Source organism: Anthonomus grandis, chromosome 3, assembly GCF_022605725.1.
Source record: "Anthonomus grandis grandis chromosome 3, icAntGran1.3, whole genome shotgun sequence".
NCBI classification, from domain to species: domain Eukaryota; kingdom Metazoa; phylum Arthropoda; class Insecta; order Coleoptera; family Curculionidae; genus Anthonomus; species Anthonomus grandis.
The window spans coordinates 33,146,939-33,435,296 of NC_065548.1; the positions used below are offsets into that span (position 1 = coordinate 33,146,939).

General features: G+C 32.7%; 2 protein-coding genes and 3 long non-coding RNA genes across 6 annotated transcripts; 4 read left to right on the plus strand and 1 right to left on the minus strand.

Moving 5' to 3' along the window:
* Window positions 1-8,308: 8,308 nt before the first annotated feature.
* Window positions 8,309-124,374, plus strand: LOC126734559 (N-terminal kinase-like protein). Of its 2 annotated transcripts, XR_007660080.1 has the most exons (14): window positions 8,309-8,521; window positions 8,586-8,849; window positions 72,506-72,729; window positions 72,788-72,878; window positions 72,930-73,244; window positions 85,420-85,641; window positions 85,697-85,925; window positions 93,091-93,282; window positions 93,347-93,511; window positions 93,560-93,711; window positions 97,529-97,675; window positions 98,434-98,593; window positions 109,463-116,308; window positions 116,979-124,374. XR_007660080.1 is itself a non-coding variant. In XM_050438245.1 (13 exons), exons 1-13 carry the CDS (start codon window positions 8,408-8,410, stop codon window positions 109,594-109,596), a joined length of 2,409 nt encoding a protein of 802 aa, XP_050294202.1. In that variant the 5' UTR covers window positions 8,309-8,407; the 3' UTR covers window positions 109,597-124,374. The 2 variants fall into 2 exon arrangements, 1 of the variants encoding a protein (XP_050294202.1); XM_050438245.1 differs by having other exon boundaries at window positions 109,463-124,374.
* Window positions 124,375-146,125: 21,751 nt separating this feature from the next.
* On the plus strand, window positions 146,126-154,629 carry LOC126734561 (uncharacterized). The gene is made up of 3 exons (XR_007660082.1): window positions 146,126-146,251; window positions 146,765-147,711; window positions 153,567-154,629. It is a non-coding gene; the product is annotated as an uncharacterized LOC126734561 (long non-coding RNA).
* A 20,208-nt stretch (window positions 154,630-174,837) lies between these two features.
* On the minus strand, window positions 174,838-176,249 carry LOC126734562 (uncharacterized). Its single transcript, XR_007660083.1, has 3 exons — window positions 176,163-176,249; window positions 175,448-175,738; window positions 174,838-175,280 (listed from the first exon to the last, which is right to left on the minus strand). It is a non-coding gene; the product is annotated as an uncharacterized LOC126734562 (long non-coding RNA).
* Window positions 176,250-203,748: 27,499 nt separating this feature from the next.
* Window positions 203,749-206,662, plus strand: LOC126734560 (uncharacterized). The gene is made up of 2 exons (XR_007660081.1): window positions 203,749-204,005; window positions 204,059-206,662. It is a non-coding gene; the product is annotated as an uncharacterized LOC126734560 (long non-coding RNA).
* Window positions 206,663-259,693: 53,031 nt separating this feature from the next.
* LOC126734649 (uncharacterized) lies at window positions 259,694-260,375 on the plus strand. The gene is made up of 2 exons (XM_050438348.1): window positions 259,694-259,763; window positions 259,981-260,375. The coding sequence occupies exons 1-2, from the start codon at window positions 259,694-259,696 to the stop codon at window positions 260,373-260,375; spliced, it is 465 nt and encodes a 154-aa protein (XP_050294305.1).
* The last annotated feature ends 27,983 nt before the right edge of the window (window positions 260,376-288,358 follow it).

Consider the following 288,358-nt stretch of genomic DNA (forward strand, 5'->3'; position numbering starts at 1 on the left):
GTCTGGGTAATTCCCAATATACAAACTAGTGCATAAAGGATATTTGCATAAATATCTTAATCTAGATGAAGATAAGGAAAAGGAAATACTAGACATTTTCCCAGTGGAGGTCCGAGAATTAAAACTGAACAGTAACATAGATATGTCCAAAATTGTATTGAATCTATAATAATTATACTCAATATAATAAAACATCCAACATTATTAGAAAACACTTGATATGTCATAATTGAAATTTACCTGTCTCCTGCTCTATGTAGTTGCACGTTTGTAAAATAATTTATCAACCCATGACTCAAAAAAACTAGAAAACGCTATAAAATCATTAAAAAACTTTAAATTGGAAGAAAATCATAAGGCTTGTTTTCCACCATGAACTTAATAAATATACCTGGACTGCTAATGCTTATGGGCATGATACCCAAACATGACCACTGCCTGGTGGCCGCAATTTTTATAGTGGTTGTGTCCTTTTGATGTTGGTCACTCTGAAGATTTTTAGTGTTGCCAACAAAAAATATATTAAATAAAGGTAATGAAGTTGTTGACGATGTTGATGTTTGACGTGTGAGTATAGCGGATTACCTAGTTTTTGGCGATTTGTAAACGACACCTGGATATATCGTCTGCACACACTTATTTAATACGTGGATAATGTATAACCATCCTTATTTAAACGTATTTAGTTTACTGTTTCTCAAAACCGAATCATTGTGAATTGTCTGTCTGTGATTATGATAGAATAATATATAGAGTTGTTTATTTTTACTATTTAAACCCTTGATAATTACAAAATTTTGATTTTTATAGATGGTTGTACCTATTAATGTGGAAACAGTAAAAGTCGTAATAGTAAAAATAGAAAGAAAATAAAAGTGTTTTTAACTGAATTTGTTAAGTAAATACAAGCAAAAGTTTTAATGAAGATCTTTTTTATGGTATTAGGATTTATATTATTTAAGTTTTAAGATTTAAAAAATATGACATTATCAGAATAATAAAACAGATATTTTAAAGTGCATGCATCTATCCCAAGTTAATTAAAACTTCGTCTCATTTTAGATGAGGATTACTTTCTTTCATAAATTTTAACGAAATTTTAAAAGTACAAGAAAAATCACAGATCTAACGCAACTATCTTAAATTCTTACCTAAATGTAACTTTCTATTTTGTATTTGTAAACATAACCTCTCAAAAACTTTAATTGTTTTATTTCCCTACTATGGGCACAACTGAAATTTGTTAGACTAATACTAACATCGAAAGGAATAATCACCCAAAATGGTGGCCCCCTAATAGTGGTCATTTACTTTTCATTGAATTGGCAGTCCAGGTATATTTATTAAGTTCGTGTTTTCCAAAGAGAACCTCAAAAAGACAATCGTCAAAAAAATCAGAATCAATCGGCCATCTGGGTAGCAGACTATACCGCCCATCCACATTCAACCTTCATACCGGTGGCATACATTGAAATTAAAAACAAACTCAAATTGTCTCAAATGATATTACAAATGATGTTCTATCAGTCAATGTCAACAACGTCATTTCTGATAGCTCCTGTCAATTTTTCCAAGCAAGGAAGCAGGATGGCCGACATGCGATTCCGATTATCACCATACAAGCTTCATACATGTGGTCGATAGGTATATAGTTAATACATTTTGTTTTTTTATTTCGTACGTTGAGTTCTATTATCCGCGTTAAGTATAATTATATGGCCAATTATATGGAAAATAATTATTACAGCTTATTCAGCATTTATAAGTGTATATATATATATATATATATATATATATATATATAGAGGATGTGAAAGAGGAGCAGTTAGTCATCTTAGCGCAGTCATAAGTGTAAGCTTTGCAACATTGTAACCTAAATTGTATTCTTGTGTTTAATAAATTATTTGTTAAAAACACGAGTTGCGATATATTGAATAAAAATGGCGCAGTCAGGAGCGCGGTAGGATCCTTTCGGAGGATCTCTGTGAACATCGTCGTCGAGTACAGATACGAGTAGTCGCGAGTTACGTAACGCGAATTACGTTAAATAGTGTAGTGAGTGATCCCCTAGCCATAAGCGTGGATACAGTGCTTAGTGTCTGGAAAGTGCGGATTACCAGTAGTTCACTCTTCTGTTTTAACTGTTTGGAAAGGATCATGAGTTGCTGAGCAAACTGACAGGAGCTAAGTGATTCCTGGCCACCAATCCTCAAAAAGTGGTACGCCATTGCGAGTAGCCAGTAGGAAGAATTGGTATAGCTAGCTTCCAAGACAGTGCCTTCACTACAGTATAGATGTTGTTGCAGAGACATCATTCCACATTCATGATACAGGTCAGAAACTAGAAACTTTTATATAGATAGATAATGAAACCTAGCAAGGGTTTTACTTTTCCGTTTTCCTCTTCAATTGTGGATACAGGCTTTTGATTTCCCCGGGAAATTGCTGAGTTACTAGAGTTAGAGCTAGTATTAGGGATTCCCAGTCCGGATAGCTGAACTACAATTGACATACATCCACTGCCTCGGTTTTGAAGGCTAGTCGTTCATTTCTTGGAGGAATATACAGGCCAGGGTTCTAGTTGACTTTAAGTATGATGATGTTTTGCACTGATTCCTCCGGACTAGCGTCGGGGCTCTTGCCGGTCTTATGTTTTTGTTTTGCTTGCTATTTAGACACTTATCTTTTTATTATGGGTCGCATCGATGTGCATCGGAGTTGTTGTTGGTCCGGGTTGACAGAATTGAATAAGCGGGATTTAGGTTTGCTTATATTTATAAGGAAGGAGGTGGGCTGCTATTGGTCACGAGTTCAAAAGCAGACTACCAGTAGACCCAGCACGATCTTGATGTGGCCGTTTAGAAGACTAGCGTCTGCGGAACCACCGTTCCTTGTGCTGCCGGCGCTCGCTCTCGCGGCAGAGCATAGCCAATGTTGCCGCTTTCATCAAAGGTATCATATTTTATGATTAAAACCCATTCTGGGTGAGCCGTATGCATGCATGTGCTCGATCGCAGTCTCGCAGACTCGCAGGCTCGCACTTCTCGTTAGGATTTTTCGGAGGCAGGAGGCAGGAAGTATTGATTTAAAGTGATTTTGGCGCGCAGGGTGTTTTTGAATGCGATAAAGAAAAATGATTAGTCGAGGTACAGTTTTTTTGCTTGAGTAGGTTTGATAAATAAAGGTAATTTTTGATTTTTATTTATTTATATTAAGTAGGTTATACAACGGTGATAATATGGACTCCAAACCCAATAAATTATGTACAGTTTATAATCGCTTGTTTACAAGCGATAACTCATTCACGAGTGTATGTCAAGAAATTTCATCCGGAGTTCACAGGAAGAGATATCTCCTCATTTAAGAATTAGAACTGACAATTTTAAATGTTTGCATTTTCAAGAAGTGTTTACGATCAGAAATCGTTGGAAACAACATTTAAAAACGCATAGAAGTAAATATAACGACGTAAATATTATTAGGGTTACAGTTTAATAATATTAATATATTGAAATAGCAAATTGCGCATTAACATAGAAGGTGTATAAAGCTGTTGCCTAATTAATACCTATATAGAATGTTAAATTTCAAAATTTTAATATATTAAGGCAGGATTATTACTGGGTATATGACTGAAATGTGATTTTTGTGTGATGAGGGTATTTTTTTTTATAACTGTTTTATAACTTTTATAAAAAATAAGATAAAAATTATTTTTGAAATATAACAAATTTAGGGTTGTTTATTAATTATTTAGAGTTTCTAGAAATTATTTTTTCTTCACAAAAAATCTGCGGCATACCATTTTTTTAATTAAAATTATGCAAAGATGTGTCCGCACGCACGCCACTGGTATGAGTAAAATAATAATTTTACTTATACCAATAACATATACACTCTTATATAGATAACTAATATTCTGTGACTATAACTCTTAATCCTGGTATTCTTAATGTTTATGTATTTTTTAGGTTTTATTATAGTAAAGCTAGAAGAAAATATCCGCTATGTTCTTATACAACAAACATAAAAAGCGAATTTTGCGCTCACTTTAAAACTATTCATGATATTGATGTAGAAACCGAGAAGTGCTCTTTTTCGTCAGAAAGAGAGTTTAAAATTTGGCTGGCTCAAATTGAAAAAGAGTCAAAAGCAAAATATGTTTTAAAAAAGCGCTTTAACACTAAACAGGCTATTGTTATTAATTATGGTTGCCACAGATCTGTTTTTTTAAATCTGAGGGTACTGGAAAACGACATCTTAAAACGCAAGGAAGCAGGAAAAGCAATGGTTTCTGTCCTGCTGGTCTACGTGTTGAAGTAAAAAAAACGATGGGAGTTATAAGGTATCTTTTGTAAAAACCCACATAGGACATGAGAATGATTTGTGTCATTTAGTTTAAACCCGAGAAGAGCGGCAAATATTGGCTAAACAAATATCAGCTAAAATAGCATTTGATGTAATACTTGATGGCATTCGGGATTCTTTAACTGAAACCTCTCTAGAAAGATTACACCTACTCACAAAAAAAGACCTCTTCAATATCGGGGCTAGTTATAATTTCAAATTCATTCAACATCACAGAGACATACTAACGATGCAGTAAGTGTAGATGCATGGGTTGAAGAGATGAAGGCGTCATCTTTCATATTTTACAAACCCCAAGATACAATTTTAGAAAATTATCCACAGCTTAAATCAGAAGATTTTCTTCTAATAATAATGACGGAAGGAAAAAAGACAATTTTGGAAAAATATTCGAAGGATTGCATATGCATTGATGGAACGCACGGACTGAATAAATATAAATTTGAAATACATACTATCGTAGTTTTAGACGAATTAAGACAAGGTTTTCCATGCGCATTTTGCATTTCCAGTAGAAGTGATGTGGAGATTATAAATGTTTTTTTTTACATTTCTGAAAGAGGAAGTTGGGACAATGGGCTTGGAAAATTAAAAAAAATATATATTTTTTCCCAAAAATAAATACAACATAAGTTTATAAGAACAAGGACGTTTATTTCAAGTTGTTAGGGTAAGTATTTGCAAAGTTATAAGGCTGCTAGTCTGGGGTTTTTTATACCTCCCGAGATTCCGTCCCAATTACGCGCTACGTCATAGACGCCGACGCGACGCGACGGTGTATTATAGAGCGCTCGCTAGCCAGCCAGTCACAGCCTAGTGCCCAGGCGTTATTTTGACAAAGCAGCGTGCGCGGTCGACATGCTAGCGTCGGTCGTTGCGTCCACTTGGCCGCCTGTGACGTATTATCCCGGCCGCGCTGGTACAAGGAAAAAATTAAACATGGCGTATTTATTCGAACTTTGAAAATGAATTGTGAAGTAACTATAAATGCTAGAGAACTGAAATAAATTGCTAAATTTAAGTTGGAGCCTGTTCTTTTTTGCTAAAAAATAATCGAATTGTCATGGTTATATGTAATGTCAGATGCATAATACCGGTAAGTAAGAATATAACTGTATTTCAAAATTTTTTAGAAAACTGTTTTTTTAGTCTATTTTGTATCTAGCATGTGGACAAGGCCTGGAGAAAAAAATTGCCATTAATAAAGAATAAGGATACACAAGTAATTTAATTTTTATTTAAATGATGGTATGAAGATATATTAGAAAGAAGAGAAATTATTAATGTAATTATTGAAATTAATGAAATGTCAATGGAGCGTTAGTGAACATAAGGAATAGAAAAATAAAACGCTACAATGAACTAGCAGAAATATTAAAAGCACTGAATGAAAATATAATTGTAGCAAAGCTAAATAAAAAACGAGAAAATGACCCCGAAATACCTGAAACTACTACACACTTTGTAAGTACACTGTGAAAACTAGCCTTAAAACTAGAACCTAAATATAAGAAAACTAAGTTTAGAAATCAGCGACATCCCAAGATTATTAAAAGATGATCGTGATTTTCAGGAACGAAACCATGAAGCTAACCATTCTTCTACTTCTACAATGCCCAGTATAAGATTGAAGAATTAACGAATTCTTTGCTACCAGTGTATCAAGGAATTAGTTATATCGTCACAAATTACCATCATGTATACCCCTCAAAATAGAGTCAGAAGAAAATTATCTAATTTTATAGGTAAAATTCAAAAGTTATTATTTGGCACTTTAAACGATAGCGATCAAGAACGTTATAATACGTATACAAGATAACCAAAATACCTTGCATCACGACCTTTTCCTAACCCAGACAATCGTTAAAAAGTTGACGAGAGACATAGACAGTAGACACCCAATAAAGCAATATTAAAAATAACCAAGAAGTATCATTGACCCAGTCTATAACCATAACTCCTTATTTTATTTTGCTACTTGACGATTTAGAGAACAACCTTCGAGTGATACCTGAAATCTATACGAACGTGCAAACCGCAATTAATTTCGCTGAGATAAATATAATGCATCACAGAATTTTTAAATATCAAGAGTTTAAAACGATTATCTTGAACATTGAGCCTAAAAACCGGATATCTTTTGACAATATAATCAAATATTATAAAAATGGAACATGCAGACGTAACAATTAAAGATAATTTAATATTCTACGTAGCCATTCCACTAATATTAGAAAAACCTTACATGCTTTATCATATATACCCAATTCCTGTATCACCATTAATAATCCCTATTTGTTAAAATCTTATAATAATTTCTATAATTTAAGAAAAATCTGCTTTGAAGTAGAAGGCACGTTTTTATGTCCTAATAAATTGCTCAATCAAAACGAACCATTGCAATGCATTGTTCAAACTATTAATGTAACCAATCATTCTCCAATGATATCTATAAAATATAAAGAGACGTCTGCTACACAGTTAAATAATAATTCAATCATAGTAATTCCGAGTTCTGAGAAACGCATCTAGTTTGAATGTCCCAGTCAATACAGTATCGGAACTATAAGTAAACCAACCCTACTTAGGTTCGGTTGTACAATGAGCGTTCAACGACAGTTCATAAAAATCTCCAATTCTTTTACCAGCGGAATTAATCCGTTGTGCAGTGTTGGTTCAAACGATAATCTACGGTTCATCTTGAACGTCCAAATTTGAGCGTTCAAATGGAGTTCAAGCAAATTTTTGAGGTTAGGTTAATGTTTAGTAATAGTTTTGTTCTGACTTTAGAATATCATTTTGATATTTTTTAATTATGTAAATACAGCCGCCGTTCAATAATTATTGTGCTTGGTAAGGTGCTAATTTATTAGTTACTAGGTACCCTAGATTAGTTAGTAAATTAAATTGTATACACCAGATCACCACAGGTATATCTACAGGAATAGACCAGATCGTTTTAACATTTGGAATTAAAAAGAATTTGAGTTAAAAAAGCAAGCTTTAAGACAAATTTCATCAGTTACGAACAAGTATGATGATTAGTATTCGTTCAATAACACTATTTATAGACTTTAAAAATACTTTTAGAAACTATGACCATTGACTGCTATTAAAAAGGTAAGTTTTCTGCAAGTTGTTGAGGATTTTGGAAGCATACACAAATCAACAACTTGTTATGGCTGCAGTGTTTTTCATAATATTTCTTTGTCTATGGGAGATGGGAATCCTCCAAATATCAATAAAGAACTTGCAGTTGCACTAGAGTTGACCAATAACGTTAATAACAATATTCAACATGCCTCAGGGGAAATCAACAATAGTGTTTCTTATACATTAATAAATACCATTTGTCACTATTGCAGGCTTTAAATTCAACCTAGTATAAACAAACTTGTACTTGTTTAAACTAGGTTGATTGATGTACTGAAACAAAACACCAAACACTGAACTACCTTCAACGAAAAACTGCAGTTCAGTAGAGCTTAAGCCACTGCTTGTACAACCGGGCCCTATACCCTCACAAAGATCAGAGACAATCAATCTTAGAAGATTAAAAAGACTTAAAGATTTAAAACTTTCTTCGATTAATATGGATGAGCGATTAGTTCAAAATATTGAACCTCTAGACTAAAAGAAATAAATCTTGAAAACATTAAAGAAGATTTGGACAACGCTCAAAAATTGGTAGTCCATCCTTTACAGCACTTCGATAGTATGAATTCCGGATTACCGATTACTCTGTTAAAATTATCATTGTTATTATCCTTGCATTAGTCATAAGTATGTATTTCTATAAAAAATACGAAACAGATAATGTAAAAGTGGACATTATTTTTTAACAACAGGAGTTGCGATTTATTAAATAAAATTGTATCTTCAACCACTCCCTTTTTCCCCGTGGGTAATAATGACTTTGACATTGACGCTTATCGTGACGCGTAATTATAGGTTAAGTACCTCATGATGTCATGATTTTGTAAATAAATATAAAAGCCCAACTAAATTCCAATTTTTTGATAACTACCACCTGCGAAATATGTGGTCGTTTTTCTCCAGAGATCCATCAAAAGATTTTAATTTCGAAATCGGTGAAGTTGTACCGGGTTTCGAGGGTAAAAGCGTTTGGTCCTTGCACAAAGGAAAGAAAAAGGTTGGCGTCATTGCTGCATTGCAGTATTTTGTCTAAAGTTCTAAATTATTTCTCTTTTAATTAGGGCTCAAATGAAGAGGTTTCTGTGTTTGTATATGACCAGAAGAGCGGATCAGATTCTCACTTAGATATTGCCAAAGCAGCCATCAAACGGTTAAAGACTCTCCGGCACCCAAGTGTGCTAACTTACTTGGACAGTTTAGAGACTGAAAAGGTTTTGTATTTGGTTACCGAACATGTTGAACCTTTGGCAGTACATTTGGAGAAACTGCCTTTGGAGGATCCTCAAAAGGATTTGTATGTAGCATGGGGAATATTTCAGATTACAGTAAGTTTTTGGTTTTATAAGCAAATTAGTATTTTTTTTTAAACACTTTATGCTTGTTAATTTTTATATTATGTAATATAATATATTATGATAGCAAAATAATTTTCCCCATGAATTTCAAATTTGCAATTAATATAACTTGGATAAATAAAAGTATTTTCTACCTATTTCTTTTTTAAGTTGAAATTAGGATAATTATTATTCCTTAAGATTTTCAAAATTTCTTTTTTTTCCAAAAAATTTTGGTAATATCTTTGAAGTGATATTTCTCAATCTTTATGTTATGTGTATATATTTATCTATGCCATACTTTCTGAATTATTAATATTACAAGAATTGTTTAAATCTCTTATTATTAAAAAACAAATCTTGCTTATATTACTTAATTTCTATATCAATTTACCTATATCATGAAGTTAAGAATAATGAAATGCAACCTAAAATATTATAAATCTGGCTTATGGCACTAGGCTCACATCATTTGCCATACATTAATGAAATCTTAAATATAATAAGACCTCCAATAGAAAACCACATTGATCCTTAAGGCGAACATCTGGCCAAAAAGGCATTGGTCCTCATAATGTTTGATAATTTTATTGTGCTCGAAATTGTGCAAATTTGTATTTAATATTTAGACCAGTCTTAGCAGTAAATATAGTACAACTGCATATTGAAAAACTCAAAGATGAACAAATGAGAAATCGGATGGTTCATATTTTATGTTTCCTTTCTTATGTTCTGTGATAATTATTTGAAATTTGGCACATCAATTATTTGCTAGAATCTCTACAATAACATTTTCTTGAATCATCCACAATTTTCTTTTTCAAAACTTTTTTTGATGTACCCTGCATAAAAGTTGAACTCACTGTTTTTTTGTTTAGCTTATCTGATCTCTTGCACTATTCTCATATCTGCTAGAATTTTCAATTTATAAAAAAAAAACTGTGGCAATAAAAAATAGCAAAGTTTTTTTACTTATGAAACAAAACTAAGATTAAAAAAAATACTTGCAATTGTTTCTAAGTAATTTAAACAATAGTTAATACTTTAGTAGTATTATTGATTTAACATTAAAAAAAAAAACTAGAGGAGCCTGCCCATATTCGCAATTATTCTTTATTTGGACCACAAAGGCACCTTTGAAAGTTGTTGAGGGACTTGGGTATGTATACTTAACTAGGGAGGATGTAAGGCATTTATTTAAGAAACTAATAATACTTACTTTGCCATCTAGATATATTTTTGAATGCCTCATATACAAAAAAAAACTTAAACAGATGCAATCAAGTATTGCAATTACATTACAAGACAAGCTGAGAACCTACACTTTGTTAGGCTCAAGAAGTCAAAAATATCCACTTTGTACTATGCATCCACATTCTTTAATAAACTGCCTGCTTAAATAAAAACATTACTACAAAAACAATGTATTTGAACAGTTAAAGATATGTTGTCTGAAGGAGTGTTCTATAGTTTTGATAAATTTTTGCATGTTAACCTTTAGAGAAAAAATAAAAAACTCCAAGTCTCAGTCTCAAAACATCTTTTTATATGTCACTAAGGTTACATATTTTGCTAATAAAGCTAATATAGCTAGCTATAAGGTCTGATGATTTTCTGACTTTTAACTTAAAAATCAATTTAAAGCCTTATTTGTTGTCTTAAATCTCCAACCTCTTGTCAGCATTGTGTTATATTATTCCCTGTAATTTATTTAAATATTTTTTGTAATTAATTTTAAGCTAGCATACTAGCTAATGATTTAATTTTAACATTTATTTATTTATTGCTATTCTTTACAAACACAGCATTAGTAATTACATGTAAATGTGGATCAGTAAATAACTACAAAAAAAGAAGAAGAACAATAACAATAAAATAATAATGACAATAGAAACTAAATTAATATAAATATAAATATTGTAAAAATAGACAAGATAATGTAAGAATCATAACTAAATATTTTACAATTATCACAGTAAATATGAACAAGTACATCACAAACAGGTTAAAAGTTACAATTACCTACTAGCTCTTAAGATTTGTTAAATTTAAGAACAATGACAACTTTTTCCATGGATCTGGGCTTAAAAATATCCAGTCCATGGGACGAAGTAAGATCATTAGTTATTCTCAACCGATTTTGTCTAAAGGTGATGCATTTACAGGGCTAACATCAAAAAGTGAGGAATTTTGAATTCTTAAATTGATTTTTGGTACTCTGAAATTTGAGATTTATAAAAAAAAACAACTTGCATACCTGCCACATATAATATCACAAAGAGAGACAAAACCATAACTGTCCAACATGGTTCTATAGAAGGTTCTATCTAATGGATATGCATTATTTTGTCTAACATATATATTTTAAAAACCACTTTTGAACCTTTATAATTGTATTGATATTTACTTCAGCCATAGGTAGAGATATTATTGAGGCATATTCTAAATGTGGCCGTACTAAAGCATTATATAGTTATATGATGGTTGAAATATTATACCCTTTGTTATTTCTGATCACAAACCCCAGAGCTTTATATGTTTTGTTGGTGCAATGTACAAAATGCTGTTTAAATCTCATGTTCGATTGAAAAATTACCCCTAAGTCCTTTGATTCGCTTTTAGCATTTAATTTTTTGTTGCAGATGTAGTAGTCATGAATAGAATATTTTAATTTTTTGGTGTACATTCTATTTTTTTTGAACCATGTTGCCACCAAGTTCAAGTTGGCATGGAGTTGCATACAATTATTTACATTAGTAATAGTCTTACTAGGTAACCATGTTGGTGGGCACTAAGTTGATTTTTTGTGAAATTGAAGATATCTTTATGTATTATTATTTCAAATATTTTAGCTAATGCATTAGGAATACTGATAGCTCTATAATTCTCAATATGCTGCCTTTTTCCATTTTTATTTATGGCCATTGTAACGGGCCAAGTAATGAATAGCGCTCTCTGTTGATGCTATTCACAAGTTTTGTAAACACATCTTTAGTAATATTACAGATTTTAATGTTAATGATAATGTAGTTTTATGTTTTAATTTAAGTTTTACTTGTTTGTCATGTCTGGTTTAAGAAAGCTTTTATCTCTGGGAAGAAGCACGAACATTATTTTATGTGTATGGTACAATTCTGTTAGTCATGGTCAGTATTATCGTTGATTGAGAATATGGGAAGATGCGCAACCTTACGGGCAAAATCGTGCCACTAAAAGCGGCTGGCGGATAGATGGCACAACAAGAAGTGCGCCCCGGTCTCGTTTAAAAATCTCGTGTATCATTTCATTGTCCGGAGAGCGGACGAACAGGCTTAGGTGTTTTCGCACACACCTAGATTATTAAATTTGAATTTTCATTATTATTTTTTAATACTTTTAATTGAGCAGATTTATTTTGCTTGTTTTTAAATAAAACTTGTTAATAGGTCGTCACTTAAAATGAATATTTGCGTTTATCGTGGATGCAGTAACGTGAAGAAAAGGACAAACAATATTGTAAGTTTTTTTAAGTTCCCTTTAAAAAAGCCAGAAATACTCGCTGAGTGGATAAATAATTGTGGAAACCAGGAAATATATGTTATGGATGAGGTTTTACTAAAAAATAGACTTAGTTGTGAAAAACATTTTAATAAAGACTACATTTATATAAGTGGCAGACGAACGATGCTGCATAAGGCGGCTGTTTCCAAATTTTGGAAAGGTAAGTAATCTTTAATAAAAACATACTTTAACATTCAGTTATTTTCAGTGTGACACTAACTTTCTTATTTTATATGGGACATTTGCTACTTTTTTGTATTATAATCATATATTTTTTTTCAATTTTAAATAGGGTGCTATGAATGAAATGAAAGTCTTAATTTTCAATTAAGTAATCACGCAAAAATAGTTTTTACTGTATTTTATTACTTAGATCTGTTATGGAGTTATTTATTTTATTGGGTATTACGTCACTTATAGCAAAAATCAATTTAGAAAATACTATCTCACACGCTCAAAAATTGAAAAGATGAAGAAAATAGACTTATTCACGTATTTAAAAGAAATATGAACGTAAATCTTTAATGATATCTTTCGTTATACTTAATTTAATTTAGGTTCAATCAAAAATTCATTCAAGTTTTAAATACAATAATTTACTTAAGGTATAATAGATTTTTTTATATACCTAGAAGCTGAGGTTTAATCTATTAATCTCTGAGCTCGTTTTTTTTTTTCAATATCCTACCTAACTTTGTTATGAATATTAAAAACGATAAAAACAACGAAAAGACCTACTTTTTAAATAAAAATACCTAATTTGAACCAACGTTTCGGTAGTTATATCTACTACCGTTATCAAGGTAAATAAAGTTAAATTAAATTATATTAAAGGTATGAACCAAATATACCTATCTTTTAAATTTCTCGTTAATACTCCCTTTAAATACTTTTAATAATTACTTTAAATACTTTTTTATATAATTTCACCGTTGATTAATAGTTTTGAAAAACTGTTTTGAAAGATAGCAAAAAGTTCAAAGGTTATTTACTTCTTTTAAAATTAAAGGGGTGTGATCTTAATGTAATTTAATGGTAGAAAATATATGAATATCAGATATTTTAAATTATTAATTAATTTTAACATTATAAATGCACTTTCCTTTAGTTTACGTAATTTTGAAATTGGTTTCTTTGCTAAAATTGGGAAAGCATTCCAGTTTATTCTATGGTTATTGTCGAATGCATCTTGTGTAATTTTGGATTTTTGAAAATCATTGTTTTTTAATCGAATAATTCAAATAAAACCGTTTTAAAGTTTGGCAAGGTGTTTTAATGTAATGCTTTTGGATATTTCGCAAAAATTTATTAATTTTATAGTCTCTAAGTAATAACTAGGCAGAATTTACCAAGAAAATTTTGATAAATTATTACTTTTATTTCAACAAGCAAAATTTAATCATTGTGATGTGTTTATTTTTGCCGTGAGTTGTGTATTAAGTGTTTTCAATTAACATCTTCTGAATATTTTAATATTGAAGGTTATAGCACATACTATAATTGAGAGGATTTATTAGTAATGATTCGCTGATAATGATTTTTGATGACAAATTGCAAAATAATATAGAAATTTTTACAGAGGATATAGATAGTACAACAAAAAGTAAAGAGATGTTTTTTATTTTAAATTAAACAAGGATTTCATAAAAAAAAAGAAATAAAAAAAAACAGTGGCGCATCATTTTTTTAATTAAAATTAATTAAAATTGTATGAAGATCGACCCGCACACACGCCACTGGTGTATAAAATTAATAATTTTTGCACAAAAAGATGCGCTTTGATTAACTATCTAAACGTGCCAAATTTCATTAAAATATCTAAAGTGGTTTAAGAAAAATAAAAAAAATTGATTTTTTTAATTAGAATTTTGACACCCTGTAATTTTTTAACGAATCATTTTTCGAATATTATTTATAATAGCAAACTTATTATTTTTTCGTTCTCCGTCGGCCATTTAATTTTTCGCCATCGAAACCGGACCACCCTATATAAGAATGTATACATTTTACAAAAACAAAATAGAAATAGAAACAAGAATGATATGAAAAAAGTATATAAAATCATAAATAAGATAACCGGTGGAGCCAAGGGCAAAAAAGCAATACATCAGTTATTAAGGATGAACAAGACCAACTTTCTAACGATCCTCTGGTGATGTCAAACATTTGCAACAAATACTTTGTGGATGTCTGTACAGAACTAGAGCAAGAAATAAAAGTGCCCGTTGAAACTTATTTGTGCTCAAGAAAGCAATACACTAAGGTAAATAACAATAAGTTTCCCAGAAATAATTAAAATCGGCGTTTCTTAAAGGAATATAATGGGACCTATTGTTTTCATTACCTATATAAATTCATTACTTGAACTAATTTTAACTTTTTGCAAACCAAAGCCCTAGCTTGTCTATGTTGTCAGTCATGGAACTTATATTATATATCATCATTAAAATCAGATAGTAGTCGAGGGATGCAGGGAATAATCAGCAGGATTTTATTGATAATTCACCCTGTTATTGTTTTACAATACATAGTTATGTTCTTGAACATTATGGAGTGAAAGGTATTGTGTTGGAAGTCGTTGAAAGTTATTTATTCTCAAAAAAGCAATACACTAAAGTAAACAACTTAGGTTCCCCAGAAATAAACTCCTGGACAAAATTATCGAACCACTTGATTTTTACAGATTTTTTTTTAATAAAGATAAAAAAAAAATGAATAATACGCATTGTTAACTTAAATATTAACAAAAAAATTATCTTTTATTTAACAAAACGAAATTTAAGTAACTTAATTCAATACAAAGAAAAAACATCGATTTTCACTAACTTGTTCAGCACGTTAACTTGTTCACATAAACATAGTTTTTCTCTAGTTCTGCTTTTTATATAAGAAAAGATTAAAGATAAGAAAAAAAATTAGATAAGAAACTGTTTTAACTGATATTTATTTTTATTTAAATTTTCTTGACAAAATATTCAGTGGTGCGATAATTTTGTCCAGGAATGTATCTCAGCCTGTCCAAAGGGGTCACCCTGTATACATTTTCCATTATAATGGTTGGTTTTTCTTATGGGCGCCGTATTCGAATTTTACGGCGCTTACAATTTTAAAACAGCTCTTTATTTTAAAACTTTAAACAGCGATAGAGACATAGGTATATAATATTATAGGGGTGACCATAAATCCTCATTCGAAATACAAGATACCTCATTAAAAAGGTAATTAAAAGGGCTATTCAAAACTGCAAATGGTCAATATAGCGCCGAAAAAGAAAAACAAAGTTGATGATGGCTCTGTAAAGACAGAACGTCGTATTTTAAATTTAATGGTGTCATCGTATAGGCGAGAAAAAGTGCTCACATAAGTTTATTCATTTAATAAATACTTTTGTTATATATTTTTTAATAATGCCAGAAAAAAATTAAAATGATTTTCCCAAATTTCAGTTTTTTGCAAAATTTAGGAAGTATTTGGATTTTATTATAAAAGGAAACTATATTGCTCAACTTTCCTCTAATTATACCACCTCTTTTGACGTCCTGTATAACCGTGATACGGGGTCTTTAAACAAAATGTTTTTTTTTTGTTGTTACTAGGTATCTTTTTATAGTTTTAAGTATAGTTGTAACAAATGGTAATTGAGAATTTGCCTGTGTCGCTTAAAACTTAAGATGTGGCCTATTTTCTATTTCTATTAACATCCTCACTCAAAACCTCTTACTTTACAGATCTACGCTGCACAATTTTTCAGATATTGAATCTCAAGACAAATAGGGGTTACTTTTTACAAAAAAATTTTGATCAAGTTATATTACCATAGGTATTAAGTCTTATGAATTATTTCAATTATTCTCTATAATATTTACGTGAAACCTGCTTATATCTCAAAATTTGTTCCATATATTTATTTGAATATTAGTTTTTAGTTAATTAAGTGCAAGAGGCTTTTTATTTAAAAACTTGATCCTCTTGAACACAAAATGGAGAAAACGTAATGTTTGTTGTTGGAATTATAATATATTATATTTATTAAGTATATTTATTATAACTTGTATTAAACTTTGTTATATATATATTTTTTATATATATATATATATAAAGCTATCTTTACAAAATTACCAACAAAGTTTAATACAAGTTATAATAAATATACTTAATAATATTGATATATATATATATATATATATATATATATATATATATATATATATATATATATATATACACACATATATATAACACTTATTATCAGGGTATTTCCTTGAATCTCTCTGAGAGTTTGCCCCAGTGTAATGTCGATCCAGTCTCTTATCTTACTAGCATTCAAGTTCCTGAGATGAGATTGAAGCTGTCCTGCGTGACTTAAAGAGTAAGAATTCTGGTGGGTGGGATGGAGTTTTGGTGAGAGTACTTGCTGCATTGCCACAAACCTCACCTTCTGCACTTTCTGAAGTAATCAATATTTCTTTATTATCTGGATCTTTTCCTTATTTTCTTAAAGAGGCTTTGGTGATTCCATTGTACAAGGAAGGTGACCATAACAGTCTATCAAATTTTAGGCCAATAGCTCTGCTTCCTAGTCTTAGCAGACTGATTGAGAGACTGGTTAATACTCGTATAATGGCTTTTCTTAAAGGGCATGGACTTCTTAGCGTCTATCAGTTTGGTTTTCGGGAGAGACTCGGCACGGGCGATGCTATTTTCAACCATTTGGAGAGCCTCTACTTGGGGTTGAATTCTGGTGGATGTGCAGAGGTTTTCTGTGACTTATCCAAGGGTTTTGATTGTATGAGTTAAGGAATTCTGCTGCGGAAACTCGAGATCTATGGTTTCAGGGAAGTTGCTCTTAACAGGTTTTGGTCCTATCTTTCGGGTAGAACTCAGAGAGTGCTCTTTGATGACACTAAGTCTGGTAGGCTACTCATTGATGCTGGTGTTCCCCAGGACGCTGTCCTCGGCCCTATTTTGTTCTTGTTATACGTCAATCTGCCTTTGGTCCTGGTTTTAAAAAAAGTTTAAAAAAAAGTGCCGACGATACCACTATATTTTGGCATGATACCGATCCTGAAAGAATGAGAGTTGCCACTGACAGGGATCTGACTCTTGTTGAGCTGTGGTGTGATGCTAACAAGTTAGCTTTTAACATCTCTAAAACTAAAATTCTATTCTTTAGGTGTGATCTAGAAGCAGTTACTTCACATAATAATTCAATCAGTCCATTTGCCCTAAGCAAATTTTTGGGTGTGACGATCGATAAGCTTTTTAAATTTGAAGACCACATCTCTTATTTACAAAAGAAATTGTCATCTAACTGTTATGCTATTAGAGTAATTGCTAATGCCCTTAACTTTGTTATAGCAAAAAATGTTTACCATGCTCTCATTGAATCCCATCTTAGGTGTGGAATTGTTTTCTGGGGAGTTTGTTCCGAGTATCTGTTTAATTCTTTGTTTGTTATGCAGAAGAAGGTAATTCGCTATATGTGCCGTGTCTCTTTCTGCACTTTTTGTCGGATCTTTTTCTGAGGCATTCCTTCCTTACCTTGCCCTCCTTATTTATAATGGAAACAGCTTGTATTGTTCATAAGAAATACAAACATGAACTTAATTCTCCATCTGAGTACAATCTTTGTAACACATTTTCTCTGCCTTTTCCTATTAGAAGAACTGAGAGGGTAAGGGCCTCGTTTGTATACGGTGGCAGGAAGCTTTTTAATCATTTACCTCTTAATTTGAGGAATACTGAATGTCACCTTAAATTTAGGAAAAAACTAAAGACAATTTTGCAAAGTGAAGCTTTTTACTCATTGGTTGAATTTTACGCCGGGCACTTTTAGTCATATTGTTTTGTCTTATATGTTATTTTTATTATTGTTTATTATTATTTTATATTGTTATTATATTATTATATTGCTATTATTGTTTTATTACCGAGATACCAGGTCCCCCTGGTACCAAATATCCCTCCTCCAAGCCTTCCTGAAATTTTTTTGGCTTAAAAATTCTTTAATTTGTTAGAGTGGTGACACGTGTTTCGCTCCTAAGAGCATCATCAGACCTAAAAAATAATGTAAACAAAACCAAATAAAATTACAAAAAGACCTTAAAGTAAAACAAAAAAGTATACCTCAAGAAGGTTAAAAAGACTCCCGACTGGATCAAATATACACACACACTGAAAGGTAAAATATAAGTTTAAAAAAAATGACGTCACAAATATATAAAAAACAATAACATAGAACATGAATACAAGAAAATAATAAAAAAGTAAAAAGGAACGATCGAGATTTGAACGTACAACCTTGCAGCAAGACTGTTACCGTTTGCTGCGTTGACCGCTAGGCCACACCGTTCATGCGATAGCTTGAAAAGAAAGGAGGGGACTACAAGATGTTATTATAAATGAGTCCCGGCTTAAAATTAAACACGTCGTTAACGCAAGTTAAAACTGGACTCTTCTTCGCTCTTGTAATCTCTAGCTTCTCTAGAAGATCCAGCTTTTTGCCCTTCTGGCAGTCATGCAACCACTGCCACATTATTGGGGTTTGGCAAACGCTGACTTGGTCTCGACAGTATCGGTGGCTTTTCCTTCCGGACTGTCCCACATAAATCGTAGGGCAATCGGCAAAATGTTTGCACTCCTGATTTCGAAAGCGGATCTGGCTTATCCAATGGTTTAACCAGATTTCGGTTTACGGAATTAGAAGTCTTGCGATTGAGATGTTAAAAGGTTTGTAATTTTATTTGGTTTCGTTTACGTTATTTTTTAGGTCTGATGATGCGCTTGAGGAGGAGCGAAACACGTGTCACCACTCTAAAAAATTAAAGAATTTTTTGAGACCGAGACTTTGTGTTGTTCTCCTTTGATTTATTTATATCAGGGTCTCTTTGAGAATATGGACGACTTCTTTCAATTATGGTTACCTTTATAGATGCATATATGTTTGGTTGTTTTAATGGATGTATTTCACATTGAACTTCTGGAAATTCTGCAGCTAATAAATGTTTAGGTCTCTGGTTTAGTTGTGGGATTCAGACGTGATACATGTTACGATACCTGCCTAGGGACACCCTGTATAGTAGACTCTTTAGACCCTCCAATAACAAACTGTCTCTTTTTACTTCTTTTTGTCCTTACTTCATTCCGGCCCCTATCATTAGAATGTTTTATGGTTTCCAGGTAGTGCAATTCATCCATAATATTTTTTTGTTGGCCCTGTAAAACTACCAACCTAACAGAAGTAGCATCTACTTGAGTATTATTTATCTTTTATGCAGTTACAGCAGAACTTTTGGGATTGTCGTTACCTGGCTTCGACTTTTCAACATTTTTCGAATCATTTTTCTTGTTTACATCTATCTTCTCGCGCAGTTAATCTTTCAACAATCTTGGATATGGCAGGGAGGAGAGTTATTGGTCTAATATTAGAAGGACTGCCGCAGTCTCCACCCTTATGAACCTGAACAATAATTGTTGAATTTGATTTTAAGCTTGTTTATACAGTATTGGCAAAAAGTAAAGGCAACCTTATATTTAACTTAAACAATTATTATTCTATTTAACTTAAAATATAGATGGGCACTGTACCTTCTCAGAAACGCATCCAATGCTAATAAAATCTGGAAATATATATATATATTTCCATATATATATATATATATATATATATATATATATATATATATATATATAACTAATATATAAATATAATATAAACATTTTTTTACCTTTTTACCTGGAACTTCCTGATTCCGCATTGAAGATACAAGCCTCTGGATAATGTGAGGATCCATATTTTTCCATGCCAACTCTAAAGCTTTATACAGTTCTTCCACATTTAAATAGGTTTTTGCTTCTATCTGGTCCAATATTTATCCATATTATCGATAAAACTGCATGGATATAAAATATTGTGTTCAGAAAAATGCAAGCATGATTATAATGAGGAAGAGAACGAGAGAAAAACATATAAAGAACAGAAGAAGAGTTAATCAACGATAATAACGGAAAGATTAATAACAAAAAGAGTAGAGTAATTGAAAGATTAAAGCGTAATAGTCAGGTATTTTAAAATGAAGTTTCCGATGCTGAAATGAAGTTTTCTTTGCATATTAAAAACTTAAATAAACAAAATAACCTTTTAAGTGCTAATTTGCAAGAGTTAAAAGCCAAGGAACAACAACTATTAACAGAAATTAGTTTATGTAGAACCAGTAGGCAAGAACTTGAGTCTAAAATTAATGAATTGACTCTTCTGATTAAAAATCTAGTAAACACAATAAATGTACTTGAAAAGGAAAGGGTGGAAGATGTCAATTGTAAAGGCATATGCAAAGCACAAGCAGGTACTGGAAGATCTTACTAGACTTACTAAGGGCTTAACAGCCAACGACTTTGTGATAATAGGATGTGGTCTAATGACTTGTTAAGTGCGAATTATCCAAAAATGAAGCATGTTAATAGTAAATTTAAGGAACGTCTTCATCGCTTTATGGAATTTATGTTATTTTTAAATATCTTGTTACTATGTTACTTTCATCCATGAGTGCAATTTTTTCTTTACAGTATAATATTTTTTGTTTTTAAATTGTTCCGGCAACATATTTAATAATTTGAGAGCTATATATGTTAGACATTTTCGAGTTACACTAAAATAGGGGTTGGGTATTATTAGTTGTTGATATGTATTTGCTCTAGTATTAACATTATGACTATTAAAATATTAAAAAGGTTACTACAAATTGAGAATCTAAGTACATTTTTAATATAAAGTTGGGTTAGGTTGGGTTGGTAATATTTACTGTTAAATATTCCAGATTGTTCAAATAAAAGGTTGGAGGGAAACAGCCTGGATTTAAATAAAATAACTTTTAAAAGATATTTCTGTACAATATTAATATTCTTTAAAGTTTCATTTTATGCAGCACCCCAATATATTTTACCATAGCTTAGGCATGATTCACCTAGTGCTTTGTACACTGTTATTATAATTTTTTTACTGAATATATTACGTAAAAAAATATATAATAAATAAATATAATATATAAAAATATATATACTCATAAAATTTATATATTAGTTTTTTTAGTTTGTTTTGAAGATAATCACTATGATGCTGCCATTTTAAAGGTAAGGTCTTGGTAAGATCCAAAAAGACAGCCAGAGGCTTCCAACGGTTATTAAAACAGTCTAATAAAAGTGCAGACTTCATTCAAAGCATCATCTGAACCTACACCCTCGGTCGGATTCTGATAATACCCTATTAGCTTTTAAAAAACTGCATAAACGTTTTTTTATACATTTCTCTATACTTTGCAGATAGGACTAGTAAGTGCACTGTGGCTATAATTACCCTTTTCTGTTCTATCTCGATCTTTATGCAAGGGAACAATTACCGCTTTTTTAAATATAGTAGGAAAAACGCCACTGGTAAATATCAAATTCACAATATGTACCAAGGGTACAATCAAAATTTCTATATTTGATTTCACAAATTGGTTGGAAACACCAAAGTCATCTGGAGAAGATTTTGCTTTCAAAGTTATTATGGTAAAGGTATCATCGAGTCCACCTGACTACCCCAAGCACATCGCTGTATCGGGACTCATTCATCTGGAGAACATCTTCTTTGTGGAACGGGCTTCCACCTCACATATTTCCCGACGCATACAACCTGCAGCGATTCAAGATAAATGCCCACAAATATCTTCGCGCAAGCACCACTCCAAGAGTGACATAGGACTTTCCTCTTGTGCTTGTGTTTACCATAAAAAAAAAAAAGTTGCAACAGCATTAGCAATTTCATTTTTGGTGACAGGGGACAAAAACATGGATAGAAATTCCCTTTGTTGCTCCCGGATCACACCACAAACATTATTAGGCTTATGAATCTTATTGGCTAGCTTAGAACCAACAGAACTAAAATACATATTAAGTTCATTAACAACCTCTTTCTGGTCAGTGATTTCTTGATTATTAGTATTTTTATTACACGGAATATTGGATTTTATTTTATATTGGTAGCTAATTTGATTATGTCCCAGGTTTTCCTCGAATCACCCCCAGCACTTTCTAATTGTTGCTTATAGTAGTTAGCCTTGGTACTTCTAATAAATTTAGTTAGCATATTTCTATAACTTTTGTAACTAATACGAACATTTTCATTTAAAGGATTGCGAATGCATAATTTATGAGGCTCATTTCTTTTTCTAATTGAAATTAGCAGGCATGGAGTGATCCAGGGTTTAAGGCGAATTTTTTTTATTTGAAATTGATTTTACATTTGCTGCTGCAAGTATGTGTTTTTTTAAGATATTCATAAAAATTTCAGAGGCGGTATCCGGGACTCGACGTAATAGAATTTCATCCCATTTCTCATCCCATTTTCATAGTTTTGTTGGATGCGTTGTTTAACTTATTTTGTAAGTTAATATTAAATAATGAAGAATGATCTAAACCGAGCTAAACTTGTTTTGCTTCTCATGAAGATATAGTCTATACATGTCTTACTATAATTCAACCCTAGTAGGGTAGTAGGCCTATCAACTTTAGAGATATAACCAACGCTATTAAGACATCTTACATATTAATTAACAATAGAAGACTAAATATTTAATAAATTTATGTTAATGTCTCCCACAAAAAGCTCAATATCACAAGAAGCATAATTAGCCTGACCTAGCAGACCCACCAAAGAAAGAATATAATCTTCTTTAAGTAAAGGGGATCTATAATGGGAGATAACCCCTATGCTTGTTTTATTTTTAGTAAGTGTAACTCTTAAGAACTTTTGATTGTTAATTTCAATTATATTACTAATTTTTCCTAATGAACTTACATTAAACTTCCATCATATTTATTAATTTTGCTCTCATTATAAAATAAATCATAGTCATCATACGAAAATTTAAAGGATCATGAAGGACATTGGTCTTAGATAAAACAATAACATCGAAATTGCTTTCCAGTGATTCAAGAAAAAGAACAAGGTTATCGAAATTTTTATTTAGGCTCCTAATATTAACATGCAATGCAGTCTCACTTTAATCACATACTTTAATACTACCATTATTGCTATTATAATCATCTAATAGTGAGTTAAGGTTCATAATATTAAGAAGTAAGATTATTTTCTATATACCTGATATATTTAATATCTCTAACCAACCTGAGCATCTCGACTTATCTTTTCAACATCCTTCAATTTTTCCAAAATTCCTTACAACCGGATCGTTATCCCTCTTCAATATTTTTCGCAAATATTTTTCCCTCCTTGACCCATATAAATTGGTAGCCATATTCAGTAGCAGGTCTAGCTGATAAAAATAGTTCTCTTGTTTCCTTGGGTAAATCATCATTTAGGTAAATAAGGTGCGATCCTGTCATATTACATTTGTTGCTAACTATTTTTCCAATTTGCTTTCTTTTCTGCATAACTTGGCCGTTTTCCTCAGCTGATATAAATGTAGCTAATATTGGCGTATTTTCTTTATTCGGAGCCAGGAATTAAAATTTTACATCCTTCAATTTTAGTTCCGGATTAATATATTTTTGTATATTTTCCGCCTTCGTTTCTATTTCCCTTGGGCTTCTTTTTATTTCATCCAGAGTACTTTTTATTCCCATTACTATATTGTTAGCTCTATTTTCAATGTCCTTGCTTATGGATTGTCCTTTAAGTCTATATAGCTCTCTTCTTATGTCCTCGTTATCCTTTTTTAATGCTAGAATTTCCTTGCTAAACATTATATTTTTTCTTTTTGCGCTTCATATTGTTCAGCATAAAACGTTAAGTCACTTCTGAGGTCACGTATTTCCTTCCTTAAATCATTTATTTAATCGAGAAGACCATCCTCGCCGTCATCCTTGGATTCACGAGTATCAGTAAGGTCCTGGTAAGGTCCATTGATCTTCTTACTTCTTGCTGTGTTGAGACTTTACATTTATTACAATAAAAATGATTATTCAGTTTATGTATGATTTCTAATTCTAGACTTGTAAGTCCTGTACACCCAACTTGCAACCAATTCTTGCATTTTGTGCATTGCACTGATGACTGAGTCCTGGTTACATTGTTATTACATGCACCACATTTATAGACCTTAGGATTTCCACCCATTCTCCCAGTTCACAGATTTAGTTTGCAGCGCCGCGCCAAGATTGCAAAGGAACACTTTGGACACGCTGATTTTAGCAGACTACAGTATTTTACCGTACTTTCAAGCCGGGAGTCCGGGCAAGGTCCACAACGTCTCGCGCCGTACACACTGAATAAATTCAATATAGGAATGCGATTTATTTAGGCTATTTTCTCTGTTGTTTTCGCGTTAAATCTCGTCCCTCAACTAAAACTTTTACGAAAAAACTGATTTGAAAATCTGGTTAAGCAGGTTGAGATTTATAATTGTTGTAAAATTCACTAAAAATACGTAATAATCAATCTCTTAATGTAACTACTCATATATTGCAAAATAGTAATGATGATTCTGCCGTTAATAAGACTGTTCGAAACTCAATAAAAAATATTTAAATTGTCAGAACTAAAAGTCTACTATCAAAATTGCAGAGGTATTAAAACAAAGTTAGAAGTTCTGAAATTGCAGTTATTAAGTTATTAATTAGAAAGGACAGATATCAAATACTTACCGGTAAATAACAAGCCAAAGCAAAAATTCTGTATGTTGTGGCTGTGTACTTTGTGCCTGGGTGTAGTTTAGATTTTTATTACAAATTTTATAATTGTATTGAAACAAATCTTTCAGACTGTGCATATTCAATTTTAGGTGATTTTAATTTTCGTGACCTCATGTTAAATGTTCGTAGTGTCCCAATGTGTGATTTTAACTTTTTTTTTAGAGTTTACAAATTTTTTACAGAATAATGACGTACGCAATGTTTTCAATGTTATGTTAGACCTACTCATAATAAGCCCCCATTTACAGAGTTCCTTGGTTAGACTTAATGATCACCCATTGTTGCCTCTGGATAAATTCCATCCCGCATGATCAGTCGAGGGAAATATTAATAAACAGTTGGAGGAATGTGATCAAATTAAGAACAAACAATTTAATTTTAAAAAAGCAAATTTTGAAAGGATGTACATGGTATTCCAAAATACAAATTGGAATAGCATTTGTAATTGTCCAAATATTGATGATTCTGTAAACAATTTCTATAAAATTCTCAATAACATCTTTTCAGAATGTGTACCCATGTCAACACAAGTTAGAAAAGTATTTCCTGTGTGGTATAATGGTGAAATAATTAAAATGATTAAAGATAAGAAATGTTATTTAAGGAAGTTTAAAAAAGTTAAATATTAACGTTTATATAAACGTTTTTTTATACATTTCTCTATACTTTGCAGATAGGACTAGTAAGTGCACTGTGGCTATAATTACCCTTTTCTGTTCTATCTCGATCTTTATGCAAGGGAACAATTACCGCTTTTTTAAATATAGTAGGAAAAACGCCACTGGTAAATATCAAATTCACAATATGTACCAAGGGTACAATCAAAATTTCTATATTTGATTTCACAAATTGGTTGGAAACACCAAAGTCATCTGGAGAAGATTTTGCTTTCAAAGTTATTATGGTAAAGGTATCATCGAGTCCACCTGACTACCCCAAGCACATCGCTGTATCGGGACTCATTCATCTGGAGAACATCTTCTTTGTGGAACGGGCTTCCACCTCACATATTTCCCGACGCATACAACCTGCAGCGATTCAAGATAAATGCCCACAAATATCTTCGCGCAAGCACCACTCCAAGAGTGACATAGGACTTTCCTCTTGTGCTTGTGTTTACCATAAAAAAAAAAAAGTTGCAACAGCATTAGCAATTTCATTTTTGGTGACAGGGGACAAAAACATGGATAGAAATTCCCTTTGTTGCTCCCGGATCACACCACAAACATTATTAGGCTTATGAATCTTATTGGCTAGCTTAGAACCAACAGAACTAAAATACATATTAAGTTCATTAACAACCTCTTTCTGGTCAGTGATTTCTTGATTATTAGTATTTTTATTACACGGAATATTGGATTTTATTTTATATTGGTAGCTAATTTGATTATGTCCCAGGTTTTCCTCGAATCACCCCCAGCACTTTCTAATTGTTGCTTATAGTAGTTAGCCTTGGTACTTCTAATAAATTTAGTTAGCATATTTCTATAACTTTTGTAACTAATACGAACATTTTCATTTAAAGGATTGCGAATGCATAATTTATGAGGCTCATTTCTTTTTCTAATTGAAATTAGCAGGCATGGAGTGATCCAGGGTTTAAGGCGAATTTTTTTTATTTGAAATTGATTTTACATTTGCTGCTGCAAGTATGTGTTTTTTTAAGATATTCATAAAAATTTCAGAGGCGGTATCCGGGACTCGACGTAATAGAATTTCATCCCATTTCTCATCCCATTTTCATAGTTTTGTTGGATGCGTTGTTTAACTTATTTTGTAAGTTAATATTAAATAATGAAGAATGATCTAAACCGAGCTAAACTTGTTTTGCTTCTCATGAAGATATAGTCTATACATGTCTTACTATAATTCAACCCTAGTAGGGTAGTAGGCCTATCAACTTTAGAGATATAACCAACGCTATTAAGACATCTTACATATTAATTAACAATAGAAGACTAAATATTTAATAAATTTATGTTAATGTCTCCCACAAAAAGCTCAATATCACAAGAAGCATAATTAGCCTGACCTAGCAGACCCACCAAAGAAAGAATATAATCTTCTTTAAGTAAAGGGGATCTATAATGGGAGATAACCCCTATGCTTGTTTTATTTTTAGTAAGTGTAACTCTTAAGAACTTTTGATTGTTAATTTCAATTATATTACTAATTTTTCCTAATGAACTTACATTAAACTTCCATCATATTTATTAATTTTGCTCTCATTATAAAATAAATCATAGTCATCATACGAAAATTTAAAGGATCATGAAGGACATTGGTCTTAGATAAAACAATAACATCGAAATTGCTTTCCAGTGATTCAAGAAAAAGAACAAGGTTATCGAAATTTTTATTTAGGCTCCTAATATTAACATGCAATGCAGTCTCACTTTAATCACATACTTTAATACTACCATTATTGCTATTATAATCATCTAATAGTGAGTTAAGGTTCATAATATTAAGAAGTAAGATTATTTTCTATATACCTGATATATTTAATATCTCTAACCAACCTGAGCATCTCGACTTATCTTTTCAACATCCTTCAATTTTTCCAAAATTCCTTACAACCGGATCGTTATCCCTCTTCAATATTTTTCGCAAATATTTTTCCCTCCTTGACCCATATAAATTGGTAGCCATATTCAGTAGCAGGTCTAGCTGATAAAAATAGTTCTCTTGTTTCCTTGGGTAAATCATCATTTAGGTAAATAAGGTGCGATCCTGTCATATTACATTTGTTGCTAACTATTTTTCCAATTTGCTTTCTTTTCTGCATAACTTGGCCGTTTTCCTCAGCTGATATAAATGTAGCTAATATTGGCGTATTTTCTTTATTCGGAGCCAGGAATTAAAATTTTACATCCTTCAATTTTAGTTCCGGATTAATATATTTTTGTATATTTTCCGCCTTCGTTTCTATTTCCCTTGGGCTTCTTTTTATTTCATCCAGAGTACTTTTTATTCCCATTACTATATTGTTAGCTCTATTTTCAATGTCCTTGCTTATGGATTGTCCTTTAAGTCTATATAGCTCTCTTCTTATGTCCTCGTTATCCTTTTTTAATGCTAGAATTTCCTTGCTAAACATTATATTTTTTCTTTTTGCGCTTCATATTGTTCAGCATAAAACGTTAAGTCACTTCTGAGGTCACGTATTTCCTTCCTTAAATCATTTATTTAATCGAGAAGACCATCCTCGCCGTCATCCTTGGATTCACGAGTATCAGTAAGGTCCTGGTAAGGTCCATTGATCTTCTTACTTCTTGCTGTGTTGAGACTTTACATTTATTACAATAAAAATGATTATTCAGTTTATGTATGATTTCTAATTCTAGACTTGTAAGTCCTGTACACCCAACTTGCAACCAATTCTTGCATTTTGTGCATTGCACTGATGACTGAGTCCTGGTTACATTGTTATTACATGCACCACATTTATAGACCTTAGGATTTCCACCCATTCTCCCAGTTCACAGATTTAGTTTGCAGCGCCGCGCCAAGATTGCAAAGGAACACTTTGGACACGCTGATTTTAGCAGACTACAGTATTTTACCGTACTTTCAAGCCGGGAGTCCGGGCAAGGTCCACAACGTCTCGCGCCGTACACACTGAATAAATTCAATATAGGAATGCGATTTATTTAGGCTATTTTCTCTGTTGTTTTCGCGTTAAATCTCGTCCCTCAACTAAAACTTTTACGAAAAAACTGATTTGAAAATCTGGTTAAGCAGGTTGAGATTTATAATTGTTGTAAAATTCACTAAAAATACGTAATAATCAATCTCTTAATGTAACTACTCATATATTGCAAAATAGTAATGATGATTCTGCCGTTAATAAGACTGTTCGAAACTCAATAAAAAATATTTAAATTGTCAGAACTAAAAGTCTACTATCAAAATTGCAGAGGTATTAAAACAAAGTTAGAAGTTCTGAAATTGCAGTTATTAAGTTATTAATTAGAAAGGACAGATATCAAATACTTACCGGTAAATAACAAGCCAAAGCAAAAATTCTGTATGTTGTGGCTGTGTACTTTGTGCCTGGGTGTAGTTTAGATTTTTATTACAAATTTTATAATTGTATTGAAACAAATCTTTCAGACTGTGCATATTCAATTTTAGGTGATTTTAATTTTCGTGACCTCATGTTAAATGTTCGTAGTGTCCCAATGTGTGATTTTAACTTTTTTTTTAGAGTTTACAAATTTTTTACAGAATAATGACGTACGCAATGTTTTCAATGTTATGTTAGACCTACTCATAATAAGCCCCCATTTACAGAGTTCCTTGGTTAGACTTAATGATCACCCATTGTTGCCTCTGGATAAATTCCATCCCGCATGATCAGTCGAGGGAAATATTAATAAACAGTTGGAGGAATGTGATCAAATTAAGAACAAACAATTTAATTTTAAAAAAGCAAATTTTGAAAGGATGTACATGGTATTCCAAAATACAAATTGGAATAGCATTTGTAATTGTCCAAATATTGATGATTCTGTAAACAATTTCTATAAAATTCTCAATAACATCTTTTCAGAATGTGTACCCATGTCAACACAAGTTAGAAAAGTATTTCCTGTGTGGTATAATGGTGAAATAATTAAAATGATTAAAGATAAGAAATGTTATTTAAGGAAGTTTAAAAAAGTTAAATATTGGTGGGATAAGTATAAAAAGATTAGGCAAACAATGAAATTAAGTATAAAAAAGCATATGCAGAATATAAAACTAACGCTGAAAGAAGCATGTATACAGATCCCAAATTTTTCTGGTCTTTTATTCGGACTTTAAAAAATGATGTCGATATACCTGCCCAAATGACTTATAACAACCTCTCTGTAAATGGCGCTAAAAATATTGCAAACTTGTTCGTCAAGTATTTTTGTTCTGATTTTTCAACTGACATACCTCTTCTGCCAGGATGAGATACGCTCCAAAGACTTTTTTTGTTATAGAGCTTTCACAGAAACAGAGATTAGGAATGCCATTAAGAAATTGAAAGGAAACAGATCTGTTGGACCTAGAGATGTAAAATTGTCGAGCACGAACGAGCATGAACGAGAATAAACAAGCATAAACGAAAAAAAACTGAGAATTTATGTTTGGGATGTGCTAAAGTATTCAAAAACTTATTTTTTATGATTTTTTCTCAAAATGCTCAAAATTCTCAAAATGCCTAGAAAAATGCTCAATATTCTCCTAATGCTTTGTAAAATACCGACACTGAATTATTGTTCTAACTTTATAAAAACCTTAACATCATAATATTCATAAATCCGGATAGAATAAGAATATTCATCATAAATAACCAATTATTATATCTAAAGGGGGTTTTTAAAGAATATACAAGAATTTATGTTACCGATCAGGTTTGATATTATATTCTTAAAAACTGAGCATAGTTTGTGTGCTATGCTATGTGAATACAAATACAAAGTAGGTAAAGTAACATGAGAAGCGTTTTATGATGTAAGAAGTAAAAAGTAACTCGAAAAAAAGCTTTATATACAAAAATAAACTGCAATCTGCAATAAACCAAAAATACAGTTTTAACCTAACCACAGTATAAAGAACAAGACAGTAGGTTCACTCTCTTGCGGCCGTTTGAAGTAGGGACTTCTAAACAGTGCCGACTTTTTTTACGCGGTCGTAAATCATTATTTAGTTTCGGCGGCAATCCTTTACGATACGGGGGGTGTTTGAAACATTTTTAATAAGGAATATTTGAACGTACATCGCGGCGGGCAGCGTGTAATATATGGAATTTTTTGAAATTAAAGGCACTTTGTATTATTGTTAAAATGAAATTGAAAGAATATTATTAAGTATCTCTTTTGAACAAATAACTGTAAGAAAAACACTTGGTAGATAGCTTTAAAATTAAGTTTATTAGAATGTACACAATTAAATCTTAGCTTTATGTTCCTTTCATGCTCTTTTCTCAACTGACCAAGAAACTACCTACCTAATATTACATACACTTAATTAATAATAACTTCGTTAATATAGCCATTTTTTAAATATTTAATTAAATTTACATAATAATGTGATAACAACACTCAGCATATGGAACTCGGTAACAGTGAAATATAAAAAGGCAGTTAAATAAAAAAACTTATTAAATGCCTAATTATTTGCTTTTAAAATAGGGGATGAAAGAACAAACCACTAAAATTAAAATAAAACGAAAATAGGTGTTTTACAACCTAGAATTCATATAAATATGCAAAATAAATATAGTTTTACATTGGGGATTATAGTACACATCAATATTTTGAAACTTAAACCCTTAAAAACCACCCTTAATGACGAAAAAAATGCAGTTTTAGTATGGTTAGACGGTATAAGTGGCTAAAATTTATATCATTCAAATGATTGCAATGCAACTAATAATAAATCGGATAGCTTTCACTATTAAAAACCACCACTAATAACAGAATATTACCAAAAATTTTGCATTTTTTTAGATTAAAATCACGATTAAAAAAAATATGTACTCTAAATCGCTGATACTTTTTGAACATATTATTGGTACCTATATATAGTCCATTGTAGAAATCTACGCTTTAATTTTTGAAATAAATACATAATTTTTTATGATAAATTTTTTTAAAACTGCAATTATTTTTATTTTATTCCTAACTTTTTTAATTTTTATGCTAATGACTTACAATCAAGTTTCTTTTTAAAGTTTTTGATAGTACATACTTGAAAAAACGTGCTAGATATTTGTCTAAGAAACGTGATTTTTTAAAATTATTTCAAGTTATTATTTTACGTCATTATATTTTGTTATCTAAAAAAAGGGGTTATGTTCACACAGTTGTATCTCGGCGCCTATAGAGCTATATTGGCTTTATAGAGCCTATAAAGCCAATCTTTTATTTTTAAACCAACTTTTGTTTATTAGATTTTTTTTGTAAGATCTCAATTTTCCGAGATATTTAAGAAATACTGAAGAAAAGCGTGTATTTTTTTCTGTGAACTAATCCATTTTTATTTAAAAAAAAATGTATATTCCCTTTTCCTCCTGCAGCCATCTACGCAACACATCGCCGGCATTTTTAAAGTACAAAATTTCCGCACCACGCTATTATAGTTCTAATATTGAAGACGCCCCTGTATAACGCAGTCGCCACCGGGCAGCAAAAAAGAGTAGCATCAGAAAGCGAGTGAGACAGGCAACATTTTGGGCGGCGCTTAGAGTGATCCTTCTATTCTAGTTTATGTTCGGTGACCTAACTCAGGTACTCTAATTGTGGATCAATATCAAGATCAAGAGTAGTCAAGCCCATCCAAACTTTCTGGCCCGATGCTACTATTGGAATCGAAATCGTGAACACTGTAGGCCCCGCTCTCTTCGTCAGACTTATCAGTCTCTGAACTCTCGTTTTGTTAAACGCAACATAAACTGAACAAAAAATGCATAAATAACATGCAAAAATTACAGTCGGCATTGCTACAAAAGAGACCGGCCGTAATATTCGGGGAACCGCCGCTGTCGGCGCCGCTTTGTCTTTTTGATTGATGCTGTTGCCGACGCCGACAGTAGTTTTTGTAAATAAAGCGCGCCGAATACGGAATCGTGCTAAAAATTCTCTGGCGAACGTTCGCGCACGAGTTACGGGTACCAACCCGCCACCTTATGCCGACCCTGCATACTTTATTTAGAAATAGCTTAGTTTGTATTGTCATCATTTTTAGAACCCATAAATATAATGTAATAGACAAGAGCGATAATAATTAATATAGTAATCGATGTAGTCATTATCTATCAATCAAGTTAGTTGTAAGTTAGTTAGTCCCTGTTCTCAATAAATTTGTTTTTTAAAAAAAGCAAATGCTGGTTGTTGTCCTTTAACTGGCGCAGTCGGTAGTTCGGTCTTTCCAATATTGGACAAAAATCGCCATATTTGGGCCCGTTTCTACGGTTTGAAGACCGCTACAATCCCTGGAAGCTGAAAGAAGACCTGCAGAAAACTTCAAAGAACAAGAATCGTCGGAAGTACCTGCAGCGATCCAACTGAAGCAACCACCCGTTCAGCACCGGATTGAGAACAGCTATAGTTTAGGTCCTGGGAATACAAAAATCGATTCCTTTAGGAAATTAGGCTAAGAGACAAATGGAAATTTTGGCAAGAACCTTACTGTAAGTGAACATTTTTCCTTACCATTATTTTTAAATCCTTTTGGTGATATATTTTTGCATTTATTTTCGAGTATTTTGGTATATTTTAATATTTACCAAGGTGTATTTTATTTTATTTGAGTGCAATTTTAATTGCAGTTTTTACCATTTATTTTTATTTCTTTATAAAAAGACGCTTTACCTTTTTATAACCTTTATTTTTACAATTTTTACAGTTAATAATTGTAAATTTTACTAGATTTTTTAATTTCTTTTATGTCTGAGCATGAAATAAGAGAACTCAACGAGTTCATAAATTTTTTGCAAACCGTTTCTCACGAAGAACTAACCCTTTACCTTCAATTACTATCGAAAAAAAGAAAATGAGTCGAATAGATATTGGTATGTTAAGATATCAAGCTGACAATATCCCTACTTTTGATGGCAATCCAAGACAACTCAATAGATTTATCACTGCTTGTGAGCATGTACTTCAAAACTTTCAAGATGCCGCTAATTTAAATAATCCGATAAATTTAGCTTTAATTGATACAATTTTAATGAAACTGAGAGGTCGTGCAGCCGATCTCATATGCTCTAACTCAGATTTAAACTCATGGTTACTAATTAAAGACGCACTTTTAATAGCTTTTTCAGATCAGCGTAGTATTGAATGTTTGATACAAAATTTAATTTTATTAAAAATACGTAGAAATGAAAATCCTGTTCAATTTGGTATGAGAGTGCAAGATGCTTGTTCACTCTTATTTTCAAAACTCAATACTTCCGTTGCAGATGAAAATGAACGTAGAATTAAGTTAGCACACTACGAAGATTTTGCCCGTAAAACATTTTTAAATGGATTACCTTACCAAATCCAACTTGTTGTTAGGCTAAGAAAGCCTGACACTTTGGAAAAAGCAATTTCTTTAGTCGTAGAAGAAGAAAACTTTCTTTATTTTTCTCAAGGCAAGAATTTTCAACAGAACTATTCAAGACCGCTTCCTTTACCACCCTTACCACCTCGAAATTTCCCACATTCTTCCAGGTATCAACCCCAACAACGACCATATACGAATATTCCAACCTCTAATTTTCCATATAGCTCCTCAACCGACCCCATTACCTCAAAATATTTTCAGATCTAATGTACCACAAGGTATTGGATTAATTCCCCAAAATTTGAATCGTTCAAATTTTCCTCAAGGCCCTGTTCATCTAGGCAATAACTTCCAAAATAGATCTCGTACTGACTATTTCACAGCCCCACCTTTTTAGAAGTAGGAACAGCTCTACCTTTAGACAACCCTTTCTACCCCCAAGTAGACCAAATAATTTTAATCCCCGAGCAACTACTGCCCCGCGCTTTTTCTACTGAGTCTGGACATTTTGAGTTTTGTCGAATGCCATTCGGTCTTAAAAACGCACCCTCCACCTTTCAGAGAGTGATGGATAACATCCTTCGTGGCCTCCAAAACGAAATCTGCGTAGTTTATCTCGATGACATAATAATATTTAGCATATCCCTTGAAGAACATCTTTCTCGTCTAAAGCAAGTTTTTTCACGACTTCGTGAATCGAATTTTAAAGTTCAACTGGACAAATGCGAGTTTCTCAGAAAAGAAGTCCAATATCTTGGACATGTCGTTACATCCAATGGAGTCAAACCAAATCCAGATAAAATATCTGCTATCCAGAAATTTCCAATTCCCAAAAGTCCAAAAGAAATTAAAGCCTTTTTGGGTCTTCTAGGCTATTACAGACGTTTTATCAAAGACTTTGCAAAAATAACTAAGCCCATGACAGCTTGCTTAAAAAAAGATTCAAAAGTAGTTCATTCTCCTGAATTTATCCGATCTTTCAACGCCCCTATCCTTCAGTACCCCGATTTCGAAAAAGCATTCATCCTTACCACCGATGCAAGTAATTTTGCAATAGGAGCCGTTCTTTCACAAGGCAACGTCCCAAATGACAAACCTGTAGCTTATGCCAGCCGCACACTTAATGATAGTGAATCCAGATATTCTACTATTGAGAAAGAACTTTTAGCAATAGTTTGGGCATGTAAATACTTCCGCCCTTATCTCTATGGAAAAAAATTTTAAATTTATAGCGATCATCGTCCTCTTGTTTGGCTTTTTAGTTTAAAAGAACCAAATAGTAAACTTATCAGATGGCGCCTCAAGCTTGAAGAGTTTGATTACGAAATAATCTATAAAAAAGGTACTCAAAACACCAATGCCGATGCCCTTTCCAGAATTCAAATAAACGCTTTAGAAAACGAAAGCATCATTAACAATCCAGGCGAAGTCAACAACGACATTTTAGATTTTTTGCGTAATATGGCTGAAAATCCTCTCGAAAATCATGACACAATTTATTCCCGCCCTTATCTACCTGGATCGCAATACCTTAACCCGCAACCATCGACAAGCACCAACTATAACTCCAACCCGACCATAAACCTTAATGAAAACGAACAACGAAAGTCCCCAAAAATGAAAATATTGCAAGATATTTTAATAAGACCAGCTAACAATAACACGAATTTAGAAGTTATAGACAATACCCCAACTTTGGCAACACCGCATTCACGCAGTGACCCTGATAATCTTAGTGAAGGAATTAAAATACTAGATGACATAATAAATAACAAACCACACCAAATGATCATCTCTAGACATTCCATAAACAAACTTGATGTTATACACGATAAGTTCGAACATCTAAAACTTCTTTTAGTAAAAATCCCTAAATCAAACGACCAACTAATATTTGATTTACTAAAAACCTACACCACCGGAAATAAAACATTTTATTTATATTTTTATGACGACTCACTTTATTTAGATTTTAACAGAGTGTATTTAAAAAATTTCTATAGCTCTGGACTGAAATTAATTAAGTGTACAAAAATAGTCACTAACATACGAGAATACGACCATAAAATATTATTAATAAAACACCAACATGAAGGCAAATGTAATCATAAAGGAATTAACGAAACTCTAGAACAACTTAAAAGAAATTACTATTGGCCCTCCATGAAAACAGATGTTACAAACTATATTAATGATTGCGAAACATGTCAACTCACTAAATATTCCAGAACAAAACCTTATGTTCCCCTGGTTCTAACCGAAACAGTAGGCAAACCTTTTGAGTTAATTCACATTGACGTATTTAAATTCGACAATCAAGACTTCCTAACATTAATTGACCCTTTTACAAAATTAGGACAAGCAATTCCAATTTTTGGAAAAACTGCTATCGAAATTTCTAATGCCCTAATAAAATATTTTTCATTTTATGGCATCCCTCAAAAAATTATAATGGACAATGGTTCCGAATTTAAGAATGAAACTGTACAAGAATTACTAAAAGCGCACAAAATCAAAATACATTTTACTACACCACTCCATCATGAATCTAATTCACCTGTTGAAAGATTCCACTCGACTCTAATTGAACACCTGCGAATTCTTAGACACAAACATAAATCAGATAATGTATCTTCTTTAATGAATTACGCAATAATTGCTTATAATAATTCTATACACTCAACAACAAAGTTTACTCCCTTTGAACTAACCCTTGGACATACTAATTGTAGAGATCCCTGCGATATTATAGAACCCACATTCTATAATGATTACGTTAACAATCACAAGGAAAAAGTCAAACACATTTACCAAAAAGTGACAGAAAACATCAAACAAAAAGAAAAATCGTAGAAAAGCATAACACTGCCGGACCAGAACAAACACAATTTAAAATAGGTCAAACTGTTTATATAGTTAACAACACTAGAAACAAAAAAGACAATAAGTTTAAAGGCCCCTACGAAATACTACAACTACTACAACATAATAAAGTTAAAGTAAAAAATAAACAATCTAAAAAGGTAACAACAATTCACGTTAAAGAATTAAGAAAACCCCCTGTTGTTACAGAATCTTCACCCTCGTTGGAAGAGAAATCAATTCATAAATTCTTTGACAAGAACTCCTTTTTAAACTCCTATAATCTAGTCAATTCGTTAAGTGCTAAAGTAAACTTACAAATTGAACAACTAAATCCCTTATTTAACAACCGAAACAAACGTGGACTTATTAACGGTTTAGGTTCCATTATAAAAGCCATAACTGGTAATCTCGCACAAGAAGATGCTGAAAAATATGACAAAGCTATTTTGGAAATCTCTAATAACCAAAATTCGCAAAAAACGTTTATAAAAGAGCAAATAACCGTATCTAAAAAATCTGTCGAACATTTCGAAAGCATAAGCAAAAATTTGTCACATAATCAACGTATTTTAGAAAATTGTGTAAAAAAACTAGAATTGGTGGTTAAACAAATGAATTTGAATAATACAAATACATACTCTTTTTTCTTAAGTGAAATACTTGTCTCTCAAGTGATAAATGCATATCAAAATATATACGATATCTTGGATAACATCGAAGTAGCGATTACATTCTCGAAATTAAATTTATTTCACAGCTCTATAATCGACTCAAAAGAACTGCTAAATGAAATAAAATTAATTGGCCCTAACTTAAGTAAAACTAAGTTACCAGTTGCGGCAACTTTAGAGAACATTTTACTATTCGAAAAAATTGTCGAAATTAAGGGTTATACAAAGGAAAACAAAATATTCTTTATAATAGAGGTACCTATAGTTGAACTTGAAAATTATATACTATATCACCTCTACCCTTTGCCCGTACCCTTAAATTCCATTTACCAAATAATTATCTCTCAAAGTCAATACCTTATCCTAAATGAACACTCATATGTACTGTTCAATGCCAAATTTCAAGAGGTAGCTACAGAAATCTACCTCTGCAAAGAAAACAGTCCTCTGAGCGTATCCGAGGATCCGCCATGTGAAGTACAAATGATGTTGTATTCAAAACATCCCTCAAATTGTCGAGCCATTCAAACCGAGGTCGAGTCTTTGAAAATCCAGAAGCTGGAACAAGAAAATAATAATAATTGTTTCACCCCAGAAAACCGTAGCTGTCCAACAATGTGGCCATAATAAAGAAAATGTCCCAATCCAAGGCACCCTTGTCCTTGAGTTAAACCCTAGCTGCACCATACAAATTCAGGACTTCCAGATTAGAAGTTTCCACGATACAAACACCCATTTTCACAGCATTGAATTACCCAAGCTGACCTTAGACTTAAATGTTCGCCCTAATGCTATTGATTTACAGCCCTTTGAACTCAATAGCATAAACTTCGATGAACTTAAGAACATTCAAACCATGATGGACATCCAAGCCAAGAAAATGGAAGAAACCAGCCAAGGACCTGTCCATATAACAAATGTTAGCGTATGGACCATCATCCTGTATATCCTGATGACCACTGTAGCCGCCTTCCTGTTGCTAAGAAAGACAAAAAAATTAATCCAGACCAAAAGAAAACATCCCAACCAAACCACCACCACAACCAGTGACGACGAAGAAAGCCTACAGAATCCGAGCCATACTGTCATATAATTCACCCCTGGGCTCATTTCTTAAGAGGGAGGAGTTACGGGTACTGTTAAGGTTTACGTTAATTAAAACACCTGAATTGTTTTTTGATAGACAGAAAAAAAACGTCACGTTGTTGTCAACGACTAACTAACGCCGTCAAATAAGCCCTCCACTTTCTTTGCATATGAAGTACATTTTTCTAAAATAAAGAAGTGGTTCACGATGGACTTGTTTGTTTAATTCAACTATAAAATAAAATACAGTCCACAAACAACCCTTGCTGTTCCCAGCAGCAGAGACACTACACAATTTGGTGATCCAGCAGCGGAGCAGCAACAAAACAGGTACCAACCCGCCACCTTATGCCGACCCTGCATACTTTATTTAGAAATAGCTTAGTTTGTATTGTCATCATTTTTAGAACCCATAAATATAATGTAATAGACAAGAGCGATAATAATTAATATAGTAATCGATGTAGTCATTATCTATCAATCAAGTTAGTTGTAAGTTAGTTAGTCCCTGTTCTCAATAAATTTGTTTTTTAAAAAAAGCAAATGCTGGTTGTTGTCCTTTAACTCACGAGAGAACGATCTATCTTGCGTGCACGAACGATCTATCGGGCGCGAACTTGCGCGAATATTCGCCATAGCACGAAGGGAACGTTCTTTCATTTACATCACTAGTTGTTGGACCTGATAGTGTTCCTAGATATATTATTAAGGGTTGTGTTGATTTCTTAGTAAAGCCTTTTTTGCATATTTTTAACCTCAAGCTTCAACCTATCCTAAAGCCTGGCGTATAAGTAAAATCGTTCCAATTTAAAAAAGGTGCCAGGAATGAAGGAATAAATTATCGACCAGTTACTCTAATAAACTCTGTATCTAATGTGTTTGAAATTGTATTGTTTGATAGACTATATGATGAAGAAAAAAATTAGTATATCGGAAAATCAACATGGTTTTTTACCAAAAAAGTCGACATTGACTAACCTAATAACATTTTGCCAGTATGTACATAATGTCTTTAATAAGAAAAAGCAAGTTGATATAATTTATACTGATATGGAGAAGGCTTTTGACAAATAAAATGAATGAATACAACATAAAATGAATAAAACATATTCACATAGTAAAATCTCTCTATAAAAGTAATGTTACAAATATTTTAATAAAATTAAAGGCAGCAATATGTTGAAGTCAGGGGTGCAAAGTCTAATATTTATACCTCTTAGTTACTTATTTATACCTCTGGGGTTCCCCAACGATCTTTTAATTGCTATAAATGCCATATTTTATGCTATAGGTAATTCAAGGGCTTTATGTTTTGCTGATGACTTTAAAATGTATATGGAAATTAGTACACTAAAGGATTATCATGTTTTGCAAAGAAATTTACAAAGTGTGAAGAAATGAAGAAATTTAGACTGGTGTAACTTAAATGATTTTAGTTTTAATGAAAAAAAGTAATGTTCTATGTCTCTAACTCTTAATAAAAATGTGTTTAAATATGAGTATAGTATTAATGGTACACCAGTACAAGACCGTAAGCATGAGAAAGACTTGGGTATTATTGTGGACTGTAATTTGACTTTTACAGACATTGCTGAGTTTGTAAATAAAGCACTTGGAACAATGGGATTTATCGTCGGGTCTTCCAAGGGTTTTAGTGTTGAGTGTTGTATAAAATTGTTTGACATTTGATGTTGCCAGTATTGGAGTATGGTAGCATTATATAGTCACCACAATATAAGGTGTGGACTAAAACTATAGAACGTATACAACGTAAATTTCTGAAATACATGTTTTTCAAAAAGTATGGATATTATCTAAGTCAGGGTTATAACCATTTATTGTTATTGCAGGAATTTCATAGGCTCTTCCTGGAAAATAGACACCAAAAAAACTGCCTTGATATATGTATAAAATATTTACAAATAAAATGAACTCTCCAGAAATACTTTCAATGCTTCCATTTTTTGTCAATGCTGGGAATACTAGACAAAGAAAGACTTTCAATTTAGATTTTCCAAGGACAAATATTTTTAAAAGCTCACCAATAGGTATATAAAATGTGCAATTCTTTTAATATTCATGCTAGTGACTTGGACATAGATTTGATTAATCTTAGAACATTTTACTAGAATTATAAATGTTAGGTTGTATGTTTCTCTGATGCAGGATTCAAATATTTTATTACGTTAGTTCCTGTGTTAGTAGGTATTTAGATTATTAATTTTAGATTTTAATTTTCTCAGAGCTATGTAGGATTTTGTATTGTTTACTAAGTGCTTCTGATTATTTTAAATTTATTAGTTATATGTAATTTCGGTATCTGTAATTGGCTATTTGGCTGTTAATGCTGTAATAATGAAAAAAAATCATTTATTTTCTATAGGATTTAAGTCCGGGGACTCCGATGGCCACTTCAAAACCTCTATTTTTCTTGCCCAAACGAAGCCCTTAAGTATTTGGAGCAATGTTTGGATCGTTATCTTGCTGAAAATAATGCTTAAAAGGCATTATTTCTTCAGAATATGGTACCATGTGTTCCTTTAAAATGTCTCTATAAACAAATCGATCGATAAGACCAACTATTCGATTTAAAGGACCTATACCAAATCTTGAAAAGCAGCCCCAAACCATAGAGGAGCCGCCCCCATGCTTTCTATGCTTTCCAATTGGTATATTTTAGATTAAGCCCTTGATTTAGCGGTCTTCTAACAAATAAAATTCCTTCGCTGTTTTTACGATTAATAAACGTCGATTCATCACTCCAAATGACACTTTTCCAATCAAAATCTGTCCAATTAACATGAAGTCTTGCAAATTCGAGGCGGGCACGTCCATTTTTTTCCGAGAGCAAAGGTTTTTTTAGCTGGTCGTCTAGCATGTAATCCACCCTCCAATAGTCTCTTTCTGAGAGTCCTTGAGACAGTCAGATGACACATTAAGTTGTAGATCTTTAGAAATGTTGGCCTCGATGATGATTTGTAAGGAAGACAAAAATGGATTTCTTTTTGAATATTTCAAAATTTGCTTGTCTTCGTACGGGGTACTTTTTTTTGGTCTTCCTGTCTTCAATCTTAAAGACACATGACCTTCCTTCTGAAATTGCTGCACAATTCGGAATACAAATTGAAAAATGTCCGCATTTTATCTGCATTGTATGCATTCCTGGGAAGGTACAAGTTGTGGACCATATAACCCCTGACTATACGTTATTTTTGCTTATTATGTATAATTTAATCCCTTACTGTTTTCTAGAATATAAATAAGAGTAAAAGCCCTATTGTAAGAAGATATATTTAGATTTTAGCTTTAGTTAACATTAGATTTGTCTGTAACGTTCTTGAATAAAAATTTTTAAAAAGCTTTTCTCGAGGTTCCGTATCATAACTGGCGCAGTCGTCTGGAGTTTAGTTGAACGATATCCGACAAAAATCGCGGAATCGGTCCGTTTCTGTTTATTCGACTAGTGAACCGAATTTTCGAATACGAATCTACGAGAGGCAGCACCCAGGAGGAAGTCGAACTTCGACCAAATCTATTGGAAAACCCAGGAACGTTCAGGCAAGGTCCAACTTCCTACACACCAACACGACAACACCCTAGAGAACACAAGCATCGGTTCCTAAAGGCAACGTAGTTTTAAGGTCACGCTGGATCTCTACTGTAAGTGAGTTATGGACTCAATAGTGTTAATCCTTATAAATATTTTGCTTATGTGTTTCCTGTATTATATTTCGCTTTGCATGCTAACTTTAGTTTATAAATTAAGTTACACGACGTAGGATAAGTTAATCTTTGTTCTTTACTTCACGTATTAATGTATTCTTGTTGTAGAAATTAAAATTGGGTTTTTTTAAAAGACTCTTAAATCAACCCGTAACATAATTGGCGCAGTCGGTAGGATCGGTTCAGTTCTATTCGATAACGAACATATCGTGAACGTGAGTTTTAACTCTTTAGAATCGATTCGAACGTAATTTCGCACAAGAACGACGTGATAGCGAAGACACTGGTTCACCACCGAGGTATAAGAAGGCTGACAAGTTACCACTATCGAAACTGGTAAGTGCCTAATTTTTCCTCAAACCTTTCCCTTAGATTGAATTGTCCAAGTGGAAAGTTTAGGTTAAGATTTGATTTATTGATTATTTGATTTAATTGATTTATTGATTATTACACTATATATTAAGCACGGAACTATACAATTGAGTATATTACGATAAATATTGTATTGAATTTGAAAAACTAACGTCTTAATTCAACATATTGAATTTATTTAGATATTAAGCATTTAATTTTGAAACGTTTCTCTAGAGATAAATCCCTTGATTTTACTCTTTTCTTCATAGCGAAAGAAGAAAGTTTGAAAGTATTTCTTTTAAGAATTTATTTTAATTTTTGAAAATTAACCAATTGCAATTGAATAATTCTACCTATTCAATTTTATTTTATTTTTATTTAGGAATATTCTATTCACAAGAATATTACGTAATGAATAGCATTTGCACTTATATTGCTAATTGATTTATTTACTAATCCATAATTTTATGTCAGAAACTAGCGTTGACAAATTAGCAGAACAATTTTTCAGAACCCTTAATTTAAGATCGAGAACTATTGAAATACGTAACAATATGCCTAACGTAGTAGAAAATATGCCTAACGCTAACGGACAAGTAGCAGCCGTTAACTACACACTTTTAAAGATGTATGTGGACACAATTTTCCCTTATAATGGTGATCCAACTACACTGAATACATTTATTTCAGCTGCGGAATTTTTATTTGAAACTTATGGTAATCAGGATGACCCTATTTTAAAGAATTATTTAATTAGAACCATAAGAATGAAATTAGTAGATCGCGCCCAAATACTAGTAGGTAGCCGTATGGAACTAACAACTTGGGAACATATTAAAAATGCCTTAGTAGATTGTTTTGGCGACAAACGTAACTTGGAATGTTTAGAACAAGATTTATTCGTAGCAACCCCACACAAATTTGAAAAACCTCTTGAATTTGCAAAACGACTTCAAGTTTTGCGTAGCACTCTAGCCCAAAAAATAAATGGTTATTCAGATAACGAAATGGGCCCTGAAACAAAAGTAATTTATCTAAGACAATATGATTCGGTTTGTTTACGTACCTTTATCAGAGGATTAAACAACCCTCTTCAAAGTATAATAAGATTAAAAAACCCTGATTGTATTGAAATGGCAATGACGATGATTAATGAAGAAGAGAATTTCCATTACACGCAAAATCTATTTAAACCCATGACACCCTTAAACAATAATAATAACACTAATAAACAATTAACCATACAACAGAAAACAAATAATTATCCACCAAGAAATTTTAACACAAATACACCATATTATAATCAAAATCAAAATAACAACAATTATAGAATACCCCAAAATTATTTTAACACACAACCCCAACAACATCATTCTTTTAACAGAAATATGCCGCTTACAAATAATAATTATGCTGCTAATTATAACAATAATAATTATAATCACACACATAGGTCAAGTTTTCCCACTGGCCCAGTACACATACAACCTAGGCAACTACCTCAACGTCCCTTTCCTACAAATCAACAAGTTTTTGGCACACCTAGAAATGTTTTCAAACCAACAGGTCAAGTACCCCCAAATAAACCAGAGCCTATGTCAACTAGGACAAACTATACAATACCACAAAGGTCAAACCATTTTAGACCTGCACAATCTTTTAACCACCAAGAAATTTCACAAAATGATTTTCAAATAAATCATAACGAAGAAAATACCTTTAACAGCGAATATGACAACCCCAATTTAAGACAAATACCTCCTGATAATTCTATTAATCAATATAATGATTATGATTATAATGTTAATCAATACCCTATAAATGACGTCTCAGAAAATCAGTGTATCGATCAAAATGATTATTCTGATAATCAATACCCCATTAATCAGTGTATCGATCAAAATGATTATTCTGATAATCAATACCCCATTAATGATTATGCCGATAATCAAGAAATTTTTCGCTTAGACAGCCCACCGACGAATTTAAAATAACAATAGATTTAAATAACCAAGAATTTTATAACAGATTACCATATGTAATAATTCAACAACCCCCTATGAAATTATTAATCGACACAGGATGTTATCCATCCATGATAAGACCATCTATTGCCGAAAAATATTTCCCTGAAACGATTTTTCACAACACAAACACAAGATGAACTTCCTATACACACTAAATCTTATCGATATCCATTTATACACAAGGAAGAAGTTCAAAGACAGATTAACAAAATGCTTAATGACGGAATAATTAGACCAAGCTCAAGCCCGTGGAGCAGTCCTATATGGATAGTCAGCAAAAAACCAGACGCAAGTGGCAAGCAAAAATGGCGTATAGTAAATGACTACAGAGGCGTAAATGCGAAAACTATCGATGATAGATACCCTCTACCAAATATTAACGACATACTAGATAAACTAGGACGCTGCATGTATTTTTCAACTATTGACCTCTCATCTGGATTCCATCAAATCGAAATGGCGCCCAATTCAATAGAAAAAACAGCATTCACCATCGAGAATGGACACTATGAATATGTTAGGATGCCATTCGGACTTAAAAACGCACCAGCTACGTTCCAACGTATAATGGATGACGTATTAAGAGACTTACAAGGCAAGCTATGTCTCGTATACATGGATGATATTATCGTATTTTCAGCCAGCTTAGAAGAACACGTTAAACATCTGAAACTAGTATTTCAAAAATTAAGAAACGCGAAATTAAAAATTCAGATAGATAAGTCAGAATTTTTGCGCAAGGAAGTCGAATTTTTAGGACATGTTATCACTAAAGAAGGAGTCAAACCTAACCCAAGAAAAATCGAGGCGATTCTAAAATTTCCTATACCAAAAACCCCTAAACAAATTAAATCATTCTTAGGACTTTTAGGGTACTATAGACGATTTATAGATGGATTTGCTAAGATCACTAAACCATTTACCAAATGCCTTAAAAAAGGAGCTACAATTAAACATACCCCCGAATTTATTAAAGCCTTTGAAATATGTAAAAACCTCTTATGCAATGACCCCATACTACGATACCCCGACTTTGAAAAGCCGTTTATTTTGACAACCGATGCTTCGAACATAGCAATTGGCGCAGTATTAAGTCAAGGAAAGATAGGCCAAGACTTACCAATAGCATACGCATCACGGACCTTAAACCAAGCGGAATGCAATTATTCAACAATAGAGAAAGAACTATTGGCCATCGTTTGGGCAACGAAACATTTTAGACCGTACCTATTTGGAAGAAAATTTATGATAATAACAGACCATAAACCGTTACAATATCTTTTCAGTTTAAAAGAACCAAATTCGCGATTAGTCAGATGGCGTTTGAAATTAGAAGAATTTGATTATGACGTTAAATACAAGAAAGGAACTCAGAATACTAACGCTGACGCCCTATCTAGAGTAGAAATCCACATGATGGAAAACGACTCAATTATTGGAAGCCCTGGAAGTATTGTCGATGATATAAATCAATTTATTACTGACGAAAACATTTCCTTAGACGACTTAGATAACCTACAAGAAATATTTAACCCCGTAAATTTAAATGACGAACAAACAGAACCTCAAAATAAAAATAAAATAAATATTATATCTAATATTCAAATAAGACCACCATTTCAACAAATAAATAATTCTAACGGAGAAACTGTCCATTCAGCAATTGAAAACCCTATATTAAATATACCCATTACCGAAAATTGTCTTAACACCTACAAGAATCAAATAATTATTACTCACAACGCTAACAAAAAATATCATGCCTTTAAAACTAGTCATTTTGAAAACAAAACGCGGTACCATCTAACTTTATCCAATAATTTTGAAAATGAAATTATATTCTTCTTTAAAGAATACATAAACCCAAAAACTGTACATTGTATTTATGTAAAACATTCAGAAAGAAACGACTTAGGTAACAAAATAAGTACTATTCTATCTAAAACTTTTAAACAACATGCATACAAATTAGTTTTAACTAATCTCTTTTTAAACGACATAACAAGTGTAGATATGCAAAAAGATTTAATTAAAAACCACCATGAAAAGACATGCCACAGAGGCATAAATGAATGTTTATTATCTTTAAAAAGGTTATATTACTGGCCGAATATGAAATCTGATTTGACACAATACATTAACAACTGTGATACCTGTCAACAAGCTAAATATGATCGCCACCCACCAAAAATTAAATTTTCTTTGACACCAACCCCTAGAGAACCCCTAGAATCAATCCATATGGATACGTTCCAAATTAATAATATGAAGTTTTTAACAATTATAGATGTATTTTCGCGATACGCACAAGCATATCCATTAGAACCTAGCTGTAATACTGCAACAATTTTAGACAATTTATCCATTTTCATAAGTCACCACGGTCTACCTCACCAAATTACCTGCGACAACGGAACCGAATTCAAAACATCCCTTATGTTAGATTTCTGTAAGCTTCATAATATTAGAATACATTTCACAACCCCTGTTAACTCAAATTCGAATAGCCCCATTGAAAGAGTGCATTCGACCTTATTAGATCATATAAGAGTATTAAAACTAGAAAATCCCCAATCGACAATTAAACAATTAATGACCTATGCAATTTTAGGATATAACCTAGCAGTACATAGCGTCACTAAACAAAGACCTTTCGACATCATAAAAGGCCGACTAAATGCCTTAGATCCATTTGATTTAACGGACGAAATAATTTTAAATAAATACATAAGTGACCGTAGAGATCGATTGAAACTAATACACGATAAAATCTATAACCAGTCCCTAAATACCAAGTTAAAACTAAATGAAAAGCAAAATCAAACTAGAGAAGACCCTGCAAATTTTCCCTCAGGATCTAAAATTTATGTTACCGATAAAACCGCCCTTAGAAGTAAAGACAAACCCCGGAAAAAGATCGAATATGTAGAACAAGACATTGACAATAAAATAATTACGGAAAGGAAGAAGAAAGTAATTCATAAAGCAATGATACAAAAACCTAAAAAAGATTTTCTTCTTCCTAGGAACAATGAGCCTCCAGACGAGCCTCCTCGCGATTTTATGTCTGCAAATGACATCAGTGATAGCGAGTAATCCCGTTATTACCCCTATCAAAACTCCCCTTTTCCCATTTTATTTAGGAAATGCGCGAGTAGTAGAAAGTAAACATACTTTCATTCACTACATAGAAATAAAACCATTGCTTTTAGAATTAGAAAATATAGAAAACGCTTATAAAACTTTAACCGCTTCTTGCAATGATACTAATGTAATTAACACTTTAATTATGCATCATATGAATACTGGTTAATATGCTTTCGCATGCAAAATATTTTATAGATGAGATTAAAGTTAAGCTTAATAATATTCAACCACATAATTTAAGACATAAAAGAGGATTAATAAATTTTGTAGGAAAAGCATCTAAATGGCTTTTTGGTACACTTGACTCTGATGACGGAGAAAAATACGAAAAAGCAATAGATTCTTTACGCAACTCCCAGAACTCTTTTAGACAAGAGTTAAACTTACAAATGTCATTAACTAAGGATTTAATAAATAACTATAATACCACAATATTCGTATTAAATAAAAATCAAAATTCATTAAAAGCGCACGTTCGACTTTTTGAAAAACATCTAAATAAAACAATTGGCGACATTTCAGTATTTATGAAACTTCAAAATACAATAAATCAACTTATAGTAATTTCTCAAAGTTTTATCACATTCCTGGATAATCTGGAAGATGCTATTATGTTTGCTAAGCTAAATACATTACACAGCACTATAATATCAGCTTCTCAACTGGAACAAATATTTTTGAATCTTACTACCCTTTATGGTGAAGATAAAGTTTTAATGTTAAGGGATCTAAAATACTACTATCAGTTAGCGGGATTACAAGTTAGTTTTTCAAATGACAAAATAATATTTGCCATTCACTTTCCAATATTCATAAAAGAAAAATTTGAACTTTTTCACTTGTTCAGTATTCCTGTTAACCGAACCATATTTATACCCAAACTCCCTTTCCTTTTATCCGGCACTTACTTGCATCAGTATCAAGAAGATGTCTGCCCTATGATAGAAAAAGTCTATGTTTGCCAGAACGCCTTAAGCCCTCCAGAACAGGATTGTGCTACATCCCTCATCAGACGAGCTGAGAACTTCCAGTGTAAACTACTAACTGTTAACGTAACTACCCCTATTGTGCGTCAAGTAAATGAACGATTTGTAATAGTTATTCCTGCCGACGTTAAAGTTAAAATTCAAAAGTTGTGCCAAATTAATCAATTCTTCTTCGTCGAGAGCCCCAGTATAATTGAGATACCTTTTAAATGTGGTATCGAAGTATTAGGTTCCACCTTTTGGAATCAAGAAGAAATCCTGGAAAGCACCCCTTTCCAATTGCCTGCAATATATTTTAACAATTCAATAGAATTTCAGTTACCGCAGGACACTATTCAACTCGACTCGATCGATTTTAACCAAATTCGATCCCTTCAAGATCAAGCCAAGATCCTGAAAAATATTCCTAAAGAAGAAGACGATATTCAGTCCGTAGCCTGGAGCTTAGCTACAACCATTGGGACGATACTTATCATAGTTACCATAGCTTTTACAGTAAATGAGCTATTTTTCAAGAAGAAACCAACCGAAGACTTAGAACTTCAGAAAATAGAAGACACCCCTGAAGAAGAATCTACCCCGGGAACTTCCCTATTGTTTTCCTCTTAGGTGGGAGGAGTTATGGACTCAATAGTGTTAATCCTTATAAATATTTTGCTTATGTGTTTCCTGTATTATATTTCGCTTTGCATGCTAACTTTAGTTTATAAATTAAGTTACACGACGTAGGATAAGTTAATCTTTGTTCTTTACTTCACGTATTAATGTATTCTTGTTGTAGAAATTAAAATTGGGTTTTTTTAAAAGACTCTTAAATCAACCCGTAACATAATTAGTGCACATTTTCTTTTCCTGTGTATATACAGTGCTTTCATTTCAAAACGATCCACCCTTAATAACTTGATGAAATCGGTAAATGTATAAGCAAATAGTTCGCGAAAATGTCTAGAAATAATGAATATTTTATTTACGCCAAACTTTGGTATTTTAAATGAATACTTTTAGTGTGGTACCTACATCATTTTAAAATTCTAACATTTTTTATAATAGATCATCAAAAAAAAAAATACAAGCAATTTGGAAGTTAAAATGTGTTGTAACAAACAGTACATTTAGTTCAAGCAAATTATTTATTTTTTTAAGTAAAGAATGTGTACCGTTATTTGCGAGAAAAAAGAGCGTCTTTAAATTTTTTGCAAAAATCTTTGCAGTCTTATAACTTTGTATGTGTATTTATTTCACTTATATTTTTTGCGAAACCTACCTAATAGGTACAAAAAAACACTGCAATACCTTACATTTTTAAGGCGTTTAAAAAGCAGGCGATTTATTATTGTTAAAACTGTCAGTTTGACGCGTGCAATTTTTCAGTTTTAGTTAAAAGAGTGAGTTAATGGTGTATACGCTAGCCGAAAGAATAGAAATAATTTTCCTTTATGGAGCTCAAGATCGGTGTGCTCGCAGAACCGCGAGAGCATTTAATGAAAGGTATCAAGATAAAAACGTGAGCCATAAATACGTATTAGAATTGATACGAAAATTTGAAGAGACGGGATCGATTTGCAATAAGAAAAAATATGAAAGTAGAGTTGTCGATGAAGCATGCCAAGTTGAAGTACTAGGACAATTTGCTATGGATCCAACTTTGTCTATACCAAAGGCCGCAAAACTAACAAATATTTCCACTGGTTCCGTACATAAAGTTTAAAAAAAAAAGTTCTTTCCTTATAAAATTCATATTCTTCATGAACTCGGAGAAGATGATTTTGATAGGAGAATTTAATTTTGTGAAGTGATGTGCCAGCGAATTGACGACGATCCCCATTTATTGAAGAACATTTGCTTCAGTGACGAATCGACCTTTTTTTTAAATGGCCTCGTGAACAGACATAACTGTAGATACTGGGATAATGAAAATCCGCATGTTTTTCGGGAAGGCCATACCCAATATCCCCAAAAAATTAATGTTTGGGCAGGAATTTATCGGAATGAAATAATCGGGCCATTTTTTTTGGAAGAAAATTTGACTGGCGAAATTTATTTAAACCTTTTAGAAAATGCAATATACCCTTCCATCATCCAATCTATGGAAAATCAAGTAGTTCAACATGGTGCTATATTATTGAATGAAAATAATATACATTTTCAGCAGGATGGAGCTCCCGCGCACTACACTTTGCTAGTTCGAGAGTGGCTTGATGAATATTTTCGAGAAAAGTGGATTGGCAGACGTGGTGTAATCGAATGGCCTGCGCGAATCTGAATGTCTCCGGACCTAACCCCACTAGACTTTTTTCTTTGGGGCTACTTAAAAAGCAAAGTTTATAAAACCCCACCTGAGAGTATTGAGAATTTAAAAAATAGATTATTTCAAGAATGCAGAGAAATTAGCGGGCAGACCCTTGCCAATGTTCGTAAGGAGTTTGAAAATAGACTTTTATATTGTGTTGCTAATAACGGCGCGCATTTTGAACATTTAATAAAATACATTTGTTAAACTAATTAAATTTGTTTTTCTACCCGACCGATTTACACTTTAATTGCTTCTTGGTCAATCAATTTTATTTTTTTTACAACCATTGATAGCATAATGAATGCCCTTTAAAATAATGTATCACACCATGGGGTAGCCACTTTACATACCAAAGTTTGGCGTAAATAAATAAAATATTCATTATTTGTAGACATTTTCGCTAACTATTTGCTTACACATTTACCGATTTCATTTTTTTTTGGTTCCGTTGAATAGAGAATTTTACGCTCCTTACTATGATGTATCACACGATGGGGCTTCCCATTTGACATATAAAAGTGAGGTTAGCTGGAGGTGAGGAGGTGATTGACAGAACTTCAGTAAATGCATAATTAAACGTCCCCCTGTATATCTAATTTGACGTGTTTTTTTTTTTTTTTTTTTTAGAAGTTATTAAGTGTGGATTGTTTTGAAATGAAAGCACTGTATATATTTTTATCATAACCTATTTCAACGTTTAAATTTCCTGCTTTTGCGTAATTGCAAATCTAAAACAACGATTTTTTTTACGATTGGCATTTACAAAGATTCATAAAATCGTCAAAATTTCCTCAAAAACTTTCAAAACGAACAAAATCGCGAAGATAGCGATAATATAATTTTAATCGATAAAATGTCAAGGAAATTAAGGGGCAGACCAGCATATTTAATTAGCTCCAGATCAGAATTAAATACATGGGTTTTAATAAAACAAACTTTAAATTTAACATTTGCAGATCAAAGAAGTTAACCCTTAAACTTTGGAATAAGAATACAAGATGCCAGAAGCCTTTTATGCGCTAAATTAGGTTCTTTGATAATTGATGGAAACGAAAAAAACATTAAAATAGCTCATTATGATGATTTTGTGCTAAAAACATCTTTAGCAATACTTAAATACCACATGCAATTTATAGTAAGACTTAAAAATCCAACCAATTTAGAGCAAGCGTTGTCGTTTGCTGCAGAAGAAGAAAATTTTATAACTTAGCAGAAATCAACATATGAACACCGTTTCTCATCTACCACCTACTAAAACAAACCAACCACAAAATATAAGACAGACAAATAACACTCAGCAAAAAAAAAATCGTCTTTCAACCGGTCACTGGCACTCAAGAAGCCATCTCCATACTATCGGTATTGCGAACAACCCGGAATGCCGATGGTGCTGTGAGGAGGATGAAACCGTTGACCATGTAGTCGGGAAGTGCCCAGCACTCAGGCGCGCCAGGTTCAAATACTTGGGTAACACTCAGTGTACCGAGCGACTTTAAGTCCTTCAGACCAGAGAGCCTTATCGGTTTCTCTAAGGCCGTTGGGCTCTGGTAACCCCCGGTGGGGTATGACGGGTCCATCAGGAGACCTATATGCACAACTGCCTTGGCAGCCCACTGTTTCGTCAATTCAATTCAACATTCAGCAAAATCACCCACCTAATCGACCACCCCCAGGTGGTTCCGCCATGCACCCCCACCCAATAATGGTTTTGCATCAAATCCTCAACACAGCGGCACAAACCACATTTCCACCCCAAAACCTCCCAATCCAACCCAACCCAACCACAAAATTTTTCACCCCAACTTTTTGGACAAATACCATTTGTTCCAAACCCAAGCTTAAGATTTCCAATGAACCTTAATAATAATAATAGACCTAACCCTAATTAAACTTCTATTCGAAGTCTTTGTGTTCTGGTTTTGTTTTTGTTGTTGTTGTTTTGTAAACTGTTACCACCAATAATTAGATACTTTATGGGTAAAATATCCTAAATAAATTGTTTTTTAGAGTTATTCCATTTCTTACAATTTAATGCGTCTGGCTCTGACCCATCGACTTCTGGTCATCCCAGCCAAGAAGATGCTCCATTTAGGTGGAACCATCAAAATACTTTAATGTTTTTGGAAGTATATAAAAAATATAAATCTATGGTTGGCTCTTTAGGTATTAAAGTCTTTAAAAAAACTGGGCGAACTGTATTTATTGTTATACCTGCTTAGTTATTTATAGTTGCTAAGGAAAATAAAGAATTTATTTTGCCGTCAGTTACATTTGTGACAGTCTTGGAATAGTGAAAATTTATTTGTTGAATTGAATATTTTACTTTCAAAATGGTTTACAAACTAGCCGAAAGAGTGGAAATTATTCTAATTTATGGTGCCCAAAATCAATGTGCTCGGCAAACTGCCGTCACGTTTAACGCCAGACATCCGGAGAAGATAACTTCGCATAGGTATGTTTTGGACCTTGACAAACCTTTTGACGTATTTCGGCGTTTTTTTTTAAACAGTGGTTTTTGATAAATCCGTGGTGGGAAGTTTTCAAATGAACACCCTGTATATTATGCAAAACTGCACAAGCTCGTATTAAATGAACAATATCTTCTATATTCTTAATTTTGGCATGATACAATTGTCTGAATTTCTGCTTCATAAAACCAAAACTATGCTCAATTAGATATCTATTTAAAAAAAAAAATTAAATTATAATTTCTTTGTCGTCTGTAGGGTGTCCATTGTCCTAAAAAGGGGTTAAAAGATGTTTTAAACATGGATATCCACTATCACCAATGATGTTATCACCACACTTTTCTTCAAGGGTGTTAAACAATGGGGAGGTTCTTAAGACCCTGCTATCATAAGGATATCCGACAAATATGCCCCTGATTTTTCTTTGGTGGTCACACACCACTTGTGCCAAAAAAATTATTTATAATTAGTTATACAAATGACTTAATATTTAGCATATTGCGTGGCACATCGCATTAGCATATTGTAAAAAGTTGTATTATCTAAAGGGTATAATAAATATGCTATTATAAAGAAGGCTAAGCTAATAATAAACAAATCAATAAGTAACAGTCAAATATAAATACCAATTATTTACTAAAATTTATTACAAACTTTAAAAATTATTTCACAAACATTACTGTAATTAGTTAAAAAGTTACCTGTATAGAAAAAAATGTTTCCTGTTTAAGTATGAGTCGGGATCTTCAGCTGGCTTATCTATTTTCATGTGCGTACCATCAATGATACCAATTACTCTAGGCAAATCATGATTTGAAGTGTTGTTCGATTTCCACTTTCTCTTCGTTTCCAGGCCACTTAATAATTTGAGGAAACAAGTAACTTAGAAAGAACTTAAATGATCAGACATGGTAATTTTATCATAGACAACTAATCTAAAACCAAATCGATTTAATTAAAACAGGAGTTGCCATTTAAGCATTAAACTACCCATAAAACTAATAAAAAACAGGAGGACAAGCAATTATTATTTGTAACAGTAACTATTATAGGTTGTAAATTTAAAAGTAAAATAAAATAAGCTTACCGGAAAATAAACACAAAAATAGTACAGTAACAGTCGACATTATAATTATAAATTATAACTATTAAATTATAATCATAGTAATAGTTGTAATAATGTACAGGGTATTTTAAAGTTTAAGGGTATTATTCCTAGGGGTATTCTTTTTTTAAGATAAAATTAATTTATTTTCAAAATTGTGAACGTTAGGTCACGTGACCATTATAACTTCTTTGCTATTCGTCCGATATGCTTGAAATTTGATATTTGGGGTTGACTTAGGTTGCAACTAATTAACGCTAGAAAAATAAAAACACCTTTTGCAGAAATTCCAATAATCTATAAAAAAACAAGAAGCTTTCATTTTAAATGACTCTGATGACTTTCAACAAACTTTTAATTATTCGATTACTATTTCTCTTAGATCGCAACAAATAGTTAAAGTAAGGGTAATACTTAAAACTGGAACCGGATTTTTAGAATACCATAAATTTAAAAATAATTTGGAAATACCGAATAGTTTAGTAAACATCTCTGATTATGTTGCCACTACTTCAATTACCAACCCACAAGAAATTCCACTTAACTTTCTAATACACACTTAACTTTCCAGAACCCTTAGAAGTAGAGTCAACTCATCCTTCTGAAATAAATTTTGTAGAAAAAATGGGCGCTAACGAATATCTTTCGTTTGACTAAAATAATTTTCTTAAAGGGAACCTCAAGAATATCCGTCTAGATCATTGTAATCTAGAAGAAAAACTTGTTTAGAAATCTAAGTTTTGAATATAAAGATATCTTCTATTGTGAAAAAATTCCTCTAACTTTTACAAACCGAATTAAATACCAAATAAAATTATACAATCATATACCTATTTTTACCTAGCTGAGGATATTTCGAAACTGCTATCGAAATATCCTCAGCTCTTATCCACTATTTTTCTTTTTATGGCCTTCCCGAGAGAATGATTATGAATAATGGACTCGAATTTAAAAACACTGCTGTTCAAGATCTCTTAAGATCACATAAAATAAATGTACATTTCACAACTTCTTTTCACCACGAATTCAACTCCCCCATTGAACGACTTCATTCGACACTTAATCGAACACCTTCGAATTGTACGGGATCGTTTTAAGATGTCAAAATTTTAATGAAATATGCTTTAATAGCTTATAATTGCTCAATCCATTCCTCAATACAATTTACACCGTTTGACCTTACATTTGGCCACACAAGCTCAAGAGACCCTTGTGAACTTATAAAAACGAGTTCTTATACTGATTATGTACATAATCACAAGGAAAAAATAAAACATCTCTATGACTACGTCAAATTTAAATTATAAAATCAAAAACAAAAACTTATAGACAAAAGAAACATGTTAGGTCCGAATCAATTTAAAATAGGACAAATTGTTTATAAAAATAATGCTAACAGAAATAAAAAAGACAAACAATTTTACTCGAAAATAAAGTTAAAATAAAAAATCAAAAGAATAATAGAGAAGAAGTAATTCATATAAAAAAATTCAAAACTTCTGTTGTTGCAGGTCCTTCAACCTAAAATGCACAAGATCCGATGTAACATTTCATGACGTAACAAAAAATCCCGGACTCCTACCACTAAAACTAGGAAACTCACAACACGTAATTGATTACTGGGCATTTATTCAAGTTTACGACATTAATCCAATAGCTGACCAATACCTAATTTTACAAAAAACTATACATGAAATTGGGAGAAGCATAGAAAATTGTTCTTTTTATAAAAAGGAATATTTTAACTCATATTATTTAGTTTATATTTATTTATTTTTCATATTATTACCTTAAGTAAGAAAATAAGAAATGAAATCTTCAAGTAAATCCACTTTCTTTTAAGACTCGCGAAAAAAAGAGGTTTAATTAACGGTTTAAGAAGTATACTTAAAAGTATAACTGGCAAAATAGATAGTGAGGATGCTGAATGATACGATAAAGCTATAGCTTGTCTTACAAAATGAAAATAATTTAAAAAATCTAATGCAGCGGCAAATGACAATAATAGAAAGCTCAATAATTTATATTAAAAACTCTCAAAGTTTAGAGATTGGCAAACTGCTTTTAAGTCTTTAACATAAAAAGTTATGTAAAGGGAAATAAAGTAATTTTTATTGTCGAAATGCCAATCGTGGAAAAAAATTGTTATCTACTGTACCATCTTTACCCTCTACCCACCCCATCTCAACAGTTCCATAATATAATATCTCATCAAAGCAAATACCTAATCCTCAATGAGCACAAATATGCAAAATTCAACCACTCGAAATATAAAAATATTGCAACTAGCAAGTACAGGGTGGCCAAATAAGAATGCGAGGTACTGTATCTGGGAAACTATTCATCGTAGAAGCTTGCGATAAAAAAATTTATTACTAAAATGGCCAAGAGAATGACCTGGAAAATATTTTCAAGTTTCTAAAATGGCCGCTAGGGGGCGCAACTGCAATCTTGAATCTAGAAAACTGATGTTTCTGTAAATTTTGCTGAATTAACCTAACAAAAAAATAGCTGATTATTAAAGTAGAGACTAATCCGAACCTTTTTTATTTGAATAGTTTTGTTGTATCTCTAAAAATAAAGTGGTGGGGGGTGTTCAAAAGTTGGCTTAAAACACACCCTGTATACTAAAAACGCCTTAGCCGATTTTATCAAACTTGGGCTAGTTGAAAAGAGCTATTATTAAGCTACGAATATTATTATATTTCATGTTTTTTTAGTTTTACATCTCGCCGCTAGAGGGCTTTTTTTCGGCTTTCTGACACAAATGACTAATTTTCTCAAAAAACTTAAATGCGTTGATATGATTTTTTTTTCATAGAAAAATAGCTAAATGATGTCTTAATAAATAATCTTGCGAAAACCGCAACTCGATATCTTGTTCCTAACCTAAAATATAGGCCAAAGAGTCTTTTATACCCTTAAATTTTAATTTTTTTATACTAATTATTTTGGAATTTTTTAAAATTCACTACTTTTGAAAACAAAATTTACCATTTTTGAAAATATTACCTAATATCACTAAAAGGTAAGTATTAATAATGCTTATATCAAAAATCAGACCTATTTTATGTTATATATTCACTATGAAATAAAATATAACAAATACGAAAAAAATAATTATTAGAAAGCAGGCCATGGAATGCAACAAAACAAATGTCTACTCAAATTATAAACATTCCTCAAATTGTCAATAGTAAGTTGTCAAAAGTTTTACGTTACTTGAGCATTTTTTGTTTTTGCAAAATGCGTTTTACGAACGATGAAGCTGTTGATATGCTTGCGGTTTATTTTGAATGTCTTCAAAATGCTGCAGTAGCAAAAAGAGTTTATGGTGCTCGATATCCAAATCGAAGTCCTTGCGATATTAGATTTTTTCCCCGATTAGTGGCGAACTTACGAGCCAATGGTAGTTTTCGGCCTAGGTTTCAACGGCGAAGAATTAGAAGAAATGTGGACAATATTAAGAACGTACTGGGATATATTAAAGGAAATCCTCATGTTAGCACAAGAGCATTATCCCTTGAATTAAGCATATCAAGAACAACGATTCAAAATATTTTGAAGGACAATAGGTAAATTCTAATAGCCATCGCCATATATGGATTTATTTAAGTTCAGCTTTTTTTTAATATATTTATAGAATGCACCCATATCATGATAATTTACATCAGGCATTGGAAGAAGCAGACTTTGACCGTAGGTTGGACTATTGCCATAGGATATTAGGCATGATACGCGAGGACAGAGATTTTTTATTTAAAATTCTTTGGACCGATGAAGCCACATTTAATAGTGACGGTAGAGTCAACCTGCATAACATGCATTATTGGTCTGCAGAAAATCCGCATTGGTTGCGTGAAGTTCAGCACCAAGGGCGCTGGAGTTTAAATGTGTGGTGTGGTATACTTGGAGGCAACATTATTGGACCATATTTTTTTGAGCAATCTCTAAATGGCAATGTTTTTTTCGACTTTTTGGTAAATCAATTACCGTTGTTGCTGGAAGATATCCCACTGGAAGTCCGGCAAAATTTGTTTTTGCAGTTGGATGGTTGTCCAGCACATTTTGCTAGGAATGTGCGAGAGCATATTAATAACATTTTTCAACAGCGGTGGATTGGAAGAGGAAGCCTGTTTCCATGGCCTCCGCGATCCCCAGACTTAACCTGTCTTGATTTCTATTTATGGGGGCGGTTAAAGGACATTGTATTTCAGACTCAGCCTACGACTAGAGAAGATATGAAAAACCGCATTCGTAATGCAATACATACCATACCGAGAGCCGAAATTCAAGCTGCAGTTCTATCTACCCATGAGAGGCTTCAGCAATGCATAGAGCGTGATGGTCAGCATTTCGAGCATTTACGGGGGCATTAAAACCCTTTCTTTTTAAAATCGGTCCTTTATAGGGCCACAACTTACATTATAAAAGAAATTCAAAATAAATTATTTTGTAGTTTTTATAAATATTAAGGGATTTCCATATAAAATTTTCTTTGGCCTAAAGTTTAGGTTAGGATGAAGATATTAAGATGCGGTTTTCGCAAGCATATTTAGGCATCATTAAGCTATTTTTTTGTATAAAAAAATTTATACCATTGCATTTAAGTTTTTTGAGAAAATTAGTCATTTGTGTAAGAAAGCCGAAAAAAGCTCTCTAGCGGCGAGATGTAAAACTAAAAAAACATGAAATATAATAATATTCGTAGCTTAATAATAGCTCTTTTCAACTAGCCCAAGTTTGATAAAATCGGCTAAGGCGTTTTTAGTATACCGGGTGTGTTTTAAGCCAACTTTTGAACACCCCCCACCACTTTATTTTTAGAGATACAGCAAAACTATTTAAATAAAAAAGGTTCGGATTAGTCTCTACTTTAATAATCAGCTATTTTTTTGTTAGGTTAATTCAGCAAAATTTACAGAAACATCAGTTTTCTAGATTCAAGATTGCAGTTGCGCCCCCTAGCGGCCATTTTAGAAACTAGAAAATATTTTCCAGGTCATTCTCGGCCATTTTGATAATAAATTTTTTTATCGCAAGCTTCTACGATGAATAGTTTCCCAGATACAGTACCTCGCATTCTTATTTGGCCACCCTGTACATTTACGAAGACCTTAGTACAACGCCAATAGACAAAGATGTGCCCTGCGAAGTTCATATGTTGAAGTTTAGCAAAACAATATCCCGATGCCACCAGACCAAAATACGAGTTGAATCTATAAAAGCTGAAAAACTTGAACAAGAAAAATGGATGCTAGCCATACCTCAACCCCTCGCAGCAACCCAGATTTGTGGTCCCAACAAAGAAAACATTACAGTGTCGATTTCCAGGATGGTAACTACATCCTGCAAACTCCACGTAGGAAACGTCATTAGGAATCACCGAAATTCAGAAACGCACTACAAAAACATTGAACTTTCCCATATCAAATTGTCTTCACCTGACAGAGAAGCAATCCCAATTCACTTCACCAACTTGGAGTTGACCTCACTAGACCTAAACGAAGTCAAGCATATCCAGAAAGCCATAGACATGCAACATCAAAGGCTCGACCGAGCTCTAAACCAACCAGTCTATTACCAAAAGAGGAGCATTTGGACTGTGCTACTCTATATCCTTCTAGTAGCTATGCTTATCTACCCCTTGGTACAGAAGCTGATGTTCAGACTACACAAGAAGGAAGCAACCCAAGAAGACCATATGACAAAGCAAATCGTCATATGACCTCACCACTCCTGTGTCATCCGTAAGTTCGTTTCTTAGGAGGGTGGAGTTATGGACCATATAACCGCTGACTATACGTTATTTTTGCTTATTATGTATAGTTTAATCCCTTACTCTTTTCTAGATTATAAATAAAAGTAAAAGCTCTATTTTAAAAAGATATATTTTGATTTTAGCTTTAGTTAAGTTAACATTAGATTTGTTTGTAACGTTCTTGAATAAAATTTTTTTAAACTTTTCTCCACGTTCCCTTTCATAACTTACAGTGGTCATTTATATTTTACTACGAGTATAGTCAACCTTAAATATAAGATAATAGTAAGAGAGCAAATGATTTTTTCGAAAGTTTTTTTACTTTTGGGCAATACTGTATTAGTAGGATAAAGAAAAATGTATCCCCCACATTTATGTTTCTCATATAATCCTGAGCTGTATATCTGCTAAAAACATCTTTGGTGGGTTCAGAAACAATGTTAAAGTAGTAAGAGTTTAGTGTGTCTGAATTTGAATTGGAATCCAATGCTATTCCGCTTTCTTTGTCACGAGGTCTGATGGCGTGACAGATTCTGAATTTGAGCGGGAGGAATATCTATTTTGTTAAAATAAAATGGGCAGTAGATTTCGGTATTCTAATAGTGCTGTCAATTTTTCAGACAGACATTTCCGAATGTTCAGTTACCGCGAAACTACACTATTTTCTTTTTCTTCATTGTAGGGAGTATTTCTTGACTACGGTTTCTTGAATGCACCATCCTGCTTAAGATTCGAAGTTAATGGTTCGAAAATTTTTGTAGTGGGTGATTTTCTCTCTGGATAGTTATTTAAATACATTGCACGACCAGCCCGGCGTTGGTGTAGAATAGGATATAACATTTCAACAAATGAAACTTTTCCTCAGATTAAAGTACGCTCCGTTTAGTAACAAAAAAAACTATAACACAAGATGCAAGAACAAGGTTCAAAAACAATAATATCTGAACCTAAAATTATTTTAACATTTCCACTAAACTTCAGGAAAGCATTAGATCCTGTAAAACCAATGTTTTGAATGATATTTAATATTAGCTGTTTAAAACCCTGGTTACTTGGATAACCGACCAAATTAAAGAAAGATGTGGCTCTAAACCTCCAAGATGTTGGTCATGTCAATAAATATAAAGAATGTATAAATAAGCTGTCAAAACTAATAAATATCACTAAGATCCAAAATTATAAATTTTCTCTCATCGAGGGTAGAAAAAACCCCGGGAAAATGTGACAACCTGTAAAAGAAATTACCAACTGTAATTCATTAAAAAAAGTATTAAGTCTATAATATACGATAAAAGCTATGAAACTTAGGAACTGACTACAAATTTTTTCAGCTTAGATAAGTTGTTTCCTATACGTTGTTGAAAAATGTGTTATGAAGCACTTGTTGAATTAGTTTTAACATTAACATTAAGTTATTCTTTCTATAAAAATAAATGACATCTAACAGTAACTAACTGTTTAGAGAGGCGAACTTCTTAAATATAAGATAATTGAATATTAAGAACGGAAAACTATTTGGAATTTAATAAAAACCTGTTTTTGTCAATTTAGATACTGCAGAATCATATTCTGTCCATTGTTGTATTCGTAATAAAATATGCTATTTAATACAGCGTATACTTGTTTTACGCAAGTTATACACCCTTCACGCTATATATGTTGATAACCATGCACTTTATTTTAGCTTTGTAATCACTTTTGCTTTGCCTTATACTTTAATTATTGTTTTCATTCAGGCAGTCAGAGTTAGCAAGAGTTAAGATAAACTTCGCTTAAGCTTTTGTATTTTTTATATTTTTATATACTTAAACATGTGGCTGTATGCCTAATAAATTGTTTTTTAAAAACAGAAAATCGAATACCTGGTTTTTAATTGGCGCAGTTGGTAGGATTGCCAAGGATCAGTATAATCGCTATATTGATTTTTCGTTTCGTCGATTTATTGGTAATCGAATCGGTCGAGAGTGCTTCGAATGGACATCGACGTACTCGTTTTAGACCAAAGTTAAGTGCGTGCGGTTTGACTAAGGACATCGCGACCTGTGTTTGAACTATTTCGCAAAAATTGGAGATTGGTACTACATAGACCAGTTTCGCGAGGAGTTGGACCTTGGAATTGGAGAACATAGCCACCCTAGAGTCTTTCCCTTCATAGTATGGCAGTAGCAGTCATCGCATTCATGTAAGTCAATTTTTGTTTAGTGCAACTTTTGTTTCTGCTAATGTCTATTAATGAATTAAGCAACGCACTTGAGAATTTATCGATTGAACCTTTAACTAACTCTGATTCCGCTTCTTCAAATCACGAAGTGTTAAATATTAATTTATGTATTAGTAAAGAGGAAAATACTCTAAATATTGATATAGATTTATTGAAAGAAAACTTTTCAAATATAATGAAATTCAAAAATTAATTTTTAAAGATTTAGAATACAAAGATTCAAATACATCTTGTTTAGAAAAAATGGCACAATTTAAGCCTGAATATTTAAATTGCGTGCCTAATTTCGATGGAAATCCATCAGAATTAAATAGATACCTAGCAATTTGCAAATCTATTATAGATACTTTTTAAGAAATTAATAATACGCTTATTTTCAAAATATTTATATTTTAAATAGTTTAATAGGTAAGCTTTCAGGAAATGCTAGACTTGTAGTTAATGTACAAAATGTCTCCACTTGGGATGATCTTAAAAATACCCTATATAGAAACTTCGCTGATCGTAGAGATGAAACTTGTTTAAATAGAGACTTAGTTATGCTTAGGCAAAATGGAAACGAATCTCCGCAAGGTTTCTGTGATAGAGTGTTAGAGATTTTAAATTTGTTATGCCGCTACGTTGATTCCCATGAAATAGCTGAAGCAGCCCCTATAAAGCGCAAAATGTATAAAAAATTAGTAATGTATTAACAACATTTATATCAGGTTTACGAGAACCTCTAGGCAACAAAATACGTTGCATGCGGCCTGTCGATTTGGCTGAAGCGATTCAATTTGTTTTACAAGAAAGTAACACGAAATACTTTCAAAATAACCATAATAATTTTTCACAAGTACAACATAAACAAAAATTTCAAAAACCCACAGAAATTTAACCCTCAACATCACATAAACCCTAACAGACATCACTATCAAAATAATAATTCTAATAATACACCTTTTCCTACTGGCCCTGTAGATATAAGGCCAAACCCATTTTACAAACAACCACGTTTACCCTCAAACTCTGAAGTTTTTGGTAAGCAACAAAATGTATTTAAACCCAATCCAAATAGGCATTTACCTAGGCCTACACCTATGTCAATTTGTACTAATAATATAAATCGCCCTTCTACCTCGAACAATTTTAGAAACAGTAGCTACCAAAACTATCAACAAAATAGGCCCAAACCTATATCAGAAGAAGTGTATAACACATAACTTGACCCCACAAGCAATTCACATCCCCATTCATACAATGATGAAGAATATTATGAAACTCAGTACGAAACTGAACCCCAAAATGAACACTACCAAACTTATGACGAATCAAATGACTATGACCCAAATTTTCAGGATGCCGATTCCGACAATCCCGAAACTTAGCCCCACCAGTTTTGTCATTTAATACTAACAGCGTAAGTGAATTACCATATATCACTTTCCCTGAACATAATATAAAAATATTTATTGATTCTGGATCGACCAAATCTTTTATATATCCACAACTTGCTTTTCATTTTTACCCTGATTGTATCATAGACGACCCATTCATTGTGAGCACTGTTTTCCAAAAATCAGCTCATAAATTTAGTGCCCTTTTACCGGCATCAACAATTTTTAATTTATCAGAACAAGAAGGCTTGAAATTTTATTTATTTATATATATTAGGTCTAGACAATCTAAAATCTTTAGAAGCTAATCTAGATTTTAAACAAGGATATCTAGTCACCCCCTACTCAAAAATTAAACTTAAGTATCACCAAACGAAACAACAACTTAACTGTATAACAGTTAAACCTCGTTCTGAGCAAGTAATAAAAACAAAAACCACTATTAAAAATGGCGAAATTATCATTCCGCATCAAAAATTTCATACAATGTCTTACAATGTCTTACAATCGCAAAAAATGGTTTAGCAATGACCACCATCTTAAACAATACTTGCAACCCTGTAACACTCGACTTTTCTCAACCAATCGATGTAGAGAAATTTGACAGAAAATTTATTGAAATCATAGACCTAACAACTTGATTTTAGGTTAGACCTCACTAAACTTAGAATCGATCATCTGAATTCAGAAGAACGGAATTCAATAATAATACTTAGTGTAAAGAATTCTCAGATATATTTTATCAAGAGAATACGCCCTTGACTTTCACCAGTAAAATCAAGCATAACATAAGAACAACAGATGAAATCCCCGTTTACACAAAAACGTACAGGTACCCATTTATTCATAAAAATGAAGTTTAGTCTCAAATAAAAAAGATGTTAAATCAGAATATAATTAGACCCTCAAATTCTCCTTGGTCTGCACCCATTTGGGTAGTACCTAAACAAAAAAGGGCAAGTAAACTAGACGCATCAAACAAACAAAAATGGCGTGTAGTTGTCGATTTTAGGAAACTAGATGAGAAAACTATTGATAAATATCTCTTGCCCAATATATGCGATTTATTAGATAAATTAGGCAAATGTCAATACTTCACGACATTAGACTTAGCCTCAGGTTTTCACCAGATTGAGATGAGTAAATACGATATTCCTAAAACTGCTTTCAGTACCGAAAGCGATCATTTTGAGTTTACTTGTATGTCCTTTGGACTGAAAAATGCCCCGGCAACCTTTCAAAGAGTCATGGACTCCATATTACGAGGAATTCAAAATGAAAAATGTCTGGTATATCTCGATGATATCATTATTTTCTCGACTTCACTCCAAGAACACATCGAAAGCCTAAAATCGGTTTTCAAAAGACTCAGAGATTCCAATTTTAAAATCCAAATGGACAAAAGCGAATTTTTAAGACGCGAAGTCGCTTTTGTAGGATATATTGTGACCCCCGAAGGTGTTAAACCAAACCCTGATAAAATCATACCCATAAAAAATTCCCTATACCGAAAACTACGAAACAAATAAAAGGTACTTTTAGGTTATTATAGGCGATTTATTAATAATTTTGCCAAATTAACCAAATCCCTAACCAAATGTTTGAAAAAAGGCGCGGAGATCGAACATAATGAGGAATTCAAAACATGCTTCGAGACCTGCAAAAATCTTCGAATCAATGCGTTTAACCACAGATGCGAGTAACGTCGCTCTTGGTGCTGTTCTTTCTCAAGGACCCATTGGTCAAGATTTACCCATAGCGTACGCCTCACGAACCCTTAACGAAAATACTAAACTACTCCACTATTGAAAAAGAATGTCTTTGCCTCGTATGGGCAACTAAATATTTTAGACCTTATCTCTTCGGTCGTAAATTCAATATCATTACAGATCACAAACCATTACAATGGTTATTTTCGTTAAAAGATCCTTTTTCAAAGCTTTTACGCTGGCGGATCAAACTAGAGGAATTCGATTATACCATCATTTATAAAAATTGCAAACTAAATACGAATGCAGACGCCTTATCCAGAACCGAAATCCACACGAAAGAAACCCCTGGGCTAACGAACTTAAAAAACTATATTGAAGAATTTAATAAACATTTAGCTCAAGAACAGTCTGGTTCTTCCAGCCAAAACAATGAAAATAATATTGTAAACCCTAACCTGGATCAAGCATCCATTATCGCTCAACCAGACGACGAATTACCCATATTCCCAGATAACGCGACGATTCACACGAACGCTGACCAAGATCCTATAGTCGGAATCCCCATTATTGAATCAGCAGTTAATTTCATACAAAGCAAATATTCATTCATTCATTTCATAAAGCAAATATTCATACAAAGTGTTTTGCATTCACCTGCCAAACCAATAATCTGGTGCTCAAAGCTTTGTGCTTTTAGTAAGTACGAACGCAACCCCGTAAAAATCCCGATTAACTTTACCACTACGGCAACGAAACCATTTGAGATTGTACATCTAGACTCTTACACTCTAGAACAAACCAATTTTCTGACCATAATAGATAGTTTCTCTAAATATGCTCAAGCAGACCCTCTAAAAGCACTAGCCGCAAGCGAAATCGTAGATAGAACTTATTAAACTACTTCTCTCACCACAGTATCCCTAAACAAATTATCGCAGATAACGGGACCGAATTTAAAAATACGATTGTCACTGAACTACTTACATTACATAAAGTAAAAGTACATTTTTGTTCGCCACATCATCCCCAATCAAATGGCGCTATTGAACGTCTACATTCAACACTATCGGAACATATTATAAGATTACTTAATAATCAATCGTTCTCGAGTACCCCGCTTAGTCAAAAGATGATTTATGCAATATTAGCATATAATCACACCATCCATTCTGTTATTAAAATTAAGCCTATTGACGTAATCAAAGGTCACATTACAATAAACGATGTTTTTGACACGAAAATAGACCAAATACTTTTAAGTGAGTATGTAAACAATCACAAAGAGCGAAGTAAACTACTTAAAATAAACAACTTAAACTACTCCCAAATAAACAACAAAAAAATAAATCAAAAGGAAAATCTTGCCGAAAAAATTAATGTAAATAAAGATAATCCTGAGATTTTCTAAGAAAACCAACTTATTTATCCTAAAAAACACATACGGCAAAAGACCACAAACAAATTTGACCCACCTACTAAAATAATTAGTACCAATTACGAAAAGAAAACAGCTAAAACCAATAACCAAGAGAAAATACATTTGTCAAACATCAAACGTCCTTTAAAGACAAAATCAAAATACAGTTATGACTAACTCCTAACTTTTATCCTTTCAGATTTCTCCAAGTAGCATTCGCACTTGAAAATAAAATCTCTATTGAAAAATTAACTGACAACCCCGGACTAATGCCACTAATACTAGGGCAAGCTAAAATCCAAGAATTCACACACACGCTTATATACTATTATGACATTAACCCAATTATAACGGAGGCTTACTTAAGAAGTTTAATTCAACTAGTCAAAAGATAAATCACAATGAATATTTACTAGCAGAAAAATTGCATCTAGTAGAGTTGGCTGTACAAACAACGAACTTTCTACAAAGTTCAAATTATATAAAACATACGCTTAATCAAGTAATTAATTTATACGAGATTATTGACTCAATTTTGCAGGACATAGAAAATGCATTGACATTTTCGAAATTAAAAATATTGCATCCTAGTATAATCAAAACTGAAGATTTGTATTCTGAATTAAAATCAATTCAAAAGATTGTAGGTGCAAAGCGCATGCCGTTAGAAGTTACTCTAGAAAATACTTGGTTATATGAACAAATTACAACGTTGGAAAGTTTTATTTTAAATAATAAAATAATATTTTTATTGCGCATTCCAATAACATATCAGCAAGAATTTAATTATTTTTCCCTTTATTCAATACCAATAAAAAAGCAGAGCTTGTTCAAGGTTATAATACCAAGAAAATAAATATCTATTAAAAATGAGTTGCACTTCTCATACCGGGCTTCTGAATGCCACGAGATATATGGAAAGCTCTACTTCTGCGACAAAATGGACCTACAAGAGACCACAACAAGTAGTCGTCTGTGCTGTCCAGCTGTTAGAAGGCCAAGGTCAACCATCCACTTGCAATCAAGTTGAGGTTAAAATCTCAAAGCCTATCTACAACCAATTGGACTCTTCCGCTAAGTACGCAGTCATTCTTCCTGACGAAATAATACTTCATTTGGAATGCCAACCTCAAGAGGAATTCGTAAAACTTCAAGGTTCATTTCTCTTCGATCTACCTTTCAATCAATTGCCAGGTAACACATAACCAGGAAGTTGTTATCACCACTCGACAATCAACAGGAACCAATCATCAGTCGATCTTGTTTCCGGATTTAAAGTCAAAACACGTTGTCCTGCCCACGCTAAACTTAACTGCGCATATCGACGATTTCAAACTAGATGGACTCGACAAAATCAAGAGTCAAATCTTACATAACCAGCCGAAACCAATATTATACGAAATGGTCCACTACCCCAGCGTATGGACTACCCTTATATACGGAAGTTTAGTAGTTGCCATTAGCTACTACGTATACCAGAAAGTATTGAAGCCAAGATGTTTCCCTGCCGAGACCACCCCTGGAAGAAGCCAACCCGATGATGACCTACCAGTTCAACTGCCCCGCCAAACCGTGGAGTTGAATCTTTGAGGGGAGGAGTTATACACCCTTCACCGTATATATATTGATAACCATGCACTTTATTATAGCTTTTTAATCACTTTTGCTTTGCCTTATACTTTAATTATTGTTTTCATTCGGGCAGTCAGAGTTAGCAAGAGTTAAGATAAACTTTGCTTAAGCTTTTGTATTTTTTATATTTTTATATACGTAAACTTACATGTTGGCTGTATGCCTAACAAATTGTTTTTTAAAAACAGAAAATCGAATACCCGGTTTTTAATTCGCACCATATAGTAAAATGAAATAGATGGAAATGAACGGAAAATCTCTCAAAGCTTTGTAGAGCTTAAAAAGTGTTTTGTTTTTCCATACCTCTTTAAATAACATCAGAAAAAATAAAAAAGAAATCGGCAAATTTCGGATTTTAGGCATATCTCCTACTTGTGAAAACATCAGAAATAATTCACCGGGGAATTTAGCCATGGAACGACGATCAACCCGAGAATGGTATTTATGCCTGAAATGACCTGTACCCTTAAGAAAAAGATGAGTAAGTCAGCTTCTGTTGTACGCTGCAGATCTCGCTCATAAAATTTTGCATTGTGATACCGTGAATTATTTGTATTTAGATATTCAATTATTTTACTGATTTGTGTTTAAATTTTTTTATATATACATGGTTTACAGTGCAACGGTGGAATAAAGGCCCGCATCCCGAAGGGTTTTTGAACAAAACCAGTGTGTTTAGTGACGTTTAATAAAGTATAACCTTCATAACTATAGTTTTAAATCTCTTGGCATTCGCTATTCAGTTTAAATTAGTGAATTAGTGACTTCAATAGTGATTTAGTTATTCGTTTTTTATATAGTTATATATTTATCATTATTTATATAGTTATAATATATTAATTTAGTTTCAAAAGGAATGGGACAGAATAGGGAAAGTTTTTAAAAAACAATGGAAATTAATAATTTTTTTGGTAAGGGTCCTAACAAGGTTTATATTGATTTGTTAGAAACAGGTGTTGGGAAATAACTAACATCGTTGAAGTAGCAAATAAATTGAATGCCCATTTTGCTTATGTCGATGTGGGTATTCTAAAAGAGTTGGAAAATGACGTTACGTATTTAGGAAACAAATATTTCATTTCATGAGATTGACTGTAATAATACTGCTTTTGTAGAATTAACAACTGAATTCGAAGTAAATGAAATCAAACTAACACTAGAGAAAAATTCTGCGGCGGGACATGATGGCATATCGGTATACGACATTGTTTATCCGAAAGAGAGTATTACTGGGGCTCTAATAAGGTTAACAAATAATATTTTAACTACTGGAACCTTTCCAGAAGAACTAAATAATTAGAATTTCTTTAATCTTTAAGTCAGGTAACAAGTCTTCGATGAATAACTACAAACCAATTTCGGTAATAAGTGTTTTTTCCAAAAATTATTGAGAAAATAATTTTAAAAAAATTACGTCTTTTGTTAATAAATATTTATTACTATATGATTACCAACATGGGTTTGTTGAGAACAGTAATACTCTTAGTGCAACAGTTGATTTTGTAGATTACATATCGCGAGCATTGGATAAAAAAGAATTAGTTGTGGCTGTATTTGTCGACTTGCAAGAAGCATTTGATGTTGTGGGTACCGATATACTTTTAAATAAGCTTGAAAAAATAGTATTTAGGGGAGTACTTTTTAATTTACTCTTAAAAACACACTTAAACACCTTACAAACAAACTTACTAAAACATCTCGAAAATTAAAAACAATATGTAAAATTAAATGATACACGTAGATCAGTGTTAGTTAATTCTTATGGCGTCCCACAAGGTTCCGTACTTCCACCTCCACCATATTCCTTGTATGTATTAAACTTGAAGCTTGCTAATCTCACTGCCCGTTATTTCACTTTTGCCGACGATACTGTGTTAGTTTATATAGGTAGTAGTAAGGTTGTTCTAGAGAATAACAGCTCAGCCGATCTCAAAATATATTTAGACTTCTGGCATTTTAATAAATTAAAAATTAATCCTAATAAAATAAAAATACACAAGTTGATGACTTCAATATTAGTATATATGATTTTCACATTCAAAAAGTTGAAAAAATTTGGTATCTGGGCTTAATATTTAATTAATTGATGAAGCATTAACTTAGCGGGAACATATCTGCAGTGTTTTTGAAAGAGTAATGCCAATGATTGCAGTTATCTACAAATGTCGTGATTATTTGACTGCAAAAATTTTATATAAAACAATATATTTTAATATAGAACAATAAGTTAGTTATAAACTTTTAGTTTAAAAGTTAAAATGGGCAAAAGACGTTATTCAAGTAGCTCGTCTACATCAAGTAGAGATACGAGTTTATCAAGTGAAAGTGACTGTACTGCGCGCTATAGTAGGAAACAAAATAGAGTAAAAACTGTAACTACATCAAAATCTAATTCATTCTCTCGACAAAAAAAGGCAATGTAGTCAGCGGGTTGATGTTGACATAACACCTCGCCAGCGGCAGCAGGGACGTCCTGCAGACCGGGATATCAATGTCAACAATTCACGGTCTTACATATTCCTACGTATTTAATGCCGTAGGCACTAGTGATCTAAACGTTAGATATTGTGAGGTTGAGTCATCAAATCTAGATATAGAAATCTAGAAAACCTAAAGTCTTATTATCTAAGACTTGGTATAACAATCTGGATAATTGTAAGCATTCTTGGGAAGAATGGAAGCAGATCCTATTTTAGAGATTCCCAGACCATCAAGATTGTCCTTCTGCCCTGCCCTTAAGAAATTGATAGATCGAGTCAACCTTTGCATGAGACATGGACCGGATATTATTTTTCTAAATTGCAGCTGCTCCGTCAGTGCCATATACATGGTAAAAACGCAAATGATTATTGATGGTATTTATGACTCAACAATACAATCTGGAGCAAAAGTAGGCCGCTATGAGGACTCAGAATGCCGTTATACCGATCGTTTATCGCCTATCTCTTAACCCCAAATGTTACTAGAGAATTTAGACCCGATTGTGATAGGGCAGTGTATAAACGAAATAGCATTTCAAAGTCCACGAAAAACGGCAAAACCCACGGAAAAGGACGAACACCGAGACCAAATAAATGTTTTAATTGCCAGAAAGTGGAACAATTTCACACGTGGGCATAGGGAATGCTCTTAGAAGTACTTAGAAGAATGCGTCAGTCAGCTTTTGTTGTACGGTACAGATCTCGCTCATAAAATTTTGCATTGTGATACCGTGGATCATTTGTATTTATATATTAAGTTATTTTATTGATTTGTGAAATTTATTTTATATATACGTGGTTATATATAAAATAAATTTCTTTGAGGCTTGAAAATGCGCAACTTCTCTTTAATTTAACTATCTTGCTATCACTTATCTTGAATACACTGCATATAAAGGTTATTATATATTTCAAACATTATATTAACTATACATATGTATACTTTAGTTTGTTTAGGTATAACATAATTATGTAAACTTACCGATTTTAACTAATTTCTTTGTGGTATGAATATAACCGCTTTTAATAAAAACATGTACAAAGTGTTTCCTTCTCATTTTAGAGAGCCCTTTCGTTTCTTAATAACGACGGCGCTCTACGTCACAATAACGTCAACATTTGGTCAGTATTCGTGAACAATTCAGGAGAATGGAAACTAGGAGGTGTCGAATATGTGCTCAGTGCCCAAGAGAGCAATATTTCCATATACAAAGCTACGCCTGCTTTAGAAATTTATGATCCACCAGAAAAAAATGATCCAAGTAAACAACGGCTGATAACAAAATGGTAATTATTTGAATTTACATTTGAGATTATTCAAGTGATTAATTATTTATATATATAGTTCTTCGGATATGTGGGGCTTAGGTTGCCTGATTTGGGAAGTATTTCATGGGCCTCTCAATCAGCAAAGCTTGTTAAGGAATTATGAAAAGGTTTGTATTTATAATTTTTGTTTTTTGGTTACTAATCTTATCACTTTTTAGTTGCCAAGACAATTAACAAATCTATATTCCGAGCTGATTAATAGTAATCCACAAACCAGGCCAAATCCAGCAGATATTATTACAAGGTGTCGTAAGGTGGCAGGTTATTTTAAAAATGACCTCGTGGACACTCTGTTATTTTTGGAAGAGATCCAGATCAAGGATAAAAATGAAAAAAATCGATTTTTCTCAAACATCACGCCTCATTTAGACAATTTCCCGGATAACATATGCAAACACAAAATCTTGCCTCAACTAATTACCGCTTTTGAATATGGAGATGCGGGGTCTGCTGTGCTGGCTCCAATGTTTAAGGTACCCTAATATTTAAAATATTTAATATTAATGGACTTCTATAAAGTTGTTACAGGATACAATTTGTTACTTACGAAAAAAATTATTAAAAAAGGGGATTTATAGTTATCTAAATTAATTAGAAATAATAATTACTTTATTTCAATGAACTAAATCAGATATAACGAGACAAAACATTTGTTACTCGTTATATATGCGTTACAATTAAAAAAAAATTTCGTTAAAAGAGTATTATTGTGAAATATTTCCATCTGTAGATTATTTTTTAAATAACTTTTTTTACTTTTCTTCGGTTTTCAGTTTTTAGTGACAATCTGTTTCTTAATAGCCTATAATTATATTCTAAAATGATTACGTGGAAAGCCTAAACAAAAAAAACCTAACTAATTACCTTATTTAACTAATAGCCACTATACCCTACTACTTTGTAACCAAAAATTTTCAAATTATTTTGAAATACTTTCTATGCAATGTATTGTAAAATAGCGACCAAACAATATACTGGTAAAAATACTTTATCGATTTAATATCACTTATTGTATCGCAGTATGGTCTAATAAATTCTATAACTTTTCTTATAATATTATCAACGTATACATTAAAAATCAGTTGCTGATCGAAAGTAATACCCAAATTATTTATAGTGGTAACATATTAAAAAAAAATACATTTAACTTCACTTATAAGGGTGAAACATGATTTTATTTTTGGAAATATTTAGTTTTAAAACTCTCCGTTATATTAAAATTTCATGTATTATACTTTTTATTAATAATTTTACTCATATATGATTTTTATGAGAATGTATCACCACCATCTTCACACCATCCTCCTTGCGAGCCACTAAAGAAAAATCTATAAAGTATTTAATAGAATTCTACTGAACCAGGTTATCGGAGCTGTAAATTTACTAACATTCATAAGTCATATTACGATGAATAGGAAATATAATATATGTTATATCTTACAAGCACAATTTCGCTTTAAAATAAGTTTTATTTATTAACAATCTTATCGAAGGTTTCAATAGTGAAAGAATTAATCTTCTAATTATAAAAGTAATAAATATAGATCGTGTTGTATTTCAACATAATTAATATATATGTTGACGTATGGCAACGCGCACGCATGCATTTCGTGGGCTCTTCTATTAACCTGCTACATCGGTGTATTTTAGTAAGACGTTAGTAAGCGTCTGACTTTGGCGATGGAGGTGACATTATTACTCGCAATAAAATTTTGCAAAATATTACGGGATATTTTTCTGATGCAGGCTTTACATACATCAATGTACACAATCTATATAGAACCATGCATTCAAAATTTTTATTATACTGTGTGAATGTATATAATGAAAATGAAATATATAATGAAAAAAAAAAGCGTTATTATAGCTAGATAAAATAAAATTGAAACTCTGGAAGATAGACAAATTTAAATACTATTCAAAAGTAAAATTAAAGCTCTTGAAAATATACTTATTTGGATGAACAAGTTAACCTATCATAAAAACCACTTCGTGTCAAGAGTTTCTGGTTCAACAATTTTCTCTCACACTTCCTCTAAATTTGTTGGCCTACTAAATTCATGTTTTTAGATGATCTCCTTAAAATCTTCAAAAATAAAAGTCACTTAGGGACAAATCTGGAGATCTAGGCAGCTATTTAATATCGCCAGTCTCACTAATAAGACGTTCGCAAGTTTTTACTAAAAATTTCTTTACTATAAACATATTATAAGCAGGCCGGCAGAGCCGTCTTGTTAATAGACCGATCCCAGGCCTAACTCAGGGAGGATTTGAATGGCAGGAAAAACATTGTTTTGTAGCAACTCGAGGTATTTTTGGGCATCAAGTACCATCAATAAAAAGTGGCTCTATAATATGGTCGCCCAAAATACCAGCCCAAGCCTTCAATTTTTGAGGATACCGAGTATGGAATTAAAAAGCAATATCTAAAAACGGAAGAATTGTGTTTCCCATGTAATGGAATTTAAGATTCATCTAAAAATCGTAAAAAATGTTCTTGCTTTTTCCATCCATTTTTTTTGCTTCACAAAATTTCATCTCCTGAGTTTCAGAATATGAGAAACATTTGTACCCATGTATTTTCAAATACCGGTAACAGTTTTATAGTCCATATCTATTTCTTGTATAAAACTTCTACTTCTACCTATTTAATACTACTAAGTTGAACTATTTCGTGAGTATAAACAGCAATAATAAGTTAAGAAAAAAATTATTTACATTTTTTAAATGTAACAGTACAGCGTGCAGTATCACAGGCGCGATGATGCGGGAGGAAGAATAAAGGGAGGCGATACTATCTTTGTCAGAGCAGGTTGCTTCTCCGTGAATATTCTTGGTATTCAAGAATATTCACTGATTAGTGATCTCTAGGTTGTTGCCATCCCTCTTTTCCAACAAAGATAACTTATGCACCATATACGTACCAGCTGCAGCTTGGACTTCTGATGACATTAATTATCATTCATATAATATTATCGTTCAGCTGCAAACATCATTTCTAATAAAAGGAGATTTTGGCACTAAACTTGGCACTTCACTGTCTTTAACTAGAATACTGAAGAATAAGGTCCCGTAGGAATTTACACTCAGCTACACAGTTTTTGCTTTAACCATATCTGTAATAATAAGTAACGATATTAGTTCTCATATGCATTCATCTATATGCTGATGACGTGGCTATTTTTTATTAATAAAATTGTCCACAATTGATTCAAAATTAGTTTTAGGCTCTCAAAAGAGAAAACTAAGTGTGTTCATTTTTGTCCACTAGATAATAGCACTATGATTCAGTAGTTTATTTAAACCAAAAATTCTATGTTGCGTAGATATTAATAAGGTCCTAGGCCTTACCTTTGATAATAAACTTTTTTCAATCATCAAAGTTCTGGCACAAATCTTACCAATAATGGATAAAGTCTTGTTTTGACTAGGTTGGACTACGGTAGTGTCGTCTATACCTCGGCCAAGCCTTGTCACCTAAAGATTTTGGGCAGAATCCACACCATTGACATACGGTATGCTTAAGGCGCTCTTCCAACAACTTCTATTCAAGCACTATATTGCGAAACTGGTATGTCTCTTAAGTTGCAAAGATATATTATAATGACTAATCAGTGGCGTGTTTACCATGGAAGCACAGCTTCCCTAGCTTCCATAAGTATACGATATGAAAATTCAAAATAATATTTTGAATTTTCTTAACTTTATCAGAAATTTTTGTGTTAGTGTGTAACAAAGTTTCCCATTTTAATCCGAGCGCTATTATTTTATGTTGCCAAACACCGCTACATCCAAGCCGTTTATCGAGCTTCGAGCCGTAGCCGATCGAGAGTTCTAGCCGTGACACTGGTTTCGTGGCGTCAAAATTGAAGCCGAGATTTGGTGGCGCACGCCGTACAGTGGAACGACTAAGTGGAGATACCGCGGGACCTAATAATTTTTACATTTTACAAGATAATAATTTTTTTTTATTATTACGTGTTTTTAGGTATATGATAAATGTTTTAAATATTTTTTATTATTTATTTTATGGGAAAAATATACATAAACGGTGTTTCAAATTCGTCTACCCTCAAAATACGAAAATGGATAATTTACCCCAAAGTTGCACATTATTTACTTGTAAAAGAATATGCCATATAAAAAAATATATATATTATATTTTATGTGGTTTTGAAGATTATTGAAAAAAAAAAACAAATTTTCAAAAACTTATTCTTGACACTTTTGTGGGTTATCTTGGTTGCTATGGGAAAGTTTTTGCATTGCTGTATTACTTTTTCGTAAAAATGTTAATGCCGAAAACAAAATTAGGTAGGTACAAATTTTTGTTGCTGTTTTAAAAAATCGAAAATTTTAATGATTCCGAAGATAATCAAAAAAAAACAAAAAAAAATTTAAAATCCATTTTAATTTTTTCTGAGCTTAAACAGGAATGCAGTAAGAAATAGGCATTATTCTAAATAAAATTAAGATTGTAAAATGTAAGTTAAAAATAAAATTGTCAATTTACCCACCTAATTTAAATACCGAATTTTTATTCTTTTTAAAACTCAAAGCGAATATCAAAATAGTTTGGTAGTTTAAAATTTTAAATGCGTAATCTTACTATAAACTACAATAATAACTGCAGTAAAATATTATTTCGAATCAACGCAAAATATGTGCCCCAGCGCGGAATTTTTGCCATCGCGATGCGGTCGTCGCCTCGCATGATTTCGGCTTCTGTTGTGAGGTATCGATGGAAGCGCGGATAAGTGTCCAGGCTAGAACTATCGATCGGCTACGTTCGAGCCGAGTGCACTTTTTTCCCCGTATAAGCGAAATACGAACGTTGAACGACACGGAGACTTTTTAAAAACAATTTTATTTCTAAAAGTACAAACTGACAGTATAACGTGCAGCAACAGAAACAATGAGATAAAGCGACTTAAAATCTAAGGTTTATATAATGCAAAAAGTACTGATGTAGCCAACCACGCAAGTGGGTCTACCACACAAGTGGGTAGATTTACGCTGGAGAGTCAGCTCTTCTTAGGCATATAACTAGTGCATAGACTATCACGACGTACGCTGCCGCTGTCGAGCTTACAGGGCTAACGTAATGTTGCCTTATATTCTGCTTGCACTACGCGTGTCTTGAATTAATGTAGTAAATTCAGCTCGTCTCTTGTCAGGCTTATCGGACCTGCAATTTAGACTTTTTTCTTTGTTTCTTAGTTATTAGTCTATTATTAGTTTCATTTTAAAAATATTATTTGTTATTTGGACATAATTAGTGCTTTTATCTCTTAAAAAATATAGAACAAAAATCTTAAAAAATATTAACTCTTTATATTCGATTGTTTACCGACAACCGATAAGCTGTAAATATTCCATTAACCCCCGGTAAGCTGTAATTATTCCATTATTATGGCGTCTTCGAGTAGTGTCGCGCTTAACGGTGCCGGTACATCGGGTTCAGTTGAGATTTCCATGATGGGTTCGTGTGACTGTATCGTATGTAGTTTAGTTAATAGAGTATTTCAACATTACAGTTTTGAAGAAAAAAGGAAACACAATGAAGAAGTAAGAAAAAATCGTGAACTGCTAAAAAGGATGATAGATGTGGTTTGCTTCCTTGGTAAACACGAGCTATCTTTTCGTGGTCATTCTGAATCTGGGAGCGAGATTTAAAGGAACGTTCAACTTGATTTAAAACGACCTTATTTTAAGTTATCCAAAAAAAAAATTAAAAATTAGATAAACGAAGCATCGTTTGTTGCTCTTATTTTAGACGAGACTACTGATATAGCTAATACGAGTCAACTATCGAAGATCATCCGCTATGTGATAAAACAAGGCGAAATAAAAGAAAGATTTCTTGGTTTTTTTGATGCCTCAATGCAACGAACAGCTTTAGCTCTGAAAGGCATTGTGCAATTAACTATTGAAGATCTTGATTGCGGTTCAAAATTAATAGGTCAAAGCTATAATGGAGCAGCAGTTCTGGCAATTAGGGGGTTTACAAGCCAAAGTTAAAGAACTATACCCATCAGCCCTTTTTATTCATTGTATGGCACATAGACTAAATTTGGTAATGCAACAATCTCTCAATAAAATAAAACAATGCAAAATATTTTTTGAGACGTTAAGCGGCCTAGCAGCATTTTTTTCAAAATCTTCAAAACGATCAACTGCATTGGATCAAGAGATTAATAAAAGATTGCCTAGAGTAGCCACCACTCGTTGGAATTATAATAGCAGGCTCCTAGAGACTTCTTGCAAAAAATAATGGATAGCGGACAGGATTGGGATAATGAAACGGTGGATTGTTCTAGCGGATATTTGAACATGTTACTAAAAGAAACTGATTATATTCTTCTGTTACTTATATTCTCTGAAATATTTCCAATCTTTGATAATTTATTTAACGTTTTACAGAGTAAAATAAGCGATATAAATTTTTGTGTAAGAAAAATTCACGGATTCAAGTCAATAGTTTTATCTGAAAGGGAACAATTTAATGAATGAACTGTTTTACGAAATCATCGACAATATTTCGGCTCACATGGACGATAGATTTAATAACTTTAAAAGTCTAAAATTTCTAGAGCTTGTCAACTTCAAAGAAAATAAAATAATTTTAGGAAAAGCTTTTGATTCGTTAAGACAAAATTATCATAACTTTTTTCACTTTCCCGCGTTGCGTTCTGAACTGTCTGTTATATACAATACTTCAGAAGTCCTAAATAAAAATAGTGTTAGTGACTTATTAAAATCAATTAAAAAGTATGGACTACATCTTGCTTGCCCCGAAACGCTCAAGCTTTGTGAACTTACACTTACTATACATATGACAAGTACATCAGCAGAACCGTAGTTTTCCTACACTCAAGAGGATTAAGACTTTTATCAGAAATTCTACGGGACAAGAAAGACTTTCTGCTTTGGCAATGATATCAATTGAACAAGAAATACTTCAGAAACTTTTCGAAGAACTAAATTTTTACGACAGTGTTATTGACGAATTTGCAAAACAAAGCCGAAGGTTAGAGCTGCATTTTAAATAAGGTTAGGAGAATATTTATAAATTTAGACATAAATTCCTCAATAAATTTTAACATTTAAGGTAATTTTCTATTGTTGCTACCTGTATAAGGTAATAAATGCGAAACAACAATATTAATTTCCGTATTTTTATTCTATTATAAAAAAATGTATGTACTTGAACCGCACATAGGTAAATTACGTCCTCTGTTGATTTTGATTTTTAATTATGTCGAAAAATCGAGCAAAAAAATAAAACAGCTTCCCCATTTCTTAAGGGCTGGACTTTCTTAAGGGAAGGACACGCCACTGTGACTAATACTAGTATCGACCACTCTTCGTGCAGTATTCTAAATTTTTAAAATCACATGACCGTGATTTTCCCCAGATCCGCACAGAGAGTACAACGCAAACAACCATCAAATAATGACAAGAAAAGAGTTCTTAAGCATATTAAAGGAAAAAGTCACGGACAACGCAATGAACACTCAGCTTTGTCGAATGCAACCATGAGAAAAATCTTAATTTATCTGTGCAAAACTAGTAAGCTGTAAAGTGGTTCAGAGTGCGATCGGGACAAACTGGACTTACACACCAACATCCACTAAGAGGTGATATAGTATCTATTTGTACCCAGTGTGAAAGGCATCTTATAATTCTTCATATTATCTGCAAATGTCGCTTATATGCAGACATTGGACGAACTCATAGAATAGAAGGCCACCTAAAAATAGAAAAATGTAACATAAGCGTATTTGAAAAAAATGAAAATCATATTATACTAACCAGTTATAATCCAACCTATTTACTATCTATTAAGGTAGGCCAAGAAACGTTAATACTTAACCGTCAAAATAATTAATTTATTTTTTAACAGGCGATGCTCTCTATAGGTGGTTTTAGTAAGATCTCCACCTACTACAAAAAAACTTATAATAATAAAGTTCAATACTTGAAAAGGGTAGAACCCTTTTAAAACCACCATGTTTGCCGAGAAGTGAGGGTGGAAGGGCTTTGACAGACTTACACGAAAGTCAAACAGCTAAGTTTCGAAAGTTCTTGTTTAACAAAGCTCAAATATTCAAATATCTTAATTGCACCCAGTTACTAACTCAGCTGACAAAGTTTATTTTCTCCCTAAACTCGAGAATAGCGAAGCACAAATAATAACACTGTCGAATGCTGAGCAAGCTCTGTGAGAACGTAAGGTCGACATCATAATGACCGCGACCAAGAATATATCGACAAAGGAAGATTTATTTTCAGAGGCAGAAGGGCTTATGTATGTGCACCATACAAAACGAAGTAAAACACCTATGATACCTAGTACTAAGTACAAAGTAATTACAAGTAAAGTATGTTTTGGAACATCCGAACACAGCTACGGATAAATTACGTCAAAAATTCAAAAGCATCCAGCACATAACAAGCGGGTGCATATGCTTAGCTCAAAACTTTTTATTTGATAGTTGTAGCTATTCCAACAGCAACATAGGTAAATAATAGGAATAGAAAGGGAAATAGCAGAACGGGCTTTAGAAATTCAACAAATGTGGCAGCTTAACCTTATCCACTGGTACCTGCTGCAGTACGATAACTACAGAAGAACATTGAGAAAATAGGCTTTCATAAACATTTAATTTTTATTTCACCAAATAATAGACAAGAGAATGAGAATAAACTATAGAATACTTACACTTGGAACAGTCTAATTTTTAAGTAGCTATTCTACTGAACCATGTTATAGACGTGTACATAATTAATATTTATGTATTTATTATTTTATTTAAATAAATATATACAGGGTGTCGGGAAAAACGGGGCCAATCCTCCATCCACATGTAGGGTGGACTAGAATAATGCGACTTTCGTTATGCCATTTTTTAATTGGGCACTCGGTATTCAATATACAGGTCGTCAAAATGAAAAATATAAAATCGTTTTTTTGAAGTAAGTCGAGTGTTTGATAAGATAATAAATTAAAATTTGGTGTGAGAGGGTTTTTTGGAACGAAAAATTGAAATCCGTTTACGGATTCGCTATACGTTGCAGAGGGCGCTACCGGCGGTATATTGCATGTGTTAAAAATACCAAATTTTTTGTGCTCCTGTATAATAAAGTTCTACTAAAAAATTCTAATTGTCCAATCTTTTCTTGTAAAAAAAGTATTCTTAGTAAATTTCGGCCTTAGAATTCGTTTATTAGATATCTTAATTTTAAAATCTAGATACTTCTTTCTAAACAAATTGGCTTATCTCGGGATCCAGTAACTTTTTAGGTACGGCAACAACTGACACCTTCTGATCCTCTTAATAAGCTTCTGAATTACACCTAAAATAAATCTACATTTTTCAATTACATATTTGTATATATGGTGTGTTTTCTTACAACTTATAAAAACATAATGGCTCATAGACCAACAAATGTACCCTTTTCCGAAATGGCGCATATGGTTTTGAAGTAGGGTATGTTTTAAATATTATTGTAAACAGTAAATACCTGTCAATTCTGAACTAGGAAATTGTGACTCCAATGCTAGTTTAGCCGCTAGACGCTATGCCCAAACATTTCCAAACCGATTTTATCCCAAAAGAAAATATTTTTTAAATTTGATTAACCGCCTACGGGAGACTGGAAGTTTCAACGAAAGACGAAAGGGTAATTGCGGCCGACCTCGTGCGGTTTAACCAGGGCAAAAGGAAGAAGTTTTAAGAATTGTCGAACAATCAACAAACATTAGTACCAGGGTTTTGGCTGAACGGGTTAGAAATATTGGGATGACCGAGACACATAATATTTTATGGAGTCAACCACTTTACCCATTTCATCTTTAAAAACTACATGGTTTTGTACCCAACGATCCCGAGACAAGACTTGCTTTTTGGAGGTGATTATGTGAAATGAATAATAGAAATGTGGATTTTATAAGGGCGATTCTGTTTACTGACGAAGCAACGTCGTGGTCGAGATGCTACTGTTCCGTGGCCACCCCGTTCGCCCGACCTTACACCTTTGGATTTTTCAGTCTGGGGATGTATGAAAGACTTTGTGTATATGATTCGGATTTTAAAAGAGGATCATTTAAGGGAAATAATCATTGCAGCTGGAGAGCATTTCAGGTTGAAACTAAATATTTTTCAAAGCCTTAGATTTTCTTTAATAAAGAGGGCTCGTATGTGTATATAAATGAATGGAGTTCACGTAAAACAGCAAAAATTAGGGTCATTGTTCTCTGGTTTTTGTTATAATTATTAATTAAGCATTAATTTAGAAAAAATAATTTACGTTTATTTTGTTAACTTTTTAAAATGTATCTAGATTTTAAAATTAAGATATCTAATAAACGGATTCTCAGGCTGACATTGACTAAGAATACTTTTTTTACAGGAAAAGATTGGATAATTAGAATTTTTTACTACAACTTTATTATACAGGGGTACAAAAAAGTTTTGGTATTTTTAATACCTGGAATATACCGCAGGTGGCGCCCTCTACAAGGTATAGCGAATCGTTTTTAAATTCAGTATTAAATTTGGTTGGTTTCAGATTCAAGAGTTCAGTCGGAATCCTGATATTAAAAAATATAGCATTATATGATTTTTTTTTAATTAACTTTGCTGGAAGATATGGGTATAGTCAGCTTAGCGATTTATTCATTTTATTTAATAATAGGAAGGATCATATCTCCTTATACAAAAATAAAGCGCAACAGTGAGTTTTCTATTCTTTGGATTCTAATATTAAGTAAAACCCTACACAAATTACGATTAAGACTTTGATTTTATTCGCAGTATTAACAAACCAAAGTTAAGAAGTTAATTAGTTATACTGGAGAAATCGCTTATTTAGGAAAGTTCATGGAATTTGCATCTAGGAGACCTTTAACGGTTTTGGAATATCTACCACTGATAAAATTTGGACATGTGCCAAATACTTCCATATCTTGACATATCTAGTTGTTTTTCATCATTTCCCGTTTAACCTGAAGTGGCACTAACTTTCTTATTTTAAATGAGACACTTGGTATATTAATATTTATTTTGATAGATAATAATACTCTGAGAACAATTATACTTCATTTGCTACTTTTTGTTTTATACTTATAGAAAAAATCAATTTTATAAATTTTAAAATAGGGTGTCATGAATGCGTTGAAAGTTTCAATTTTTAATCAAGTAGTCACGGAAAAATAGTTTTAATTGCATTTTGTGACTTAAATTTTTTACACGCCTATTTAAAATGTCAAAACCAGTAATTTTGGCATTTAATTTATTTTTTTTAAATAGCACGTTATTGGGAACAACCACTTTTGAAATAAGGTTTTTTTTTCAAATAATTTGGTATGATTATTTTTTAAATCGGTGGATAAATAAGCCCAAAAGAAGAAAAAAATTAAGTTATATAAAAAAACGCATTTAAGTAATAAAAATAGCATAGAAAGTTTTGATTTCTTGGACTATGAGGCTGCGTTTTGACGCGGTCTTGAATTATTTTTCAGTTGAAATGATAGATGACATCTTGTCAAGTTCAATTGTTATTTGTTATTCAAGTAAATTTGCCGCAGTTTTTTGAAAGAGTTTACTAATATTTGAAATGTTTACTGACTGCATTTCTGGAAAATGGATTTAAGTAGCAAAACATAATAATATTTTTTTCCGCTATTACTTGATTAAATATTAAAAATTTCAATGCGTTTATGGCACCTTGTTTCAAAATAAAAAAAAAACTGTTTTTCCTACGAGTGTAAAATAAAAAGTAGCAAATGCGGTATCATTATTCTCAAAATATTATTTTATATAAAAATACGTAATAATATACTACATTGTCCCATTTAAAATTTAAAAAATTAATGTCACTTCCTGGTAAACCGGAAGTAACAAAAAGTAACGGAATATGTCAAAATATGCTCCTGACTATTCTATCTATATACCAAATTTCTTTTTTTTATCTTGAAAAGCAAAAAAGTTATTAAGTGTTCCCTTTTTCCTGTGTCACCCGGTATAACGGTTATCTTTTGAAATTTTCCGTTTATTAGAACTTAGAGCTTAGAACCCCGTTTGGACTTTTTTCTAGTATATGAATGGTTCATTATTCGGCTAGTATACGAGTATTATTGGTATTAAATTATAAAACAACTTTATTATCAAAATTGTGTGAGTATGAATTAAAAAACATTGTGGCAAAATCAAAAAAGAGCTGAGTCAGAGCGTTTGGCATGGCGTCACGTTACAGGTGAACCGACGTTACTGATTAACACTTACTTATTCTCCTGTGTAAATAAGTATGTACATGTACATTCCAGTATTAGTTATTATATCATAGGTAGGATAGGCATTGAATATTTCAATAGGAGAAAATAAAATGTTGACGCACTTCGCATACCCCAACCTATACTTTAAGGGGCGAATCTAAATTTTAAAATTAAAATTAGAAAAGTGAGTGTCACAACCTCAACTGCTAAGACCTATTGCAATATTCTCTTAACGTTTTTAGTCCATTTTCAACTTTAGTTAACCTTAGCTACCAGAAAATTCTCTTGATTTTTTTTTACTGTCCTTAACTAAGGCAGTAATGCTAAGATAATTTAATTAATTTACGTTTGTATCTAATTTTTTTTAGCTCGGAAGGCTCTTAGATGAATCAGAATACCAAAAAAAAATTGTGCCATGCGTAGTGAAGTTGTTCGGCAGTAACGATAGAGCAACAAGATCGCGCCTCTTGCAACAACTGGAGCATTTTATTAGTCATCTTCAAGCCAGCACAGTTAATGATCAGATTTTTCCCCAGATTGCTCATGGGTTCATGGATACCAACCCAACTATTCGTGAACAGACTGTTAAAGTACGTTAAACCAAATTAAAATTTTGATTTATTTATGATTAGAGTATTTTTACAGTCTGTGATACATTTAGCCCCTAAGTTAAGTTACAACAATCTGAATGTGGAAGTTTTGCGACATTTTGCCCGTTTGCAAGCCAAAGATGACCAGGGCGGTATTCGGACTAATACTACAGTCTGCTTGGGAAAGATTGCGCACCATTTGCACCCACAAATTAGACAAAAAGTTTTGGTTTCTGCTTTTATTCGGGCTATGCGAGATCCGTTTCCGCCTGCGAGAAATGCCGGTAAGGTTTCTGTTTATCTTAAATAAATGAATACATGCATAATTAAAGACTATGATTAGTTCAGGACAATATGACTACTTTTCTTAAGAACTAAACATATGCTTAAAGTTAAGTTTGATTAAAAAAGACCAAAAAAGTCATTTAAATTATGACCAGTGGCGACTAGTCAATTTTTCGAAGGGATTCAACTCTTTATGTTAATTTATTTATTTCAATTAATCGAATAAAAAACTGAGGTAATCAGTTTCAGAGGCGCGACAATCTTCGTTTATCTGCGATTAGCCCTGTACTCTGCGAGGGACTATTATATTTAATATTCAACTGCTTTTAGTTATTGGTAACTTTTTCTAAAATGCCTTTAATAATTTAAAATTAAGGTTAGTTTGAAACTAAAGGTTGAACAAAACAGAATAATGAATGTGTTCTTTAATGATCTCACAGAGATCTTCCAATGAATCGTTTTTCAAAAATATAATAGTTCTTTGTTTATCAAAAATAAATATATAGAATAACCTTGTAAAACTAAAAAAAAACAAACTTGTAACCCTTCTAACCTTGTCGTAACACCATGAAATCGAAGTTTTAAGTTTTTGGAAAACAGCTTTTAAATTTAAAATGTGCTTTTGCAAAGAGGTGAAAATATTATTATGTCGTTCATATATACCTTGGAGTATAATGTCCATAAGCCTTTGAAAAGTGGCAGGAGCATTCTTAAGACCAAAGGGCATTCGGACGAACTCGTAGTGTTCGTTTTCGACACTAAAAGCAGTTTTTTTCAGTTAAATTCGGATGCATGGTTATTTCATGAAAGCCAGAGGCTGTAAAGTATTGGCTACGGCCAAGTTTATCCAAAATGTTGTAAATGTTGGGAATTACGTAGCGATCGGCTATAGTTTTTTCGTTCATTTTACGATAATCTATAACGAACGAATAATGCCATTTTCTAACATTTCTGAGATTTGCTTTTGTACTTCTTTTTGTGTACAAATAGATATCTATATGATTTTGAATAGACTGGGACATTGTCTGTGGTCTTAATTTCATATTTAACAGCTTCTGTACATGATAATTTTTCATTGGGTCTCTGTAAAACTTCTGGAAATTGAAGAATTACTTTTTTTAAGGCAGCTTTTTCTTCACTATTAAGATGTTCAGTGCGGATTTAAGAGAGATTTTGGATATTATCGAGATTATCATATGTGTTGGCTTGGATGCTACTTGTTCGATATTAAATATCTCGAAATTTTGGAAGTCGAAAAATTGGGCTATTTCTTTGAGTGAGTCAGCGTAAAATTCCAATAGAATATTTTGATTGGTTTTATTTCGAAATTCTAGGGGAACAGTGCCATTTTGCACTTTTAAAAGGGAGTTTGGAATTTCAATATTTTGTACAGTGCGTAATTGGGGAATGTATAATTCGGTTTCGTCAGATATATCTGTGTTTATGTTTTTTACTATTATGGATAAGGGTGGTATTTCTATTTTTTGTATTTCAAAATTTTCTCTGTAATAGATAGGAATTTCAATATTATCATTTTTTAAAAGCTTACCCCCTAGATCGATATTAAGACCTAATTTACGTAGATCTCTGATATTATACCATTAAAATAATCGTGAAAACTATATAGGATTATTTCAAGTTAATTTTTTATGGTAAATTCGTTTAAAGTAGGAACTTTTGCTTTATTTTGGGTGTTGGTATTTCCTGTCATAAGGGTGTGTTTACAAGGAAAGGTTAAGTGCGGAAAATATTCTTCTGCTATATATGGTCTGATTAGGGATGTGTGGCTACCTGTATAGATAAGAAGTTTAGCTGGGGGGGGGGGGGGGTTTGTAATTGAATGTAGGGCCAGGAATTTAGGGCTTGGAAACTGTTTAGATTTAGGACGGATTTTCGTCTGGGGGCTCTAGGGAAAATTGTGTATCTTCTTGGTTTAAACTTCTGCAATCTTGGGTATATTCTATTTCCTCACTGTATTCAGGAGATTCGAAGCAATTTTCATATTCTGATTCTTGGGCAAAATGTTCATATTCAAGTTGATAGTGGGCTTTTTTATCCGCAATATAGGAGAAGTCAAATGGGTTTCGATTTTGGGGAAATAAATTTTGATTTTGATTTCGGGGAAATGATCTTTGATTTCGGGTTTGAATTGTGCGCATATGAACATCAGAGCCATGTTTACTTATTCCAGATGATATTCTACTGGTTGTAGACATTGGTGTTGGGGGATTTGTTTGTTTATGGGAATTTTCTCTAGAAAATTCTATAGTTTTCCAAAGACTTGTTCATTAGTGGGAAAATGTTGACCTATTGGTTGAGGTTGAATATTTACAGGTTGGCTCGGAAATTGTTGTTTAGGAATTGCACTTGCAATATTTGGATACTGAGGCTGGGGTCAAATACTATTATTTAAAATGTAATTTGGAGTTGGTAAATGATTAATTAAAGGTTGTTGGATTTATGGAGGCATAGAATACATATAAGTAAGGTTTTGAAGGTTATTGATTTGGGGATATATTTTATTTTTGTAAATATTAAAATTCTCTTGTCGTGGAGTAAACGAACGAACATTAATTTGTTGTTCAATTAGGGAATGATTTAAAACATGTGCACCTGCATCATCGATGTTTTTAGGATTGTGCAACATTAAAATAGTTCGAAGTTCACTTGGAGAGTTAGAGATTAAAACTGTTTAAAACGGCTGTTATGTTTGTTCTAATAAAGCGTCTTTAGTGCCTTGAGTAAGCTATTATTAAGTAAGATTTAACGTAATATTTGAAAGATTTTCTATAAGAGTGTTAACGTCAATTTCAGAATGTCACATTAACTACTAAAAATTAAGATGAAAAATAATAAAATGCAATTTAAAAATTTAACTAGTGTAAACGACTTATTTTGCACTTTTAGTTTTTTTTAATACACCCAACAATTGTATAAGGTAAAATATAAAAATAATGGAAATGGAAAGGAAAACTCACTTACGATTTTTGTCTTCGCAACTGTGGTCTTCTTGCCTTGGTTACTGTCTCAGCAAACAGTTAATACTGATGATTTTCTGGCCTTCGGAAATGTTTTTGCAAAACCAGGAACCTGTGAGACACCTATACGAACGACTGCGCCAGTGATGGAATTATTTATGAATACTAACTTAAAAATTAATTTTATTCAAAATAATTCTGCACAAAAAAGGGGTTGACTATCTATTTAACTATGATCTTTACTACTTGAAAATTAAAACATAAGTAAAAGTAATTATGGAAAGTAATATTAACTTATAAATGCTAATTTTGCGATACAATAATAATGCATTAATATTATATGAATAAGCAGGATTGTCCAAAATCATGTACGAAGCGGAGCTTTAAGGGTGGGGTTGAGTTTCTATAGGTTTTCGGACTAATCTGGTTCCCATTGAAGGGTTTCTAAAAGCAAACGAATACCGGAATGAAATTGTTTATCCACACGCTACAAAATTTGGTCAAAAATTTATACTTGCACGTCCGCATGTTGCAAGAACCTTTAGAAACTTCTTGGATCAGCAAACTATTCAGCTATTGCCATGGCCTGCGCAATCCCCTGACTTAAATCCTACCGAGCACGCTTGGGATATGTTGAAACGACATGTTTTAAATCAAGAAATTAAATCTATTATTAATAATAATTAAATAGAAATGAATAAAGAAAAGACAAGAGACGAGTTGGTGAACTATTAATTCTCCAGTATACTACGATTAATTTTTGGATTTTGATAAATTAATGTTCAGCAATGTTTCTAAAATGGATTCAGATGTGTTTAATTTAATATTTTTCACATTTTCTTTTATTATCTTTTAATGCCTCTGTCCCTTACACCATTTTGATGCGTGTATTTAAATATAATTTTTATGGCGCCAATTATAAAATATATTTTTTCAATCATAATTTTTCTCTAACATTTGCTGTATCTGTACCTTAAATATAACAAAGATACCAATAGTACTAACTTAATTGGAGGCAGCCTGTAAGTGAAATGTATATCGTCTTCTGAGCCCCTGAGCAAAGAAAGAAGAGGCTAGCCAACCAGAGCGAGCGAGTTTACACTCACTGGATAATACTACGTTGTGTGCATTCTAGTCTTTTACGATAAATCGATTGCGCGTTTTCGCTGATTTTCTTAGAATATCGAAAAGCTTTGCTCGCAACATCTCTGATGCGATGATGCCAAATGCTTATAAAGAAATGGTAAAAAATCACTAATATCATAAATAATTGTTACTTATTTGGCAAGGCACAAAACAGTACTTCTGTTTCCCCTAAATGAAATGTCAAACATTTTTTAAAATAAAATATATAATCTATAAAGAAGTAAGTGTTATAAGTTAAATGAAAGTAGATACCGAAGAAAGAAGGTAGAAAAAATTAAAAAGACCGCCACTCGATCGCATTGTTGATGCCGGAATCTTTATCCATGACGTCGTCAAAAAATATTTACATAATAAATATTTATTAAATATAGAGTATTCTTTATATATAAGCAATATACTAAACTCTTTATGCGTTTTTTAAACGTTTTTCATTTGAGTGAAGGTACCTACGCAACAAAAAACATTTTTATATAAATTATATATTTTATAATTATTATAGATTTCTTAAACAAGCTTTTAAATTATTTATTTTATATCACATCTCAGTGTATATACAGGCTGCCCACTTCTTCAAAGAAACGAATCTACGCAGTGTTCTTATACATCTATAGATACGTACATACTATCTGCCAAAGAACAAAAAAAAAATCTGTCCTATTTTTTATTTGTAATAGCCTATTAATTAAAGTATTAAAAAAAAAAGTATTTAAAAATATAAAGATTTATTTTAGACACACTTCACATTCCTTTTTTTGATTTAGATTTAATTCATAGATCTCCGTTTTTTTTCGTGATGCGGCACGAACGGCAACAAGATTTTTACCATTCTAACTATTTACAAAAAACCAGAAAGGGGCCCTTTTCCTTTTTTAACCAAAAACGAAATAAAAAACAGAACTCCGCAATCCCGAATTTAAACAATGCCGTTTGGCAACAGTTCGCGCATCATCCAAGAGTTGCCATTCCAAATTTTATAGGTTTTAGTAGGAAGTTTATAGAAGAGTTATAGAGAAAAGTTTATGGGTTTTAAGAGTTAATATTTTTTTAATGGTAAAGAAATAGTCCATACTTGCAGTGGAGTCGTAGATTAAGGTAAAATGAATATCCTGCAGTTTCCCTCCACTTGGTTTGGATCTTTTGTAAATCCTGGAAATAAATAATGCCATTAAATACCGGCTTACACTTGCGTTAACTAGCAAACTAAAGTCAAGAGCAACACCTTCTTTAATTTCTTAAATCCCAACAGAAACACTAATATTTGATTTGACTCATCAATATATTTAAAACACATTTATTTTTTTCAATTTACACCCTATAACACTACAGTCTGCTGGTTCGCTCTCAGTCGCTCCCCGTAGTGAAAATGAGCTAATCGGAGATCGCTCAATTTGTTGTAATTTTAACTGTTTACTAGATGTTAAATATATGTCGTGCAATGCACCATTCAATTATTATTTCTTATTCTTTATATTTTGTGAATGTGTTAAGTAACTTTCTGTATTAATTCTGTAAGTTATTCACAATTTTAGTCTGTATTTTTTAGAAATCATCTGTCAGTAAAAATTTTCGTAAATGGTTTTGAACTGTTTGTAATATATTTTAGAGTGTGATGATAAAAAGAACACTTGCCGAAATGCATCATTCCTGAAATTAGGATTAGAATTTTACTTGTGGAGAAAAGACTTTCCCTACTAACTCTTCTATGTTACATTAACTCCACTTCAGAATGGATTTTTTCAAAAGCAAACTGGTTGTATACTGGTTCTATTCTTTCAATGTTCTAAGCTGATTATATTTAGCCAGATGTTTAAATCCCCCAGATTACGATTTGGGACCTAGAATTATTTATGTGCCAAACCTAATTAAGCTTGTCCATTATACTTTGGGTCTCCGCCTTCTAAACATTAGTTAGAGGGTGAGAAAGCTCTAACGCTTTATTCGGACATCGAGGCCTGTACAATTGCTGAGGACATTACCGAATTCCTAGTTCATTAATATTTCCAATGATAAGGCTCTCTATGAGGATACTGATAAAGAAGTAATTAAGTAAGATAATTCAGATAAGTCAGCCTTTCAGTCCTTTGGTAGCAAGAACCTAATGAGACGTCATCAATATTGAAATTTTAGTTAAAATCACGGAGAATGATGATTTCTCTCTACCTTCCTATCTTCATCGAGAAAATAGGAATGACACTCGATTTTGTTTTCTTTAAATAACCTTATTAAATCTCTGTGTTTAGGTACTGTTCTTGGGAACTTTTCTGTCCATTTTGTTGTGTCTAAGTATAATTTTTGATATTTTATTGTGACTGGCCTTGGTGCTCTTCTGTGTGATTATTGAAAGCTCGCTTAAAGGCATTGAAAGAAAATTTCTCTTACCTTTTCGTCCCAATGCTGAAAGGTCCTTTTTTTGTTTATATTACTTTTACTTTCGCTATCGAATATACTTATTTTTTCCACTTTCCCCCTATTGGAAAAGTGGTGAGATTTGTGTACTCCTCATACATTGCTTGGAATTTGAGGGTTTAATGTCCGCGACCTAAGTGTTGCTTTTTTAATTATTTATTTTCTTTTTTTTATCTTTTTTTGCAAGACTGAGAATATTTCTCAATCAATCAAAATGTTGTCGCTACAAAAGACTCCGTGCACTTTACTAACAAACTAAATTTACCTAATCTAAAAACACAAACTATATCCAACAAATTCAATTTCAATTCGGGACAAATTCGTAACATTACGGCACTAAATGTGCGTAAGCTGAATTTATGATAAATATTAATGACATTTTCTTATTCTTTATTATAGAGTCCGTGTTGATTTATAAATGTTGGATATATTATATTTATAGAATTTTCGTAAAGATATAGGATTTTTCTATTTTAAAACTGGTTTTACAAATAACAATATCGATGGTGTTTGATCGAAGATCTTGGGATTTAAATTTGCTTAATTTATTACGTTAAAAGATCACATGCGTCCGGGTTATTGTGGCTTTACATCACAGAAAATAGATTATTAAATAATTTTCTGTATTTTTAAGGTGTCCTGGCGTTAGCTGCTACCCAACAGTACTACCTTCTAGCTGAAGTTTCTCAAAGAATTCTACCGGCTTTATGTCAGTTAACGTTAGATCCAGAAAAATCAGTGAGAGATTCAGCTTTTAGGACTATCAAAGGATTTTTAGGAAAATTGGAAAAAGTATCTGAAGATCCCAGTTTAAGGGAGAGTATGGGTAAGATTTGGTTTTGTAATACTATAAAATATATTATTTTTAAACGTCTTTTTTTTATTTTTAGAGGCTGACGTAAATACTGCTACGCCCAGTTTAAGTAACGCAGCGGCGACATGGGCGGGATGGGCTGTGACAGCCGTAACAGCGAAATTCTACCGAAGTCAATCAGACACCGTTAAATCGATGAATACGTTTGCTAATAAAATGCTTAATAAACCAGGATCCTTAGGTTGGTATTTATTACCAATTTTTTCCAAACATTTAATTGAATTTTTAGAACAACCTTCAAGCAGTAGCATATCGACGACCACCTCTAGTGTGACTTCGATGACCTCATTGGAACATGAGGAGGGAAGCAGAGGAAACGAGTCCGTCTCTGATTATGACTATGATCATTGGGGGGATAATGATAACTGGGGTGATATGGAGGTAAGACTGGTTGACATAATAATAATAGTAATCACACTTGTAGTATTCTTTGAAACTATTACTTATTTTACTTAAACAGTTTTTAAAGTAAAATGATTAATAAAGTTGTTGTAGAGCATTAATATATTATACGTAAAAGAGTGCTGAAAAACCTCTGTTAGGTATTGAGGCATATTATTACGATTATTAAATCTAGTTTGCACAAAGTGGATATTTTTCCTATATTATAATTTTAGATTTAAATACTCCGGAACAGACGATTCAAAATATAAGAATAACAGAGCTTAAGCCAATGGTGCTTCAAAAAAGTCATCCATGGTTTTCTAAGATGAAGAAAAAAAAACTCTAAATCTACAGGATTAGTTAATGTGTTTAAAGTATTTATGGTAACATGTTTTGCCTTAAGGGCATCATCACACCAGACGTCAACGCAATATTCACAATATAAATATTTAATGATTTAGATCTTTATTTTGCGAATGTTGAAGAAAACGGTGTAGATGGCCGAGAAGTGCGGAGTATTGCATTTCGTTCCTTAGCGACAAGCATTTCCGTTCGCTGTAAATTAAGGCTTTCCCTATGAATTTCTGTCCTACCGAAATATTTATCTTATTTATATGCATCCGGCGTATACATAGATAAATAATTATCGATATTTCAGCACCCAAGCAAGAAATTTAAAAGCCGGACTTGTATATTGCGAAAAGACATTAATCTAATTTTGAAATAACTAATATTAATCAGCTAAAAATTTGATAAGCAAAAGAAACATTAAACATTTTGTCATGTAGATGGTATAGCTACCAAAATGCTAAAATATTGTATCCTATTTATTGATAAATATATAACACATCTTATAAATTCTTATTTACAACAATACAATAATAATAAAAATAATAATAAATCGTTTTTTTTTTAATTCTGATAAGAAATACAAAATATTACAAATGTAAATAAAAAGGGAGAAGTCTAGCCTAACCCTAATAAATGAGTTTCAATAATCATACATAGAAAAAGAAATGTAGACATTGGAAGGGAAAAAATACCCTCGATTATATGCAACACGGGGGAAAATAAAACTTTTATCAAAAGGCGACTGCACACAAATAAGAAAACTACACCACGTTCCCTCTGGAGCACGCTCTACGATTAATGAGTTAAAAAAATAGAAGTTTACTGTTCTCTAAATACAACCTAAATTTTGACTTAATTAAATTATAAAGTAGAAAGAATGCAAGGAAAAAGTAGGAAAAAAGCCAAATAATTATTTGGCAAGGAATTACATATTTTATTCGCATTATAAGTAAAAGATTTTTTGTATGTTTTTGTATTATGTCAATGAATAATATATTTAAATTTATTTCTGGTATGGATGTTCAAATTGGTTTTAAATTTATTTTTAGAGATTGAGATATTTTAAATAAGTAATTTAACCATGCATAAAAACACCCAAATGACGAGTTTTACACTTATATTTAGCCTAAATATCTCTAATTTTTGGTCTAATCTTAAATTCAAAATTAGACCAATAAATGTACTGCACCTTTTGAATATGATATTGTTTAGGGTTAGACAAGTGTCATAAAAATAAAATCAGTATATTTAAAGTGGGAAAGTATAAGTTTCACATAAAATCATTTTTCTACTACCGTGCGTAAAGTGCTCACTCTACACACTTCTCAGGATGTGTAAAGTTTCACTTTTTATGTACTAGTGCGTAAAAAGTAATTTGACGTTTATTTGATATTTGATTTATACTTTTTCAGCAAATTTTTTGACGTTTTTTTAACGTAAAGTCGTTTAAGTGCGTAAAGTAATTTGATATTTTTGATGTTTTCTTCGGTAGTAGAAAACATTTTGTACGTTACATGTGAATAAAATCTCCTTTTTTTGTTCATAGGAATTGACAAGTTTCCCATTCATCAAAAAAGGATCATTTTACACACTTGTTACATAAATAACTAGTACTTAAAAAGTATTTGTTGGAATATACTTGTTTAAGAGAAAGATATACATGTGGCTTTTGTAGAAGTTTCTTAACATAGGACTACATCGCTAACAAACCGAATAAGTACTGACTGCTTGGAGCAAATTCTAGTGTATTCTATCATATCAGTGATGTTTTTGACGTTTATTTTTTGGAATATGTCGAACATTTTATGTTGAATATTTTCTTTTTCTAAGTAAGGTACTAAAAATACCCTAATGGAAGCTTGCTCTTGATCATCAAGGAAGCGCTCCGTTCCTTGATTGGCCTTCTTTAGATTCAAAACCTCCTTACTAATAATTTGGTCCTGCTGTTGAAGCCGCTGCTCAAATTTCTCTTGGACAAGAGTAAACGCTTTGTCGACTATACATAACTTGGGCTTTTCTTCACTACTAGGAAAACTCCCGCGTTACTTCTACTGAAAACTGTAGATTAGGATAGGATATTCTTTCGCGATTGCTTTTTTTATCATTACCTTTGAACAGTAAACAAAATTACACAAAATTGTTGCAGCTATGTAGAAGCGCGTGCTTAGTCAACTAGCGCCATCTTCAGGATCCTCCGCTTAGGATATTTTTCCGCGCCTTTGGCGTACAGTAGTTGGCAGGCCTCTCTCCAAAAAATCAAATCCTAAAGATCTCTAGAATCGTAGTGAGTATTTTGCCAAATCTTTCAAAAGTTTTGGAAAAATGTTCTTATAAACAACTACATCAGTATGTGTGTAAAAAATATATATCACCAAATGCCCAATGTGGTTCTAGAAAGGAATAGTCAGTTCACTAGTCACTTGTTATGTTCATATTTCAAGCATATATGATGACACACAATTTATTTAAATTTTATCTGAAAATGTCTTATTAGCAAATCTAGAAAATGCAAAATTAGGAGTTGTAAGTGATCAACATAATTTAAAACTAAATGCGTCAAAATCACTCTTACTCATATTTTGCGATATAAAAATTCCTGTTGTTGAGACTGCAAAAATCTTGGATATGATTTGGTAGGATACTGAGATGAGATTAAGAACTCACGTTGCTAAAATTACTGAGAGAGCGTATTTTTCTTTAAAGCTCTTATATTCTGATCTGACTTATCTTGAAGCAACAACTTCGAAAAAGCCTGTATGATATTATCAAATTTTAATTACTGTGATTTTGTATATGGACCTTGTTGGGATATGAACACGAAATATAGAATCCAGAAATTTCCTCTACAGGACTTTTATTTGGCTATTACAAAATATTGATATACAACACTGCTTATTACTTGCTGAAGGATAGATATATTTTCAAGACTATAATACACACGTCCTATTCGTAATTTACTTGTTTTACCATATCGGACAGTTTTTTTTAAGAGAACCTTTGTTTATAACGTCATGAAATTATGCAGTGCAATTCCTAATGAAATAAAAATTTAAATATTGAATAGCTTTCATTTATTGAAATTCAGTCAAGAAAATTAAGGGGTAATATTTTTGTAATTTTCTAATGTAAAATATAATATATTAAGTGTCTGCTGTCCTTTATTTTTGCTACTTTTTCTTCTTTAAAGTTTTTTTTTTGGTGGAATGTGAGCATTATACTGGGTAGGAAAAGAAATTAATTTTTTATTAATTGCATCTATAGATAATGTTGTAAGTAAGCTTAGTATGGTCATTTATATTACGATTTTCTTTTTTTTATATTACAAATATTAGTAGTGCTGTAGTGATTCAGAATGAGTAGCTAACGTAGCTAGATTTTTTGTTTTGTTTCTTATTATATTTAACATATTTGTGTTTTTTGGTGTCTAATAAAAGATAATTTATTATTATTTTATATTTTATAGACCGGTGGGCAAATGGCAAGTAGCAGCGGTAGTGGTGGCATCACGGGAACCCAGAGCGATCCTACTAGCCCACCCTCTGGTTCCGCCGGAGTAAAAGTCATTGACGGATGGGATAATGAGGAGTGGGGCAGTATAGATAAGGAACCGGTAATGTTGTTTTCATATTACTATTTATTTTACTATTTTATTTCATCCTTATGATAAGTCATACACATCTATGACAGACAGTCTTTGGACAGTTAATCTGGTATCAATCTGTAAGTTAAAAAAACTACGCAGATTTTTTTGTCAGTCGTTAGTGTGCTTTGAGGAAAGCTTGAGAATGAAATTGTATATCCCCCGTTACCGTTTTTTAAGAAATTTAACTATTTATAGCTAAACCGAAGCGACAGAACCAACGCCGTCATAGAGGACATCAAAGTCAATAAAACACAATTTTTTCTATTGTCGTAATGAAATTATTTTTTCCCCTACGTTCAACTGCAAGGCTTCTGCATACATTCTCCGTTAAGTATAAAATTTATCATTATATCGTCTACATTCGCATGTGCTCATTTAGATTTATTCCGTTTACTTGTATAGTTAATTAAATAATTTTGTATCATGCAGGTTATGTTTATACGACTTAAATTTAAAAAAATTACTCCATTTATGTCCATGCGGTTTGCCTGTATTCGCTTTTAAATGTCAGAGTACTCGTCATCCATGCAGTATTTCTGAGAACACTTTCTTAAAACAGTAGAAATCGATCGAAGAGACTTTATCTTGACTTACTCGTTTAAAATAAACACTGTACAATACGTAAAATGTTACGCTTCAGAATACTAAAATTTTATTAGTTAATTCGGTTAGATCAATATATAAATCTTTAGCCGTAGATACAAGTATACACTATATTTTATTAGGAAGCAGAAACTGACATGACATCACCTTCAGATGCCTGGAGCCCTACAGAGACCACTCCGATAAAGAAGATGGATAATGGAAAGGGAATGGTTAATAGAAAACCCCAGACGGCTTGGGAAGACACCGAATTTGAGCCAATCGACGAAAATTCTAGTATAGGTAAGAAAAATGCCGGCTTTTAAAGCGGTAAGTTAAAAAGAAGCGTATGAAGAAAAAAAAAGTACTGCTGTTTATCAACTAAACACTGTATCGAGTCTTCTGTGATTGTATTAGGTAGTAAAAATTAAGTTATAGGGAAGAGGCTCGTAGGGTGGAATGGGTTAGGTTTTTCACCGATACATTCAAAAAGACTACATATGTTATAAATCCATTAATACTAATGAAAGCTAGACGCATATATTTTATAATGTTGGAATAGTAAATAAAGTTCAGATAGCTTGTATTAAAATACCTACTATTAGTCAGTTTTTATTTTTCTAATATTTAATTTAAAATATTGTTCAGTTTTGTAATATTTATGGTGAATCGTCAGTATTGTTCGTGAGTCAAAAAAAAAAAATATTTTTTGTGTGATAAACAACATAAAACAGTTTGCTAAGTTATAAATAATCATATTGTGAAAGTGCAGTATCGACAAATATTTGGACAGCTGCATTCTAAATCCTATTCGCTAGACCTGCAAATATGTGATGGAAAAATGTGAATGGCAAGCGGAAGCAAGACATTTGATGGCGACCCTTCAAATAGGTGTTTTAAATGCAAGGCATTATTTGATGATGTAAATTCAATTATTCAATGCACTGTGTGGTCTATACTATCATGGAAAATGCTGTAATATGGATATGCCTGGTTTTCATGTAAAGAAATTCACCTGGAAATGTGAAATATGCGATCAAGCCGATAACACGATATTGGCACAGCCCATATTTCAGAGACCACGTTTAAGAATAAGGAGCCCCTTAGATGGCACACATTAAGAGTTGGAAATTGGGGCTACTCTGCTATTTTTAGTGTTTATCATTTATTAGATTTACCTTCGGACAAGAAACAAATAACCAACTTTCATTCTTAGATACTCTTGTCATCAAAAATAACAATAAGTCAGAATTTGATATTTATAGAAAAGAAACAAATACTTTTAGATACGTAAATAATGACTTTGACCATTGTTTTCAACATAAAATGGCTAACATGCATTTCTTGGTACATCGTTTGGTCTCATTTTGTCTAAGTAATAGCACATTTAATAAAGAAACAGCAACAATTAAAACAATTGCTAGAGTCAATGGTTATGACGATAAGATTTTATTGATAAGCTGTTTAGAAGACATAGGTTTAAAGTTAATCTTAAAAACTACCACATTTTAAAAAGATGAAAATAAGCAAACTTTTGTTTCCATACCATACGAACTTATCTTGACGAGAGGCTTTGATAGAGTTTTCAAAGACTTAGTTTTGAGAATGGTCTATCAAAGTTCGGTCAAGTTAAGAAATCTTTTGGAAAACCCAAAAGATAACATAAAGACTAATAAAAAGTCTGGGAGTCTATGAGATTAATTGCAACGATTGTGATAAGAAGCACATAGAAGAAACCAGAAGATCAATCAATGTCATATTTAAAGAACATGTAGCTCATGTGAAATATGGAAGAGTTGAAAAGTCATGTGTGGCTGAACAAACTTAAAATTACTTAAACCAGTTAATAACAATAGAAAATTAGATGCATACGAAAGTTTAGCAATATTCAAAAATCAAAAAAACATTCTTAACAGGGCTAAAGGTCCAATCCCTTATAGTCAATTATATAGTTTAGTTAGTGTTTAAGATTTGTTTGGTCATGCTTTATTGCTTTTTTCGCTCTATTAGTTACATCATTAGTATATAAGGAGATTTGAGGGTAGTTTTAGTTTAGTTTTAGTCTTCCCCCAAAGATGTTAACAACGTTAGCGAAACACGTGTCGAGAATTAAATTAAAGAATTTTGATTAGTGGTAAAACTGTCTCGTAATTTGAGCATGACACCAAAGGTTCCAACCATAGGACTATCAATTCTTCAAAAGAAGAACGAAAACAAGGTGTTGTTAGTTAAACAAGAGTGTCCTCAGAACGATGTAGCAAGTAAAGGAGGACCTTAGAAAAAAAGTTTATCCTACCGATATAGGTACTGGCTTATCTTTGGGTAAGCCTACAAAAAATGGATGAATAATATTAAAGTGTGGAAATAAAACAGGATCTATGCAATATGCAGGCTCAAATTTAGCAGAAAATGGGTGATTTTCTTATATATTTGATGTCCCAAAAGTTTTAAAACATAGGGTCAAAATAGTGGGCATAAACGAATATGAACATCTCCAACCTGATTATATCAAAAATAGAAAGCTAAAATAATTTACTTAGTAATACATTGAAGAAAATTAAAATTCTAAGGAGAATGAAGTTAATAAACCCAAAGTTTACTATGGTTTTGGAAGTGGATGCAACTACAACATAAGCTGGTAAACATAGGCTGGAATCGTTGCTTAGTGTTTAATGACTATGGATAAGACGTTGTAGGTATGGTCAAGTTGTCAATGAGTGTAGGGAAAATAAAGTTCGTCAGTGTAGTGGTGACCATGATTTTAAGGAGAGTCAATGTTGTGTTACGGGTTTAATCTCCAAGAGATATAAATTGTTTTGCTTAACTAATTCTCTTTAAATTAAAATACAGAAATATAAAACAGAAATATTAACTGATTAATTTTTTTTTGTCAGGATGAAGTAAATTTCAACCATAGTTTCATTAAATAATTTATTTAATTTATTTACTTCAGTTGTAACATATCCCTAAAGATAAAAATCCAAGGGTGTAATATCTGGAGACCTAGCTGGCCAATTTACAGCACCGCGGTTCGCGATAAGTTTATTGTTAAATGCTTGGGTTAACAAGTTTTGAATGTCCCGAGTATTATGTGTGGGACACCCGTCTTGTTGAAATCATACTTCACTTCGTATTTCTTCTTCAGATATTATAGCTCTCACGGCAGGTAATATCTGCTCTTCCAAAAGATTTAAATATCTTTCACCTATCAATATTTGGTGATAAATAAAGGACCCAATAAGGTGATAATCTAAAAACAATTATAGCATTTTACTTGAAAAATTTTGTGGAATACATTAAATCACCACATCATACATTAAATCCAAATCTTACTTGTAGCCTACGTTCCAGCCTCTTCATGAGGATTTTCAGTAGCCCAAAAAATGACGATTATGCCAGTTGAATACTCCGCAGTTGCTAAAAAACGTCTTGTCGGTCCAAATAATTTTCCTGCTGAAATTAGGTATTTCTTGACATTGTCTTACAAACCAGTTTGAAAATTCTAATCATCTTGGGTAGACTGTATCCCTTAAACCTTGAACAATAGTAGGCTTTTATGGACGATATTTTTTTAAGGACTCTTTAAATGGTAGTCCTTGGTATATTCATATCAGTTACAGCTTTTCGAGTGGATGTTTTTGGGTTCGCATTAAAATGGTCTAAAATGTTTTCATCGCGAGCTTCATTGTTCCTTTGATAATTTTCTACGTTGGAATTTCAAAACTTCCATGAGTTCTAAGGTTCATGACAAGCATAGCGAATAGTCTTGGACCCGGCAGTTGTCTCTTAGGATACAGTTCCAAATATCTGGCGATTGCTAGATTTGCATTCCTATTACATGTAATATAACATTCTAATATATCAAATTTTTCTTCATATCTATGCCATATGCGATATACCGCATGGCGATTTTTTCAAATTAAAATTTTAAACAAAACTCACTAAAAACAAACGGAAAAAACTAGATACGGAAAAACTATTTAATACTAACAAGAACATGAAATAAACAAGATAAGAACTACTAAAAAAGATAAAAAGTTAAATTAAAGAAATAATATTTTGCAGAATTGTCAGTAAATGACGCTAAATTATTGATCAAAGGTAAATGTTTGTACAACAATTCCCTCCGTAGTCATGGCCTCCGCATTCGTGGCCAACTCCGCGAAAAATAAACTTTGTAACTTTTTGGCGTAAGAATGAAATATTTTCATAAAGTGTTATACATCATTTTAAAGGAAAGAAAAAGATCTTTTTAATTTAGTTAATTTAGCAAAAAAACAAAATGGCCGCCATAAGAAAAAAAGGAGTTAAGGATGGAACCGAAATGTCGAAAACAAAAACTGAATTCAGGTCCTTGCGTTGTCCTTAAAAAGTTGCCCTAATAATGTTTTTACAGATTTTAAAAATGCGTTGAAATAAAAAAAAAATAGAGCCCTTTTTCTAAAATGCTACTTTTTGATTTTGTCCAAATATTTCAAAATCGGAAAAAGATAAAATCGTTCTGAAAGCGGCACTTAATTACTTTCCTCATTTAACCAATTTTCTATCTCTTATAGTTTCCAAGATGTCACATACTACATATACAGGGTGAGTTTTTTAAAGTGTTACAATGCGATATGTCAAAAACGCCTGCACATTTTGGTGACATTTCAAGTATACCGGGGGGCACTTTTTGTGATATTTTTGACATTTGTCCCTTCACCCCCCTAAGAGGGGGGGAGGGTCACTTCCTTATTTTAAATGGAATGACGTGTTTTTTATTCTTAAATACGAATCTACATAAAATATGAAGTCTGTTTACAAAAAATTTTTAAAATTGCTCTGCTGGTTATGGAATTATGATCAAAAATGTTTTGATTAAATTTAAAAATAATTCGAATATTTTACTATAATAACATCCGGTTGCCATGGAAATCCTACTGTTTATTTTACTAGTATGGATGGAAATGAAAATCCTAGTAACAGTAGGATTTCCATGGCAACATAACAAGCAGTGTCACATAAAAATTTTGACGTGTTATTAACAAGTAAATTGTGTTTAAAAAGAAAAAAATGGAAGCGAATTTCAGTGTAGAAGTAGATATGTTGTTAATTTTGGGGAAGTGCAGAAAAAATTATAGGGAGGCTGCAGTAGTGTGGGCCGAGAGGTTTCCGGATATTCCAAAATCTCATATGGCCTTTAAGAGACTGGAGACCAAAAGTCGTATGACTGGTAGTCTAAAAAGTAAACGACGAAATCGGATTAAAACGCAAACAGATGAAAATAAGGCAGTTGCTGTATTAGGAGCAGTAGCTATTGATCGTCAAATCAGTACCAGGCGGCTTGCTTTAGATGCTGGAATTAGTCAATCATTAATTATAACAATTCTGCACCGGTACAAGTTTCATCCTTACCACATTACACTTCATCAAGAGCTTTACGGACATGATTTTGAGAATCGCATTAATTTTTGCACTCGGATTTCAACAAAAATGCGTGAAAATAACCATTTTTTGAGAAACGTTATTTTTTCTGATGAGGCTTCTTTTAATAATTGCGGGCAGGTAAGATTTATCTTATTTAAATTAGAACATATTCAAGTTTTGGTTGTTTGTTTTTCTAAAAGGTAAACAGGCACAACATGCATTACTGGGCAGCAAATAATCCTCACTGGATGAGAACTGTACCAAATCAACATCCCTGGTCTGTGAACGTATGGTGTGGTATTTTCGAGGATAGAGTTATTGGTCCGCATTTTTTCCAAGGTCATTTAAATGGACAGGTCTACACAGATTTTTTAAGAAATCAGTTACCTCGTCTACTAAACCAAAATTTAAATCCTAACGTATGGTTTCAGCAGGACGGAGCTCCACCCCCTTATGCCATACAGGCCCGTACTTATTTAAATGAGATTTTTGAAAACAGGTGGGTTGGTCGAGGTGGTCCTGTCAACTGGCCTGCTCGTTCGCCAGATTTGACCCCCCTTGACTTTTTTTTATGGGGATTTATAAAAGACAAAGTAATGGCTAGTGCACCTACAACTCCAGAGGACATGAAGAACAGGATTCGTTTTGCTTGTTCATTAGTGACACCAGCAATGTTACAGCGGGTACGAAACTCATGTCAAGAAAGGATAAGAAAGTGTTTGGAAGTCGAAGGCGGTCACTTCGAACAGCTCCTTAGGCATAATACACGATAGACGATAAATAGTTAAAAAGTAGGAAATAATTTGTTTTTATTGTAGTAGAATATTCGAATTATTTTTAAATTTAATCAAAACATTTTTGATCATAATTCTGTAACCAGCAGAGGAATTTTAAAATTTTTTTGTAAACAGACTTCATATTTTATGTAGATTCGTATTTAAGAATAAAAAATACGCCATTCCATTTAAAATAAGGAATTGACCCTCCCCCCCTCTTAGGGGGGTGAAGGGACAAATGTCAAAAATATCACAAAAAGTGCCCCCCGGTATACTTGAAATGTCACCAAAATGTCAAAAAAAAATTTGCAGCCGTTTTTGACATATCGCACTGTAACACTTTAAAAAACTCACTCTGTATATCCTAGCACATACTAGTAACTACAAAAAAATTAGGCCAAGATTAATCGAAACTATCTGTCATATTTTATGACTAGGTAAAGAATGAATCTATTAAAAATAGGATTGTCCGTCTTTCCCAGATTTTAAGGTATGCACTTATCTGTCAAATACCTAGGTGTTGACATGCTGGGTTTAACTACTAGGTACCATCTGGTACCAATATTGGTTTTTAAGTGATTTGCAACTATGGAGCAACTTATAACTTGAGGACATGGTTTAGCAACAATGATTTTAAAAAAAACTGATTTTGCAATGTAATCGTTATGCCCCTGTAATGTCCATGTTAAATGTTAAAATTTTGGTTAATGTGCATTTATTTATATATAAAATAAAACACAATATGTTGCCCGAATACATCTTTGATAAATTAAAGGTTTTTGGTAATATCCATAATTATGAAACACGTAACCGTAATGATTTTGTTTTATTAAAAAGGTATATTTTATATGGACTTAAATCAATTTAAGAGGGTTAAGAGGGAATTTATCGAGAGTAATTTTTAATTGTTGCTTGTCTTGTAGTTTTGTACATCTTTCAAGTCTGTTCGTAGTCTTTTTTTCTTAGAACATTTTATTTTTACATAATTTAATATTTTATTAATAGGTTAGATAGGTTTTTAATGTTTTATTTACACTTGATTTCAAATATTTTACTAGTGTCTTTATAATTGTCTAGTCTTACCGCCTTTTTGTATTACTTAATCTACTTTGCTATTACCAATCCACTTATGTTTGTAGCTCCTTTTGTTAAATAAAGATTATGATTGATTAATTTAGATGCTATTTTGGCGACTACCTTTTATCTATCTATTAAAATTTCAATCAGCTCAGGCCGTGTCAAAATAGTACTTTTACGGCCAGGGTTAGATTTTACAACATATCTAGATGGCGTTAGGTGTTTTTCGTTTTGAATTTCAAGCAATTTATTGGACTCAGGTTGTTTTTCTTTCTTTCCTTGGTTATTCCCGTCATTGGTTACGTACACCATGCTTAAGGATCAATTTTTTAGATATTGGCATTTTCGATACTGGTCTGTTGTTGCTTTGATCAAATCATCATAATTTTTAATGCATTTTTCATACGTTTTTCTATTTCTTGCAAATTTTTCTAATTCTTGTTTAGAAATTTACATGTTTGTCTTATTCTAGTTTTCAATGCTCCTAATGCTCGTGGATGGTTTTATAAACTTTATTTTTGATAGCATCTCAGAGAACGAAATCCAGAGGTGGGGGACCTAGGGGGGCTATGCTACAAAAAGACTTCTGCGACCAGACCAATCCATTTGTCTTGACAATTTTCATTGAGCGATCTTGTTAAATCACAATATTATAGATCCGAGCGCTATCTTGCTAAATATACAAATTTTTTCTAAAAGTTAACGGCAAATCATGGCAGCATCCCAGAATTAATTCTGCAAAAAAATATAGGGGTATTGACCTTGATAACGGTAGTAGATTTAACTCTCGAAATGTTGGTTCAATAAATAGGCATTTCTTCATTTTGAATTTCAATTAAAGGTTAGGTAGGACATTGAAAAGAAGAAACGAGCTCAGAGCTGCAAAACCTCAGCTCCTGCGTATATAAAAAATTCTATTTTACCTCGAGTAAATTATTGGACTTAGATTGGATTAAATATAACACAAGGTATCATTAAAGATTTAAGTTCATGTTTTTATTTCTAAATACGTGAATAGGTCTATTTTCTTCTTGTCAATAATTGAGCGTATGATGCGATAGATGATATTTTCTAAATTGATATTTATTGAAATAAAATAGGTAACTAATTTAAGAATAGATACAACGCAATTTTTACTTTAGATTATAACGTTACTTTTAATATAATTGTAACTGTTATTATATTATTAAAAAACAGCAATGCAGAGTTTTGTGAGATAAATTTAAGTTATGACTAAGCATATTTATTCGGTTCATTAAAGTCACTACTTAATTGAGTTTGTATAATGTTATAATTTAGCAAAGTGCAAAAAGAGGATGTGAAATGATTAATGCCTTAGATGTGCTTCATGTTACGATTTAGCTATGTTTAATAACATTGAACAAGTTCAAAGGTTAGAAGCTGGTGACGAAATTCGAAGAATGAATTTTGCCAAGTGGGTCATTCGAAATTGAAGTAGGCATATGAATATCTGGTAAACCATATGGATTTGAAAGCAGTAAAAACTCTGAAAAAATGGTCGACGTTATGAGTATTTGCAATTTTTTTCTACATTTTGACCAGTACTTAATTTAAAAATAATTGTAAATAATTAATACAATTTTGAACATAATTATTTTTTGTTTCTTCTATTACTTACATAATTTATATTTTTTGTTTTAAATAATAAATCGATCATGTAGCATTTACACATAGTTTACAAGATTTTTTAAATGGAGTTTTAAAACAATCTGTAGTTTGTTTGAGATACATTTACCTAACATTGAAGTCAGTAGTTTTTACTGAGGAATTTTAATATGCAGAGTCTAATAGGCATTCTGGTTTGCTTTTCTTATATTATTGCTTGCTTATATTCGAAGTGAAGATAGTCATATATATATCATACAGTTGAAGTTGGATTTTCTGGCAAATCTCCTGATTTTCTCTGTAGATCCCCAAGGTGTTATCACTCTTTGCTTGTAATATGCTTGTTGTGTATTGGTTTGCTATATATTTATGTCCTTAGGCGTCCATTGTTGTTCTTTACAAAAAGGGTATATGAGTTTTTTATAAAAATCTCAGCTTTTCAATTAATATTACTCTAAAAAGTTATATCTTTGCCGAGTCGCTCAGAGCGACCGTTATCGAGATTATTGAATTTTTAATTTTGAATGCAGCCTAAATAAAAAAATTACGATTTTAGTCATTTACGATTTGCATTTTTTTCTAGGAAAGTTCAGTTATCGAGGGGCAAATTACTCGAAAATACATACAGAGCTAAGCAGTACTAATCGAAACTAACCCATATAAAAAAATAAGAAAGCGCCACATCCCACATTATTGAAATCGTGACTTTAGGTTACATGTACATATTTCAATATTTTTATCGCAGTCTTTGATAGAAATTAATTAATGTAGGGACCACATTATGGCAATATCAAATATTATTTCTGGCAAAAGTCTGATTAAGAACCATTAGAGTCCTTAGGCTAAAGTCTCTTAGGGAATATTACGATCAAGTTTATCCTAACCGCTGGATTGGTCATAAAAACCATAAAAACCCAGAAGGCAGCAAAACTATTTCGAGACAACAAATATTGTTTAATATCAGGTCTTTCATTAAACGAGTAACTAAGTGTATAGAAGTTAACGCAAACCATCTTACAACAAATGCTTGTAAGATAAAATAAAAAAATCCATTGCTGTTAATATTATCCTTTTATTCTTCTATATAACCATATTATAATAAATAATATTATTTGTTTTGTAATAATTTATTGTATGCAAGACTCGACAAAGGTAATTTACTAATTAATATTATAATATTCTTGAGTAATATTGATTGAGATTTTAAGATTTCTATGAAAAATCCATATACACTAAGGCACGAAAAAGTTGTACACGTTTTTACCTAATCGGACTATCGCCGAGACCATCCTCTAGGATTTGTACATAAATTAAAATTTAATTCGAATTTCTCGATACCAAAAACCCTCTGTTATCAAATTTTGTGCTGATGTTTGTTTTTATATGAATTATTACAAAATAATGAAAATAAAAATAAAATTTTAACATCCTGTATCTCGGTTATTATCAATTTTCAGACTTGACAAATTTGGTCAGATCGTAATATTTTCATCCAAAGAATATGCTGTTACTCTATATCCACTAGGTTATGGGACACTGTATAAATCTCTATTAATCAGCAAATAATGAACTCAATTATCCATGAATCAAATCAATGGATCGAAGCCAACAGCACTTAAAAACTTTAAGTGTATAAACTAAGAAATCGTGGGAGTAAGAGCTAAAAATAAGATAATGCACTGTAAATATTAACAGTTTCGAGTATATTTAAACTTACAAACAAAATTCTAAACATGTTATTTCAACAAAAGAAAAAATAACCACCTCAGAATTCCAGGCCCCAATAACAAACTTAAGCCCGGGGGAAGAATTACCCACATTCTCACCTCCCCTCTCAGTGGGCCTGTATATGTTGGCCACCACTGGTAATATAACAGCAAGATCTTCCTCCTGGGCGGAAGCCACAATATGGTACAACAATTGTTAGTTTACACTTTGTAACAGTTGAAAATACCGCTTAACCGAAACGTCGCGCTAAATTTAAAATAAAGGCAATGAAAGTAATTAGGTAAGAAATTATTTTACTACGGCTCATAACTTCTTGAAATGCTCTTGACTTGGTTCTCATACCGCCATTATGGTAGTACACATCGACAGTTATTTACACTTTTTACACGTATTTATGTGCTATCTAATAGAAAAACAATATTGTATTTAATAAATGGTATTGGTTTTATAACATTAAATATTCTTTTTGAAATTGGTATTTGTGTCTAAATAAAATAAAACGAATAAATTATGTAGTAATTATCTAGGTATAAACAAATAAATTTTTCATTATCTTTAGGAAATCAAAAACTGGAAGAAGCCAGAAAAAAACGTGAGGAAAAAAAGCTAATGCGACAAAAAGAGCTGGAGGCACGACGAGCTAATCGTACCGCCACGGGAGGCCCAATGAAACTAGGTGCAAAAAAAGTCTAAAATAAAATTAAGCAAAATTTTTATTGGTGATTGCCTTAATCAAATTGATATTATTCTGTCGGAACTAGGATAATATTTATCTTCAAAAAAAAATAAGACTGATATTTGATGAACGTCGAAACTAATATTGGAAAAGAATCAAATTCTTGTCTCATTTTTATTATATCGCATTTTTAAATTTATTATATTTGTGTGTGTACATTATGCGGAACTGATAGAACTAAATGTCGATACTGTGTATGTAGTCTATTACTTATGTAATTCATCGTTATAGTAAATGTTTTTAATAAAATCTGCATAATAATCGCTGTGGCTAACAGATCGTTAACGGCTGAGTATATTTGACTGTTAATCTATTATATTACATCATAGATGACGTCATAATACCTTAATAGCAATATATATCCCGACTGAATAAGTGTCGCCCGGCAAAAAAGTGAGGTTATGCAAACGTTACGTATACACCGGCAATATGTAACTAGGATTGTAATAAGGTAATCCAGGAGGTACTAATGAGGTTTAATAATTACTATACTATAGGATAATAATTACGTACAATTAAATGGTTTCAATAGACCTAATTGAGTCCAAATAAATTAAGGGTTACAAAAGCATGCCGGACAACACCAATCCGTTCTGACTTTTTTTCCCAACACATTTTATGTGATATCTCCCGGGGCAACTGGAACATATTTTAAAATTTTCTGAACATGTATCTATTTCAGCACTACATAAACATAGAAATTTAATTCTTTCCTTTTTTGAAAATATAATTTGAAGAGTCTGCTGGAAAGCCAGATGATTCTAGCAATATCTAAAACAAGTATGTGCACGTGAATAGTGTGCTCCGAGTTTAACAAGCTGTTTCTTAGGACTGAGTGGAGGAAGTCGAATAACTTGTTATTAATACTTGCTGGTAAACAGTTTCTTAACCACTCTCCCTGCGGAGGTATAAACTATTATTTTAATTAAACCTAATCATAAAATTTACTGCAAACACTATCTGCAGTATTGCGAATTTTGTTTTCCTGTGTTGGGACTATATTTCTCATAATTGTGCAAAATGGAAGATCTAAGAAATAAACAGTTATTAGCTTTACTAACCCAAAATATGCAAGCTATTAAAAAACTGGAGAAGGAGAGCAAAGCACTCGGAGATAGAGTTCAGCAATTAGAATATCAGACTCATTCCAAAAATCTACTGCTGTTTGGCATTAAGGAAATTATTCATGAAGATCTTATAATATTGATGCTATATTATCGGAATTTGCACAAACTATGCTACATATTAATATTATATCCCAAGACATTTATGAGGCTTTCCAAATTAGGCAAAGATCTGAAAATAGAGTGAGACCGATATTAACTAAGTTTGTAACGAACTCGCTTGTTTCATGTTAAGAGGGGCGTATAAGCTAAAAAACACTGAATATGCAATCTCAGAAGACCTACCTAAAGAGCTACTTGATCTAAAGAAAAAGCTCTTATTTTATAAGAAGTCTGCCCAAAACCAAGGGTACTCCGCTAAATTGAAAAAGGATTGTCGAAGAATTAATAATAAAACATGGCGCCTAGATTTGCAAAAGCTTGTTCCACTAAGCACTGATCTACCACCAATTGAAACTGCACTGCCTAGTGCCCCACCAGTTGCCAGTAAGACAATCTTGGTAGCCAACCCATTGGAACAACGTTCATCGAAGGGAACAACGTCAGTTCCTGAAACGAAAACTACGAACACCAGATACAACTTTCGCTCAAAAAACTAAAGCAACCCAACATGTTCAAGAATAGCACTCCATCATGCTATTATCAAAATGTGCGCGGCTTAAATTCCAAAATCGACTAATTCTTTTCTTCAATAAGCGATTCTGAATATGACATTGTCGCGTTAACAGAAACCTTTTATCCCGTTGAGTTTTTACCGCTCTCGGTGGGGAGGACAACAGTTCTGAATTGTTCCCGGCTGAATACGAGGTACGCCGAACAGATTGAAGTTTTCAGGTCAATTTATCACGTGGAGGCGGAGTCCTGCTGGCTGTCAAAACCCAATAGTGTGCTCAACAATAGACACTAGTCTTAATAGTTTTTCTTATATAGATTTTGTTCTGTGTAAATGTCTACTTTCTTATAAACCATTGTTTGTGATTGTATTATATATACCCCCAAAAATAACCGATGACGAGTTTAAAAGATTTTTTTAAAGGCTATTACAATTAGACATAACTGGCGACTTTTTAATAATTGGCGATTTTAATGTGCCCAATTATGTAAGTAATCAATGCCAGCGGGATAGAAAGAGCACCTCTGTTAATTCATTTTTGTCATTTTTTAAGTTAAAGCAATATAATATTGTGCTAAATCAGTCTAATAGGCTGTTAAATTTGGTATGTTGTAATGCTGAATGTAGAGTCACCCAAGATGAATTGCCAATTGTCGCTCAAGATGCCGATCACCCTGCCTTATCAATTGATATAAATTTATATTTCTTTTAGGGAACATGTTCATCAAAAATCATATAATTTTAAAAAGGCGGATTTTCCTCGTCTCTACGATGAGATACTAGGAACTGATTAGCAATTTCTCTGTGATATCGGTGAAATAAACTTAGCTGTAGAAAGCTTTAACGATCAATTGCAAAAAATATTTGCTAAACATGTTGCACTTCGCGTAATACAGAAACACCAATATCCATGCTGGTATACCACAGATATCATTAAAAATGTAAAACACAAAGCTAGGTTGCATAAAAACTTTTTTTTTTCAATTAACTTTGCTGTTTGTATTGTTTATGTTTTTTTTTCTCTCTCTTTGAGATTTAGGTATAAGGGTATTTATTTTGTTTGGGGTCTATAATTTGTGGTTGCTTATTTTTATATATGAAGTTCAAGATTGTGTGGAGAATATTTTAGTTTTAATTCATGTATGTCTTTATTATATCTTAAAAATTCTTAAAAAGTTATTGTAACCTTTGTCTCTGTAAATGGTTTATACTATTGGGCTGTATTGCTAAAAATAAATAAATAAATAAGTATGACATGGATAATATACTTTATTACATATATTCGTATACATATATCGTTACATAAACTCGTAAAGTACTTGACTAATTATAAATTTATATTGGCATTAAAATTGTGCAGTTAAATTCCATTAAATAAACATCACCTTTAGTATTTTTTTTAATATCGTCAATAATAGATGTGAATTCATTATCTATATTTAGTAACCTTAGAATAAATCGGTGTTTTTCATTAATGCCAAGTTTGGCAAATGGCATAGGTTTTTTATTATTTTTTTTCTTTTATTTAAGCCAATGGTGGTCAGAGCTTCACCTTTTACTCTACCTCTTTTTTTTTGGCATTTTAATATTATTGTAATAGCCGGGTACTAAGGGCAAGTAAAACAAAGAAGATTCCCCATCTAAAACTGTTTATTGAATGAATTGAAAAATATTTCCATACAAAAGCAATTGAACAGCGTCACAGTTACCTAATTAGACACGAGCCGCGATATAGCTTATTTTGCAAATAGCTGCTATACTAGGTCGACTAATTATTGCAACCAACTATTAATGTTTATAATAAATAAAATGTAACCTACTTTGCTTTTAAAGAATTTGCCTAATATTATAAATAATTCCTTTACATCATTCCCTTTTGGAGAAGGACCTTCACTATGGCCACTTGTCAAGGTCATTCTTTGGGAAAATATAACATTAAACATTTTTTAAATGTTGATTTACCTTTATTACTTAACCTACCGATTCTTACAGTTAAGCTTAACTTAATAAAAAAAGACTTGAAAAACCTATAAAAACCTTAACCCTGAACCTTAAAATACCTATAAGCGACTTTGCAAAGTCAGTATATATGATTAAATTTCTTGCTTAAAAATATTCCCATAAGTACATAAACAATAAATTATAAGTAAGTACATGAATATAATGTAACTACAAAAACATCAAATTAATCTTATTTATAGAAAATATTTTCTCACGCGGTTTTTGTGTAAAGTAATTAATTTTCCTTTATCGTCCTTTATAGTGCAGTTTGGGCCTTCTGTGCCGATAACTGAAAAAGGACCATTGTACCACGAGTCAAATTTATGCCGACTTTCATTTGTAACCGTAACTAAATCACCTGGACTCAAATTGGATACTTTTGCGTTTATGTCAAGTTGGGCTTTTCTGTCCAACTTTGCTCGTTTAAGAAACTCCCCTGCCATTTTATGTGCCAATTATAGCCTATAACGAAATTCTTGATCGTAAGCATCTATATTGTACAATGGATCAACTTGAGAGTTATTCAATGAGTCTTGAAAATCAGCTTTTTTTCCAAATACCAGCTCGAACGGGGTAAAATCATGATAAGAACTTGGTGTCGTGTTGTAACAAAATGCGTAGTATTGAGTCCATGTAGACCAGTCTGTTTTTGAATCGTTAATGTACATCCTTAAATATTCATTTAAAACGCGATGATTTCGTTCACAGCCTCCAATTGTTTGGCTGTGATAAGCTGTTGAGATTTTATGATCTATTTTTAGGATTTTAGTTACATTTTCAAATACTTGGTTTTTATATTCGGTTCCCATATCTGTCCTAATTTTTCGCATAGGACCATAAATAAGAATGAAATTTTTAACAATAGCTTTTGCAACAGTTGAAGCTTGTTTGTCTGATATTGGAATAATTATTACGTATTTTGTTACTTCGCATTGTATAGTTACCGCATATTCGAAACCGTCGTCAGATTTGGGAAATCTGCCGATTGTATCTATACAGACAATATCAAAAGGCTTTTGGGGGGTTGGGGTAATTACTAGTGGTTCATCGAGTTTAATTTTAATTTTGTTTACTTGGCATTTATGACACTTTTTTATAAAATTGGCGACGTCGCGTGACATATTTTTCAAAGTAAAACTAGCCTTCAGCTTTTTTAAAAGCCGTTTTTGGCCACAATGTCCGCCCAATATAGGGTTAGTATGGTAATCCTCAATTAATTTAATTTTTTCATTCTGATCTGTAACTAATTTCTTTACTTGCGAAAGAGCAATACTAGTATTTTTTTAAATGTTAAGGCCTATCTCTTTAAACTTATTAATTGCGCATAAATTAAAAATTGAATCTCCTAAGCTTAGTTTTATTTTGTTTATATTTAAATCTCCAGCTATATTATCCAACTGAGACAACATATACTCTAATGCAATGTTGCCATTTGATATTTTAAAAGTTTTTTGTGCATATAACTTGTTTTTGTACCTAATAAGCATCCTAAGATGATTAGGTCTAACTTGAAAATCCAGTAAAGGTAATTTAATAATGTCAACATTACGCACTGCTTCGTACACAGATGGTTTCAATATTGTTTGTTGCAACACTAGTTTAGTAATTGATTCGGTAGTTCTAGACATAGATCGAGTAATAGCCAATACTTGAGTAATGCCTCTATGAACATCTTGAAGTGCATGAATACTAATTCTATTAAGAGCATCGGCGCAAACGTTGCGTACCTTTTACGTATTCAATATCGAAATTATATTCTTGTAAGTCTAGTCTGATTCTCGTAAGCTTAGATGAAGGATCTTTCATGGAAAATAAATATACCAGCGGTCTATGATCTGTACGCACTAAAAATTTTGTACCGTAAATATAGCAATGAAAATGTTTAATTGCCCAATGAACTGCTGTTTATTCTTGTAAAATGGCTGGTTTATTGGACTCTCCCTTGGTAAATGATCGGGAGGTGTACGCCACTGGCAGATCGTTGCCATTAAAATTTTGTGAAAGAACAGCAGCGCATGCAATTTTTGAGGCATCTGTTGTTATTATAAATGGTTTCGTAAAGTCAGGGTATTGCAATATTTTAGGTGAAATTAAAGAATTTTTTAATTCATCAAAGATTTTTGATAATCTGGCGTCCATGTAAAATTAACATTTTTTTCTAGTTAATTTATTAAGATGAGCTGATATTTCTGTAAACCTAGGTATAAATCGGCGATAGTAGTTTGTAAAGGCAACAAACCGCTTGACCTCGTCAGCAGTTTTGGGTACTGGATACTTATTTATGATGTCATATTTACTATCGTCGGGTAATATACCTTTGTTTGTTATTTTGTGACCTAGATATGTTACTTCGTTTTTAAAGAATTTGCACTTTTTAGGATTTAATTTTAAGTTAAATTTTCTGCATGTTTCAAAAACTTTTATACAGGTTTTGAAAATGATAATTTTCAGAACAACGATAAGATCATCTATATACAAAAAAGCTCTTTCAGGGGTAATGCCGGCGAATGCCATTGACATCATCCGCTGAAAGCTGTTTGGGCTAACTGATAGTCCAAAAGGTAAACGTGTAAATCTGAAAGATCTCGCATCAACACTGTAAGACCCTGTTTATTTTCTAAAGAATTGAAATATTTTTCTTAGTCATTAAGATGAAATTTATCGGTCTGACCGAAAAGAGGTCCAGGATATTTACAAAACTAAAGCTAGCTCAGCGGTACCGTAAGTAACCGAATACGGTTTACACTTAGCGTTTCCCCTCGGGAATTATTTTTATGGGTTTCGATAAAAGAGTGAGATAAATATTTGGTTTATAAAATTCATTTGAGTTTTGGTCACTAAAGAGTGAAGTTATTTAATAAAAACAATAAAGGGTGTTGCGACGTGAAATAAGCTGTGTTGGTTTGGTGTAGTGTTTTACTACAAGAAAGGGTGAGTGTTATCACAGAGTATGCTTATTTCTATCTTATTGATTGCACCAATATTTTACCTTTTTAACGAAATATGTGATTAATGAAATATTTTAATGACCGATTGTTGTTTGTCTTGCTTGTGTTGTTGTGACGATTGTTTATTGTTTCTTGTTAAGATACTGAGCTGGTCTGGGACCATTGCACAGCTCGTTGTGTTTAACAAGGCTTTGTATCTGGAGAGGAACCTCGCGTTTTGGTGTCCATTGCACCCCTCAGTACAAAGTGTGTTATCGTCAAGTGGTCTAGATCGGAGATTGCTGTCTCAATCTCATGTTTTATGATAATGTTTTTGGTAGCATTTTGGCTACGGTTTGTGAGTAATGTAGTGCTCACGTTTTGGCATATTGAACGATTGTATATCATTCAATATCAGTACGTTGTCGTTACTGGGACATTTAACAATCGGATAAAAATAATAAATTGGTGAATAATGAATTTTGGGATATTTAAGTTAAGTGGTTAAATGTTGGTGAACATGAATTAAATGGTTATCGTAAAAGTAAAATCACTGAGCAAGTTTAAAACATATTAATTCATAGCTTTCATATTAATGAGTTTTGCTTAACTTCTTTTTTTATTTAATTAATTTTACGGGAATAAGTGTGCTCAGGTTACTTTTATTATTTCAGGTCTACACGTCACCATCTCTACTTTGGAGTCGCCCAAGCGCCCAGTTGTTTTACAAGGTGTTTATTCTATTTTTATGATTTATTTTGATTATTTTGAACTATTTTGAATTTATTTAACGTATTAAAAATTATAAAATTATTTAAATGATGCTCACAGGTTTTAATTATTATAACACTAAACTGAGTTACGTCTCGAGAGTTTTCACATAAGGGTACCTGGTGAAAACCACTAATAAGATCAATTACTGAAAACCACGGAGCTCTTCCTAGCTGATCTAATATATCATCGATACGAGGAATTGGAAACTTGTCAGCAATGAGTTTTTTATTTAGCTGGCGAAAATCAATGACTTACCTCCATACTTTTTGACCGTCAGGAGATTTTTTGGGTACCAGTAAAACTGGGTTATTATAGTTGCAGATTGATGGCTCTATAATATTTTGTTCCAATAATTTATTGACTTGTTCGATTATTTCTTTTTTTTTGAGTATGCGGAATTCTATAATTTTTAATATACACGGGTGACCTATCAGTCAGTCGGAGTTCTTGTTGATAAAAGTTGTTAACTGTTATTTTATCTGACTTAAGGGCAAAAATATATGAAAATTCGTTGCCTAACTTAATTAATTTTTCTTTGACAATCTCAGGTACATCTTTAACATTAAGCTGCGTCATGAGATTAGAATTTCTATCGTTATATTCTGTATCGATTTTATAGATATTAAATTTTGCTAGGCTTGTCGTTTTTAGCTGAATATTATTAAGAGTAACGTTTTCGCTTGTATTAATAATTTTAACAATAGGGGATTTTTTTGAGACCACAGTTCTCGCAACAAAGATATCAGATCTTAGTTCCGCATTTTCTACTGCTGAATCTTCTTTAACAAATTGTAGGCTTTTTATCTTTCGTAGTACCTCACACTTAGCTGGAATAACTATAGAGTCTTCAGAAATACTATTTTGAATTGGTATAATAATATTATTATTATTCGGCCTAATAGTCATAGTCCAATCCGAATAGTTTAAATTACATTTGAATATGGCAATAAAATCTCGACCCAATATTGCATCTGTCGGGATCGGAAATGAGGAATCTACTACGTGAAAAGAATGTTCGACTTCGTGTCCATTAACAGAAATGACCGTTCTTGCAATACCTAAAGTTGTGATAACTTCATCTGTTACTCCTTTAATTTGACTAGGGGTGTGTGAATTTATAATTTTATTTGGCTTATTGTGTCATTTTTAAATATAGAAATATCTGCACCAGTATCGATTAAAAAAGTATTTTCCTGACCAGTCATTTCTGTAAAAAATACAACAAAGTTGGAGAAGGAACGGTTCATGTTAAACACATTATTTACGAGATATCCCCCAACCTCCCGGTTTGGGGGTCCATTTCGTTTCTCTGGTCAGGGTATTGTGCTAACTGCCCTAACTGACCTGTGAAATGAGTTGTTGGCTCTATTGATATTAGTTTGTCTGTCATTATTATACCTGTTACTTGTATTATTATTAAAACCGCGATTATTTCTCCCACGTTCATTATTGTGCCTATTGAAATGTTGGCTGCGTCGAGTGTTATTGTAATAATTATTTCAAATCTTGAGGTTTGATTTCTGTCCTTAACCCGCTATACTTCACTTCTACGTAATAATAATAATTATTATTATTATTGTTATTAGCTCGCCTACCTCTATTATTATAAAAAAAATCTGTTATTATTTCTAAAATTATTTTGACCTGAATTAACATAAAAAACGTTTGAAGTTGAAGCCTGAGCATTATTATTTATATTTATAAATTTATTGACAACCTCCTGTACCTGCCTCTATAGCTACCCTAGCCCTTTCGGAATTAGCATTCTGAGCTAAGGCTCTTACTGTTTCATCAGTAGGATACTTTGCTGCGACATCGGCGTGGACACCCTCGCTAATATATGCCGTTTTTAATTTTTCAGCTAGAGATTCAACATCCGAAGCATAACTTACAGTATCTCTAGCATGTTGCCTAATAGCTTTAATAGCTTTGTTGTTAACAGCTGTGAACTCTCTCCTTTAATTTTTGAACGCAAAGTGTTTATAATTTCTGCAAGGGATGCTTCGGTAGTTATTAAACCTCGAGCCTTACTTGTAAGTCCTATTTTAACGTAGGCTACTGCGTTTGCTTCATGATCGCCCGAATTTTCATTAAGTAATGTAAGAGCATCTAAAATCTAAAAATGATTGTAGTCTGTCATGTGAGCCATCAAACTCCTGAGGTACTATTTTCCCAGCTAAATAAAAAAACTCTAAATTTGACAAAGGCATATTTATTTCCTCTTCGTCGCTCGATGCTATATAATACTCGTCCAAAATTAACTTCTTAACTGGGCCAAGTTAATCGTAGAAATAGCAAACTCACGAGTTATCTGCTTCCTAATATGCTTCTTGTTTATTTGAAAGGACTTTATGATCACCATCACGATAAGCAAAATAACTATTATGTACAAAATTGCTTTAACGTCCTTTTTAATGTTGTATTCTTGCTCCTGCACTACAAAGTTTGAATTGACTACCCCATTTTCTGTCAAATCTTGGTGAGTGGATTTGCTTTGCCCCATTTTGCTGATTTGCTTATCGCCAGTACATTGCAATATATTTGAAAAAATGAGTAAAAAAAAAGGAACACTTTACTTTTAATCGGGCCCAGAATAATCTTTTTCTTTAACAACTTATTATTTCTCCATGATTCGACTGGTCAAGGGTCGCCATGTAATAACCCAGCTATTAAGGGCAAGTAAAACAAAGAAGATTCCCCATCTAAAACTGTGCCTAATATTATAAATAATTCCTTTACATTATCCACTTCCTAAAAAATTAAAATAATTTATTATTCTTACTAATGTTATTAACAGACATATCAGCGGTAGGGTCCGCTGATCAATTGACTTTCCTAAAAAAAATTCTTAAAATTAGAAATACCTATAGTTAAAAACATACCTGGTGTCTATTTGGACTATCTATTCTCTATATCTTCTTTCCAATATTTCTTTATAGTAAATAATACTTGTTTTCGTCTTTCGTATAACATATTTGACCGCTGAGCGGCTAAATCTGCAGGACTATTAGTTATTGCTAAGATATTCCGACGTTTCTGGCCATATGAGACTATATGTTTTGGTTTTGCTATGGTAATAGGAACATTTGGAGAAATTTTTTCAGTTTAATTTTCATCAGACATCGATTCTGGGAATAGCATTGATCTTTTGGAACTTACAAGAGGACCTAATTTACTTACTTTTATCTGGCAAGGGGGAATCAAACAGAGGCTGATTTAATAGTTTTCTGACAGCAAATATATGGCGACACGGCAAAAGTATGGAAATAAAATATGAACAGGAGCAGTGTCCGTATTAATCGTCCCTTCTGAAGGTTTTATCAAAAAAGAATTATGACGTACTGAATTCTGCTGTATATTTTTTACCTTTCTTGAAAATTCTAGCTGTTTGATTAATGGTTGTCCGAGTTCTTATGCAAAGGTTTCAACACTGTCTGTTTCAAATTTAGTGACAGTAGTGTTTTAATTTACTATATATGAACTAATGGACGCGCTACTGATAATATATTCCAATCTATTATTAATATTATTATGAAAACTATTTTTGCGGAATTCTGTATGCACTGACTACTGATACTTAATATCATGCCAATTTTTCATATAATAGATTAAAGCTATCCAGGGTTTTTGTAAAATCTTCTTCAGATTTGGCATAAACTAAATTTTGAAAATACTCTAAACATAGGTTTTTTTGACTTTCAGTTATACCCATTTTTTCACACTTAATTTCACGACAGAAGCTTCTCATGGTGTGGAAGATACCAAACTTCAGGAAACAATTCCTTAATTACATCTCGCTATTTTATTCCTGTGGCTTTCCTGTTAACTTATTTAAAAGTGCTTAAAAACCAACTAATATTTTGTTTACGTTCCGAAACCAAAAACACATGCTCACTATCTGACTTTGATACTGACCATCTTCTACTAGCCTGAAATAAAGTGGAATACCTATATTTAAGAGTTTGTATGTAACAACTGCTATAAATTCAGAAAAATATTCAAAAATATATAAGGAGATATAATCATATAAGGAGTTTAGGAAAACAGTACTTGGAAATTTGAATCACAATCTTTTAGAACAGAAACTTCACACTCACACAAGACAAAAAGTAAAGTTTATAATTTAAAAGCAGGTATATTATGTACGTTCTTACCATATTTATCCTGTATTAGCTTAATGCAGTAGGCTAAATTATCCCTCTTCACATATTTAACAGATGCCAAAATAGACAGGTCTTAGTAAAATCACTTTTCTAGTTTTTTTTATCGTTTTTTCTTTAACAAGTTTTTTATTAGTCCTAATAACTCTTATATAATATTTTTCATATCCTCAGGCATTTGTCTTTGAACTACGTAGTGGGCATAATATTCCTGTAATAATTACTGTCATGTTAAATATTTATCAATATTATTATTATTATCATGATTATTATTATTATTACTATTGTTATAATTTGTTTTAATAATATTGTTAGTAGAAAAAAAACGATTTTGATATATATTTTTTTTAATTGTATGATTGTGTTCATTGTTCATTCTTCTAAACTTTTTCCGTCTTTGACAGCCCTAAATCTGATAAAAAAGGACACTCCTTTCTTCTTCTACAACGTAGATCATTATATCATTAATGGATTCTATTCATTGCAGTAGCAAAAAATATTATGGAGTATATATCATTATATATACATAGGTACTTACAATGATTCACTTATGCCCTTGCTACAGGAAACAAAACCTCTGCCTCCGTGTACACAAGCATATTTTAGTTCATAATAAATAAGTGTATCACTTAAAAAAGGCTTAACTGAATTATCCTTGTATCTTGTTTTTATAATATGGTATAATTCCTTTTTGAATACTCATCAATTGCTTTCTGAACCTCCTCATAGCTTTCAAACTCTGAGATCCTATCTCAATATTAATACCACAGAATAAACTAGCTACGCGTAGCTAGTTCAATCTGTGTTAATACTGACATCAGTCGACATGGTATGTTTTATACAGTAGAGAGTTACTTACTAAGTATTTGCCTAGAAATTTGAATAAAATAATATAGCTATTACCTACCTATAACATATATGTACAAATCGTGTTTTCGTTCGTTACTTATAGGAAACCGCATAGAGGCGAAATTTTGCAACGTCGCGCGTGTACGAATGCCTGCGACAGAACACCGCCCCGGCCGGCCCGAGGACGGGATTAGTAAACATCTGACTTTCGTGGGAGCTGCGTCGTTTGGCGACAAAATGTCCCAAAATATTACGCGAAAATCCAGGCATTTTTTAAATATTTATTCTAATGTTTTACAGACATGACAATGTGTAAAACCCCCATAGAATTGTAATCTTAAAATGTTTAATATGCTGTGTTTACCATAATAAAAAATTAAAGCGTTATTCTAATAAAAAATAAAATATCAACTCTAATAAAAATATAATAAAAAATCAGAAATAAAACTCTAATAAACAAACTTAACAACACATCATTTTTTAAATAAAATCTCAAATAAACCGCCTCCTTTCGCTAAACAAAAACTTAACCTATCGTAAAAGCTACTTCGCACCTCCAAAAGAGTTTCAGGTAAAATGGAATTGACACCTTCGACAATTTTATTTCGCAACTCCTCTAAATTTGTTGGCCTACTAAATTCATGCTTGTAAATGGTCTGCTTAAGGTAACCCCACAGATAAAAGTCATTTGGAGACAAATCTGAAGATCTAGGAGGCCATTTAATATCGCCAGTCCCACTAATAAGGCGGTTAGGAAAAGTATTTGTTAAAAATTCTTTTACCCTAGCCGGGTTATGAGCAGGACAGTCTATTCTCAAATGTCACTGAAAACAAATATCTACATTGTACTGCCGAATTGCCTCCATAAAAGCATTTAATTAGTTGAACTCTTTCGGAAGGGGTATAAAGAGCCATAGTGAAAAAAAACACGAAAATAACGCTCAAAAATTATTAATGCAATGTGCAGTGGAATTTTTCGTTTTTAAATATATACAATATATATAGGATATACAAGGTGCTACAAATTCCGGTGCAAATATTTTAAGCAAAATGTTTTTTTCCTATAAACATGTGTCCTAAAATACAACCCCTCAGAGCTATAGCCGGCGCAAATTGCCTCAAGAAATACGATTTTTTAGAATCGCAACTACAATTATGCATCATTTCTTCTCAAAATTTGAATGTCTCCATTGTTTGGGTGCCCTTTTTATTGATGGTTCGTATGGTGGATCTGATGGTCCGTATCTTATGTTCCCTATAAGAAACTTAAAAATCTAACAGCACCATCCAGTTGGCCATGTAAAAATACAACATTTACAACATTTTTGTCTCTTGCATTTTTCCGACATAATTAAGCGTTTTCGAGAAAATCGTTGATTAACAAAAGGGGAGCATTATTAAAACCGGATTTATCTTTTAAATTAGAAAAAACGAAGTAAGCTGTGACTGTTTTATTTTTTGTCAAATCAAATTAATTTTATCCAAAATTGAAAAAAACGATAATTTTGTATTTTTTTATTATTCATTAAATGGTGTTCTACATTTTTAAATTTCTTATGAGAAATATAAGATATGAGCCGTCAAAAGGCTAAAACTGTAGTTAGTTCCAAATAATCGATTTTCTTAAAGAAATTTGCGTGGCTGTAGCTCTGAGGGGGTGCTCTGAGGATACATTTTATTGGAAAAAAAGTCTTATTTTAACTCCAACAATACGCTCTTAAAATATTTGCATCGAATTTTGCAACACCCTGTATATATTGAACTAATTATGCAGATTAGCTATCTACTTACCTATTTTTTCAGTTATATCTGTTATAAAAATAATTGTAAACTAATATTTGATCTCAAGTACTGAGAAATTCGCAGAAAATAAACAAATAATAAAAAAAAACAAGAACATAACCTCATTTTTTTTCGCAGCTAAGATTTATTCAGCCGGTAAACATGCTATTTGTGATGTAACAAATGACGTCATATCTAATTTACTAGGTGAATATCGCCAGCGGTTTATGGTCTACTAGCCAAGCGCATAATAATATACCACTTTATATTATTGTTTATGTAAATATATGTGAGCTCGTCTGCGCCAGTTATATTTTTGTTATCAAAGTTCTTTTGTACAATTTCAACTTATATTTAAAAAAATATTCGTTTATGTTTATGTATGAATCATTTTTATATTATATGTAGTTTATTGTAAGCCTAAAAAAATTAATGTACACATTTTATATTCTCCCTGGAACTCTGCGGGTGGTTATCTGTAAATAAAACTATTAATAAAATAAAACGTGTGTATTTTTTGTATGGCAGATCTTAGGCAAATCACCTTAGAAGATAAATTTTACTAAAATTACCGTATTGCATCGAATATAAGATGCATATATTGCTGCTGTGTCTTATAAAAATTAATGGCTAATATTAATGCCCGATCTATTGTTGGAAAAATATATACTTTAATTAAAAGATGGTATTCTTAATAATAATTACGATATCTTGGCAATTTCTTTAACTTGGCTCTCTGATGTAATTTGTAATGCGATGGTAAACATACATTAAGGTGGATAGATCCCTTCTTTACATATGTAATCCAATGATAAATTTGCAATTATTAACGATTTGAATAGCAACTTTATATTGAATCTAAAATTTGTACTATACCTTTATAGTAAAACCTTTTATTATTGGAGTCTTTTACAGGGCACCAAAATTTGCTACTTATTCTCAGTGAATTTGAGTTAAATATCTCTAGGCTTCTAAAAGCCATTACCTACCATTTACCAAACAATCACATGAAACTAATTTCATGTGATTGTTTGGTATGCCTTGGATATTTCAATGTAGACTTCCTAAAGCTAAATTCCGCATTTTAAAGGTTTAACTTGCTGTTGCAGATATATGATTTACATCAATATATAAACTATAATTGGTGGGTGTTCATTTGAAAACCCACCACGGATGATTTATCGAAAACCACTGTTTAAAAAAAAACGCCGAAATACGTCAAAAGGTTTGTCAAGGGGGACAACTTTCTAACCTAAAATTACTTCACCCCCTTTCATCCATTGCCCCGCAGGGTTATCCCCTTAAAAATTTTAAATAATAATAATAATAATAATAATAATAGACAGTTTATATTTCCTCATAAGATATTACATATGCTCACTCATAGATATAAATAAGTTTACAATATAAATACAAAGAAAAAAAAACCATCAGTGTATTAATTCAGCATGTAACTGTAAAGAGGAAATAAAGTTCATGTGTCAGCTACCCTCAGATGAAGGAGCTGTTAGGACCTTGAATATTACACTTATAATTTTAAAAAAAAGTCGCGAACCGCATTATAAACTGTACGAATAGCATGCATACCCTACATCCATAACTAACCGAAAAGAAAAGAAATCTAAATTATCCTAGCTTATAATGCTATACAAAAAACACTTAAAAATGCTATACAACAAAGGACCCAGAATGCTACCCTGTGGGACGCCAGACCTTACTATTGCCACCCTAGACTTATCTTCTCCAATTAAAACTCGTTGTATTCTATCACTTAAAAAAGATAAAATTAATTTAGTAGCTGTAGTATTAAAACCGAAATAATGTAAAATATTAATCAAAAGTTCGTGATTTAGCATATCAAATGCTTTAGAGTAATCAAGCAGTATTAAGATCATTGCATCACCCTTGTCCAAACTGGCGACAACCTCATCAGTGACGTCAGTAAGAGCGGTAACACAGCTAAATCCCCTTTGAAATCCCGACTGTTTTTGTAATATAATATTCTTATCAGTAACATAGGCGGTAATTTGTTTTTCCAAGATTTTTGAAAGGGCTGGTAAAATTGAAATTGATCTAAGTTCGCCATAATTTAAGGGATTATTTTTTTTAGGAAGTGGCAAAATAAAAGCAGACTTCCATAATTTTGGAAAGTACGAGTTTAACAAACAACTATTTATAATATGGGTAATAAATGGTATTATAAATGGACAAAAAAGAATTATTAATGTTGTGTTTAAATTATCAGGCCCAAACGCCTTAGATTTAAGTTTAATAATTAAATTTGATACTAAGTTTTCATCCACTGGTGTAAAAGAAAATAATGGTGGAAACTTCTGATTAGATTTATAGAAATTGAAGGTTTCGTTTGTCGGAGGATTAATATTAGAAGTTAAAGGACTGAACCAGTCGTTAAGTTCATCGACTTTTTTTAGATGTTCGGAAATTTGACTAGATTTGTAATTTATTATATTCAATTTATAAAGCTCCTTCCATTTGTCTCGAGTAGTGCAGTTTTGAAATTTGTTATTTAAATAAGCCTTTTTTTTCATTACGTACGGCGGTGGTGGCAAAATTTCTTATCTGCTTATAATAGTTCCAATGTTCCAAATTTCTTGTTTTTCGAAAGCGCATTAAAGCCCGATTTCTGTGTTGCTTCATTATTTTTATATTATCAGTAATGCAAGGACAGTAAGGTCTATTTTTACATGTTTTAACAGTAAGAGGTGCGTGAATGTCTAGTATATTAAGCATATGATTAGTAAGGATAGACACTTTTTCATCAATATCCTCAGTATCATAATTTTGATGCCAGGGTGCACCTTCTAGATCAATCTGAAAATTATCAAAGTTAATTCGTGTCAAAGGTCTGTAAGAAAACGTATTGTTTTTCTTATTTAATTTATTTAATTGTAGATTACAGTATGTTAAAAAATGATCCGATATATGTATATTCATAATACCAGAGTCAACTAAATTATCCGAATTATAGCATATTAGATCGAGGAGAGTTAACGAACCATTAGAGACTCTCGTTGGTTCAGAAATATACTGTTATATTTCTTATATTCTATCATATTTAAGTCATCAACCTTACTCGACTCCAACATAAGCATGTCTACGTTAAAGTCCCCAAAATATAAAATTTTTCACTATAATTTTCCCTTGGCAGCCTATAAATAACTCCAACTATAATTATTTCATTCTCAATCTTAATTCTTCTACTTTAACCCATAAATGCTCGATTGCATCAGCACACTCGCGGTATATAATTGAGTAATTTAATATGTTGTGGATATATAAACCAACCCCACCACCTCTAGTGTGTCGATCTTGCCTTTCAAAGTTGTAATTTTCAATAAAAGTAGCCTGATCGTCAATGCCCTGAAACAACCAGAAAAAAATGGCAAGGGGTATCGAGTTATAGCTTGTTTAAAAGGTCTTTCGAAGTCTTATTTTAACGTTTGATTTTTTTAAATCGGTCGATTCGTTTTCGAGAAAATTAGAAAAATCTTTGTTTATCTTAATTTGTTCAGATAGAAAACAAAAACATGAAAATATCAGTTTTTATTTCAATAAGTGTTCAAAATGTTGCCCGTTTTTGGCCAAACAATGATATAGGCGATGTTCAAATTCCTGACGAACTTTTTGAAAAACATGTGGGATATCATGGCAGCTGTCGATGATGCGTTGACGAAGTTCATCAAACTTTCAGGTTGGGGAGTAAACACAATAGATTTCAAATGACCCCATAGAAAAAAGTCTAACAGCGTTATATCAGGAGATCTAGCAGGCCATTCTGTAGGCCCCCTTCGCCCTATCCATTTATCTGGAAACTCGTCGTCTAGCCATTGCCGAACGGGAAGAACATAGTGAGGAGAAGCGCCGTCTTGCTGGAAATATATTTCAGCCTCATCAAGTATAGAGTTTCCGATCATCGATTTGGTTTTCAATGGATTTAGTGATAAGCGGATTGATGGTATTTTCCAACATATCTAAATAAATGTCTCCATTTAAATTTTCGTTAATAAATAATGGTCCAATCACTTTATTTCCTAAAATGCCTGCCCATACATTAATTTTTTGAGGGTACTGGGTATACCCTTCTACAAATGCATGAGGATTTTCATTGCTCCAATATCTACAGTTATGCCTATTAACAAATCCATTTAGATAAAACGTGCATTCATCGCTGAAGCAGATATTCTTTACATGAATAGTATTATCATTAATCGCTTTAGTCATTTTTTTACAAAACTCAACTCGCCTATCGAAATCGTCTTCGGTTAACTCTTGCAATATTTTCATTTAAATGGATGAAATTTATGAAGTTTGATAACTGTGTGAACAGAGCCTAATGAAATACCAGTGGCAGCAATAATTTTGCGTAATGAAGTATTAGGATTTATGCAAAAATGATCCAAAATTTCAACTTGAGCGGCTTCATCCAAAAGTCTCAGTAAACTTAGTAACAAGGTCCAAAACATGCCTAAGCGAAGTTATCTTCTCCGGATGTCTGACGTTAAACGTGACGGCAGTTTGCCGAGCACATTGATTTTGGGCACCATAAATTAGAATAATTTCCACTCTTTCGGCTGTGTGTAAACCATTTTTGAAGTAAAATCTTCAATTCAACAAATAAATTTTCACTATTCCATGACTGCCACAAATGTAACTGACGGCAAAATAAATTCTGTATTTTCCTTAGCAACTATAAATAACTAAGCAGGTATAACAATTAATACAGTTTACCCAGGATATCTGTGTTGATGAAAAGAATTCGAAAAAAAATTCAGGTTGTTAATTACTTTTTTCCACGTCCAACCTTCGGAATTGCTGTTTATGTTGGTAGTTTTCGTTTTAAATTATAAACCAATTGTAGATTTGGCAAACCCTAACCGGCAACATTTTGAATACTTATTGAAATAAAAACTGATATTTTCATGTTTTTGTTTTCTATCTGAATAAATTATAATAAACAAAATATTTCTAATTTTCTCGAAAACGAATCGACCGATTTAAAAAAATCAAACGTCAAAATAAAAGACTTCAAAAGACTTTTTAAGCAAACTATTACTCGATACCCCTTGTCATTTAAAATTTTTAAGGGGATGACCCTGGGGGACATGGGTTGAAGTAATTTTAGGTTAGAAAGTTGTCCCCCTTGACAAACCTTTTGACGTATTTCGGCGTTTTTTTTTTAAACAGTGGTTTTCGATAAATCCGTGGTGGGAAGTTTTCAATTGAACAATTGGCTTAAATAAACCGCCTTCTTTCGCTAAACAAAAACTTAACTTATCGTAAAAGCTATTTTGCACCTCCAAAAGAGTTTCAGGTAAAATGGAATTGGCACCTTCGACAATTTTATTTCACAACTCCTCTAAATTTGTTGGCCTACTAAATTCATGCTTGTAAATGGTCTGCTTAACGTAACCCCACAGATAAAGGTCATTTGGAGACAAATCTGGAGATCTAGGAGGCCATTTAATATCACCAGTCCCACTAATAAGGCGGTTAGGAAAAGTATTTGCTAAAAATTCTTTTACCCTAGCCGCGTTATGAGCAGGACAGCCATCTTGCTGAAAATAAACCGATTCCAGGTCTACATCAGGTAGGATTTGAATGGCAGGAAGAACTTGGTTTTGCAACAACTCAAGGTACTTTTGGGCGTTTAAAGTGCCATCAATAAAAAATGGCCCTATAAGATTGTCGCCCAAAATACCTGCCCAAACATTCAATTTTTGAGGATACTGGGTACGAAACTGAAAACTTCTGTGCTCGTTTTCCTGAGACCAATAACGAACAAAGAAGATTCATCAGAAAACAAAATATTTAAAAAAAAATATTGGTTTTCATTTGCCTTTTCCATTATGGTTTCACAAAATTCCATTCTTCGCCACTGGTCTTCAGGAAATATTTTCTGAGTTTTTGAATACTTGAAACATTTGTACCCATATTTTTTCCAGATACGAGCAACAGTTTTATTGCTCATTCCCAGTTCCTCTCCAACACTTCTAGTGGATCGTGTCGAATCAAGTTCTAGGGTACTGCAAACCATTTCTTCCCGCCGTTCCATATCCTGGACCACTTCAACAGGTAGTTCTTGACGTTTTGTGTGGCATTTTTTACAATCTTGAAGACAAAAAGATGTCTCAAAATTTGTAACCACATTTAAAACCGTTTTGCACAAGGAATCGGTCTATTCTCAAATGTCACTGAAAACAAATCTCTACATTGTACTGCCGAATTACCTCCATAAAACCATTTAATTAGTTGAACTCTTTCGGAAGGGGTATAAACAGCCATAGTGAAAAAAACACGAAAATAACGCTCAAAAATTATTAATGCAACGTGCAGTAACACAGCAAAGTGAGGTCTGCTGACTCCCGGTTCAAAAAATAAAAGCGAAAAATTCCGCCGCCTGAAAGCCTAGGTTCTTTTTTTATCATTTAATTTAACAGGGTTTCTGGAACCTATCAGATCTAGGGAGTTATTCTTGTTGTTTAAACTTTAAAATCAAGACTGTCGAACAAACTCCCTAGAAATAGTCTCTGTAAACCGGTTAGTCTTGCCTGACTATTATTAATGACATAACATAAGATGTTGCCCAATTGTTTTGCCATATATAATACATGTTAATAATTATAAGATCGAAACACTCACATTTGCTGAGCCCTGGATGCGATCATTTCTGCTCTCTGCCTAAGGTCACTTGTCCGGAAAACTTAAGTGATCTACGGCCTGTCAGCATCCTGCCCACCCTGTCGAAGGTTTTTGAAGGACAAATAAATCTCTATATACAGAGAAACAGTCTACTCCCTGCCTTTCAGTCTGGGTTTAGAAAGGATCACAGTTGCGAGACTGCCCTGTTGAAGGTAACCGATGATATACTTGAAGTATCCGACCGCGGAAAACTTACTGCTTTGGTCCTCCTGGACTATTCGACAGCATGAACTATGAGTTGCTCCTGGCGATGTTGTAATATCTTGGTTTCAGTAGCAGTGCCTGTCGGCTTATTCGTAATTATCTGGCTGGTAGATGACAGTCGGTCAAGGTAAATGGTACTCAGTCCGAATACTTAAATATTGAACATAGTGTGCCACAGGGATCTATTTTGGGTTCCCCATTCTTTTGTCTAAACACATCTCAACTAACTTCAAAGCTCAAGTTTGTCACATTACATCAGTATGCAGACGATACAGAAATTGATATTTGATTCAAACCTGAAGACGTAGCTGAAGCAAGTAATAAAATAAATACTGATCTTCAATTATTATTAACACTTCTCCAAACCACTGTCTGGAATTAAATCCAATAAAATGTTAAGCCATACTGTTCGGACTGGAAACTATTGGGAAGAGATTCTCGTATCTCCTTAACTTGCAGATAAATAGCAAAATTCTATTATGCCGTGATACCTACAAAAATTTGGATTTATTGATTGCTACCAATCTTAGATTCTCTGAGCACATAAATTATTCTATAAAAAAAACTTACTCTAACTTCAAACTTATTTACAGCTACAGACATTTTCTAAATAACAAATTAAAAAGGATCCTCTGCGACTTGCTGGTGCTTTCGCATTTTGGTTTTTGTTGTTTACGGGCCATATTTGGTAGAGATGGAAAAAAAGGGGATACAATTAATACGAAATTCTTGTGTTCGTTAAATTGGTGGAATAAGAAAATATGATAGAGGAGTAAATGCAAACCGGAGAGAAATAGGCTGGATGAATATGTGTGAAAGAAGGTTACTTCATAGTTTGGGTCTGTATCACAAAACAGTATTCAAGAAACTTCCTTTATATTTGTATAAAAAAATCCGATTTAGATATGACACACATAACTTAGATCTAAGGCACAAAAATATTATTTCCCCACCTATACACCAGACTACTCTATTCTAACGCTCAATTTCTTATCAGATTTCTAAATATTATAACAAAGTTCCAGCTGAACTTAAGACTTTACGTGCGCCCTCTTTCAGAGCTAAAATTAAAGAGAATAATTTAGTCAATAATATAACTTACCTGCATTTTTGTTGTGTTTCCATTTGATTTACCACCAAATCCAAAGTCCGACAGCCGATTTTCAATGTATGTAGTAGTATTGAACTGTATCTTTTTTAGACAAATGTTTGTATATTCTTTTGGTAAATATCATAAAGTGCTATATACATAAAATCATTGCATAAATTTGTATCCTGAGGTAAAGATAGGAGGCTTGCCTCAACTTCGCCGTTTGTAAAAATTTGGTTTACATTTAACTGTAATATTTTTTTACAATAAAATCTTTAATATTATTATTATTATTATTATTATTATTATTATTATTATTATTATTATTATTATTATTATTATTATTATTATTATATTCGATGGAAAGCGTTGACGACTATAGTCATTTTATTCTCACTTGAAAGATCGGAGTCAAGTTTTAACCGGCCTAAAAAAAATCTGCCACTGCTAGCGAAAATACAGTGCATCCGTAAAGTAGCGGATAAATTCAATAAAAATAAAATGGACCGTTTCTGAAAAAAATGCCTGAACCCGTCGATTTTAATATTGGGTTTAGGGTTTTTCTACGTGGAAATTAAATATACAGGGTGACTCAAAAAAAGGATATGACGTCATCAGTATGTTTTTTAAATGGAAACCATAAATTTTTTAATGCAGAATCAAAAAGAACGCATTTTTTTACAAAGGATATGGTACAAATGAATAGTTGTTGCGTAAGCAATTTTGTACGAAAAATGATGATAAAATGCAAAATTAAAGAAATACCTATCTAAATTAAATGTTGGTATTTTGGTTTTTTAGTTATTGTTGTTGTCAATGTCAAAAAGTAAATGTATTTTGGTGCAACTACTTGAAGTATTTTTATATTTGCAAGTGATGTTTATTCTTTTCGAGAGGCGAAAGCAGTCTCATCTTGCGTTTTATTAGTAACTACACTTTATTACCTACCTATTGTATGAAATATGAGAAAATTAACCGAACATGAAAGAATCGAAATCTTTTGCACGATTGGTTTTGGAGATATGTCGCGTACTCAAAAGGAGGTGGTTCAGTTGTTTAATGCAGCTCTTCCTGATGGGTCGCCTATTAGCCAAAGCATGGTGAGCAGAGTTGAAGCAAAGTTTTGTGAATTCGGGCTTGTTCTGTTAACGGTCCAAGATAATCCACAATCGCAGGCACGGCCTCTAATGTTAATTTATCGCGATATACTGTGTATAAAGTATTAAAAAAAGCTCCCTTCCGCCCTTATTAAATATTCTTACTTCAAGGGCTATCGGAAGATGATTTTGATCGGCGAAATGATTTTTGTGAGGAAATGCAGCAGTTATGTAATGATAACAATAATTTTGTAAAACTAATGTGTACTCTAAACGACCATGTGAACAGACAGAATTGTCGATACTGGGCGACCAAAAAGCCTCATTGGTTCACAGAATGTCAATCAATTCCCAATACCCTCAAAAAGTCAATGTGTGGTGCGGTAGAGTGGAATGAAGAGTTTTAGGACCTTACTTTTTTGATGACACTTTCACTGGTGAGAGGTATTTGGACTTTCTTCAAAATGATCTTATCCGCGCTCTGATAACTTTATATCCGGATTTGGAAGAACTCCACATGCACCAACGTGATTTTTTTTTTCAGCAAGATTGAGCCTCGCCACATTAGGCTTTACCCGTTCGCAAGTATCTAGAAGAAGTTTTTCCAAATCGTTGGATAGGTAGACGAGGGTTCATTAAACGGCCACCCAGATCACCAGATTTCACTCCCCTCGATTATTTTTTATGGGGATACGTAAGAAGTAACGTGTATGTCACTAAACTAGCGAGTTTAGAAAATTTAAAAGAACAAGTACGCCAGGAACTTAAGCCTAGAGCCTAGAAATGTTAATCCATCCAGATGTCATTGACAACGTTAAAAAAGAATTTCTAAATCAGCTTGGTTATTGTCTGGTTGTTAACAGTGGTCAATTCATTTAATTTAGACAGGTATTTCTTTAATTTTACATTTTATAATTTTTCGTTCAAAATTGCTTATGTAACCACTGTTCATTTGTATCATATCCACCGAGAAATAATCTTGTTTATAAGTGTGTAATTTAATATTGCGGTGCTCGATTGCGGCTAAATCTTGAAACAGAAAAAAACTTTAATAGGTGGATTGTTAATTAAGTTAAGGTGGGTCACTTATAAAATTAGTTTGATTGATACAGTGTCCCAAAAAAAAGCGTGGTACTACGTAATTTGATTTTTTTTTTAATGGAACCTCCTATATTTTTTTTTCGAAATAGGAATCTCATTTGACTCTCTCTTTAACTCTAAAACTGTTTTACCCTAAAATGCGATGTTGCCTACTTATTAACAATTTATAAATAAATTTTCATAAAAATCAATGTTTCACTCAAATTTTAATATTTATCACCGACGTTTTTAGCTTTTATCTAAAAAGAAAAATCTATGTACAGTCCTTGACTAAGTTCATTTTATCTTTCAAAATTCCAAAATTTATTTTTTTTATATTTTTTAAAATCGTTACTCAAATAATGATATTTTCAATTCAGTTTTGCCCTATTTTCAAAATGGAACACTCTGTATCCAGTAATGCGTTTTGATATAGCATTCTTTTATATTCCATTTGATATCAACAAGTTTGCCTTTATCTCTAACCGTTTTCTCAAAATTTGCTCTTAAAGGAAGAATTACATATTTTTTTCATACGCAATACGTTTATTTTTACTTGAGAATAATTAGAGCATACTGGAAGCGTGGAGTATAAAAAACAAACTAAAATAGAAACAGTTTTAAATAAAAAAATCAAATTGGCATTCACAATTCAGTTGTAGAAAATCTTAAAATTAGAATAAGACAAATAAGGACGTACAAATACAGAAATCGTCCGTAGGAAAATCACACAAGAAAAATAATTATCACTCCCATTAAGTTCAGTTACATCAAGAATTCACCAAAAACATTAGCAACGTTAATTAAAAACAATTTAAAAAAAAAGTTCTACCACAAAATATGCTCAAAATGTCTACCGTTTTGCTCCAAACACAAATTAGCCTTACGTGCAAAAGATCTTCTAACTACACGAAGCGTAGAAGGCGTAATACCCCTAAAAGACTCTTGTATGCGCTTCACTATATCTTCCCTAGTAGTGGGTGCAATACGATAAACTTCGGATTTAACACTTCTCCATAAGAAGAAATCCAGAGGCGTTAATTCCGATGACCTAAGAGGCTATTCAGTAGGATCTAGCCAGTATAAAGTTTAATAAATATGTATACAAAAGTTAATTTTAATAACTAACCTAGCCTTTCATTTCATCTATTACCAAATTGGTGTGTGATATGTTCCCTGACATTTGCACTGAAGTGAGCTGATGCATCGTTCAACTGTAGCCACATCTGATGCCTTACAAAGTCGGAAGATCTTAGAGGAATCGTGAGAAATCCTCTCTTAAGAAATTAAAAAAAACTTCTTTTACGTGATATTTAAAAAAGTATGGACCAATAACAAAATCATGTACTATACCACCGTAAAGAAAAGCCCATACACAAAACAAATATGTATCGGTTTGTAGCGTTTATTAATAGATGACGGTAGATGTATTAGAATAATGTTTCCTTTTCTTTGTGTAAGAATTCCGTCATGGTCGCTGTATAAAGTCGTGTGTCTTTGCCAATGTGTTTTTAAATCCAAATAATAGAAGTTAGTAATTAAATCCTTTGCAAAACGCTTCCTTTTGCAAAGGAAGTTTTTGAGTTTCTTTTGCCCCAAATAGCTTCAATAGGTTATGGGCCCAAAAGCGAAGAATTTTAGTAAAAGGTGATAAAAGTCTGTAATCAGTGAGCCTTGAATTTTGTATCCGGTAAAGTTGTCTAAATTTGGGTAAAAGTATGGCAGGCACCTTAAATAGTGGTTTAGTGCCGTTGCTGGAGGCAAACAACTTTAATAATTGGCAATTTAGGATGGGAACCCTCCTAAGGAGAGGAAATTGCCATAAGGCTATCACTTCAAGTAGGCCATTGAAGAGGCTAGTTTCAAAGAAAAAGAAGAGTGGCAAAGTAAGAGCTATAAAGCCCAGTCAATTATAGTTCAAGGAGTGTCTGATAAACATTTGGACATTGTTAAATACTGTACCAGTGCCAGGGACCAAATTGAAGCTCTAAAAGGTATGTTTATTCGCTCTAGCTCTTTTACAAGGCTGTCTTGTTGGAGAAAACAAGAATGAAAAAAAAACACAAAAAACACAAATGAAAAGCTTGAAGATCATTTTTTAAAATTTGACACAATAATCAGAAAACTTAAATGAGAGCATGGGTCAAATCTAAGTAAGAGTGACAAGGTGTGTCACTTACTATTATCCTTACCAGTCCAGTATGATACAGTTCTGACAGCTCTGGAGACAGTTGGCAATGTAACTTTTGATTTTGTCAAGGCAAGATTGCTTGATGAGGAAAATAAAATAAAAACGAAAAGTGAAAAGCCTGAGGATAAAGTAGGTTTAAATATGACAACAAGAACCTGTTATATGTACGCAGTTCACAACATTTTCAGGCGCAGTGTCCTAAAAGGAAAGCAAACAGTGGAGGCAGAGGAAACTTCAGAGGTGTGAGAAGAAATTTTAGAGGTTTTAGAGGTAATACTAGAGGTCGCAATTTTGAAAAATCCAGTGAGCATGCAGTGACAAAAACAACAGGCAAACACTCCAGGTGAAGAGTTTATGTTGTGTGCAGCAAACTGCAGCAGTGTAGTTGAGGGCCAAGTAGGTTTTGTGTTGGACTTAGGGGCAAGTAATCGCTTTGTTTAAGAGTTAAGACATAAGTATTCTACCTAGTTATGTGTCAATTTATATAGCCAATGGAGAGGTTTTAAAGTCAACATTACAATAAAACTGTAATGCTGAAGGCTGAATGCCAGGGAATTAGACTTTCTATTGAAGCTTTAATTATGCCAAAAATGAAACACAGCTTGTTATCTGCTTCAAAGTTAACCTCAAAGGGTCATAGGATAATTGTGGAAAGTACAGGTACCACCATAAACGGTAAACATTTTAAAACTACTGTTAAGTGAAGAATGGCCTGAGTGTTAGAGGTGGACAAGTTAATAAATCCCTTAGTGTATGAGAGCTACATTTCAGTTGACAATGATCTATGATTCTATGGCATAGGAGACTGGGACATGTTTGCAATGCATCATTATTGCAGCTTGGCTTATCAAAATGTGATAAGATTTATAGTAGCTGTGTGGAAGGTAAGGCAACCAGGTCTCCATTTAACGAAAGTAAAATGATCACAGGTGTAATAGGTGACCTTATCCACAGTGATGTGTGTGGACCGATCAATCCAGCCACATGTAATCGTGATAAGTACTTCCAAACCATACTAGATGATTTTTCACATTTCTTAGTGGTTAAAATATTAAATACAAAGGATGAGGCTAGCATGAACCTTATGCAATATGTGAGAGATCTTGAAAGGCAGCATCAGTCTGCTGGTCAGGTCATTCTGTCAAGGTATTTAGATTAGATAATGGGGGAAAATTAGTGTCTCATTATTTAAGGATTTTTGTATGAAAAAGGGCATTTCTTTGGAGTAAACCATGCCATATACTCCACAAGAAAATGGCAAAGCAGAGCGTATGAACAGAACTTTGTTAGATAAAGTAAGGACAAAGATTATTGACTCTGGTGTTACAGGATTAATTACGCTTTAGACGGGATCTGGAGAATCCTAACTTTAATTCATTTGGTTAAAATATTTAAAAATGACCTTGTTCGAAATTTTTCTTTTAAAACTTTACGAGATATTACGAAACTTTACTTTAAGTACGAGACTGCTGACTGAGACACCCACCATAATTACAATTGCCTTCGACTCTTAATGGAATTCGCCAATATTTTTCATTGAACCACTATCAATATTATCACAATTTTAATCCTTTGTTATTGTTTACAATATGCTGTGCATGGAGAAGATTTCACGGCAATTGAATTGGTCAACCGGTTTACTAAAGCGGACGCCAGTGGCGCCGCGTGTCGAATTATTACGATTTGGCCCGTATTTGTACTTTCTACCAGGCAACCAGGCACTCTATGGTTTGCTTATTAGTGATCTACGTATGGGCTTTGATTGGGCCGATAGCGGCTAAACCCATAAAGTAACGAGCGAAGTTCCTCAATCTCCGGTCTTGCGCCCAGATGTCTTTTGGACTACTACTTAAGCAGTTCTGCGACGCATCTGGGGGGTCTTTCCAGCTCCTGCGTCTGTCAAAGGTGAACCGTGCTGTCGGCTGTGACGGAGAGAGACTAAAACTAAAATTCATTAGTGTTTCTTCATTTTCAAGCAAATATTTTTTGAAGCAGGATGGTTTTTAGTGGTTTGATGCCTCTCGAAATTTCGTAAGTAGTTTTCACCGTTGGTGACATTTTATTTGGTGTTCCGTGTTTCCATTGAGAAATCTCTCTTAGGGCTCCATGAATATGAGTTTGTAAACCGCCAGTCATGACCCAGCACTGATGAGGATTTCGCCCTGAAGCCTAAAAGCAAATAATTTCGCCGCCCTTAGCCCCGCCAACACACATCATGCCTTAAGCCCTATTTATCTTATAATTATGTAAATTAAAACACTTCAATGTTACGCCTTATTATTTAATGCTTCCGAAGTGATCACTGACGAATTCAGGTACCTTTGGGTATAAACTTATATATACAGGGTGTCCGAAAAGTCAACGATAATACTGAAAGAGCTGATGGAGCAACTCATAAGCACCCAGAAAAACATAAAATGACCTTAGTAAAAAATCGATGGTTTTCGAGATATTGGCACTTTAGTGGAAGTCACCAAAATCCTACTATTGGATCAGATTTTCAAATATCACGCCTTAGAAGTAGATATTTTTTAGAATCTCTTTTTAGCTATGCAACACTGAATAGCCATTTTACTGATCAAAGACAAACATTAAACTAAACGGCCAAAAAATTTTATAAGAAATCTATTCTAAAATAAAGTATTACTTATTTTTATTTTTAAAACTTTGAATTTGACCGCTCATACTGGACCAAAAAAATTGTACGGCAACCTGGCTAATACTTTAAACACTTTGCTCATTTAATCTACTTTTTAAAATTACCTAAATGTTTTTTTAACAGTTTACTATTATTGTGTTGTAGTAAAAAATAACCCTAATTCACCTTATGATATCATTGTAAAAAAATTTAACAAATTTTTAAGTTATGTTTAAAATGTTTTTATTTAACTTAAAAATTAAAAAAATCAAGAGCGAAGGTAATTCTTATCACCATAGTAATAAACAACAAACATTTTTGGAATTTAGTTTGTTTACAGTATTCCGTAAACTAACTATTTTTTTTGCTTGTATCCTAACGTTTCTGTTATCTTTTGCTTTGGATTTGTTTTTGAGTTCATTTTCCTGTGGACTGTGTTCTTTGAGCTGTTTGTTTTATTGGTTAATCATTCATTATGCCCTTGCCGTATACCGCCCAAGAATACGTAAACATGCATCTCATTTATGGTGAATGCAGAGGAAATGCTCTAGCAGCATCTAATCTTTATCAAGAAAGATATCCGAATTTGGCCCGATATCCTAACTATCATGTATTTATTAATGTTCATCGCTCATATTCTGAAGCATTCTGCCTTCGGAATATGAGCGGTGATGTTGCTCCTGTTCGAGAGAGAAGACCTCGTATTGATTATGTTGATCAAGTTTTAGAAGAAATTGAAAATGATCTGACTACTTCGGCACGAGCAATCGAAAGAAGAACAGGGATACCGAAATCGGTAGTAAACGACATCACTAGGCGATTTCAATATCACCCTTATCATGTTCAACGAGTGCACTGCCTCGAGACTACGAACCACGCCTACAATTTTGCCGCAGAATGTTGCAAAAAAATCAAGAGGATCCGAATTTTTTAAATAATATACTGTGGTCGGATGAGAGTACATTCAAAAAGGATGGCTTTATGAACATGCACACGTGTCTTATGCGTTGGAAAATCCCCACTCTATTCGAGAAGAAAGATCACAGTACCCATTTAAAGTAAACTTGGGGACCGGTATTTTGAACGGACGTGTAATTAGCCCATTCGAATTACCAGAAAATTTGAACTGGCAAGCTTATTTAGATTTTTGTCGAAACAATTTATCAATTCTTTTCGAAGATGTTCCTTTGGCCAGTCGCCGAATAATGTGGTTCCAAAATGATGGTTGCCCGGTACATTATGCCATGAAGTTCGTCGGTATTTAAACCAAACATACCCCAACAGATGGATCGGCCGACTTGGTCCAATTTTATGGCCTCCCAGGTCTCCAGACCTAAACCCCCTCGATTTTTTTTACTGGGGTTGCATAACAGAAAATGTTTATGCAAGACAATAAATAAGATTGCTGAATTACGGCAGCGAATAAATGATGCAGTACGCTGATGTCTTAACGCTGCCAGGAATGCAAGATGGATCAATAGGTCATTTATTAAAAGATGCCACGCCTGCATTCGCGTTGGTGGTAGACAGTTCGAACATATTATTTGATTTTTAATTTTTTTTTTAAGTTAAATAAAAATATTTTTTGAACATAACATAATTATAAATTTGTTTTATTTTTTTCATAAGGTAGATTAGGTTTATCTTTCACTCTATCGCAATAACAGTAAAGCTTTTTTTAAAACATATTGGGTAATTTTAAAATTAAATTAAATGAGCAAACTTTTTAAGGTATTAGCCGGGTTGCCGTACAATTTTTCGGTCCAGTATGAGCAATATCTCGAAAACCATCGATTTTTTACTAAGGTCATTTTATGTTTTTCTGGGTGCTTATGAGTTGCTCCATCAGCCCCTTCAGTATTATCGTTGACTTTCCGGACACCCTGTATATATATATATATATATATATTATTTCTTTTTGTTTACACGTTTTTAAGACCATCATGTATATTTACTTACCATGTAGACTTTGTTTGCCTTACAACTTTAACTCATTGTCTCTGATAAAGTAAGATGTTAACTTTACTAAACACCCTATTTAAATTAAATAAAGGTGTTTTACTACTGAGTGAGTGAGTGTGACTGAGACAACTGACCATACAGAGAACCCACGAAGCCGGCCTGATAGGTTCTTTTTTTTCTATTATTTAACAGTGTTTCTGGAACCTATCAGATCTAGGGAGTTGTTCTTGTTGTTTAGAACTTTTAAATCAAGACTGTCGAAACAAACTCAACTCCTTAGAAATAGTCCCTGTAAAACGGTTAGTCTTGCCGGACTATTATTGATAGCATAACACTGGAATTCCGAAATCTCTATGGAATGAAGAACTTAAGTCTTCTGTGTATGAGCTAAATAGAACCCCGATAAGAGCCTTACCTAAGGGAGTGACACCCTCGAAGATTTGGCATGGGAGAAATGATATAAGCAAGCTTAAAGTGTTTGGTTGTAGAGCTTGGTTTACTATATTACCCAAAGGTAATAAGTTGGATGCTAAGGCCAAGAAAGTTATTATGGTAGGTTATTGCGGTGGCGGATACCGGTTGTGGTTACCAGAAGAGCAGAAAATTGTGAAATCCAGAGATGTATGATTTGCTGAAACCTGTATGGAGTACGAAATGAGCTGCGAAGAGAACGATATAAATAAACTGTCAGAAGAAAAGATCAATCAGTATACTTACCTGATGAATCGGAAGATCAAGAGAAGGTGGAAAGGATTGAAGAGGAAAACATGCAGATACCTGTTGCGACAGAAGATAACCAGCAAGAATTAAATGGAAGTACAGTTTCAAGCGGTGATGAATTTGATATGTATATACCATGGAATCCTGAAGGTGCTACAAGTTCTGGAAGAATTGTAAGAAAACCCGCAACCCTTAATGACTATGAACTGTATAGTGCTTATTGTTTACTTACAATAGTAGCTGAGGAGCACAAAAGTTTTGAGGAAGCATATAAAACAGCTGATTGGAGAGAAGCTATAGAAAAAGAAATAACATCTCATCAGTCATCTCAAATCTGGTTTCCAGCAGAATTGCCAGAGAGCAAAACTGCAATAAACATAAAGTGGGTATTTAAAATTAAGGAAGATGGGACAAAGAAGGCCAGATTGCTTGCAAGAGGTTTCCAGGTACCATATTCAGAGACAGATAATTTTAGTTATGCACCAGTATGTTGCCTGGTAACTTATGTGTGTCTTTATACAAGGTCTGAAAATTGCAACAAATTGATGTTCCTACGACCTACAGCATTCTTAAATGGATTTCAAGATAATAATGTATACATTAAGGCAATTCAAAGCTTGAAGACAGACTCGAAGTATCTTTAATTAAAACAAGCCTTATATGGACTCAGAAACACACCTAAATGCTGGAATATGCAGTAAATGAAGTATGTAATGAAGTTATGTCAAGATTAAATTTAAAAAGGTCACAATATGATTATTGTTTATATGTTAATGGTGGCATTTTATTGGCACTATTTGTAGATGATGCTTTGATAACTGGACACGAAGATCAGGTCAAACAATTAATAAATAATCTCTTTTTAGAATTTAAAGTCAAGGCAGTAATTGAAGTGAATGATGGTGGAATACATATTACTTAACAAAAAATGATAGAACAAATTTTAATGAAATTCAAAATGGAAGAGTGTCGTTCAGTTGCTGCACCTATGGAAGTCAACTTTAGGATGGATCTGAATGCAGTCATTGTGGATGTACCATATGGAAGATTGGTCTATTCCTTGATGTATTTATCACTAGTGTCACGTCCAGACATAGCTTATAGTGTGTCTTATTTATCCAGATTCTTGGATAATCCAAATTCCTGTACTTGGATGCGGCCAAGAAAATTCTACGGTATTTAAGTACCTCCATTGATTATGGACTGAGGTTTACAAAGCCAAATATTGAACTTGTAGGTCTGTGTGATACAGATTGGAGTGGTGATCATCTCACATGCAAAAGGGTTAGTGGCTTTTTATGTTTCCATGGAAACAAAACTGTGTAGCTCTTTCATCAATGGAAGCTAAATATATAACTGCAGGGTTAGCAGCACAAGAACTGGTAAATCTCAAGGGATTACTTAGTGATTTGACAGGTATATGTGAACCAGTGACTCTCAAAAGTAACAATTTTTAAGTGCAATTTTTATGATTAAAAACTGTAAAAAATTAAAACGCAGCAAACATATTGATATCAAACATCACTTTATTAAAGAACTGTATTTACCTGGTCTTATAGCCTTAAAAATGTTTGTTCACTTAAAAACTGTGCGGATATGTTTACTAAGTCTTTGGGAAAACAAAAGTTTGTCATTAGCGGTTTTAATAGATGGTGCTAGATGTATTTGGCCGCTGTATAAAGTCGATGTGCTTTTATATCTAAATGATAGAAGTTATTAATTAAATCCTTTGCAATGCGCTTCCAAGTTTCTTTTGCCCGAATAACTTCAATATTTACTACTATTATTTTATTATGGTTATTACTTATACTTTTGACTTTTTTTCTTACTTGTCACTCTAAATCTATAAAATATCCATTAATTGTTTTCCGTCGTAAGTGTCGTAATGCCTATGAAAAAAAATCATTTTTCCTTTAAGAACAAATTTTAAGAAAACGGTTAGAGATAAAGGTAAACTTGTTAGTATCAAATTGAAGATAAAAGAATGCTCTATCAAAATGCGTTACTAGATATAGGGTGTTCCATTAAAAAATAGCGCAAAATTGAATTGAAAATATTTGAGTAATGATTTTGAACACCCCGTATAAAAAAAATTTGGAATTTCGAAAGATAAAATGAACTTAGCCAAGCATTCTACACAGATTTTTCAAAAAGTTAAACTATGTGGGTGGCATATATTAAAATTTAAGTGAAACATTATAATTTTCGTGAAAATTTCTTTAAATGGTTAATAACTAGACAATGTCGCATTTTAGGGAAAAACTGTTTTAGGGTTAAAGAGAGAGTCAAATGAGACTTCCATTTGAGGAAAAATATAGGTTATTACATTAAAAAAAAAATTAAAATTATGTACTACGATTTTTTGGGACACCCTGTATCAATTAAAACAAATTTTAAAAAGTAGCCCCTCTAACATAATTAACATTTAGGGTTTTTCCGCTTTAAGGTTTAGCCTCAATCGAGCACCGCGATATTAAATGGATACTTTGTATACGAAGGTCAAGATCAAACTGAAAAAGTTCTACGATATCGATTTGATTTATTTCCTGCCATTTAGCCCGACGTCTTGTCAAATTCTCAGCCTTTACTCGAGCCTACATGACAACACAATCGATACGATCTCGAATTTGCTGCACCAGTTCTATAGTCTCGTCCAAAATCAATAAGCAACTATCATATTTATTTATTAGGGCACCAACAATCAAATTATATCTTTTAAATGTAGAACATGTGCCCTTGGAATAATTCGATGCATTAAACGATAGTTTTTTACATAGCCATTTCGAGCTTCGACAACCCATCGCTGCATTGTAATACTACGAGCGAGATTCTGGTTTCTTTTAAGAAAAGGTGGAATTTTCACAACGTACTTTTGATTCTCAAGGAATAAAAGTATAGCATGATAGACACGGTCAACCATGAAATTATCCTCCTTTCTGAAACTATTGATTAATTCAATTAATATCTCGATCAAATTCATTTCTAAGGATAGAAGCATCATTATTTCTTGAGTCAGGGGAATGCGGACCGTGAATATCTAAAATATATCCATTTATTGCTGCTACCAGAACTGGTTTGAAGAGATAAATAAGATTTATGTTCTTGTGGTGTATCATTGTAAAAGCATTGATTTTACATGTCTATGAATGAATTCTTGATGAGTTATTGCTTATAACCTAATGTTTTTTGGCACAAATCGTTCAAAAATGCATTGTCTACCTGCACTATTTATCATACTTACTGCTTGTCTACTTTCAAAATAGAAAATACTTTTTAAAAAATCATCAAAAGAATTACGCAATTTTAATAAAAATATAAATAGATGTTTTTCTGTAATATTGCGGTAAAATTCTCCTAAAATAGGATTGCAATAACTGTATAAAATCATTAAACTGTGCTTTTGTTAAAATAGTAACATATTTGAAATTGGCATCAGATAGAGAATCTGGTTTAAGCGAGATTTTCTGATATTTTTCAGCCACTTCGTTTAACTTGGTAAAGAATCTACTAATTTCAAACCCACTCAGGACCAAAGACCTGTTAAGAAAGCGCAACTCGTCGTAAGTAACATTGGAAAAAAGTCTTATAACGTTTAAATGATGTAAACATACACGAGACGAATCAGGAATAAGAACGTTTGTCTATATATACCTGTACTCTTGCATCTATACTAAGACGATGCATGTTAGGGTTTATAAGATTGCACAAAAAATACAAAGTTGTTAAATTTTTGCTTAAACACGTTTAAGCGTAAATAACTTGTGTCTTGCAAACCTTCTACATCCCGTCAAACTAATTTTTCACAATTGATACAAATACGAGAATTTGCATTTATTTTAGTTCCAGGATAATTCAAGTTGCGGCGAAAGCGTAAATTAATTTGTATTTTTTCTGCATCGAAATAACTTATTACCCGCATAGTACGGTGGGGATTATAAGTCATTATAGACAAAACATGTCTGTGTATGAGCCTTTTTAAAATCTTTAATATGAGCCTATACTATCAGAAAATAAATAAAGAGACAATTATTGTAATAATTGTTATAATTGCAACACAAAGGCGACAAAAAATGAATTTTAATTTAAATCACCAATAGTGAAAGATTGGCCGTAAAGAGGGTCGGATATGGCAAATGCTAAAACAGGGCAGTCCAGAGGTCGATTAGCATGGAGTTCGATAAAAAAACAAACATACTAGAACTGGTTCTGAAAAAGGTTAAGGTGGTCTAATGGATGTGTGGACTGAGCCGCTTCAATAAATTTTGAAGATTTACAGTATAAAAAAAAACGGACTTTACTGAAAGGTGCGAGGAAATCGTACTGATCTGCAATTAATTTTTTATTAATTTTTAGTTTATTAATATTGATATTAAAAACAGAAACACTTGTCGATCTATCTATCTCTTTATTATTTTAAATACTATCTCTTTATTATTTTGCGGAATATCCTGTTAGCATTTCAACGCCTCTGGAGTTACACTACGCACTGTAAAGATAGAGAGAAAAAAAATTCAACCCAATCCCCATCGGTCTTCTCGGTACGATCGTCATTACGTTTCAGTGCGCTACGCTATTCACTGTGTTATTTAGTTGTCAGAAAATATGCCGAAAAGCAAAACCTGAAGCGTTTTAAACAAAAACTTTTAAAATTGTTACAAGAGTCATCATCAGAGGATACAAGTAAGTAATATTATTTACAACATTTGATTTACAGGTTTAGGTACAATGGGATCCAAAATAATAACCCTTATAGGTTATTATTTTCGTTATTACCTAATCCTATTCAAACATCGCTGCTTGTACAGCGATGGTTATAAAATAATATATTTATATATTATATAATTATAATAAATAACAGGTAGTATTCATTGGTTCTTATACAGCAATGGATACTCGAATTCAAAAATAAAAAATTTGTTTACGTCCGTTTCGACCTGAAATAATTCTAAGAATCCTTATCAGTGGCCGGCTGATCCCCAGATGTAATTTATGAATATTTTGTTTGAATAGGTATTGAGCTCGTAACAGTAGAGTGTTAAAAATGGGTGCTTATGGTTTTTAATTTGATGCCATCTTATAATAGTGTCTTGTTAAATATATAATTTATCCATAAAATAGTTTTAATAAAATATTGCACTGTTTATGCAGTCTTAATTTTTAATTTCATTGTTAAATGTGAACCTTTTTTGATAGGTGAATCACATACAGACGAAACCTCTTTTTCTTCGAGCTCATCAGAAATAGTTAGACGAAGAAAGAGGCAAACGAAGAAGCGAAAACGATCACGTTCACCCCTACGCAAACGAAAAATTCAAAGGCGTGTTGTTATTGAATCTTCTTTTTCTGACTCTGAAACAGAAGGAGAAAGGGCTTATGGACATCGGAAATCGGACCGAGAAAGCACCCAATGTTCTAGGTGCTCTGCCATCTAACAATATGGGTTTAGGGCCATCATTAGATGCCGAGATTGTGACCCGCTGGTCCAGTTATTTAACTCAAGGGTTTGATAAGGATACCCGAGAGTTATGGACAAAAATTCCCTTTCCCGATAATTGTCCATTATTAGAAGCTGCAAAGCCAAATACAGAAATAGAAGCTATACTTTCTAGCTCTAATTCCAAGAAAGATTATATTTTGGCTAATATTCAGAGTAAATTTGGCAAGGGGCTTACTTATATGGGATATGCCCTAGATGAGCTCATTAAATCCTTATCTGAGAAGGAGGAATATAAAGAAGTTCTACACAAGCTGGTAGAATCTTCCCAGATGTTGTGTGAAGGACATTATTTATTGACTGTGCACAGAAAACATCAACTTTTTCCATTTATAAAAGATCCATCAGCGTTAAAGATTGCCACTGAATCAAAATCTGACGAATGGATTTTTGGTGAGAGGTCTAAAACAGCTTAAGCAGTCCTTAAATCGGCAAAAGAGGTATTATTGCAAAAACCCTCCTCTAATATGAGACCAAGCGCTTCTTATGGAAATTTAAACTCCAAGCGCCAATTACCAAGGACCAGAATGAAGTTTTCACAACAAGAAAAATTCAACAGAAGGAACACCATACAAGAGAAAACCAGGGACGACTACAAACAAAGCCGATACCAGAAATTTCAGCGATACAGACGGAATTAAATCAGGTAGGCAATATCAAACATGCTGGTCGAATTGCTCTTTTTAAAAATAACTGGAGTAAATTAACTCAAAATCCACAAATTTTAAAATGGGTTGAAGGATACACAATTCCGTTTGTAACTACTCCTTTTCAATCAAAACGTTTTTTAAATAATTGTTCTGATAAGGAAATAGAAAATATTGAAAGTAGCATTAAAAAATTGTTGTCAATTGGTGCTATTGAAAAATGTAAACATAAAAAGGGTGAATTTTTATCTCCTTATTTTTTAGTTACAAAACCAAATGGCGACTTTGGATTTGTGTTAAATTTAAAATCGTTAAACACGTTTGTAGACACTGTACATTTTAAACTTGAAAATTTAAAAAAATTTAAAAGATCTGTTATCTCGGAATATGTACCGGGTGTCCAAATAAGAAAGGATGTCGGCTGTATCTCGAAAACTATTCATTGCACAGCGCTGAAAAAAAACATTTCTTAAGAAAAGTGGCCAAAAAAAATGGCTGGAAAATATTTACAAGTTCCTAGGACTACCCAAGAGGGCGTAACTGCACAGTAATTTCAAAAAATTCAAATTTCGTCTAAAATAGCCAGTATTAGGTACCATTTTGAAAACATCAGAATAATCTTCATTAATTTTGCCTTAACTTGGCTAAAGAATTTTCTTCATATCTCCAATGAAAAGGGTGGGGGAAGATCATGAATAATGCAACTTTTTAATCGCCCTGTACTCAGACTCTTTATTAAAAGTAATTCAAGTGGGTACTCGTTTAAAAGGAAATTCAAAGGGCTTTCAAAATATGCACCGGTCAATGTCACTTTGTTTTCAGTGAAGTCGTCAGAGGGCGTTGTTTAACAGAGACAGGGTTTTTAGAGATTTTCTCTAAAAAGTTAAATGCAATGATATGATTTTTTCACTGCGGTTTCGAAGACTTAAAACATACATATAGTGAAAACCGCTTTCGATATATCCATTTGTTTTCGAGTAATTTTAAAATAACCTATTTTTCAAATTTTAAATATTATTAGCAATATTAGGGCGGTCTTTGTGACAGAATATTATCAAAAATTACTGAAAATTATTTGAAAGCTCATAATCATATTTCCACTTGAAAATATAATTGGCAATCGAGAATCTCCGAATATGATTTATTAGAGCATTATTTATTAATTCTATTTGAATATTAATAGTAATATATCAAGAGGCCTATGGAAATATAAACAGAAACAAAAGATTGGAAAATGTCATTTAAAGTTACTTAAATTGATAGTTGTCAGTTTTAAGTTATTTCTTATGTGTAAGTGTTTTTTTACTACAAATTATTAAGTTTAAAAATACAAATTACAAATGAAGTTGCGAGAAAATGGCAGTATCCATTTACCTCTTAACAGAAGACGTCGCTCTGGACGATCTGAAGAAAATATTGTTAATTAAGGAAGTTATTGGAAGTTATTAAGTGTTATTAGGAAGAATTATTGGTCCATACATTTTTGAAGAGGTGCTCAATGGATACACCTATTTAGATTTTTTACAAGATCACTTGCCTGTACTGCTTGAAGACATCCCAATACAAACCCGTGCAAGGATGTTTTTACAGCACGATGGATGTCCCGCGCATTTTGCGATAAATGTGAGAATTTTTTTAAATTTAAGGTTTCCTCATAGGTGGATTAGTCGAGGAAATATATTTCCTTGGCCCCCGCGATCTCCTGATCTGACTTGCCTAGATTTTTATTTGTGGTGCAGACTAAAGGATATCGTTTACCAAACCAGACCTACAACACGAGATGATATGATAGCCAGAATCAGAAATGCGGTAACAAGCAAATCAGTTGCCGAAGTGGAGGCTGCAGTTCACGTTACTTATCGAAAAGTACGCGACTGTATTAGTAACGATGGTGGACACTTCGAACATCTTGAAAGAAATTGATTTAGTTATATGTTTTATTTTTATTTATTTTATAGTTAGTATTAATTTGCGCTATTTGTTATAATTGTTTATTCAGAAGGATTTTGAAGATTGAATATGAGGTAAACGGATACTGCCATTTTCTGCTAACCGAGTAGCTAATCTTGCAAATGTCCTTTTCGTATAATGTCTCTGTTCTGGATACCGCATAGCATATACAGGGTGTCTCACGACGAATAGACGCGATCGATATTTCGGAAACTAATTTTTCAAAAATTTTGAAAATTTGGCAACATAGCACAGTCGATGGGGGCTACACAACTAAAATATTTTGACAGTTGTGACGTTTCCGGTTATACCGGAAGTAGGTGTCAACTTCGTTATTTTAAATGGAACATCCTGTATATTTTTACTTTTTTGGCTTTTACGTGAAATTCTAAGTATATTTTGTGTATAATGTCCTATACCTAAGTGTAACCGTTTTTGACATATTTTTAATTTCATGTGAAAAACTATGTTTATAAGCCCTAACATAATTACCGATTACTCCCTTTTAGTAGCTTTTATTTATTGGTTAGTTTTGGTTTTATTTTAGAGGAAGGACCACTTTAAAAGACTATTTTAAAATTTGGCTAAAAAAAAGATACAGGGTGGTCAAAAACTAGCATTAAAAATTAAAATGAAAAAATCATTAAAAGTCAATTTTTTTAAATGGAAACCCCCTATTTTTATAATTTTTTCATTAAGATAATTAAAAATAAGGTTAACTTTGTATAAGGTTATCTAGTCCAAAAATTGATAGTTTCCGAAATATTGGCAGTTTAAATTTGGCCTAATATTAAAAGCCGTATAATAACACGGCTCAAGGATTGTTGATTAGTTGGGCATGACGGTTGTCATAGTAACCGCAAGGATAGGATTATATGCATTAAATTTATAAGTTACTTGCTATTTAAGTTTTCTTCGTAAAAGTGTAATTTAATTAAAAAGTGTACATTTCTGTTATAATCCATTATCTTACTGCCGCTTCTAGCGGTTACTATGACAACCGTCATGCCCAACTAATCAACAATCCTTGAGCCGTGTTATTATACGGCTTTTAATATTAGGCCAAATTTAAACTGCCAATATTTCGGAAACTATCAATTTTTGGACTAGATAACCTTATACAAAGTTAACCTTATTTTTAATTATCTTTATGAAAAAATTATAAAAATAGGGGGTTTCCATTTAAAAAAATTGACTTTTAATGATTTTTTCATTTTAATTTTTAATGCTAGTTTTTGACCACCCTGTATCTTTTTTTTAGCCAAATTTTAAAATAGTCTTTTAAAGTGGTCCTTCCTCTAAAATAAAACCAAAACTAACCAATAAATAAAGGCTACTAAAAGGGAGTAATCGGTAATTATGTTAGGGCTTATAAACATAGTTTTTCACATGAAATTAAAAATATGTCAAAAACGGTTACACTTAGGTATAGGACATTATACACAAAATATACTTAGAATTTCACGTAAAAGCCAAAAAAGTAAAAATATACAGGGTGTTCCATTTAAAATAACGAAGTTGACACCTACTTCCGGTATAACCGGAAACGTCACAACTGTCAAAATATTTTAGTTGTGTAGCCCCCCTCGACAGTGCCATGTTGCCAAATTTTCAAAATTTTTGAAAAATTAGTTTCCGAAATATCGATCGCGTCTATTCGTCGTGAGACACCCTGTATATTATTCTAGAGGCCTCCGTTGAGTTCTGATTGCATTTGAAATAAACTGTTATCAAGTCGGGGGAGTTTAATTTTTGTAACGTTTTTTTTTCAGATTGATCGGCGTTGCCATTCGCCTAAAACGTCTTATTAGACGTTTTAGGCGGCACAGTAGATGGCCTATTGGCCATCTACAGGGTGATTCTTAGTAGATGGCCTATTGGCCATCTACTGTGAATCACCCTGTATATTAATGCGACTCAATATATGTAAAAACGCTGAGAAAAACTTATTCCGAATTATCTAATCTGTCAATTCCTGCTAATTCTGAGTCATTTATTAAATTAATTAATTTAGATTTTAGAGAAAATCTCTAAAAACCCAGTCTCTCTGACGACTTCACTGAAAACAAAGTGACATTGACAGGTGCATATTTTAAAAGCCCTTTGAATTTCCTTTTAAACAAGTACCCACTTGAATTACTTTTAATAAAGAATTAGGGCGATTAAAAAGTTGCATTATTTATGATCTTCATCCAGCCTTCTCATTGGAGATATGAAGAAAATTCTTTAGCCAAATTAAGGCAAAATTAATGAATATTATTCTGATATTTTCAAAATGGTACCTAATACTGGTTATTTTAGACGAAATTTGAATTTTTTGAAATTACTGTGCAGTTACGCCCTCTTGTGGTAGTCTTAGGAACTTGTAAATATTTTCCAGCCTTTTTTTTTGGCCACTTTTCTTAAGAAATTTTTTTTTCAGCGCTGTGCGATGAATAGTTTCCGAGATACAGCCGGCGTCCTTTCTTATTTGGACACCCGGTGTTTATGTGCACCATTGACTTAAAGGATGCATATTATATGGTTCCAATTAATAAGAAAAGTAGAAAGTTTCTAAGATTCAAATTTAAAGACTGTCTTTTTGAATTTACATGTCTTCCTTTCGGATTATCAACTGCACCGTATGTGTTTTATAAACTATTTAGACCAGTTATGCACTTTCTTAGATCCCAAGGTTTTTAATCGATTAACTATTTAGATGATTTTTTATTAATATCTAAAACCAGAAATGATAATTTTAAAAACTTATCAGTTACTTGTAATTTACTGCAATCATAAGGATTTATTATAAATTTTGGAAAGTCAAATATAGTGCCATCACAATCATGCAGACTTTTGGGTTTTAATATAGATAGTCAAAAATTTGAAATTAAATTACCAACTGAAAAAATTCAAAAATCGTTGTTACATATAAACTATATTAAACAATTAGAAAAGTTTAAAATTCGTGAATTTGCCAAGCTTATTGGGTATTTAATTTCAATTTGCCCAGCACATACTTACGGTTGGCTCTATACCAAAGAATTAGGATATTTAAAATTTAAATCCTTAAGAAATAAAGGTGGTAATTACAATGCTTATATGTCCTTAAATAATTATTGTACTAGCGATTTAGAATGGTGGTTACAGAATTTATACAAGACTGGTTGTTCTATACAAAAAGAAGAATTTCTATTAGAAATTTTCTCAGATGCTTCTTCTAGTGGTTGGGGCGCATCTTGTGGTATTGAACAAACACACGGGTTTTGGGACCCACAATTTAAGGAACAACATATAAACTATTTAGAACTTATGGCCGCCTTTCTATCCTTAAAAAGCTTTGCTAAACATTTATCAGATTGTAATATCTTGTTAAGAAGCGACAATAAAACAGTTATAGCTCTTATTAACAGAATGGGAAGTTGTAAATATTCCCACTTACATAGATTAACGAAAGAGATTTGGCAATGGTGTCAAGCCAGACAGATATGGCTCTTTGCATCATATGTAACATCCAAAAATAATAAAATTGCTGATAGATAATCACGTATAAAGAATACAGGAACTGAATATTCATTGAGTTCAACAGCTTTAATAAGATTGTACAGAGATTTGGGCAACCAGATATTGATTTATTCGCGTCTTATTCTAATAATAAATGTAGTAAATATATATCTTGGAAACAAGATCCTGGTTCTTATGCCGTAGATGCGTTTACTGTATTATGGTCCTCCTTCTTTTATGCATTTTCGCCTTTCACCATAATTGGTAAAGTTTTAAGTAAAATAATTAAGGAAGGTTCAGAGGGTATTGTGGTTGTTCTCAAATGGAACTCTCAACCGTGGAATCCACTTTTTCTTAAATTATTAGTAGAAGAACCTTTATATTTTAAACCAGATTCTTAATTACTTTTATCCCCTTCCAGAATGAATCACCCTATTTGGGACCGCATTACCCTGGTTGTCGGGAGATTATCAGGCAAGCTTATGAACAACGTAATATAAGTGCTGACTGTGTTCCAATTTAATTAAGATCAGTAAGTGAAAATACGCTAAAGCAATATAATTCTTCATTTTCTAAGTGATGGAATTATTGTAAAGATAAAACTATTAATATTTTTAGTCCATCTCTCAATAATTTATTAGATTTTTTAAATTTTGAATTTTCAAAAGGTTTGTCATATCAGACCCTCAACTGTCATAGATCGGCATCAAAAATGTTGTTTGTAGAAGATGTAGAAGATAGGAACAATATAATTAAAAAATTTTAAAAGGGACATTTAGAATTAAACCCGTTTTTCCCAAATATAATGATACTTGGGATCCCAGAAATGTATTAAATTATTTGTCGGGGTTTTTTCCTTTAGGTACCTTAAATTTCAAGGATTTAACCTACAAATTAATTACGTTAATGGCCTTGGTAACATCGCAGAGAATTTAAATTTTTAGTCTAATAAAATTAACAGATAGTTTAAGATAGTTTATAGATTAATAAGGATGATGATTCTATAACAATTGTTACTCAAGCCTTTTTAAAATCATCAGCCCCCAATCGACCACAACCAGTATTAAAAATTCCGTTCTTTAAAGAAAAACCTGAATTGTGTATTGCTTTAACTTTAGAAGAGTATATTAAAGGCACAGAGATATTAAGAGGTTAGGTTGAGGAACTTTTCATTACACATAAAAGACCTTATCACCAAGCCACAACTCAAACCCTGTCATGTTGGATTAAAACTATTTTAAAAGAGTCTGGTATAGACACCACTCGCTATTCTGCCTATAGTACTAGGCATGCATCCACTTCAGCAGCTTTTCAGAAAGGTATAGATATTGAATCTATAAGAAAGGCTGCTGGATGGTCCCCAAATTCAAATATGTTTGCCCGTTTTTACTGTAGGCCTTTAATAGATAAAAATGCTTATGCAAAAGCAATTATCTATAATAAATAGCTTATAAATTTATATTATATAGAGTAAGTAATGGAGTAAGTTGCCTTTGCTACCTTACATTTATATTATAATCTTATGGTATTTGAATATTATGTAACACTTATTACATTTTTTCCTTATTAAATAAATAATATATAAAGTACAATGGGTCTATGGTTTAATTCAAAAATCAGATATAATTACTTTAAACATCTACAGAATGTTTTATATAAGGACGTGGCTATGAAGTATAATATAAGATTAAACGACTTACCTGTAAGGAAGTTCAATCTTTATTATGCGAGTAGCCACGTCCTTATATAGAGCAACTTACCCATGTCTATTATCTATGTATCTGATAACTTTTTTCTAATTCCCACAATCCAGACTGATTTTTGAGCTTCACAGACACTTAATGTAATGACGATAATGTAGCAACGTAATGACGATCGTACCGAGGAGACCGATGGGGATTGGGTTGAAATTTTTTCTCTCTCTCTTTACAGTGCGTAGTGTAACTCCAGAGGCGTTACTACAGAGTGTTGTGTATAAGGACGTGGCTACTCGCTTAATAAAGATTGAACTTCCTTACAGGTAAGTCGTTTAATCTTATAATATTTTCGTAAAATATTAAAATATTCCAATAAATTCTTGTTGTCAGAGTTAGAAGGGTTATGTAGCTTCTGGTCTGATAGGGATGATTTGTAGGGTTTCACTTTTAATCAGGGTACTAAAATATACAACATACTACAATCTAAAAAATTTTGACGGAAACCATATTTCCATAAGCTTCCCGAGTGAGATCTTTTACATTTTTTTGAGATTGTAGGCTTAAAAAAAAGATGAAATTAAAAAAAAAATCGTTTTCTATAAATTTTAACCCTAAATCAGATGATGATACTGAAAAATTAGTTGAAAAAATGTATGTTTTTTTAAACATTATTGCTTGAAAAAATTAAATAAACAAATTACCAAAATTCCTTATTAAAATAATACATTCCTTAATTCATTCATAGTAAATGTTCAAATTAGCCTCCATTTATTTCAATGCAGACATCTGCTCTTCTTCTCTGAGTACTCTGTGGAATATATCTGGTCTTGATCTTTACTATTAATTGGATTTGAGTAAACCAAAGTTTCCGTGGAGTAAACCAAAGTAGAAATCTAGCGGATTAACATTTTGTGATGTTCTTGGTCAAGCTTATGGACCATGTTCTGCTCAACGTCACTCAAAAACTTGGTTTAAATAATTCCTTACTGCTAGCGAAAAATGAACTGAGGCACCATCATACATAAAATACATGATCCTCTGTGCTATGAGCACTTCCTCTAGTGCTAGTTACGTGACCCTTACCAAGCATGTTAACCAGACCTTAGCTAGTAACCTTTATGTTTATGTAGCCAACGCCTTTTTAATATTATAAATATACCTTAGACTAATTTTAAAAACACTTCTCTTTCTTGTATCAACCTTTGTACATTAAAAAGTCGTCCTGTATAATAAAGTTGTTTTTTTAAAAGAAACCAGTCTCGATCAACCACAAAACTGGTGCAGTCGATAGTAGGATTTTTCCGAGAAACTGGCTAACCTTTTCCAAGCTTCTTTTACCACGCGATTTACGGAAAAAACGAACAGTTTTTACAAAAAGTACGGTCGTCTGATCTATTGTAGATCACCGGTCAATTGGGACAAGATACCTGTACAAACTTTAGAAACTAAGCGATCGGCAGTTTCCTTAAGAAGGAGCAACAAATACAGTATCCTGGGAGTCACAACCTATAGGAGCTCGACGTAAGCTAGATTAAGAAGAAACCTCAGAAAATGCAAATCGTCATGATAATGTGAGTAATATTATTTATTTTCTATTTGGATTATCTATTTCTTTTGAGTGCTTTATATTTGTATTTTTTTTATCGATATATTAAGAATTTTCAAACGTATATTGAAAAATTTATTTTAATTTTTAATTTTACAAAAAATATTTTAAGTTTAAGTTGGAATTATTTAAAAAATTTTAAAAAATGGCACAAGCAAATAATGCTGCAGCAGCCGCTATTGAACCAGACATTAAATATTAATTATTTAAATTATATCTTGATGCAATTCCGAGTTATTACGGTAATCCCTACACATTTGCTATCTTTATTGGTTATTGCGAAAGCTTAATTCAAAATTTTGCCCGTAGAAATGAAGATCAGTTCAATAATTTCATTCTCAAAGCAATTTTAGGAAAACTTAGTGGAAGATCTTTAATGATGATAGGTTCTAGAGTAGAAATTATAGATTGGCAAAAAGTAAAAGATTCTTTAAACCTTTGTTTTGGAGATCAGCGTGACATAGATTGCCTAGTCTAAGATTTAATTGCTTTAAGAACAACTAAAAACGAGAGTCCATATAATTTTGGTATGAAATGCCAAGATACACGTAGTCTTGTTATTTCTATATTAAATACTCTTAATAGACCTAATGCAGAAAAAATAATTAGGCAACGTAGTTACGATGATTTAGCCCTTACAACTTTCATTAAAGGTTTACCTCCTTCTATACAAACTATTATTCAATTAAGAACACCCAACAGCTTAGAGCAAGCTATGGCATTCGTCATAGAAGAAGAAAGCTTTTTGTATAACTCTAATACATCAAATTCTTTAAATACACAAGGACAAAATACACTTACATTAAGACACACACCCATGAAAAATAATATGTATTCCTAACAAAACCTTTAAAGACCAATGTTACAACCCATAAGATATAATAATTTTCCTCCTATAGGAGGAGGATTGATAAGGTTGTCTTATAAGAAATATCAATTAAACTTATCAATCAAATTATAACCACCATCAAAATTTTTAACCACAAAATGATTTCCATAGAGATAACCAATCCCGACAATTCAGGTTATATCCTAACAATAATAATCAATTTTCAAAACGACCACAAACTAATAACTTTGGTACTTTCAATCATTCAAATCAACAAAACCGACAATACTTCTTGCAAAGACCTTAACAATTCCAAAATAATAATCAACCTCAAAGAGATAAACCAGAACCGATGGACACATCATCTGGTAATACATATTTAAAACCTAATCCCAATAAAGGACTTTGATACGAATTATACCACCAACATATTATTAATAATATTCAATTTTAAAACCCATATGGAAATAATGATTATTATGCCGATAATAATTGTATGTATTCCAACCCACAATTACCATATCATAATGAAGAATTCGAATCTTACTATGATTATACTGAACCCGCAAATTATTCATACCCTGTATATGATAATCCTTATCCAAACATGCCTTATACTGTGACAGAACAAAATAAAAATTTTAATACATTCCCAACAGACATTGCCTCAGCAAATGTCAATGAACTCGTTATTTTACCCAGTAACCTAAATCAAAACGATTTAGACGATAAAGAAAATTTTTGCAATCATGTCTTTCAACCGAACCTGATTTAATAATAAATGTAAATGCAATCAAATCAAATCTCCCGTATATTTTTATACCACAGATTAATGCAAATTTTTTAATTGAAACTGGCAGTCCAAATTTTTTAATAGACCCAGAATTAGCTCACATATTTTATCGAAAATTTATATATAGAGAAAACTTTCATATTCAAACAGCACATAATATAACCTACCATAATAAAGTAGCCGAAATACCAATTTTTAAAATTTTTTAAAAGTTAAAAGAATATCACAAATTCTTTTTGTTTAAATTTAGTGACAAATTCGATGGTGTAATAGGCATTGATTTATTAAAATAATTAAATGCTAATATTAACATGAACACTAAAGGATTAGAGACACCATATTCAACAGTAAAAATTAATTTTCAACCTGAAAATTCCGACCAATTAATTGAAAAACATTATTACAAAATAAATAGTTATCCGATAACTATTGAACCTAGAGTACAAAAGGTCATAAAAATTCCTGTAATCCGGTAACGCAAAGAAATGGTATAGGAATATTAAACTATTTTTCTTTTCAGCAAGTTTTAGAAATGCCAAAAGCCTTAGTCAATATAAAAGATAATTTCGCTATAACCTCTCTTATAAATTAAAAATCCCAATAAAAGTAAATATTTAAAAACCTTTTGAAACAGAACCATTAAATTTAATTGACGTAAATTTTATTGAAAAAATGGAAGTAGATTTTAACCCAACTCTTAAACATTATAGCTATCTAAAAGAAAATTTAAAGAACCTTAGGTTAAACCATTGTAATAAAGAAGAGAAAGACGCATTAAGAAGGTTAAGACGCATTAAGAAAATTACGTTTCTAATATAGATATATTTTCTATTCTGACAAATTATAATAAACTGATTAGTTTTACAAACGAAATAAAACATCAGATACAACTTACCGACGAATCCCCAATTTTTATAAAATCTTATAGATTACCCGAAGTCCATAGACAGGAAGTAAAAGATAAAATTAATAACATGTTAAATCAAGGTATCATCTAAGATAGTAATTCACCCCGGTCTAGCCCCATTTGGGTTGTGCCAAAAAAAATGGATGCCTCCAAAAAGAAAAAACTTAGACTTATAATTGATTTTAGGAAACGAAATGAAAAAACAATCGGCAATAAATACCCTCTACCCAACATAACTGACATGTTAGATAAACGAGGTAAAGCCAACTATTTTACTACCCTTGATCTTGCGAGTGGATTCCACCAAATCGAAGTCGATAATTCAGATATCCCTAAGACAGCCTTTAGTACCGAAAATGGACATTAAGAATTTAAACTCATGCCCTTTGGTTTAAAAAAACGCCCCGGCAACCTTTCAACGCGCAATGGATAACATACTTCGAGGCCTTCAGCATGTAATATGCTTAGTTTATTTAGACGACATTATTATTTTTTCCACCTCTCTAGAAGAACACATTTCAAGACTAAAATCAATTTTTGATCGTTTGAGAAAAAGTAACTTTAAACTTCAAATTAGGTATATCCGAATTTCTTCATACCACAGTTCAATACTTAGGCCATATTATTACACCCCAAGGAGTAAAACCAAACCCTGACAAAATCTCTGCTATTAAAAGATTTCCAATACCCTAGTGATTGAAAGATATCAAAGTTTTTTAGGATTACTTGGATATTATCGTCGATTAATCCGAGATTTTGCTAAAATAGTCAAGCCAATGACTAAGCCTTAAAAAAGATGGTAAAGTTATTCATGATAAAGAATTTATTAATTGTTTTAATACCTTCAAGCAAATTTTTACTAATGATCCCATACCAATATACCCCGATTTTTCCAAACCATTTATTCTGACCACTGATGCTAGTGACTATGCTTTAGGAGCTATTCTTTCACAAGGTACTATACCACACGATAAACCCATACCATAGCTTATGCACCCAGAATACTTAATGAAACCGAATGTCGTTATTCTACTATAGAGAAAGAACTCTTAGCCATTGTTTGGTCTTGTAAACACGTCAGACCCTATCTCTTTGGTAGAAAATTTACAATTTATAGATCATCGTCCTTTAACCTATCTTTTCAATTTTAAAGAACCAAATTCAAAACTTGTTCGATGGAGATTAAAACTCGAGGAATTTGATTATAATTTATAAAAAACGAAAATTCAATACAAGAGCCGATTGTCTTTCTAGGATTAATTTAAACGCCTTAGAAACAGCATCTATCGAAAACAATCTAGGTGATTGTTCCACGCTTCTTAAAGCTGCTTGTGATTTTGTTGGCTGTTCAGGTTTCTCTCGATGATTTTGTGCTTCGGTTTCCGTTTTGAAATATTTGGAAAATTTTATATTCTCAACATTGAAGGGAACAAGCCCGCAGGTTCGAAACCCGTTTTTAATTATATCTGGGATATTGGTCATTTTTTGAAAAGTGGATTCCAAGATAGGCGCAAATAAGTCTTTGGTAATCTTTTGGCCTTGGTTTTCCATTCTCCATCGGTGTACGCCCTTTTTCCACTCAAGTTTCAACGGTCGGAACACAGCCACTATTAGGATGATATTATTTTTACTGCAAAATTCGCTAAGGGACATCGTCAGGTGAGATGTGTGTCCATCCAAGAACAATATAACGGGAAACTGGCCTTTCTGAGCAATTACTAACCAAGGGTGAAATATATTGGCAATGTACTCAAGAAAGCTTTCACCAGTCATCCACCCATTTTCCGACTTTCCGATACCCCAGTGTTTTGGAACTTTTTCGACAACTGATTTGGGCATTCTTTTATAGTTGTAAACGATCCTTGGCGGTAAAATTTGACCAGAGGCACTACATGTCACCAAAGTCGTCAAGCATTCTTTGTCATTATTGTTTACAAATGAGTAAACTGTTCTATCCTCCTTTCGAACTAAAACTTTGTCTCCCTTCGGAGTGAGGAAGAAAGCCGTTTCATCACAATTGAACACACAGCTGGGGGTCATAGGTAATGTTAAGGTTTTTTGTGTCTTGTAAGTAGGCCCGTACTTTTATGAACTACTGACGAATGCGATTTTCTGTTAGAATGTTTCTAGCAGAAGTGAGGTTTTGGGAAATTCTTGATTCCAGTTCTGGATGCCTCTAGAAATAGTTCATACCATTTCCGTCCAGGCCTACCGTTTGTGAAATTATTCAGTTCTTTGAGTAATAGTTGAACACTATCTAACAACTGCGTTTTTGTTGCTGGAAATCCACAAGCTGCTATCCGGAATAACCATGCTACCAGTAAGTTTTCTTCATCACTTGTTAGTATAGTCCCTGGTCCACATTCCTTATCTAAATTCATTCTACCTTTTACTTTGTCCTGAAGGGTCGATCTTGGTACCCGATATAACTTGCTAGCTGTTTTAAAAGGCATTCCTGCCTGAATGGCGCCAACAGCACTCTTTATAGCTTCGGTAGAATATTGAATTCGTTTCTTCTTTTCCATTGTTATTAAAGTAATTCTGATCTAAAACAAACGTATCCAATTATCGGCACTTATAGTGTATGTATTATCGGCAGATATATTATGCGTCAAATAAGGCAAACTCTAGTACAAAATATAGAGTGAATGAAAATTGGTGTGTAATTTCTTTGTTTTATACTGCATTTAAAGATCAATCACTTCCCATGGTAAGTTAATAATTCAACGTAAAATCAACCTAAATGCACTATAAGGCACATAACCAATTATCGGCAGAGGTGCCGATAATTGGGTCAGTAATTAATATTTACGTACCGATTATCGGCACTCATAAAATTCTCGAAAAAGCAAGAGAAAAATAGTTTTTAATAGAAAAAATATCAAAAACAATAGTTTTATATTAAATGTAATGGAATGTTTATGCGAATTTTTAATCATAAATTATAACACGATTTAGCTTGTTTTTGAAGGTGGTAGACAATGGTACAGTGAAAACATCTTGTCGAACTTGCATTGTCTTATTTATTTAATGTAACACGACGTTTCGTTTGGTAAGTATCTCCAACCGTTATCAAGTGTAAACAGTTTACACTTGATAACGTTGGAGATACTTACCAACCGAAACGTCGTGTTACATTAAATTAAATAAGAGATTGCAAGTTCGACAAGATGTTTTCACGATTTAGCTTACCTGTTTCTTAACGGAAGTAACAACAAACGCACAATTCAACAGTTTTGCGCGAACTGACCAGTATTGTTTTGACAGCTGTCTTTTCAGATTTTGACAGAGGAGTGTTCGATTTTACAGAGGCGTAGATAAAGATTCACAGAAGTATTTAGAATATTTTTATTCAACGATTTCGTAGTAGGAATCTTATTTAAGGGGATAATTTGTAATAAGTGCCGATAATTGGGGTAGTGCCGAAGATAGGTACATTTACCTTATACATAGATTTTTGCAACGTTTATCTTAAATATTTTTCTGAAAAAGGTCCCAAGATAATTACATATACAAAACGTGTTCATACCATTAAAAACTTAGAGGAACAAATCATGTTAATTAAAAAGCATCATGAAGGTAAAACTAACCATCGCGGCATTAACGAAACCCTTGAATATCTTAAGAGAAACTATTATTGGAAAAATATAAAAACATCTGTAAGTACATACAGCCATTCATATTGCTGCACTTCACAACACCAAACCTTTATGAGTCTAACGGTATTGTAGAAAGACTTGACTCTACAATTATCGAACACTTAAGAATATTACTAGACCTTTTTCCTAATGAACAAAAAAATATAATGGACTATGCTATAATAGGATATAATAGTTGCATTCATAGTGCCACCAATTATACTCCATTCGAGTTAACTTTAGGTTATTTCCTATCAAGAAACATTAATGAAATATTTTTACCCCATACTTTTTAAAGTGATTATACAGAAACCCATAAAAACATTATGTCGCATGTTTATAACGAAGTTTCAAAAAAATTGCATTCCGGAAAAGAAAATATAATAGCTAAACATAATATATACGGTAATAATAACGAATTTTTTTAATTAGGACAAACAGTATTTAAAAAGAATCCCAAAGGTAGAAATAAAAAAGACAACAAATTTTTAGGTCCCTATAAAATTAATAGAATTTTAGATAAAAATTGTGTTGAAATATCTAATAATAGTAAAAATGAAACAAATCATATAAAAGAACTTAAAAAGCCCCTTGTTGTTACAGATCAACCTTCTGCAGCATCGCAGCAGGAATAAAAACACCAATCGTTAAAAGTTTACTACACACTCATAAAGGAAGTAATTACAAATAATATTAACGAACATAACTTAGGAACAGAATTAGAAATTTATTAGAAATTTATAATTAAGTTTATAATTATATACATTAATTTATTATTTGGAAACACTTACCAGATTGTATAAATTCTTATAAGTAAAATACAATCTCAAATTTTTCAAATAAATCCATATTTTAATAGAAAGTCAAAAAGAAGATTAATAGATGGTCTTGGATTAATTATAACATCAATAACAGACAATTTAAATGAAAATGACGCTGAACGTTTCAATAAAGCCATTGAAGTTCTAAGAAATAATCAACAAAATATCAAAACTCTTGTAAAAGATCAAATAACGCTTTTTAAAAAATCAATGCTAAACTTTCAAAATACTACAAAAACATTAGAACGAAATCAATTAATATTAGGCGATCACATAAAAGAATTACAACGTTCTATTCTAGAAATTCATAATGAAAACCTAATAACCTTTTCTAAAATAAATACCTTTTACAATGCAATCATTAAATTATCAATCTAAAAATATTATTAAATGAAATTAAAAGTGCAGAACAACATCTAGTCAATAAAAAATTCCCTTTTCTAAGCATTGTAGAGAATATTTTAATATATGAAAAAATCATAGAAATCAAAAGCTACACAAAAGAAAATCAAGTTACGTTTATTATCACTTATATTCCCTTCCTACTCCTCTATCAAATATCTTTAAAACAATTATTCCGAGTTCCGAATACCTTCTTTTAAATGAGCAAAATTACGTACTTGTTAATGACGCTTGCAAAGAGGTCTACAACCAGGTATACTTATGCCTGGACCTCCATACAACAAAAATTGACAACCTAGTTCCATGCAAAGTAAAGCTGTTACAATATGATAAAAACACCTCCAGTTGCAGCCAGATTCCCATGAAGATTCAAGACAGACATTCGCAGAATTGAACTAAATAAATACATTGTAGTAGTGCCAAGTGTAGTGGTTGCTATCCAGAGTTGTGATAGAAATAAAGACAATATATCTTTAAATAGCACCTAATCTAATTGAACTAAACAGTGATTATGAAATCCATATTAAAAATACTATTTTACACCGCTTTAAATATGCAAAACCTAGTCTTAAAAACATAGAATTACCTATTTTAAGTTTTAATATTTCTGAAAATGCTGACTTTTAAGATTTAAAACTAGAAAATATAAACAATAATGAAATAAAAACAGTTTTAAATACTCTTGAAATACAAAAGCAAAAACTTATTTATTGTATAAAACATGCTGGATAAAGAGAAAATTCTTGAAGACAACCCCGGAAGAAACGGTCCAGAACATTAAACTAGCCGATTTTCCAGGAGAACTCTCACTACCCCTATAGTTCTCCAATTCAAAGGGGAGGAGTTACGTGACCAGTAGCCCTTACCAAGTATGTTAACCAGACCTTAGCTAGTAACTTTTATTCAACGCCTTTTTAATGTTATAAATATACCTTGAACTAATTTTAAACACATTCTCTTTCTTGTATCAACCTTTGTACATTAAAAAGTCGTCCTGTATATTAAAGTTGTTTTTTTTAAGAAACCAGTCTCTATCAACCACAAAACTCAGTAGATGCCGTATTAGAAAATTAAGATAATTTTGACTATTTAACCTAAAATAGTATTATAAGAAATAAGTGACTTTTTGAAATGTGTAAAATTAACCTCAGGGGTTGAAAAAAGTGATCATTAACTGACAATCAAAATCAAAGGCGTCGACTTTCCACAATAGTTTTAAGGCTTTCATTGGACTAGTGATGTATATTATGGTAATTGAAAATTTAATTTTTTGTAAACGCAGCCTTATCCGTGCATAAAACATTTGCTAAAAAAGGGATTCTTGTACCAGTTCTCTTAATAACCAACGACAGAAGATGACTCGAGTAATATAGTCTGCCGAAGCAAAAATGTATACCCTTTAAATGTGATTTGCATACAGGAGTTGAGTATAAAGAGTCATCCATACAGAATTTCGACCAACATTTTTCCGCGCTGCAATTCTCCTTACAGATATTTCCCCGGATCTTCCTATACATGTCCTTAAATGCGCTCCTCAACATCAGGTGTACGTACCGTCAAATTACGGTCACAGTCTTAGTTTCTTTGTTCAATTGAACCTGTGCCTCTTAGGCGCTAATAAATTCTCGCAAATATCCGGTAAGAAGGTGCTCTCAGATTTAGATATTTTTGGACGTACAAACGTTTAACCATAAGGCCATTTCCGTTTGCTCTTCCATAAATAAAATGCATATCTGCGACTTCACGCACAGTGTATTCTATAATTACACTTAGACAATATTAAACTAACAAAAATACTTGTGAAGTAGCACTTTTTTCTCGTACATACAAAATAAATACTTACTATACCTTTAATGAATGAAATAATTAATTATACAATTTAATAAGGAATGTTGGTATTTAGTTTAGTTCATTTTTTAAACCTGTAAGATGTTTTAAAAAATCATTTTATTTTGATTTTTCAATTAATTATTTGATTACTTTTAAAGCGCCATAACTTTTATAAGTTTATGTTGATAAATCAGTTGGCAATCCATCAGAGCAAACTCTGTACCTTCAATTTTCTCGAAAATCATCTGGTTAAACATCGCCCAGATGTGTACTGACATGTGGGATCCAGGGAAATTTCTAAAAACGTGTGAATTATATTGTTGCAAAAGAAATGTAAAAATAGTAAAAACTTTGAATTCAATATAGATATTAACGACATTTTATTTGCATAAATAGTTATTGCAATAAAATTTATTTTTATGAAAATGACAAGTGCAAATATAAACAACAAAAACGAGAAATGGATTTGGATTCTAAGAAGAAACTGTTGTGTTAAATCTGTAGGCAGCAAAAGACACAGACTGCCTGGTTTTTGAACAGACCCAATATGTTTAATACTTGTCAGATGCTTAAGCCTTGAAACATTTTTATGAAAATCTCAGTAATAAACAATTCTCTGCATGTGAAAATTATTTTACTCCACAGTCATTCAAGCCCAATTTGAGGAGGGGCATTAAACCAAATGCCATCCCTTCGGTTAACCTCCCAGGCTTAACACAAGGTAAGTTAGAATGGACTTCGTAACAACTGACCTAACTAGAGGTGTAAGCTTGAGCCTAATTTAATGATAAACTGCTTGGGTTAACTAAGCCCTTTAATTATTAATTTACATTTATCGTAGTAAAAAAATATATTATGACTTTTTTCAGATCATGATTTCATTACTAATTTGTTGGTAGGTATTTAATTTATAATATTGACTAAGAAACACTACTCGTGTATTTACTACTAAATATATTTTTAGGGATTTTATTGGTGGTTTTATAAAATGTTATTGCCTTTCTATATTTACTCTAACCTTTTGCCATACCGGGTATGCCATAAATTTTGCTAATAAACTTAACTATTCATACAACAAAGTTCCTCAATAAATTAAGTTATAAGTTTATACATTATCAATTTTTTTTTAATATGTTAACAAGCATGTATGTTAATTTTGATTGTATAAATTGTGATTGTTTTTCTATAATCTCTTTATATTATTATAAAACATTTATGATTTTTTTTATCTTTTGTTTCTGCTGCTATAAAACTTGTTGCCTCTTTTATTGCTAATTTGTTGATAGTTATTTAATTTATAATATTTACTAAGGAACATTGTTAGTGAATTGAATACGCAGTAAGTTTTTGGCGATTTTATTATTATTATTTATGGGACTTTTCGATCTAAAAAGTATTAATCTAAGGACTAGAAGCCGTGGAACTATGCGTAATTTGTTTGCTTCCAACATCTCTAATGCAATGATGCAAAACACTATATAATATTATAAACATTTGTCACTTATATTGTCACAAAACAATACTACTGTTCCTCATTAATAAAATATGATGCTTTTTTATATATGCCTAATAATTTTTTGATATATGCCTATAACTATATTATTTCTTTAAAATAAAAAAAATTCGTTTAAAACCACCCCTATCCATTAGAAAATAATAATTCAATTCATGGAAAATGATAAAAATTAGTTGTGTTCATCCACTTTTGGTTTTAATATGGCAACATGGGTGCAATCAATAGGACCTATAACACCAGGGAAATTGGATCTCTCTATAAATGTTAATTTATTAATTTCTCTCATCTCTTATATTTGAAAAATTAATCGGTCAACAAGGTGATTGTCAATAATTTCACTAATTTTATGGATTCAACGACTTGCAGTAGTTTCGCTAATTTCAAATTTAAAATCTTGTCCAATGCGTTTTGGTAATAATCTGTGGCATAAAATCTTGACATACTAAAACTGCCCATTCAATGGTAACTCTATTTCCTCTGCCTCTATTATTAACAGAAGGTTGTGGAAAATAGGGTCGAATTAAATCTATTAGTTGTTGTATTTAACAAAGCTTCTTGATATACTAATGAAAACCCTGGTATGACTATTGGTAAACAATAAATGAAACAAATACGTCTAAAAAAGGATGCTGTCACATTATGCACGTATTAAAAAAGGAAGAAGCTATATCATCTAGTGTATACGATATACCCAAGCGTGTCGTCGATAAATTGTTAAAAAATAGGCAATCCGCAAGACACTTACGACTGAAAATGTTATTTAGAATCAGTCATATCGAGTAATCGTGTCGAATCGTGATTTTAGAATCCTAGCCTAGGAACGAACGCTGAACGTGAACATACGATATTGGCGAAGTTAGCAACGCAGTAGTAGAGGCCGACAATTTTCGCTTACAGAAGAAGAGATGATGGAACCGCCGGCATAATCTCACTTCAGAGTAGGAGAATAACAAAAACAAGCAGGAAATGGAAAATGTAAAAGTAGCGATTTTCTAAAAAGGAAAAATGGACAAGGGAAAATTGGCACCAATAATGAATATGGCGATATTGAGGCTGACAAAATTCCTAACAAGAACAAAAAGGTATAATTATTTATAATAAAAGTAAAAAGTACTATGAACGAGGATGCTGCTACCAACATAGCCAAAAAGGGCAAGAGAGGACATAGAGGTAAAACACTGTAAGTCGAAAATCGATGCTAGATTTAATTATTTCATGGTTGTAGTGAAGGATAACCATATCCTTCACCATAAACCATTATGGTGAGTCATTTTGGACAGCAGAAGTGGGTTTCCAGCGTTTCGATTTTTCTTTAGGGCGCAATTTTTTAGAAAAACGTTCGATTCATTAAATAATGACTCAAATCAGGACCTTGGACGTAATATCCCCATTCCTTCTGTTACAGATCCTAAATCTACAGTTGCAGGAAAAGTAGCAGAGGGCGAACTAACCATATTCCACCTGGATACACAGAGTATTAATAATAAAGTATTAGAAGTGAAAGTTTTACTGTCACAACTCTACTGACATTTTTTGTATTACCGAACGCTGAATGGAAAATGACAATATCACCAGGTTGAATCTAAATGGTTAAAAATTATTCTTCTAAAGAGATCAGTCCGGGTGGAGGTACTGCTTTATTTTCAAAATCAAGTTGGTGTGATTGTATTACAAAAATTAAGCTTCAGACGCCACGTGTAGAAAAAGAATTTGAATTTTGTATATCTGAACTGAAAGTACATTTAACTTCAATAGTATTGATATGTGTTTTCTATATAGATATCCTACAGGTAATATTGATGCTTTCATGTCCCATTTAAATGGAGTTTTAAGTTCTATGTATTCAACTAATAAGTTTTTAATAACATGTAGAGATTTTAATATTACTTGTGCAATCGAGAATGATACAGTCTTTTCTCTATTGCAAATATTTGGCCCATATTATATAGTGTCTCATGTAGAGGGAATGACGAGGATAAAACCGACATCTGCTGCTCCTGTTGATAATATTTTTTGAAATTTATAGCCTGAAATAGTTTAGCCAAGAGATAAAAATTATGGTTTTGAGAAATAACGCCATTTTTTACAAGAAAACGTTTTTCTACTTATCATATTTTAATTTTTAGAGATCACCTGCATAATAAATTATGGCAGTTTATTCTGCGAATGGGGCTGATCATAAGTATGACTGCTTTTTTACTATATTTTTTCACTGGTGTGATAGAGCTTTCCCAATTCAGACTTAATCATTCCATTAAATAAATAAATGTTTTAAAATTTTTTTTTTTTAATTTATACATTTGATTCGAAAAATTTGACTTCAGACGTCCACGTACTATTTTGTTAGACGTCTGAACTTAGTCCCAGCCACGCAAGCCTGAAAAGTTGCACAGGTCCGGCCTTAAAATTTATTTGTATTTAAAATTTTATTATTCCGGATTTTTGGGCTTAGTTTTATAAAGCTAGAAATTCAGGATAGTTGATAGTAAGATAATATTTAATTTAAAGATAAGATTTAAGTAAGTAAAATCAGTTTAACAAAAAATTTTAATTTAATTTTAATTTAATAAAAATTTAGTTTTTAGCGTCATCAGTGGGATGTTTATAAGTGATGAGAGAATAGGCGGTACAAATTACTTAGGCCCATTTATTCTGTGGATTAAGGCATTAAAGATTTACTTTTTGACATAAACGGGTAACATGTTTCTGTGTGTCTTTAAATTTTATATATTTCCTTTGTTTGGGTATTGAAATTTATTTTTATTTGGTGGTTATTATTAACGGGGATTTTGGCTGCCACATTTAATGTCCTTTATTATTGCTTTTTTTTTTAAATTTGTACATAATATGATATATTATTACAATAAGTTACTCATGAAAACTCTATCTCTATATTTAGTACCAACATCTTTTGATAAAAAGTAATTATGTAGTCGTTAGTAGTAAAAGTGGAGTATATTTTTTTAAATAAACTTTTACATTAAAAATCACTTAGCTGTCGATATCTTATGCGTGTAAAAGACACAAGTTTTACTTATAAAAAAAAACACACTTAACATCCTGAATGTAATATTTATTAATTTGTTTACCTCATATTTAGTTATTGTACATAATAGGAGAATTTTGAGAAATTTGATGAAAATTAACAAAAATAAATGCTTATACTAAAAACTAAAAATCTTATATAAAACATTACATTTAGAACTGAATCCTAAAACTACAGTGAGGATACTAAATACTTTATAAATTTACCCACTCTTTTGAATCTGGCTCAAAGAGTTAATACAATTTTCTAAACTCTGTTTTTTGCCTTTGTTCTTTAGCAGTTTCTTCCATTAAGGAAGGAAACAGTTTCTCTGTTGCCGCTATGGTTTCCAACTTCATCTCGCACTGAAGCATATAAATACTAAAACAAATTTAAAAAGTGCACACGAGTAGCAGAAATATTTTTTAAATTTAATTAATAATAATAAATTTACAATATTTTTTTTTTGTAATAATTACAACTCAGATGTAAAATAGCCTTTTTTCTTCCAGTGAATTATGAAAAAAGTTGTCTTGCCTTTTTGAGACAGGACAAGTGTGGCAGTTCCTGTAAAAAAAATAATTAAACTGGTTTTATAGTGTCTCTGTAAGACAAATCATGGACAAAAAACTGTAAACAACTAAATTTTAAACTTGTTTTCTTAATAAAAATAGGGTTTTTCTTACCATAGCAAAAAAGGAATTTTTTCCCAGAGAATGGAGAAAGAAGCAGACTTTATTGTATCGTTGAAGGACAATAGGGGCAGTAAGCTGTAAAAATTAAAATTTTAAACTTGTTTAATTAATAAAAATATGGTTTTCTTACTATGGCAAAAAGGGTACTTTTTTCCCGAGAATGGAGGAAGAAGCAGTCTTTATGGTGTCGCTAAAATACATCAGGGCAGTAAACTAAAAAAAAAAACAAAACTTTAAACTTGTTTAATTAATAAAAATATGGCTTTCTTACTATGGCAAAAAAGGGACTCTTTCCCAGAGAATGGAAATCATACATCAGTCATAAATGTATCATACCATGTTTCGGCTAAATAGTATAAGTATTTTTCTCCAAATATTCTATACACCACGTGACAATTCTATTACAGCAGCTCTTTTGTTAACCATCTTAAGCTTGAATCCAAGTTTGATCAGGTATCTCCGCAAGGTTGAGACTGAGAAATGTTTGTCCCTTGCCGATAAGGTGTCCTTAACCACCTTTATGGACAGAACCTCATTGTTTTTGTATTTAGAATACACACCTTCCCTTAGCAATTTGGTAATATCCGTGTTAAGTCTCTTTGATTGTCCTGCATCTTTCCTTTTTTTCTGTCTTTAATCCCTTTTTTTACAAACTAGCATATTGTACTATAGGGAACCCCTGTTAAAACTGTTTTTTGCAAATCACTACAATCATTTGTGAATTGAGAATCATTGCTTAGATTGTTGTAGACATTTAGATAAATTTGTTTGGCGTCTGTACTTAAACAATTACGTTTTAAAACTGCTTGATTTTTCCCTGTAGCTTCTACTTCACTTCCGTCTTCCTCTACGCCCTCAACACTAGAAAATGAACTATCTGAACTATGTGAGTCTAAATCACTGTCCAAATCACCCTTATGGTTTTCATCACAAATGTTATTATCTTTGTTGTGCATCCACGGTCTCCATAAGCCCGCACAAATACTTTCCCATTCATTTGCCAAATTTTCCTGCCTATTTTCCCAAGGTCGAAACAAGGTCTTTAGGTAAAATACCAAAATAAATCCACAAATATAAAAAACGCACTTCCTCACAGTAAAAACTGCAAAAAATGTAGACGAATATAGGCCAAATTCTAAATTCTCCACTGTCATAAACTGTCAAATAATAATAGCCTCACATGACCGACTCCCCTCCCAACTATTAAAGGTGATAGACCCATCCTTAAAGATCTCTTTAAAAACACGACAAAAGTAATACAAAAACAGCCTAAACATTTATTTGGGTACGGCCCCGTAATCTTTAAAATCTGTGGGATAGAGAGAGATACACATTCACTTGCACAGCCTAAAGTAGGAATCGCCAGATCGCAGGTGTTTTATTTTTGTTTAATAGACTGGCTAAAAAGGGGTGAGAAGTCTGTGAGTGCTGGAAGTATTTAAAATATTTTGTAAGATGCTCTTTTTTTAGTCCGCGGTCAATTTTTTTATATTATTTTTTTTTCTAAAAATGTAGATTTTTAAAAGAAAAATAAAAAATAGTGTAAAACATGAGGTTTTAGGTATATTTAAAATGATTTCATAGATAAACTATATAAAACTTTGCCATTTAAACATGTATATCATGCGACAATAATATATACGATATAGGCGCACGGACTAGCTAGTGCTATCTGCGACACATCAAAGATTCTAGTAGATCTCTGAACTGGACTTTATACATACAGTTAGCAAGTCTATTTACAACATAAGGAAAAAAGAAAAGCATAATAGGAAATACTTAATTGATATAAAAGAAGCATAAATCAACTTAAATAGCTTCGAATCTTTTTAATAAAACTACTAACAAAGTGGCAACGATGCACTGCAGATCTTACGTGTTGTTTATAAATCCTCCTCAGAAATTTCGTAAATTGGGACTTTAAGATCAGCAATAAAATAAGTTTGAAAGTGCAAATATCACGATTGTACAATAGAATTTAACAGTAATAGGTCTTAGTTATTTTTTATGGACGAATATTGACTATAGTCGTTAGTAGTAGTAATTATAGTCGCATAAGTCATCAATTGGATTTTGTACGGGGACTGCTCTGATATAGTTGTTTTGATTCTCACATGAATGACCATAAAAACGATGAGAGGGCGCCGAGAAAAAGACCGATAGACACGAGCCAGTTTTAAACCTACTTTTTTCTCCGAATTCTCTTAAGATCGCGGTAGGTCGGCAGCAAGTCGGCACAGTAATACCGCAGCGGATTTGCTAAGAGAGACCGCCTGATGTAGGTGTGCGTCGGCATCAGTCCTCAATAGCCGACACAGAACAGACCAAGGATAGAAGACAAACCTCTGAATAAAGTTCTGCCAGAGAAAAACAAACCACCGAGAAGCGACAAAACCCGCATTTACCGTTGATTTTCTGAGGTCCAATTTTGGTGCCCTTGAGCGGGCTTAAATGACTGGCGCTACATATTAAGTAACGGAGAAAAATCGTTTTGGCAATTTAATAGTTCCGTACACGGAGAGAAATACGACAATTAATAGCTTAAAAATTTTATTGGGAATTTGAAATTAAAACTATTACATTATTTTACTGTTGGTATAGTTAAGTTATAAGTATACCTAAACTATACCGGGTGACACAGGAAAAAGGGAACACGCAACAACTTTTTTATTTTTTAAGATAAACAAATGTTTGAAAAAATAAACTGGGTGTCCCATTTAAAATAAGAAAGTTCGTGTCATTTCTGGTTCAACCGGAAGTGATCAAAAACAATTGAATACGTCAAAATATGCTTTTATAACCATTCTATTGACATACCAAATTTCATTTGTTTATCTTGAAAAATAAAAAAGTTATTGCGTGTTCCCTTTTTCCTGTGTCATCCGGTATAGTGCCAACTATAAAAATTACCATTTAGGATAAATAATGGAAAACAAAAAATCTTATAAACAAACTTTTATTTTTTGAGAAAATAATATTGGCCCATTGTATAATGAAACACAAAAATACATTGGCAATAATTAAATTAAACCTAGGTACATTTATACATTCCGCAAAATTTTTAGTTTTCAAACATTTTTATCTTTATTTGTTTTTAAGACCCTATTATTATATTTAATGGTGTAAAATATTTTCATAAATATAAATAATTTTAAGATAAAGGTTTTTGGAAACTGTGCACAAGGGTGTTCATAATTAATAGTTTTCCACACCCTGTCTTTGAATGACATCCACGAAAAGCACAGGTATAAGGCATATTATAAAAGTTTTTAATAAAATAAAGAGCACAATGACAACACACACAAAAAATAAAGACAGAGAAAAATTCAGGCAACACTTGACTAGACTAAACTAGGCGTCGAATATTACCGGACTAACCGACGGCTGGCAGGGGACCGGCAATAAGACAGGTATACCAAATAAGCTCGCACATGCGCAAGAAAAATCGGTCCCGGCTTTGTCCCTTCTCGGTGGTTTGTTTTTCTCTGGTTCTGCGGAACAAAACGCCACAAAAACGGTGGATGCGATCCAAACTAGCAAAGATACCTGTAAAAATGTATACCGGCCCCTTCACCAAATATGGAGAAATAAACATTAAAAATCTGTTGAAATAATAATAGACAATATTAATTAATTTCCCTATAATATTTCAATCAATATTCAGGTAACCTGAAGAAATATTATTACATTTCTTTTAGAATTCCAGTTTACCTCCGAACATCAATTGAAATATTATAGAAAAATTAATTTTTGTTGCCTATTATTATTTCAATCAACGATCTAAAAAAGACATTATCAAAAACATAAATAAAATTCAAATATAGAACTAACAAAATATTTATTAAAATAAGTAAAAATCTTAAAATCAATGAGTACTACATAATAATATGCATTTACACGGTATATTTTAAATTTAAAAATATGGAGGTGAATTTTCGACTTATCATTTCTTGGCGACAATGGCGACCTTTTGCAAGCATTGCCTATTTTGCATTATGTCTATGCCAAATACATAACATACTACCAAATAACATACATGCAGAAAAAAACAGTTGTCTCTGATACATGTACGTTTCTGTGATTTCACGAATAATAATTTATTATTGGTGAAGATAGATATAATAATATACATCATTTTATAATGAACTTGTAAGTGGGACTATTAATATGTTTTAAGAGGTTTTTAAAATCTGTGGAATTGACATATTTTTCGGCAATACCTATTCTCTCTTTGTAAGATTTAATTTTTTTTTCCATTCCATATATTTTACTCCTCCAAGATGTTAATTTGGTATATAATTTTTTTGGCTTTGGTGTCAACTCAATGGAACGATGAACATTTAAACTTTTTAATGAAAACCTTCTTTTTTCAAGACCTAAAAACATATTTTTTAAATATTCAAATAATGCATTTGTTTAAAGGAATATCAATAAAATTGGCGAATAAGAACTAGTGAGGACAAAAAAATAAATAAATATAATAATAATAAATGACTTATATAAAATAGATATAATAGATGTATACATATGTAAGTATACTCACGTTTCTTAGCAGATTCCTTTTTCCTTGAGGCATTAGGTACAATTTGTAATGGTACTTTTTCAATATCTATTTGATTGTTGGAATTTTTTATTATAGCAATTATTTTCTTATATGGAAATTTCCATCTTATATGATGAGGTATTTTCTGAAATATCTTTTTGATTTAAAGCATATGAGGATTTCTCATCAGCTATTTCCATAGGTACCTCTAAGATATTTCTACCACATTAGTTTGGCTGATAGGTTCTAAAAGATTAGTAACTTTAGAACATATGGACCCATTGACGGAACCTTTAAAAAAAATTTATTATATATTTTTAAATATATATGAAGGTCTAATAATTTTTTGGTGGGAAGTGCTAAAAAAAAACTTTTGGGAAAAGGCAATAAGCAGTACTTGTTATTTTAACAAATGTTAAGTAAAATGAAAAGGTTTTAATTAAAATATAAACAAAATCCAAATCTAATTGAAACATAATTAGGTATCAAAATGCATTAATTTAAAAGCATGGTCAATAATTAATAATTACGTTAATTTAAAAAATAAATATTTCAATAATTATAACATTAATTCGTTAATGTCATCATTAGTTAATAATTATTATGTAAAATATATATTTAAGCCATTTCATATATTAGAAGTGACAAAAAATATGCAGAAAATATAAAAAATTTCTATAAATATATTCTATTCTGAATTTTGAAGAAACCTTACCTTTTGCATAATATATGTCCCTTATTGATTAATAATAGCTCAGCATTATAAGCACCATACCCTAAAAAATAAATATTTAAATATAAAGTTGCTTCCCAGATAATATAAATTAATGTAAATAATTTTTACTCTCAGAAAATCAAGATGTTAAAATTAATTTATTTTTATAAATAAGATCTACAAATATAAAAAATCTTGCAAAAAAATGTTTTAAAGCAAATGAAAATGATTCTATTAAAGCTTAAGCCTCAAAAATTAATATGATATTTTGAACCTCTCCTAATATAATTTAATGAATCCCTATATAAAGTTGAATCCTAAACCAAAATTTTATTGTTTTGAATGTTTTAATCCACATCTCAACCTCAGGATTAAGTCATATCACTCTAAAAGATATGACTCATTTTTTTATAAAGTACCTACTTGATGCTTGGTCATTTGTTTTCAAGTTTAAAATCTATATATATGTTATATGCGATTATATTGACCTTATGTAACAGGTCACGATCCCACGGTGTCGCAATAGCAACGACCGCCGGAACTTACTCAGCATATTTGGAAATATGGAATTTACCGTGAGATATGCCAATTAAGCAATCAATTTTAAATATAAATAGGATGTTTTCCAATAAAAAGCACAGTAGTATTATAATAAATTTAAGCACGTTACTCTTTTAAATTATTATTCAAAAATTACTCTCGTTTAATTTTTGAATAAATATAATTTAAAGTAAAAATATTGTTTTTAAAAATATAAAAGAGTTTTTCAAGTTTTAACATATATATATATATATATATATATATATACATATGAGTCCTGTCTCAGTGAAGTTGGCCCAACGCCCCAAAACATGATTTTTTAGAATTTATTTAAGGGATAACTAAAATTTTATTTCAAATATAATATTTTTGGTTTCTTGAAATGTTTATGGAAAGATAACAAAACCGACGCAGCTATTTTTGAAGCGTTTTAATTTCGTAATTTTTCTTTGCAAAATGATTTTTCTATCGCAAAATACGTGTATATACGTGTATATATATATATATATATATATATATATATATATATATATATATATATATATATATATATATATATATATATATATATATATATATATATATATATATATATATATATACGAGTCCTGTCTCAGTGAAGTTGGCCCAACGCCCCAAAACATGATTTTTTAGAATTTATTTAAGGGATAACTAAAATTTTATTTCAAATATAATATTTTTGGTTTCTTGAAATGTTTATGGAAAGATAACAAAACCGACGCAGCTATTTTTGAAGCGTTTTAATTTCGATATTTTTTTCTTTGCAAAATGATTTTTCTATCGCAAAATACGTGATGGAAATAACTTAGTTGAATGGTCTGTTTATGCGCTTCGATAAAATAAAAGTAGGCTGTATAAAACAAATTGCGTTGCTAAGAACAATATTTTGCGTTGCTAAGAAGCCGATTTTGACGTTTAAATCAATTTCAATGCATTAGTGTTGTTGTTAACAATTAAAAATGGCTCGTGGTAAGGCTGTCTCTGACGAAATAAGAAAAGTGATTATTCACTTGCATTTAAAAGGTCAAAATGCTTCCCAAATCGCTGACAGTATTAACAAATCGAGGTATACAGTTCGAAATATTATTAAATTGTACAAAACAACGGGATCTGTTGCTCAAAAACCCAGAATTGGAAGTCGACCGCGTTATTCCAACACCAACTTAAGAGCCTTAAAACGGATTATCAAGGGAAATCGGCGTGCTAATTACAACGAATTGAAATTATTGTGGAATCAGGCAACAACAAAAAAGTTTTCAAGAGCAACCTGTCACAGAGCCGCTCAAAAACTGGGATTTAAAACTTACAAGGTAGGCTTAAATTATTTTTTTTATTATTCGTTTTCAAGTTTCAGTATTTTTAGGCAAAAGAGAAACCCCTACTGACAAAAATTCAGAAGAAAAACAGGCTAGCGTGGGCTAAAGAACACAAATTATGGTCTTCGAACCAATGGAACTCGATTATTTGGAGTGATGAAGCCAGATTTGAAGTATCCGCTGGTGATAGTAGAAGCCGTGTCATAAGAACTAAAGAAGAAGTGTTTCAGAATGACTGTCTTAAAAAAAAAGTTAAGTTTCCGGCTTCTGTTATGATCTGGGGATCGATGTCAGTAAGTGGAGTGGGAAACTTACACTTTGTGGAAGGTATTATGAATGCTGATAAGTACATTAATGTGCTTGAAAATAACCTAATACCCCAAATTGAACAAATGCGTTTAAACAATATCGAATGTATCTTCCAACAAGATGGTGCCGCTTGCCATACGGCTAAAAAAGTAAAAGATTGGATGTTTTTTTTTTTATGGTATACACAAGCACAAGAGGAAAGTCCTATGTCACTCTTGGAGTGGTGCTTGCGCGAAGATATTTGTGGGCATTTATCTTGAATCGCTGCAGGTTGTATGCGTTGGGAAATATGTGAGGTGGAAGCCCGTTCCACAAGGAAGATGTTCTCCAGATGAATGAGTCATGATACAGCGACGTCCTTGAGGTAGGCAGGTGGACTCGATGTTGATGAGCCGCAACTGCTAGACGCGTCCTTCTTGCCGGAACAGCCCTGGGTGGAATCAGGCCTGCCAGCTCAGAGGAACACTTACCGTGATAATAACGGTAGAATAAACAGAGATCAGCCACCTTTCTCCTGTGCTCCAGACTATCCAGGCTCTTTGTCAGTTCTGGTTTGTCGATAAGACGAATAGCTCTCTTCTGTATAAAATCTAGCAGCTTTAAGCCATCAACGTTAGTCTTCATCGTAAATACTGCAACAAACAAGAAACTGCTTAGAAAACATAATTCCAGTTTTAAAGTGGACGTCGAGTAGTCCAGATCTATCGCCGATTGAAACCTTGTGGCATATCATGAAGAAGAAGCTCAGATCGAATCCCGCAAGAACCGTTCCAGAATTGCGAACCCGTCTCCAAGAAATTTGGAACAGTTTTTTACCAGATGACTGTCAAACATTAGTTGACACTATGTTAAGACGTATCAAAGCAGTAATCAGTAAGTTCAGAAAATACAGGTTCACGAATTTTCTGAGCACTTTCCTTTGGTAGGGCTTTCTTGAGTTTCCATACGATGAATACTAAGGTTCCAATGATTGCTATCGGAATTGTGAGAAGTAACCATGTAGATCTGGGAATTGTGTCTTTTTTATTTGTATCTACAATCTTTAAATTATTAAGTGCAGTTTGGGCGTTTTTAATTTCGTCCAAATTGACTTGTTGAACTATGAGATTCTGGTTCGCATCGTTTTGTTCTTGTGGTAGGCTGAAATTTGGAATTTCAAGGACGTACTGGAAATCCGTGTTTTCTTTTTTTTCGTATATCTTTTTATTTATTTCTATTGGGCAGTTTAAAAGTTTGATTATGCTTGGTTTTTCTAGTCTGAGCAGGTAGTTTGGACGGAAATTTGTTTTTACGGTGATCTTTTCCTTTGGATTACTAGAAATTCTTCTCCATGAAATCTTTCGATTGTGGTTTCCATAAACTGGATGTTGGTAATTGAACAATCATTGTTTTCTGTAAATAGAAGTTTCTGGATGCAGGTCTCCTTGTTGGATACTGTTTGTCGGTTGAAGATAAAGATGCCTTCGATTGCTGGACAGGGTATGGAGGTTGACCATTGATTTTCTCGATTGAGTAATACATAAGGCTTAGGAAGGGCCATAGTTTGGTTGAGGATAGGTATAGGATATACTTTATACAGTGAAAATTGGTTAGGGATGATAATTGATATGTATATTGAAAAAAATATTATTTCGTTTTTTATTATTACTTCAGTGCTGAAGAGGTTGTAGTAATTAATAAGTTCATTAAAATGTATTATTCTTTATTTACCGTATAATTCCTTAACCAGAATTATCAATTCATTAAGTTGATTAGCATTCAAAATTGAGTTGTGCATAATATTTGCTTTAGCAAAAGATATTGCATTATCGATGTTATCTATTAAATATTTTAATTTATTTAATTCCGATAAAATATTATCTAACATAATTGAAGTATAAAGGGCGTGAGAAGTATCTAACGTATGTTTTTCCATTAATTTTAGTTTGTTTGATATTTGATTTTGATTATCGTTAATCTTGGTTATTTGTGATTTAAAACTTTTAATTACGTTGGTCAAGATAGTTTGTTCTTTGATAAGATTGTAACTAATTGTTCGTTATCTTTTATCAAATTTAGATAAAAGTCAAATCGTTTTCCGTCATCTGCATCTAATGAACCAAATAACCATTTGTTGGCTTTACCCACGATATTGATAAGATTTTCTCACTTGTTTTTGTGAAAAATAAGAGTGTTATCTTCTATAGACTTTAAGAAGTCCAAAGTTAAAATTAATTTCTTATATGTTATATGTAATTATTTGTAATCTTTTGTATAATTAACTAAAGTATTATTTAAACTTAATAAAATATTTTTCTATTGACTTAAACAATAATTCTATGGTACTTCTATTTACATGGTATAGCGCCGTATGTTTTAAATTACTAATGAATGCGGCGCATAGAGAAACGGGAAGGGTTGGTTTTTTTATTTCTTTTATCTCCAAAGCTGGTGCTAGGTGTATTAAGAGCATGATAGCCAGAAGAAAAAGATGGGTTTTCATCTGAAAGAAAACGTTGAGGTTTCAGATTTTTTTTATGGATAGCTCTTTGATTTTGAAAAACAGCATTTTCATTTTGTTTAATGGGCGATGAGCTTTTCATATTTCTTTTATCTTATAATGTCTTGTGAAATTTTTTTTTCGTATAATGGTTTATCGAGATCGATCGGTATATCCTTCTTACGATTTTCATTTCTTTTTTCTAAAATATTCGTTTGTTGGGACAGTAGTGAGTGAGTCGTGAAATTGTTTGTTGATTGTTTGTAGATTTTTTTAGTATTCCTGTATATAATTACTTATAATTTGTTCTTCTGATAATTCTAAAGGGTTTCTAAAGTCTAGTTTTTCTTTAATTATTTGAAATATACTCCCTTATTTTAAAGCACTATGGGTAGAATTGTTATTTGATAGAATAGCATAGCGCATTAGCTGACTAATGCTAGAATTTGTATTCCTACTATTATTTTTAAGGGTTACTATAGTTTTTTGTAATATTGAGTGAAAGCGTTCAATGGGGCTATTTGAATTTGGGTTTCTAGGTGCATTTCTATATTATGAAGTTAGCATAAGTGTTGTAAATTTTCGTTTTAAATGTTTTTCCATTGTTTGAGGCAATTTTTCTGGGTACACCGTAATGATTGAAATATATAATTAGTTTGTCAACGACTTCGGTACTCATCTGAGTATTTAAAGGGTAAGCTTGTTTAGCTTGGTAAGCTAATTTAGAAAAACTATCTATTATTGTTAAAAAGTAGGTATTATGAGTTTTAAATGTATCTCTGTAAATATGGTCAAAGGGTTCATACCCGATTGGGGTTGACTTAAAAACTAATTTATGAGGATGTCTCTCATATTTAGACTTTTGACATATTTCGCAAAGATTTACGTATGCTTTTACATCGTTCTCGACTAACCTCGAGGTTAGGCCAGCAATAAACTTTTTTTAGGGAGGATATATTTTCTGTGATTCCTCTATGGAAAGTTTTTCGTGTTTTTCGTGGTAAAATTTTATTTTTTCTTGTTGAATATCTGGTTCTACTACATCTTCGAGGATGATGCTTGTAATATATAGAGAGAATGAGTTGTTTATAAAATATTTTTGAAATACTGCAAGAATAAGGGGTTCTAGGTTTTTATTTTTTAAATGCATACAATGTATGTTTTGGGGCAAAATGTTCTTTAATTATTGCACAGATGGTATTCTCTGAAGGGTCGTTTGGTAAAAATATATAGGTTTTTACTTTATGAAAAATATGTTCTTTCTCTATTTTGAGTTGATTGTTATTGCTGTATCGAAAAACTAATTGATTTTTATATACTTTTAATGCTTTTTTAACGTAAGGTGCTGCTAGAATAGGAGTGAAGAGGAGATTGTGAGCTAGAATGTATAGTTTCGAAATCGTCTTTGTCTTTGTCTATTTCTTTTTGTTGTTCTTGTTTAAAGTGAGTTGGTTCGGTTGGTAATGTAGTTTGAAAAGCTGGTCTTAAGAGGATATCAGATATTAAATTAATGTTAGGTTTTGAGCATCTAAGTTATTCAATTTTTTGTCCAATTCGGAATTTGAAATTTGCGGTAGTTCGTCTGAGTCATAGTTAGGGAAGATTGATTCTTCGTCGTCTTGATCATTTTGATCTACTGCATTTATTTGTACTCTGGATAGGGCATCGGCATTTGTGTTGCTTTGACCTTTTTTATAAACTATTTTGTAATCGAACTCTTGCAACTTAAGCCTCCACCGGAGTATTTTTGAATTTGGTTCCTTGATTGAAAAGAGCCATTGGAGTGGTTTATGATCAGTAATCACTTTAAATTTTGTCGCGAAAAGATATGGGCGGAAGTATTGGGCAGCCCATACTATAGCTAGTAATTATTTTTCTATAGTACTATAATTAGTTTCTGCGGGATTCAGGGTTCGAGATACGTAAGCGATAGGGAGGTCGTTTCCTATGGGTCCTTGAGATAAAATTGCATCAATTGCATAGTTCGATGCATCAGTTGTCAAATTAAGTGGTTTGGAAAAGTCGGGGTGTTGGAATATTGGATCGTTAGTAATAATTTTCTTGCAAGTTTCAAAACAATTTATGAATTCTGGACTATATACAATTGTTTTATTCTTTTTTAGGCAATTAGTCATAGGTTTGGTTGAGTGAGCAAAGTTTTTAATGAATTTCCTATAATAACCTACTAAGATTTAATTTCCTACGACATGTCCTAAAAATTCTACAGTTTTTGCGAGAAATTCGCATTTATCCAATTGAATATTTAGGTTGTATTCTTGCAATCTTTTGAACACTCTTTTTGAATTTGAAATATGTTCTTGAAGGGAAGTGGAAAATATGATCATGTCGTCCATGTATACAAGGCATATTACTCCTATAAGATCTTTTAAGACTTCGTCCATTACCCTTTAAAATGTTGCGGGCGCATTTTTGAGTCCAAATGGCATTCGGATAAACTCATAATATCCGTTTTCGACATTAAACGCGGTTTTTTGGATAGAATTTGGATGAACCTCGATTTGGTGAAGATCGAACGCTATTGTCTATTGTCGTGAAATATTGGCTTCTACCTAATTTGTCGAGTATGTCGGAAATTTTGGGTATAGGATATCCGTCACTTATAGTTTTGTCATTTAGTTTTCTATAGTCCGTGACTATGTGCCATTTTTGTTTACCTGAGGCATCCATTTTTTTGGGACTAAACAAACAGGGGCGGACCAGGGGCTGGATGAGGGTCTGATGATCCCATCCTCTAACATTTTTAAAATTTGTTTCTTTCTTTTCTCTACTTCAGCTTTATGATATAGGTCTTTGTATGGATTGGTATTTCATCCGTAGTTTTTATTTCATGTTTAACATGGTTGGTAAATGTTTCAAAATGTCGAAGTCATTTGATTTAAAGTTTTGGGTCTTTTGTCTAATTGAGTCAGGGTAAAAGTGTACTATAATACTTTTGTCTGTTAGGTTTTTCATTTCTAAATGAACGCTTTGATTTTTTACTTTTAGTAAACAAGGTGGAATTTCAATGGTTCCATTGCTAAAATAGGGCATACAAATTTCCTCATTTTCCTGTAAGTCTGTATTAATTTTTTTTTAAACTGTTGATTTAGGTGAAATTTCTCTTTTTTGGAGGTTGAAATCATTTCTATATAAAAGTGGAATTTTACAAAAATTGTTTACTAGGCAACGATTATTGAGATCTATATTTAATTTAAGTTTTCTCAAATCGCTTAAACCTAATATGCCGTCAAAGTATTCGTGAAAATTATATAAAATGAATTCTAAATCTTCGTTTAAATTAAATTCTTTTAGTAAGGGAATACAATCTTTATTTTTTGTTTTTGTTTTACCAGTACAGGTGACAAAGGTGTAGTTTGAATTAAAAATTTTATGTTGGAAATTTTGTTCAGCTATAATGGGTCTTAGCAGTGATGTGTGATATCCTGTATCTATTAATAATTTTAGGGTTTTTTAATTCTATGTATGGCAGTCAGTTGACTTGAAAACTATTTAAACTATATGCGTGTTTTCCGAGGCTGTTTCCCAAAAAATTTGATGGTCATTTGACGCCTGGTTTTCCGAACAGTGATAAATTTCGGGATCATCGTTATTACTGTAGGCGTAGTCATGGTCTGGGTACATGTTATAACTGTCTTCGTAGTTGCAATTATAATAGGTGTCAAAATTGTTGTGGGGTTGAATCTGCTTTATTTGGTTTTGTTGGGCTCTAGGGCTTTTTTCGTTTGTAAGTTCATTATCTATATTAGTTACTTCTGTAAAAACAAGGGGATTTCTATGGGGATTTTCAACAAAGGAGTTTCTCTGTTGGTTTTCGAAATGGTTTCTTCTGGAGTTTCGTGTTTATGAAGAAGGAATTCTGCTTGTTGTTGACATTGGAGTCGGTTTTTCCGTGAGTTTGTGAGAGTTTGTTCGCCGAACACTTGTCTACTCGTTGGGAAGTGGGTATTTACTGGCCTGGGTTGTATTGGGACAGGTTGCCTTGGAAATTGAGGTGTCAAAGAGAAAGTTTGGGAAAAAGAATTTTGAGGGAAGTTTTGTCTAATTGGGATAAAATTTGGCTGAGTAGAAAAAATATTTTGGTAGTTCGGGGTATGTTGTGGATTAAAGTGGGGTCCTTGGTTTGGGTTAGACCTATTGTGAAAATTATCGAACCTAGGCCTTAAAGAATGTTAAGGGGTGTCGGTCTATTATAACTTGATCTTGAACAAATTTGTTGTTGAACGAGGCTATGATTGAATACGAGCTTGTTTGCGTCTTTCAAGGAAGGGAGATTATGGATCATTAAAATGGTTCTAAGTTCGCTAAGGACATTAGCAAGGAGTACACTTATAGCTGTGGCTTCAGCTTGTTCTTGTAGTGCCTGTTTTGTTCTTACCGATAATGATACGTCTGCTTGGGTCTTAATACAGATTTTGGAAAGTATTAATTTAAGTCTGTCTATAAATTTTAGAGGGTTTGTTCTTATTTCTACGTAAAAAGTTTAATTGTTGTAATAATACATGTCTATCGGTCTTATCGCCGAATTTGAGTCTTAAAGCGTTTTTTATATTGCTCCAAGATTTTAAATCTGGTCGACATAAAAGAAAATCGCCAGCTTAGTCTATAATTTTGTTTGTAATTGAAGCAAGTACAAACTCCTTAAGACTTTCGTCATTTGCTCCGTACCTATTAAAAAAGTATCTGCGCTGTTAATAAAATATTCTAAATGCTCTTGTCGAGCTGTGAATGGTCTGATTGTGTGAGCGATTTCTTTTGCGGCAGTGAGAAACATTGTTGTTGTAGGTTAAGGTTAAAAGAGAAAAGTAATAACCATATACACACAATTTTACAAAATAAAAATGTGGAAGGGAATGTATCACTTACAGTTTGCTGTCCGCGTGATTCTTCCTGCCTTGTCAATCGTGGAAAATTTTGCAGAGGTTGAATTTCGGATTAACAGTTTAAACTGAAAACTGCTCTGGTTTTAGGAACGTTGCTTTTCCAAACGCAATGCACTTTTCCAAGATCTACCGACTGCGCTAATTAAATAACTCGAAAATCAATAATTGTAAAAAAACTATTTATTTAACAATCGAGTACAAAATACGACTTATACTAAAGTGACTACGTACAGTATAAATATCAATTAGCAAGTAACGGTAAAAGGTCTTAGGTTCTACTTAAATATTAACTATAATATAAATATGTAAACAAGTAACCGCATTATGTCCTTAGCATGTCTTATCTAAGGGTCTAAGGGTTGATGATTGACGATATGGCTTGTGAGTCACATAACTATAACATAAATGAGGCTTTCGGCATTCCCTTGCAATATGCCTACTTATGCTACAATTATAACAAGAATTTGTCTGAACTTTGTATTTCAATAAATTTGTCGTATTACTTTGTACAGAAGAATTTTGTTGTAATTTCTATAATTTTTTTTCTTCTTTGTAGAATAATAATGGAATGTTACCAAGCGTATTTAAATAAGCAAAAAGCTTATCTCTATATTTTTGTCATTGATGCCTCCAATTACAGCGTCGATTAATCAGGAATTGATATTTTAAAAGCGCTTAGGTTAGTTAACTTTCTGAAACAATAATCCTTTAAATTTTGACCGGGTTTTGCTTCATAATTTGACACATGTTTTAACAAATTAGCAAAAGGAACAGACTTACGGAAAAGATTCAACATGCCTCTTTTCATTTCGTGCCACCAAACATAATTTTTTGTTTGTTCATAATATCAGTATCGTGCATGTCCTCTCAATCTACTGCTTATAATCCTTATAACGTATTCACTGCTCCATTGATACCTGTCCATTAAAGTGCCAACTTTTCTCCCCATTTATCCACCGTAATATGGTTTTTAAACAGTCAAACACCGGGATGGCTTGTTCATCACTTTGAGACATCGCGGCAGGCGTAGACGACTTATTTCGAAGTTCGTTAACCTCTTTTTTAGCATATTTAATTATTTTTTTAACATCACATTCACTATCCGTACCGTAACGTATACCGGGTTAAGGGGGTCAAGGTAAAAATCTTACATGGGATTTCCTATATTCCGCTCGGCGACGCACCACCCGGTATGTACTATGGTGAGGACGCGCAAGTTGGAACAAATTTGTTTAAAATTCAGGGTTGTGTGTCGACACTGCCATCGATTGATTGACATTGGTTTCACAGATAAGGTTTAATTATTAAGCACTTTTTAATTATAAATTAGAATACCTTTAAGTTTAATCAGCTCATTTGTTAACGTACTTGCTGTCAGTCGAAATAATTTTTTATTTTTTTTAAATTTATTTTGAACCTCACGAACAAAACTGGCGCAGTCGGTAGCATGCATCAAGCGTGATCTGATCAATCGTCGATTGTTTCAACAATTAATGGTGCATACCCAAATTTGAAAAATAAAAATTTCGCGAGCGGCAGTGCGTTTCAGAGGGCTCAACTTGGAATGAAGATACTTCTGTCAACACTGTAAGTGATTTGATTTTTGTTTATTTGGTGTATTAACAAGAAAGAAAGTAATATTGAACAATTTAAATTATTGATGTATTGATATCTTTACTTGGAAATATTTATATACGCAAGATAGTATATTATTGATTTGATTGCTTAATTTTCAAACCTTATATTTATCATTTTTGTAAAGATTTATTTGTATATTTTATCTATATACTTATAAATTATTTAAAAATGCCAGAACCAAACTATGCTTTAATCAGATACCAAGCTGACAATATTCCAACATTTGATGGTAATCCTAGACACATAAATCGATTTGTTTCTTCTTATGAAAACTTTTTCTCGGCACATAAAGATTTAACTAATCGAAGAGCCGCCATTAATACTTGTTTATTTGATACTGTTTTAAATAAACTGAAAGAGCCGCAGATCTAATTGCTTCCAGAGTAGAACTAACTGATTGGGAACTTTTAAAACAATCCATAATTTCAACTTTTGCTGATAAAAGATCAATTGACTGTATTGTACAAGATATCATTTGTTGTCGGCCAAAAAAAGATGAGTCACCCTAACAATTTGGTCTAAGACTCCAAGACATTCGAAGCCTTTATTTGCAAAAATTAATATTTCCCCAGATTCAAAAGAATTGAAAAATTGTTAAAAATATCAGAATTTTCAAATTTAAGTTTAAAAACTTTTATAAATGGTCTTAACTACCAAATGCAATTAATTGTACGAGTAAAATCTCCCACAATGTTAGAAGAAGCTATGCTTTAGAAGAAGAAAACTTTATGAACTATAAAATTAGAAATTATTAAAAAGAAATGATTAAAAACCAACACAACACCAAATTAACACACAAACATCAAATAATAACCCAAATATGAACCATTCATTTAGACCTCAATTTAATAATCATAATAGACATTTTGCTACTGCTAGAAGATATAATTTTAATAGATTTGCACAAAACCTTAACGTTTTTAATGCTAATAAACTCCCAAATTGGACAATTTCACTCAGGCGATCCATTTAGACCGCCACAACCCCCACGTAACTTTAACCAACAATCTTACAATTTAAATAATTTTAGTAACAGAAACAATTTCAATAATAACAATAAACGCCCTGCATCTTCTTTAAATATCAGACAAAATAATTTCAGTAGAGGAGAACCAATGGATACATCCTCAGGAAATACTGTCATTCATAATGCTGAAATTCAAACACACAGAAATCTGAATTTTACCCTTGAGGATAATCCTAATGAATACCAGCAATCTAGTCACACACACGATTTCAATAATGTGAATTTAATAGTTATTATGACCCAAAAGCAAACGAATATAAAGTTATTGCAAAACAACCCCAATTATGACCTACCTGACCAATGTCCTTCGAATGAAGGACAATTCCAGAACCTCCAGAAGCCAACAATGTGACATAATTTTATTAAATACCAATTCAAATTCTGATCTACCCATAATTTATTTACCGGAACTTAAAGCTAAATTTTTATTTGATACAGGTAGCGGGAAAAGCTTCATTAAACCCGAATTAGCCTATAAAAAATATAGTACTTCCATAGCTTATGAACCCTTTACTGTTAAAGCTGCACACTCAACTTCAACCAATAACGAAGTTGCGCAGATTTCTATATTTCCGTCATTTAACTCAAATGATATTATATGATGAATATTATAAATTCTTTTTGACTTTTCTCCAAATGCAATCTTGCCCTTGCATTTCGAGAATCATAAGTCAACACCCACGCAAACACATTGCGAACCGTGCAAAATGATTATACCTGCGAGAACGTTTAAGGTTGTAAAAATCCCAGTAAATTTTAAATCTGAAGTAGGCATATTAAAATATTGGACCACCAGAAATGCCGGAAGCTTTAGTTAACATTGATAACTTTTATGCATACACTGTAACGAAGTTACTAAATTCTGTAATTCTTTTATTTATCTATAGAATTATTCGGTACTGTTTCCAACTTAAATTAATAATTTTCAAGATTCATATTGACAACTAAGCTTTGCCCAGTAAAGTTAGGAAAGTTTCTATTTTGTTAATAAACGCGCGACCGCGTTAATGATTAATTTATTATCGCAGTTAATACCTCAATACCGTTCGTGTCCGTACCACCACTACTGTTACCGCGTTTACTAAGTACCGTCACAGTATAAAGAACAAGACAGTAGGTTCACTCTCTTGCGGCCGTTTGAAGTAGGGACTTATAAACAGTGCCGACTTTTTTTACGCGGTCGTAAATCATTATTTAGTTTCGACGGCAATCCTTTACGATACGGGGGGTGTTTGAAACATTTTTAATAAGGAATATTTTCGTACATCGCGGCGGGCAGCGTGTAATATATGGAATTTTTTGAAATTAAAGGCACTTTGTATTATTGTTAAAATGAAATTGAAAGAATATTATTAAGTATCTCTTTTGAACAAATAACTGTAAGAAAAACACTTGGTAGATAGCTTTAAAATTAAGTTTATTAGAATGTACGCAATTAAATCTTAGCTTTACGTTCCTTTCATGCTCTTTTCTTAACTCACCAAGAAACTACCTACCTAATATTACATACACTTAATTAATAATAACTTCGTTAATATACCCATTTTTTAAATATTTAATAAAATTTACATAATAATGTGATAACAACACTCAGCATATGGAACCCGGTAACAGTGAAATATAAAAAGGCAGTTAAATAAAAAAAAACTTATTAAATGCCTAATTATTTGCTTTTTAAATAGGGGATGAAAGAACAAACCACTAAAATTCAAATAAAACGAAAATAGGTGTTTTACAACCTAGAATTCATATAAATATGCAAAATAAATATAGTTTTACATTGGGGATTATAGTACACATCAACATTTTGAAACTTAAACCCTTAAAAACCACCCTTAATGACGAAAAAAATGCAGTTTTAAGTATAGTTAAACGGTATAAGTGGCTAAAATTTATATCATTCAAATGATTGCAATGCAACTAATAATAAATCGGATAGCTTTCACTATTAAAAACCACCACTAATAACAGAATATTACCAAAAATTTTGCATTTTTTTAGATTAAAATCACGATTTAAAAAAAATATGTACTCTAAATCGCTGACACTTTTTGAATTTTGTTGTAGGTAGTATATCCCCTTTTACTCCTGCAGCCATCTACGCAACATATCGCCGGCATTTTTAAAGTTCAAAATTTCCGCACAACGCTATTATAGTTCTAATATTGAAGACGCCCCTGTATAACGCAGTCGCCACCGGGCAGCAAAAAAGAGTAGCATCAGAAAGCGAGTGAGAAAGGCAACATTTTGGGCGGCGCTTAGAGTGATCCTTCTATTCTAGTTTATGTTCGGTGGTACCGTGCATGTCCGTGCTCTATATAACGCGATGCATTAACCGGCAGTCGGCAGTCCCCAGTGGCAGTTGGGCAGTTGGCAGCAGTCAAAAACGGCAAACCTACAAACCCACTAACCAAAGCAGAATACCAAAAACCAACCAGAAACGGCGGAAAACAGCGTTAACTCGCCCCCCATAGTCAGCGGGGGGCCGAACCATCGACGTCAAAGACGCCAGAGCACGATAGACAATGAAAACCGAGAAGAACTAGAGCGGGGTAAGTCTCTAGCTGGCACTCCTTACCCCGTCCATAAACCTCTCCTTGAACGGAGATACCAAAAAACTCCCACTCAGTCCTCAAATCCTGCCCCAAACATGGAAGAAAATAGTCCAGTATTCAGTGCTGAGGTCTATAAAGACCTCTGCACAGCTCTTGAATTTCAGATAAAAGACCTGCAATCGAGAATTGAGGAAAAAAATGTTAAACATAAAACGCTCGAAAGCGAAAATGAAAGATTAAAAAATAAACTCAAAAACACCGAGGAAGAGATCGATCTCCTTAAGGATCAAGTCCGCATCTTCAATTCTCGCAATTGAGAATTTTGAGAATCATTAGATAATATGGAGAAAATATTAAAAATTAACGAACAGCTCGAAAATGATAATAAAAATTTTCCCGAGCAGCTGGGAACGCTGAGGGACCAGCTAAACGATAATGAAAAAAACATAAATACACGTAAAAGATCCAGAAAAGAGGCAAACATCTCCTCCCCGCGAGAGGAGGAGATGTTACAATCCGAAGATTCTGAATCTAATACTGATACGGAAGAACCTGGTCCCTCAGCGCGCCCAGATGCTGCAATTAACAGCAAACTGGGTAAACGGGACACACAACCTCAAAAAAACCCACTCTTTATGCCCCTCAGTAGTCTATCTATTGCGGGAAAAGGGGGGAGTGCCTAGCAATCCAAAGATACCAAAAGTCGTCATCAGAGACACCTCAAACTGGGCTAAAAAATATCAAATGATAATGGAAAAGAAAATTAACATTCTTAAAGTACAAAAGGAGAGGCTGGGCTTGGCACTCTTCCCAAAAACAGCGCAAGATCACAGGAATCTGACTGCCCTCCTCAGGGAAAGGGAGATGGAATTCCACTCCTTCTTCCTGGAGGAGGACAGAAAGCTAAATCTGATCCTGAGAGGTTTCGACAGAAACTTTAAACTGGAGGACATAGAGAGTGAGCTGAAACGGATGGGGTTCGAGCCTGAAGAAATGGGCTGGTTTAACACCGGCCCAGGTCGTAAAAGGCAGACGGACCTCATCCGCTTCCTGATCAAAAAAGAACAGGAAGATATCTATAAAGTTGACAGTATAATGAACATCAGGGTCCAAGTGGAGCGCCTCAAAACGTTCCAAATCAATAACATAAGACAGGTGGGACAGTGCCATCGCTGTCAGGAGTTCGGACACGCCGCGAGCAAATGCAACGCGGGGCCGCGTTGTCATAAATGTGAAGGAAAGCATCATTATTCAAAATGCGAAAAAGAACGTACAACACCGGCCCGGTGTTGCAATTGCGGCGGCGACCATCCGGCCAGCTACTGGCGCTGTCCCAAAAATCCAAATTTTATTAAAATAAACAGAAAATACGCCGATGCGTTAAAAAGAGAGCCCACTTTGGGCCCGATGTTCAGAGAGACTGAAACGGTAAAAGGTCCCATCCCAGAGGCTAAACGATTAAAAACACCCATCCAAAACAACAATTTATTAACGCTTTTATCCTTGCCGGAGGACGAAATAAACTCAAAAATTGATAAATTAATATCCAAACTAAATAAATTAACATCAAATCCGGCTTTTAAATTATTATTACAATAAAAATATAACACCTTTTTTTTTTCTCTCTTTTAAAAAAAAAAACAAACAACACCGGCCAAAAACCGACGAGCTGGGTGGGCGTGTCCTAGACCTGTGAAACCAACCAATCCCAGCCGCCCACCCAGCCTATAAATATAACCTACGTCCCACATCCCAGTCAGTACAATCCCACGATCCGTGCTATCAAAAGCTAGAGCACCTCGATGCGACCCAGTAAACTAAAGATAGGCGCCTATAAACAAGATAAAAATACATCACTAAACCGGCAAGAGCGCAAAATTGCTAGTCCGGACAATAATTGGATAACAACAACAGTCGGCAGTCCGTTGAGTAGCAGTCCGCTAAGAACAGTCCGACCGAGGTAAGCTCCACAGTTGGCATCGCTCCGCCGCTGCCAGCTCCTTCACTCCGCCGCTGTTGCCAGCATGTAAGTATAGTAGGTAAGAAGGTAGGCAAATTTCTTTTTCCTATTCCTAGTGTCTACAGGATACACGAGGTTACGTGCCAGACCGTTACGGGGTAACACTGTGTATTCCTTAAAAAGTGCTAGGGGGCTACGTGTCGGACCGTTACAAGGTAGCATCCTGCATTGAACATTATCTTTTTATTCCTAATATCCACAGGATACACGGGGTTACTCGGCCGTCTAAGAACATTATACTTTCACCTTATTAAATATAATATCTTAGACCATTTTCAGATAGCTCTTACCTCAGACTCTAGAACCGGACCCAAGGTTTAATATTGTCTATACCAGCCAATCCTACATACGAAGCCTGTGCTCTGGTCATCCCTGGGATGTCTCTAACTTCAAACCGGTCAATCCCAAGTACCTTGGTGATCCTAAAGGGTCCCATCCATTTCGGCAACAACTTTCTACTGGACCCTGTAGCCTGGGAAGATGTTATTCTTAGTAGTACCAACTCCCCCACGTTATATACATCGGGAGCACGACGCTGCGAATCAAATTGTTCTTTTTGTCGTGCCTGATAAATCGGGTAATTATCACACATCTTTTTCCGTAATGCGGTAACATCCATGTCACCGGAAACTTCGTCGGGTACAAACGCGAGTTGACCCGTTACGCGATACCCTATTAAAACTTCACTCGGAGCTTATTATTCACCGTACCGTTAAGTCCCAACTGAATATTCAAAACATTTTTATCTCATTCGTCATCTTCTAAATCAGCTCCCATAGATGACAATGAATCCAAAATAGTTCGAATGTATCTTTCAACCTGTCCATTCCCTCGAGGCAGCTCCCAGGTAGTGAGTTATTCCCCGAGAATTACAAAATGTTTTAAATTTTCGAGATGTAAAGGCAGTGCCCCTATCACTTATAATTCGCCTGGGTACCCCAAAAATTTTTATCATATTTATTAAAGAGTCTAAAACATACTTGGTTTTTGTGTTTTTTACTGGATCAATAAAAATGAATTTAGTGAATGCATCAATGATAACAAAAATATGAGTATGCCCTTGCCCTGTTTTAATAAATGGCCCCAAATGGTCTATATGAATAGTGTGTGGTCTTGCGATTTTAGGTATAGGATTCAAAAATCCGGGTTTCTTATTTTCAGTGGACTTGTGAAATAAACAATTTAAGCAATTTTTAATGTATTTCTTTATAAACCTACGCATTTTTGGGAACCAATATTGTTTTTCTACCGACTCGTACGTTTTATCAAAAGCAAAATGGCCGACATCGTCGTGATTTAAACGCAAAATTTGAAATCTTGCATTATCAGGTACTACCACAGATGTAAATATATACATCTGTGGTACTACCCAACTACAATGTGGTTATACCCATCGAGGGCCATGTGGCGTCACCCTCAAGACCTTTCCGCCCTTTAACTCATATTGAGTAAATACCTGTTTATTATTTTGGACATCACCAGATGTTAATATTTTTTAAAATCTTTGATATCTTTGTCATCCTCTTGAGCGGCTAAAAGCCTGTCACGCTCGGTTATATTTATGAAATTTATGTGAATATTATGGTTAACAGACGAAGAATTATTTTCGAATATAGGGTTTCTGCTTAAGGCGTCGACATGTCGTAATTGCTGATTATTGCGATGTTTTATTTCGTAATCACATTCACTTAATTCCATAACCCAACGACCTATTCGAGGATTTAGTTCGGCCTTTTTAAAAGTACTTACAACGGCCGAACAATCAGTTATAATACTAAATTTTCTACCAACAAATAGTGACGAAACTTTTGAACTATCATAACGACGGCCAGCGTTTCTAACTCAAAAGAATGATACTTTTGCTGCCCAGATATTATTTGTTTACTGAAATACGCCACGGGATGCTCTTTATTATCTTTTATTTGTACAAGTATTCTGCCTATACCTATTCGACTAGCATCTGTATAAAGACGACACTCTAATTTGGTATCAAAAATTTGTAAAACTGGTTTTTAAGTTAGCGCTGATTTTAACTGTTCAAAAGCCTTTTGTTGGGCGGAACCCCAAACCCATGAAGTATTTTTGTGTAATAATTCGCTTAAAGGCTTTGATTTTTCGGCATATTTTGGGATAAACTTTCTAAAATAACTGGTTAAACCTAAATACTGACGCACGTTATGAATATTTTCTGGAACCTGAAACTTTTCTACAGCAGTGATTTTTGTCGTTAATTGGTCTAATGGTCGAATTCGATATTTCATATCCCAAAAATTCTACTTTTGTGTGCAAAAAGTAACACTTACTTAGTCTAAAAGTTAGACCATAATTTGCAAAAAGTTGCAAAACTTCACCTAAGCTATCTAAAGTCTCTTCAATTGTTCTACCAGACACTAATATATCGTCTAAATAAACTAAAACTTTACTAAACCTTAAATTACCTGAAATTTTATTTATGATTTTTTGAAATACTGTGGCACATTAGTTAGACCAAAAGGAACTTTTAAAAATTCATAAAGTCCATCCTGTGTGACAAACGCGGTTTTAGCGATAGAATCTTCTGCCATTTTTATTTGATAATATCCGGATGCTAAGTCTAAACTACAAAAGTATTTATATCCTGATAGTCTGTCGATCTGATCTTCGATTGATGGAAGAGGATTTCTATTTGGTATAGTGATTTTATTCAACGCTCTATAATCTAAGTATAATCTACGTTCACCATCTTTCTTAGAAACTAGCAAAACTTGGCTGGTATACGGAGAATCCGATTCCCTAACTATGCCGTGCTTTAAAAGATCCCCGACCATATCTCGAATAAATTGCTTTTCTTTTTCCGGAAATCGCCGCGGTCTTTGGATGACTGGAGTGTTACTACTTAGTTCAATTCTCATTTCTCTTTGCATGTTCCCACGTCAAACGAATTTGTAGCAAAAGATCGACTAAACCTATTTAAAAGGACTAAAAGGGACCGTTCAGCACTGGCATCTTCTATACCTATATTTACATTGGATTTATCTAAAACTAAAAAGGGCGAGCATTAAATCTTAAAGTGGATCCTATTTTAAAATAAACAACATCATTTTGCTCCGTAAAGTTCTGCCCTATAAGTATGTCAACGCCTAAAATTTGTTGTTTAATTATATACAATTTAATATGTTTCTTTATTGAGTCGATATTTACATTTGCTGTTACATACTCTGATATTTCTAAGCTGTTTTCTGAGACGGTTTTAATGAAAATGTTTGCTTTTAACTGAATTATTTGTAATTTTAAGTCTGGAATAATTGACTTGTTAATTAAAAAGCATTTACTTCCGAAATCAACAAAAATATATTTTCTATGTAGATGTCTTTTATGTAAGTTTTCATTGAATGGCTTAGAAACTTATTAGAAGAAGTTAATTGTCATGTGTTATGATAGGTGACCAGTTCCCGATTCATATTTTTTTGATTGTTATTAGGACATTGTTCTTTAAAATGAACTTTTTCGTGGCAATTAAAACAGCGAATTGAGTTTTTCTGTGAAATTTAATGGGAATATTTATGTTTATTTACCATTTTAAATTGGTTGTTGTTAGGTCGGCGAAAAGAATTTGAAGTCGCGGAAGAAGTTGAATAAGGAACTTTCAGTATGAGAATTTTTGTCATCAAATATTTTTAAATGACGAGCTAATTTTGCTGGATTTTTAATTTCAGCAGTTTCTACCGCAAATCGAATTTGATGGTTTTTAATATCGCCCATTACTAAATTAATTTTATCTGTGTCTGATAAGGGAATTTTCATACGGTTTATTAATGCCGTTTATTAATAAGTTTTTCAAAAGCGTATTCATATAGACTTTGGTTAGGCATAAGGATACAACTCAACATTTTTTTCATATCAGCATGCAAGTCTCTCTTAGGAATAAAATTTTCAATAAGTAGATCTTTCCACTCAGACCAAGTAAATATTCGTGTAGGCTGTCCTCGATACCAAATTTCTGCCGGTCCACGTAATTTACTTAACGCTAGATGACATGTTACTTGATCTGACCAATTATTAATTTCAGAAAATTAATCTACAGCGTTCAGCCATTTCTTAATATGTTTATGAACTGGATTAAACTCTTCAATAATATTGTTATTTATCACCCCAGAACGATTATTAGAATTATTAGCAATCTGATTTAAAGCTTGACTTAATGAATAAAAAGACTCACTACCATTTTGCTCGCTTGACATCATAGGGGGAGTGTAACTTCTTCCTTGATCCTTACTTCTTTTGGAACAATATTGAGATAACTCACCGTCACGGCGATCACGAAAACTTCCGTCCTTACTTCGGGAACGTTCGTATGCAATAGGGGAACTCGACGAGTGTACTTCGTTTCGGGGTATTTACACTTACACGAAACCGATACACTAATAAATCTTAATTTTTATAAGGTCACTGGATTTATTTATCCCACTTCTGATGTAAAACGAAAAATAATCATAACACGAAGTACATACAAACAACACACGGACTTTATTACTTATTAATGCAAACAAAATAAAATAAAATAAGGTGATGGTTAATAATTGACAGGCCGAGTACAACCATACGCGTTGCAAATCAAAACCCAAGTGACCCCCCTTCGTTCTCGTCCTCCTAGGCCCATTAGCGTAACCGATACCCATAAACAAAACCCTTTTATTTATGCGCTCTCGACATCTTGTAATCACCTGGGAAGCGTCTTGCCAAGAAGTTTGAGTATTGGTGTTGATAAGACATTGTTAGAACCCTTTCAAGTTGAAATTTTACACTAACCTGATTTTAATTTTATCGAAAAAATGGAAACTGACACAGAATTAAATATATGGATAAACTTCAAAAAGCAAATTTAAAAAACATTAGACTCTCACATTGTAATAAAGAAGAATATAAAGCGATTAGAGATCTATGTTACGAATACAGAGATATTTTCTACTGTGAAAATACTCCCTTAACATTTAAAAATCAAATAAAACACAAAATTAATCTGACAGACGAATCACCGATTTACACAAAGACCTATCAATACCCACATATACATAAAACCGAAGTCTACTCTTAAGTCGATTGAATTGAATTGTCGAAACAGTGGGCTGCCAAGGCAGTTATGCATATAGGTCTCCTAATGGACCCGTCATGCCTCACCGGGGGTTACCAGAGCCCAACGGCCTTAGAGAAACCGAAAACGCTCTCTGGTCTGAAGGACTTAAAGTCACTCGGTACACTGAAAGTGTTACCCAAGTATTTGAACCTGGCGCGCGTGAGTGCTGGGCACTCCCCGACTACATGGTCAACGGTTATATCCTCCTCACAGCACCATCGGCATTCCGGGTTGTCCGCAGTACCGATACCGTATGGAGATGGCTTCTTAAGTGCCAGTGACCGGTTAAAAGACCTGTCACTAGCCGAATTTCGCGTCTTTTTAGGCGTAGTAGATTTTTGGTGAGACAGGCAGAGGGCCCACCTATGTGCGCTTTGGCCTGTCTCATACCAGGGGACTCAGTCCATCTTCGATGGGTCCACTTGTCCAGCAGACCCTTTATTGACGCGACCGCAACGCATTTGGCGATACCAACTATGGGTTCCGACCCCATCGGCACATTCGCGGATCCCAGTCTGACAAGAGAGTCCGCTTCCTTATTACCTGCATGGCCTGCGTGGCCAGGTATCCAGACGAGCTGGACCCTGCAGCCAACCTGCACCAGTTTTTTCAGGACTTTTATGCACTCTAGTACATGCTTGGAGCTTACCTTTGCGGCCGTAATAGCCTTAATGACAGCTCTGCTGTCCGAGCATATTGATACGACTGTATTGCGGTGTCCGCAGCTTAGGATTTTCTGTCCGCATTTTAATACAGCGAATACTTCGGCCTGGAAGACAGTGGCGTGTTCCGCCAGCGAGTATGCCCTACTGGTATGTGGAATCCCACCACAAAGCCCTGATCCAGCTCTGTTATTCATTCTGGAGCCATCTGTGTACCAGATGGTCCCCCTATTTAGCAATGCAGGTCTGTTGGAATGCTGCCACTCCTCTCTACCTGCAATGTGCGTCAGGAATCCCTCGCAGTCCACAGTCACTGGAGCCATGCAGTCACTGCCCATCAGAAGAAGAGGACATTCCTGTATGGCCCGTGACCAAATTTTTGCGTGACCGGTCTCGCCAGCACGTAGTTCGCCGAGAATGTATAGCCTGTACGCAGTCCTCATTGCCTCGAATTGCACAACGAGGTCCAGAGGCGGAAGACTCAGCAGAGCCTCGAGCGCTCTAGTTGGCGCCGTCCGCATGGAACCCGTTATGCTGAGACATGCAAGACGTTGGACTCGAAACGTGCTGTTCAGTTGAGCACGAATTTTCGCTTTCTCCGTACATGGCCACCAAACGATAGCCCCGTATGTGAGGAGAGGTCTCACAATGCGCGAGTAGATCCAGTGGAGGATATTAGGAGACAGACCCCAGGTATTGCCAAAAGCCCGCCTTCAGGCCCATTGCGCGCAGGTGGCCTTCTTCATTCTGGTGTCTGCATGATTGTACCAGGAGTTTGGGATCTAACTTGATTCCCAGAAATCGAACTGTCCTGGAGTAATGCAGCTGCACGCCACCTAGAGATATAACAGGGGGCCTGCCAAAGTTACGTCTCCTCTCAAGTCGATAAAATGTTAAAAAACAGAATCACACAAGAATCAATTTCGCCATGGAGCACTTCAATTTGGGTAGTCCCTAAGAAATTAGACGCTTCAGGTAAACGCAAATGGCGTATAGTTATTGATTATAGGTTTTTAAATGAAAAAACTATTGACGCAAAATTTCCATTACCCAACATATCAGATATACTAGATAGGTTAGGAAAATTAAATTATTTTTCAACTCTTGACCTAGCGAATGGTTTCCAACAGATTGAAATGGACCCGGCAGACATTTAAGAAAATGCCTTTTCGACATTATGAATTGAAGCGAATGCCATTCGGTTTAAAAAATTTTTCCTTGTTTATATCGCTATTATAACATGATATGTTTATATTGATGATATACATTTTTTCCACATCATTACAAGAGCATATCTAGAGATTAAAAGCTGTGTTTAAAAGACTTAGACAAGCTAAGTTAAAGATCCAATTAGACAAACGTGAATTTTTACATTGGGAAGTAGCATATTTAGGACATCAAATTACAGATAACCGAGTAAGACCTAATCTAGAAAAAATACACGCTGTAAAGAATTACCCATTACCCAAGACCCAAAAAGACCCTTACTTAGTTAGAAGTCATTCTTAGGTTTAGCCGGATATTATAGGCGTTTTATAAAAGACCGCTAAAATGTGTAAACCCCTTACAGCATATCTAAAGAAAGAAACTAAAGTAGAACACACCCCTAATTCATAAATGCTTTTAACCATTTAAAAAAAACTTTTAATAAATGCACCCATTCTTAGATATCCTGATTTCACTAAATCTTTCATTCTGACTACAAACGCTTCAAATGTAGCTTTAGGAGCTATCCTATCTCAAGGAACGGTACCTAATGACCTTCCAATAGCATACGCTTCACGGACATTAAACGGAGCAGAACAACGATATAGTACTATAGAAAAGGAACACTTAGGAATAGTATGGGCTTGTAAATACTTTCTACCCTATTTATACGGTCAAAAATTCACTATTTACACAGACCATAGACCACTAGTTTGGCTAAATAACTTAAGGGAACCCAATAGCAATTTAACACGTTGGAAAATGTTAATTGGAATAGTATAATTTCCATATTATATACAAAAAAGGACCTTTGAATACTAATGCAGACGCTCAATCACGTATTTCCTTAAACGCTACTATAGATACTGAGTCCAACCTAAACAATAATAAAACTATACATACAATTCATACAACAAATTCTGATCAAAATTATGTTTCTATGACCCTATTGGATGAGATTATTAAGAATAAATCTCACCAATTTATTTTCAAAAAATCTCCTTATCCAACTTATGTAAAAATAACTCATGAAACATTTGACGAAAATAAAATAATTCACGCAACAATTCCAACTGATATGAGCAAAATAATAAAATTCCTTAAAGAATACTTGACTCATTCACCATCTTATATATATTTCCTCTCAGAAGAATTGAGAACATACGTTTATCAAGCTTTAATTAATCACTTTCAAAATTTTAAGCTAATTGAATGTACAAAATTTGTTAATAATGTACAAAAAGATAAGAGAACTTTAATGATGAATGAAGTATAGACACGAAGGTAAAACTAATCACCGACTTATCGACGAAACTCTTAAATTTCTAAAAGCCAATTATTATTGGAAAGCAATGAAAAAGGATGTAACTGAATATATTAATCATTGTACATATTGTCAACGTGCAAAGTACAATAAGAAACCCCCAGATCAACCTCTTGTTTTAACAGAAACCCCTAGTAAACCATTTGAAATTGTACTTATTGATATCTTTATTATCGGAAACACGAAATTTCTTACACTTATTGATAAATTCGCAAAGTTTGTTCAAGCATTACCCTATCATGGAAATGCAATATCTTGCAGTGAACAACTCGTCAAAATTTTGTCACTCGTAGGTTTACCAAAAATCATAATATCTGACAATGGTTCAGAGTTTAAAAACAAAGTAGTCAGTGGATTACTAAAAGCACATAATATTAAAATTCATTTCACAACCCCTAACCATCATAAATCCAATTCACCCATAGAAAGATTACATTCAACTCCTATAGAACATATCCGTTTATTAAAACAAACAGATTCTAATAGTGATGTTGCATCGCTCATGCCATATGCGATAGTAGCATATAATAGCACAATTTATTCGAGTACCCATTTAACCCCTTTTGAGTTAGTACATGGTCATACTGATAGTAGAGACCCTATGAATTTAGTTGCCTCCCTTATATTTCATTAAATATTATATAATGAAATCGCAGAAAATTCGACAGCATTAAAACAAAAAATAATCGATAAAACCAATCAATCGAAAAAATTATTAATTCCAGAAGTATGTGCCACAATTCATAAAAAAGTGGATAAAAGATCCTGAAAAATTAAAGATCGCTATTTAGGTCCTTTCAAATAATAATTTTAGAAAACAGTAAAATTGAAATTGAAAACCCGAAAACTAAAAAGAAAGAAGTAATCCACCCGAATGAGACTAAATTAGTCCCCATTATTGCAGATGGACCTGGACAGTGTATGCCAGCAGCGTCAAGTTCAACGACCTAAACGCTAATCCCGAAATACTATCTTACAAACTAGGTACAACATAACTAGTAACCAATCACTGGACATTTGTACAGACTATTGACCTAAAACCGATAATTAATGAACTTGACTCACTAAAAGGACATACTAAAGTTTTATCATCAAAACTAAAAAGTAACAATGAATTTTACGAAGGGTACCGTAACTCTTTAAATCTTATATACAGTGCTTTCATTTCAAAACGATCCACCCTTTTTTTCATCCCAAAAAAAAAACAACGTCAAATTAGATATACAGGGGGACGTTTTAATTATGCATTTACTGAAGTTCTGTCAATCACCTCCTCACCTCCAGCTAACCTCACTTTAATATGTCAAATGGGAACCCTCATCGTAAGCAGCGTAAAATTCTTTATTCAACGGTACCAAAAAAAATTAAATCGGTAAATGTGTAAGCAAATAGTTAGCGAAAATGTCTAGAAATAATGAATATTTTATTTACGCCAAACTTTGGTATTTTAAATGAAGACTTTTAGTGTGGTACCTACATCATTTTAAAATTCTTACATTTTTTATAAAAGATCATCAAAAAAAAATACAAGCAATTTAGAAGTTAAAATGTGTGTTAACAAACAGTACATTTAGTTCAAGCAAATTATTTATTTTTTTTGAGTAAAGAATGTGTACCGTTATTTGCGAGAAAAAAGAGTATCTTCAAATTTTTTGCAAAAACCTTTGCAGTCTTATAACTTTGTATGTGTATTTATTTCACTTATATTTTTTGCGAAACCTACCTAATAGGTACAAAAAAACACTGCAATACCTTACATTTTTAAGGCGTTTAAAAAGCAGGCGATTTATTATTTTAGTTAAAACAGTGAGTTAATAAATTGGTGTATACGCTAGCTGAAAGAATAGAAATAATTTTCCTTTATGGAGCTCAAGATCGGTGTGCTCGCAGAACCGCGAGAGCATTTAATGAAAGGTAAAAACGAGCATCAAGTTCAAAACACGTTTTTCAAGATCAAGAAGTTGCCGAATTTTTTACTATATATTTTCCTATATCCATTAGAATTAGATATTCTTAATTATTTTGTTTTGTGTTGTTTGCAATTATTACATTTAATATATTATTTTGATACAAATGTTTTTCTAGTTTATTTTAATTTTTATTTCGATAAATATTTTAATACCATTATAAAAGTCTTCGCTTATAATTAACCCCATTTTATACTTGCATAACTGTGTTTTGTTTTGGGTAATGTGCATTTTGTAATATCTTACTGAAACTTGATAACCCTCTATTATACTCAAAAAATATAACAAACGCCAGAGCAAGCCCTAAATTTAATATAGGTATTGATAAAAAAATCTTAATATTCGTCCATATATTTACTAACAACTAACAAGTATACAAGTAATGATTACTTTGTAACGAATACAAAGTATCTGATACTTCAAATCAAAGTATCAGTATCTACTCGATACTTATAAAAGTAATCGTAGCTTATCACTAGTCAAAATCAAACGGCTGTCGATCATATGGCATGGCCTACGTGAGCGATTGCACGCGACGAGCGGCGTACATACGATACAAAGCGATGCGACATAATCAGTTGGGTTGATAATTTCGCGCGATTCGCACGTGATTGTCGGAACTAAATCAAAGCATGGATCTAGAAATTTTAATCAATTTAATACAGGAACGTCCTGTTTTGTGGGACAAGAGAAATAAGAGTTACCACGACAGACTATTAACGCACAGAGAATGGGAAAAGGTCGGTGACGTCATGGGAACGACATGTAAGTACAAAAATATCAACAATAAAATCAAATTTATTCATTCCTATTTATAGGGTGTTGTTCAAAAAATTGTTTGAATTTCTCTCTTACTGTAATAGCTGCCCGGGATGCTCAAGATAAAAACGTGAGCCATAAATACGTATTAGAAATGATACGAAAATTTGAAGAGACGGTATCGATTTGCAATAAGAAAAAATATGAAAATAGAGTTCTCGATGAAGCATGCCAAGTTGAAGTACCAGGACAATTTGCTATGGATCCAACTTTGTCTATACCAAAGGCCGCAAAACTAACAAATATTTTCACTGGTTCCGTACATAAAGTTAAAAAAAAATAAGTTCTTTCCTTATAAAATTCATATTCTTCATGAATTCGGAGAAGATGATTTTGATAGGGGAATTCAATTTTGTGAAGTGATGTGCCAGCGAATTGACGACGATCCCCATTTATTGAAGAACATTTGCTTCAGTGACGAATCGACCTTTTTTTAAATGGACTGGTGAACAGACATAACTGTAGATACTGGGATAATGAAAATCCGCATGTTTTTCGGGAAGGCCATACCCAATATCCCCAAAAAATTAATGTTTGGGCAGAAATTTATGGGAATGAAATAATCGGGCCATTTTTTTTGGAAGAAAATTTGACTGGCGAAATTTATTTAAACCTATATTTTAGAAAATGCAATATACCCTTCCATCATCCAATCTATGGAAAATCAAGTAGATCAACATGGTGCTATATTATTGAATGAAAATAATATACATTTTCAGCAGGATGGAGCTCCCGCGCACTACACTTTGGTAGTTCGAGAGTGGCTTGATGAAAATTTTCGAGAAAAGTGGATTGGCAGACGTGGTACAATCGAATGGCCTGCGGACCTAACCCCACTAGACTTTTTTCTTTGGGGCTACTTAAAAAGCTAAGTTTATAAAACCCCACCTGAGAGCATTGAGAATTTAAAAAATAGAATATTTCAAGAATGCAGAGAAATTAGCGGGCAGACCCTTGCCCTTAGAACATTGAAAGGCTAGAAGTAGCATGCCGTGGAACTATGGGCAGGTTTGTTTGCTTGCAACATCTCTGATGCAATGATGCCAAATGCTTATAGAGAAATGGCAAAAATCACTTTATAATAGCATAAAAATTTTCAGTTGTTTCCGAAGGCACAAAACAATACTACTGCTCCCCTTTAATAAAATATCAAGCATTTTTTTAAAATAAATTTATTAAGATATCGAATACATTAAAGTCAATATACGTTAAATAAATGAAAATAAAGTACGAAGAAACGAGAAAACGGTAATGGCATCGCAACGCCGCTCGATCGCATTGTTGATGTCACCGATACAAGCACTCTTTACCAGTGACGTCGTCAACAAATATTTACCTGACAAATTTTTATTAATTATTAAAGAGTTTGACTATAAGTAATATTACCATTTATGAGCTATTTATGTGTTTTTTTTTAACGGACTTCATTAGAGGAAGGTCCTAATAAAAGGCAGCATTTTTGTCAAAGCATTTTTATGGAAATTAAATATTTTATTAATATAATATTATAGATTTCTTAATAAATCATGTTTTAAGACACACATTTTTAACATTTTGCAAAATTTTATTGTTATATTGGACAAAACTCAGTTTTACATCACTTACTTATATCACATAATATATACTTCTATGGTGCTGACTTTTTCAAAGGGACAGTATTGCTTCAGCGGAAAAAGTTAAAACTACAAGGATGTTCAAATTGTGAAGGAGTTGCAGGTTTTTTGTAGGTTATAAGATTTTTATTTATTTATGAGTATTACATTTTATTTATGAGTATTTAGCCTGTATAATGGTTTCGAGACATTTAATAGTGACCTATATAATACCTAATACCAATTATTATATCATATTAATTTATACTAAAAAACAAAGCTTACCTAAGAATAAAGACTATGTACAATAGATTAGATAGTTTATTAGTAGTAATATACAAAGAAGTACTTTTACAAGTCAAATAAAATATGTAGTATGTTGGGCTTTTTCGAAAATCATGTTATTATTTCTTAAGTATTTTAATAATGACTTGAGATCTAATTCAATTTCTTTGGCGCAAATTTGTTTGTTGCAATCTTCGAATTTTATTTTCTTTTTTTTTCTATAATTTGGTGACAAGTGATTTAGCTTTTAAAACGGTGGAATCATCAGTGCTTAGGTCCTCAGGATATCATTTTGATTTTACCCTAGAATAATATACATAAAAATATAGTATTACCAAAATTAAAAAAATGTATTATGATAATCCAATTGATCAATAAAATGTATGTTATTAATAAAGAATCTTTGTAATATCATACATTTAATTAATATTAAATATTTTAATATTAAACAAATATAACACAATAAAATACTATATCACTTTTAAATAAGATATATAGAATAGGATAATACATGGCAAAAAACTAGTAGTCTATTTTGAGTGTATTTTACGTTTTCCTTGGCAGAGTCAGGGAATGTGTACCAGTTAAACAAAAACGGCTTGGATTAGAAATAGTAATTGTTGACCTAGACCCCACGATTACTGTAGAACTATTAATCTCAGATGCAGTTATTGTTGATGATGAATGATCAGATCTGTAATTATACAAAATTTGGTGTATCAAAAATATTAATCTATTTTAATTATCCATACTTATCTATATTAGCTTCACTGTTTGTACTATATACCATTTTGGAAGCTAAAGAAGTTTTTGCACTCTTCAGGAAAGCTGCCCCTGCAGCTTTGAAGGATAAATCACTTGGTAAATTAAGTGAATTATTCGCTGCTGTGTTTTTAACCAGTGCATCAGAAATCCTAGTAAAAAAATAGTTTTACACACTTACCTAATTTAATTAGTATTAGTTATAAATAAAGCTTATATGAGTAACACTAATCCTTTTTGTAATGATTTTTTTATACTAGAAAAATATATTTAAAAAAAATTATCTTTGAGGTAGAGCTGATTTGTTTTATAATCTGGCTACTGATAATATTATCTTCCTTATATAAGAAATCACTTCTAAGGATGTGATCTGAACAAACAAATATGTTCTGTTTAATTGTGTTGATTTCCATTAATAAAATCCATTATTCCCTTTGGGCATATATTAGGCAGTCTATAATAAGTATTTGATATTTAATCAAAAAGCAAAAAAAATTACAGTAATGAATTAATATGTGGTGCCAATTACTATATATATTATTGTAAGTTGCAATATGGTAAAACAAAAAAAATTATCGACCAAATTTTAGGGAAAGACAAAATTAACTTTATACATAGATATCAATATCTAAATAAATTTAAAAATTCTTTAAAGGCAATAAAAAATTAGTAATTTCATCTATCTACCTAATGTCTATATTAAAAAAACATAACTATACATAGATAGGTACATGGGTATTAGGTATGCCTTCTTTCTGCCAAAACAACAAAAAAAAACATAAAATCCTGTAATAAAACCAGGGACAAAATTCTAGTTTTATATTTTTTTATAGCCTATTGATAGATGAATATGTTCAAAAAAATATTTAGATTTAAAAATATGAATATTTTGGTATTTTACGCACACTTTCACATTCAAGTTTTTATTAGGTTTATATCTATAAGATCCCCTATTCTACGTTTATGATGATGGTTACCCCATGATGTGATGTTATGAAAGTATCGGTACTTACTTGTGAAAAGATCGGCTTGAATCACCTTTTTATCATGATGCGGCACAAACGACACAAGTTTTTCCCGTCCTAGCAATTTAAAAAAACACTAAAATTTGGCCTTTTTCCTTTTGAAACCGAAAATTAAAGAAAATACAGGAATCCCGAAAATAAACAAAAAGCCGTTTGACAGATGACACTACGCGTATGGCTCAGGCGCTTAACCTCCGGTGTTGTCGCTTCAAATTTTTTAGAAGCAGTTTTAGGGATAAGAATGTTAATAATTTTGTTTTTTTTTTTGCTTAAGGATATTATATTTATTCTTAAAATAGGTTACTTGTAGTATTTATACTTTTTATTTTAAATTTTCCTATAAAATACAACACAAATAAATTAAATTAACGTTATAATGGTTGGTTAAATATAGCTAAAAATTTCCTCCGTTGGAAATTTGCGTCGACTTGACAACGAGAGAATCGGCAAATATGTTTGTAAACAAAACACCCCTTTTGCCCCTGTGCACATGTTGGACTCAAACAAAGTTGTTGTTTACTAATTCTAGCCTTTCAATGTTCTAAGCCCTTGCCAATGTTCGTAAGGAGTTTGAAAATAGGCTTTTTTATTGTCTTGCTAATAACGGCGCGCATTTTGAACATTTCATAAAATAAATTTGTTAAACTAATTAAATTTGTTTTTCTACCCTACCGATTTACACTTTAATTGCTTCTTGGTCAATCAATTTTATTTTTTTTTACAACCATTGATAGCATAATGAATTCCCTTTAAAATAATGTATCACACCATGGGGTAGCCATTTGACATACCAAAGTTTGGCGTAAATAAAATTTTCATTATTTCTAGACATTTTCGCTAACTATTGGCTTACACATTTACCGATTTCATTTTTTTTGGTACCGTTGAATAGAGAATTTTACGCTGCTTACTCTGATGTATCACACGATAGGGATTCCCACTTGACATATTAAAGTGAGGTTAGCTGGAGGTGAGGAGGTGATTGACAGAACTTCAGTAAATTCATAATTAAACGTCCCCCTGTATATCTAATTTGACGTGTTTTTTTTTTAGAAGAAGAAAGTTATTAAGGGTGGATCGTTTTGAAATGAAAGCACTGTATAACATAGAAAACCGCATTTCTATTCTGTTAAATCAAATATTTCCCTATGCATTTCAGCAGAGACAAAAACGAGGTATTTTTAATCCATTAGAATCACTTATAAAAAGTATAACAGCAAATTTAGATCAAACGGACACTGAATTAATTAATAAAAATATCAAAACATTAGAAGCTAATCAAAATAAACTAAAAATCGATGCGCTCAATCGAATTTCTTTGTTGGATAAAGCACTTGACAAATCTAAAAATATGATTTCAAACATATAATCACACACTTATAATGAACAAATATTAAAGGCAAGAACTTCACAAATCGAAGAGTCTATTAAAAAATAATGACCTCCATAATCTTGAATTACATGAATATTTAAGAATATTCACTATAAATAGTCAAATAACTTCTATTTATCAATCGATTTATAACCTCTTGGACAAAATTGAAGTCGCTCTGACATTTTCTAAACTTAATACTTTGCATAATTCAGTAATCAATCCAGATGAATTGCTTAAAAAATAGAATCATCATCAAACAATCATCAAGTAAACATTTACATAAGAATGATAAATTACGCATAAAGGTAAATAGTGAAAATTTATTAATCTTAGAAAAACTAATTGAAGTTAAAAGTTTCGTAAAAGAATTCGAAATAATATTTATTTTTGAATTTCTATTGGTTGACAAAGATACGAGTTACATACCCCTTTCACTCTATAAAATCATTATTATTGTTAAGTTCATTTTTAGCTGTATAAGCAATTTCATTTACTTTTTATGCTTTCGCTTTTAGTTTACGAATTCAGTCAGAGCTAAGCCATTGTTTTAAACATACCATATTATATATGTATTATTATTATTTTACTCGCATTATAGTTATTAACGAAATAAAAGTTTTTTTAAAAACATAAATTCGTAGTATCGAATTTTAATTTACGTTTCAATTACCATTTATTTGCGTTACAAGTACCAAATAATCAATCTTTCCTTGTTAATTTACCATATAAGCAGTATCTGTCATTGTGTGACACAAGGTACTTCTACCATGATGAAAAATGCCTGGAAATCGAAATGGACCAGTTCCTATGTAAAGACATACCTGTTCGGACCATAGAGGACCATCCACCATATGCAGTACAACTCCTCACGTTAAGGTCAACCACCACCACTGGTCATCTCTTCAAATTTCATCTAAGTACATTCATACAAGTAACTAAAGTCGTTGATGGTAAATGGGCAGTAACTATCCCAACTAGCGTAATTGCCAAAATCAAATGTGTTAGCTCTGAATCAAATCAGCTGCTCACTAGTTCCTACCTAATTAAAGTCCCTCAAGAATGTTCGAGTTGATTCAATGGTGTTCGAATCATATGAAACTACGGACCTAACTTGCCATGAAGTTAGTCTTCCAACTCTCAACTGGACAAAGGTTACCGAGAAGAATCTTCAATAGACTTGAAACTTGTGAATCTAAAAGCCACCCAACAAGAATTGAGAAACCAAGCAAAGAATCTCCAAGAAATGGGGCTACCTGTTTACCTTACTAGAATAAGTTTTTGGACAATTTTGATTTACATTTGTACTTTTATTGGTATCTTGAGTTTTCTTTTCAGGAAGTATTATGTGAAAGTGTGTAAACTCAAACAACCCTGTGAAGTTCCTCAGAACGAAACAATTTTCTGAAATGTATTTCACCCCTATATAGATTAAGAGTATTTTATTAATTTTATTTTATTATTTTATTTTTATTTCTATTCAATTTTTATATTTTCTATTTTTTGGAATTGAATTCCTAAAACATAATAATGTCCAATATAGGAATTCAATATAATGAAATCATTCCCTTTAGGATATGCTTTCATCTAACAGGGGAGGAGTTATACCCTCTGTATATAATAAATACTTTCTATAAACCAGACGTAGGCGGATGCATTGGTTGCACAGATAAGATTTAGTTATTAAGCACTTTTTAATTATAAATTAGAATACCTTTAAGTTTAACCAGCTCATTTGTTAACGTACTTGCGGTCAGTCGAAATAAAATTAATATTTATTTAATTTGTTTTGAACCTCACGAACAAAACTATACGGTAATACGCTGATAAAGGAACTGCAGTAATCGAGATACGTGCGCTGTTGCCGTAGTTACCATTTTTGCTTTTAAGCATTTAAATAACATGCTACTCCCTAGGAGTTGTAGTTTTTGCACTAAAGCTATTGGAAAAAAGTTAAAGTTACAGTGTGGCACTTTTTCACCTTTCTTGTGGAAATATAACAGAGATGAAAGCACGAATATTGCAGTAGAATAAGTCACCCTCGAACTGCAATGCCTGCATAATTTTGTTAAGTCGTCGTTCTTCAAGCTATTTTTCGCGACCAAATACATTGCCTCGTTAGATGGAAGCGCATTCTGTAGATCAAAACGGATCGTCACCCTTTTTGAACCACCCTTTTTGAAACACACAGGATCCAGAATTAAAAACTCCAAAGTTTTGTCAGACCTGGTATCCAAGATTTGTCAAAAGACAAGCAGGAACTTAAAAATGAGGTTCAAAAACTAAAATCCATCTTAAATCGTTAATGAATCAGCTAAAAATAGAAATAATATTTGTGTTACGGATCTCATATCTTCTATTGAAAAAGAAAACAAAGAAACTTGCTTAATAAAAGTGTATCAGAGCTTATATCTGGAAGTTACAGAAGCTGATGTTGATCATTGATTACTGTAAGAGGTGGGGTCAAATCCATAAGCCGCGGCTGCTACAATCCAGCCCCTAGTTCTGATATAGGGGATTCGGCAACTCACTAGAGAGAGTCATTTAGTTTATAAAAGGTCCAAGGATCAGTTACAGTGCATTTAAAAATATATTTGGCATGAGAATGGTAGAATTCTATTCGTAGGACAGATGGAGAATGGTATAAAATAATTAGGGGTGACATGGATATTGGTGAGATCACGGCATAGTTTTGCTTTTACTCTACTCTTTGTTTTTTTTTAATTATATTTAAATTGTGTGCTTATTATTAAATTAAAAAAAACGAATTATAAACAATAAGTTACCAATAGGACAAGTTATTATTCCTTCACTGGTTCTAAAATTTAATGATATTAAAATATATATTTTGAATAACGATATTGATATTGTGGGCTTATCAGAAACTTACTGGCTATGTTGGTGATCAGATACTTCAAATACCAAGTTATGAGTTCAGTCAGGCTTGGTGTCGGTACTAAGGCATTTTTACAAACAACTTAATTAATTTTTGGTTTAAAACCTATTGTGTAATGGTGGTGAGCCTGGATTGCAACTAAGGGGATCCCCGTAAAGAAGAGCACAACTGGCTTAATCGGTAAGTACCCATTTAAGTAGTGCGGTGTATTCGTTTTTTACAATTTTCTTACTTGCGTTAGCAATTACTTACAGTTTTCAAACACAGTCCACAACATTTTCAATTTTCTATTTATGCATTGACAGTAGTAATATACATATTATTGGACTGTTTTATAAAGTCTTATAGCTTATAAAACAAGCAAATAGTGGATGCACCTACTCAACAGGGACTAGCAGGTAACACACTTCTAGATTTTTATATATGTTCACACGATAATCTAATATGTTCTTAACTATTAATCAGATTTCAATTCTAACTCTCCGATCACTGATTTGTTAGATGCAAACTGGCTCTCAATATGATAAAACCTGAGCATTTTCTTCATATATATAGAGATTTTAAATTATGATGTTTTTTACTTACCAGATATGAATACAAAACTGGATGCATTTACTAACTTCTTAATTGCAATTTTTTATATTCACGCTCCCAAAAGATCTGCACGTATTACTAAAAAAAATGTTCCATGAATTACACCTAATTGAAAATATTTGATGTCACTTAGAAATAAAGTCTTAACTAAATATAAAAAAACTTAATCTGCTCTAGACTGGGTAGCTTATAAACAGCTAAAAAATTATGTTACTGCAACAATCAGATGGAAACAGAAGGGATCTTGAAAGTCAAATTCGATTGAATGGATTTGAAGAAAATCAATTAAAATTATTTCCAATGGTCGCTGGTCCGCAGAGTAAACAACTATGTAACCATTCCGCAAGTTGGTCGAACTCAGATTTGTTGAATTTTTACTGAAATAATAGTTTACCAAATTCACGTATATTTAATTTTAGATTTGCAGTATAGAGGAAGTTAAAGAAGCTTTATTTCTAATAAAATCCAAGGCCATCGGAGATGATGATATTAAATTTGACATGCTACTGTATTGTTGTCCGTTAATACTCCCTAAACACACCTTGTAACTTTTTCCATAGAAACATCATGTTTCCCTGACGAATGGAAATGCTCCCACGTAATCCCTCTTCTGAAGGTTAATAATTCACTTGATTCAACTGAAAGACTTATCACTAGTTAGTGTTCTCTCAACGTAATCGAAAATTTTAGAACAAATCCTTAATAATCAAATAATGGTTTATTATTTATTTATTAATAATGGTTAATTTGTTCCATGTTCCATGTTTATGTTCCGACAGTACAATCCGGGTTTCGACCAGGATATAGTTGTTCAACTGTGCTTTTAACAGTAGCAGATGATACATTTCATTCAATGTATCATCATATTCAATCATTCAATCATAATCCTCCTTGACTACTCAAAAGCATTTGATAAAATAAATGCTTCTTCTAGCAATTATAAAATATTAGAAGTCAAAAGGATTCTAAGCAACTACCCTTTTGGAGTTCCCCAAAGATCAATTTTATTGCCTGTGCTTTTCACACTTTACACATCCCAGATGGCAAAACACATACAATTTTCTCAAATACAGACGCAGATGGTATGCAGATGATGACGCAGCTTTACAAATCTTTCAAGCCAGACCACCTTTTAGAATCTGTGTGTCAGCTGAAGCATGACCTAGATACGGTTCTTTCAGTATCTCAGAAGCATTGCTTAGATCTAAATCCTTTTGAGACCAAGTCCTATGTTACTTTTTTATAGGATTCGGTCACAAAATCTGTATTTGGCTAATATTTGTCTTTAAATAATAATATACTTGCTATTACTGACTTCGCAAAGAACTTCTGGAACTAAGGTCTAATTTTAGATAATAATTTAAGGTTTACTGAACACATAAGTATGTGTGTAAAGAGGGTCTTTGCTAATTTAAACTTATTATTTAGACATAGGCTTTGCTTACGGGATTTTTGTAAAAACTGTGGTTTACAAATTTGGAGTCCGGGAATGTGGCTTTTCCTACGAAGTCTACATACTATTTTTTCGAAAATCGGGAATCATTAAAATTACGGTAAATTATTACTAATCATGTTAAAAATTTCAAATCAACATTATTATTTTCCCTTAAATAAAAGAAGCCATGAAACATTGTTTCGTAACTACGGAAACGAAGTACATAATTTTAAATTGTCAAACTTGACGAGTGAAAAGTTTATTTGTGGCGTCTTTCTAAAGTGTTGATTTTTTAACGTTTAAAAAGCCAAAGTAACGTGTAAAATGATGAGTGATGATGACTGTTCCATTTCTGGAACCCCCCCAAAACTCACGGAGGCAGTGAATGCTGCATCATTGAAATTGTTACCAGTAAAATCTAGAAATAAGTATAACTATGCATACAACCGCTTCATGGACTACCGTACGAATAAAAATGTAACTTCTTTCTCGGAAAATGTTGTAATGGCATACTTCTTGGAGCTTCATTCCAAGATGAAATCTTCAACTTTATGGGCCAATTATTCAATGCTGAACACAACCCTTGCAATTAGACATGATGTGGATATATCTAAATATTCGAAACTTGCCTATGAGCCAAAAAAATCCAAGATTTTAACTAAAGAAGAAATAAACAAATTTATTCAGGAAGCTCCAGATAAGGAATACCTATTTAATGATTAAGGTAACTTACAAAACTTCAAATTATATTTGGATTCTTTACATGCTTATTTATTGTTGTAGGTAGCTGTAATATTTGAAATTTCCGGAGCTTGCAGAATGGACGAGCTGGTTAAAATGACGGTACAAGATGTACAAGACCTACTATCTAAACTTTTAGTTACCATACCGGATTCAAAAACCAATACATCAAGATCATTTATAGTAAACGAAATGTACTTAAATCTATACCGCAAGTATGCCTCTTTAAGGCCAAGGGACATGAATACCACTCGGTTTTTTTTTAAGTACCAAAATGAAAAAGGTTGTAGACAAGTAGTAGGAATTCACCAATTTAGAAACATGCCTAAAACAATGGCCAGTTATTTGAATTTGCCAAACTCGAAAGAATATACCGGCCACTGTTTTCGTCGGTCTTCTGCCCCAATGCTTGTTGATTCTGGAGTAGATATTACTAGTTTAAAGAGACTGAGTGGATGGAAATCAACAAACGTCGCTGAAGGATATATAGAAGAGTCTCTTACTAATAAGGGACAAGTGGCAAATAATTCACAGCAGAAAAAAATCAAGAAAGTAAATCTAATATTTCTAATACTGCAGTAACGCCCAATATTAGTTATTGACATACAAATAAAATTATTAGTTTGGAAAATATTCAACAAAATAATGCTATTAGTTCCCAAGTTCTTCCAGTTTTCAATACTTGTACTAATGGTCAGATAACAGTAAATATAACAAATAATAAGTAATAATTTTAAAATATAATGTTAACCTTATTTGTGCTGAAAGTTTTAAAAATAAAATTGTTTAGGAAAAATCCTGTTCGCATTTATTTTCTAAAGTTTACTGTATGGAAATAACATTTCCTTACAGTACAGAAATGAATATTTCCTTACTGTTATTTTCGGTTGCCAGGCAACAATCAAGTTGGAGGAAATATTGACTTTTTCTTTCAAATATGTTGTCAAAAATGTCATTTCTTATCGATTTTCGGAAAACGATTTTTTTTGAAAATTTTTAATAGAATGTGCAGTGTGGTCAAAATATTGATAAAAAAGTGAAGATGATTGAAAAAATACAAAACTTTGGAAATTATGAAGATTTTTTACATACGGTAAATACGTAATTATTGCCGGCTTGCAGAACGTTTTTTAGCTCTTGATTTTGCTATAATTAAAAAAAAATATATATTGGGGCAATTTTGGAACCTTTTGAGGGCTAAACTTGTAATTATATAGGATTTTTTATCGCTTTGTACCTCTATAATTACATATTTTGTAATTTACACACACAAAAAATAAAACAACATAAAAATGGGAGTGGCTTCACTATGTATCCAGAAGTATTTTTTGGTTTTGTCTGGAACACTTTTTAGTTGGATGGGTTGGCTGTGAACTCAATTTTAGATAATAAAGGCATAATATAGTTACATTTTACATTACATGAACAAAAATTTAAATTATTTTATATTTTATGTAAATGAATATATTATGAATATAAATTTTGAAAAAAAAAACATAATTTAAGATGTTCAATTATTAATAGGTAAATAATAACCATGAGATTAAATTTAAATTAACTTATAGTCAAAATAATAGATATCTTTTATTATATTATAATAATTATAGGCACAAACACGGGGGTGCCTTATGTGTTTGTGCCTTTAATTTCCATTTCCTAACTATTATCCCATTCCCTAACTATTTTAACCTTTTCTTGTAACTAAATGTGTTATTTTCATGCAACAAACATACCAAAGACACCCCAATGTATTATTATTTTCGTAATTTTTGGAGGGGTTGAGTAGGGTTGGATTGAGTTAAGTTGACATAAATTGTTTTGACTTATAACTGTATATATGGGTAATAAATGTATATATGTATGTATAAGTGGACTTACGTCCCACTGTGCTTGACATCCTCCCTTATGCAGAAGTTCGGACCCTTCATACTTTCTGACATTAAAAAGTATGTAGAGTGCTCGTAAATGTCGAGCACATGGGGACTTACGAGAATGTGCTCGACGTCCAAAATCAAAATAATTTATCCCAACCCAACCCATCCATCCCAACCCAACACCTCATAAATTTTTTCGCACACAGAGAGCTTGGCTTGCACCCTCCGTATCCTTAACTCAACTCGATCTAACCCAACACAAAACATCCCAATCCAATAAAGCAGAGCATAACACACTAAAAAGTTCATATGGAAGGAATAACAAATTCTTTAATGAAGGAACATGTATGGCAAGGCTATCACCTCGAGACGTTATGTCAAATGTCATTAAAAAAGAATAGTAACGGGAAGATTGAAAAGAATTTTGTTTTTGTTATTTATATGAAAAATTAATTTTCTTTTCAGTTAATTTAAAATAAAATATCCCATATTTCTTATTATTTTTGATTCAAACCGAAATCTAAAAATTATCAATAATACATTATGGGTGTAATACATTATGTCTTCGGTATGTTTTTTACACGAAAATAACAGACTGAGATTCTATCGCACCAACAACCAGAAATATGTTGAACCAGGAAAAATTCATACGTGAACAATGTACTAGCCTTAGAAATCCTAGATGGCACATTAAAAAGAATGCCTGCCTGTTTTCTATACTTAGAACTTTATTTGATTTTTATTTGGTTAGAATCATTCTCACTCATTTTTAGGAGAACTAGCACCAACATAACAGAAAATATATACATGTATCCATCATGAACCAGAATTTAGTGTGCAAAAGCAATTACTGAAATATAAAGCTTCCCACACTATTCCCAAATTTTTCAACTGCCCAGTATAAGGGTGCACGAACAGATTATTAATATCATATATTATTAATTAATTACTATCGACAAGACCATGCCTTGGAAGTTAGTAATGAAACTATAGAATTTGATTCAGTTGAGGATTTTCAGGTCAGTATTTATTGTTCCTAGGGTAAAAGAAGTTATTGGCACTTTAAGCACACTCTTGTGTATTCAAAACTTTTAGATATTTAATTACTTAAGATTATTATTTTCATTTAATTTTTATTTAAACCTATTTTTAATACTAGCTGGAAATAAATTTGTTTAGTTTTAAATATTTTTATTGTAAAACTAACAAGATTGAAAACATTTAAATTTCATAGTTATTGGCCATTTTATAGTAGTTAAGATATTGGGTTTTGCTGTTATTGACATTTCTTTATTTACATTAAAGTAAATAAAAATAGGTACCTAGGTACCTACCTAGTACAAAAATAAACTATTATTCTTAAAAAAATTCTTCAACTTTATATGTATGCTATAAAAACAATTATTAAACATACAGAACATTTAAAGAATTCTTTGTTTTTAAGGCATCGGACATAGTAGTGAAAGTTTGACACGCGTGTAGTGTAGTATAACATACATATTTTGATCTCCATATTTCGAAATATTCTTGAGGATATAGTCAGATTTAATACCTGTGTGTTACACCATTGGAAAACTTAAAATTTGGGAGTTCTAGTGAACATGTTCATTTCCTAATTATGCCTTTATGCTCCATATTATCCACAGAAGTAGCTTGATAAACAATTAAAGTGTATTTTTAAACAAGCAAAAAACACAGTCTCGATCTCAAAACTCGTATAATAAATTCGATGATTTAGTTCCTTTTTTCTATTTTGGAACTATGTTAGTGTGGCCAAAGTTTACAGAATAGAATACAATAGAATAGAATAGAATAGAATAGAATAGAATAGAATAGAATAGTATTCTATTCTGTAAACTTTGGTGTGGCTGTTCAGTTGAGTTGTAATTGTACAAATTTTAGTACAATTCTTTTTCTGTTGTTGGTTTAAAAGGTTTTAAATTCATTTAACAGTATCATTGTGTTAAATATACTAAACAATTATGTGAGCTAAATTTTTTTTTCTATTTTGGAGCTGTGTCAGTGTGGCTGTTCAGTTGAGTTGTAATTGTATAATTTTTAGTAAAATTCTTTTTTTGCTGTTTTGGTTTTAAAGAACCGTCGCGTCATATACCTAGTCCTTTGGCATATATTTATGCCGATTCTTCAACATGATGCTAGCAACTTTTCTCGAATAAATAGAGGGCGGCAGGAATCCCGAGGTTTTTGCAAATATACCTGGGGGCTCTGTTTTGCAATACAAAGAGCGAGTGGATAAGATAATTGCTAGCATTCCCCCAAAAACAAATACCGTAGCAAAGATGAGACGCTACAAGGGCAAAATATATAGTTCTATCCCTCTCGGTACCAAGCTCTTCAGTTGCGGCCCTAACGGCAAAACAACCAGCTGATATATTACTAGCAAGATCAAGTACATGATCAGTAAATTTAAGGGGGTTATCAAGAATCTCCAAGAAATCTGTTGCTAGAGTGTTCAGCAATTTGATTACAGCCAATGGACACATCCCCAAGCTTACCCCTAAATGTCAGGATTTTGGTCTTATTGAAGTTCATTGACAGCGTATTTGAGTCAAACCAGTCTTGTATCCTCTGGAGGTCCATCATCAGGGTCAGATGCAAGGTGCACTTACTATTGCAGCCCTCTTGAAAGCCATGCTGAAAGTTACTAAGGAGGTTATTTTATTTGAGGTAAGACATCATGCGAAATTTTACCAGTTTTTCAATCCACTTTGATAGTGTGGAGAGACGAGAAATAGGCCGAAAGTTAGATGGATCATCCAGATTTCCATCCTTATGAATAGGAATCACTTTGGCGGACTTCAAAGAACCCGGGAAGGTACCGGATTGACACATTGACATTAGAGCAATATCCCGCAAGTTAAGTAAGATCTTGACCATGTTCACATCCTCAACTAACAAATTTTTGTTTTTCATTAAGTTTAAAACTCTTATTATTTCTTCCAAGTCAGTAGGAAAAAAGAAGAAAGAATATTGAACTATTATATTTGTGAGGCAGCTAAGTGGTTCAGTTGATAGAGTTGAAGAGTTTGGGCTACCGTATAGAAAAAAAGTATTGAGTTGGTTTATATTAGATTTTGGATTTGCAGCAGGTTTGTAGTTGTTTTTACTACGGATGTAATTCACTATTCTTCAGCACTCCTTCGCCTTGTTTGAACTCTCATTCAATTTTTAGGATAGTGGGATTTTTTAGCTAGCCTGATAATACGCCGATAGAATGGGAAAAGCAACATTAAATAGTTGCAACACTCTCGCATGAAAGTTAGAACATTAGAACAGGGGTGCCTAAGTTGTAGAAGTGCTCATTATTTTTCTTACCTACTCGGGTTTATTTTTATATTTATCATGGTATTTTTAACCATACATATAACAGCCTCGTGGTCTAATAAAGCAGCATTGATAACAGTGTAATTTATTATAGAGTTTGGAAGGTTAGAGCATATGTAATCAATTATAGTGGACGAATATTTAGTCACTGTGAGTCCACATGCATTGGTAAGTTAAATGAACTAAGCATATTGCGTAAACGGGGAGTCGAAGCAGAATTTTAACTTTACGTTAAGATCTCCAGAAATAATTATTTGCGCCGAGCAAGAAATTTCGGACAAAAGACTCTCCAGACCAAAAAAGTATGAGAATATTCAATGCGTGCATTATTTTCTACATTTTCTGTGTTTCTGTACATATGGTTAAGTCGGGCTGATTCTGTTTTCAGAGCGATAATTACCTTGTGAATATGAGTGTAAATTATGTTGTGCATATCCCCTTATATATCCATATTTGACTTTGAAAGACAACTATTTACTAGATGTTTATAATCCAAACAATTAAAAGACAACTTTTTTAAAGCAACAAACTATTCTTTTTTATTACGATGCAAATGTAAAAATTTTTGACACTAATAAATGCGGTGATTAGCCTAGCCACAATAAAGGCAAATTGAGTTCTTATTATCAGAGTTTTGAAAATTATGTAATTACGCACGAAAAGAGACTTTCTTGTTCATTCTTTTTACAACATATTTACTTGTTAAATGGAGCTGAGAATCACTGATGTTTTCTAACATCATGCACCTTTTTTTCAAGAAAATTTAAAAAATATTGTAAACTTGGCAACGTGTTATAATTTCATAGTCTCGTTTCGTGTTAAAATCTAATTTTCTTTTAAAAAGATAAATTAGCAAAGCGAGATGTCAATTAAACTAATTAAAGAACTATTCACTACACAAGTTAAATTTTCATATCTAGATTTACATATACCAGTGGTGATTTCAAAATTATCATTTGTTAATTTCAGAACTTCAGTCAAACACAGCACGTACTTAAGTACCATAAGCGTTTAACATTAGTGAAATATGGATTGTCAATAACAAGTGCAGTGAACATTTTAAAATATGACTGCCAATTTAAAATTTGTATAACAATTTCAGGTAAATTTAAATTTAAGTAAAAACTGTTACTAGTTACAGAATTAACAAGCGGGTGGATAAATCATTTTCTTTAAAAAGGTTAAAAAACCTTTGATACATATTTCTAATTATTTTAATACAATTGTAATGCTTATTTTCTAATTATTCACGATTTTCTTCATCTTTTCCGTTTAATTCGTCAATTTCATCTTGGGCGTTACAGTACTTATTAAAGTACAATTTAATTAAGAGTCTCTTCGCGGGCAGATCGGGTACATCCTTTTGTTCGAACGCATTTTGATTTTTTAACAACCAGTTATGATAAGAAGATATATTTAAGAGTTCGAAATCAGTCATTGTGATTGTTAATTTTAAAGCTAACAAAAGTATAATTTGACCACACTAATACAAAATTAGCCAGCGAAATAAACGCAAATCAACAGCTTGTAGAAAAATATACAATATCTTGACGAGTTTACGTGCATAAATAATTGGAACAAACTCATCAAATTTAGTTTACTTGGGCTACAATGGAGCCACAATCCATACAAAATCTGGGCTTTACAAGGCAATATCTAACTAATTCACATCGGCAATCTGCTCGTCAATCCTGCTACACAGGATCAATCCGGGGATCAATCTGGCTCGAAGTACCCTAAAATGGAGGGGTTTGGGTTATTTCGAAACCCGCAACACTTGAGGGCTTTCTTTATGCCTTTTTTTTAAGACTGTGAAGGAGCAGCTGACTAATTTTAATCGGCATCAAAACAAAGGTACTTTAAAACAGTTTAATTCAACCCACTATATTATTAGTTATAACTTAAAAAGCTTTTCACAAAAGGGAGACTGAGTTCCCTCAATAAAAATTAAATTTCATCTAAACTTTTCCTTAAGAGGGCAGCCTAACTGCGTAAAACGGGGTTAGCCGTAGCCGATCGATAGTTCTAGCCTGGACACTTATCCCCACTTCCATCGATACCTCACAACAGAAGCCGAAATCATGCGAGGCGACGACCGCATCGCGATGGCAAAAATTCCGCGCTGGGGCACATATTTTGCGTTGATTCGAAATAATATTTTACTGCAGTTATTATTGTAGTTTATAGTAAGATTACGCATTTAAAATTTTAAACTACCAAACTATTTTGATACTCGCTTTGAGTTTTAAAAAGAATAAAAATTCGGTATTTAAATTAGGTGGGTAAATTAACAATTTTATTTTTAACTTACAATTTACAATCTTAATTTTATTTAGAATATTGCCTACCTCTTACTGCATTCCTGTTTAAGCTCAGAAAAAATTAAAATGGATTTTAAATTTTTTTTGTTTTTTTTTTTGATTATCTTCGGAATCATTAAAATTTTCGATTTTTTAAATAAGCAACAAAAATTTGGCGTAGGTACCTACCTAATTTTGTTTTCGGCATTAAAATTTTTACGAAAAAGTAATACAGCAATGCAAAAACTTTCCCATAGCAACCAAGATAACCCACAAAAGTGTCAAGAATAAGTTTTTAAAAATTTGTTTTTTTTTTCAATAATCTTCAAAACCACATAAAATATAATATAAATATTTTTTTATGGCATATTCTTTTACAAGTAAATAATGTGCACTTATTTGGGGTAAATTATCCATTTTCGTATTTTGAGGGTAGATGAATTTGAAACACCGTTTATGTATATTTTTCCAATAAAATATATAATAAAAAATATTTAAAACATAAATACCTAAAAATACGTAATAATAAAAAAAATATATTATCTTGTAAAATGTAAAATATTAGGTCCCGCGGTATTTCCACTTAGTCGTTCCACTGTACGGCGTGCGCCACCAAATCTCGGCTTCAATTTTGACGCCACGAAACCAGTGTTACGGCTAGAACTCTCGATCGGCTACGGGTTAGCTCCTGTACCGAGACAAAAAAGTTAGAAAGCTCAAATTTTGTGTAGGGATTGTTTATTGGATTATCTAGGCGGATTGCCATTAAAAATATTAAAAATAAAAAAAGGAAACTTTTAGTTTTTTTTTAAACAATGTAAAATTGACCATCTCTGTAAATCCTCGAAACGTAAGTCGTAAAGACGTTCCTTAAATTTAATAAAACATAACACACGAAATATATATGTTGTAAACATTTTTGGTTTCTTTTAAAACCTACCCCAAAAAATATTAATAATTTTGGCTAATAATTGGGTCTCAGGCTGATCTGACAACGCCGTTCTTGTTTATTAGGACGCGCAATATTTGCCGGTCAGCTTTCATTGATCGAAACGGTTTCGATAAACGGGTAGTGCTTAATAGTTTGATTTTATTGAAAATAATATTCGCAATTATTATTTTATTTTATTTTATTAGTGCATTGTGTTTTGTACTTTCGTAATTGTGTATTTTCGTCATTTAAAAATTATAGTTATGAGACGTAATAAACGAAACGTTGTGGATAAAAAACATTTAGGTCTAGCTACCTTTTATAAAAGCAAAAAACGTGTTGTAAACACGTCTGGTAGTATTATTTTTTTGTAATTAATAAGTGTACAAGGTGTCCCAAATTTATGGGCCAACATTGGAGAATTCAGAAATCGTCGAACTGATGAAACTGATAACTGGTGAAATATGAGCAAAAGTTGGGGTTTTAAAACAAAGTATAAAGCAATCTTTTATAAGTTTAAATAAAATTAATAAAACTCCATGTTAGCAATCTTAAAATAGTCTTATAATAATCTCAGTAATTAAAATTTTATAGTAAGTAAATGCAAAAATAATTATTCACATTTACATACAATAAAACCCATGTTTCGCTCTTTTACGAGCATCTTTTTGTGTCATTGTGAGTTTCTTTTATTTAATTTTCCATATTTTTTAATTTTATATAAAAAATATATACTTAATAAAGTCGCTAGGAGCAACCATTTTCGACATAGTCGCACTTTTAAGTTTTCATAATATTATACGTAATATGACTTAAATTTACTAGATTTTTAGCAATGCAATCCCAAATAACATAAAATTAATACCTAAGATTATTTAAAAAAATATTACGACTTTTTTGTATTTTATTTTTTAATTTTTTTATTTTGTATTATATTATTTTTATATTATAACCAAAGTTAATGATATTTATTTTTTTTTTAATATTTTATTTTCAAACAAATACCGGGTGACACAGAAAACTCTTTGACCTTTTAAGATAAACAAATGAAATTTGATATATCTATAGACTAGTTATAAGAGCATCTTTTGACATATTCTATTGTTTTCCATCTTTTCTGGTTTCTTATTTTATGGCACTTATTTAATGGGACACTTGGTATATTATTACGTATTTCGATAGAAAATATTGTTCTAAAAACAATGGTATTCTATTTGCTACTTTTTATTTTATACTTATAGAAAAAATCATTTTTTAAAATTTTAAAATAGGTGTCATGAACGCGTTGAAAGTTTTAATTTTTAATCAAGTAATCACGGAAAAATAGTTTTTATTGCATTTTATGACTTAAATCTTTTACACGCCTATTTAAAATGTCTAAATTATTAATTTTGGCATTTACATTATTTTTTTAAATAGCATATTATTGGGAACAACAACTTTTGAAATGCGGTTTTCTTCTCCAATAATTTGATATGAATATTTTTTAAATCGGGTAATAAATAAGCCTATAAGAAAAAAAAATTAAAATTTAAAAAATCCATTAAAATTTACTTGTTGTAAAAAAACTTGTCTCCAACGCCAACTGCCAAAGATGCGATTTTAATAAAGTAGTAAATAAATATTATTTAATTTTTTTTCTAAATGGTGATTATATCGAAAATGGTTGCTCCTTTAATAACGTATGTATTTTTTATGTAAAATTAAAAAAGGAATTTATTTTAATACTTTTTAAACCGACATATGGGACTGAAAAAAAGTTAAAAACTAACGCAACGAGCGCCCTCTACCGAAAACACGAAAACTGTATATGAAATTTAATTTTTCCATTTAAAAGACTCGTATGCTTAAATTTCATGTCAGTATATCAATTGGTTCAGGACCTACGAGAAAATAATACATTGCAGGACGTGCAATGTGCTTAATAATAATTATGCTAAGACAAATTGATCAAGGTAACACTTGCTTAATAATTTATAAATATTTAAAGGATAAAAATCAAAAGCCAACTTCAAAACCACAAGCACAATCTTTAAGTGTTGGTCATTCTAAAAAACAAAAAAAGTTTCAACAATCTAAAATGCCTTCAAAAAAACAAAAATCTTAAATATCCTCATGATACACAATCAGAATCAAAACTATCAGAATTGTAAATGCTTTGCTTTTTATAGTCCTATTTTATTTACTGACCGATATAATTAAAATCATAATATTTGTTTAAAGCTAAATTATAGACTAATATAAAACTCTTTAAAGTATTATTTAGAACCTTAATTGTGATCATAAATACTTATATTCTGTGATAATCAATACTTATTAATAATAAAGACTTTCGTATTTTGGATCATATGATTAAATACTAATTAGGATAATTTATTAATTCGATTAGGATATAATATTGTATACAGAACATACTGCCGTAATCTGTTTTATTATATTTCATGTTCCATACTTACTGGACAACGAAAGCAAAAGAAAGTTCTAGAAAGAATTAAAGAAACAACCCCACTGACTTTGGACATCTTTACCCGATTATGATAAACCAAAACCAAGCTTTAGGAATTTGGCAACAATCCTAAGATAAAATTCCTTCAAAGATTTCCATAAATCTTTGAAGTTGCATTAAGAAATTTCTATTTCATTAATTTTTTTTGTAAGAATTTATATTTTGATTTTTTTATATTTTTGTTATATATATATATATATATGTTTAATTTTTTATTTAGGTATGTTTGTTATATTATACATGTTTCTTATGATGTTTTAAACACTTAAGGAAAAAAAACAGATACTTTTTCCTAAAAATCCAAAAATTATTAGGTTTATTTAAATATATGCTTAATTATATGCTTTATACCTGCAACAATTCCATTTTTTACATAAAAGATCTTATTAATACCGTACTGACAGTTTACTTTACTTAATTTATAATTTATTGTAACAATTTTTATGCGTTTTAAAACCCTTTGTTAAATTTATTTTAATTCATCTTAAAATAAAATATTTAAAAGACAATTTAGTTTTTTTTAATTTGAAATTTGCGCCCATACCTATCGTGCCAATTTATAATTCTTGGTAAGTATCTATATCAATTATGTAACGATACTACGGAACTCTGTTTTAAAAAAAAAACTTTATTCAAATTAGATATGTCTTATAGAGTACAGAGTTAATTCTAGACTAAAGAATAAATTTACGTACAATAAAAGCTAAAGCTGAAAATAGGAAAAGGCAAAATGATGATTCGGCAAGCTGGTTGGTATTGTACAGTTTCTTATAAGTTAAATAGGGATATAATATATAACTTATCTAAATATCTTAAATCTCCTAAATAAACAATGTCTTGAGAACTTCATTTAAATCAAATAATATTTTAGTTGATGTGTTAATTCTCGAATAAAGTGATGAAGGATGTCTAATAAGCAATATTTATTTTTTTTCAACTTAAATTAAAAAAAAACAATTTTAATAAAATGTGGGTATTTTATTAAAATTGATTTTAATAAAATACCCACATTGAAACACAAACTAATAAGCGGATTGTTAATTTTAAAATAAAATTCTATTTAAATATATCTCTCATAGATATCTCTCAAGTTGATGCGTTAACTGACCCACTGGTCAGTTAACTTGAGACCCACTGGTCAACTTCTGTAATTCTGCAAATTTCTTTAAATTTAAATATCGCCCAATAAATCAGGCTTAAATTTCCCGCCATATGCCACCCAAGATCTGTTTATTAGGCAACACGCATTTCTCTATATTTGTGTTCTGTGTACGAAACTACGATCGCGCTTCGAAACCGATTTTGTCACCTGGTGGACCGCACTCTTAATCGACGGACCTCTTAGTCGGGAACATCAAAAACGGCGAGGATTTATTTAAAATTTTCTTGGTTTATGTGTGTTTGAAGATGTATATACTTTGTTGCAAATAGTTTTGCAATAATATTTACTTCAAATAAATTTGATAATAATAATTATTTAGTTTTACTTGTCTTAATAGCCCAAAGAGAAGGCTTATTAAATATACTTTTGTGGGTCTTCCTCTTTATGAAACAAAAATTTTTTTTTAGACAGGAAATGGTCTTTGTGTCTAACCTATTTCATATTGCAATATTACGTATAATATTCCTGTTGTAAAATGTCTTTTATAATTTATTTAAAATATTTTTTTTTGTATTAGTCAATTAAGTGTAAGACATCTATTTTTTTTAATTTAATATACTGCCTCTATAGATTTAATTTTATGGGCGAACCTAAAATTAACAAATAAAGCACAGACAACTCATTAGCTATGCAGAGTCGCACCAAAAAGAAAAAATTGTAATCTTTCAACGGCCTCTTTGAGAGATCTTGTTGTATAAACATTAACATGAAGCAATATTATAAAAAAGTGGAGAATGGGTTTAGTAAATTGACTCTACCGGCTGGTGCGTCGCCGAGCGGAACATTGGAAAATCCATGTAAATTTTAAGGGGGTCAATTATTGGCTTCCCTGTACATTTTATAGAAAAAAATTTTTTCTTGAAAAAAATGAATAGAATATTTTTCTAGACATTTTATAGATAAAATGTTTTGAAGAAACTTTTTGAAGAGACAAATCTGGTAAACCCTTGTGCAAAGTTTCAAAAAATTTTAATAACCGAATCTTGAATTATTCAATTAAATATAATTGCGAAATTAGAAAATTTTCGGTTCAGGTAAAACCAAACGGGCACCAATAAAATGAATATTGTCACTGACGTGAGTGTCAATAAATCAGTGACAGTCGATATTTGAAAACAATGAATGTATGAATTATTCAATCGACGAAAAAATAGCCATAATTAAGTAGCATTATGCGGGAAACAGTTTTAGAGCAGTATCTGAAATATTTTCAGTTTATTTCCCCACCAAGCCCATTCCGTCCATTTCAACTATTAAACGTATTGTCAATAAGTTCGAGTCCAAAGGTACCGTAAATGTCATTAGCCTGCTGGACTTTTGGTTATACTCAGGTTACTTTTCTCTCATTGCAGATGTAGATCAAAGAAAGAGTCACTCATCTGGAATGACGGCGTACTCGACAAAGTAACAGTCTTTTTATTTATCCACAAGCTTTAATTTGTTTAATGTTAACGAGTATGTTACATTAATTTAAATATAAAATAAACATGTTGTTTTACACAGTTTAAACATCCTGATGTATTTAGATTTTTAGTACCTTTCAATTCTCTTAAGATATCTTTCTTTATCTAAAGCTTTCTTTCCGATCTGAAACGTGGTGTCTTTAACAAAGGAAGGTAATTATTTATAAAACGGTTTTTAGCTTTTTTACCAATAAACGGGCTATTTCTTGTTTAGGCACTTTGTGTTGATTATAAAGCTTATAGATATGCTGGCGGAAATACGAATTTGCCCTTTTTTTTCGTAAATGAAATCCTTTTTTTTAAAGCAACTTACGGTACTTAACGTAAATGCTATGACACATTTTCTCGGTTTTTCCAATAAGTTAAATTATATTAGTTAAAAAGTTACTTTCACACATACTCTAGAAAAATGTATAAAAAAGAAAAAGTTCTAATAAATCGGCAAAATTTTGTAATATGTTCGTTCTGTTTCGATCTCTTTTCTTCTTATTATAAAGATGTAATTCTAATTATATATGTCTCAGATTACATGGCTAAATCATTCTTAATACTTTGTTAAAACGCGCGGTTACCATGTCTCCTCTGGAACTATTAAGAATATTTTCTCTGAGTATATAAATATATATAATTAGAGCTGATTGTTGTAACATTAGAAAAAAAAGGCAATTAAAAAAAACTCAAAAAAACTCTAGGCTTGTAACAGTTGTACTTTTATAATGAGGGAGTTTTTAGTCATGTGTTTCATGGTGGATTTTTTATTGAAGCGTGGAGTGTTAATAGGATCTACAACTGTAACACCCGAATAAACGTTCGGAGTGTTAATGAGAGCGTTATCCGATCCGAACTCGTTAAGTTGGGATCGGACAAGATCCTTAAGTTGATAGGATCTTATCCGATCAACGGATAAGATCGGATAATATCTTATCGGGACGAGACGAGACGAGACGAGACGAGAGGAGACGAGATGGGATGAGATGAGTTTCGATTCAAAGCAAAAAATATGAACCAATATAGGAATTAAAAAAAAGGATGTAAATACGCAGACAGAACAATATAGTGTAAAAGTAGACGAAACATTAAAATAAATAAATATCTGTAACAACTTTTATGAATACAGGCAGATATCAGATGAAACATGGCCTGAAAACATATATGTTAATCCAGAATTAAAAACTGGCAGTCCCACAGAATTAAAAACAAACAAAAAAATGATAAAACGGTGTGGGTTAGTGCACTGGAACAAAATATGGAACAATATATTTAAAGGGTTTTTATTGAAAAGTACCCACAACTCTGCCAAATTAAATTGATTTTGGCGTTTTAGAAGAGAGCTGCCACGTTCGAACATCTACCAACAAAGCGCATAAACAAAATGAAGTAACAAAGACAAAAGTAATCAAGATAACACATAATGAAACGGAGGAGAGTATTTTCCTACAGCTACTAAAACTTAAAGAAGAGTGCGACGCACTGATTGTTAAAGATAATAATAAAAATTTTCAAGATATTCTAAAAACTGTTAAGGAAGCACTATTAGGAAGTTAAAAAAAAAGACAGTATTATATAATTCCCTGACAGTAATTCCCTGAATTCGGAGCACAAAAGAAGGAAAACTTATTATCACACTAGACAAGAACCAAAATGCGGTAAGGGAGATACAAAAAAAACTTACAAAATAAGTATGAAGGAATGAACAAAATGTGAAGATTGGAAGATAAAGAAAAAAAAGAAACTATCCACATTAAAGATATTGATGCGCTAGTGGGACTGGAAGAAGTCAAAATGCTCTTAAAGAAAAAATACTGAATTTCGAAAATATGGGATATAAGTTAAGCGAATTAAGACCTGCTGCGGGAAATACTCAATCTACCCTGATAATAAATAAAAAGATGCGGGAAAGCTAATTGAAATGGGGCCATTGAAAATAGGGCTAGTTAAATGTAGTAATAGGTAGAGTTAGAATAATATCAGAAATATTGGGAATATGGACATACCGCTTAATATTACTCTGGGGCAGATAAGAGGGGACTATGTTACAATTGGGGCAACAGAGGACATACGGCTAAAGAGTGCAACAACGAACCCTACTTTTTCTTATGTAAAATGGGTGGACATAGAGGAGGGACTATGAAATGCCATGTGTTTAGAAAGCATCTGGAAACTGCTTGCAAAAAAAAAAGAAAGTAATTCAAGTTATATTATGCTGAAGACCTTACAAATCAATGTGAACAGATGCAAAAATTCCCACGACTTGTTAATTAAATCTTTTGCAGAAAAAAATTTATAGATAATGATAGGACAGGAACCAAATAAGCAAAATACTTAGTATATGGATTGTTTCATTTATGTCAACAAAAACATAAAGGTTGGAAAAGTCTCCAAGGGAAGGGGATACGTAACCTTGGATCATTACACATATGTTATCCTTTGATGTTATTTTTCACCAAACGGCAAATCGAAGATTTCCTAACACATTGCAAAACATAGAATTTGAATTTAAAAAATATAGAACAAAAATTATTATTGGAAGAGATCTAAATGCTAAATCCCCACTGATTGGATCCCATGAAATAAATCCTAGACGAAAGGCATTCGAGGGATTTATAGTGGCTACTGATCATATTGAATCATGGAAATACACCAACTTTCTCAAATACGCGCGGAACATCGATAATTGACTTTACTGCGGTATCCGAAAAAATATTTGATAAGATAGATTACTGAAGAGTAGAGCCAGAAGAAGAGAAGAGTAGAAAACTATAGTGACCACAACAACATTTATTTGGATATAAAAAATAACCAGAAAAGAGCTTCTAACAACTGTGCATTTAGATGCAAATATCAATCTAAGATATATGGATGGAAAATTACAACGGAAAAAATTAAATCTTTTGCGGAGAACTGTAAACATACCTTTTCAGATGACTTAACTCCAGAAAGTATGACGGACAAGATTGTACAAGACTGTAATACTTACTTTACAAAAAGATTATATGATACTGACAAGCATGGGCCAGTCTACTGGTGGAATCAGAAAATAGCAGATAGCAGAAGAGAGTGTGTTAGATTGAAAAGAAATCTTACCAGAGCAAGAGCAAGGGAAATATCTATAGATGAAACACAGGATATTAATGAACAATACAAAAAAGCTAAACAGGATCTCAAAAAGGAAATAAGAAAAAGCAAAATCCAAAAATGGCAGGAACTATGTGTGGAACTAGATGATGGTCTTTGGGGAAAAGCTTATAAGATTGTGACAAATAAACTTTAACTTAAACAAACAACGACCCCAGATGCAGACTTAAACAACAATTTTAAGAACTTTTCTCACAAAAGGAAAAAATAAAATGGACATCTGAAATACAAATAAACGATAAAGAAATTCCACTTATCGAAGAGACAGAGCTTTATAGAGCTATAAAAAAAACAAAGCTCAAAAAAGCGACCGGACAAAAATGGAATATTTTCAAATGTCTGAAAAAAATTAAAACTAGTACTAATTGAAAAACCTAAAAGAGAAAACATGCAAGATATAAAAAGCTTTAAACCTCTTTGCCTCTCTAACATCGCAGGAAAGGTTTTTGAATGGATTATTAAAAATAAACTAAATGAAGAGGTATTAGATAAAGGATTAGTTAGCCAAAACCAGTTTGGATTTACTAAAACTAAGTTTACGATTTCAGCATTTAATAATATTACAGAAAAAATAGAGGAAATACAAACAAAAGCCAACAAAAATGGAGAAATCTCCTTGATGATCCTGCTAGACATTGAAAATATGAAAATGCATTTAATTCGGCTCTTTGGAACAAAATTATTAGAAAACTGGAGAAAGGGCAGGTGTCCGTATATTATCAAGATTATTAGAGCTCACTTGACAGAAAGAACAATTATTGCCTCTTGGTGCTGAATTTGCTTTCCGTGTGGCGTGTGGCGTTCCACAGGTCTTAGTGCTAGAACCACTACTCTGGAATGTATTTTATAACAAAATTATTATGCTTAGACAGGAACAGGGTGTTGATTTGGTAGCATACGCAGATGATCTGACAATTTTAATAAGAGCAAAAACGGTAGAACAATTAACAGAAAAAGCTCTTTATGCAACTTAACGAGTTATCCAAAAATTAACTGAAATGGGCATATCTACAACTACACAAAAAACCGAAATAATTATTCTAAATGGAAAAAGGGACCTGAAAAATATCGACCTAAATATATAGGGAAGCTTAGTAAGTTTATCAGACACAATTAAATATCTCGGAGTTACTTTGGACCGGGAACTACAAATGAAAGCACATATGAAATATACAAGAGAGAAAGAAGGCTCATGCCAAGAACTAAAAGAACCAAGCCTTAGAGCCTACAGGCGACTAACCATTGTAAGTATAGTTATATCAGCGGTTCTGTACGCGGCACCTGTTTGGTATAAAGTCCTTCGATATAACCATTACAAAAACATAATGACAGGAATAAATAGGAGATTAGCAATCATAGTGACCTCAGCTTACAGAACAGTCCCCACGGAGGCTGTAGAGGTCCTGGCTAAACTGCCACCCCTAGACCTAAAAGCAGAAGAAAGGGTAAGTGTATACGACCATGGAAGGGAATACAGAGCAGAGACCAAACAAACTGTAATTCAGAAATAGAAATAATGCGAAAAGCTGGAATGCATATACAGGATGGACAAAGAAATTCATTAGAGACGTTAACCAATAAGGATAAGTCAAAGTTGGACTAATTCAAACTACTATCTCTCTCAGGCTTTTACAGGACACGGCATCTCCAAGACTTATTTAATGAAAATAAAAAAGCAAGAAAATAATAAGTGTTGGTATTGTAACAGTAAAGACACTCCCGAGCACTCTTTATTCGTATGTCAAGAATTTAATATAAGACGCAAGGCAGCTGCAAAATGTGGAATGAATGCTAATAAGGAAAATGTAGCTGAATTACTTATCAGAAGTGAAGAGGGTTTGAATGTTGTCACAGAAATGATTAAGAAAATAATGAAGAAAAAGAAGGAAACCGAAAAGCATGACTTAAATAAAAGCTTAAAGTAGAAAGACAAACTTGCACTTCTTGAAGTAATACCGAAAGGTGGTTCCAGGGGGATCCTGCAAAGAAAAAGAGAAAGAGGGTTTTTAGTGGGTCGGGAACTGCCAGGCGGCTTCCCAACCCCACACTCCCCCAGGCGCACGAATACTAATGCCTGGGGTGTCTGCGTGCAGATTTTCCCAAACCTCTATAAAAAAGGGTTGGGTTGGGACGTCGACCATATGGGGAGGCTTAGGCTCCCCAAGTTCGACAATGTAATTATCAATAGCAACATCAAATAGTCTAGATTAGACCTCTATTTTAGCATATTTACATCGGAGAAATTTAGTAAGTAAGTCGGTAAGATTCGAGGTCTCTATTCAGTTTAAGAAAAATATATAAAAAAGAAACGAACATTTGGAAAATACTACATGATTTGCATTGTATCTTTTGAAAAAATGTGCTGATTTTGTTTTTTTAGGTTTTTTTGACCTTTATTTAGTTCAAAAATAGCAGCTACGGGGTGCGGCCTTTTATATTCAGGTATATAGTACAGATGCTATTTCACTCTATTTTATAGTTAATTTACCCTACCCAGCGCCTTTATTCACTCCTGGGTCCCGGAAGCTTATAGGGTAAAGAAAAAAAAAACACTTTTTCTAAAGCAGCGATGATAGTTTTATGTTCTATAAAGACACTCGAAAAGCCCAATATAAAATAGCAGAAAACCGTTTTGTAAACTGTTACCCAAAGGAACCCACATGTAGACTCACCGGATTGTCCGGAAGCCCTCACCTAAGCGTGACGCCTCCAGATAATCAAATGACTGTCTTTGTCATAAATAAAACTGTAATTTTTAAAATTAAAGAGAAATATTGATATTGAAAAATCATAAAATAATTAAATTATACATATTAAGTCCGGTGAATGTACATTATTGTGACAAATAAAGCTTATTAATAATATAGTAATTCTATCTGATCTGACTACCAGCCCGCAATCCGCTAATGTCGTGCCGGCCAATCGGCCAATAAGGTCTTCATAATAAGGTCACAGGCAATAAGCACCATGAAATATAAACGTATAATTTCAGACAGATATTCCAAAGCATGAGCAACCCGCACTCTGCCAAGTCAAAGAGAGAGCTGATTTTAGTTACTTCAAAGTTACAAATAATATTGTTAACGGAAAATATAAAATAACAATCAATGGCATAGGATTCCAAGTAAGTTCCTGTAAACACAGGAGAACAAAATATATACAAAATTACATTATTGTAAGATCATACAATTTGAGTGCTACATAATACAAAATTATTATAAATAAAAAAACAAATTTTATCTAATTAACAAAATACATAGTTATCTTAACAATAAAAACAACCTTAAACACTAAGCGTTGCTAAACCGTTGCCTAAAACCATTGTTAAATAGCTAGTTCTCAATGGCATCTATGCACAAAAATGGTACTATAGATTTTTAAGTTTCGCCATTTGATCTACTGATCCATTTTACTAAAGGGCATATTGAAATATGTTTATATTAAATTATTCTAACGTAACATTTACATGTTACATTACCCACTTCCTCCAGAAAGAAAGAATGTTAAGATAAAATTTTTTCGCTAATGTATTAAGCTAAATGATATTAATTAGAGAAAAGGAAAACCTTACGATTATTTTTTATTAAAAAAAAAGTTTAATTAATTAATTAAAAAAGTTAGAGATTGACCCCCATTATAGAATATAAAAGATATTTGAGATACCAATATGGTTATGATATATCTAATCTAATGAAATAGGGCTACTAAATCAAACTGGTAATTATGTATACAAGATAAGCATATCCAGCATACATTAACTCCAAATAGGAATCTACATCCTAATATGTGCTTAAAGTTTTATAAAATTAAGCATGAGGAAATATAGATAATTACAGAGAAATCATGCTACCAAGAAGAAATCGGTCATAAATTACATTTTAAATACACAATTTAATTATACGTTTAAATCCAGTCAGAATGTTATAGAGAAAAAAATACTCTTGTGCTCTATTAAACCAGTTCCCTTATAAAAATATAAATTTCATTCATCAGATCAAACTTAAAGGTATTAGCAAAAACCTGAAATTTGTTAGGAAAAGTAAGAAGGAAATGAAAATAAGACTGCAAATAAAACCTACTCCGTCTGGATCAGTGCTATTCAACAGAATGATCCAGAAAGTAATGTAAGTTTGAAATTAGCTAGAAACTACTAAGAGAGATAAGGGAACCTCGTTCACTAGCCTTATGAAGAACGGTGCCGAAACAGATCGGCGCATGCATACTGCAAAACAGATAAAGAATGTGTAGAAAAAAAATATTTATTTTGGGTAACCCCATAGGTGACCCACCAAACAAAAGGGAGTGGATTCAATCACCCGCCAGATCACATGTCTTACAACGGTGAATATTCAAAGTTCTATCCGTTCGCTGACACTAAACCCATTACAGCCTGTAGCAACGCAAAATGGACTGCTAGTTAAGCGGAGTGGACTCTCTTTTTAAGCCTATTAGACAATAGGCTATAAAATAACAATATATTTAACAATAGTTATTAAACAACAACCTTTTACACACCTCCTTAGGTGTGCAATAGGTTTCATTTATATTATTCAATGGTCGACAAATAAACTCAGCTACACATTTAAATATCCTTATAGGAACCTCATCCAGTCACAATTTTGGCAGATATATACTTATTTGGCAAATTTATCAAGAGCCGAAAAATTTCTTGGTGATCGACTGGGTGTAAAAATATTGTGTCAAAATTATTATTTATTTGAAGGAAACTTAAGTTGTTAGGAGTGCTAACAAGATTAAATTGTTGACTAAATATTTTTGCCATTTCACTAGGGTTATTTATTTTCTGATTGAATTGTTATGTTTTTTTTGGGGTTTTAATAATACTAATAATAATAATAATAATAATAATAATAATAATAATAATAATAATAATAATAATAATAATAATAATAATAATAATAATAATAATAATAATAAAATGTGTGGCAAAAATTATCATCTAATTGGCGAAACTTGCCCCTATTACCAGTACAAACCAGAAACTGTACTTGAAAATGACAACTTTCGCCTCTACTGGGACAGAACTGTTTTGACCGATAGGACGCTGACTTCAAACAGACCAGCTATAATCTTAATAAACAAAGCCCAAAAGAAAACCTTTCTAATTGACATAGCAGTGCCAAATACCAATAATGTCCTAGAAGCGATATACAGTAAACTTGCTAAATACGCAGATCTAGCTCACGAGATAAAACAACAATGGAGGCAAGATAATGTATACAGGGTGTCCGGAAAGTCAACGATAATACTGAAGGGGCTGATGGAGCCACTCATAAGCACCCAGAAAAACATAAAATGACCTTAGTAAAAAATCGATGGTTTTCGAGATATTGGCACTTTATCAAGGAAGGCACTTTATTGGAAGTCACCAAAATCCTACTCTTGGATCAGATTTTCGATTGTCACGCCTTAAAAATAGATATTTTGTAGAATCTCTTTTTAGCTATGTAACACTGAATAGCCATTTTACTGATCAAAGACAAACATTAAACTAAACGGCCAAAAAATTTAATAAGAAATCTATTTTAAAATAAAGTATTACTTATTTTTATTTTTTAAACTTTGAATTTGACCGCTCATACTGGACCGAAAAATTGTACGGCAACCCGGCTAATAACTTAAAAAGTTTGCTCATTTAATGTTAAAATTACGCAATATGTTTTAAAAAAAGCTTTACTGTTATTGTGATAGAGTGAAAGATAAACCTAATCTACCTTATGAAAAAAATAAAACAAATTTATAATTATGTTATGTTCAAAAAATATTTTTATTTAACTTAAAAAAAAATTAAAAATCAAATAATATGTTCGAACTGTCTACCACCAACGCAAATGCAGGCTTGGCATCTTTTAATAAATGACCTATTGATCCATCTTGCATTCCTGACAGCGTTAAGATCTTGTGCTGCATCATTTATTCGCTGCCGTAATTCAACAATATTATTTATTGGTCTTGCATAAACCTTTTCTTTTATGCAACCCCAGTAAAAAAAATCGAGGGGGTTTAGGTCTGGAGAACTGGGAGGCCATAAAATTGGACCAAGTCGGCCGATCCATCTGTTGGGGTATGTTTGGTTTAAATACCGACGACCTTCATAGGCATAATGTGTCAGGCCACCATCATTTTGGAACCACATTATTCGGCGACTGGCCAAAGGAACATCTTCTAAAAGAATTGGTAGATTGTTTTGACAAAAATCTAAATAAGCCTGCCAGATCAAATTTTCTGATAATTCAAATGAGCCAATTACTCGTCCGTTCAAGATACCGGTCCACAAGTTTACTTTAAATCGGTACTGTAACCTTTTCTCTCAAATAGAGTGGGGATTTTCCAACGCATAAGTGTGCAAATTGTGCATGATCATAAAGCCATCCTTTTTGAATGTACTCTCATCCGACCACAGTATATTATTTTAAAATTCGGATCCTCTTGATTTTTTTGCAAGATTCTGCGGCAAAATTGTAGGCGTGGTTCGTAGTCTCGAGGCAGTAGGCTTTGCACTCGTTGAACATGATAAGGGTGATATTAAAATCGCCTAGTGATGTCGTTTACTACCGATTTCGGTATCCCTGTTCTTCTTTCGATTGCTCGTGCCGAAGTAGTCGGATCATTTTCAATTTCTTCTAAAATTTGATCAACATAATCAATACGAGGTCTTCCCTCTCGAACAGGAGCATGGGGCATTCTGCCTTCGGAATATGAGCGGTGAACAATAATAAATACACGATAGTCAGGATATCGGGCCAAATTCGGATATCTTTCTTGATAAAAATTAGATGCTGCTAGAGCAGTTCCTCTGCATTCACCATAAATAAGATGCATATTTGCATATTCTTGGGCGGTATACGGCAAGGGCATAATAAATGATTAACCAATAAAACAAACAGCTCAAAGAACACAGTCCACAGAAAAATGAACTCAAAAACAAATCCAAAGCAAAAGGTAACAGAAACGTTAGGATACAAGCAAAAAAGTAGTTAGTTTACGGAATACTGTAAACAAACTAAATTCAAAAAATGTTTGTTGTTTATTGCTATGGTGATAAGAATTACCTTCACTCTTGATTTTTTAAATTTTTAAGTAAAAAAAAATCATTTTAAACATAACTTAAAAATTTGTTTAATTTTTTTACAATGGTATCATAAGGTGAATTAGGGTTATTTTTTAATAACACAATAATAAACTGTTAAAAAAACATTTAGGTAATTTTAAAAAGTAGATTAAATGAGCAAACTTTTTAAGGTATTAGCCGGGTTGCCGTACAATTTTTCGGTCCAGTATGAGCGGTCAAATTCAAAGTTTAAAAAATAAAAAAAAGTAATACTTTATTTTAGAATAGATTTCTTATTAAATTTTTTGGCCGTTTAGTTCAATGTATGTCTTTGATCAGTAAAATGGCTATTCAGTGTTGCATAGCTAAAAAGACATTCTAAAAAATATCTATTTTTAAGGCGTGACAATCGAACATCTGATCCAAGAGTAGGATTTTGGTGACTTCCACTAAAGTGCCAATATCTCGAAAACCATCCATTTTTTACTAAGGTCATTTTATGTTTTTCTGGGTGCTTATGAGTTGCTCCAACAGCCCCTTCAGTATTATCGTTGACTTTTCAGACACCCTGTATATACTCCCTCTAGTTATTTCATCCACTGGAATTGTCCCTTTAACACTGTCCAAAAACCTTAATGCATTGGGTCTTTCCTCCTGGACGATTGTCACTATACAGAAATCTGTTATACTGAATACATGCAGCATTGTTCGAAAGTTCCTAAATCTACCATAGCAAAATTCATCTTGCCTTCAGGCCAATGAAATTGACAACACCGCTATCAGCGAGCTAAAATAGAAAAATAATAATATTAATAATAATAATAATAATAATAATAATAATAATAATAATAATAATAATAATAATAATAATAATAATAATAATAATAATAATAATAATAATAATAATAATAATAATAATAATAATAGTAATAATAATATTATGAAAGTGTAAATACGTAAATTATTCTTCTACTACTATTATATTTATATTTTTTAGTTAAAAGTTCATTCGTAGTGACTTATTTAGGGTTCTACTTACGTTTGGTTTAATACTTTTATCCATTTTCCTAAGATTATTGGCCTCTTTCGGCAAAAACAATGAAGAAATTCTAAATATTTTGAAACTGTTCCATCGAGCTTTAAAAAGGACGTGCGCCGTGACATTTCATATAAGTTTTAGTTTAGTCAGTTTTTAACTTGGAAACATTAAATGACAGTCAAGGCGAGATAGGTTAGAATCTTGACCAGTTGCCAATAAAAGTGTGTTCCTAAATTTCATTACAATTGGTGTCAGAAGTAAAGGATATTTGGAAGCCCATTTTAGTGGATGCTTTCAACAAAAAGTCAGGCCAGAATGAAGACCGAGAAATTGATGAAGAAAACCTTAAAAAGGAGCGAAACGAACGAGACAGAAAACAAAAGGAACATGATTTACAACTTAGAGCAGATCTGGAGATGAATCAGAAACAATTCATGACTAAAAACTTTAAAGCAATAGTGGAAGAATTGGGGCAAGTACAAAAAAAATCCAAGAACTAGAGGTAAAGTAAAGCGAACCTCTCTTCATCCCGATCCTGGAAAGCAAACAGTGATGAAAGTGAAGCCACCAAAATTTGACGGCAAAGAAGCATGGAGTACCTAATCAGTTTGAGGCCGCTGCTAGGGAAAATCGCTGGGATAACGAAGAAAAGGCAATCAACCTTAAGCTATGCCTTGGAGGAGAAACTACCGAAATATTAAAAATGTTGCTATCTAAAGATCAGCTCAATTTCGACGTATTGGTGCATACCTTAGAGATGAGATACGATGAAGCCTATCTACAACAAATGTATCAGGCTCAATTAAAATCTAGGAAACAACAACCTGAGGAAGGAGTTCCAACAGTTTGAGGCCGATGTTGCTCGATTAGTAAATCTGGCTTATCCTTTAGCCCCAACAGAGTTCCGGAACAAATTTCTTTTAAATTTGACGAGGTTCGAGATCCAGATACTAACCATGCTCTAAGAATGGCTCATCATAAAAGTACTTCAGAGGCTTGACTCATAGACTAGAGCATGATGCAGCTTTTTAAGCAACTAGAAGAAAGTGTTCTCGAAGACCGCCTAAAAAAGATTGAGTAATTTTTGGCTAGAAAACCTAAGAGACCATTCCGCTGTGGGAACTGAAATGAGGAGGGACATTTTCAACATCAATGCCCCAAGCCGTTGACAGACCTAAGGAACCAGGAACACTTTACGAGGTGCAAGCTAGCTGGGCGCTACCAAGCTCCACGTATTAGAACAAACCGGCTGCCACGTCCTGGAGAGAGCTTGATAGTACCAGAAAAAGTATGCGGTCATGAGTGTGAGATAGTAATGGATGCAGAATCCAGTCATACTATCGTGAAGCTAAACATCGTAGCTCACTGCAGAATTTCACCACCCCTAAATTTAATCCTGAAGTCTGCATGGAAAAAGGATTCCAATAATTGGATTACATGAAGCTAAAACCACTATTAGCTTAACAACATTCCAGCAGCAAATATTAGTAGCAGAAATTATGGATGACGTTATATTGGGATTAGATGTTATGAATGCTCAGCAGCTTAAAATGAATGTATATTACCGCATATTAATGACGAAAACTAAAGAGATCCTTATGCATTATCTACATGAAGATATTGGAAATGCATACCAACTATCAGAGATGGCGGTTAATACCATAACTTGAGGAAAACATAAAGAAACTATTTTGATTGAGCCCATGGATAACTGCAAAGTATACTGTCAAGGAATTCTTCCAGCAAAGAGATTTTCGACCCAGAAGGAATTGACTGTTTCTGAATTCCTGAGTTTGAAGAAGATCAAATTTTTCTTCAAACATTTCTTAATGCTTGCGATTGTGCTTATAACATGTCCAGCAGAAATCAGAAACATCTATTAGTAATTCATATCAAAAATAAATTACGCGGAAGAGCAGCACAGCTAATAAGCTATAGAAACCCTTTATCATACTCAGAAATAAAGCATCTACTTAACTCTCATTTTGGTGATACTAGAGACCTATCCTCACTCATTCAGGACTTGCAACGCGTTAAACAAATAACAAACGAATCCCCTTTAACATTCCTAAATCGTGTTCAGACCTTAAATGCAAAAATGCATGCAAACATTCAGAAATCTAATTTGTCAACTGACGAAAAACAAGCACAAATAACCCTAATCGAATCAATGGCACTCAGTACTTTACTAACAGGATTAGAACCCAGAATTGGTCATATCATTCGAGCAAGTAACCCAAGATATCTTTTAGAAGCCCAGGTTCGCATAAGACGTGAACTTTAACTGTCTTACTTTGAAAATCAAAAAGCTGTTAAACCGAACCCTCCTAAACCAATTTCTAATCAACCAATAAACAAAAGACCCAATCTTCAACCACCCAAATGTCATTCATGTGGCCGCATTGGTCATTATGCTAATGAATGTCGCTCACAACAACGACCAAATTATTTTCAAAATGGCAACAACAACAATTTCCAAAGGCCCCTCTTTACTAACAATCAGCCTAATCCTATTCAACAAAATAGACCCAATGAACAAAGACCCCACTTTTCATCTTCTAACCCACAACCAAGTAATTTTCAATCACGTCCTTCAGTAATACATAGAAATCCAAATTTAAATCCCGACAAGTTTAGAGCCCATTTTGTCAACCAATACGATCAATCAGCAGATCAGATCGATATCCAAAATTATAAGGATTTTCTATCCCTATCCAATCAAAACCACCCACCAGACCTTACGTCCAATATGACCCACGAATCAGAAAACCATCAATCAGAAATGACAGAAATCCAAGACCAAATTCAGACATTGAATCTAGACGATTTCGACCCGTTACTGAATTTCCCGGAACAGAATTTTATGTAAACCCCCTTTTAACAGTTAATCCTAAAAACTTATACTACATTACAGACGCGACAAATACCTTAAAACTATTAATCGATACAGGTGCAGGTATTTCAATATTTAAAGAAAATGCCGTGAAAAATTTTAAACAACGTTTTCCCGAAAAAGTTTCTATCCAAGGTATTACCGCTGAAAAACTTCTTATTACAGAATCGACCCTTGTACCCTTTAAAGTCGGAGACCCACATAATGTCTATATATACAATTTAGATATTGATTTTGACGGAATCTTAGGTCTTGATTTTTTGGAACATTATAAATGCACTATTGATCTAAACAACAAACAATTAATAACTTATTTTAAAACCGTGCCACTTTACAAAATTGAGAAAACTACAGAATTTAAAAAAGAACCCTCTAAAAGAAATTATCCAAATAAAATGAATATTCCAGCCAGAACAGAACAAATATTCAAACTTAAATGCAATCTCTCAAACACAGACGCTATTTTATCTAGACAAGAAATCGAAAAAGTACACATCCCTAATGCTTTAGTTCACATAAATACAAATGGTGAATTTTTTACGTCAATAGTCAATGCAAATGCTATCCCCAAAAGTATAGAATTTTCCGATATTCAAATTGAACCTTTTGTTTCACATACCCTATTAAATTACAATACTTCTGAAATTCAATCTAATTTTCCCAGCAATCGAATTAAGAATATCAAAATCCAACTTCGCACAGAACATCTAAACGAAGAAGAAACTGAACTTATTACTAATCTTTGTCTTGAATACGAAGACATATTTTATTTCGAAGGCGATATACTTTCTTTCACTTATGAAATCAAGCATCAAATCGAAACAAATAATGCCAGGCCCATTTTTACTCTACTTAAGTCCTATAGATACCCTCACGTCCATAAAGAGGAAGTAAAATCTCAAGTAAGCAAAATGTTAGATCAAGGCATTATCAGGCCCTCTATTTCCCCATGGTCCTCCCCAGTTTGGGTTGTGCCCAAAAAAATGGATTCTTCTGGAAAACAGAAGTGGAGAGTAGTCATCGACTACAGAAAACTTAATGAAACTACCGTGGATGATAAATACCCACTACCCAACATCTCTGATTTACTTGATCAACTTGGAAAGTGTCATTATTTCACTACACTTGACCTCGCATCTGGTTTTCACCAGATAGAAATCGACCCCAAAGACATTCCGAAAACAGCATTTTCTGTTGAAAACGGTTATTATGAGTTCATCAGAATGCCGTTTGGTCTTAAAAATGCCCCGTCCACCTTCCAACGCGTCATGGACAATATCCTCCTTGGCATTTTAAATGAACCCTGTCTTGTCTATATGGACGATAAAATCGTTTACTCGTCCACAATTCACGATCACATTAACCGACTAACCGATGTTTTCAAACGCCTAAGGAAATCCAACCTTAAAATTCAACCAGACAAGTGTGAGTTCCTTAGGAAAGAAGTAGCTTACCTTGGCCATTTGATAACACAAGAAGGAGTAAAACCAAATCCCGAAAAAATTAAATGCATAAAAAATTTTCCAACATTAAAATCTCCGAAAGATATTAAGTCCTTCCTTGGTCTTACTGGCTATTATCGACGGTTTATCCCAAATTTCGCCAAAATTTCTAAACCATTAACAAGATTACTCCAAAAGGATGTACCTTTTGACTTTGATGCAGATTGCAGACATGCTTTCGACGAGCTCAAAAATGCGTTAATTTCAGACCCAATTTTAATATATCCAAATGTCGATGAACCATTCCTTCTAACCACTGATGCGAGTGCATATGCAATAGGCGCTGTTCTATCTCAAGGCCCCGTTGGCAAAGATTTACCCATTGCCTTTGCGTCAAGAACACTATGCAGTGCTGAAACAAAGTATTCCACCATTGAAAGGGAACTCCTTGCAATTGTGTGGGCAGTAAAACAATTTTGTCCATACTTATATGGAAGAAAATTTACTCTAGTCACTGACCATCGCCCTCTCACGTGGCTCTTTTCAATTAAAGACCCCGGAAGCAGATTAGCACGCTGGCGTTTAAAGTTAGAAGAATATAACTACAAAATTATTCATAAACCTGGAAAAGTAAACAAAAACGCGGATGCCCTTTCTAGAATTAAAATTAATCATTTTCAAGATTGCTCATATTTTCAAAAGTAGATTTCAATTTTCGCTTCAAACGGATACGATTCTGACTACTCTAAGTGCTGATGAAAAATCAGATGAAGTAATAGTAGACGATAAAAAAATAACTGAAGAATATAATAATTTTGCCGATTTATACGAAACAACTTCTTTAATTGACTACTCTAAAATCGAAATTTCAAATGAACAACTTTTAGAAAATACTCATAAAAGAATAGTCACCTTTTTTTGGCAAAACAAACTAGAAGAGCTTCATCATAAAATATTAGATGATATCTTTGAAGAAGACGCTAACTTTGGAGCAAACTAAATTAATAAGTAAATATTATTAAATTATTAAAAAGAAATTATTTAATAATTCCCCTTCCTTTCGACCCTGAAATGGTAGTTCAGCATTTGTTTTACGTGATTTATACGGGACAAAATAAATTTGATATGTCAATCACTTATTACGTCGAAAACCGCCTTGAATTACCTATTTTAGAAATTTTATCTTACGTTTTCGACGACAAAGACATTAAAATCAAAATTTGCCAAAATCTCATTAAAACTCCCGACGCTGACGAAATTCCCCAAATTCTAGATCATTACCATCGCGGTAAAACTAACTTACACCGTGGCATAAATGAAACGACACGTCGAATAAAAGAGAAATACAATTGGCCAGGTCTTTCAAAAGACGTTGAAAATCTTATAAAATCATGCGAAACCTGTCAAAAAGATAAAGCCTGTAGGAAAAACCTAAACAACCCTGTTGTAATAACCGGAACTCCTAAAACACCATTTGAACGTATTAATCTCGACATTTATGAATACCCAACTAGAAATTACGCACTGACCATAAGAGATGAACTCACTAAATTTACGCAGGCATACCCTTTAAGTGACAAAACTGCCAAAACAGTAATCAACACCCTTCTATTATTCTTTCAGCATTATGGTACTCCCTTAAGGATCCATGCAAATTATGGCCGTGAATTTGACAACATCCTTATGAAAAATCTTTGCGAACTCTATGAGATAAAACTAACATTTTCTAGTGTAAGCCACCCTCAATCCAATGGCTCAATCGAAAGATTCCATGCTACTTTAGGAGAAATGATTCGGGCTAATCAATCCGAAAATCCAAACGATCACCCTTTGAACATATTACCATATGCTGTTATTTGTTATAACAACACAAAAAATAAAACACACGGATTCACACCATATGAGCTTATTTTTGGGCATACGTCCTTCAGACCTCCTGAAACCATCTATAATGAAAAAGCTTTAATATCTAAATATGTACGAGACTTAAGCAATCGAATGCAATACTTCAATAAAGTTGAACGATCTAAAACTGATAGAAAAAAAGAAAAAGCTAAGGAACGTTTTGATCAACATCTTTCCCAAAACCCTCCAAACTATCAAGTAGGTAATAAAGTATATATTAAAGAATCTCAAATTGCAAATAAAGCAGTGAATAATTCTCTTTCAGATTATTCGGACTGTTTCCAGTCATCCTTTGCCAATATTCCATAAGACCGATGAACAATACCATTGGAACCTTCTTTCACGACGAATCAAAATTAAAAATTTCTAATAACAAATGGACCCTTCTTGTTTATAAAGATTTAGAACTAATAAAAAATACAATAGAAAATAATGATAAAATACTAAACAACCTGTTAAACACCCTCGATGAAGACGTACCTCGAATGTTAGCTTTTAAGACGGAAGTCCAAACTCACGTTAGTCTCCTTAGACAAATATCAAACTCCATAAATAAAAAATACTCAGACATTATGGTTGACACACGCAAATACATTTTTAGAGAAAAACGTGGATTAATAAACGGTATGGGATCAATTTGGAAATCCATAACTGGAAATCTAGATGCCTCAGACGGTGAATATTTTAATGAATGGATAGACAAACTAGCACATGACGAACATGAACTAGAGAACCTCTTAAAAAATCAAATTTCCGTAACAACCTCAGTAATAAAGAATTTTAACGCCACCATCCAAAAACTTCAAGTTGACGAGGAAACATTTAATAAAGATATAGAGGAAATTAGGAATTCAATAATGGATATTTCTGATCAGCTTAAATGCTACTCATCCCAAATCGCAATTTTAAATATTTGTGAATCATTAATGGAGAGCTATTCATTTATTGAAAACTATCTTAATGATGTCATAAATGCAATAACGTTCGCAAGATTAAAAATACTACATAGTTCAATCATCACCCCGCAAGACTTAATTGAGTCCTTAAAGCACATATCACAATCATTACAAACCAATAACCTTCCATTACCAATCTACACTTCTAGTGTGGCTCAATATCTCGATATAATATAACTACAAGCATACCAAATAGATTCTAGAATAATTTTTGTTCTCAACATACCACTGGTAGATCCTGAAAAATATACTTTGTTTAATTTGTATCTAATTCCAATATTGGATAGTCGAACAGGTCTTCATCATATTTTAACTAAATCATATAAACACATTGCGCGAAATGATGATTCACTGTTGTATGTAACAATCCGGAACCTAGCAACATGTAAATCTCTTGGAGGAAGAACAAAACTATGTTCCAGTATGCTTCCATATCCAATAGACACAGACGCCATCTGTGAAGCCCAACTCCTCAGACAACTAAGTAATCTACCCAGGACATGCCAGACTTCCATAATCCTTGCAAAAGATTACAACATCCAAGAAATTAGCCAAAACTTATGGCTAATAGCCGTTGCTGACCCTCTTCCCATAACAATCAAATGTGGTACCAGAGATATCGTCACGAAAATCACTAACAACAATACACTCTTGAAACTCCAACCTGAATGTAATGCATTTGTTGGCAGTACGAGAATCCACACCCAAAAAGAGATTGACGCACACGACAACATCACCTATAGCAGTCATCCAGTTATTATACCCTACAGCTGCTGTAACCACCTACCAGAAAAAAAACATTTGCCCGATTTGAAACCACTTAAACTGAATAAATTGAACGTAGAGGACCTCAACATAGCACAACATAAGCTAAACCAATATTCTGACAAACTGGACCGGCTCATAAAGCAACCTTTTGTTGACAAACAGATAAGCTGATTTACTATTGTAACAATAATCTTGATTGTAGTATTGCTCATCCTCTACATCACCTGTAAATGCAAAAAACGAAGAAATCTCAAAATAGGAATCGCCACTTCCAGCGATCCCTATCCTCCTTCATCACCTAAACATCCAGGCAATACTTTTACCAGACAATGGAGAAAGATCCTTCCCAGGAGAAGACCAAGCATTCATATTGGAGTTCGTAGAAGAGGGAGAAGAACTAGAGCTCAACCCGAACAAACAGATGTGTTAAAAAGTTGCTGTCACACATCAACTTTTTTCTTAATGGGGGAGCTGTTATATCCAATTTTCCCACAATAAATGTCACCTTCACAAAGTCACCCAGTCCTTGGTTCTCACCGGATCAAATAACACTTATCTAAACCAGATAAGTCACTTCCCAGACGCAGAATCAGCAGACACCCACACACACGGTCAACCAAGATGCCTGTTCCCACTGAATCGGCATATTTTACGTATAAATAGGATGACAAAAACTATTGTATAAGATTTAATTAGATTAGACTCTTCAAGTTAAGTCATGATACTGTAATTTTTGAAACTTATAATTTTATACAATAAAAATATTTTTTTAAAAAGTAATTTTAAAATCAGTGATATAACATATATATCTTTTCTTATATGTTTACAAAACCTTTTTGAAGAATCTGCTGCCAATTTAATCATGATGTATTTTCCTTGCACGATATTGGCCTGGGAAGTACCGATTTGGTGCAGCATCAAATTAACACTGGATACCATGCTACAATAAAACAAGCGCCTCCACGGATTCCGAACGTGAAGTTTCCTCAATGCTTCAAAAAATGAGAACACAAGGAGTGATAGAACCCTCCCAGAGTCTTTAAACATCTCCAGTTGTATTAGTGAAGAAAAAGGACGAACCTAGCAGATTTTGTATAGACTATCGGCGACTAAATGATATAACCAAGAAACAGTTATACCCTACCAAGAAATGACGACACGCTATCAGGTTCGCAATGGTTCTTAAAGCTCGATCTGAAGAGTGGCTACTGGCAGGTAAAGATGCACTTCAAAGATAAGGAAAAGACCTCATTCTCGACAGGAACAGGACTTTGCAGTTTACAGTCATACCCTTTGGATTCTGCAATGCTCCAGTCACCTTTGAGGGACTTATGGAAACTGTGTTATGTGGAATAACTTAAGAATCATATTTAGTTTATCTGGATGACGTTATCATACTGGCAAAACCATTTAAAGATTATTTAAAGAATATTCAAAAGATATTTGTTGAACTCCGAGAGGCCAACCTGAAGCTAAGTCCTAAAAAATGTTGCTTATTTCATAAAGGAGTTTGATACCTTGGCCATGTAATTTCAGAAAAAGGTGTCGAAACTGTTTCAAATAAAGAAGAAGCAATCGAAAATTCGCCACGACCCACTGAAAAATAACCGTTAAGAAGCTTTCTGGGCCTTTGTACCTATTACAGAAGATTTGTAAGAAATTTCGCTAACCTTGCAAAGCCTCTACATAAGCTCACGGAAGACAAAATGATATTTAGTTGGTCAGCAGACTGTGAAGAAGCATTTCAAGGGTTAAAAAGAGCACTGTGCACATCTCCAATTTTAACGTATCCGATACCTGGACAAACTTTTATTTTAGATACAGATGCAAGCAAGCAATGTTGGAATTGAAGCCATCCTATCAGAGAAATATGATGATGGCGAGCAAGTAATAGCTTATTTCAGTAAAACGCTATTAAAACCAGAAAGAAACTATTGTATCACCAGACGAAAGTTATTTGCAGCAGTAAAAGCTTTTGATATTTCCATAAATATATGTATGGTTAACGATTCATCCTTAGGACTGACCATGCCTCTCTGAAATAGCTGTTTCACTTCAAAAACCTTAAAGGACAAATAGCAAGGTGGCTTCAACGATTACAAGAGTATCACTTTACAATAGAACATAGAAAAGACGAATATCACCAAAATGCCGATGCCTTATCGAGAAGACTCTGCATTTAAACATGTCAATATTATCTTAAAAAAGAATCAAAACAGCATCCAGAGATACTTATTTGAAATTGTCTTGGCTTTAACAGTCCTGAAGGTGGGACGCAGCTAGTTTATTCCAGGATCAGTGTGATAACCCAGTATTTGATCTTATTTACGAACTGAAGTATCGGGAAATTTCAAAACCAGAATGAAACGATATTTCTGAAAAATCTCCAGAACTAAAAGCTTATATGGAATTCGTTGGTTATACAAGATATTGAATCGAAAAAGGAATCTTGAGAGCATAGATGGAAAAGAAAAGACATATCTGACAGTCCTTCCTCCAAAACGGATTCAAGAAGTTCTTGAAGCTGCCCGTGGCGGTGATGACGAAGGACATTTTGGAGTTAGTAAGAACTTGACAAAAGTGAGAGAACGGTTTTACTGAATGAACAGTCATGAAGATGTTGAACGCTGGTGCCGACAGTGTGAGAGTGTTCGTCAAGTAAGGGCCCAAGAACCCGGACCAGAGGAAAAATGGTGCAGTTAATTGTTGGTGCACCCTTTGAACGAATTGCCATAGACGTAGCAGGATCATTTCCTACTAGTAGCTCCGGAAATCGATATGGTCTTGTAGCTATGAATTACCTTAGTAAGTGGCCCAAGGCTTATCCGATTCCAAACTAAGAAGCAACGATAGTAGCTGAAGTGCTGTTCCAGAACTGGATTTGTCAATTTGGTGTCCCCAGAGATATTCAGACCAAGGAAGGAACTTTGAGTCATAATATTCCAACAAGTATGCCAGTTTTTGGGAATTAATAAGACCCGCATAACTTCCCTACACCCTGAGTCTGATGAAATGGTTGAAACATTTAATCGCACAAGGAAACCTATTTAAGAATGGTGGTACACTCCAAGCAAAATAAGTGGGATATCTGTATACAACCATTCCTATTGGCATATAGTTCTTCTATCCCCAACCCTACAGCAAAAAGCCCGGCAAAGGTTGTATTTGGTGTTAAATTTCGTTTACCTTTGGACATTATTACTGGGAGACCCGACAAGACGGAATGCCTTGAAGAGTACGTCTACAACAGCGTTTACAAATGGTGCATGAAAAGGCATGGGATAAACTTCATCTAGAAAGTAACAAAATGAAATCACGTTATGACGTAAAGGCGAATTTTACCGACAGAGTATGGTTATATAATCCACGGAGGATGAAGGGCAAGTAACCAAAGCTTCAGAAGGATTGGAAAGGTCCGTTTCATGTGATCACAAAAATTAACGACGTAGTGTACCGAATCCAGCGACGTCCGACGACGAAGATGAAAATTATAAACATCGTCCGGTTAGCGCCTTATCATGACTCCGATATCTCGAAAGGTGTTGATTGATCAAATTGGGACGATCAAACTTGAAAGAGGAGGAGTATTACGAAAATCCTTGTATTTTAAATTTTGTAGAATTTTTATACTTGCTTGCTTGCTGTTAGTATTCTCCTAAAATTATTGGTTTCTTTGGGCACAAACAATGAAGAAATTCTAAATATTTTGAAACTGTTCCATCGGGCTTTAAAAGGGACGCGCTTCGTGACAATGAAATGTCTTTCATTACAGTTTTAATTGTTCAATTAGCTTTTATTTTGGAAACAATTAAACAACATAGGCGAATTAGGTTAGAGTTTTGACGTTGACAATAAAAGTGTATTCGTGAATTTCGTTACAATAATAATAATAATAATATTAATAATAAAGTCTTTTATTTCAAATTCAAATAGATTGGGTCCGGTAAAGTTAAAGGGACCGTCCGTGTTGGTGACTATAATTTCCATTTCCAAACTATTATCCTATTCTCTAAATAGGGCTCAAACGACTACCTAAGCCACTATTTAGCACCAACCCATGGTTCTAACTCCAACTCCACATGTGCGCCAGTTTGATAGTCTTTTTTATTTATGAATTAATCCGTATTTACATATTTGATATCTTGATTTGCGTGTGGAAATTTGTGTTTATGACCTAAATAAGTGATGTAAAGTTACAGAATTTGGTTACTTAAGGCTTTAAATTTAAATTGATAGCATCTACAATGATTAACATGATGGCTAGTCGCAAATAGAGTGTAGTTAATCCGGGTGTAATTGTGAATTCTACGTAACTAGTACGTTCTAAATAGAAAATCCTTTATAATTTTTAAAATTTTGCATTTTCTTACTTCATTTTCACTTTTTTATTAATAAAATGTTCAAACTCAACATTCTATGTAACAATTAAAAAAAAAATGGTTTTTAGACGTCCTTTTCACTTTACCGGACCCAAATTTCGCTTTCGCTACTATAAGTGAAAAATATATATCCAAATCTACCCATTCTGCTAAAAGTTCCATCATTTTTCGTTAGTTTAGACAAAAGACTGAGCTCCCAATATTCTAAAGAGCCTGTATCAAAGCGTGAAATTTTATCCAGAATCTCCCAGATTTTTGACCCTTTAGGTCTCCTAAGTCCTTGCATAATTGTGGGAAAAATCCTTTTACAAAAACTTTGGCTGAAAAAGTTATCATGGGACGAAAGTCTTCCGTTATACAGGGTGTCCGGAAAAAGGAGGCCAATCCGCCGGCCACATATAGGGTAGACCAAAATAATGCGACTTTCGTTATGCCATTTTTTAATTGGGCTCTCGGTATTCAATATACAGGGCGTTAAAATGAGAAATATAAAATCGTTTTTTTTTTTGAATAAGTCGAGTGTTTCATAAGATGTTAAATTAAAATTTAGTCTGAAGGGGTTTTTTGAAACGAGAAATTGAAATCCGTTCACGGATTTTCTATACCTCGCAGAGGGCGCCACCTGCGGTATATTGCATGTGTTAAAAATGCCAAAACTTTTTTGTACCCCTGTATAATAAAGTTCTAGTAAAAAATTATAATTATCTAATCTTTTCTTGTAAAAAAAGTATTCTTAGTAAATGTCGGCCTGAGAATCCGTTTATTAGATATCTTAATTTTAAAATCTAAATACATTTTAACAAGTTAACAAAATAAACGTAAATTATTTTTTCTAAATTAATGCTAAATTACTTATTTTAATAAAAATCATAAAATATTCACCCTAAATTATTTGTTCAACGTGACCTCCATTTGTTTGTATACACATAGGAGCTCTTTTTATTAATGAAAATCTAAGGCTTTGAAAAATATTTGGTTCTTTGATGTTTGATTCTTTCCCTTAAATGATCTTCGTTTAAAATCGGAACTATATACACAAAGTCTTTTATAGATTCTGAGACTGAAAAATCCAAAGGTGTAAGGTCGGGCGAACGACGTAGCCACGAACAGGAGCATCTCGATCCCTACCAATCCAGCGATTAGAAAATACTTGATGTAAATAGTTCCTAACATTTATAGCAAATTGAGCCGGAGCACCATTGAGTTGAAATCAAGATTTTGTCTTAAATTTAGAGGCAAAGCATCAAGCAAATCGGGCAGTATTTCTTGTAGAAACAACAGAAATTGATCACCAGTCAAATTACCTGGTAAAATGACAGGTCCTAAAAGAAAGTTATCCACAAGACCTGCCCACTTGATGATGTGTCTCAACTATGGCCCTGGGATTCTCTTCAGCCAGCCAATATGTGTGCGTTATGGATATTTGTCATGCCGTTTCTCGTGAACGTGGCTTCGTCAGTAAACAGAATCGCCCTTATAAAATCCACATTTCTCTTATTCATTTCACATAACCATCTACAAAAAGCAAGTCTTGCCTCGGGATCGTCGGGTAAAAGACCCTGTACTTTTTGAAGATGAATTGGGTAAAGTTGTTGACTCCATAAAATATGATGTGTCTCGGTGTTCCCAATATTTTCCACCCGTTCAGCCAAAACCCTAGTACTAATGTTTGGTGATTCTTCGACAATTCTTAAAATTTCTTTCTCTTGCCCTGAATGCATCGCATGAGATCCGCCGCAATTACCCTTCCGTCTTTCGCTGAAACTTCCAGTCTCCCTTAGGCAGTTAATCAAATTTAAAAAATATTTTCTTTTGGGATAAAATCGGTTTGGGAATGTCTGGGTATAGCGTCTAGCGGCTAAACTAGCATTGGTGTCACATTTTCCTAGTTAAGAATTGACAGGTATTTACCATTTACAATAATATTTAAAACTTGCAAAACATCAAAAACATATCCGCCATTTCTTGGTCTTTGAGCCATTATGGTTTATATTTGTAAGAAAACACATCATTTTATAAGTTGTAAGAAAACACACCAAATACAAATATGTAATTAAAAAACGTTGATTTATTTTAGGAGTAATTGAGAAGCTTGTAAAAAGCGTCAGAAGCGTTTAAATTTGTTACTTTGACAGTACGTAAAAAGTTACTGGATCCCGGAGGTCAGCCAATTTGTTTAGAAAGAAGAATCTAGATTTTAAAATTAAGATATCTAATAAACGGATTCTCAGGCCGACATTTACTAAGAATACTTTTTTCACAAGAAAAGATTGGATAATCAAAATTTTTTACTAGAACTTTATTATACAGGGGTACAAAAAAGTTTTGGTATTTTTAAAACATACAATATAAAAAAACATACAATATAAAACTCCACCGCTGGGTGGTGCCTTGTGGCTCCCTACACTGCGGTCTGCTAAGAAGCAGTCCTATTGTGTCCCATATGTTTAGTCCCACAGGTTCAATTCTGTAGCTTCAAGGAAGTCCAGTATTGTGCCCAGTGGTAGATTTCTTATACCCTCTAGTGAGGGTTTCTCTTCCCCCAGGAATGTTGCCCTGGTTTGATTAAATGCTTCACAGAAGCACAGTATGTGAAGAGTTGTTTCGTCCTCCTCATTGCATCCCCTACATAGCGAGGTAACTGATTTCCCTAGCGTATGCAGGTGTTTCCTGCTGGGCGCATGGCCTGTAAATAGACCCGCGACCCTTCGCAGTTGTTGTCTGGAGAGGCCCAGTATGTTCTCACCCTTCTTGAAGGGTGGGCTGCCTATAAGTTGTTTGGATTGTTCCATCTTTGGCAGCTGTTCCCAGTAGGATTTGTTCTGGTTTGTTAGCCAGTTGCCGATTTCCCTCTTCCAGGTCTTATCGTTGACACAACATGTTGGTTCAGGGCCTACCAGGCTGTTGCTGGCTCCCTGAGTTGCAAGTTGGATAGCCCTTCTTGCAGTCTTATTGTTGCCCATATTCTCTGCTAGGATTATTTCTGGCCTATTTTGCGCTTCGGCGAGGTTCCTGAGATCCTCCCAGCAGTTTTGCACAGTCCTTGACTTAGTCTCGAACTGTTGTAGTGCAAGTGTTGCAGCCTGGTCTCCTGTGAAAATTGCGAAGGTTTTGCCTCTTGGCAGCCCTTCTCTCATCAGTTGGACACAGGTTTATATTCCTATTATGCTTGCCTGTAAATTGGTTGTTTCCAGGCCCAGGTTTAGCATGAGTTGTCTGCCCTGTTGTTCGTCCTCCACCATGCCCACAGCTACCCCGATCTTGGATCGTTTGGTTGCCGTGTGCCATACTGAAAAGAGGTTATCTTTGCCTGAGCTTGTCCGCTTCTGCGTCCAGTGGTCCCCTTTTCTCTTTGATGACAAAAGGTTTGTCTAGCTATGTGACCTTGGTTCTGTTTGTTCTTTTCTGTTCAGGGCCAGGCGCACAAGGTCCTATATCTTGTCAAATAAGGCATTGTGCCCATCTTTCGATAGGATTGTTACGCCATTTGACAGCAGTCTTTTCGCCCCCGATATAGCTTCAGCCCGTACCACTAAGTGTAGCGGGCTTAGTCCTATCAGGTTCTCTAGGGCAGCAGTCGGCGTTGTTGACATCGCTCCTGTTATGCCCAGACATGCTATTCGTTGTGTTTTGTTGAGTATCTGTATTACAGTCCTCTTTTCTGCCGCATGCCACCATATAGGTGCTGCATATGTAATAATGGGTCTAACCATTGTCGTGTACATCCAATGTACCATTTTTGGTGACCATGTTTGAGTCCCCATGATCTACCGAACATTCTCTTACAGTACATAAGAGTTTTCGTGGTTTTATTTGTAGCCTGGATTACATGCTTCTTGAAGCTGTGTTTTTTATCCAGGGTTATACCTAGATATTTGACCTCGTCTTCAAGTCGCAGATTTTCTCCATAAAATTTTATGTTTCTAATGGGCTCTAGTTTCTTTCTTTTGGTAAAGGAAACCAGAGTAGTTTTTGTGGGATTTACCCTTAGTTGTTCTTCCTCACACCAGTGCTCGACAGTAGTCAGGGCTATTTGCATTTTTTCGAATACATGAGCCTGACTACCCCCTCGTGTAAGGATGACTATATCGTCAGCATATCCTATTGCGAGGATAAGCTGCCTCTCCATTCGTGTCAGCAAGCTGTCCGATACAAGGTTCCATAGCAGCGGTGACAGTACGCCCCCTTGCGGTCTTCCCCTGCACACTTTGGCCTTAACCGTTGTGCTGTTGAGATTTGCTGCTACTCTCCTATGATTTAGCATTTGGGTTATCCAGCCGCCAATCATGGGATGTATTCCTCGTGCTGCTATCCCACGGTTGATTGAGTCAATGATGTATTGTCGAATGCTCCCTCAATGTCCAAGAAAGCTCCTAGGGCGATCTCTTTGTTGTTCAGAGATTGTTCGACCCTCTGGGTTATCTCGTGAATCGCCGATTCGCAAGATTTACCTGTTTGGTAGGCATACTGGTGTCGATGTAGAGGGTTGACCCGTAATACATTGTCCCTGATATGCCTTTCTATGAGCTTTTCCTCTGTTTTTAGGAGGAATGATGTAAGGCAGATTGGTCGGAAGGATTTAGGTTTCGAATGGGAGTCGCGTCCTGTCTTTGGTAGAAATACTACCTTTGCGTCCCTCCAACTCTCTGGTATATGCGCCGTGGCTAGACTTGCCCGCATTATTTTACATAGTGCAGGCAGCAGCAGTTCGCTACCCCGCTGTAACATGGCTGGCATTATGCCATCCATTCCAGGAGATTTGAATGGTTTGAAGGAATTTATCGCCCATTTAACCTTCTCGTAGTTTACTACCTTTTTTGCTAGTTCCCAGTGTTCCCTTTTGCCCCTGTTCGAAATGATAGGAGTTGGGTCCTGGGTATGTTCTGGTTGATGGAGAATTTTCGATCCCGGAAAGTGCGTGTTCAGCATTAAGACAAGCGTTTCTTCCTCGGTTGTCGTATATTCTCCATCGGGTTTTAGACAAGAGCCTAGGGTTTGTTGTGGCCCTTTGGATATTGCCTTGTGGAGTCTAGCATATGCTGGTGTCTCTGTTAGGTCCCGGCATAGCTTCCTCCACCCTTTTTTCTTTGCTCTTTTTATAGCATCATTGTACCTGGTTAAGTGTTGTCTGTATAGATTCCACTCGCCACTTCTTTTGGCTCTGTTAAAAAGCTTTCTTACTGTCTTCCTTAGCTCGCCCAATTCTTGGTTCCACCATGAGGTGTTCTCTGCTTGACGTGGTTTGCTTAGTGGACATGAATTTTCAAAAGCAACTTTAATAGCCTCAGTGACTGACTCTGTCAGCACTTCGAGCTCTACATTGTCTTTTGCCTCCGTTGGACAGTTCTCCAGTTCGCGTCCTAGTATCTTATTGAAGAGGTCCCAGTCCGTTTTCCTGGCGTTTCTGTAGGTCTCCGGATTTGTATCCATAGATTCTAGATCGAATCTTATGTACCTGTGATCCGACAAACTTGGTTCGTCAGATACATGCCATTTTTTAACGAGGTCGCAGATGCGTCCCTTGCCAATGGTTAGATCAATTACTTCTCTGCGGAGTATGTTGACGAAGGTCGGTTCCTCCCCCACATTAAGTATATTTAGACCGGAGGCAGCACAGTAATTTAATAATGATTCGCCTCGTTTGTTTGTTCCAGTGCTTCCCCAGATAGTGTGGTGAGCATTGGCGTCACAGCCTATTATAAGGTTTTCCAATCTTTGATGGTCTATCAACCTCCGAACTGTTGTCGGAGGTGGTTCCCCTTGTTGATCGCGCGGAAAGTATGCTGATACTATTATTGTATCGTAGCTCCTCTTCGCTGTTTTGATTTGCACTTTGACCGCCGCTGTGTCCCTGTCACAAAACTCCCACAGCGGTGTGGTCTCTATCTTTTCTTATAAAGATACAGCTTCTTAGGTCTCTCTTTTGGGTCTGACACTAGTCTCCCGTTGAGGTTTTCTAGTCCCCTTATCTGGCCCCTATAAGTATAAGGTTCCTGAATCAGGGCTATCTGAATATTATTGTCGGCTATGCATTTTTGTAAGGCTGCAGTGGCTGCTTTGCAGTGGTGGAGGTTTATTTGTATCAGCCTCACACCCATTGCGGAGAGCGATTTTAGGAAGAAGAGGTTCCCGGCAATCCCTCTGTTTCCATAGGGGTTGCCTGGTCCCTCTTCTCTTTCTCTTGGCTGCTGGCCGAGAGTCTGATCTTTATGCTGCCAAAGTTGAGGTATAGCGATTGATTCGCTTCCTTTACTTTGGCCCAGGATTTCTCGTCCATGAGGAGCGTTACCAAACAACCCTTGTCGTCCTGATCCTTCCTCATATCGAGCACTTTCCACAAGCTGGTGTTGATGTTGTTTTGAACATCCAGCTTGTGTAGGAGTGCTTTCGGTCCCTCAGTAGGTCCCGGCACCCAGGTTATTGCTTCACCGGTCTGGGAAGTTTGCCGTCCTCCGTTATCTGGAGTTCAGCTCCTTCCCAGGGAGTTTTCTTCTGCACCAGTTCGACGAGCCAATTTTTAGTTGACTCGTCGACACAGGTGATGTGAAGGATTTCCCCACCGTGGCTTATGCCTGCAAACTTGGGCGCAATTTGTGATCCGCTCTGCAGAGCGAGCGTTTTGTTGAGCAGCCAGCCCTTTAGGGTGTTTGCCTGCTCCTCCGAGACGAATGCCTCGGGGTATTTTTTAGCTGTTATGGCCATTCTTTGAAACCCCGCCGCAGCATCCCGATAGGACAGCCCTGGTTCCCGTCTTGGGCCCCTGGGCTTCTTCCTGGGTCTTTTTGACTCCGGCGGAGTTTCTCCCTCCGAGCGATGTCGTTTTTGCGTCTCGCTCGTATTGGCCTTGGTCTGGGTGGGTGTCAGTGCCTCTTTGGGCCCCGTCCCCCCCTTCCCTTGGCCACCAACAGTTTGGCTTTTCGTCTTTGAACCCCCGACGGTCGTTTCCTCCCGGCAGGTCCCTCTTTGGCTTTCTCAGCGGCGGTTCCTTGCGGCCCCGCCGTTGACTTCTCAACAGCGGTTATTTTCGGTCCCGCCATTGCTGGCAGAGGTTGCTCTTGGCCCCCTTCTTTGGTATTTTGGGTATCTTGGTCCATCATAGATTTTCTCACGAGTAGCTAGGGAAAGGGTGGTCCACCCCTGCAGAGCCCCGCATGCAGGGGTAAGGCTGTATACAATGGGGTGCGTCTTGTTCCCCAGGGTTGGCCGCTAGTGATTGGGCTTCCCCCCAGTCTTACATCCCTTGGAGCGCGCCATATCCTAAGAATTGGGAGATTTTAGTGTTCTCACCACGCGGTCCGGGTGGTTAAGCCCAGACCCCCGTGCCGCTCATCAGCACGTACCCCACGCTCCCTTTCAGGATCATGGGGGTCGTTGCGCAGAATGGGCGGTTTACGATATATAGCTGGTCCGCGACGATGACCTTCAGTTGGCCTGGACGGGTGTAGGCCCGTTGGCTTCCCTTATAGTCACCGTTAACCGGAACCATTTCTAGTTTTCCGGCCGTTCTCCTATCCGTCACCTGGAGACGCGCCTGACAGGTTGCTAAACCCCCGCAGATGTTTACTGCGGTACCAGGTTTTTTAACCTTACAAAACTAATTCTTCAGAGTGAGCATATTAGATTATTTCATTGTGACTCTCAGCAATTGCTGGCAAACATTCGTAATGGTTTTTGGCCCATACATGGTAGATCACAATGTAAACAAATAACGCATAAATGCATAAAATGTTTTAGATTTAATTCTAGTATCTCTAGACCAATGATGGGCGACTTGTCCATTAAAAGGCTAAATCCTAGACAGCCATTTGAAATGGTACGCTTGGATTATGCAGGTCCTATACTGACTAGAGAAAAGATGGGTCGATCGGGGCGCACAACTAAGTCGTATATATGTTTATTCGTGTGTTTTGTAACTAAATCCATTCACTTAGGATACTTTGGTATCTGACTTATCAAAAGATGCATTTATCATGGCTTTCCGCAGATTCTCGAGTCGTCGTGGTTGCCCTTCCATGATATTCTCGGATAATGGTTAAAACTTTGTGACAGCTAATTCTGAGCTAAAAGAATTAGGCAAATTTTTCAGAGATCATAAGAATGACATTGAAGAGTATGCTAATATGGCCAATATTACTTGGAAGTTTATTCCACTATACTCTCCTCACTTCGGGGGTTTGTGGGAAGCAGGAGCTCGAAGTACCAACCACCATCTTAAAAGAGCTATAGGTGATACCTTACTCACCTTCGAGCGTTTTTATACACTATTGGTGCAGGTGGAATCCGTACTCAACTCACGACCTCTCTCGCCCTTATCCTCTAATTCAGACGATTTTGTTCCCTTAACTCCAGCACATTTTCTTACCGGTAAATCTCTCACCTCAGTGCCAGAGTATGACGTCAGTACTATTGCAGAAAACAGATTGTCCCTTTATCAGCATATCTAGTATATGCGGCTCCATTTTTGGAAAAGGTGAAGTAAGGAATTTTTGTCGGAGTTTCAAATCCGGACAAAATGAAAAAGCAGCCTAAAGGAGAACACCTTAGTAGTTACAAAAGAAGATCCTCTCACCAACGCATTGGAAGCTTGGCCGAATCATCCAGATTTACCCGGGAAGAGACGGTATCCCAAGAGTAGCTACAATAAAGACCCAGTGGTGAAATTAAATTTAATTATCAAAAAATATGTTCATTACCGGAAGCATAGACTTTAGACTTTGTGTTTGTCAAACTTTGTGTGTTTGAAGCCTAGTGTCTTGAAGTTGGGGGTCATGTTTAATAACACTTATATATATTTTTGACATTTATTTCTTGTTTAAAACCTTTGTAGTATGAACGAACATTTTCGTGTATACCGCCAGGCGACGCCGCCGAAGAAATGCAAATTACTAGTAAACTGTATAGCGAGGGCAGTGTTCTTAATTTAGTTAGTTAATTTAGTTAGCTTGTCATTACATTAAAGCTATAGGCTTACCTTTAGCGCTTGCGTTTTCTTTACAATTCAAATGATAATAACAATGATCCACAGTTAGATTTTGTGTTAAAATAAATAAATAGTCCACATTAAACCCCGCACCCAAAACACGGTAAATTCTAAAACTTCAAAACTTTTCCGAATTAACACGGCTAAAGCAAGACGACTTTGTAAAAGATATCCACATAATAGGATTCTCCAGAGTCCCTTGAATAATTTCATACCAATTTCAGAAAGTTCTGAGCTATTTTAAGCATTTTATCAATGAAAATAAGAAGCAAGTCCGAGCCGATTTATCCACGTTGACGCCATGTTGTCAAAACAGCCGTAAAAGTCGGCATTAAAATCGCCCGTAGAGTCAAAATCAACCATTTTCAGACGATGTTTTAGGGTTTAAAAAAAGGTTCTTATCTTATGACTTGTACATGGAAAAATAGTATAAAGCCTTAGGAACAGATTAACATCAATTCTGGACCGACTCCAATTGATTTTAGTGATTATAAAAAGTTTTTTTTCGGCGATAATCGCCGTTCTCGTTGCAATGGAGACGCGCTTGTTGGGTGCTAGACCTTATTGTACCCTGATAGCCCAGCACCGCATTTTCCTGAAAAATGGTAATATTTGAAACAAAACGGTATTTAGTGGATTATAGCCAGATAAATTCCGCGTGTCTGAGGGCAAAAATGGTTTTCTTATATTGCATAGGTATGCCAGTATTAAACGTCAAAGTTAAAAAAAGGTGTAGAGCAAAAACTACTTTACATAGTTGCTTGTAGAGTATATCAGAAAAAAGGTCTTAAAAAGTACTAAAAATGTTGTAAAAGTATGAAATTTCCAAGTGCCACCCCTAAAAAGTTATTAAATAAAATATGATTTAATATTTTCAATTTTTCGGACCTTCATGGGGAAAATTTATTATTGCTCGCCCTGTATGGCTCACAAAATTTTCGGTTATATGACGTTTTAACGCCAAAAGATAAACCTATTTTTTAATAAAAACCTTTTCTCCGAAATAAGTTCCGTTTGGCGGCAAATTCCAAAAAAGTAAAAATGCTAGAACTCGTTAATTTTTTTTTAAGCTTTAAATATGTTATTTCTCTCATAAAACTAAGTCTTTTTGCCAAAAAACTTTTTTTATAAAAATTGTCTTTTAGCCTCTGCACCATTTTGATTTTTTTTTTACTTAATTTTGATCGCTTATAATAAATCACCCTGTATGCGGATCTGACCCAAAAAGTATACAGTTCTTAAGCCTCCATTAACTCTCATGCCTAAAAATTTCAAGTCATTTAAAAGCTTTAAAATTAAGTTCTCGCCGGAGAAAGGAATTTTTACGATTTTACCAATTTTTGACTTTAAGTCGGTACCACTCTCTTTGTGGGTACCTGAAAAAAAATTACTGACTTTCGAGCTCTAGGTGACGGACATATACATAGACATATACATAGTCTATAAACAACGCTCAGCTAAACGCTAGCTAAACGCTAGCTAACGCTCCTATAAACAATTTGGTAATATTTTTTTAACGACTGCCAACCGCACTGTTCTCCTGCCACGCATTCACCATTTCATAAATGTGTACCTATACAAAGCATTGGTATGCTAATATTTTTGTTTATAAAATAGAGATTTTTACTAAGTGAAAATATAATATTATTGCCATAACAAATCCAGTAAAAATTTTAATCCAAATATTTTTTTTGAAATTTTTTGTAAAACCGCAAATTTTGTGATTGTTCTCTTAATCTTTCATATTTAGGAATAATATTTTTCATAGCGGGTATTTAATATGTTTACAAAGTTTATTATTTATTGGTTGCTCGAAGGTTCCAGTTTCTTTTTTAAAGAAACTTCTTTTCCAAGTTTACTTGGTCACAGTCTTTTTGGCTTTAACTATATTGCAATATTTAATGCCTTTATTTATTCGCCATGAATGAAATACATCTGACGGGTAATTTTAGATAATTATACTTTCTAGATTCAATAATCAAAATAACTTTATTGTCATCTATCTACAAATAAAACACTTATCAGAATTTATTGTTTCAGCAAATTATTCAAAAAAATCTAATCCTAATAATGCGTGCATAACTTTGTGAAAAACTTTAGGAAAAATTATGAAAAAGTACGCTATTTGATGCACCTTAGCTAGTAAAAATAGGAATATTTTTTTATGTATAATAGTGTAACAAAAATTTGAGCCATTCGATCCTAATATAAATTGCTTTTTGGCCACGAAAAAACGTTTTCCAACGTGTTCGAGACACAACGTTTCCAACGAGATGTGTTTAAATCCGTTGTGTAAAAGAAGGTGCTCTAAACGAGTTATTATTTTTAAAGTTCGATTGGCTAAAATATTAAGTAGAAGAGTGAAATGATAAAAATCCTCTGCCCCGTCTGTCTTTCTACATATAACCCTCCTCACCCTTGGAGGCGAAAAATAGGAATAATTATACTATTTTTCGTTGATTGCATATAAGTTATATATTATCCCTATTTAACTTATAAGAAACTGTACAATACCAACCAGCTTGCTGAATCATCATTTGCCTTTTCCTATTTTCAGCATTTTATAAGCTTTAACTTTTATTGTACGTAAATTTATTCTTTAGTCTAGAATTAACTCTGTACTGTATAGGACATATCTAATTTGAATAAAGTTTTTTTTTAAAAACAGATTGCCGTAGTATCGTTACTTAATTTATATAGACATATTTAAGGACATGTATTCGCCCTCCACCACCTGTTAAGAATTGTTCTTACCAATATCCGGTTGTTGAAAGTCAAATAATATAATCGATATATTTCGTTTAGTAGAAGCCAAGTTCGCAAGCAAGTTAAAGGGGAACGTTACGATAGGAGAGAACTTGCAGATGTAACAGGGATTGAGTACATGTATTTTCTAAGCTCAGCGCTCTCATTTTCATATCGGTATATTGGCAACGTTACATATAAACAATCTATTAAACATTCTTAATTTATGTTTTAGTAAAGGTATACGGCAGTCTAATATTTTTACTCTGCATATGCCAGGTAAGAATTTGGATTTTCAGCATCTCTGAGGCCCACGAAGGATAATATGAATAAAATTTTAAAAATGGTCGGTTCTGCAATTTTCCATATTCTTATTGCTTGTGATCTTAATTTTAATTTAAACTTTACCAGTATTTACATAAGACTATATTTATACTGTCCTTGAGTATTTTTCACGATATTTTGTCAACACAAAGAAGCTGCCTGTTAATTGAAAAAATGTTTCATACAAAAGTTGGTTACCTAAGTAACAACTTAGGCTAACTTTTTTAATAAGAAAATTTTGAAGGAAAAAAAAAATTCTAATTTCAGAAGTTATGCATTTCGGCAAGTGTTCTTGCCATCATCAGACTTGGGTTACTTAACACATACACAAATGCTAAACAATAACAAACAATATTGTTTGTTGATGGCAAGAACACTTGCCGAAATGCATAACTCCTGAAATTAGAAAATTAGCGTTTTATTTGTGGAGAAAAAACTTCCCCTACTAACTTTTCAATTTTATATTGTCTCCACTTCAGAATGGACTTCTTCCTTAATTATTAAAAAAGTTCAAAATAAACAAGTGTTTGCTGCATTATATTTGATTTGATGGTAGAAAATAGAGGCTACACTTAAAGCTATGCTGACACCCTTTTAGAATTTTTACTGGAATAATTTTAATAGCTATAAAATATATAAATAGATCACGTAGAATAAAAAAATGTATTATCTAAATAGTTAAAATAAAGTAATTTTACATTCCTAGTAAAAAAACATTATTATTATAATATTATGTTTTGTTTTTACTTTAATTCGTAACTTATTCTAAGTAATATTTTGATTAGTTAAGTGAACAAATTTGTTTAATAATAAGAATTAAATTTTTGTTCTAATACATCACTGTGCAAATTATTTCAGAGGTTTTTAAAAGTTTATTAAATATCTGCTTGTTTTTGTTTATTTATATTTTTGCCACGGCTTGTCTTTTATATTTTGTAATTCTCGTATATAATTTGTTAGCCATGTAGCCTTCGGTTTGGTTCTCGTACCTCCCGGAGCGGAGCATGTTACAAAAGCAAGCAAATAAGGTTTTTTAAATAAATTTCCTTCCTTAAAAAGATTATGCCATGATAGATAATAGATTTGTTTTAAAATTTTTCAATTACAACTTTTAAAATTTTCATATACAAGAAGGTAGCTAGGTTAATTAATAGTTTCTCCGTAGGCCTCAATCAAAGGGTACATCAGTGTCAGAGGGTACACTTTAAGAAAATCTACGAGGCAATCTTCTTAAATTCATCTTTTAAAAACAAGATTGAAAATCCAATCATTCAATTACTCCTTTTATATTGTTTTAAACCGTTATCCAAATACTAAAAATATGGGATAATGAGAATAGTTAGGCAATCAATTAATATAATATCATGCCCGTCATATATCTCGATTTAAGGGAGTATAATTTTGTAAAATTAGTATACGAATACCTGTGACTCTGAAATCTAACAATCTTACAATGCTTTTGCTATAATTGCACTTTGAAATTATTGAGAAACCTATGAAAAAGTTGGACAAATAAAATGGATCAAATGGAATTAAATGTAAAAACGAGGAGTCCTTAAATGTTAATATGAATTCTAAAGTTACTTTTAAAATTGTTTGTTCAAATTTCGGCATAATGCAGAACCTACATTTTTAGCTTTAATGTCCTTCGCATGGACGTGGTATTACCTCTACACCAGCTCTGTCCTTGAAAATATAATCTTATTACGTTGCGAATGAAAATTTTAACATCATAACATATCATAACATAACACAAACGTGCGTTAACATTGTTTTTTCATTTCATCTTATTATCATATCATATTTTTCATATCATCTTTTCATTAACTCTTCATTTCTTTTAAGAAGCTTGCGTGAAATACATTTTATTCTATTACATTATTTTGATATATTAAAAGTTAATTGTAAGTTACTTATATTTTTTTTAAAATTAAAACTATCTTTTATTAGAAATTCACGTAGATAGCACCCAATATATTTAAAGCTTTTATGGGGAAACCCCTTTTGTAGTTATATAAGTGTCAGGGCTATAACCATAGAAACTAACATCGTAATCGCAGCATAATTCAGTGATAGCGTGTGATGACCATTTGCCCTCTAATTATTATTATAGTGCATTATTATTTGTGGGGTTAAACCGTGGGATCTCCCATATGACGGCTTTTTTGATTAGTCGTTGACGCCACTGAGGGAATAAATAAAAATAATAATATAATTTTCTTACTACACGACATGCACATAAATGTTACAAAAAAGCCTGTTGCCTTTTAATAAAGATCTTATATTGAAATTAAAAAAAAAATGATTATAAAAAATAAATAAAATCTCTATTTTCATGGTTTTAAAAATTATGTCATTAATTGGTTATTAGTGACTTCTTAAATTTACGTTTTCTAAAAAAATATTAATTTAAAAGAAATATATTTTTTATTAAAATTATAGTACAAGTGTTATTGTATTGTTTTCAATTATGGTGAAATACAAAGGTAAATATGGTAGAAATAAACAATGTAGTGAAACTCAAAAAAAAAAGAAAAGTTAAGTTTAACGGCCGCTTTTAAAATATTGTGAAGTTCTCAAAAGTAAAGACCTAATAATTAAATAAATCAGTTCACATCAAGGAAAACAAATTTTGGAAGAAAAAACGGTCAATAGTAGCTTGTATCATCCTATATTCGATTGGAGACAATAGCGCGGTAAAAATTAACACACACAAACAAGAGGCTAAATACTGCAAAATCCAGACCAATTCTAGTCTTGTTTTACCATCGGTGGCTCTGCGACGATGTGCTTATTTTTTAATAAAAAATCCCTAAAAGAATATAATTTTTAATTACCGAGGTTCCTATATATTTCAGATGTAAATTCCAATAATAATTATGTATATTGCAATTATAAAAATATTGTAAATATTTTATATATATCATTTTAATAATTATTTAAGACATTTTTATAAATATATTGCTCAGTAGAGTAATATTAAAATTAGTAAAAAGTTACACAGGTCCTGCCTTAAAATTTATTTGTATTTAAAATTTTATTATTCGGGATTTTTGGGTTTAGTTTTATTGAGTTAGAAATTCAAATAGTTGATAGCAAGATAATATTTAATTTAACTATAATTTAATTTATAATAAAATTAGGGGCCATACCCAGAGAATAAAGTAATAATAGTATTTTTTTTTTTAAACAACGGATTTGGGTTACAACAGGGATCTGATTGGCTGAATGGGGTACTTGGGTGGGATCAGAGGTTATAAACTAGTTTAAAGTGAAAGTTAAACTAGTACACTTAAACTTTCGAAAAAAATTTTATTAGATAAAAAAAAATTACTCCCCGTACCAAAAATTAAAATTTTAAATGAAATACTTAACCAGCTGGTTAAGATATTTTAGATTCCTTTCAGATTTAGGACTACATAGAATATATAGAATTCTACGTCTTAAGAAAAAATAACTGCCGGTCCGGGCAGCGCGGTGGGTATATATCTGCCTGGCAGTCGTGTGGCCCTGGGTTCGAGTCCAAGACTTAGCATAAGCGTTTGTGAGTGTACAATGATTCAAAAATTTAAATTCTAAATAGTATAAAAATAAAAGCAATAGATACTGATTAAATTATAAAAAAATTTAAAGTTTTTTCCTACTTTGAATAACAAAGCGAATAAATCTCCAAAAGAATGGACACTCCAAATATCAGTTTTGCAGCATATTTTAACCAGTTAACACAAGATTCTCTCTATCGTTCGTTTCTTTAAAACCCAATACCAGACCCATTTTTTTTCTTCACCAGTAGTTAACTGAACGTATTCCCAACAGTTTCTTCTTCAGCAGCTTGATTAACTTTTCTCTCTAAAGATTTCTCATATTTTGCGTTCAGAGCGACCCGCGTTTACACATTTCGTGATTTTCTCCTTCCGACCGTTCTGAGATTGGCTGAGATAAAGAGTGTCTCGAGTGTACAGTGCTAGCGAGAGACCGTAGGGCAAAGTCCAGTTCAGAGATCTATTAGAATCTTTGATGTGCCGCAAATAGTCCGTGTGCTGGTGTTGCTTGTATTATCACATGGCATGCTGTTTAAATCGAAAAATTTTATGTAGAAAGAGTCATAAAGTAATATTCTAAGTGATATTTAATAATTCCCTTACATAAACAAATGTTTTAAACATTTTTTTTAAGAACTTATACTTTTGATTTCTAAAATTCGACTACATACGGCCACGTACTATTTTGTTAGACGTCTGACCTCAGTCACAGCCACTCAAGCGTAAAAAGTTGCACAGGTCAGGCCTTAAAATTTATTTGTATTTAAAATTTTATTATTCGGGATTTTTGGATTCAGAATAGTTGATAGCAAGATAATATTTAATTAAGTACGTAAAATCAGTTTGACCAAAAATTTATGGGCGTTTATAATAAGTGATGAGAGAATAGGTGATGCAAATTACTTAGGCCCATTTATTTTGTGGATTAACGCATTAGAGATTTACTTTTTGACACAAAAGGGTAAAATGTTTTGCTTTGTTTTTAAATTTTATATATTCCCTTTTTTGGGTAATGAAATTTATTTTTATTAATGGGGATTTTGGCAGCCACATTCAATATCCTTTATTACTGTTTTTTTTTTTAATTAATACATATTATGATATATTATTATAATAACATACTCATGAAAATGCCATCTCTATATTTAGTACCAGCATCTTTGGATAAAAAGTAATTATGTAGTCAGAAAAGTGGAAGTACATTTTTTTAAATAAACTTTTACATTAAAAATCATCTAGCTGTCTATATCTTATGCGTGTAAAAGATACAAGTTTTATTTATAAAAAAAACACACTTTGTATCCTGAATATAATATTTATTATTATGTTTGCCTCATATTTAGTTATTGTGCATAATAGAAGAGACTAGATGAAAATTTACAAAATGCCTATACTAAAAACTAAGAACCTTATACAAAATCTTAAAATTATAGTGCGGATACTAAATACTTTTATAAATGTAACCACTCATTTGAATCTGGCCTAAGAACTAATACAATTTTCTAAACTCTGTTTTTTTACTTTTTAGCAGTTTCTTCCATTAAGGAAGGAAACAGTTTCTCTGTTGCCGCTATAGCCAACTTCATCTCGCACTAAAGTATATGAATACTAAGATAGATTTAAATGAGTAGCAGAAAGAATTTTCAAATTTAATTATTAATAATAAATTTACATTTTTTTTTTTAATAATTACAACTCAGATGTAAAATAGCCTTTTTTCTTCCAGTGAATTATGAAAGAAGTAGACTTGCCTCTCTGGGACAGAACAAGTGTGGCAGTAACTGTAAAAAAAATAATTAAACTGGTTTTATAGTGTCTCTATAAGACAAATCATGGACAAAAAACTTTAAAAAACAAAATTTTAAACTTGTTCAATTAACAAAAAAAAGGTTTTTTTACTATGGCAAAAAAGGGACTTTTCCCAGAGAATGGAGAAAGAAGCAGTCTTTATTGTATTTCTGAAGGACAAACAAAGGCAGTAAGCTGTAAAAAAATGTTAACTTGTTTAATTAATAAAAAAAAAGGTTTTCTTACTATGGCAAAAAAGGAACTTTTTCCAAGAGAATAGACGAAGAAGCAGTCTTTATTGTGTCGCTGAAGGACAAACAGAGGCAGTAAGCTATAAAAAATATAATTTTAAATTTGTTTAATTATTAAAAAAGGGTTTTCTTACTATGGCAAAAAAGACAAATAATACGGCCTCTGTTTGCTGTAAAAAATAAAATTTTAAACTTGTTTAATTAATAAAAAAAGAGTTTCCTTACTGGAGGGGTAGAGTTTTCCTGAATTCTCAACATCTAAGGGGAGTGCAACACCTAATATTACACCACGTAGAACTGATTCTATAACTGATTCTACTATTGTCTTCGAAGGACCACAACCATACGTTGAATTTTATCCCAGGAAAGGCAAAAGTTACATTAAAACACACATAAGGGTTACTTCTTTACATCCCTTTAATATTGTAAAAAAGAATCCGTTTTTTAAACTCACGTTTTATCACTACTTCAAATGCATAATACTTAACATTTATTTACCCAACACTTACATTCAAGGGTACAGCAAACTTCTAATACTAAAATTACTTCCACTTTTGACAACACTTGGAGTACAGAGAAAAAACTGCTAGTAAAAAGGCCAATATTTAACTTTTACTATTTTTGGAAATTTCAGGAAATATATTTTATACAGAGATCGAGCGCATTGACAGTGTGAGAGATGAGCTACTAAAGACTTCCTTCGCGCCTGGAGCTGCTTACGTAATCGTTAAGCACGATTCGTACTTATTAGTGAATAGCGTATTTGGTGCAAATATTTAATTGTGATTTTGACAGTTTTGTGGTTTTCACAACACTTACTATGGCAAAAAAGGGACTTTTTTACAGAGAATGCAGGAAGAAGCAGTCTTTATTGTATCGCTGAAGAACAACAGGGACAGTAAGCTGTAAAAAAAATTAAACTTGTTTAATTAATAAAAAAAAGGGTTTTCTTACCATATGGAACAATAACTAGTTTAGCCACAGATCTTCAATTTCTGCATCAGATTTACCATTATCCCTATTTATAATGGAACGGTATTCCTCTTCAAATCTTATAATTTTTTCCTCAGACTTTCTCCACTCTTCCTCTCCTAAATTCATAACTTCTTCCTTCCTTAATTAAATTTATAACTTTTTTATCAAATTTTGGATACTTATTTTTCCTGCGAATTCTCCTTTTTTGTTGTCCTCAAATCAATTCGATAGTATTAAATCAACAATAATACGAAAGAAGTCTGAGGATAGTATTATCATACTTTTTAGCTATGTTATCATACTGTTTTTCCCATTATTTGGTATTTACAACTTCCAATAATTATTTCTTTGTGTAAGATTCATGAAAATAGAGATCATATTTTAATAAAAATGTCTCAATATCCAACTTATGTGAAGATGTGTTTTGGACTTTTTTTTAAAAAGCCTTGAATATCTTGAATGGTATGATGTATTATCCATAACAATCACACTGTTAGCGTTTAAATTTGGAATTAATGTTTTCTAAAACCAGGTTTCAAATATATCTGCCTGCATCTTTTATGATAGTATACATTGCACTCTTCTATTTTTTTCCCCACAATTTCAGTCTTTCTTTTTAGCCAACATCTTTTAGAACACATTTTTTAGAACTATCAGTCCAACCCTTTTTTGCCGTGTCATGTGCATCATACCAGTTTTCATCTACATAATATATGGATCTTTCTTCCTCCTTAAATTTTTAAATTTTCACCAAATATTCTATACGCCACCTGACAATCCGAGTACTTTCCATTACAGCAGCCCTTTTCTTAACCATTTTAAACTTAAATCCAAGTTTTATCTCCGAAGTATCCTAGGTCTCCAAGGTATCTCCGCAAGGTTAACTGAGAAATGTTTGTCCCTTGCCGATAAGGTGTCCTTAACCATCTCTATAGTTGGAACCTCATTGTTTTTGTATTTAGAATACACAACTTCTCTTAACAATTTGGCAATATCCAAGTCCCTTTGATTGTCCTGCATCTTTCCTTTTTTTCTGTCTTTAATCCCTTTTTTTACAAAATAGCATATTGTACTATACGGCACCCCTGTTAAAAATGCCGTTTTTTGCAAAGCACTACAATCATTTGTGAACTGAGGATCATTCCTTAGATTGTTATAGATATTTAAACAAATGTGTTTTGCGTCTGTACTTAAACAATTACGTTTTAAAACTCCTTGACTTTCCCCTGTAGCTTTTACTTCCCTGGCGTCTTCCTCTGGTTCCTCAACACTAAAAAAGAAACTATCTCAGACTAAATCACTGTCCAGATCACTCTTATTGTTTTCATCACAAATTTTATTGTCTTTCTTGTACACCCACGGTCTCCATAAGCCCGCACAAACACTTTCAAACACACTCGAAACATTTTTGGGTCTTTAAGTATATTATTAAAACAACTCCACAAACACAAATAAAAAAACATACTTCCTCACAGTAAAAACTGCAAAAATTAGGTTGTAAAAAACTGTAAAAATAGAGTTAAACAAATTAACTCTAAAAAATTAAATTGAAATCAAATCAAAACAATAGCTAAAGCTAATAGTTCTCGCATTTTCTTAATCCTGGTTATGTCCAAACCCTTAAAAGGATCATTTGAGTCTTCTTGTATAACCTAAATACCAATTTTAAATTACATTCGAATAATAGATAACCATAATAGAGTGAGATATGACTATTTTTTAAAAACAATACATAGAACAATTTTAAAAATCGTTTAGTGTATATTAAATGAATTCCAAAAATAAAATTGAAATCAAATGGGACAATAGCTACAGGGCTTAGTTATTGTATTTTCTTTACCCTAGTTATCACCAAAACGTAAAATAGATCATTTGAGTCTTGTGGTATAACCTAAATACCAATTTTTAATTACTTTCGAATAAAAGATAATTGTAATAGAGTGAGATATGACTATTCTTTTAAAACAATACATCAGAACAATTTTAAAAATAGTTTAGTTAGAAATCGTATTGAAATAATAGATAACCGTAATAAAGTAAATAACGTAAACAATTTTAAAAATCGTTTAGTGTATTTAAAATGAATTCCAAAAATGACATTGAAATCAAATGAGACAATAACTACAGGGCTTAATTTTATTGTTGTATTTTCTTAACCCTAGTTATGACCAAAACGTAAAAAGGATCATTTGAGTCTCCTTGTATAACCTAAATACCAATTTCAAATTACATTCGAATAATAAATACCCGTAATATCCACAAAGCATACTAATACTGCTGATTAGTGCTGAGACACCATAATTCCCTATATAAATAGAAATAGTATTATTAATAATTAACATTAGATCCGTGTCAAAGCTAGTTGTTGTTCGGCTAATCGTTCAACCTAAAATTAAGTTTTAATTAATCATTTATACAGTGTGTGTAACCCTTTTGTAGTAAATAAAAGTTTTTTAAAAGGAAGTTTGCCGGCCTGTGTATTTAATTGGCGCTGCGAACAGGATAGGGCAGTTCTATTCTTTATCATTTACCGTTGAATAGAAGTGATTTTTAAATCTTGGTGCCCTATATCCGATCTGAAAAATCTCCGGTGTCCAGAGAAATTTGGTGGAGCCAAAAGTCCTGCCGTGCTGCTAGTGACTGAAGACCGAGACCATCGACCGTGTTGCTGAGGCCTTACCTTTCTGCCATTTCCCGAGACCTGGATCTTCAAGTCGACATTTCCTGAGGCCAATCCGGTAATTTCTGAAGTACAACTTTATGGATTCCTTGATTGTACTGTAAGTAATTACTGAATTGCCATATTTTATGCTTTTATTTACTGCTATTTTATGCCTAAATCTACAAAATCATTTACCGCAACTTTAAGGAAACATAGGTTTTCTTTAGGATTAAATACTATTAAGGAAAATAGTGAAAATCAAACCTCAAGTTTTAGTGATACAAACAATTCTGATAGCTTAGAAAATCTTTTTTTGTAATTTAAATTTAAACGTAGAAGAATCTCAAGAAGAGACAAATTTTCAATCTTTAAATATGGAAAACATTCGCTTCCATACATCTCTTTTGCCCACTTTCTCAGGCTCTCAAAACCATTTAGAACGTTTTTTAATTTCTATTGACGAATTTTATAGTTTTTACCAAAGTGATAATAATGATCTGAACAAAGTAGTTTTAGCTGCTATTAAAAGTAAATTAATAGACGAGGCACATGATTTTTTATTGACAAGACCAGATTTAACATCCTGGCAAGAAATAAAAGATGCTTTAAGGCGAAAGTTTGGCGACCCAATAACTTATCATGTGCTATTGCAACAATTGCAATATGTGAAAATCAATAAAAATGAAAATATTATGGATTTTGTAGAAAGATTAAAAACTTTCGTCCAAAGAATCTTTGCTAAAATTCAATGCGAAGTGCCGGATCAAAATTCAACACTCATTTTAAATGATAAGTTTAAAATACATCTGTTCTTATATGGACTGCAAATTCGCCTCAAACTCTACAAACTATGCTTATGATGCAAAGACCTACGACGTTAGACGATGCCCTAAAATATGTCTTATATATGGTTATGATTATATATATGGTCTATAATATGGTTCAATCACAAATAAATTTTACAAATTTTAACAACAATTCTTCTCATAATTTTAGACAATCCCAAAATAATGCATTCCAACCCTCACAAACAATAGTCAGGACCCTCAACCCTAGAATTCCTCCCATGAGATTCCCAGATCAAACTCCAAAACATATGAATCAATCTTGACAACCCAAACCCAATACCTCACAATTTAACAATAATTCCAGAAACTTTACAAATACCAGAAATGTATTTGCCTCTAGACAAAATAAACCTCTTGATTCACCTACCCCGATGTCTATCTCGACTGCTAGCCATTCGAGAGTTCGTCAAAATCCCCCCCAAATTGTCTGAAAAAATAGCCAAAATTTTTTCAGACAATTTGGCCCCCTAATTTTGCATTTGAAGAATTAACAAATGTAGAAACCTACCCCTATGTAGTACAGGAACCACCCGAAAGTCAATATGATTATTCACCGTATAATAATAATGAAACCGCATTACCTCAAGATTTTTTTACAGAAACATGTTCACAATCGGAATTGATAAATGAAAACATTCCTGAGCAAATTAATTGTTACAAGGAAGAAAATTTTCAAATATCAGCCGACAACCAACCATTGACCTAAATAATATAGCACAACAAATAGAATTACCATATTTTTACCTCCCCGATATAAATTTAACTATACTCATAGACTCTGGAGCTTCTGACTCTATTATCAACCCCCAAATTGCAAATCTTTTTAAAAATAACATATTTTACGAACCGTTTGAAATAACAGCTTGTAAAAATGTATATAAAGAGAACAAAAATTTAAATTTATGCCTATTAAAAGAACTAAGAATATTACATAATTTTAAATTTGGAGTTTTAAATTGGCATAAACATTTTGATGCCCTTATAGGATCAAAAGATTTAACATGTCTAAATGCTCTTATCGATTATAAGACCAAAACTCTTAAGGCTCAAAACATGAAAATACCTTTCTCTTTAGCTTATAATAGACCCTTAGAACAACCAGTAGAAAATAATTGCAATAATTATTTAACTATTCCAGTAAACTTTGAAAATGGAATAGCAATTTTACCTTCTTTTAATATAAAAGAACATGTTATTCCAGATAGCCTTATTACTGTAAGAAATGGCCTTTGTAAAATACCGAATCCAACCCCTAATGTAAGCATTAATTTTCACGAAAGAGTAAAAGTTATTCCCCAAGAGCAATTTGATATACTGGACCCACCACTCACGTCTCCAGAAAAATGTAACCCTACTTTACAGCTTAGGCTAGACCATCTTACGCCACTAGAAAAATCAAAAATTATCCCTCTTTGCCATGACTATAAAGATATTATGTATCACGAAAACTGTGACTTAACTTTTACAGCTCAAACAAAACATACTATACGTACCGACAATGACAGACCCATTTACGTAAAACCTTATAGGCACCCCCCCCCCCCCCGCGATGAACCTTGAAATTCAATCTCAAATTCAAAAACTAATCGACAATAAAATCATAAGACCCTCGATCTCACCCTATTCCGCTCCTGTTTGGATCGTACCAAAGAAAAGAGACTTCAGGTAAACAAAAATATAGGCTAGTCATTGACTATCGTCGCCTAAATGACGTCACAGTCGAAGAGAAATATCCCCTTTCTCAAATAGTCGAAATTCTGGACAATCTAGGAAAATGCACATATTTCACCACCATAGACCTGGCCCAAGGATTTCACCAAATTAAAATGGATCCAGATTCTATAGAAAAAACAGCTTTTTCAGTCAACCATGGACACTATGAATATCTTCGAATGCCATTTGGGCTGAAAATGCCCCAGCGACTTTCCAGAGGATGATGGATGAAGTTTTAAAAGATTTTCTCTACAATCTGCTTCGTATATATAGATGACGTAGTCATTTTTTCTAAATCTCTCTCAGAACATCTAGACCATTTCTATGTAAAGAAGTTTCATTTTTAGGTATTACATGACCTAAAAATGAGTTATTAAACTCCCGATGGAATTAAACATAATCCATCCAAAATCGAAGCGATTCAACGCTATCCCATGACAAAATCGCAAAAAGAAATTAAGGCATTTTTAGGTCTTATTGGCTACTATCGTCGATTCATTAAACATTTTTCCAACATTACTTTTCCTATAACTAAATGTTTAAGAAAAGGCAGCGAAAAATGCATAGGTAACGAGGAATATAAACATGCCTTCCAAAAATGTAAAGAAATTATTACAAACTCTCCTGTGTTACAATACCCAGATTTCAAAAAACCATTTAAATTAACAACAGATGCCTCGAACATTGCGTTAGGAAGTGTGTTATCTCAGAATGATCACCCTATAGCCTTTTATTCTAGAACTCTTAATTCAGCTGAAAGAAACTATTCTACAATCGAAAAGGAACTTCTCGCCATTGTTGACTCTACCAAATATTTTCGACCTTACCTTTATGGACAGAAATTTATTGTGGAAACGGACCACAACCCTTTAGTATGGCTCTCAAAAATTAAAGAACCCAATTCTCGCTTAATTCGATGGAAAATAAAACTCGAATAATTTAACTTCGAAATTAAATACAAAAAGGGAAAAGAAAATTTTGTCGCTGACGCGCTTTCCCGTATAGAAATAAACGTCCACGAAAAAGAAGATGACCCACAATCTACCACCCCTAATGTCGATAACACAGTAGCCAATTTGTGCGAATTTCATTTAGCAAAGTTCGTCCTTAACGAAAGATATAGTCTTTCACCGAATCAATTGCCGCAAACAAACATAAACGACAATGATACTGACGCGACAGTTCATTCAAATAACGATAACAATGGGAAAAATTTACCGATTTCAGAATTGCCAGTTAACTATGCATCAAATAGGGTAATAATTGCATACGGCGATAATTTTCAACACACTCATTCAAGACCCTTTAAAAAACACCACCATTTTATTAAAATAAATAAGACAAATCGCCAAGAACACATTCTTAAAAGAGATAATTAAACCCGACACTCTTTTTACCATCTTCATTCGGGATGAAGAATTAAAATTAGAATTTCAACGTATTGTTAATGCAAATTTAAATACGTCTGCTAAACTAATTTTTTCAAATAAATATCTCTGCGATATAATAGATCCCTTACAACAATCTGACATTATTTCTGAATATCACAAGAAGAACCATAATGGTATTACAGAAACGTATAACACACTTAAACAAAATTACTATTGGCCCAAACTTAGCGATTTTATTACAAACATCATAAATAAGTGCGAAATTTGTTTACAAAATAAATACGAATGGCATCCTTACAAAATCGCCTACGAAGGACCCTTGTTATCAGAAAAACCCTTTAAAACATAACACATTGACATTTTCCAATTTTTAAATTGTCAATTTCTAACGGTTATAGATTCCTTTTTAAAATATGCCCAAGCTTATTTTATACCAGACAAAAATGCTATTACCATCATAACTTAGACACTATTTTGCACACCACAATACACCAAAAAGAATCGTTATGGACCAAGGTAGAGAATTTCAAAAAGAAAGTCTTTTCGTAGAATTTTGCCAATTATTTTGTATAGATACTCACTATACTACTCCTGGAAATTCCTCCTTATATAGTCCTGTGGAGCGACTGCACTCCACATTACTAGAAAAACTGAGAACGTTAAAAATAGAAAACCCCAAAGAAAGCCCTCAAAATTTGATGACATCTGCAATTTTAATTTATAACCAAAGCATTCACTCAACGACAGGCTTTTCACCCTTTTCCATTTTATACGGATCTTACTTCAACGAACCAAATATTAACAATGACCTCACTATATCCGCACAATATAATGAGAAACGCAGAAGTGAATCGACCCCATTTCATGAACAAATCTATAAACATGCATATGAGAAACAAAAACACAACACACAAAAACAGAATAAAAACCCAGAACCCCCTCCTAATATTTCAGAAAATACAGTAGTTTACAAGAAAACCAACCTTAGAAATAAAATGACTCCAACTTACACTCCCATAAAAGTATTAGAAACTGACAGAAACAAAATCATAGGAATGTCAAAGAAAAAACCTACTACTACCCACGTTAGAAAAATTAAAAGGCTTAGAAAGAATATCAAACCCGTGCCTAGCACTTCAAGTTCAAAACATACCCAATAGAAATCTGAAGAAATTTCTTCGTCTTTAGTATTAAGTCATTATCACTCCACCTACATCCCCTTTAATTTTACGAAAATACATGTATCTTTAGCCCACATTTTTTCTAATGTTGTAGTATCAAGTAAGCTTTTTAATCCTCCTAATAATCCCTTAAATAATTCTTTATTGGCGACTCAAGTTAATGACTTTACAAAACTACTTGACAAAACATATGACACATATGCAAAATTAGATCACTATGAAAGTAAAAGTAATAACACTAGCTATTTTGCTTGTAAAAAGCGTGGCCTAGCAAATTACGTTGGAACTGCTATCAAATTTATTACAGGAAATCTAGACGCCAACGACCTTAACAACATTAAACAGAATTTACAGATTTTAAAAAGTAATGAAAAAATCCATGCACAAGATCAACGAACTGAGCTCATTTGCAGGAAATATCAGAAAACAGTTCGAGGAAAACATAAAAGTTGTAAATGAAAATTCCCATCGCATTCGCACTGAATTTTATAAATTAGAAAATGACATAAATTTTATGCTAATGTTGCAAAATCAATTTAAACAACTTACTGAATTAAACGAATACCTAGAAAAACTACTTCGTATGATCTCATTTGCACATTTAGAAACTCTAGATTTGGAAATACTTACTTTAAAAGATATTATCCAAATCTGGGATTATCTTAAGATACACTATCCAAGAAAAGCCCTATGGTTCCTTAACCATATATCTGAATTAAGTTTAATATGTAAATCAGGATTTTTAATTTTAGAAAATATGGCAATTCTAGTAATTAAGGTCCCCATTTTTAACGAACATCAGTGTAATCTTAAGTTTATATATCCTATACCCAATAATGAGTCGAAAATATTAATTATACCAAGTAAATTTTATTGTCGCATTTTATGGTTTGACAACTGCAATAAAATTAATTCTAAATGGATCTGTTATAACCATATTGTAAACAGTAACCCTTTAAATGAAGAAAATCACTATGTCCTAGTACATAATAATTTTCAGGTGCATACAAAATACTATTACGTACAAAAAATCTCTATTATTTTGTACAAAAAGTCCAGAATAAATTTATGAAAATTGTTTTCAATTCAAAAAAGTATCTTTAACACAGTGTCATCTGATAGAAAGTCAATGTAACGTCATAATAAATCATGACAAATTTTCTCTATCTATTAACAACATTTCAATATTTTTGCCACAAATTAAGACGCTACCCGATACTAATTTGTTAATTAGTTTACAACTTCGCCATCTTAGTAATCTTAAGAAAATTCAGGAAGGTTTAATCGAAACTGTAAACTTTGAAGACCTAGAATTTAAGCAGCAAAAATCTTATGTAATTTTTGTTATTTTATTTTTATTATTTTGTATAACTTTTTAAAATCATTTAGAGTATATCAAACGAACTCCAAAAATTAAATTGGAATCAAGTCGGAAAATAGCTCTAGGGCTTAATTGTTTTATTTTCTTAACCCTGGTTATGTCCAAAACGTAAAAGGGATCATTTGAGTCGTCTTGTATAACCTAAATACCAATTTTTAATTACATTTGAATAATAGGTAATCGTAGTAAAGTGAGATATGACTATTTTTTTAAAACCATACATCAGAACAATTTTAAAAATCGTTTAAAATATATCAAATGAATTCCAAAAATTAAATTCAAATCAAATGAGATAATAGCCATAGGTCTTAATTGTTGAATTTTCTAAACCCTAGTTATGTCCAAACCGTAAAAAGAATTGTTTGACTCGTCTGGTATAACCTAAATACCAATTTTAAATTTCATTCGAATAATAAATAACCCTAATAGAGTGAGATATGAGTATTTTTTTTAAGACAAAATACAACAGAAAAATTTTAAAAATCATTTAGATTATATCAAATGAACTCCTAAAATTAAATTCAAATCAAATTGGACAATAGCTATAGAGCTTAATTGTTGAATTTTCTTATCCCTAGTTATGTCCAAAACGTAAAAAGGATCATTTGATTCTTCTTGTATAACCTAAGCACCAATTTTTAATTGCATTCGAATAAGAGATAACCGTAATAGAGTGAGATATGATTTTTTTAAAACAATACATCAGAATAATTTTAAAAATCGTTTTAGAGTATATCAATCTTAATTGTTGTATTTTCTTAATTCTGGTTATGTTCAAACCGTAACAAGTATCATTTGGCCATCTTGTATATGCGAAATATTAAATTTAAATTATATTTGAATAATAGATAACAATAATAGAGTGAGATATGACAATTTTTTTAAAAGCAATTTTCTGATGGTTTCTGTTTTAAAAAAATACTCATATCTTTCTCTATTACGGGTATTTATTATTCGAATATAATTTAAAATTGGTATTTAGGTCATACAACAAGACATATGATCCTTTTTACGGTTTGGACATAACCGGGGTTAAGAAAATAGAACAATTAATCCCTATAGCATTGTCCGATTTGACTCCAATTTAATTTTTGAAGTTAATTTGATGTATCGTAAATTATTTTTAAAATTTTTCTGATGTATTGTTTAAAAAAAATAGTCATATCTCACTCTATTACTGTTATCGAATATAATTTAAATTTAGTATTTTGCATATACAAGATAGCCAAATGATCTTTTAATTTAATTTTAATTTAATTTTTAGTTATAATTTGTTTAACCCTAAATGATTTATAAAAATATTTTGATTTATTGCGTTTAAAAAAAATAGTCATATCTCACTCTAATACGGTTATCTATGATTCGAATATAATTTAAATTTGGTATTTAGGTTATACAAGATGACTCAAATGATTCTTTATTCGTTTTGGACATAACCAGGATTAAGAAAATAGAACAATTAATACCTATAGCATCGTCCGATTTGACTCCAATTTAATTTTTGATGTTAATTTGATGTAATGTAAATTATTTTTAAAATTTTTCTGATGTATTGTTTTAAAAAAAAATCATATCTTACTTTATTACTGTTATCTATTATTCGAATATAATTTAAATTTAGTATTTCGCATATACAAGATAGCCAAATGATGTTTTTACGGTTTGAACATAACCAGAATTAAGAAAATACGATAAATAATAGCGTTAGCTATTGTTCCGATTTAATTTTAATTTAATTTGTTTAACCTCAAATGATTTTTGAAAATATTTCGATGTATTGTGTAAAAAAAAAGTCATATCTCACTCTAATACTAAATCTATTATTCGAATATAATTTAAATTTAGTATTTAGGTTATACAAGATGACTCAAATAATTCTTTATACGTTTTAGACACAACCAGGGTTAAGAAAATAGAAGAATTAATCTCTATATCATTGTCCAATTTGACTCTAATTTAATTTTTGAAGTTCATTTGATGTACTGTAAATTATTTTTAAAATTTTTCTGATGTATTGTTTTTTTAGAAAATAGTCATATCTCAGTCTATTACTGTTATTGAATATAATTTAAATTTAGTATTTTGCATATACAAGAAAGCCAAAAGTTCTTTTTTACGGTTTGAACATAACCAGAATTAAGAAAATACGATAACCAATAGCGTTAGCTATTGTTCCGATTTAATTTTAATTTAATTTTTAGATATAATTTGTTTAACCTAAATGATTTTTAAATATATTTTGATGTATTTTGTTTAAAAAAAATAGTCATATCTTACTTTATTACTGTTATCTATTATTCGAATATAATTTAAATTTAGTATTTCGCATATACAAGAGAGCCAAATGATCTTTTTTACGGTTTGAACATAACCAGAATTAAGAAAATACGATAATTAATAGCGTTAGCTATTGTTCCGATTTAATTTTAATTTCATTTTTAGATGTAATTTACAACCCTAAATGATTTTTAAAAATATTTTGATGTATTGTGTTTTAAAAAATTACTCATATCTCACTCTATTACGTTTATCTATTATTCGAATATAATTTAAAATTGGTATTTAGGTTATACAAGATGACCCAAATAATTATTTTTACATTTTGGACATAACCAGGGTTCAGAAAATAGAACAATTAATCTCTATATCATTGTCCAATTTGACTCTAATTTAATTTTTGAAGTTCATTTGATGTACTGTAAATTATTTTTAAAATTTTTCTGATGTATTGTTTTTTTAGAAAATAGTCATATCTCAGTCTATTACTGTTATTGAATATAATTTAAATTTAGTATTTTGCATATACAAGAAAGCCAAAAGTTCTTTTTTACGGTTTGAACATAACCAGAATTAAGAAAATACGATAACCAATAGCGTTAGCTATTGTTCCGATTTAATTTTAATTTAATTTTTAGATATAATTTGTTTAACCTAAATGATTTTTAAATATATTTTGATGTATTGTGTTTAAAAAAAATAGTCATATCTCACTTTATTACTGTTATCTATTATTCGAATATAATTTAAATTTAGTATTTCGCATATACAAGAGAGCCAAATGATCTTTTTTACGGTTTGAACATAACCAGAATTAAGAAAATACGATAATAAATAGCGTTAGCTATTGTTCCGATTTAATTTTAATTTCATTTTTAGATGTAATTTACAACCCTAAATGATTTTTAAAAATATTTTGATGTATTGTGTTTTAAAAAAATTTTCATATCTCACTCTATTACGGTTAACTATTATTCGAATATAATTTCAAATTGGTATTTAGGTTATACAAGATGACCCAAATGATACTTTTTACGTTTTGGACATAACCAGGGTTCAGAAAATAGAACAATTAATCCCTATATCATTGTCCAATTTGACTCCAATTTAATTTTTAAAGTTCATTTGATGTACTGTAAATTATTTTTAAAATTTTTCTGATGTATTGTTTTTTAAGAAAATAGTCATATCTCAGTCTATTAGTGTTATTGAATATAATTTAAATTTAGTATTTCGCATATACAATAGAGCCAAATGATCTTTTTTACGGTTTGATCATAACCAGAATTAAGAAAATACGATAACTAATAGCGTTTGCTATTGTTTCGATTTAATTCTAATTTAATTTTTAAATATAATTTGTTTAACCCTAAAAGATTATTAAAAATATTTTCATGTATTGTGTTTTAAAAAAATAGTCATATGTCACTCTACTACTGTTATCTATTATTCAAATATAATTTAAAAATGGTATTAAGGTTATACAGGATGACTCAAATGATTCTTTTGACGTTTCGAACACAACCATAAGAAAATAGAACAATTAATTCCTTTAGTTTGCTTTAACTCCAATTTATTTGTTGAAGTTCATTTGATGTATTGTAAATTAATTTAAAAATTTTTCTGATGTATTGTTTTGAAAAAAAATAGCCATATCTCACTCTATTACTGTTATCTATTATTCGAATATAATTTAAATTTAGTATTTCGCATTTACAAGAGAGTCAAATGATCTTTTTTACGGTTTGAATATAACCAGAATTAAAAAAATATGATAACTAATAGCGTTAGCTATTCTTCCAATTTAATTCTAATTTAATTTTTAGATATAATTTGTTTAACTCTAAATGATTTTTATAAATATTTTTATGTATTATGTTTTAAAATGACGATGATTTAAATAATTCTTTTTACGTTTTGGACATAACCAGTTTTAAGAAAATAGAACAATTACTCTCTATAGTTCGATTTGACTATAATTTAATTTTTGAAGTTTATTTGATGTACTGTAAATTATCTTTAAAATTTTTCTGATGTATTTGTTTTTAAACTAATCATATCTCACTCTATTACTGTTATTGTAGCGAGTGGTCTTATGTACTCGCCGTATGTCCACTCTCTAACCTTTGATGTCGCAGGGTATCCGTCAACCCCCTCTCACTATTTTTTTGTACAGTTATAGAAGAAATGTCGACAAAATACCTCGGGCGCCACTCTAAGTAAATAAAGGAGCTTAGAGTTCCCTCTAGCCTCTCGGGTAAGCCTTTAGACAGTGGAAAAACCAAGTAGAGATTGAAAGTAGACTGTCCGGTTATAATGAGAGCTCTTTATCTTTATTATTACAAATAGATACTAATAAGTAAGTAACAGGTTTAGTTGCTTAAAACTAAATGAACAACAAAGTCCTTAAAATCTAACAATCCCCATTACCAATTTCTATGATTAAGTACAGGCAGTTATTTGGAAAAATGTACCGGAAAATTCGGCACTCTATTAATGACGCAAAATAGTATGATTTAAGGGACGGGGTCATGATGTTTTGTACAAGCGGTTACGGATGACATTCGTTTAGCAAAGCCGGAAACTCAACACCAATCAAGCGAAGCAATTTCAATCAATCGGTCAACATTTACCTCTGCTCTGTTGCTATACGGATAGTAATTATGACATCACGGACTAGGTTATTACTTGTCTCTCACCACTTTGAGAAGCCAAGGAATAATTAATAAAAGCGGCTACTGCCTGCCCTACAAAACACGAAGAAAGATAGTGTCCAAGCAGTAGTTTTCATCAATCAAACAATTAAACGGAACGGTACGGCCGCGGACAGAGCAGAAAATAAAAAGTCAACAATAAAAATTATCAATTAAGTATAAAATAAATCCGCAGTGAGGGTTTCTCTGGTTGCAAACAAGAATGTAACTTTTCGCGAACGGAACTAATGAAACGTTGGTTTAATCACCCGTTTACTACCTGCCCTACAAAACACGAAGAAAAATAGTGTCCAGGTAGTAATTTAACAAAACGCGCTGCTGCCTGCCCTACAAAACACGAAGAAAGATGGGCCCAAACAACAGTTTCAAAATAAAATAAAACGGAACGGAACGGAACGATATCAATAGCAACGGATTCGATAAAGATCTGAATACGCGAGCTTGGAAGCGGCCGGTCAACTGTCAACAGGTGGCTCTTACCTAACCCAATTCACATTGCCAACGTCAAAACAAAATTTTAATGTAAATATTGAAAATTTACCGGTATTAAAATAAGGAGAAAATACTGGTACTTCGCTCGAAAGGTTTGGTACGACCTTACTGCGACGAATGTGTCACCTTGGTGGACCTGGAACCTTTTTATACCCATCGCAGGAATTTGGATGCCGACGACTCACGATCATCCTCGGAATCAATCGTGGGATAAAAATGCAATTGGGAAAACTTAATAAAATAGAGTTTTTCCTCATGAAAACGGTACGGATTTATAGGCTATGACCTTATATGGTAAACAAGCTTAGTTTCAGCTCTTAAAAACGGGTATTTCTTGGCGAGAACAACGGGACAAAATCTGGTCACATGTGTACAAGAAAACCGGCTTTTCAGAAAAACCGCGGGAAACTGAGTCCTGATTTATATTATATTTTGCCACACCAGGCATGCCCCTTCATTTAATAGGGCTTCTCAAGGTAGGTAAACCTTGAAACTTACAAAATAGAACATGTAAACAATGCAACAGCATGAAAGGAAAATTTGATGAAAATAACCGGAAAACTGGAAGCATAGTGATGAAAACCCTCTCAGTTTTAGGCATTTGTGGTTCTTTATTATCCTAAGAATAACCAGGGCTAAAAACAATGAATGCCAGAGACTACAACAAAGTCAACGGAGAACTAAGTATAACTTATAAGAAATCGAACCTGTCCAGGATACTATCAGGTTAGAAACCTCTTTAAGTTGGTTTCTTTATGTATGTTTACAATTATAAACCCCTCATGACTCACGGGTAAAGCTTAAAATGTATCTTTTTGTTATGTAAATTAATTTAATTTTGTTAATAAATAAAATTGGAGGTTAAAATGTTAACGGAGCAAAATTATCTTATAAAAGACTGCCTGGGCTTACTCTTATTACCATAAAATAAAGACAAAATCTTATAACTTCGTTACAAATCACCCCTTACTTCGGAAAAATGCAATGATGCAATCATTGTCAGTTTTAGAAAGGAAAGAAAAAAAATTACCCTAAATATACTTAAAAAAAAACAATATTTCCTTCAGGAACGGCGGCGGAACTGGAGTAGTCAGTACGGCGGACGGTTTAATGAAGACGGAATATTTCGGCGGCGGTCCTTTGGATTTAGGGTTGTTGGGAGATTGCTAAACACCCGCACTGCTCGCATAGAACGTGTTGGTAAACGTGGATACACACCTGGGTACCCACGTCGGCGGTGTCGACATTGTTTCGGTCGCATTGAATGCCAATAGAACGGTTTCTTGGGGAAGCGGCGGCTGCGGTTCGCAGATGCGAGTAGTTTCTGGACGTTGTCTGTTCATCTGGGAAGCTAGCGGAACGGTTTCTCGTGACTGACGGCATTCGGTGACAGACAGTCTTTAGACTGAACGTTAAGCTTGCCACATCTGAAGCAAAACAATATTCTCTGCTCCGCGGTACACTCTGCTCGTGGGTGGCTAACTCTTCCACAACGCCGACACAGATCCGGTCGGATTTTGATGTAGGCCACACTAGTAACCTTCGGTGGTGGCAGCCCCTTGGAAGCGATTTTTGTTGTCGCTGTGGTAACGGCGGACGGTATCTTTCTTACGGTTATGATCGAGGAATCAGAATCGGATGACTCATGGTCGACTTCCCGGCATGACAACCCAATCATAGGTGGAGGCTTCCATTCTCCCTCGGGCCAAAAAATTCCTAGATCTTGACCCACAAGAATTTCTCCCCGGGTAAACTGAACCTTTTGCGGTACTTCTTATGTAGAGGGTAGTTAGCAGGGCGGTATGTTCGGAGGACCCGAAATTCCGAAGTCCAATTTTCCGGCGGTGTCACGTGAAGATACGCCGTTATTTCGTTAATTCCTCACTGGGATAGTGGCGGAATCAAGCAGGACGGCAGCAGAGGGTCACTATCCCTCTCCAAAGCTATAGATGATTCGGGGTATGGCGGGGGTGGCGTTCGTGCGGAGCAGGACGGCGCCGTAAACGAGGGTTGGAATTCTTTGAGCATTTCCTTCAACGACGGTAGATCAAACGGGGATACTGGTCGGTCGTCGTCCTCGAACCGAACATCGGGAGTATCGGGGCGGTTGATTGGTAAGCATACCATTGCCAAAGGTCTGGACGCTCGGAGCTCTGGTTTCGCCTCCTCTCTTAGTCTAGGACACAGCGGTGGCATCGGTATATCCATCTTGAAATCCACGATTGTGGCTGAAGGTTGCATCTTGGCAATCACCGAAACTGGGTCGGGAAAGAATAATTCTCCTGGCCCTGGAGAAAGAGGCTTTTTACCCTTGACCACAGGTTTTGCTTCCAGCGGTCTTTTTAGTTGTGCCGCCAACGATCTAGCGGCCCTCTTTGTCTCCACCATCAATTCGGCTTTTACGGCCTGTCGGACAGGATTGGTCAGCACCACTGAAGTATCGAGAAGCGGACGAACGGGCTTCTTTCTTAGTGGCATTGCCACAAATTACAGAGCTTTTATATCGGGGTTTTATGAATATGTACTGGTTTCAGATCTTTGATGTGTATTCGCGTTAATTTCTTTCCCCTTTCGTCCTTTAAATCATATACCACCAAGAAGTGTACTTTACATATCGTATATGGACCAGAGTACTTCGGGGCAAGTTTTGATGCAAAACCCTTTACGGCGGATGACTGGGCGTGATCTTTTTTATACACCTTATCTCCAACATGGCATCTCCATTCTCGGCGACGTAAATTATAATGGTGACTTTGTGCGTTAAAGGCGCGGGTCAAATTAATGCGGACTAACTCATAAATTTCTTTTAAACGAATAATTCGTGCTATAAATGGGTGACGGTTCAGAATCAGGTAGTACTTCGGATGGCTGCTTAACATCTCGGTATAACGTGTTCGGAGCATCTAATTCACGACCGAAATTCAGAAAAGCAGAGGAAAATCCGGTTGATTCATGACGGGACGTATTCATAGCAAACATCAAATCCGGCAGGGTTTGATCCCATGTACAGTGATCTCCTTCACACATTTGTGCTACCATCGTTTTAAATGTTCGGTTAGCTCTTTCAACAGGGTTATCTTGAGGTGCGTACGGCAGTACGTATTGGATTCCGTATTATCTCAGGAGTTCTCTGAATGGTTTTCCAGTATATTGCGTTCCATTA

Bases quoted from the DNA above. Each gene is read 5' to 3' on its own strand.
- LOC126734559 (XM_050438245.1), top strand. From the start codon at position 8,408: ATGTGGTCGTTTTTCTCCAGAGATCCATCAAAAGATTTTAATTTCGAA. The intron at 72,879-72,929 runs GTTTGTATTTAT...ATCACTTTTTAG, and splicing joins TGTTAAGGAATTATGAAAAG to TTGCCAAGACAATTAACAAA. The intron at 85,642-85,696 runs GTACGTTAAACC...GTATTTTTACAG, and splicing joins TTCGTGAACAGACTGTTAAA to TCTGTGATACATTTAGCCCC.
- LOC126734649 (XM_050438348.1), top strand. From the start codon at position 259,694: ATGGGCGACTTGTCCATTAAAAGGCTAAATCCTAGACAGCCATTTGAA. The intron at 259,764-259,980 runs GTCCTATACTGA...ACTTTGTGACAG, and splicing joins GGTACGCTTGGATTATGCAG to CTAATTCTGAGCTAAAAGAA.